We start from the raw sequence: 288358 nt of genomic DNA on the forward strand, positions 1-288358 counted from the left end.
TCTCTAGTGCTCAACAAGCAGTAGTGCTTATTCAACAGAATCTTGTGGCAGTGTTTATTTGAGACCACACTTTCTGTTTTGTGTTATAGGTCCTCTTTGGCTGGAGCAGATAAAGTCGCTCAGATTCGAGAAGAGGTAGACTCCACCGTGGGAGCAGGGCCGGGGCGGGAGAGTGCTAGAGTCCTGTCTAGTCAAGTTGTGTGGGATCAATTCCAATCTGTTACCCCCGAGGATGTGGACAGGCTGCTTGGACGAGTGAAACCAACCACTTGTCTCCTTGATCCTTGCCCATCCTGGCTTATAAAAGCTAGCCGGGAAGGACTGGGCGATGGGCTTCGTGGGGTGGTGAATGCTTCCCTCCGTGAGGGAGCCTTCCCAGACTCGCTGAAAGAGGCGGTTATTAAACCACTTCTTAAAAAACCATCTTTAGATGCGGCCACGATAGCCAACTATCGCCCAGTCTCAAATCTTCCATTCTTGGGCAAGGTGATTGAGCGAGTGGTTGCTGAACAACTCCAGGCACGCCTGGAAGAAGCGGACCATTTGGATCCCTTCCAGTCGGGATTCAGGCCTCATCATGGGACTGAAACTGCCTTGGTCACACTGGTTGATGATCTCCGGCGGGCTAGGGACAAAGGTGAGAGCTGCTTCCTAGTTCTGCTGGATCTCTCAGCGGCGTTTGATACCATCGACCATAACATCCTTCTGGACTATCTTGAGGGGCTGGGAGCTGGGGGCACTGTTATACAGTGGTTCCGCTCCTTCCTCCTGGGCCGTGTCCAGAAAGTGGTGGTGGGGGATGAGTGTTCAGACCCCTGGGCCCTCACTTGTGGGGTGCCTCAGGGTTCTGTCCTCTCCCCCATGCTTTTCAACATCTATATGAAGCTGCTGGGAGAGATCATCAGGGGATTTGGGCTGGGTGTTCATCAGTATGCGGATGATACCCAGCTCTACCTCTCTTTCAAATCAGAACCAGTGAAGGCAGTGAAGGTCCTGTGTGAGTGCCTGGAGGCGGTTGGAGGTTGGATGGCGGCTAACAGATTGAGGTTGAATCCTGACAAGACAGAAGTACTGTTTCTGGGGGACAGGAGGCGGGCAGGTGTGGAGGATTCCCTGGTCCTGAATGGGGTAACTGTGCCCCTGAAGGACCAGGTGCGCAGCCTGGGAGTCATTTTGGACTCACAGGTGTCCATGGAGGCACAGGTCAAATCTGTGTCCAGGGCAGCTGTTTACCAGCTCCATCTGGTACGCAGGCTGAGACCCTATCTGCCTGCGGACTGCCTCGCCAGAGTGGTGCATGCTCTGGTTATCCCCCGCTTGGATTACTGCAATGCGCTCTACGTGGGGCTACCTTTGAAGGTGACCCGGAAACTACAACTAATCCAGAACGCGGCAGGTAGACTGGTGACTGGGAGCGGCCGCAGAGACCACATAACACCGGTCTTGAAAGACCTACATTGGCTCCCAGTACGTTTCCGAGCACAATTCAAAGTGTTGGTGCTGACCTTTAAAGCCCTAAACGGCCTTGGTCCAGTATATCTGAAGGAGCGTCTCCACCCCCATCGTTCTACCCGGACACTGAGGTCCAGCACCGAGGGCCTTCTGGCGGTTCCCTCACTGCGAGAAGCCAAGTTACAGGGAACCAGGCAGAGGGCCTTCTCGGTAGTGGCGCCCGCCCTGTGGAACGCCCTCCCACCAGATGTCAAAGAGAACAACAACTACCAGGCTTTTAGAAGACATCTGAAGGCAGCCCTGTTTCGGGAAGCTTTTAATGTTTGATGTATTATAGTATTTTAATATTCTTTTGGAAGCCGCCCAGAGTGGCTGGGGAAGCCCAGCCAGATGGGCGGGGTATAAATAATAAATTATTATTATTATTATTATTATTATTATTATTATTATTATTATTATTATTATTATTATTATTTTTCTATCTGCCAAGGACTGATCTTTGTCACAGTGGGCACTGTGATAGCTCCGTGTAACACAAACACAGTTCAGTGCCGATCACCTGGTGACAATCAAGCCCAGCTGGTCCCAGTGACCTGAACTTGGCTGTCTCCAGGATACTCACCATTTTGCCTTGGTAGAGAAGAACATGCCACCCAACCACCTTAGGATCTCTCTGCTGGATTTCTGCAGGGTTTATTCCTTGGCCTTTTCTTCTCCCAAAAATGTCCTACAAGGCAGTGGATGGAGTTCATTCCTCAGAGTTTATTCCCGAAACCTTTCTCATGAATGAATATAGCAACAAGGCAGCAGAGGTTTAAGAAACCACCTTCTTGACTGTTGGACCCTCTCTTGGTCCCGTCCGCTCAGTCTGCTGGAGCCTGCCTTCACCGAGGGTTTAAGCCCCTTTGGCTATCCTTACCTGGTTTAGCTAGCTACTCAAAGACGTTTCCTGGGGTGTGGCCACTGTTGCATGCTGACATCTTCTAGGAGCCACAGAAGAGAGCTGAATGCAGTAGTGAAGGAATGTGAGGGACATGCAGGGTGGCACTGAGCACCGGGGGGGGGGGGTGTAGGCTGCCAGGGGGGCTGTAGGGCATCACGGGGGTTGCTGGATGTCTCTAGAGGCTGCAGAGCAGCAGGGGAGCTGCAGGGTGGCACGGGGATTTGCTGGGCGCTGCAGAGCGGGTGGCGTCCCTCAAAATGCCAGCTTAGGAACTCTTGGTGATGTTTCCCAAAAAAGCTCAAAAACGTTTGCACGTCCCCTAAAGAAAGCTCAACAACTCTCTGTCAAAGCCCCCCCCCCCCAGGCGCCAGCAGGGGTTGCTACGCCACTGGCAGAGTGGGAACTGAAAGTGGATGAACTACCCCAAAAGGAGCAAAATGTCCCCCCCAACCATAGGTACTGCTGCTCTCCTAACATCCCATTCACAATTGTATATTATACAGTGCTTTTTACCAGAAAAAGGTGCAGGAACTCCCACTTTTTTTTGATGGACAACAAATAAATTGTTGAGCTTATTTTAGAGGGGGAAATGCTTTTTTGTGGGGGAATGCTTCTTCGCCGGATTGCCCTACCGCCAGCATCACTGCAACTGCATTACAATGTCGCCTCAGAAACAAAGCCACGAGCAGCATGCAGTTTGAAGCCTCCAACACGCAGCTCTGGGCGCCTTGCCACTGTACAGCTGCTGTATGCTACAAAGAGGTGCCGGAACACATCAAAGAGGTGATGGAACTCAGTTTGGGTGAGTCCCGGCTGGAAAAAAGTCCTGCTATTATAGTAGAATAACTGAGTGAAAGAGACCTGGAACAGAAAATTCAGCCAAAGGCTATTGAGAAGCTGATAGTTGCATGAATACAAACCGTGTTTCCTGTATGAAGCAACGTGCCTACTAGTCATAAGGATCACAAATAAATTCCCACTGAAAATCATGAAATGACCATGACAGAGGCATAATCCAGCCCTTGTCTGTATCTCAACATGCATTGATGGCAAAAGTCACAGATTGAAAACTGCAAAATTATGAAAGAAAGCATGAAAGATCTAGCAGAGTATATTTTGTGACTCAGCTCCTGCCTAAAGCTCTTAGAACAGGTTTCACCAACATGGCACCCGTGGGCACCAGTGTCCCCACCAGTACCTCCTATGGCACCTACAAAAGGTTTCTGTAAATATCCCCCCCCCCCAATCCACAGTGCATGAGATACTGTTTGCTTTTGCTGCCTAGGACTGCAATCCTATACAAATCCACAACTTAGTGCATTTAACTTTACACACATTGCAAAAAATAAAAGGTGTGGGTGTTCCAGGAAAAATGAATTTGGCAGTCCCACCCACCACTGAACTCAATGGGTTTTCACCATATGCAATTCGGCTTTAGTTGCGATCCCCAGAATGTAACCCTGATGTAATTTGTGGGCTTACTGTACTCATTTACTATTAATCAAGTGAGCATAGGATTGCAGTCTTTCAGTGCCTGTTTACTCAGAAGCAAGTCTCATTGTGTTTAATGAGGCTTGCTATCTAGCAAAGTGTAGTTAGGATCAGTCCTTTTTTTCTAGAAAAATAGGTGCCGGTACTCACCAAGAAGTTGTTACAGTAGTGCTACACTTTTAACAACAAAAAAAAGGTGCCATCACTGCATACCCCTGAGTACCCCTTGGGGGAAAAGCAGTGGTTAGGATTACTAACTTCATCTGCCTAACATGCCCTGCACAAGCCCAGACTGTTAGGATCAAACAGCATGATTTTTTTCCTCCTTGTTGTTTTGCTCTACATCCAGTGTGAAGATGATTTCTGGAGAATTCAAAAGCTTGCGGGGTACTTTGTGAAATTTAGGTGGTCCCAATAGAGATTACCCCCCTATTGTGGCTTTTTGAGCGCCCTGCCCCCCATTAGACCAACACCCCTACCTTACGATTTTTGTATGTTACTCAGTTATCTTTTCAAGTCAGCTGACACCTCTCTACTTTGCCGTAAGTACAAAGTCCATCACAGGCCAAACATAGACAAGAACAAAGTAGAGATTTTCATGGAGAAATACTTGACAGCTACCAAGCCATGGGCACTGCTTTCTGGATTCAGTCCACACTACTTATTTTGATAATTTGCTTGGACAGGAGGAATATCTGATTTCCTTGAAATCTACAATAGCCTCCACTTCCCCCCAGAAACCTTAGAGGAAAGCATGCTTTCTCTTCCTAACTATTGCAGAAATTTCCAGAATTGTTGCTCCCCACAGTTTCAAACATAACAAATATATAGAGAAAGATTGTGAAATTAGTTTCCTTGTGCAACAATGCAGGGCTATAGACTGCAAAGTGAGAGGGAAGACAAGCCAGCCAGCCAAGACAAGTCCTCCTCCTCCTTTACTACACTGCTGCCATCAAGTGGCTATCTATATTTTTCTCTGGCTGCTTCCATTAAAAGAGTGTTTTAGCCTTCTAGACCAGTGTTTCTCAACCTATGGGCCAGGAAACAACAGAGGGAGTCAGCCGTAGTCCCTCTTTGCTTGCATGCCCATCTTCTTACAGTGTCAGCAACAGCTGCCCCCATGCACAGTGCATAGGCATGTGTGCAAGCACTAGGAGTTGGAAAAGAGAATGAGACTGCAGCACTGGAAGTTGGAAAAGAAAGACAAGGAAAGGAAAGATGGATGGACAGTGTGGCTGACCAAATGTGTGGGAAGGAAAAAAACAGAAAAGAGGGAGACGTAAGTGATGATCAAACTAACATGCCTTGCAGCAACACTTTCATGACTGTTTGCCAAATGTGGACAGGTCTTCCAATTAAGACCCTGCAGTCTGTGATACCTGTTGCTGCTACTTTACCTTTAAAAGTAAAGATAAAGGGACCCCTGACAGTTAGGTCCAGTCACAGATGACTCTGGGGTTGCGGCGCTCATCTCGGCGCTCATCTCGCTTTACTGGCCGAGGGAGCTGGCATACAGCTTCTGCGTCATGTGGCCAGTATGACTAAGCTGCTTCTGGTGAACCAGAGCAGCACACAGAAATGCCGTTTACCTTCCCGCTGGAGTGGTACCTATTTATCTACTTGCCCTTTGACGTGCTGTCGAACTGCTAGGTTGGCAGGAGCAGGGACCGAACAACGGGAGCTAACCCTGTTGGGGGATTCAAACCGCCGACCTTCTGATCGGCAAGCCCTAGGCTCTGTGGTTTAACCCACAGCACCACCCGTGTCCATACTTTACCTTTAGCCCTTGGCTATTTCCTCTTCAACAATGAAGTCCAGTTGCTTTGCCTAGGCTCCAAGGATTTTTAGTATTATGTTTCTGTTCCACTCCCTCTTGTCTGCCTCAATATGCGGTTTGTTTGTTTGTTTGTTTGTTTGTTAGTTTAAAAAAATCTTTAATAACATTTTATTTGTATTCTTTTGAATATACAAAGATATTTTTTGATGGTTATGATCCCATTTATACAGGTAGAGTGAAAAGCCACCGATCAGACTGCTAAGGATAGGGTAGAATGTCTTCTGCCATTGGTCTGACCAATTTGATCAAAACCAACCTTCATACCTCCCTTCAGAATACTGGATATCAATACATTTGAAATAAAATACCTTACTTGGATATAAGACCTGTTGAATTCAGTGGAACTGCCCTTTGAATAAATATCAGTAAGACTGGCATGATGAACCTAACTCTTTACTTTCAACTGCAAATCGATTAATTTCAGTAAGCATGCATCTTAGAAAAACTAACAACAATTATTATAGCATGAGTATTCATGGACTTCCCACTTCATCAGTCCACAAAAGCTTGTTCCACAATCATTGTTAGTCTTTTGCTGTAAAGTGGTAATCCCACTGAAATTCATCTACTTTACATTAGTACTGAAAAATGTGCAATAGCCATTACCAAGAAAGAAAATGAAACCTAGGAAATCCCAGCAGGTGGCACTCTTTGCCTCTCTTAGTGCCAAATGCTGTTTTTCAATCTTTGCAGTACCTGCCTTTAAGTCATTGCCCTACAAATATGCCACCCATCCCACTGGATTGTATCTGCGAGGCAAAAAAAAAAAAGTCTAATAAATTCCAAACAAACAGGAGCAATCTCAGTGTTTGAGATTGGAGAATAAATGTGAATATATTTATCAGTACATTTCAGACCACCTCCAACATGGTTCATGGAAGAACAGGCCCATTCAAACATTACAGTCACCAGGTGAAAGCTCCCGAAGGTGCCTGGGTGGTGTGCTTGAAAGGCAGAAAATCAGCACAAACTCTGGGATGGAAATACGTTCTCCTATTTGCCAGAATTTGGAGAGTAGAAAGTAATACAGGAAGTATCCAGGGATGTGATCAATGCCAGCCTAAGTATCCCAGCCCACAGATGCACGCATACACAGGGGCAAGGATCCAAAGATTTACATGCATGGGTGTGCCTTCCATGAATGAGATAACTCCTTTCTATTCATGGAAGGGACTGAGAGCCAGTAGACTCCTCACTCTCCATGAGGATATTTTTGCAGGCTCCTGCTGTAGCTCCAGGGGCTTACCAGCATTTCAGAGGTAAGGAGGAAATGACAAATATCGCCTACCGCCTTCCTCAAGTGCAGGTCAGGATCAAACATAGTGCATTCTGCACACACATAGGGGTTGCTCAGATTCTGCTTCTCATTGTGGCCCCTGATTTTCCTCTTAAAGGTGACAGGGGACCCTCTAGAGTGGCATTCAAGTTGGCACAAAGGGTTGTGGCTGCCTACCCCTTAATGTGCAGATGTGACTTGGCACATGTGAAGTGGCCTGATTAGATCCTGGTCATAGCTGTCCCTCCATCACCACCCTGGTTTTGAATTCTACCGGCTTGGCAGCACTAAGAACTAAAACTTTTTTAAAAAACGAGAGAAATAAAAGTAGTGTAAAATTGTTGGAGTTCAGTGTTAAAAGCAAATGTGGCAAACACCAGTGGAAAAAGGTGTGTGTGCGTATCTTCTGTGCATTCAATGTATTTACTGGATTGTGGCTCATGTTGCTAAAGCAATCTTTTAATAAACTACGCTGCAATCTGAAGCTCCAACACTTCTGTATGAGCATGGGCTTCCCCCTTGATGTTACAAGTCAGAAAAACCACAGAACCGATTGCTTAACAGTGAAACCACAGAGAAAGTGAAACAGCAGCCAAAACCAAGCTCCAACTTCAATCAAACACCAGTTATATGTGAAGTAACAGTGACTTGGGTTTCCAAAGAAACTTGGTATCTTCCAAGGTTATTAAACGGAGTCAACGAGTTCCTGAATCAGTAATACATATATATTAAATTAGTCAAATGAAATGATTGCATATTTCACTCTTAGCTCTTTATTTCTTCACTGATAGAAATGACTAGTTATACTTGCAAATAATATTGCATCATTCTGCTTGATGAGCACATATAAGCCATCACAATTATAACTGCAGCCCAGTGAAGCATGAGGCTGTCTGTGTGTTTGCACTTTCATGATTTTCTTGTTCATCGCAGCTGCCTCCTCCTACCTGCCCTCTGCCAGCTAAAACCCAAATCATTCTTTGAGCTCAAGGGTGGGGAGTGTGGTGGACTGTGGTAGCTTAGCAGAAGGAGCAACTGAGTTGAAGGCATAACTGCCATGTACATTCACAAACTTTGCTCTAGGTTTTTTGTGGTTTTTTTTCTTTTTTTGCTTACACTATATATTGAGTGGTAGGGCAGAAGGATGAAATAAATGAAGATTGATTAGTCTCACATACTTTATGTCTTTGTTTTGGGGAAAAGACCCTCTTTTAAAAAAACCCCTTAATTTGTCACAAATCAAGGGTAACTTGTGAATAATGAAGAGACTGAAATGCACAAATGTATACAAATACGGTATATCATAGCACTCAGAAAGTATTATATAAGAGAATGTAAGTTGACAAACTAAATAATTTAAGTTATCTCATTATTTAGTCAGTGCTCTTCCTTAGGCGACAGCACAAAGCGAGGTCAGGAAGAGTCAACAGGCTGCCTGCCTGGGTGTGTGGAGTGGCTCTAGTCTAGAATCTAAAAGCACATCACAGCCTCCCATACAGTCTTGTTGGCTTGCCACGTGGGGCAGCAGAATAAGAGAAGATCTGAAGGCTCCTGGTCGATCCTCTAGCACTGAGAATGTCTGACAGATTTATGAACTTTTCTCCTTTCTTTGCTGGACCTAGCATCAATGCGTGAGTAAATCTTGGTGCTATATATATATATATATATATATATATATATATATATGGCAGTTTTATTACTCTAACTAGTTGATTTGTTCTGGAATGCATTCTTCATGTATCAGCATCTAGATATTGCTGTACTACAACTCCCATCATCAATGGCCATGCTGGCTGGGGCTGATGGGAGACTGAGTCCAACTATATCTGCGACAGGTGTGGGGGACACATACAGGTTCCCCATCTTTGCTGTAAATATAGATTTAAAGGATACATGGGGTAAAAGTACAGACCTTTACAATATACCGTATTTTTCGCTCTATAACACGCACCCGACCATAACACACACATAGTTTTTAGAGGAGGAAAATCTGCAGGCATGCCACCCGTAGGCATTCCCTCCATAACACGCACAGACATTTCCCCTTACTTTTTAGGAGGAAAAAAGTGAGTGTTATGGTGCAAAAAATACGGTAAATATATTTCACTTCCACAGTAAGAATACAATAACCAACATTTCACACACTTGTTCCAACTCTTCAGAGAAATACAGAAAGTGCTATGTGCCAATTACAGCTTTCCATTATCTGGATATTACTAGTTAGTAGCTATTCTGTATTGGTCATTGAGTGTATGAACACAAGCAAACAACTACAACAGCAAAATAAATATTATAAAGGACATCTGCCCACCATTCCAGGATTAAGGCTGTACTCCTAGAGGAAAGCCCTATGCAACAAAGTAGGACTCTTGAGTAAACATGCCTAGAATTGAGTTGCATGTCATTAAAATCTTTTTAAACAGACCAATCCATGCTGCTGTAATACGATTTATTACAGTTTTCTACATTCCTTTTGGTTTATTATCAAAACATCCTCTGGTCTAAACTACTGACTGTAATATAAAAGAGTCACACACCTAACTTGTGTTACCTCCATTATAAAAGAGGGCTTTCCTTTCTTGCTTTGATAGGTTTAAACAGTGATAAGTCAATTTAGTACCACAGTCACAAGATAAGGGCAGTTATCCTATTCCTGGCATACACAGTTGACTGAATGAAGGTGATGTAGCAAGTATGTTGTCACCTCTCCTGATGTCAGCTTCAGCTTCCCTAGCATGAGGGATTTTACCCTGAGCCAGGGATGGCAAACCTGTCACTCTCCAGATGTTGTCAGATGGCACAGCCAATGCTCAGAGATGATGCAAATTGTAATTCTACATCTGGAGGGCCACAACCTGTTCTAGGCCCAATAAAAGAGTGTGGTTTTTATTTTTGAGAACTAAGCTACAGCCTCCTTCTGCCAACCAAGGAGGTTCCCAGTCCACTTGAATTTGAAGGGGAAAGCTTGGGTTTATCCTAAAGATTTACCCAACTTCCTTCCATCAAAGGGAAAATAGAGAAGAGGTCAGCATGTTCCTCTTTCTAATGTCCCATTGCTAATTAGGTAATTAGGTAAATTACAAATATATCCTTGCCACTATAACTTTTAAAACAGATTTGCAAAATGCTTTTTTCATACCTTCTCTGTCCTCATTATTTTGTGATTGTATATAGTATTATATGCACATGCTTGCAGAGCACCATTGCTTCTAACTATATATCCTTCTCAGAACTCAATTACAATAATCATCTAACAGAAGAACCAGTATTAAAAGAATAGTCTTACTGGGTGAAAATCTAAAGGAAGCCAGGTTTTCAAGCTTGGTGATTTCTGAAAGTCAGATAATGTGGAGATTACACATATGGACTGCAAAAGGATAATATTACTAGACGTATATAAGATTCGCAGCAAAGGCAGCTAAAATCTGTTAACATAAATTGATGGCCAATCTCTTCTTCACTACCAAAAAAGGAGCTACCTTCCCCTCTTTTTAAACCTTAGGCATCTCAATGTGGCAGTAAGTTCACGACTATGCCTCAAAGGTCCTGGGTCAATCAGAGCTGACCAAGTATTCAGTTATATCATGCACAAGAGCAAAGTAATTGCACCTCAGCTTGGTAACATGGCAGATTTAAATTGTAAAAAGGAACCTAGACAGAATATATGTGTATGCTCTCTGTGGGTGACAGACAGGGTTTAGCCACAACAAACTAAATATACACATATTCCAATTGGAACTGACAGCTTTGCAGGCTCACAAAATGGAATTTGAACACTAAAATGCCAACAGCCATGTCAGTCACACCACGCTCATTACACTCCTCATGTAAGATTTCTTGGAATAGAATAAAAACCAATTTTGTTGTGTTGGTGGAGAAGGCAATAATATTTTTGTGCCATAACTCTTATGGATATGCAGGTTTGTTACATATCACAATAGGATCAGTTTAAACATGTATTACTATCCATTTAATGAGCATTAACACCACACAGTTAATAATTTTCAGGAGAATATTGTTTAAATATTGCATGATTAGTTTTTCTCATTTTTTGTTAATTGCTCCCAAAGCTGAATAGAACAGCACAAGTAGGAGAACCCATATTGTGGAATGATATAGGGATGCAGGTGGTGCTGTGGGTTAAACCACAGAGCCTAGGACTTGCTGATCAGAAGGTCGGTGGTTCGAATCCCTGCGACAGGGTGAGCTCCCGTTGCTTGGTCCCTGCTCCTGCCAACCTATCAGTTCGAAAGCACGTCAGAGTGCAAGTAGATAAATAAAACTTAGGGAAGTGCTGGGTGAGATCCCATGGACAGTAATACTAAAAGGAAAGGGAGTTCATGATGGCTGGGAGTTTGTTAAGAGGGAGATAGTAAAAGCACAACTTCAGGCAATACCAATGAGATGGAAACATGGAAGGTGCCTAAAGAAGCCAGGGTGGCTATCTAAAGAACTTTTAACTGAGTTAAGATTAAAAAAGGATGTGTACAAAAAAATGGAAAAGGGGGGAAACCACCAAAGAGGAATTCAAACAAATAGCCAGCACATGTAGACACAAAGTCAGAAAAGCTAAAGCACAGAATGAACTCAGGCTTGCTAGAGAGGTTAAAAGCAACAAAAAAGGCTTTTATGGGTATGTCCGTAGCAAAAGGAAGAACAAAGAAACAGTGGGGTCACTCAGAGGAGAAGATGGTGAAATGCAAACGGGGGACAAATAAAGGGCTGAACTCCTCAATACCTTCTTTGCCTCAGTCTTCTCCGATAAAGAAAACAATGCCCGACCTGAAGAATTTGGAGCAAATGATTCAGCAGAGGAAACACAGCCCAGAATAACTAAGGAGATAGTACAAGAATACTTGGCTAGTTTAGATGTATTCAAGTCTCCAGGGCCAAATGAACTGCATCCAAGAGTATTAAAAGAACTGGCAGATGTGATCTCAGAACCACTGGCAGTCATCTTTGAGAATTCCTGGAGAACAGGCGAAGTCCCGGCAGACTGGAGGAGGGCAAATGCTGTCCCTATTTTCAAAAAGGGGAAAAGAGAGGACCCAAATAATTATCGCCCAGTCAGTCTGACATCAATACCAGGGAAGATTCTTGAGCAGATCACTAAGCAAACAGTCTGTGAGCACCTGGAAAGGAATGCTGTGATCACCAATAGTCAGCATGGATTTCTGAAAAATAAGTCGTGTCAGACTAACCTGATCTCGTTTTTTGACAGAATTACAAGGCTGGTAGATGAAGGGAACGCAGTGGATGTAGCCTACCTTGATTTCAGCAAGGCATTCAACAAGGTGCCCCATGATATTCTTGTAAAGAAGCTGGTAAAATGCGGTCTTGACTATGCTACCACTCAGTGGATTTGTAACTGGCTGACTGACCGAACCCAAAGGGTGCTCATCAATGGTTCCTCTTCCTCCTGGAGAAGAGTGACTAGTGGGGTGCCACAGGGTTCTGTCTTGGGCCTAGTCTTATTCAACATCTTTATCAACGACTTGGATGATGGACTCAAGGGCATCCTGATCAAATTTGCAGATGACACCAAACTGGGAGGGGTGGCTAACACCCCAGAGGACAGGATCACACTTCAAAACGACCTTGACAGATTAGAGAACTGGGTCAAAACAAACAAGATGAACTTTAACAGGGAGAAATGTAAAGTATTGCACTTGGGCAAAAAAAAAATGAGAGGCACAAATACAAGATGGGTGACACCTGGCTTGAGAGCAGTACATGTGAAAAGGATCTAGGAGTCTTGGTTGACCACAAACTTGACATGAGCCAACAGTGTGACGCGGCAGCTAAAAAAGCCAATGCAATTATGGGCTGCATCAATAGGAGTATAGCATCTAGATCAAGGGAAGTAATAGTGCCACTGTATTCTGCTCTGGTCAGACCTCACCTGGAGTAGTGTGTCCAGTTCTGGGCACCACAGTTCAAGAAGGACACTGACAAACTGGAACGTGTCCAGAGGAGGGCAACCAAAATGGTCAAAGGCCTGGAAACGATGCCTTATGAGGAACGGCTAAGGGAGCTGGGCATGTTTAGCCTGGAGAAGAGGAGGTTAAGGGGTGATATGATAGCCATGTTCAAATATATAAAAGGATGTCATATAGAGGAGGGAGAAAGGTTGTTTTCTGCTGCTCCAGAGAAGCGGACACGGAGCAATGGGTCCAAACTACAAGAAAGAAGATTCCACCTAAACATTAGGAAGAACTTCCTGACAGTAAGAGCTGTTCGATAGTGGAATTTGCTGCCAAGGAGTGTGGTGAAGTCTCCTACTTCGGAGGTCTTTAAGCAGAGGCTTGACAACCATATGTCAGGAGTGCTCTGATGGTGTTTCCTGCTTGGCAGGGGGTTGGACTCGATGGCCCTTGTGGTCTATTCCAACTCTATGATTCTATGATAACGATCCTGGCCAGGTGGACGAGGAGGGGACATTCCAGGTGGAATAGGAATCTGCTTCTGCTGTCTTATTTGTGTGACGAAACTGGTCATCTGGAATCTTGTTGAAGTAGGCAGTGTGTTGGGGAGTGGCTGTTGCAACAGAAAAGCACCATGCTCTCTCAAACCTGCTTTTCCATACAGGAACGGACCAGTTGGGTTAGGTAAAGGTAAAGGTACCCCTGCCCATATGGGCCAGTTGTGTCCGACTCTAGGGTTGTGCGCCCATCTCACTTAAGAGGCCGGGGGCCAGCGCTGTCCAGAGACACTTCCGGGTCACGTGGCCAGCGTGATGAAGCTGCTCTGGCGAGCCGGTACCAGCGCAGCACACGGAAACGCCGTTTACCTTCCCGCTATAAAGCGGTACCTATTTATCTACTTGCACTTAGGGGTGCTTTCGAACTGCTAGGTGGGCAGGAGCTGGGACCGAAAGACGGGAGCTCACCCCGCCGTGGGGATTCGAACCGCCGACCATGCGATCGGCAAGCCCTAGGCGCTGAGGTTATACCCACAGCGCCACCCGCGTCCCCTAACCAGTTGGGTTAGGTTACTTATATTTGCACACAATGTGTAGTCTCATCCTTACATTCAGGGAACAATCAGCAACTCATTTTAGGAGACAGCACAGAAAACTTGATGAAATCTTGAAAAGATCTCCGCTTAAAAGTCTTGTTGGAAGAGAAGGGTCTTCAATAGGCACCAAAAAGAGAACAGGGATGTCACCCGTCCAATGTTTAATAAGGGGAGGGAATTCCAAAGGGTGTGTGCCACAACACTATAAAGTTAACAAAACAAAATTAAATATTAGAGATACATTGTTATCATGTCAAATATTTTGGGTTTTGTGAAGAATATGCCTTGTTACACTAGTGTTCAATAAACATTACTCAATTCCGTCTGAACACAAGTTTTTGCTTTCTTTATTTCACTCTTAAATAGTACTTACAAAAATCTCCAGAGGCCCTGTTAAGTCTGTTACGGTAAAAGTGTATTGAAGCATGTTATTGAAGCTGCAGTGCTTTGTGCGTACCAGAATGTAAGCATGCCTGGAACATGTTTCTTATGGTATAAGCTTTCATAGACTGCAGTCTTCGAAGGTGCTAATATTTACTTACAAGAATGGCAACTTTGTACTTTCCTCAGTCTCCCTTCAAAGAGAAACGAGTCTCAAACTGGTTACAAGAGGGACCTAAAATACATTGCAAGCGCCTTATAAACTTTCCTGAATTGGCAAACACACACAGCGGTGGGATATAGAAGAGCCAGTATAGAGGGAAATGAAAAAGAGACGGGAGCAATTACTGGACCTGGGGGGAAAAGTTACAGTGGTCAATTACCGAGACAGCATTTTCTACATGAAAAAAGTTCCCAGCAACTGCGCAGTTTATTGCTCTACCAGTTCAACGGGGCTAACAGTATCCCACCCAGCCTCCACTTAAAAAGAAAAGAAAAAGTGGAAGCATTCCTTCTATCCACGTGTTACAGGCTAAACGTCTGTACCCTTGCCCAAGTGGGTGGGATAACCCACCCTTTTTTTAATCCCCCCCTCGGTCAATAGCCAATCACTTAGCATTCTCCCTCGGCCCGCGTTAATTTAACCCAGGTCTCTCTCCTGGTTGGGCAACTCTCTATCAGATTGGCAGCCCAACTGGGTTAGCGTCACTGGCCCTGAAGGAAAGAAAGAGGGCCGCTTTCGCAGGTAGCGCGCGCGAGAGAGAGCTGCGCGCGCGCCTTTGGAACGTAGCTGACGCGCTTCTCGCCCAGCGCCCCCTCAGCGACCGCTCCGGTGGTCGGAGGCGCCTATTCTCCTGCCACCTCCCCCCCCCCCCGCTCCACTTGGCTCCCCGCGTGCGCCTGCTATTGTCCACTCCTGCCGTGCTCCTAACTCCAAACGCCCCGCTGTTCGCCGCCGGCTCGGCTCATTGGGCCGCGTCGGTTAGATTGGCCCGCGGCGCAGCCAATGGAGCTCGGTTTCCAAGGAACCGGCAGGCCCCGCCCACCGCAGCGCTTGCGGTAACAATATGGCAGCGGCCGCTATTGGCAGAATGGGCTCGTCTTGAGCGCGGCGGCGGCGGCACTGGCGACCCTGGCACTGCAGCGGGAAAGGAGCCATCGTGAGCGCCTGCCCTTCTCGAGCGCGCTGCTCCCTTGCCTCGCCTCCGCCGCCGCTGTGGGCTGCGGCGCTCGGCCGGGGCGCCCCGAGTGCTGGTAAGTAACGTCCCTTTGGCTTATGAGGCGGACGGAATGAATGGAGGGCTGGCTGGCTGCTGTGGAAGCGGGAGAAATGGAGATGCGGAGAGAGACGCCCCCTCTCTCCCTCCTTGTCCTTTCCCCGCCGGGGTCCCCGTCTCCTCTCGCCAGTGCCTCGAGCCGGTAGGAGCGAGACTGGAGCCCTGCGCTGTGCGCATTTCTCAGGCACAATGAATGGACAGGCGGTCGTCGGAATGGGGACTGCTTTGGTGCGAGGAGGGCCGAGGAGAGGGCGTGCGAGAGAGACGGCCCACTGGGCTAGTGCTTGTTCCTACGAGCAGTAGAAGCTCCTTTCCACCCCCCGACACTCTGCTACCCGAGGGGCCATCGCTCTGTTGTGAACATCAGCTTGGAGGGAGGGGGTGTCTGTCTGTCTGTCTGTCTGTCTGTCTCTCCGCTTGAGTGTAATCTTCTGCGCTCAGACCCGATGTTACATTCTCGCCGTCCAGGGATTAGGAAGCTGGATAAAGCTTTGGGATAACCTCTGGCTGCTGTGCCTCTGGCGCGATGCGGCCGGTGTGTGTGCAGCTGCAAGGAAAACATTCGCACAATGGCAAGGAGGAAGAAAGGAAGATAATCGTTTGTTCTCCCAGAAAGGGTATAATGGCACAGATGGATCAGAGGGATTTTGGTACACCCCCCCCAACACACACACACACACACACAGAATAATCCTTTCCCCAACCTCTCATTTGCATCTCAAATGCTCTTGAGATCAAAGCCAATAAACTGTCCATAGGAGCTAGCCAGTGTAATGTGGAGTGTGCCTCTTAAACGTGTGGTGGAGTCACTGATGTGCTTGTGTGTTATGGTCCCCTCGTTTTGCGACATTGCCACACCGCTAGTACTGCTGCAAGCTGCTTGCGATGTCCTGTCCCGTTGGAGAAGGGGAGAGGGTTGCTTTTGTTTATAGACTGCATCCTTGGTCATATTTGGTGAATAGTGTTTAGGTTCAAATACTCATAACTCAGGCAGGAGGCGGATGTAGGTGACATATTGCTAAGGAACCAATGCTTATGTAGTCAATTTCCAGAGATTTCTTCCCGGTCAATGATTGGACACATGTAAATATGGATGTAGTGAGTTTTGATGGTTTGATTGGACGACACTGTATATCTGGGGTGCTCTGCATAATTCATCCTGCTTTCGTGAGGATTTTTAAAAATCACAAATACAGCCAGCACAAAGACCCCGAAACACGGATGGTTTAGAAAGTTCTCAGCTTTTTGGCTGTAAGCCTTGTCAAGGAATAAGCCCCATTTAATTCAGAGGGAATTACTTCAGAGTAAGTATGTATAGGATCGTGCTGCATGCTATGTAAAACTTGTAAGCTGTTTGTTGTGACAACAGAATCCCATCAACGTGGAAAAATTAGTTTCACTTGAGTTTTTTCCCCTTTTTCTTTTAAATTGCTCTCCAGCTTTCTTGTCAGATCAGTTACATTGTGTCAGTGAATGCATTTTAAATAGCTGTAGATGGATGCCATGGAAAGTAATAGGATTTGAAAATTAACATAACTTCTCTCTTTCTTGCTTGGAAAGAACACTTCTCTGTGGAAATACTCAGTGCTGCTAAGACATGCCAAATTACTTGACAAACTAAAAAACAAGTCAGAATTTAATGTCTGTCTTTAAGTGGGTATGTAGTTTAAGAAGGTAACGTAGTTCTGCTGTAATTTACATTTTGTAAGTCTGCTGCATGCTGTGTTCTGCATTGTGCACCCCCCCACAAGTGCAGCTTGCTTTGTTTAAGGAACGTATTAGTTGCAGATGATGCAATGCATATGTATAGTGTGTTTAGTAAATATGAATATATAAGAAGAAGCTTCAGGGGAAATATGTTGCAGCATTGTTATTGAAAATTAAAATGTACCAGCCTGTTCAGTGTATTGGGTTTCAGAAGTATGTGTACTGTATACATGTTCAGCGTGGTCCAGTCTTGCAAATTTTTACAGTACATAAGTAGATGCTTTGTGTATTTGTATCCTATAAATCTATCTTTGTAGAGTAGTGTAGCAGGCTAATCTTTTAGACCTCATTCCTTCAAACAGATGTAGGAATGGAATCCTAGTGTTTCTTTATCTGGTAGCTTCAGCTTGCTGCTATGATATAACGTACAAATGAATGAATGCAATGTTGTTTCCATACACAGAGTTCTCTGCTCCCCACCGCCTTCTAATGTAAAGAGGCTCAAGGTAAGGAACAACATGGATGAGTGTGTTTTTGATTGGATACTAGAGGATTGTGTGCTCTTCTCAGACGGGGAAGCCGGAAGTTGAGACTGGCTTTCTTCACTCTTGGTGATAAAGTGGAAACCAATCTTTTTTTGTGGTGCACCTGAGTCTGAAAACTCACTGGTGCTCCTTTATCAGTATGAATCAATGGGTGAAGAGATGGACTGCAGTGTTGGGGAGAGATATGGTTCATGTGTTCTATTGTTCACAATACCCTCTTTCTGTATTGTGTGTGCCTTTCCTAAGAGTCAACAGGGAAGAGTTCCATTTCTCCAGCACATGAGATTGAGTTCTCACATACGCGTCCCTTGTTCAGTGACCGCAACTATGATTCCTTGACTGCATTAATATATAAGAGAGCCATTATAGATCAAACCAAAGGTAAGGCTTTCATATCCTCTTACACTTCATACAACACAATACAGTAGAACCTCTACTTACGACCGCCTCTACTTGGGCCCAATCGAATTCGTGACCACGGCAAACTCGGAAGTACCATATTTTTCCGTTTATAAAACTAGGTTTTTTTCCTAAAAAATAATGTCAGAAATTAGGGGGTGTCTTATACACGGGGCCATCTCCCCCCATTTTCTTAAATCTGAGTCCCCAAAAATAGGTGGCATCTTATACATGGGGGCATTTTATAGACGGAAAAATATGGTAAATACCAGGTTTGCCACAATTTGCGCACACGCAGAAGCGGCTTCTGCCGTTTATGCATGTGCAGAAGTGGCTGTCGCCGTCTGCACATGTGCACAATGGTGCTTCTACCAGTGACCTGTTTTGCCTAAAGGATGGGCCACCGGAACAGATTATGGTGGTAAGTAGAGGTTCCACTGTACTCATCAGTGGCATTAATTCCCATGTTGAACAGCAAGTGTTGGACACATCATGTTCTGCACGTGTGAATTGAGCTTTATTCATAAAATGAACATGTAGCTTCCAACTAATCCATAGTTTAGAGAGGCTACCAGCAGGTACTTAAATAACCAGAGATATGAAAGCTCACAGGCATGAATCTGTCATGGACTTGCTGGATGCAGAGGAATGGTGGGAGACACCAGCTGGGGAACTCCCAGGAGAAGAAGGCTCAGAGCCAGGGGATTGGTGGTGGGGCAATGATGTGTGGTCAGAGGAAGAAGAAGGAGCAGACTGGGAGGAGGAGGTGTTGGAAACAGAAGAGGTAACAGGGTTTAGTGAGCAGAAAGAGACTGTGGCAGAGAGCAGTTTAGACTCATGGCTGGAGAGGAGGGTGGCCAAGAGGCAAGAGTTGAGACAGGCTGCTGAAGAATCCAGGGAGTCTCCCCCTCCTGCTGCAACCAGCTCTCTTCCCCCCATGTCTCCTAGAACATGCAGAGAAATGAAGAGAGCAGAGCTCTTTTCGGTTGTGCACAGACATAGTTTGTGACTGCGTGGGAAATAGCCTTGAGAGGAGGAGCCTTAGAGAGTGGTGGGAAGATGGGGACCTTTAGTCCTTGCAACTGCCTCATTGGAGCAGTACCTACTGGGAAGAGTTGCTGTGATCACTAGTCATGCACTATTATGGTTTCTTTGAATAATTAACTGTACTTACACCTTGGGTTTTTTTATTGCTGACCTATGTTTGACTCTGACAGAATCCATTATTTCCTTTTGTAATGAACCTAGATGTGCTAGGCAGAAATAGCACTAAAATTAGTTCTGTGGCTTAGGATGCAATCCTGTATGCGTAGTTTCCTGGGAGAAGCCCTGTTGATCATAGCATGACTTGCTTTCGACTATTCAGCTGGGGTGGGGAACTTCAGGTGTGGGGGCTAATGCAGCTCTCCAGGTCTTCCTATGTGGCTCTCCCTAGATCACACCATCTCAAGCCACACCCCTTACTGACCTCCTTAAGTGCTTTTGCTTAGCTGAGATCAATCCATGAACTGTGATAATGCCATTTGCTTGCATGGATGGAGAAATGTGGGTATGAGTGTGTGTGTGTGTGTGTACCAATCTTTGACTTTTGCCTGGGTGGAATGTACCCTACTGTACAAATGAAAGAGTCACATCCAGGGCTCTGTCTTATCTTCCCCTTCTACCCCTACTGTCATGTGACCCCTGGAAGGTTTCCCACAAGGGAACATGGCCCTCAGACTGAAAATATAACTGATATAACTGATATACAGTATATACTGTGTGTGTGTGTGTGTGTGTGTGTGTACACACACACACACACACACACACTGATATACCTGATATACAGTATATTTCAAGCATAAAACAGTCACTCAAATTAAGCCTTGCTTTTTGCTTAGCATGTAATGCAGGAAGAGACTTGCTTATATTAAACAGGGTGGGGGGAACGGAACCCTTGCATACCTGGCAGCAGACTGTGGTACCCAGTTCTGGAACCTTCTTTGTTCTCGTATTAAAACAAAAATTGACTTGCTCTTACACTCAATGATATATTAAAGGAATGCTTGGAGATTACAGAGCTTTTGGGTCACAATAAAACCACAGCTGTTAACTTGTCTGAGGATTACACTGGGGATAAATTCACACAAACTTGCAAGAATCTGGAGTTTTTATGTTAAAAGTAACCACGTCATTAAAAACAATATGTGACCATTATGGCATCGAACCCAGCTGAAAAACAGGTACTTATCAAACAGGAGACTGGCACTTAGGTGTTTTGCCAGGGGATCACTTGCCGCTTTAACGTTTGCATGTACATACTACTGCTTCCTAGTCTCTGATTAGATCTCTTCTTCCTGTGTTTTTGAAACTGGCAGAAACGTTTTCAATAACACTTCAGCACTAAGATAAATGATTCAAGAAGGTTGAATGACACTTGCTGTCATCTTTACTGTTAAGAACCCCAGCATGGGCGAAGCTGAAATGATCCTCAGGGAAATCCCTCCTGCACACTGCTCCTTGATTATAACCATGTAAAACTTGCACTGTGCTAATGCAGGCTGCTCTATTGTGGCAAATGGGGCACTGCCCCACCAACTCCCAGATTAATAATAATTTTTCAATTGATGTTAATGAATGGAGACAATCCGTATACTGCTTTACACATGCAGTTCAGTTTTCTGTATTAAAATGAGACACAAATCCACACGTGCCTTAGAGCATTCAGAGAAGACTTGACCCGGACAATAGGCCAACTTTTTTTCATGAGAAAGTAGCCCTGTGGCTGAGTGTCACAGTTACCCCAGTTTGTCCATTAGGGCACATGGGATAATGACCCACCACCAACCTCATTCTGCCCTCAGCCAGCCTCCAGCTGCCTAACCTCTTACTGAGAACCAACCCAGGAGGTGGCAATGCCTGTAAGCTTCCTCATGTTTCTTAGCTTCAGTGTTGTCCCTGTAGAACTCTGCAGGGAGGAAGATGGGGACAAAACTTGAATTAATTCGCTCTGGCTCCGCCTACCACTAGTTTCCCTGCCTTCTGCCTTACTAGTCTCGATGGGCCCCAGCCACTGTTGTACTGTGCAAAACAGATGGGAGAATTGCCAGGCCTGCTCAATCAAGGAATTTGGATGTGTTTGCATTTATCACTCATTTTGCGTATATCCTTCCTCTGCTTCGCTCCATTTTAGCTGTTTGTTTTGCAAGCGAAGGATTTATCTTTTGCTATGGCAATATTCATATGAGCATAGGTAAACAACATTGGGTACTTCTGCAAAGCTTGTTAAGGAACAAGTGACTCACTGCTCTCTCCTCAAAGAGGATCTTTCTCATTTGGAGGAATGGTTAACTTTGATTTAAACCTTGCACATTGGTTTCTGTTCTCCCTTGGACAGAGGAAAGAGTGTTGCTCTGTTAACAGTCTCAACATATGTAGGGCATTCTATTTTAAAATGTGGGTGAAATCCAGTGTTGTGCAGGTGGGTGTGCACTTCGAGACTTCACTTTCCTCTCCTCCCCCATTTGCCTTCAAGATCTGTTCTGGAGGGGCCCTCCAGTTTTCTGGAGAAGTTTTGGAGGGCTTCAGAGTGAAGAAGAGCAAGGAAAGCCTTGGATACAGGCTGCACATTTTTACTTGTGCTATTTTTGTTCATCAGCATTTTATGTGCAATGCATAGTGCAGTTGGTGGGGGGAGAGAATATAAGGGATTTCGTTTGCACACAGATACTTCATGTGCAGGCTTGAAGAAGTCTCTCTGTAATCCAGCTGTAGCTATAGAAACTTAGAAGGTCAGGAGAACAGGAGGCATGTTAAGCTGAAAGGTATAGCTTCGTGTTAGGAGTTTGTAGTTTCTGACAGTGAATTTATGATCTATGTTTGTTTATTCAAAAGAAAACATCACTAAGTACAGTGACATTTAATTTTTGTGTAGGACTGTAGCCTTGGTTTCTATAATAATTAATATATTGCATTTATTGTAGATCTTCTTTATTTTGACTTTTATTTTATTGTTATAGGTTATATGTTCATATGCAACCAAATTTATAAGTCAAAGCAAGTATACAGTATTTATATTTTTTGAATTTAAAAATCAATGAAAAAACAAATGATAAAACCCCAAACGTCTTGTTTTTATCCATCTACTCAGGTTTTCCCTCATTTCTTACCAAATGAGCACACACACACATATATTACGTTACCTACTTGTAAAATTGTACAAGTGGTGAGTTTTGGATTTCAGTTCCCTGAACAATAAGATATGACTGGCAATGCATTTTGTTTTATAATAAAGTAATAAATTGCCCCTTTCCAATGCCTTTTGAGATGTTCTGGGTTAATCATATTTAAATGGGTTCCTGAAAACTATTTGTGTGATCTTTGTTTACTTGGGAATAGGTTGCACTGATTCATGCCCACCCCCACAGTTTATATACAAGGACATGTACAAAGGATTATAGTCTTGGGGAAAATGTTTATAGGGAAAATGTTTTGGGGATATTATGAATTTTTTTGGGGGGGGATGTATTGCCCCTACTGTAATAAAAATGGCAAGGATCAACCACCTCTAAATCAGTTGCCTGTCCATGTCAAGGCCACATTTCACCAGCTTCTTGCTTGCAGATCCATTTGTGGGGTCTGGAATCTGGGAGTGGCTGTGACAGCTTTCCCCAAGCACAGAGTGCTTTTGAACGAGCCCTCTCTGAGAGATGAACATGGATGCCATGGGGAGAGGGGAGGCTATTTCTTCCCCTCCAACGTTTCATACTACTTGTGTTTTTCTTCTGCTCCCCATACACATCAAGAGTACCTAATTGTTTGCCAGCTCACATATTTTGACTGCTCTTGATAATCAAGCAAAATTTGTGGTTGCTCCTGACTCTTGCCCCTTCCCCAACTTGTTTGAGGGGCAGGATCTTGCCTCTGACATTGGTTTTGCTGCTTCCGAGTGCCTCCAAAGTTCTGTGCGACTGAAGATACAAGAGCTCGCTGCTCACCTGCGCAGAAGAGTAGAACCACATTCCTGTGCTTTCATCAAGTTTCAGAAGCACACAGAAGCCCAGCACAAGTAGATCAAGGCAAAGGCTGGTAACTTAAGTCAGGGGCCTGCAGAAGTGGCAGGACTGCTTGCTGCCTCTAAAACCCAATGAGAGTTAAGAACCGCTGACTGCTTCTTTCTTTGGACTCGAGCAGGAGTCTACAGAATAAAGTATATGTTTGCCACTGACAAGTGTATTTTGACATTTGCTGCTTCTTGGCTTTTTTATTATTATTAAGGGGTGACTGTTGGACCTGAGTTCTTGAAGTTGTTTTTTTGAATATGTTCAAGATCTGGCCTTTACCTTGCTGAGAATCTTTCCCTTTCCCCAATCACTTTGGCCTCCCCTGTTGAAATTTGAAAGGGCACCCAATCTGTTGGTCAGAGTCTAATTGAGCCAAGTTGTTGTTGTTTTTTAAAGAAAAGGATGTTGGCTTAAACAAAATGATTCTTTGGGGTTCAGGGAGCCATGACTATTTAACGTGGCATGGTACTGCTTTAAATGTATAGTGCAGATGAGGCCTATTTGCTTGTTGTATGGTAATGAAAATAATGGTTTGCGTGATAGTTTGCGTATTTTTCCACAGAAACATCCCTTCAGGGACACTGCTCCTCTTCTTAGAGTTTCTCTACTCAAGATAGCACTCAAGCACACATAAATCTTATTGAGCTACTCCTAAACTTGAGCTGCAGGATTGAAAGTTATGGTTTCCATAGCAACTGTTACTGAAGCCTCTTCGGATGTATGCCACATTTCCCCCTTTTAAAAGGCTTACCCTTTCATGCTTTATCACGTCAACTCCTCCTTCCTGCCCACACCCTGCTTTCATTCCTCCTACTCTCCTCTCAGCTCTTCGTTCCTTTCTCATTTTCCTGCTTTCTCCTGTTCATCCCACGAACAGCTTCATGACGCCTTTTGTGCTTCCACCTACTCTTGGAACAGCTGCAAGATGCACGGACCAGAAAATCGCTACTTAGACATCAAGTGTCTGTTGCCCCTCTGTGCTCTTTGTTTTAACTGTGTGGGTTTCTCCACCCCCAAACAACAACAGTTCCGACAAACAATGTGTGATAGCACTCCACAATACAGATAGGAGCTTAGTCACTTTTAGATTTGGGGGGGGGGTAGTCGGTCTTTTGGAGCTTGTGGGTAAATATGGGCATATGGAATTGGGATAGTGTGCTATGGGCACCATCCCTTCCTGGCTGCTTCCCCCGCCCCCATGTCACCCCAGAGAGACAGATATGCATATTCTTTACTTTTTATAGGGTTCAGGTTAAATCCAGATCCGGTAAAATCTTCAAAACAGATTTTCTTGAATTTTCATGGTCTCCAGAAAGCTACTGTCAAATCATAACTTCTGATAGTAAAAAATCACAAAAGTGGTGCTTGCTAGCATCACAAAACACATTGAACCAAGACACAAAACCTCATGATTTTTTTTACATAGGATGCCAACAAAACTATCAACAGATTGCAGAACGCATCACTGAACGCACATAGAGTTGAAAGAGAATGTGGAAGATAGTGGAAAAGAACATTTCTGACTCTTGCCTTTATGGTTTTCGGGCAAAGGTAATAATAAAAAATAATACAGTTCTGTGTCTTTATTCCCCACCCCCTAAAATCTATATTTATGTAAGAGGGATGTGCCGTTGAGTTGTTGTGTCTTTGAAATAATTCCCAACTGGTCCAATAAAATAACTTTGGAAAAAGAACATTAAATTTGTTGTTCACGTGTTATTTCCACACTAACTGTACATTATTGAAGTATTCCCCAAATCAAATATTTGCATTCAGTTATCTCAGGATAACTGTTTCTATACACAGAACTCTAACACATGAAAACTGTTGCTCTGCTCTCTGGATTGTTATGTAAACCACGAACTTTAAACCACAATCTATGTAATGTGGTTATCCATCTATTGAAAACACTGCTAAACTGGAATGGATATTCCTAGATGCCTGTAGTATTTGAAGTTATAATTTAGAGCCACAATTAAAACTAGATATTCTATAAAGCTTTGTTTTATATGGGTGTGTGGTACGAGCAGTCTACATAGACTCAATAATGACTTGCTGTTGTTGCTTCAATTGTTATTATTTATTATCTGGGAAGCAGCTGCCATTTCGTTAGCTATATATCACTCCACTAGAAACCCAAGGTTAGTGCAATTAGCAGTGATTACATAAAGCCTGAAGGTTGTTTGGGAATTCCAGGCAGAATTCCTTAAGTGTAAGCTCTGATACAGGAGCATTACATTACTGAACAGGGCACCTTGGGAGATTTTGTTTTCTCTTGCAGTCATGTTACAGCACAGCCTGTCTTTGGATGCACAGTAGGCTATGTAACAATTTTCATTTTAATGAGCTTCTCTTAAGGTATGGAAGAAAACCCTGTATGAACCTCCCTAATAAACAAAGGAAGGTGGATACATAGGGTGTTGTATACATAGGACGTGGGTATTTGTGGTACTTCTTAAGACTCCAGTGTATACATTATAGAAAGGAGAAAGAATCTGAAGAATGTTCTATACATCAAACTCATCTAGAGGGTCAACAAAAGTAGAGCAATGCCTAGTTTTTGCTTTGTTTAATTTTATGTAAACCACTGAGAAGCATTTCTGAAGGGTGGTATACCTATTTTAAGGATTAGTTTATAGTAGTGTTTCTAATCAGATGTGAGACATTAAAGCAAATTTGCATCTTTGTTCTTGGCCCAAAAGATGCACATGCAAAAACTGGTCTAGAAAAGGTCAGGGAAAACCTCTGTGGCCATGACTATGCCTCCCATTTGAAATCATATTTAAACCAAAACCATTTAAATTTGGCTGGATTGCATACTTGGTGGTTGCAAGATGTGCTGGCAATGTCTTTCCTTGGTGGACAGAGGGTTCTGGCTAGCTGAATTTTCCCACGCTACCCAACACTTAGGGACACTCTTTTGGTTGGCATGTGTTGTCAGCGAAACAGGTTCTTCATGGGTGGCTTTTACTCATAACTGATTAGTCAGGGGATTATTACATAAGTGGGTTGGTGCAGAAGATGTCAATAGAAAGAACATGGCTCATAATGAGAGCAGGAAAAACTCAGGGTGAACTGAATAAAGTGATGGGGTTGACCATTGTGCCGTATTCCCATACCTGAATATGAATCATCCATGAATCATATTTAAGAAATGGACTCAATTATCTTGGGGTGCAGCTCACTTTTGTACCCCGCTGAAACACATGCACAGCTTAGCTTTCCCAACCCTCTCCAGAACACCTCTGCACCAGGCCGCCATTGTGGAACAAGCCCATAATGCCAAGGCTTCAGTACCTTTCCTGGTAACATCTAACAGCTTGTTATTCCCTAGTAATCTTCTATGTGACAGCACCACTTTTTCCCTAGGAATAACCTGCATGTTGGGTAATTCAAGCCCTTCCAAAACACCCAGTAGCTTATTCTTGGAGTGTTCAGGCTAGTTGTGGTACTGAATGTCAGTGACAGCCTGATTGTGTCATCCTGTTGCTCAGAGATGGCCTCTCTAGGACATCCCCATGTCCTGTTCTGTGGAATCACCAGTTATGTGTCTAACTGCTTAATAAAACAAATACTTTGACATTTATTCATTTTCTTTTTCTTTTGGGATGAAAATCAGACTTCAGAAAATAGAATGCCATCCAGGTTAATCCACCAGTGATTCCAAAGTGCATGTAGCCAACATGGAGCTTTCAGATATTGTGGGACTCTAGCTCCCATCATCCCCAGCCAGCTTGACCATTGACCAGGGATGATGGAAATGGTATTCCATCAACACCTGGGCACCATTTTGGCTTCCTTTGCTCTGACATTTGTCTTCCATCGGCATTTCACTGAACAAGCAAGAGACTGTTCATTGTTTTCTTCAGTGCATCCTACCCTATTATTGGGGGGGAAAGTCTTTTGCAACACTGGTGTTTTAATGCAAGAATGATCTCATAAAGCTTTGAAGAACTTCCATCAGTTGTGCAGAGATTTACCTGCAGAGATCCTCTGAAATCTAAGGATTAAAACTTGGCATACGTATGTGCTTATTGTGCCAGGAAATATCCCCCCTGTATTACCCTGTGTATTAAATGTTGCCATTACATCATTTAGCAGGCCTGTAGCCGCGTGTTTTATGATATGGCACCATGAGGGTAGATAGGGAGACGCCTGAGGCAGTATTAAACAGCAGTACAACCCTAAGATTGAAACTTTAATTTACTAAACAGTAATATAATAATGCTTATTTCCATATTGTCAAAAGTAATGTCCTTGCCCATTGATTTTTTTTCAGGTTGTAAAAATCCATGTCCACCTGTGCAGGAGAATAACACTGCCATGGCCAAATGGAGCCAAATTGCTTTAACTGGCAAGGGAAGTATAGAAACTCTTGCAATGGGCAGAAATAGACAGCACCTTTTTAATCATTGGCTAAAAGACAGAAGAAAGTCTTTATGAATAACTGTGTAGCACCCCGCCTGCTTTTAACATTCTTGGGCACTTTAGCTAACCAATTGAGCTGTTCTTTGGCTGTACTCTGGTCAGTTAGGGAGAATATGATGTTTGTAATCAATCAAGGTTTGGACAACAATGGGTAAATGTCCACAATGTGCTTGTGGATCCACAGTTTCTTAAGCTGCAGGTCAGGACAGCATTTTGATGTAACAAATGCATTTTGTGTGTGTACAAACTGTTGTTTTTTATGGCAAGCGTACACAGTGTGGACCACATAGACCAGCCAGTTGTGGGCAGACTGCAGGGTTATGGGGTATACTTTCCATCTTTCTTCCTTCTCACATTAATTTCCTCTGGGTATATTTGCTCCCCTGCTTCTGTTTAAAATGCTGTTCTTTGGAATGTTGTTGCTCACTCTATCCACACCTTATTCATTTTAGTGTCTCCTGCTAAGCTTTTGGGTTAACAAACTGGTAACTGAGTGTTCTCTCTGGTTGTTTTTATCTTTTTCCTGTTTTGCTGTGAGACAGAAAAAAAACTGAGTGCAGCAAATCTCTGATGCTTGAGGATTTGGCTGCAGTAAAGAGGCAGAAAATTTAAAGGGATACTGTACTCTGACACAAGAGTGTAGATGTGGGCCATAAAGAAAATGCATAATCTGGAAGGCATAGCTAATTTATTACTTGCATGCTATTAACACAAGAGCCTGGTGTAAGAGATGTGAAGCAGGCTCCTGTGCTCTCTGCCTTCTTCCCTTGTTGACATGAATCGTGATTGCTTCTTTTGGGTTAACCATAGGTAAAAATGTCTTAATGAATAATAAAATTGTGATCCAGCTTTTAAGCTGCATTCAAAGCTGCTTTGAAACACTGGCTAAAGCTAATGCTGATTAACATGCAATGCATATCCTGTACTAAAAGGTAAAGATAAAGGGACCCCTGACCATTAGGTCCAGTCGCAGACGACTCTGGGGTTGCGGCACTCATCTTGCTCTGTAGGCCGAGGGAGCCGGCGTTTGTCCACAGACAGCTTCCGGGTCATGTGGCCAGCATGACTAAGCCGCTTCTGGCGAACCAGAACAGCTCACGGAAACGCCGTTTACCTTCCCGTCGGAGCGGTACCTATTTATCTACTTGCACTTTGATGTGCTATTGAACTGCTAGGTTGCAGGAGCAGGGACCAAACAATGGGAGCTCACCCTGTTGCAGGGATTGAACCACCAACCTTCTGATCGGCAAGCCCTAGGCTCTGTGGTTAGACTACAGCGCCATCCTATACTAAACAATGGTTAATTTAACACGACATCTACAGTGAGACAATGTACCTATTTTGATGAATCTAGTGTGTTGCATTATAACTCAAGGTGGCCATATGATGGCCCTTAATTTTGAACTTTAAAAGGAGCTTATCAAGGGGTCTAAGAAGATGATTTTCCCCCCACGATGGGCAACTTCTTGAACTGGTTGTCCCTGGGCCTCCCTCTTCTAGGGCAAACACAGTTTGCACAGGGCAGTGCTTAGGTCTGGACCTCTGTTGTGCAACATTCTTAATCTGAAACAGTTGCCCTCAAGTGCAGAATATCAAGTTTAGTCTTGAAAACACTTAACATGCAGACATATATCCTGTTTTGGTGACTTGCACGATTTCACTTAATGTTGCATCACTTCAGCTGGGAAAAAGAGCAAAGTACGCCAACTCTGTCCCTCATATCAAAAAATCCCATTATGTCTTTCTGACTTTGTATTTGCTGGTGTACCACAAATACCACATAGAGATTTAAAAAATATTAACTACCGTATTTTTCGCCCTATAGGACGCACCGGCCCATAGGACGCACCTAGATTTTTTTTGGGGGGGGGAAATAAAGGGGAAAAATATTCCCTCCCCCAGGCGCGGGGCTGGGGCGGGGGAAGCCCGAGCTTCCCCTGCCCCCCGCTCCCAGAACGGGTCCGAGAGCGCTGGCAAAGATGCGCTCACCTTCGCCATCGCTCTCAGAGCTTGCGGGGCTGGGGGCGGGGGAAGCCCGAGCTTCCCCCGACCCCAGCCCCCAGAACGGGTCCCAGAGCGCAGCTTTGGCATCGCTCTGGGAACTTGCCAGGCTGGGGGGGATAGCTTCCTGAAGCCTGGAAAGCAAGAGGGGTCCGTGCGCACTGACCCCTCTCGCTCTCCAGGCTTCAGCGAAAGCCTGCATTCGCCCCGTAGGACGCACACACATTTCCCCTTCATTTTTGGAGGGGAAAAAGTGCATCCTATAGGGCGAAAAATACGGAAATTTATAAATGCTTTTCAATTAATAAGTAAAATATTTTCTTTTGCAATCCTTCATGGTCCTGTGGAGTATTAGTTGCACTGAAAGATGACGTGTGAAGACTACCCAGTGAGCTTCATCATATCTGAACAAAAATTTGATAGGAGGAATGTTTGAACCTGTAGCATACTTTCAAACAATCCAGCAGTTTTTGGCCATGGTTTTTTCAAGCATTTTTCTGTAATCCTGTGGGCTAGAGACTTTATTGACTCTCAAAATCTGACAAAACTGTTTTTTTTTACATAATTTTTATTATTGTAAAGATTTTCTTTAAAATGTGACAAAATTGTTGCGCAAAAGTATTCCAGGGCCACACATCTCCGTAGGCTAGTTCAGCCTTAACATGTTATCTTCTATTTGTGTCTCATCATTCTTCATATACAAGTCACTTTCATTTCTTTAGATACTGATTTTCAATCACCTACTTTTCAAGTCAAGCTTCTAGTTTTTTGTGTTTTTAGATCATTATCAGAATTAAAGATTCTCTGGGTCAGTGCTTTAGTTACATTCTTAAAGCTCAAATGCCCATGATCCATGCTAACAATTATAGAACACTTCCATTGAAATTGTCCTTTCAGGATTGATTTTTAAATGGTTTTTAGTGAAATGGTTCCATTTTAATGGTACATTGTTAGAGGACAATGGAACTTTGTAGGAAGGGTCTGATTACTAATGTTGCTCATGTGAGACAAAGACTGTAGTTCACTCCTGGATAATAGCATTTCTACTCTCACAAAAAGTAAATGTAGGCATGGTGTCCTATAAGAGGGGAAAATCCCAAATCCATACCAGGCCAATCAAAATGTCTTCAAATAGTGAGTGAGCTTTCAAGATCTCTAGAAGCTTTCATCAGATTTAATGATAAACAAAACTGGGGCTGTGGGGGGAAGGAGGTGAAAGTTAGTTTACGGTAAAGCTATGAATTTTAATCTCTGTAAGAACTCTTAAGATGAAATGAAGAAGTAGGAGTCATTTGAAAAAGAAAAAACTTTTTAAATGCTATGCAAGTTTCAGATTGCCTTTTGGGATGGAGACACATGAAGAGAGGTATAGAAAGTTTAATAATAATAATACAGTGACTGATTCCCCATCTCTAGAAAAATAAAATGTTTGTTACCCAGGTCTGTCTCCATTGTTAGAAAAACACAAGACCCTTCATAGGTATAAGAGAGGAAAAAAGAGTAACTACACAGTTTTTTATTAACAGAAGTATAGGGTCATATTAGGTGTTTAGTTTTAAAAATCAACAGAAACCAGATCGGGTCATTTATTATCTGAGGGAAACATTCCAATTGCAACTATCCAATTCAGAGTACGGTATCTATCATCTATCTATCTATCTATATATCTATCATTTATCTATCATCTATCTATCTATCATCTATCTATCTATCATCTATCTATCTATCATCTATCTATCTATCTATCTATCTATCTATCTATCTATCATCTATCTATCTATCTATCTATCATCTATCTATCTATCATCTATCTATCTATCTATCTATCTATCTATCTATCTATCTATCTATCTATCTCTATCATCTATCTATCTACGGTATCTATCTATCTATCTATCTATCTATCTATCTATCTATATCTATCATCTATCTATCATCTATCTATCTATCTATCTATCATCTATCTATCTATCTATCTATCTATCTATCTATCTATCTATCACACCTAAAATTAATCAGAAAAAGAGATGATTTTATAAAGTATTTGCACTCTTTGTCTATATTATTATTATGAAGATGGGTAAATTGTTAGCTGTTCCTAAAATTGTGTGATCTGTCTTTTTGCCCTCAGGAGTCACAGCAATAATGAGTAGCAGACTTTTGGGCTGGGGAGGGAGGAAATCCTACAGTAGATATTTCATCCAAGTTCCCTGGTTACTGGGAGAATGTGATATTTAACACTTTCTTGGCAGAAACAAATATATATACCTGATCTGGCTGTCATGTGAGTCAGCAGAATAGTTCAGCCCTTGCTGTATTACTTAATCCTTAATACCAAACTTCACAAACATTTGAAAGTGATGTTTTATTAGAATTTTTTTTTAATAGATTGGCCAAATTAAGGAGTACTTGATGTTCTAGAAGATTGCTGTAAGACCAAGACGTGGGAACTTTCTTAATACAGGTGACTTGGATGGGACTTAATTTCTGCCAGAACTGATTCCAGCGTCAAGGTTCAGTCTAGGAACACATGAAGTAATAAAAAGGGAGGGTTTTGTTGAGCAACTGCAGCTGGATTCAGAAGTCAGTGGAGGGATGTGGAATGGAAAGTTGATAGGGTGAACCAAACAGACATTCACAAAAGTGATATGCAGATTAGGAAGTTATTTCACTTTTGTGAATGTCACTGTCGGTTTCAGTGTGATATAATCTGAAAATGAGTAGCAATCTATTTGGTCTTTAAATGGGATGAACTCCTTTAGGATTAATGAGCTGGAATATGTATGAAAGAATATGTTCTTTCAAACTGCTAACAAACAATCAATAACTAATTATCAGAAAATAGGTTTAATTAAATGTAGATTAAGCATAAAATGATTTCCCCAAGAGCCATCTTTAGATCTTTTCTTCTTTGATGAAACCTTGTCTGTTGGTATAAGATGAATGTAACTTTAAAAGCTCTTATTTACTTTAAACCTAAGAATGATTTTTTTTGGAGAGATGTCTCTGGAGACAATTATCACATCTCACAGAGAAAGCTTTTAGTTTTGAATACAACTGTGCTCATCTGACTAATGAGTGAATAAATAAATAAATAAATAAATAAATAAATAAATAAGTGATGATCCTGGACACTTGACTACTCTAGAGAATTAACTTTCATCATCAATATATGGTTGCTCAATTCAAATTATGGATCTCTCTCTCTCTCTCTTTTTAATGTTGATTGCATTAGCAACTCTAACAAACACCCTACATATTATTGCAATCTTTAATGTTCTAGCCAAACTGCTTTTCTGTCTTTTTCAGCCTCTTGTACTATTCCTTTTGTGTGAGAGACATCCATGATTCCCATGTACAGATGGGAAACAGACACACACAGAGTTATTCATGGTAATCTTATAACTGGAGCAGTGATTTGACCTCTGTTATCCCAGGTCCCAATACATTTTTCCTTGGACCACGTTGGATGTCAAATGTTATCATTTCTAGAAAATCCTATTTTTTTTAATCGAACTTATTTTGTCTCGCAAGGTTATACAAAGGAAAAGTCCTTAAAGGGGAGAGAAAAATAATTTTAAATTGATACAGAAGGCTGGAATACAGTACTGCTGTATTCCAGCCTTCTGTACTTCTACTGTTAATACAGTAGAAGTAGACTGGTACATTCAGTCAGTGCAAGGACTTCTGCTTGTGCAATGGGTTCTCTCTCTCTCTCTGAATCTGTTCTAGAGGGTTGGGGGAACCCAGAAGAGATTTAGGGGACACGCAGGCGGAGGGTAGAACTTTCTGTTGTGCAAGTAAAAGCCTTTTGCTGATGAGACATTCACTTAGCATTATGTTGGATACAAACCTCAGCTGTTAATTAAGCTCACTTGTTCCTGGGATTGGTGAAGATTGTCTCCTTGGAGGTGGAGCCCCTGATACTGATTGTGGTTGCTCACTGTGGGCAGGCCAGGAGGTCCTAGCATATGTTTTCCCTTAGTCAGTTTCTCTGTGCTTGTAGCCAGTAGCAAGTGTGTAACTTTTATTTAAGTACACAGAACGACTCTGGAATTTTTTTAATGGCAAAGTCCACCTTAGAAAAGTGAGCAACTTGTCTGGAATATCCTTTTCGGAAAGGAAGTCCTATATGGCTGTAAAATACAACAGTTGACTTGTGTTTCAGATGGGCTTCTTGGAAGTCATGTGTGCATTAATATAAATAAATAGAATCTTAATTACAAGAAAACTGCTGTATTTTGGTTTCCATCTATATATTAAATTATAATAGAGGCTGTCTGGTTTACAAAGCAGACACTGTTAAAACCACAGAACTGTGAGTCTAAAGGGCTGGGGTAGAGTAATGCTGCCACTTACCTACCACACCTACTAAATGGTTTCATTCAGTCTTCCAAGCATTACCAAGGAATTGTGGACCTGAATGTGTTTTAGCAACTTCCTTTGTTGTTTTTGCCTGAGAAATTTGACAGCTAGACTTGACGTATCCCTGCCTCTGACAACTGGGAGGATTCTTCCTAGCTTGAGCGGATAAGTGAATGACTGGATTCAGTATTGTTTATTTCTCACATAATGAACATTGACCACAATAAATTTCTAGTACTGGCTAGAAAAGTGAGGGAGAGTTTTGTGCATTGGCCATTTCTGGTTCATTGGACATGGTCTTCTGGATCAAAGAGGCAGGTTTAAGGAACAGGATCTTTTAACACAGATGTAAAGCAGAACACACCTTTCCCCACATTTGAACAATTTCTGGCAAATACGGAACTTTGCTTTAATATAACAGGCTTTTTTTTTGTCGGTGCAATTAGTCAAAGCACAAATCCTGGTTCACTAGCCAGAGGATAAACCAAGAGGCAACTGCATAACTTCCTTTTGCACTTATTGGAGATAATTATTAATCTACCAGATAAGCCACATATGATGACTGTTGTTGTTAGTTAGTTACTTGTTACCTGAAGAAACTCCAAGTGACTTGCTACACTGTTATAAACCAAGTATATTATTCATAACATAAAATGTAACACCTGCTTCCCCATAACAGCTTCTAAACCAATTTGAGACTTTCCCCCTTAAAAATATAAAACGGTATATAAACAAAATCAATAAAACAACAACAGCCAAAGGAAGCTTTGGCACCACAAACAATGTCATCTTGGTTTATCAGAAGCCGGGGGGGGGGGGGAAGAGAAAAATCTTTACTTGGCGTCAAAAAGATGTCTAGGAAGGCATCTCGCTGGGGAGTGCATTCCATAGATGGAGACCCACAAATGGAGGAGCTCTCCCTCCCTCCAAATCTGCCTTGGAGAAGGGCCTCAAATGAAGATTTAAGGGTTTGGGAGGGGTATTGCAGAACACAATACAGTGGTACCTCAGGTTAAGTACTTAATTCTTTCTGGAGGTCTGTACTTAACCTAAAACTGTTCTTAACCTGAAGCACCACTTTAGCTAATGGGGCCTCCCGCTGCTGCTGCGCCGCCGGAGCACGATTTATGTTCTCATCCTGAAGCAAAGTTCTTAACGTGAGGTAATACTTATGGGTTAGCAGAGTCTGTAACCTGAAGCGTATGTAACCTGAAGCGTATGTAACCCGAGGTACCACTGTACAGGGGTTGATGATAGGGTAATTCCCCCCCCCCTACTTTATAGCGTGAAAGCTGAAAGAAACATGCATCAAAGCCTAAGTATTTGTAAATATTGCATTTTTATGTTGACTCAGATAATCATGGAAGCCTAAGTATAATGACAAGCGAGCAGAAGAGAAATTGCTTCACTTTTCAGAATTTAGCTTGGAACACAGTGTGATTCTGGATAAAAATATTGGCAAAATATGTTCTATTTTAAGGCAAAATATGTTCTATTTTTGTCATGGGTAATGCATGACAAAGTAGGCTAAGGTGACTTTATTTACCAGGCAGCATCTAGTGAAGATGCTGTGCAAACTTTCCAGCACTCATTAGACAAAAGCCAGTTTTATGTTGGCAAGGATAGATACCTCATAAAATATGCCGGCTACCAGCACATAAATCTGGCTGAAACATTTGAGAGGCTATCTCAAAAGAATAAATTAAAATAAGTACAACTTTGTTGTTTTGTTAGAATGAAACGTGGTAATTTGTCTATGAATGATTGCAGGATCTGGGTCAGTTCATATGGGAGAGGCAGTCCTTGAGGAGATCAGCTCCTCCTCTTAGTACTCCACCAAGGCTACCTTTATCTGGGAGAAGAGGAGGAGATCTAGAACAAGGTTGAGCTGAAGATGGATCAGTATGTACTGGTAAATGGATATATAACTTCTAGTAGAATAGCAAGACTCCAAACTTAAACAGCAACAACCAAAAGGTTTCCCCACTCCTTTTAAATTGTGCTGTATGAATCTCTGATCTGTAGTAACTCAAATGTAGATTTGTTTATGTGGGTCATCCCAATTCTATGGGCTCATGATGTGCAAAGATAAATGCCCCCCCTTGAGAGACTGCTTTGCATCTGGCTCTGTCTGACAAAGTAGATCTCACAAGCAGCAATGTCTGCTTTCGGGGGGGGGGGATGAATTTGAATTTTAAAATATATGTGCAAAGTAGAGTAATTTGTATTAGAAAATTTTCAGTTTGCATTAGAAAATGTCCTGGTACCCGAGGGAGTGATCAAAATTAGCATGTTTATTTCACTTGCATTTAGTAAGCAAAGCTAAAATCTCTGAAACTGCCATGCTTCCTGAATATTTATTTGCAGTTGGCACCCATTCATTGTTACTAAGATTGAAAATTGAAAATTTTCAGTGAAAAAACAAAGCCCTGGAAATTTTTCCATCACCCTTAGCAAATCGGAAGCCTGTCCATATATAATGCAGAACAATGCAGCATACACACTTGAGGGGGAGGGAGAGCTTCGCTATGGTGGAATCCCTTTCTTATGTATGCTCATAAAATATAGGTATCCTCTGGCCTGTCAGGTTATGTAAATAGAAGCATATACTCTTGTGTGTGAGAGAAATGGAGTTGTAATAGAACTGTAATCGTGTCTGTGTGTGAGTGTATATATGAGAGAGGGGCACTGTCACTGGAAAAGGTAAGGTGGTCTATGGCTATGGGAATATGGCTGCATCCTATTATTCTATCCCCACACTTAATTTGACACACTAGCTAAACCAAAGGCTATGCAAGATTCCCCACCTTGATACATTCCTCACACTTTCTTGGTGGCAAGCATATGAGTGGAAGATGTTTGCTCAAGCAAGGCTTCACATCTGGCATTGCCTTTTTTTTTTAAGTGGCTGTATCTAGTGGCTTTTTAATTTTCTTTCCTTTTGTGGTCAGCAGAAGCACTGCCGCAGTAAAGCCAGGGACAACAGAACTGTTTATACCATCAAAGTGTCTGTTGCAAATCGTATTTCCTTCCCATGGTTATATTAAAGCCGTCTTTGAAAATTCTGGGCGGAATAGTTATACGAGACAGCAGATCTGTCTATAAGAGGTGTCTGGACCTGTTTATATTTCAAGGGCAGACATCTTACCTTCCTTTCTTATCTATCGAAAGATCCTTTTGTTGGTAGAAAGCTCTAGGCTTTCCCTCCCTGCTATCATACATTGCAGGAAAGGAGAAGCAATTATTTGTGAGCTCCCTTAGCTGGTAAATCATTATGGTTAGTAGAAATGCCCATCTACCCAAACCCTTGACAGGATGGTAGAGTATAATTTGGTCTTGATAATCCCAACTACTGTGAAATTGGATGAACATATAGCTTCCATGAAAGCTGTCTGCCTTTATTTTTTCCAATCTGTGAATCTGCTGTGTTGTCAGCCAACTTGGATGGGACTCACCAGCTTGTGCAATAAAGTGTTTACAATGTTTCTGAAAGACTTGCTAGGTAGCCACCTTCTGTGCTTATCCATCATCTTTGGATCTGCTTCTCATGAGATACAGGATTGATTGACTTATCAAATGCTTGTCAGTCTCTTTTCAACTAATATTGGTTCAAGATTCTTCCTTCCTTCATTTGTTTATTGCCTTCAAACCTTCTCTTTGTCATCCAAGTTAATTTTTCTCTGGGAGAAGAACTTTGATTTTTATGAGGTGCCATAACAGCTGGCCTGCAATTGAACAAAGCAGAGACAATTTCTAGTCTGTGTGAATATTGCCACTTAAAAAAAGAAATGAAAATACAAGCCTTAAAGGTCTACTAATAAAATGATGGACTACTTTTAGGATATTTGCACTTTAGCCATATTTATTTATTTATTCAATTTCTTTGCAACCCACCTCTAAACTTTTCTTGTACTTTATAAGGTGCTTTTAACATCTGTGTGCCTTACATATCTTCAGCAGGTGACCTTTTCTCTGTCACCACATCACCCTGCTGGGAAAATGGCTATTAATATCACAGGAACTCTCCCAAGAGTGAAGTTGAACACTGTTGTTCTTAGTAGTAGAAAGCAACCTGAATATGAGAGATCACCCATAGTCCGTGATTATAACGAGCCATGAAAAGCCTTGGCCTTGTGTGCTTACCCATCCCCTGTCCTCTTTGGCATGGCTGTGAGGAGGCATTTGGAAGCTTTTGCATCAATTTCAATTGACCACAGTTTGTCAGGCTTGGATGAAACAACAAGCTGTGGTTATTCTGAACTGCAACTGGAAGCTTCCAGACTGCTTCTTGTAGCTGCATTTGAGAAGGACACTGGAGGAAATAGCATGTGACCCCAAGGTTCACTGCAGCTTCTCATCAGATTAAATGATGATTTATGATGACTGAAAATCTCAATCTCTCTCTCCCTCTCCCCCTTTTCTTGCTCTTCTCCCTCCCCCAGAAACGTTGGCTGAAATTTTGGGCTCTTTTGCAGCTTTCTGTGTGAAATAACAATTGTGATTCTTCCTGGGAAAACCAGATGCTATTATTTAGGGAATAATTCATTGGACATTGTATTTCTAATGAATATTTTTGTGGGTTGAGTGAAATGTCTTTTCAAACCGTCAGGGAAAATCCAGATATATGCTCAACAACTTTCTGTCCGGATTTTCACTGTTTGAAATATGGCATCCCTAATATGTTCCACATTTCCTCCAAAGAGTTCAGAGTTGTATACATGGTTATGATTTTATCCTTGCAGCAACTGTGTGGGTAGGTTAGTCTAAGAGATGCTAACTGTCTCAAGGCCACCCAGTGAACTTCATGGCTGAGTGGGGATCTGAACTTGGGTCTCCCCATTCCTCTTCTTATGCTATTAGTACTGCATGGCACAAGTTTATTGTTAGATGGTTCAAATAATATGGGATTAGCTTATGGTGGGGATCTGTTCCTTTCCTCTGAAAAAATGTATACTTTTTGTTTCCCTGGAGTAGTTGATATCTTGCGAGTTCTAAATTCTGAAACTGTCTCTAAAATTGCTTCTAATTCTCTTCAAGTGGCAAAGGTACCAGAAGTGAATACTATACCTGCAGAAGTGTCCTCTTGAAATGTTTTTCCACTTCCTCCCAGGAATAGCAAAGCCAGTTCGCTTAGCTATCCTTGCTACAGGATAACAGTCTCTCCAAGCCAGGTGTGCCTTGAGTTAGCCAAGAAACTGACTCCTGTACTCACCTTTTCACACCAGGATGGACTGCAAAAATCCTGAGGATTGTTAGATTCAGCAACCTCCTTTCTCTCACAGAGGTGACGTACCTTGAGCGAGGGATTAAAGTGGTGACTCTCCATCAAAATAAATGGCTCAGGATTCTGTTTAGCTTTTTATTTTTTTAAAAAAGCTATACAATGTTGCAAATAAAGAGGCAGATAAATTGCATCCGGGTTGTCGTAACTTGGAAGGAATGCCCTCTCCATTGCTCTGCACTATATCCTTGATTTTGACCAGCAGCTTTCAAATCAGATATGTATTCAGATGGTCTCTTTCTTCCCCCACCCCTGGTTTTCAGTGTGATAACCTTGTCACTGTTGGAGCCTGAAAGTCTAGTTCTATAGTTTAGCTTGTCGCCTCAGGAATATTTGACCCTCCTCCCATCATTCTGAAAGGCAGATGAAAATTGAAGGTCATTCTGGGGGGTGTGGTGGAGGGGAGATGGTGTTCAGGCAACCAAGGAACCTCCTTCATATTCGCCTTGTGTTTCCTAAACAGCAAGGTATGCTGTTTATTGTTTGTGTCTCAGGATGAAATCCTGGTTGCATCAAATTCAGTGTTGCTTTGGCTTCTAACTTTAAATGAATACCTTTCCTTAACACTATATTAAAGGAAATATAATGTCTGTTGTCATCACAAAATATTTTTAAAAACCTATTTCTATATCAGTGGTGTGTGGTGAATTTTTTTGTAGGAGAACAATTAGGGCCGAGGTGCCAGCTTGCAAGGGCGATTGTGGGGGTGGGGGAAGGTGATGTTGTGGGTGTGAGTGTTGCGCCTCCTGGCCTAAGCTGGGCAGAAGCTTCCTAGACTTTGGGAAGGAGATGGCAGGCCTCTGAAAGAAAGCTGGAGCCCTTCTTTCTCCTTCCAAAAGCAGAAGGCTTCTTGGACCCTGTTGGAGCATCACACCTCCTTCCCTAAGCCGGGCAGAAGCTTCCTGGGCTTTGGGAAGGAGGCGCCAGGCTTTAATACTTTAATACTCTAAGTTAGCGGGAACATTTAGGGGACTAGCCTAGTTCCCCGTGTCTACTGACTGCATGCCACTGTTCTGTATATCTACAAGCTTTATAATAAAGGTTGTGGCTACTATTGTAAAACTACATGTTGGGATTTTGAATTAAGTAAACTTTATTAGTGTTTTCTTACTATGGGCGATCCTATTTTGGGATGAGGCTCAGTCACATACTGCCAAATTCAGGCTGTGCAATTAAAGTTTATTTAGAGGTCTTGCACAACAGACCCCCTTCCCATTTTTTGCAATGAGGAAAACGGCTGGAAAATGCACTGGAACATGTAGGACAATGCTTGATGCAATATCTTGTCACCTCCCCCCCAACACAAATTGAAATAAAAGCTTAGTAAATAGCTGGCATCTTCCAACTTTCATGTGAACAAATCAGGTGACAAGTCACTGCAGACTGATGTGACTCCAGTGCCACCTCTCACCAGTGAAAAGTTGTCATTCCCCGTAGAGGTACCTGGGGATAGATCAAACAGTGAGCCTGCTCTGTACATCCCTGTCACCAAGGTCATGGGGATAACTGTGCTGCAGACTCTGCTAACACAGTGTTCTACCTGTCCCACACTTCCAAGGGTGAGCTTCAGGGACTGTAAAGTTTGGGACAATGTCTTAGCATATGCCTAGCCATGAACTTAGGCCAATGTGACTCCTGCAATCTGATTGCTCTGTAGCCTGACTTTCATAGTGTACTGACCTATGCATTAAAGCCTTTGGCAAAAACAAAGTTGGGTGTCCGAGTACTGGCAAGGGGGAGAACAATTTGTCTCCATCTACTGGCCAGGGAAGGAGCGGTTGAAGGGAGCGTGCTGCCCCCTCATCCTGTCGAAACGCAGTCAGCTCCACCATGAAGATCGTTTGACCGAAAGGATACAGTCCTTGTAACTAGCTAAAATTCAGGCAAGTCCTTTAAGCATATACTTGAACTCTACTTCAATGCAATTTTAAGCAAGTCTTTAAAGCAAAATACTATAAAATGCCAGTTTTTTTTAAAGTGAACAGATGGGGCTTTCAGCTTGACTGGACTCTTCAAAAAGAACTCTCTCTGAAAATTTCTCATTGCCTGAAGACAGCGAACAAGCTGATTGTACAGTCTTATATGGTTATATTACAAACTAAATCCAAGCTCTCACATCCAACTTAGGGGTCTTAGAGCTCCAAGGGGTGATCTGTGTAAAGAAGGACAGAAGTGGATTAATGTGAACTTTTCCCTCCCTTATTGGCCTTGCGCAAGTTGTTCTGACAGGATTAGAGTCTAAGAAGTTGGAATTGGTTGTGCTGACAGAAATGCAGGCTGGCACCAAGGAGGAAGGGATATAAGCACCAGTGATTTATTTTCTAGGGGAAAAAGTCTTGCATCTGTACATGTAATAAAATATTTACTATGACAGCTTTTAAAAACTTTTTTGTTAGATGTATTTATAAACATTTTTAACATCGCTTTAAAATCGACTTTAATATGTTATATTCAATACCATGATGCTACATTAAAGTTTTTGCTATAGGTTTTTTTTTTTAAAGGTTGATTTTGTTCCTCATCTACCTAGCTAAGTAGAACAAAGTCTTTATTACAGCACCTACAGTGTTACAATACAGTACATGTACTGCAGCTTTTGAAAATCCCAAGGTGTGGAAGAAATTGTATCGGTTTATATGTTAATTGAATGTTAGTTGAAAGTTTCCCACAGACAGTATCGAACATTGATTCAGCTTTCACATATAACATCACAAATGACACCATGTTGTTGGTGTGACTGTGGGGAACTAGGGACATTTCTCCATTTATGGTGGGAGTGTCCACTTGTACAGAACTTTCAGTCTGAGGTGTATCAGGAAAATTCTCCTTTCTTATAAGACTCCACAGCTTTCACTGTTAAATCTATGGGATGATCAGACACAACAAGGGCATTCAAAAGAACTCATTACATGGTTGTTGGCAGCAGCCAGAATATATTTTGTGCAAGAATGGAAGGCATTGCAAGGATTACAAATTTCCACATGTTATAAACGCATATGGAACATTGGGATAGAGGGAAAAGATAACACATAATTTGAATGTTTCTAAGCGATTGGTAACTCCAGAATGTTTCCATGCCATGTGTTGGGACTTCATTTCTTAGACTGTTACAAAGAGCCTCCTGGACTCCATGGCTTTACCAGTGCATGAAATGTGGCATTCCTCAGCATTCGTGGCTGTTTTATATATACCGGTAATTGTGTCTCACCTTTTTGATTTTGTATTGACTGAGAAAATTTTCCTGCAGTCTCTGTCCTCCCTTGTTAGGTTGTGTTGAATGGTGTGTAAATATATGTGTCTGAGAAAAAATAAGATCCCAAAGTGGACTAAGGCCTGATTTATACAAGATGGCTGCCACCGGTGAAGCTCTTACCTATGTAATCACTCCATCATGTGTAAATGCATTCAGAAGTACTGGTTTATTTGTGTGTAACTTTAGCACCCCAGTAATTAGCTGGGCTGATTAACCTAACCTTATTTGTTCTTGCCACCAGCCGACCCACCCACCCCTTTCCTTTCCCTTCCCCATGTTCTCTGGCTTGTGCATAGAGCCTGAAGACAGCAATTTCTCTTATTTGTGGTTGAGCATAAAGGATGTAAGAAGCCTTGTTAGAATAATTTTGCTGTTGCTTACGTTCTCCAAACTGTGGTGCAAGTATGAGCTGCTGTCTAGAAGGCCAAGGGCATTTCCCCCTGGTGAACTGGATTTGCAGGTGCTTGCACAAAAAATACACTTCCCATTCATTGCACACTGCAGTGCTATCAGGCATTTTGTGGTATTGCTTTCTGTGATCTTTCTGTTGCATGTGCATTCTTCTTTGTGCATCTGGATCCTTTCCTTCTCCCTTTCATGTTGGCATCTCTTTGTGTGAGTGGCAGACAAGGAGCTTTGATCCTGCCACAGGACTATAACTTTGTTATAGTTTTTCTGCAAACTGCTTTCCTAATCCCTGGGCAATGGGAAGCTCTCGTGTCTATTCATTGGCCATGTGCTTATGCATCATGTGTGGGAGGACTGTGTAGACTGGGTTCCGTGATGTTGTCATGGTGTGTGATGTGCTGATCGGTGGCTTCCGTGTATGTGGGGGTGTCATAATTAAACATCATCATGATTAATAGTTGCAATGCAGTTGCGAGGGACTCTGTGGGAATGGTGGTTGTTGTTAAGTCAGTGTTTCCCCCCCCCCTTTTGCTACTATTGTGGTTTTGTTCCTGTTGCTGGGTGGGTATGTGAACCTGATGCCTGTGTCAGCTCTTACATCATGTTAGCCATCCTAACTAGGCCATAGGATAGACCTACACATCTCTTCCTTGAAATTAACCAAACTGAAAAATAATGTCCCACTGAAATGAAGCATAGTGGATTTTTATAGTCTTGTAGAAATTTAGCGCAGGAGAACAGTATCCAGCAAATTCTCAAAACAAAAAGTTGAAAACATGAACATGCCTCTCCCCCCCACATGCACACAGAAAATTGCAAATACTGCAAACTGGGAGAGCCCATTTTACAACCAGCTTCCAGGACTGTGAACCCCCCTGAGGTCTATGGGTATAGGGCAGTATAGAAATAATAATAATAATAATAATAATAATAATAATAATAATAATAATAATAATTGGTGTAAAGTGATGACATGCATAAGAATTGTGAACGCATTGAGTTTCAGCATGTCTGTGCAGTCTGATGGAACTGGGTATTCTAAAGATCATAGTGTGCAGACTTCTGTCAACACTCACCTGTCCACTGGTGGTCGAAATGAGCTTGAGTATCAGCCGCCATGCGGAAAAGTAGTTGGGAAAATGACTGCAAATGTCCTTTTAAAAGTTATATAATTTCATTAAGGAGAGGACAAGTGTAATTCTGGAGTACTGTATTTGCTTCTATGTATTCCCGTTAAAATTGGCCAAACCACGTGGTAGCAGAACTCGCAACATAGAGGTAGTGTAAATACAAGAATAAAATCAGTCATGGTGTTGAGCTGTGGCTTCCTTTTCCTGCTTCCAGTTCTGCTCTTCTTGGCACCTCAGTGAATTATGCCTTGTGCTTTTACTATAAGGCCATCTGCTCCCCTTTTGCATGCACTGCATTCTGATGAGACTGGAAAGGTGTGTTTAAAATGCTGGTTATGAAGTCTGACAAGTTCCTGATGTTAAAGAGAGCTTGTGTTCTCTTCACTGTCTAAAAGTTTGTCTAAAATACAATAGTCAGACTGGAAATGCCTGTGCATGTCTGAGACTTTGCTCAGGCATATATGTTTATAAAATACTTAATAGTAATATTGGTCTTAAAAGAGAAACACAGAAAGAAAGAAAGAAAGAAAGAAAGAAAGAGGTGAAACTGCAACAGAGACTTATCTATGAATACCCACAATCAATCTGCATTTTGTGTGAACTTCACCTAAATTTGTGCATTGTACAATAAGCTGAGACTCAGTTCAGATAAAGCTGAGGCACTGTTAATGGGCAGTTCCCTAGACTGGATGGATGAGAGGTGGTTTGCTCTTGATAGGTTATACTCCCTCTGAAGGAGCTGGTATGCAGCTTGGGGCCAGTTCTGGAACCACTGTTGTAGCTTGAGGCCTCGGTGGCGCAGAGTGCCTACCATCAGCTTCGACTGGCGGCCCAGCTTTGCCCTTATCTACACAGGGATCGCCTAATGTCTGTTGTCTGTGCTCTGGTAACTTCTTGGTTAGATTACTGTAATGCAGTTCAGGAACTTTAGTTTGTGCAGAATTCAGTGGCCAGGATGCTCACTGGGGCAAGATGATTTGAACATATAACACCAATTCTGGCTTGACTGCAGTAGCTGCCAGTTAGTTTCCGGACCCAGTTCAAAGTGCTGGTTTTGATCTATGTAGCCTTAAACGGCTTGGGATCTCAATACCTCAAGGATTGCCTTTCCCCATATGAACCTACCCAGACCCTTCAATCATCACCTGAGGCCCTTGTTCATGTGCTTCCTCCACAAGAGGTCTGGAGGGTGGCAACATGAGAGAGAGGACCTTTTCTGCAGTGGCTCCCCACATGGGGCAGGCTCTCCCCAGGGAGGCTCGCCTGTTGCCTTCCTTACATATCTTCAGACACCAGGTAAAAGCATTCCTCTTTCAGGCCCTTTGGCTAATTAAAGAAAGCCTTTTAAACTGGGGGGGGGGCGCGTATTTTATTTATTTGTTGTTATGGTGTGCATTTTTGTGTTTTTATGCTTCCAACTCTTTAAAGGATTAAACATCTATGAACATAGTGGGTATTTTTCCCCCTAAGTAAAGATGTGTAGGATTTTGTGAACATTTTAAAATGGGTTCTTAGGGTAGTGGTTTTGTTTACTTTTATCCAGTGCTATGTTAGCTTTCAAAGGTATCTGGAGTAAAAATTGGTTGCTTAGCAACCTGCTTCAGTTACAAGTGTTGGTGAATGGGTCACTGATTAGCTGCATCTGACTACGTGGGCTCTGGATCAGAAGAGCTTATGCTACAATAAATTTGTAAGTTGCCATAAAACTCTTCATTGGCCAGTGTACACAATCAATATAAATGCAGGACATTCTATGTTCCAATAACCAAAATATCTGAAAATTTTGGTGACTGAATTTATGGCAGTTGTACATAAACATACAATACACTTTATTTTATTTTTTATCTGTATGCTTGTTTATGAGTATCTGAAACAGAATTATGTTCGTTTCTGTAGATCTGGTCTTCTTTGAAACTCTTAATCATTCACGTAGTTGTGAATTAAATTACCAATTGTTCTATGCACAGTGAAAGGTCAGAATTGATGGGACCTGGATCCCAGCCTTTGGAGGCCCACAGGTCTCCCATCCTTGCCATTTTGGATATGAAAACTTGAATAGACTGTTGTATGTTCCCCCTAAAACCACCTCTTCCTAACAAACTTGGATACAACCTGAAACTGCAAAACATCTAGCAGAGCCTTATTTGAATGACTGCTAACTTTTCCCATACTCCATTTTCAGACTAGGACCTAAATCCAGATTCCATTCATGGCTCCAACTTCAGCCAGTTCATCTCTCCATCTCCTACCCTACACCCCCAAGTTTTGTTTACCACCCAGCCTGATGAACTCAAAAACCTGCACAACAGTTTATAACATTTGCTTGGCCTAAATTGTCCTGGTGCCCTGATGTGGATTTTGAATTTTTACTTATGAGTCAACATTGCTATCTGTGCTTTTTTGCAATTTGAAGAAAAAAATAGTTGAAAATGTGGGATGCTGCTCTAAGACTAAAGGCTTTAAGATTCTCTTGGGTGGGCAAGAGGCAAGAGCAGGGGTAGGCAACCTAAGGCCCGGGGGCCGGTTGCGGCCCCAATCACCCTTTCAATCCGGCCCGCAGACGGTCCAGGAATCAGTGTGTTTTTACATAAGTAGAATGCATCCTTTTATTAATCCAGAAGCATGTCAGTGGCATTGCAGCACTGTCTATGAAAAACACTTGGCCTTTTAACAAAATAATCTAGCTACAAATATTAATTGGTGGTACACAAATATTAATTGGCGCTTGGAAGGAAGAGAAGAATGTCTTGCATAGAATGATGATGCTAACGAAATGAACTCTGAATTCCTCTGCAACATTCCTCTGTTTTATTTCTTCAAGGGATCTTATTTTATACGTAGCATATGGCTTAAGTGAAAGTGAAGGCAGAAATTGATTCCAAGACTTTGATTCCAAGTCAAATTTCATTCATATATGTAATTTTGCAATTTGACAGTGTGATATACACAAGATTGATGATGCTTTCAGTTCATGGCAAGGGGTGGGATAGCATAAAGCTCTGCAATAAGAATGTACTATGGTAATCTCTTCAAACCTGATATGCCATAAAAATATAGAATAGCCAGCTCTGTAGCAAGTGATAGATGCCCCCAAAAGACAAGGGAAAACATCAATATACCACAAATTCATAACTATCAGAAACATTCTGCACTAAGTTATCTTATAAATGCAGACCCACTTGTTAATATCTCTGGTGTGTAATGCTAAGTAAATCTCGACATAAACCCAGGATGTTTGACTTTTGTACTTTGTTAACACAGAATACCCTGTTCTGTTACACTAACACCTGTGATTATCTCTGCTAGTTAATTTTACATTGCTTTATCTTCCCTCTTACTGTGAGCAGTTGGAGATCTCTCTGAAGGTTATTTGCTGTGAATTCATGGCTTTTCTTGCCCTTACTACAGGAAGCTTATGACGTCTGAATTCTGAAGTGCTTTGCACTGTATGTTTTGTTGTGCTGCTGCCTTCTCTTCTGATTGGCTTCAGGGAGTTGGAAGATAGCACTGTGACATGTTACTCGATAAAGTACATGGTCGCTGCTTTACAGCTTTTGAATTGCAGTGCTCCTGTATACCTTGCTTTTGTATTTTCAAGGTGGAATTAGGCACATGAGCAAGCCTTTTATAATGGGTGTTTCCACCTATTGAGAAGCGATGTAAATGCTCCAGAATGTTGAGCACTCTAGAGCAGGAACAGCCTAACCTCCCCTTTTATCCATTTTTGAGATCACCTTGAACTACTAATAGTTGGGAAGTTGAAGCCTTACCTCCCAGTTGTCTTGATGATGGAAATCTTTATTGCCTTGCTCTAATCTTTGGGATTATGCAGGTCTGCTACAGAATAACGTTACTGACACTAGCAAGATGTATTCTTAGAGAAGGAATTGTCAGCTGATGTGTCACTGGACTCACATGGGGTGCTGCTCAGCCTTCTCCACTGACAGTATCCTCCCTCCCTTACTTTGGGCTTCTTAAAACAACTTGTAGAGAAGGAAAACTAGGAACAAGCCGTGCAGGTGAGAGCAAGAACCCCCCTATAACTGACATGGCTTGATCTTGCTTGGTCTTCCCAAGCAGGTGGGAGGGAGACTGCACAAACTGGACTACATCCACTGTTGAAGTACTATATTCTCTTCTCCCCCCGTTTCAGGTGAGAGTGGGAAAGGAGGTAAAGGACTAGCACACTGGTTTGCCAGCAGGTTGCTGCAGGGAATAAAAATTAAAAATAAAAATATTTATTTATTTATTTATTTATTTCTACCCCACCCATCTGGCTGGGTTTCCCCAGCCAATCTGGGCGGCTTCCAACAAAATATTAAAATACAATAGTGCGTCAAACTTGAAAAGCTTCCCTAAACAGGGCTGCCTTCAGATGTCTTCTAAAAGTCTGGTAGTTGTTTTTCTCTTTGACATCTGGTGGGAGGGCGTTCTACAGGGTGGGTACCACTACCAAGAAGGCCCTCTGCCTGGTTCTCTGTAACACGGGCAAAGGTTCATGGGCTGTGTCACCCTCCTTTCATGCATGGAATAGCAGTAGATACAAAGACCGAAACACAGACATATTGTCTGACTTGCCACATACAGGCTCTGCTGTATTGGTTCAGAGAGGTAGTGACTTTGCCTGTCTTCACGGATAGCTCCTAAGCTACTTGCTTTGGCAAGAAGATATATAGCAAAGTTCATCTTTGTCCTTCTCCCACTCTAAATTGGAGACTCAGACTGTCAAAGACTGTTTAGAAGAGGTTTGGGGAGGGGTGTTGGTTTGGTAGGGAAGATGTAGAGCAGCTGTGCTGGCCGAGGCAGATGGGGGATGTAGTTAAAAACATCCAGGGAGCACAAGGTTGGGGGAAGCTGATGTAGAGGCATATGATACGCAAGTCATGAAAAACTGCTTTAGAAAATAGAAAGACGCAAAGCCACGTGATGCAGCTTTTGTTTTGTTGCTTTACTGAGGATAAATCTTTGCATCAAAATGTTGGAAGCACCTTTTTCTATTGACAATTCCTTCCCCCACTCCAAAAAAGTGTGCAGTCTGTCATGAGAAAAGCATCTTCCCTGCAGTTTCCATGGTAAGCACTCCCCCATAATTGAGTCACAGACGCAGGAGGTTATATAAAAGAAGCCAATTTCTGGATCTTACCTAGTGAGGCTGCATTTGTCAGCAGCATACGTAATTTGAGCATGCTTACAACAAACATCACTGGTGGAATCAAAATACCTACAAGCTGTTAAAGACATCATGTTAGTTGTGTACCTTTCTTAGCACCTCTATTCCTTTTAGTATTCTACTTGCTATTAGGCTCACCATTTTATTAAGGTTAATAAACCGACTTTATAGAACAAGGAAGTTGCAGGGGTCAAAGCTGTGGTATGCTGTAGATCTGCGTGAAAGAAAATAACAGGATTTGTTGGGAGTTTATATTGGAGGAGTATATATAGAGCAAAGCATATTCTACCCCTGTATTATAGAGCAGAGAATTCCCTTTTGACTGTCTGGTGAAGAACTCGGGTACCTTGACATGCCAGCAGAGCAGATACTAATAAAAGATATTTCCTTGCCTATTTCCCAATTTGTCACTTGCCTGGAGGTGAGTAGCAGAAGTTCTGCAGGGAAGTAGCTGGGTGAAAAATTGGCTGCCTGCCTGTCTCCTCTTTCTCTCTCCCCGTTCCCCAGTGACTTGTACAACCTGTGGCCCATCAAGCTGAGCAAATCATACCAGCTACACTTGTGGTCTGTCAGGTTGTGACAATTCATATGTTTTTGCAGTCCCAGGCAAGCAGTAAAACCAGGACACATAAGTATTTTATGGGTCATCATCTGCAAGATCTGCACAGTTTGCGTCCTACCAAACTTAGCATAGCTTCTCCCTCTGTGCAATTCCAGGTTGGGACTAGTAGCATACTGCTGTGCTACATAGAGAAAATTGCCTATTGTTCTGAGGCCACTGTAAATAAAACAGACTTTTAAAAAAATGGAGTCTGTTGATATTTGCTTTTTCGTTATCTCCCTTTCCCCCTCTCTTTTCTCATCACCCAAACCATTTTGACTAAAGATAGTTCTTGAAAGACTGTTTGCTCCTTTTAGGTTTATGCAAGAAAATTAAAAGTATGAGAACAGTTTACAAGTTTCAGCAAGTCTTGGTGTTGTACAATATTGGCTTATGAAAGGGAAAAGGCGGAGAAGGCTCCTCCACCAAGATCAGATATCTGGTGATTACGGTAGATATTTGTCAGTTGAGCAAATAGCCCAGATACCTTGTCACCAAATATATTTGGTAGTACAGTAGTAGGATACTTCCTGGATTCTGTTTTTTTTTAAAAAAATGTTTTTCAGAACACTTTTCTTATTTATCTATCTGTCTGAAGCTTAACATCAGTGACCGTTTTATATCCATGAGGGGAGAGTTAGTTAGAGTATAGCCGTCTACCAATTTAAGCTAAGTTTGGTAGTCTGCCAAAATTTATCTTTGGACAAGATCATGCCTCTTTCATCTGAATATTGTAGGAAGTGAAGGTCTTCTCTCTGACATTACTAAGCTTTGGAGGCCACTTGAAGTGCAGCAAGAGTTCATGTTTTCTGATCGTTCCTGACGCCAAGAGCAACTGCAGCAGTGAGTAGTATCCAAGCTTTCTAAGGTTTGAAGAAGCAATGAAGCTCTACTCTATGGTTGTGCTGAGTTTGAGTTGCTTTGAAATCTGCTTTAAAAGCACCTTTGGATGGTTTGAAGATGTACCTTGAGAAAAAGTCCCATTGGAAAAATTCATTGGATGCGTTTTGATCAAAGCTTGGATGCCATGTTTCAGATTTTCCTTCAAGTCAGATCGGCCGGTGATCCTGTTTTTTTGTGTTTGTTTGTGCATGTGTTTTTTCCTGTCCCTGCAATGTTTGTTAGTTATACTCTGCCTTTGCAGTGGGAGGCAGTAGTGCTTCTGAGTCCTGGTTGCTGGAAGCTGCAGGAGTGGGGAGGGCCGTTGTGCTCATGTCCTACTTGCAAGCTTCTCGTGGGCATCTGATTGGCCACTGTGAGAACAGGATGATGGACCAGATGAGCCACTGGCTTGATCCGGCAGAGCTGTTCTTGTGTGGTTTGAATAATCAGGAGCTGCTTGCTATACAGACTTTCCAGCTGTCTCTCTACTCAAGGAACTATTTGTGTAAGCAGATCTGTGTGTGTGTGTGTGTTTGTGTGCGTGTGTGGGAGCTGATGGATGGGTGGCCCTGTTTTGCAGCAGGGAGGTGGTATGCCTGGCATTTTAATCTCTTAGTCTGTATTTTGAACTGTCAGGATCAATGCAACTGAGGTTCTTCTATGGAAATAGCACTTCAGCTGAGCCAAATGCTTTATTTGGACATATTTATTATGTATTTATTTCAACTATTCATACGTCGCTTAACACTGTAGTCTTTAAGTGGTGTACAATAAAGTTTCAAAGGATATAATAAAATAGGCTAAAATTAACTGTAAAATCAGAAAAATTTGTAATTACAATTTCTGCTGGATGAAAAAGCAATTCACCTAGTGCTGGAAATTCAACAGGGAGGGAACCTGTCTATCTCAGCTGGGTGGGAATTCCCTGGAATGGGGCCCACAATACTGAGCAACATAGCTCCTGCTTGATACAAGCTATGTCTTTTTGCCCTGGGGACCACTATCAGTAACTGTTCCATAGACCTTGGTGATTGGTATATAAGGAATCAGGTGGTCCTTAATGCATTCTAGACCCAAGTTGTTAAGGGCATTGTAAATTAATACAAGAAACTGGAACTTGGCCCAGTAGCATATGGGCAGCGAATGCAAGCTCTTAAGCAACAGAGTAACATGCTGGTGGTAGTCTGTCCCTGCCAACAGTCTAGCAGCAGCCTTTGACACCAGCTGGAACTTCCAGACTAGACCCAAGGGTAGCCCCACATGTAGCACATTTCAGCAATCCATTCTTGAGGTTCTCAATGCAAGAATTGCCATGGCCAGACTATAATGGGGTGTAGGGGTAAACAAATTTTACCAGGAGTGACCAATTTGTGACCCAGTATCAGCGTTCAACCAACCAAATATTTTTGTGCAGCCGCCAGGTTAGGGGAAGGTTTTGGACGGGCAAAACAACCTGATTCTTTGGTCGGCGGATGCCAGCTGGCTCTTTTAATGGGTGAATGCTTATGCCACCTGGGTGCTGTGAAATTGAAAGGAGAAGGCTCCCTGAGCCTTGTTTTCTTCCGTGCAGGTGCAATAATGTAATGGCTGGTTTCCTTAACACCAGCTGCTTCAAAATTGGCTAGCATGTGGCAATTCCTTATACGTCATATCTGTTGCCGATTCAGCTCCAGTGCCTGGGGTAGGACAGGTGGAATGTAGTCTGTCTTGCCCCACAAGCAACTTAAAGACTGTCCTGAATTGGATAATACAGTTCTTGACATCCAGATACGTAAGTGCAGTGTGAAGTTGCCATTCTTCTTAGGAGTGCTTAATCGATCTAGAGCCAGTGTGGTGTAGTGGTAAAGAGCGGTAGTCTCATAATCTGGGGAACTGGGTTCGCGTCTCCGCTCCTCCACATGCAGCTCCTGGGTGACCTTGGGCCAGTCTTTCAGCCCCACTCACCTCACAGAGTGTTTGTTGTGGGGGAGGAAGGGAAAGGAGAATGTTAGCCGCTTTGAGACTCCTGAAGGAGAGTGAAAGGCAGGATATCAAATCCAAACTCTTCTTCTTCTTCTTCTTCTTCTTCTTCTTCTTCTTCTTCTTCTTCTTCTTCGGCTTGTATATCGATAACTATTTGCCACTAGGTAACCCTATGCAAAAAGAGGAGGAGAAAAAACAGGCAGCAACATGCAGGATCTTTAGAACAAGCTCTTATTTTCTTTGGAGCTATGACTTTTTCTTTTCTAAAAGTATTGTCAGATTGATAGCATGTGGGTCCTCTGCTCTCCAGGGAGAGCTTCCAAGTTGCTACAAGTGAGTGGACTTTTCAAGCCCTGCTGACTAAGAAGTTGTTAATAAAAGCTGCCAGTAAGAAATTCCATATTGCAGCAATTAATCACTCATTCCTTATTTTTCCATGTGCAGTTGAACAAGTGACTCTTGTGAGAAAGTGAAGGTTCTTACCTCTCTTCTTGAGCAACTACAGCACTAGGAAGGCATTGTAGCCAGTATTTGTGGAGTAAATGGTTTGGTAGATTGTTTTCGGTTCTACTCCACATGCACTTGTCCTTTTATAGAGAATAAACGATCCCTTCTATAAATATAAAACTGTATGCTAAAAATTCATTTGGGGGAGGGTAAATGTACCCCCCTTCCCCAGTATAGATGTTTATCTCTTAATCTAGGTCATATCAGCACAGAAGTCTCTATGCTGTTAGGCAACAATTCAGAGTTTTTCTGTAAAATTTCCTAATGAACTCTCATTGAGCCCTAACATAAAAGCAGTTGTCTTTGACTCTCTGGCTTCTCTATGCAGGAGTTTAAGGGGCTCCAACTACCCAGGGAACAGACATTTATAGAGGCTTCTGTTCTTCCCTTGTAGCATTTACACCCCATTTGTACAGTTTTGTCATCTGCAATCTGTACAAATTGATGTGAATCTGAACAATCTAAGATTTTCTGTTTTATAGTTGGCTAGATATTCATTTTTTAAGTCTTACTTTCTGATGTGTAGAGTCAGTGGCATAGCGTGGGCCGTCAGCACCCGGGGCAAGGCAAGTAATTTGCACCCCCTAACCTGTGGATTTGGGCCCCCTAACCCGTGGATTTGCGCCCCCTAACCCTAACCCCCAGATGTTGCGCCCGGTGTGGCCGGCCCCCCCTGCACCCCCCACGCTACGCCACTGTGTAGAGTCATAACAGGTTTCCTTGGAAAAATTCTGGAAGGTGAATGAAGAGACAGGCTAATTTATGGGCTGGGTGGGAAGAGTCAAGTCAGTCATTATTTCTGGAATATGAAATGCGTAATGCATGGCCGATGTACTGCAGTCATAAAATCATTAGGGCCCTGAGCAAGGCATGGGTCAGTATCCACAATGGATCATTTTGTAGGGTTTCATTAATGCTTTGCAAAGGTAGGTTTGCTTCTCAGTCAGTCTTTGAATTTTGTTTAATGTAGGTCATAATCATTTGCATTATATTTTACAAATACCCCAACATATCTTCCAGCTTTTTACAGGGGAAAATGGGTAGATATCTTCTGCTCACTAATAATGTAGTGAACATGCCAAATAGAAAAGCCATTTTCATTGCGTGGTATTTGTACCTACCCTCCAATTTTAAAAAAGCAATAAAAATGCAGTAATAAATAACTCCCATCATTTTGTTTGAAAAGAAAAAAAGTTTGTTAGTACAGAAAACAAAAAAGAAACACACCAGAGAGTACTATAATAAATGAAATTTATTTGTTGTGCTGGTGAAAAATAAACCTATACGAATGTTTTAACAACTTGGTTCACTTACCTACTTCCTTCCATATTTCTTATCATGTGATGCTTTATACATTGGATTCAAATTCTATTGTTTTGTAGATGGTTTGTGTGTTGCTACCACTGATCTAACTTTTTGAAGTGTGATCTCTGTTAACTTTCCCAATAGAATAACCATAGTGTTTAATTATAGTTTGTGTTTTGCAATCAATCTTTTCAATCTAGGCATTTCTTACAGTCCTACAAGTCCCCCAGAGATGTTTAAATCTTGCTTGGTCCCGGCCACCCCTCCAAAGAATTTTTGAGATGTTCCTATTATAGTACATAAAAGAAAGTACACTTTTGCAATTGATGCCACACGTGCATACTTTATTTTACAGTGGTACCTTGGTTGTCAAACTTAATCTGTTCAGGGAGTCCAGAGTCGACTCCCAGAACCATTCGAGTGCTTCCTGCACTCAATCGGAAGCCACATCAGCCGCATCATACATTTCGCTTCCAGTGGAAGAGAGAGAGCCAGTGTGGTGTAGTGGTTAAGAGCGGTAGTCACGTAATCTGGGAAACCAGGTTCGTGTCTCCGCTCCTCCACATGCAGCTGCTGGGTGACCTTGGGCCAGTCACACTTCTGTGAAGTCTCTCAGCCCCACTCACCTCACAGAGTGTTTGTTGTGGGGGAGGAAGGGAAAGGAGAATGTTAGCCGCTTTGAGACTCCTGAAGGGGAGTGAAAGGCGGGATATCAAATCCAAACTCTTCCTCTTCTTCTTCAAAGAACGTTTGAAAACTAGAACACTTACTTCTGAATTTTTGGGCATTCGGGAGCCAAAATGTATGTGTGCAAAGGTGTTTGACAACCAAGGTATGACTGTGTATTTATTTATTTAATATTAAATCTACTACCCTTCATCCAAGGACCACAGGACTGTTTACAATATAAAAATACAAAATGCGTAACATAACAAAATAATAACCCTTTGAGGAACATTCCAAAAAAGGTGGCATACACTTCAATTGTGTCTATTTACCAGGACTGTATCTGTTTTCTCATACTGGCTCTTCATAGAGCAAATCACTCCTAAGTTTGCCTTTTGAAGATACCCGGTTCAAATTTTGTTAGTGTTGTCGTTGCTTGTGTTCCATCTGATCATTATCTCACAAGTAAAATTAGTAGTTCCTAAAATAGCCTTTTTGGAACATTACACTTAATACATGTCTATGTAGTTGTGGCATCTAGCGCTTAAGCAAGTTTGGCACAATAGCATTGACTAGCTTTTCTCCATTAAGTCCCATCAATTTTTTTGTGAAACAGTTGAGAATATGCTTGTATCTGTCCTAAAGAAGTAAAGTCGGCCTTGTTGCAGATGCCACGTTTTTGAGAGAACCAACTAGAAAAATTGTTTGTATGCATTATATAGGGGAGGGCAGTGCTTTTTTTCTAAAACAATGTTTAGGGGTACACTCATTTTCCTGCTCATATTGAAATACTGCCCCTCAATGAGGTCAAACTTAGATTAACAAGATTTTTAGGGGTATACGTACCCCTGCACCCCGCCCCCCCAGAAAAAAAGCACTAGGGGAGGGTCATATCACCTAGAGCACATGAGTTGTTGTTTTCTTTTCTTTTGAAATTATTCCCAAGGAACAAGATGTCTTAAGTATGTGTATTTTTTCTTGGATTGGATACTGTTTTGATGATTTAATTACTGTGTGACCAGAACTTATTAAATATGCAGGTTGGCACATGCTGTGCATTGATGGCTTTTGTGTAATTTTGTTTTCCAGGGTTAAAGCTGTGAAGTGAAGAAATGATTCCTGCATTTCCTATTTCCCAGGCTTGTACGTATAATACTTCCCCATTCTCATTGTTTACATAGATCCAGGATAAATGAAAGCTCTTTTAAAGTTTAAGGTGCTTGTTAAGACTGGATAATTCTTTGTCTGCGTCCACAGATGCATTCCATTGGGTGAGCTTGCCAATGAAGTGTGGGATTAAGAATAAAAACACTGTAGTGAGATAAATGAATATTTTAGCAGTATACACATATGAGTCATGAGAACTTTAGAAAGGATTAACCACCTAAGGAGCAAATATTAAAATGAGAAATGGTGGTCCTGTTAGCTCTGGAGAAAAGAAAGGGAATTTGGGGTGGATCTAGATTAATTGTACATTAGGTTTTAGTAACCGATTGCCCAAAATAGTCTTAAGAGCTCCTAATGTGACATACTCTTCTTTTCATGAATTTCTTTAGTGGTGCTCAGTCTTGACTGAAAATAACAAGCTTAGGTTGTTAGAGAAGAGAGAAGATCCATAATCAGGAGCTTGCAAAAAAAAAGAAAGAGTATTTTTTTGGAATTTCCCCCTAAAATAAAATGCACATTTTCAGTTCCAGGGTGATGTTTTCCCACAGACATGATTCAAGAGTCACCCACTGAATGAACCATTCTTTTAAACTTGGGACCCTAACATGTTCTAGCTACTTGTCATGTGCTTCCCATATCCCTCTGATGTATTTGTAGTGGGGCCCCCTGTGTAAGGGAGATGGGGCATTCACCATTTGTTTCCTTTTCTCTCTCCTGCAATAACCTTCATCTTTCTGCAGGCCAGGGATGCCCATGAGTTCCTCAGTCCTTCCTTTATCAGGAAATCTCCTGCCCCATGCCTTTCATCCCAAAGAAAGGTAGAGTTGGCTTCTGTATAGCTATAACAGATGGCCTTACAACTTGCATGTTCTGACTGGTGTTTCTGGGCAGGGGCCTCCCAAGTTCCTGTAGGTCTTTACCTGCTGGACCACATTCACCAGCAGAGTTGTAACCTCTTCTCCTTGCTCTGTCTTAACTGCCCTCTTAGCACTGTCTTAGAGCATACATATGCATGTGGGGCTCGTAAGACCTTGTAAGGGCAATAAATGTGCAAGGTCTGGTATTGTATTGAGTAAAAGAAGCACTGAGTACTTTGATGGCTGGATTCTGTGTATTTTATTAAACCCCGGTATCTGTAGTAATAGGTCTCCTAACCCCCTGTGTTCAAATAAAGATTAGCGACTAGTTGATCAGAAGGTAGAAGCATTACTGCATATATAACTTGAAAATTAAGATAACAATTGGATTAGTTCAGTTATTGTCTCCACCTTACCTTAACAGTGAGGGCTCACTCCAACATTTGAGCTGATAAGCAGTTTTAAACACTTACAATAAACTTGAGAGCATTGAGAGAAAAGAACACTTCCGAATGACAAGCAGTCCAAGTAATGTGATAATAAATACAGTATCCTTTTCTAGTGCCATACATACACACACACACACACACACACACACACCGTATTTTTTGCACCATAACACTCACTTTTTTCCTCCTAAAAAGTAAGGGGAAATGTCTGTGCGTGTTATGGAGGGAATGCCTACGGGTGGCATGCCTACGGATTTTCCTCCTCTAAAAACTACGTGCGTGTTATGGTCGGGTGCGTGTTATAGAGCGAAAAATACGGTGTGTGTGTGTGTGTGTGTGTATATATATTTATATTTTCTGTTCACAGTAAGGACCCTCTGTTCACAGTAAGGACCCTCTACATATGGAATAAGGGCTGGTAAACTTAATCAAAAAAGATATTGGGTTGTATCCAACCAAGTTATATTCAGAGTAGATCTGTGGACCTAATTTAGTCATGTCCATTAATTTCAATGGCTCTACTCTAATGTTGATATAACCCTTTGTCATGAAAACATTTTGTATATCATTTCTTCCTGGAAGCTTCTTCTTTCTTCTCTTCCTCTTTTCATGTGCCATTGGATGTGTGTTCAAATTTGGAGTCTTTGACCAGTGCACAGAATTATATGTTCCCTTTGAAATCTGCTCAGATCCTTTCACCTATTACTTAGATCTTGATCAGAAACGGTGATTCGTCAATTATATATTTTTTTATGAGTAAGGCTTATACTTGGACACTGATTGATCTATTTTGTTTTAACTGGTATTGATACATGGGGAATCCCTGTTATCAAAAGTGAAATGTATGTTACTCTTGTCCTGTGTCCTTAATATTAAGGGGTAGAGAAACTGATCAAGTAAGAATCTTCACCGCAGTTGTGATGGTTGCAAGAACTCATTTCAAAATATCTAATTGAAGCTATTGATGAGGCCTCTGGGGTTGGATGCTATCAACTACAGATACATTTGCTAGTTCAGGCTGCATGTGGCCCCTTGGTGGTGGCCTTCTCAAAGCCAGGTAAGCAAAGTGCTGGGCTTTGAGAAGGAGATGTGAAGGTTCTGAGACGGTCCTAGAGTTCTCCCTCTTCCTTCCCAGCTTTGGAAAGGAGATGGGAAGGCTCTAGGACCCTCCCAGAGCCTCCTTCCCAAAGCATGGCACCTTGCTTAGCCAGCTTTGGGAAGGCAGCGTGAGGGCTCGTGTGTGTGTGTGTGTGTGTGTGTGTGTGTCAAATTTTCACCTTGTTCCTCCCACCTGTGCAACAAGACAGTCAGCGGCCCACAGGTATGAAAAGTTGGGCTCTCCTGTGCTTGTTATTTGTGTCTGTCTAATCAATATCTTTAGATACTTCTTATGGTCTGATTTTCCCTCTTTAAAACCAAGAGAGCTTATGAACTTAATAAAAATTGCCATGTTGAGTCATACCAAAGCTCCAAATATGGGCATATGTCAGAGTATACAACTGGAGGCAAGATAAATGCTACAAGTTGTTTCATCTTCACACACCCACACACCTTTCTTCAATCTTCATACGATAGAGATTTCTGTGTTTCTGTGGTTTGAAATTCTAACAAAACATACATAAAACATGCTAAATTCTACTAGGCAACAGTTATATAATGCAGCCAAGGAGAAATACAAAAGTGTTATATGATTCTTTCATCCCCAATAGCTTAATGCATAATTAAATCTTCTTCGTTGTTGGCCATAAGGGAACTATTCTTTTAATTACTGCATGTATCTTAGGCCATTAAAGGCATTCACCCAGAAAAAAATCGCTTGGCGGTTTTCTAAAATTTGATATGCATACTTTCTTAGTGTTCCGCTTCCCTTAGATATGGCACTGTCCAAAGGGAAGCCTTCTGAGGAGCAATTGGAACTTTACCCTCTTGGTTTGGCAGACGGCAGTGACTTTTCCAAACTACACATTATAATAGCATCAATAGGCTTCACTGTGAACAAATGTGAAATGGTTGGGCTTATTTTTGTGCATGAAGAAATTGTAATGAAGGAATAGCACACAGTTATTGATTTAAAATGTACAAAGGAGAGTTGCTGCTGTTGCACTCATGTAACAAATAACATCTGTATGTAGTGTAACATGATAATTTTAAAATGGCTAAAACAATACATTTTCTGAAGGTCCTAAGATTCTGCAAACTTGATCCACCAGCTACTAAGAGGAAAGGTTAGATTGTTTTTTTAATAGCTTAGTAGATCACTCATTGGTCTTGAATGCTTTTAGACAAGTTGCTTTTTCCTTTCTTCATTTTACCTTCCAAAAAGTGAAGAAAGTATAGGTTTGAGAAGAAGCTTAATGCTTGCCGGATTCAGCAGATGTGGCCTGATTAAATGCCTGAGATAATATGTTAAATCCATGCACAACCTTCATAAGAAGCTAGAAGTTCAACAGGTCTTCATGCTTCAAAACATTTTGAGAAATTCTTCCCATCTTCATTGTCTTTTTTATGTCAAAACTACTTTCCCTTTCTTTTCCCCTTCCAAAAAATGCACTTTGGGGATTAAATACCGGTACTTCAAAATTGTTTTCTAAAGGTGTAACCTAATTTGTTTATGAGACCTGAAAAAAGTTGTAGGGGTGTTAGTTTTGTACAGTGGTACCTCTAGTTGCAGACTTAATCTGTTTTGGGGTGTCATTCGTGCCCCGAAAAGTCTGCAACTAGAGCGCCTCTTCTGCACATGTGCACATCACGATCAAGTGCTTCTGCATGCGTGCGAAGCACGCAGATTGCTTCTGCGCATGTGCAGGCGGCAAACCCAGAAGTAAACACTTCCGGATTTGCCGTGCTTGTAAGCTGAAAGTCTGTAACAAGAGCGGAACGCAACACGAGGTATGACTGTACCTGGTTAATTTTACTTAGCTATACATGTGAAATGTTTCAGTGGAACTGAGACAAAGTCATTCAGTATGTTACCTTTTTAACAGGACATTCTGCCTCTCAGCCTTGTTCCTATACCTGTAAAATTTATAACCAGAATAATCTTATGGTTGAATGATGAGGATTGTGGAGCATATTTCCTCAGAATAAAGGTCTACTGAGATCAGTAGGGCTTATTCCTATGTGTGGATAAGTCCCATGCACACTTACATGAAAGCAAGTCCCATTGAACGCAATGGGGATTGCTTTTAAGTAGAATTACAATGTGAGAGATAAAATGAAATTCAACACCTGCTCGTCCCTTCCCTGAATGAAGCATATAGGAGTCCTTGATTGGTGAATGACTTTTTTCTTGTCCCGGAAAATATGGTCAGTTACATACAGTGTTTACCTCCACCTTCTTGCTTGATAATGAGTTCTAAGGTCAGGGCGCAGGTGTTTCCCAGTTCTGTTGATATGCCACTTTGTAATTACAGGATATGACTGGACCTATACATTTCTCCCTTCAACCATAATTTTAAACTGTTCCCCTCCCAACTTCTTTTGCAAATCAGATTCTGTTTTCTGGCTGGTGCATGTCATTACCAAAGCCTTCCCTAGCAACCAGATATAGCTAATAATAGCCCCAAGCCCAGCACCAAAAATACTTAAATGTGGCAGAATATCTCTGAATGTGAGGATGTAGCATTATGGTCTCCCTTAATGCCTTCAGTCTCCTTCAAGTAATTGAATCAAATGAGGCTTATTGTACCGTAAGTAAGACTGGCACTGTGAATTAGGTAAGGTTATTTGAGCCGTAAGAGAAATTCCTTTTGCTGTTTCCATATTAAAATAAAATGTTAATTGAACTTAAAATATGGTTTTTTTCGATGTGTATTTTTTTATCCCTCATCTGTATATATGTATTTGACTTAATTTCCAGCTTGTGAGCTGCTTGGTGAACACATCCTCTTAAGAGACATGTATTGCCTTGAAAAGCCACGCTGTTCTTTGATGTGAGCTGCATAAATTGTTGTTGTTGGACCCTGGAAAACAACGCTTTAGGGTTGCAATACTTCAAGAGCATTTAGCTGCTTTTCCCATGGAGCAGAGGTACGTTCTGTAATTTTATTGTACTGTTTTCTCAATCTGTTATGCAATATACATAATATTCAGTAATGAATAGCCTGCCTTTTCATTGTGAGAGACTTCAAGCCATAGAACGTGAAGCTGTAAGAGATGCTCCATTATCATGTCCAGTCTTCTGCTCCAAGGCAGGCACTTCCTTTTTTCCTTTTTTTAACCACACAACAACAACAACAACAACTCTATGGTATACCTATTTTGGGAAAGGACCATAGCTCAGTGGTTCAGTACATGCTTTGCATGCCAAAATATCTCAGGTTCAATCCCCGAGAATTCAAAACACAGCTAGGAAAGTCTCCTGATTGAAACTCTAGGGAGCTGCTGGTAGTCACTGTAGACAGTACTGAGCTTCATCAACCAATGGGCAGACTTGACACCAGGAGGTTCCTGTCCTCCTACAAGTCTCTATCATTGTCCACACTGCACACACTACCAACAAGAATTAAACTTTGTAGTAACCATGTGATGGGGATCAGGTAGACCTACATAGTTCAGTTCTTATAACTCTGGGCTCTGCAGTTACCATTTGCTGGATACGAACCAAGCACCTAAAAAAAAATGGTGGCTTCAAAGATAGATCACTTGGTGAGGAGAACATTTGCCCCCCAACTGACTTCTGAGAGGACTGAGGGCAAAATCCCTTCCAAAATAGCCAGCTGAAATATTTATAAAAGACGTGTTAGTAGCAACAAGGAATTGGAGATGCACATATATTCCCCTTTCTCCTTATCCCTTATACTAGAACTTGGGGATATTCAATGACATTGCACAGAAACACACTGAGCCAGTTTGCACATCCCACTGAGGCAAATGATGGCTTAGTAAGACTGGGTGTTCTCAAGAGAGCAGATTGCTCCTCCTGTGCTCCTCCTCATGACCTTCTGCTGCTGAACTTGACTCAGCATGTAACCTTGGTTACCCCTTGTGGTTTGTCTGGAGCGAGATAAGCCACAATCCTGGGTTTGGACTACCCATTCAGCCCACACCATGCCTTACCTTACTGCAGCTCAGCATCAGGACCAGAGGAGGACCTTGATATTCTCTCCCGGAACTCTTATGCTTACGTTTTTTTGTTATGCCATTGTTTGGTTTATCATTCCATGCAAGGTCCCTGCTGCTTTGCTGAGCAGCCATCATCTGGGCAGTGGAGAAAAGATTGTTGTCCCTGTTTCCATCTTTCCACTACTGCAGAGCTGATATAACTCATGAGCTGGGAACTGCAGACAGGCTTCCTGGGGCTTGGTGGGCTGCATAGAGTGGTCGACGGCTGCATGTGACCCACCTGCTCTCCAAAACCAAATTGGGAAGAACTTGTCTGGATCTGAACCACTGTTTCCTTATTGACCAGGCCAGGAGATGACAGATTTTTGTCATGTTGACATGAGTAAAGCAAATGAAAGAAGAGGAGCTATGTGCCTTAATTTCCAGGGGTAGATCTTAATTATAACACATTTTTCTAGTTATTGATCAAAGCGTTTCCTTCCACATCTGGTATCACCCTTCCATTGCTGGCCAGTTCCTTTTATATTTAGAGGAAGGAGGGGAGTAGCAGCAGTGTTTTATGTGGTTGAGCTTCCTTCCTAACATGTGCCAAGGATAGGACTTCATCCTGAAACATGGGATTTCCTTTCTCTGATAATTGATCTTATAGCAAGCTGTTCCAACGTGTCAGAAAACATTTAATGCTTTCTGCTACTTTCTTCTCAGCAACACAGATGAAATCTTTTCCAAGTCACATGTGACATGCTTACTACATGGTGATATTGTTAATCTCCATATTGGTATCTAAAACAAGAGAAGCTGCTCTATTTGTCATGTATGATCAAGCTGAGATTCCTGCATAAAGGGGGGTTGGACTAGATGACCCTCTGGATCCCTTCCAGCTCTGCAGTTCTATGATTCTGTGATCAGTATAGTGATTCATAGTTGGGATTAGATGTATAATTTACATTAAGTCTAAAGCTAAAAATGAAAAGTAAGCTGTATTTTTTTTTAGCATATCTCCCCCATATGCTCCTAATTGCTTTAGTTTAGCAATATTCAACATCTGTTAGCATTAAATAGTGATATGGACACTATTAGAACATCTAAACAAAAGAAAGTGATTCTGCCTGTATTCCAATTTAAGCCATAGTTAGCTCTTGTTAAGAGAAATTTTATAAGATTTGATCTGTTAATCCACAAGATGATTTCTCCATCAGTTTTTCTTAGCTTATATCTTTGTGCTTTCTGTGCCCCCCAAATGTGCTCCTGGGGGTGGGGGGTTGAGAAACCCTTTGGAATGACATGAGAAGTGATGGGGGGGGGAGGGTTGTAACAGGGATCAAGGTGTGTAACTCAGTACAATTGTGAACTCTATTTGCACAAGCAGAAATACCTTCAGTTCATACAAAAGTCCCTTTGGATCTAACCCATCCTCTGTTTAAGGAGAAAATACAGGTGCTTCCCTTTTGCCAGATAAGGGGTATATTTTTTGGTTCTTTCTTCCTATCCATTTCCTCTGCGCTCATATACAGATATCCAGAGAGAGCCAAAGCTGATGCACCACATTTTAAATGGCAGCTTGGGACTCCCTTGCATAATGTTTTCCTTGTGATAATTGAGAAGGTGGCAAATTATTTTATCGTGGAGGCTATTGTTAATGTAACAACCCATTTTATTGCATCTCAGTAAGCATGTTATTGCCTTGATGGTAATAATAGTGTGGTGACTGAGACATCTATCAGCATTTCAAAGATCCGTTTATTTAAAACATCACAACACCATTTATCATGCCTGTTGTGTGTTATGTATATGCCCTTTCGAGATACATGGGCATATTCGAGCCCCGTTCCCTCTTTGGGAATTTAGGCTGTAAGGCACACTTACTTGGTAATAAGTCTCAGAGTGGCACTTGCTTCTAATTCAACATGTGCAACAACCATTTTTATTACATCAATATCCCACCTTTCTTCCAAGCATACATGCTTCCCACTTCCCAATTTCACCCTTGCAACAACCCTGTGGTGTAGATTGGGCTGATAGCTAGTGACTGTTCCAATGTAATCCACTGAGCTTTGTGTGTGAGTGAGGTTTGAATAAGGATCTTCCTAGTCAGACAGCTGAGCAATATGGATGCTTGTACAGTAGAAGATGTAATGTCATCCTCCCTTAGAGGCAGGTTTAGCAGTTTACTTATGTGCTTGGAGAGCCAGCTAAAGCATTAGCTATGCCTGTGTTCAGATGTACATAAACTGACTCTATCATGTAAATGTGAGTAAGTGCAGGGTGGGGAAGGAGCAGTATATTGGTCTTAATATGAATCCACTTCCTACAGTCATGTAATTTCTTCTTGACATGGATACTATATGGGACAGCAGAAGATCGTGTTCATGGTGCTCCTTTCCAACCTTGGAATTTACTCTCCCAAGAAGCCCTGTGAATCAAGCCTCCCTCTGACCCACTTCCCATGCAATGTTAAACCACAGTTTAAATTAAACTATGGTTGAATGCATACAAAGTTCTTTGCTCCTCTCCTGCTCTTAAATGTGTTCAATGGAGAGGAAAGGCTTGTCATAGATATTTTTTTTTATTCGTTTTCAATTACATTCTAATAACAGCCTCATTATAACAATGCCAATTTATAATACAGTTATTAATACCAATTATTCACATACCAAATTATATAATTTAATTAAAGTAGGCCCCCCACATGCTAGATTTGATGGCTTTCTAATTTTCTTTATTTCTGCATTCCAAAATCTTACTAGTTTCAATTACATTCCAGTCATAATAATAATCCCTTATAGAACAACTGCAATGTTAATAACTTCTATTTGTGTTGACACATTAAATGATTTATAAAACTTCAAGTGAGGGACTCAAACTATATCTTTGTTCTTTCTCCATCTCATGCTTCCTTGTTTTGCACCGAGAACAGCAGCTGCAAAAGTTGCTCTGTCCCAGTAAATAAACTGTTGTCACCATTTCCCCCCCTCAGCCTGGGAAGAAGAGCAGTCTGTTGAATTATAGATGACTTAGTAAGAAACCTTATCAGTTCCTTGGCAGCTCACAGACTTCTTTCATCCTTCCAGCTGAAGATATATGGCCAATTATCCTTCCAGTTAAATTAAATTCCAAGTCCTCTTAGTGTTATTCAGTTCACTTCATAGATAATAAAGGATGCGGAAGAGTTAGCTCTAAGTCTCCATCATAAACCTTTTGCAAAATAGAGCTTCCCTCCCTTTCCCCCTTTTTTACACACACAGTTCAGTTTGATGTTATAATCCATATTTTAAATCCAGTTTCTTCCATCCTCACTTGTACAGGTATAATTTGAACTAACATTCAGGGAAGGGTTGCCGAATCATAAATGTAGAGAGGAAAACTTTAAATAAACAAACCGTAGGCTCCCCTTCCCGCCGACGTTTGTACCGAATGAAGTGCAAATTGAATTTTATCTCAAATTCAAACCTTAAAGTCCTTGCAGTTGGTTTGTCTTCAGTTTGCGATCTCATCTCTTCTAGCACACACCTGTACTTTAGTCCAGTTATGCTCTGAATAACAAGAGAACCTCAGTTTCTTAATGGCAGCATTGGAGGGTTTTTGCCACGCGAAGTGCTTTTGTACTCAGCGCCTCCCTGGCTCCTGCATTCCATGCTGCAGCTAGAGCCAGGTACTGAGACAGAGTGCGAGTGAAGCCCGTTCTTGGGGGGAATTTGCAAGAATGATTTACCCTCTATCATCCTTGTTTTTCCATCGCCTACGCTCTCCCACTGTCATGGAACTGGAAGCCGAGAGGAAAGGCTTGTAATCATCATGATGGCTTGTAGCTTGTTTCACACCAAACAAACCAGAAGGAGAAACAAAGGTTTGTTGTCTTACCTCTGGGTTGAAGAGAAACCAGCCATGAGCCTGGGTTTACATCTCATGGCAAGCTGGACTCTGGCTTGTTTTCTCTCCTGTGTAGCACAGGCAGGAGCAAGACAGGAGCAACACACTTGTGGTCATTAAATCATCATTTGTTTTAATTTTGCCATGGATAACATAATTCTGAAATGAGTTGTGTGCATCTGTTTTAAAGGCAAAAAGCTTCTTGAAATTTGCAATGCAAGCATCCAACTTCTAAAAGATAAACTTAATCTACATTTTTGTTAATTTTCAGAAGCTGGAAGAGCAGTGAGGGCATAATGCTCATGAGCAGAGGAAAGGGTTTTCTGAGCACTTTCCGTAACTGGGAAGTGGGAGAACATTTGAACACCACCTAAAATCAGAAGTGAATAGATGCATCTGCTTTGTGTGGGAGTGCAGTCTCAGAATTCTCTCTGACAGCTGCAATATCCAGCTAAAATATTATTCTCTTACTCCTACATGCTGAATATTCTTCCTACACACTTTTGGTTCAGATTAAATTCTCTCTTTTCCCTCTCCCTCCCTTGAGAATAAAAGAACTAGGCATTTTGAGTACTCATGTCTGAGGTTGATCTGATTCAGGTATGTTGCTCGCGTGTAAAGGCTACATGTGAGAATGAGCATGATAGTGCCTCTCCTCAAATTGCTGTCCCGTTCCCCCCAAGGTCCATGAGCTGGAGGGTGAAATCTGAAGTGGAAAGCTCCCTCCTTCTAGTGGAGACTCCCTTCCTGAATTTGAATGCCAATTTTGCAGAGTTCCATGTCACTTGGTGCGAACTCCTCAAGTAGAAGAGGGTCCCCTCTTCAGGCTTGACCCTCCAACTTGTGGAGAGTAAGGCGCATGGCAGTGGCAGGGACAGCTGAGTGCATTCATCCCTGCTCACCCTACTTGCATCTAACATATATGCAAACAACATACCCAAACAGGGCTATATTTGTTGGTACTACAGTAAGTTGCTGCCATCATACAAGCAAAACCTTTCTGCCAGTCAGTCTTCCAGAAGGCATAACACAGAAGGGATGCTTTTGCAAAGTGACCCCACTTGGAAGTTTCACCACTTTCTGTAAGTATTCTGCTTTATAAATAAAGGCAAAGTGACATCCCAGGACAGATGAAACTATGCAAGCCAAATTTATAGAAAAAGCCGTACAATGTTTGAACAATATACTTGTCCTGTATCTTTGAAGATTGTAGTGGATAGCCATGGGATGTCCGATGCAATAACAGTGTATAATACATTCTGTGTGTGCATCTCCCCTCCTTCAAATAACATAAATTTGTTTGTGTTATGGGATGCTGGACGCAATAGGCTTTTGGTCTGTTCCAGTGGTCATTTCAGACCAAATTTGCATAGCTGCTCTAGAAAGATAAAGCGTGTTCTCCCTAGCAGAGAGCACGTGTGGCGGTTGGGAACAGGCCACCCTCCAGTGACTAGGCAAATTTAGTTGAATCCCGGCCATTTAAATGGTTAAGCTGGGTTGCTGGGGTGTTTTGATTGTTGCCAATTCGGAGGAGGGGTCAGAGTCTATATATACAGGGGCCAGACGTTGGCACGGCCTCTTGGCCGTTTTGCATCGGATCACCCGCCCTCCCTCCCTTGTTTAAGGGGGGTGTTGAAGGATTGCTTGACCTTGCTATGCCTGTCATGGGGTCGTTCGCCTTGGTGCGAGGGCCTGGTAGGAATTTTGCCATCTGGCTGATTGGCTGGTGCCATTTGGTTTTTGCCTACTGCGTAGCAAATTGTCACAACTTGTAAGGTTGGCGGTTAGGCATTGGTTAAATTGGTGCTTGGAGGGGTAAGTGCCTATCCCTCCAAATGATGCGAATGGGAATTCCGTTAAAGGAAATCCAGGGGCTTGCCATTCTTTCGTCCTTGTCCCCGGAGTCGGACTTGGGCCGTGCAAGCCCCACAGGAACATGAGGGTGAGAAGTAATGGTCTGGTGCCCAGCTTTATTTCTCACCCAATACTTGTTTCCCACTAAGGCTTCCGCTGGTGTCCGGAATGCCTCTGGCTTCCGCTGGTGTCCGGAAGGCCAGCTCTGTCCCTGAGGGCAAGGACAGATAGTCATAACCAATGCCTAAGCAACCACTCACATTTTTGTATTTGAATAAAGTTGTGGCCAAAATTATGCCAAAAACCTTAAACAAAAATTGATGTGTGAAGTGTGAATTATTGGGGGGCTACTGTGACTCAACACGCAATTCCAGTTAAAACTGACAATGATAAATCATGTTTTTTCAAGGAACTATAAAAAGGATTTTTAAAATCAAATTTGGAATAAATAATTTATGTTACTTCTTGAATAGATAATGTGTTTTATTGTATATCAAGCATTTGTTTAGCAAACACGAATGTTAGCAGAATTAATATGTAAATATGAGTATGAGTAATGTAAATATTGGATGCTTAATAATACTCACATTTTCTCTATTCTGTTTTGTTGCATTTGAATTATTTGGTTTTAAAATGCTGCATTTATTCCTTCACTGCAGCTCTTGGAGTTACTCACGTTATATAGACAACTTTTCTATAAAACCATGGGGTAGCTAACCATTTTTGCCTGGAAGACCACATTCACCATTGGCACCAACCCAGATGAGCTGGGGCAGGCGATTATCACCCCATGCTGCTCATGTAATGATCAGTCTGATGACCAGGGAGGGGGCAATTTATATCCTCATCAGGGAGCTTATCTAGATGGAGATGTTAAACCTCTCCACCTAACCCAGTGCTGTGTCTACTTTTTTGTTTTTCTTTTCCCAACGCTGCCCAAATTAGAGTCCTGGGGGACCAAAAGATTTTCCTTGGTGAGAGATCAGACCCCTCTGCAAATCGTGTTAGCTGCCTCTGTTTAAAACATTGATTTATTTTTTACCTCTCATTTTAGTTAGGATAACCTGAGAGTACCATGTGAAAAAATGAGGTGATGTAAAATGGATTGGGTAACTAGAGACAGGCCAGTGCAGCAGCCACATACAAGAAAGATAAAAAAGTGTTCAACAAGTTTTAACTATGTAAGATAAATGAGGATGATTCAGAACATCTAAATGTGGAAGAGCTGGTAGTCAATTTGCGTAAACAATAGTGTTAATGGGGAGTTGTTTGTGCTCTTCAAGACAAATGCAGGTCATTTCTTTAGAAAATTAGCACCCCAAGCATGCATTCCTAGTCGCCAGCAGGAACAGGTTACAGGAAGTGTAAGGATGTTTCAGAACATAACAGCCATTTGGTATACAGCATGGGTTTCCATTTTGCTGCTTAACTTTTTGAAGGGTTATAGTGTAAACATGGAGTCACTAATGAAAGCTATTGACTGAATAGTGAAATTCAGAAAGTAAGGTTTGAGTAAGCCTCTCTGAAGCACTGCTGCTGATTGATAACATAAAATAGCATTATGTGCAGGGTCCCCCCACCCCCATTATTGGCTAAGCCTTTGGCTAATAAACAGTATTTGGCCTTTTAAACTGTTTGTGTTGGGTTATTGTTTTGTTCGTTATTATGGTGCGGATTTTTGTGTTTGTATATTGTAAATTGCCCTGTAATCTTCAGATGAAGGGTGGTATAATAATAATAATAATAATAATAATAATAATAATAATAATAATAATAATAATAGAAACCCAGGAGGCAGGGCTGTGTCCAGGTTTGAAGGGGGCCTGTACAAAGTGTCTTCTGGTGGGCCCTGGCAGGCTTATCTGGCTGTCTTGGCAGTACTCCAACCAACACTCATCCTGTCACAGGGTGATGCTAAACCAGGGCCATTGTGGGAAATTCGAAGGGTACTGTTTGAAATGCTAGGTCAGAAGTTTTCTAAGGTGAGACAAGGGGAGGCATCAGCCGTGGGCCCTGCCAGAATGTTGGGCATGGCTGGCAACTGTCCAAGGAGAGCATCCTAAAAGGGAGTTGTATGCATTGTGTGATTTTGCTGCAATTTGAGAAAGCAAGTGCATGAACTTTGACTCAAGGTGGATTAATACATTACAGTGAGCACTGTTTAAAAATGCTCCTGTGTGGTGGCAGTCCATGAGGAAGTGGTTTACTGTGGTGAGGACCACATAGCTGGGACTGGAACTGATCAGCTGAAGCAATTCCGCATCAACTCCTTCTCCCCCTCCAAATGCTGTTATGGAAATGCTTTCCTGTCTTTAATGCTTAGCCTGAACAATGGGCTACACTGTTATTGTGTCTTTTAAAAATCAAGCAAAATGTATTTTATAAAAACACTGTACATTTTTTATTATTCATTGTGCCCAGTAACAAAATTTGGTGTTGATTATTCTGGGGCAATAGGGGTTTGTGGCTTTAATCCATTTCATACACAAAAAACTGATCCTCACTGGCCTTACCAAATTTCAAGGTGCAGTGTTCTTGAAAAGAAAAGAAAAACCCATTATTTTCAAAAGGAGTTTGTGATTGGAGAGAGATTCCAGAATTTAATTTAAAAAAATGCAAAGTTGCTGTCCCAGGAGCAGGTCTTGGGTCCAGGAAAAGCAGAGGCCAGTCTGTGTTGATAAACACAAAAGCAAGACTGTAATAATTGTAGTTTCTTGTACCATACTTCACAAAATTAAATTTTCTGCTTCAGAGGAGATACATTTTGCACAAAAAGTTGTTTCCAAGGTCAAATATAAACTATTTTCTGGCTCTGCATAGAGTGAACCAGTCAAACTAGGTTTTGGGTTTGTCCCAAATATTCATTTTTAATCTACTAAATAGTGGCTGTTTGTGACAGGCAAAACCTGAAACAGTTAATTTTATAAGAAAAAGTATAGAGATGATTGGGGATACTAACCAAACAATTCATTAAATGTGAGGTTTTTGGAACACAGAACTTCATTGCTGATCTAAATAGGACAACAGAAAAGAGTACATTTGGGCACAAGTTTGGGTGTAAGTGCAGCTGCTGGGGTAGCAGATGGTGTTGCACCGAAGCAGAAAACGTGCATCATACATGCAAGAATGAAAGGTCAGTAATAAATGGAGAATTTTTATAACACTAATGTTTGGCTGGAATAGATAGTTCTGTAATCTAGATCAGGGCGCTTCATGACCCATGCCAGAAGACAAGTGAACTGGCAGCTGCCTAGGGCCACACCATAGGGACCAGCACTCTTCTCTCTTGCTTCATAGATGGTTGGGCATAGAACAGGGTGGGGAACCTGTGACTCTCCAAGCATTGCTGAATTACAGCCCCACTCATCCCTGAGCATTGGCCAACCAGTTGGGAGGGCCACAGGTAACCCATCAGGGGCACACCATTGAGTATTACTGATGAAGGTCCATCAGCGTGATTACTAAGATACATCAGTCCTTTATTTAGTGTTGGCAAAATGCCTATCGTCACAGCAGTTCTGGCACAAGGAAGGATTGTTCTATTCAAAGCTCCCTCGGATGGGTGCAGTGTGTTGTTGGCGTCGCTCTGCAGAATGACAGTTCTGGGTCGGCCACCCAATGTTAAAATGGACTTACTTTTCCTCCTATTGCGAATCTGTGCTAAAGGAGTTTTACTTTCTATCATGTAAAGATTGGTGGACACTCTTTAAGGTCACAGCTGAACTTGAGCTGTGCTCCTGGCAGCCACAGCAGTTGAGAACCTTGCCTGCTGCCTTCTGCATTGCACTTCCCTGAATCCTGCAAATCAGCATGCACATCACAGTCTGTACAGTCCTCTGAAATCTTCTTTGCCTTATTATTAATGGAAGATCTGCTTTCCCCCTGCCATTGAATAAATGGAAGAAAATACTATGTGGAGAATTGTGTAAGGGCTCGAAACATTTCATGTTTCCTTGAGTGAAAGATGATGGATTATGGCTATTGTGGGAAGAAAGGGACGCATTACCCATATATTTAAATGGCTATATAGTGTGTCGTGATTGAGAGGTATGTTAAACTGATACAGTTCTGCTGGAATAAATATGGCTATATAAATGTATCCTATGGTCTCTCTTTGGGAGAATTGGTTCCAGGTTGGTTCCCTTTGAATCATTTCCCCCCTTCCTGGAGGTAAAATAAGTACTGTTAACAACTGTAAAAATTTGTTTAGCAATCTGACCTTGACGTAAGAAGACATTTGCTCACCAATATTCTGTTGATGTAAACTTACAAATGTATAATATAGCAGTATGATTCAGATTGCCTGGTTGCTAAGAACACAGGTGTTCCTTTTTAGGCATAAGTTTCTGCATCCATCAAAGGTACATTGCAAAGTGATGTAAGCCACACACACCAGGGTGGCACCTGGCTTGTGGTTTCAGATGTGAAAAGGAACGGATTTCATTTTTTTGCAGGCACTTTAAAGATTCTAGGCATCACTAGTTATGGAGAAATTTTAAGATGCTGGTAAAGAAGACTTAAGATAAAGGTGCTGTGATCCTATGCTAATATACTTCTGAGAAATCATGCATATGATTGCACTATAGTGTGGGGAGTTCTAGAGGCTGTGCTACATTATAGCATAGGAAACTCCTAAAATACTTCATTCATGGTTCATTCCCAACGATAGCTGTCAACTTACAGATTTGAAAATAAGGGACCAGCAGCCAAAATAAGGGACCTGTAGCCTCACCTGTTCCAGGCACTCCAGTCTTCCTGTCCTCCTGCAGTCTGGTCAAACACATGCTGGGTAGCTTTGAGAACACTGTCCAACCAACTTTGCAACCATAGGTTCAATTGAATAGAATCTGATCTCATGCACCACAAGGCCTATGCAGCCTCAACTTAAGATGGCTCCCCGGCCTGGCTTTGCACTGCAAAGTTTGCAGCAGCACGTGCAACAAAATGCCGTGCAGCATTCAAAACCCCCCTCAGCTTGCATTAACTAGCCACATACACACAGCCTCCCCCCCTCGCTACAAGATCGCCAGTCACCCACTATTTTAGTCAACCAGCTCCTTTCTTTTCCCCCATAAGTCAATCGAAGGAGCCTCCAAAACAAATTCAAAAGCCCCCCCTCCTACGAGATCTCCTTTCCTTTTCCCACACCATTTGCCCCCGCTCCAGACAGACCTTTTTGCTGGCAAGGGTGAGTGGGCCGTCGATGACGTATCCATCCGATTCCGATCCGAGCACTCAGCACAGGTATGTTCAACTTCTGAGCTCCTCTGTGCCAAAGGCAGAAAGCCCAGCCAGCAGCTTATTGGGTGAGCAACACAGTTGGAGCCTCCCTCCTCCCTGGCCGGCAGGGAGGGAGGGAGGGAGAGGAGCTGCTTCCTTTGAAATTTAAGGGACATCCATCAATAAGGGACAGCAGCGGGACATTGCGCTGGAATAAGGGACTGTCCCTTCAAATAAGGGACACTTGACCGCTATGGTCCCAACCCATCACATATGGGAAGCTCCCATATTAGAAGGGTGCATGTGTGCATAGCAGGATAGTTTTACATAGGAAGCTGCTTTATATCAGGACATATAACTGGTGTATCTAGCTCAGTATTATTTGATTCAGGTGGGGGGAACCTTTGGTCCTCCAGATGTTGTTGAACTACAGCTCCCCACCAAGCACATGGAAAAGAAATCAACAATCTCCCCCATTCCCCCATATTGCTGCTTCAGTCAACTAAACAGACCCTTGCATTGCATTTCCCTTTTTTTAAAAAAAGCCCAACACACCAAAGGACTAAGTGACAATACTAGACTATACTGCAGGGTTGTCATACACAGCTTTCTCACAGCCCTCACCCCCAGTGATATTAGTATGGGCTATTTTTCATGTAGTTCATAATCTCTCAACCATAACCTCTCCCAAACTGCAGCAAAATGCACATACTAATGATGGGTTTTTATTTACATTTGCATTATGAGGGTTTTTCTTTTTTAATTACCCATTAAAAACGCAGCTTTTTTTTACATGAAATTGAACCTGAGCTAGAAAGAGCATGCACCCGTGTCTTTGCCGCTACCTTTTGATTTTGGGTGGACATGCTATTACCCGGTCACAGCTACACTAAAACCTTGGATTTCTCCATTCTTTTCCTCCGGGCAACAATCACTTCTCTTCCACGGAAGATGAAAAACCAGCTCCATAATTAAGCAGTAGCCTGTTAAGAATGAACCCTGTAGTCCTTCTCCATTGTCTGACTCTACAGTGAGAAAACTAGAGTGACACAGGCACCAAGGAAAGCCCAAAATCAGCTTCAAAACGAACCAGGAAGATCCTCCTTCATTGCCCGAAGAAGGAACTTTGTGGCTCATTTTGAAGCTATTTTTGGGTCTTCCCTGAGGCTTGTATGACACTACATTTCTCTCTAGCACCCATCAATCACAGCTCTGATTTCACTCACTGACCTGGCTGCCAATTTGGAACTGGGCTAAGTTTGAGGTGCTGGTTCCAGTATACAAAACCTAAAAGATAGTCTCATCCCTTATATTACCCACCCAATCAACCACTGAGCAATGCAGGAGAGGGCCACCTGAAGATACCATCATATTAGGAAGTCCATTCTGCACAATATAGGAATTGAGCCTTTAGTGTCATGGCACCTACCTTTGAAATTTTCTCTTGTTAAGTATTAGAAAGATGCCATGTTTGTTGACTTTTTGCTGCCTACTAATGGCCTTACTCTTTTAACAAGCCTTTCAAGTAGATATTTCCCGCAATCTGTGTCTGTTATTGGAATTGCTTTTAGATATTTTGATGGTTTTGTTGCTTGTGGGTTTTGCCATCCTAGGCTTCTCTGAGAGGTGGGGCAGGATATAGTAAATAGTAATAATCTTAAAGGCCAGAGCCAGCTCATATCTTAAGAAGCTGCTTCTGACATAAACTTGTACGATAAAGAAGATGGTGCTGGTGCTTTAATCAGTCCATGTTGGGGCAGAGTGCCAAGGGCCTAGTTCTATTTTGCCACTTGATGGCATTTACCAGCCAGCAAACTGGAGGATATGAAGAGGAGTTATGCAAAGATAATCAAAGCTTTGGGATATGTGAGAAGAAATTCTGAATGAGCTGTTCATGGTTAAAGGGGGGAAAAGATGAAATGGTGGTCCTGGCAGATGATTTAAAACATCTGAAAGGGTGTCATAATAAAAAGGAAGAAGACACACACACACACAAAACACCCTGACAGAAGATTTAGAAGGAGTTCAAGTTGCCGCAAAGCCATTTTGCTATTGGGAAATATGACCTAAGAGCATGATGAGTTGAAAACAAAGCTACTGAGGAGAGTTTTGGAATCTTTCCCTGGAGGGTTTTAAGGTGACCACAGAATTTCACCTGTCAAGTATAATTTAAATCTAGGGAATCCCCTTTGTGATTTCTGTTCCAAACCAAATTCTTCACGTATCTCCCAGGCTATTCAGACACATGAGATTATTGTATCTCTAAAGCCTATTTTAAAAATCAAGAAAATACCTGTAAATTTAAACTTCATAAGATTTAGTCAGGATTTGCTTGACTACAGTCGAAGACAACATGTTTTGTTAGTGCTTGGAAATTAACAGTGTTGGCACCAGTTTGGAACTTTAGGGTGAGGTACAGGAAGAAAACAGTTTGCCCACTGAAGCAGCATAGAAGAAGGAAGAAGCTTGAGGAATTAAGTTGAATATGAATATTAATGCCTTAATAAGTGGAAATGCTACCAGTGGCGTAGCGTGGGTTGTCAGCACCCGGGGCAAGGCAAGTAATTTGCGCCCCCTAACCCATGGATTTGCACCCCCTAACCCATGGATTTGCGCCCCCTAACCCTAACCCCCAGATGTTGCGCCCGGTGCGGCCGGCCCCCCCTGCACCCCCACGCTACGCCACTGAATGCTACCAAAAAGTACAGCTCTGCAAGGCTCTTGTAGACTTCCATTACTCCTCTCACAACTGTTAAACATTAGCCTCACAAGAGAGTGTTAACACAGCTGGTCTACAGCAGTCTTTTGTGTAGAATTATAGATGTGCTCTTTAGGAAATTACATCACGCTCTGTGCCGCCTTTGAACCATCCTGAGCTCTGTTCTCCATTGCACATGCAGTTAACACTGGTAGTCAGTTTCTTGTCAGGCTTCCCTCCTGCATCTTGAATTCAGTATTAAATTGGATGCTCTCAAGTCAAGAACTTGCTCACTTAAGTTGATGATAATTACTTCCCTGCTGGTGTGCTGGGAGGGTAGGACTGAATTGGCTCATGGTCTAGAAGCAATTTGTTCAGGTCACCAAGGGCAGCATTCTTTGCATACCTAAACTTGTAGCATTGGGTTTCTTTTCCTTTCAATGTATGTAGTGCTTTTGATTTAAAACTCTAGCTATTTTTTCATTGCCAGAGAGCAGGCCTGTACAAGGATTGTGGGCCGGCTGCAATCCCTTCCCTAACAATTTGTGGCCCCATTGGGAATTCCAGATACTAGCTGTTTGCGGTCTGTTTCCCACCCGCAGAGAAATCCATGCTGGTGGGGGGCGGGGAGAGGACAACTGTGATGGGGTACACCCATGGTAATTCAAAGTCAACACTTGTACAATGGAGAAAAGAGGAGTTTGCAAAAAGGTGGTGTAAAGAGAAAAGTGAGCCTATTTGAGAACAAGAGTGGACAGACATTCGGCTAATCAAATCTGCTTGGCTTTACTTCATTTGCAAGATCTACCAACCAGAGCCAGCTGCAAAAGATGTATTAGTGGTCCCTCTGGACCACATTCTTAACATAGGAATTTGTTTTCAGTACCAAAGGTGAGCTGAGGTTACAGGTTCTTAAAACACCAAACAACTTGGAACAAGGATACCTAGTAGACAGTATCCTCTGGTATAGATCAAGCCAATCTTCATGATCTTCCAAGAAGAAATTGCTGGTTTTCTGACAACCAGTGGATTGTCACTGTGTGACAATGCAGAAGTGGCCCTGCTTAGTGATAGTGATTCAGAAGGTGGGTGGTAACTCATAAGGCAGAGACAGTAATGACATTTTAATGTCTCTTAGAAACTTTTATCTACCTAACCTTTACTAGACTCTGGCTCTAAAGCTTTATTTTTTTGTACACTGTTAAGTTGTGATATACAGTTGTTCTTTGTGCCTATCTCATTTCTATTTAGTTTCTAGGAAATGTTATTTTTGTTCTTTACTGTTTCTATGCAAACCACTCAGAATGTTTTTTGTGTTGAGCTTTACCAAATAAATAAAATCCACCACATAAACACTGGGAATATGCTCTTTCTTAGTGACTTACCTTTAAACAATATTTATGCAAATATTTAAGCAGAATTCAAGAATACTTAATACTAAGCAAACCAATGTTCCATTGTCTTAAGTTACATTCCCATTCAGAAATACAGGATTTAATACTACCCTTATGAAATATAATGGTGATGTCACTTAAAAATAACTATTATGGCATAAATGCAATTTTAAAAGCCTTAAAAATAATTTTAAGTGTGTACTTGGAACAATTCAAACAACACACTCAAATTCTATCATTATAACTTCCCATGTGTTGAGTCTGGCAGCTCTGCCTTGAACACACTCATATTGAAGTTAGTTCCTTAGAAATCAGCTTTGCTGACTGCCAAATGAATCTGTTTTAAGGTCAAAGTGCCTGCCAGTTCTTTGCCAGAACTTAGCATTCCTTTTTCATTTTTGGAAACGGTTATTGGACTTCTAGGGCCAAGGCTATTTAGTTAAGCTGTTTGACAGTCAACATATGCACATTAAATGGACTGCAGGTATTGTGGAAGAGACTGACTCCCAGCAAGTGCTTGCATTTCCTTCAGGATGCTTTGAGCTGTGGGAGGATTATCTGGCTTTACCCCTCCCTCCTGTTGCCAGTAGTTTTTAGAATTATTTTTATTTGCAAATTTAACATGGGAAAGGAGGGGGGGATATAATTAAGGAAGAAAAGGAATATTAATAATATCTGTTACATTATATACAAATAGTAATAAGAGTAAATCACCTTCAGTTCACATTGCAAATTCAGTGGCAAATACAGTACATGGATCTTATATGAAACATGCAAATTAATACAAGCCCTCCATTTGTCAGAATAGGTATCCACACAGAATCGATGCCTATGTGAAATGAGTTTGAATGAGCCAGTTCCTCAAACCATTGTTTAATATAGACAGTGGGTCTTACCCTTCCAACTTTGAAACACAAGTCTCTTGGCTGCCACAATAAAATCCACTTTGGTTGCCCAGCTGTTAATCCCATAATACAGGGATAGAGTTTAAAAGTGCATGGACATTTGCAGATATCAGGGAATTTAGCCAATACAAAATGGATGTGATTAACTTCAAAGCAAATGGAGTATATCAGTCGCAAACCCACATATATGTTGTGGGCTCGCCTCTTGGTCAGCCTTGATTTGGAAAAGAAAAATAGCAGCTGTGTAAGAACAACAGCAAGTACCACAAACCTTTTCTGCCTGTCATGTTCCAAGCAAAAACTATTTCTTGAAGGACGATTGTCTTTGAATGTTTGAGCTACCGCTTTAGCTTCAAGGGGCCTTGTTTTAGGCACATATTGGAACCATTCCTGAACCAGCTGATACCTTTTGCCTTGTGAGTGGGCTGGAGGAGGGAGGGCGTGCAGAGTCCCTCCTTCACTATCCCACCCAGTTCCCTGTATGTAATTCCTTGTTTTTCTCTGTGGCTACCCAGAAAGCGTTTAATTTAAATACAAAGCTGCCTTGATCAGTGGTAGGGAAAGTAAAGCCAGCCTTTGAGCCAGGAGTCAGATCACGTTGGCAAAAATGTCCTTCCTAAATTGTCAACCCAGAGCTAACTCTCAGTAATGCTGTGCTGCTTATGAAATCTAATTGAATTTTTTTTTTAGTTCAAGAAGTGTTTTACATAGGCAGTAGCTCTAGGGATGCAACACACGATTCATAGTTACTCCATGATAACTGGTCTGTGTGTAAAAGACCTTGATTGGATGCCATTCTCCCCACAGCATCTCTTTCCTTGTGCTAATAGAGGAAATGAGATTACCCATTCCAGCCACCCAGTTACTTGCCGCTCTCCAAGCTCCACCGCACACTAAATCTTGTATGGAATAGCAAAGCAAAAGGCTTGTATATTTATAGCTTTAAAATGCTGATTGCTGTACACAAATTGCAGACAGAATAAAAGCAATAACAGTCATTTATGTTGCCTGTAATAAAACCAACACAGGTTGACAATTTAATTTACATGTTCAGGCCTTAGTTTTGCAAGCCTTCAGTACATAAGGCATTCTACTCATGAGTCACCTCCACAGAGCCAGATCTCTTATTTTAAAACACAAGGAAGAGAGACCCTTTCAGATTTTCATTTGTATGCTGTGGCATTATCTCTCTCTGTCTCTTTTGCCTTCCACTTAAATCAACTGCTGAGATAGAATGGGCTGTCAAGAGTATTTGGAAAGGCCCTCTGTCTATTCTGCACTGGTTACACTGCACTGGTGTTGGGATTGTCTGCTTATAATATAAGTGTGGAGGTATTTCTGTTCTCTGAGGAAACTAGCATGGCCTTTGCTGGAAGTATACTGAGACCACTTCGATTTTCTTTCCCGCTTGTAAGTGGGGTGGGATGCTTTTACTGAATTTTATAAAGGAGCTTTCGTTGGATGAAAACAAGAGCTACAGAACAGATGGATTATGAGTTGCGAAATATTAAATAGTTGAAATAGTTTTGCAAGATAAATGTAATTACAAATTTGAATTATAGTAACATAGGGGTTCACTTTGCTGCTGAAGGTGTTTTACACCAGTTACACTGTTATGAATGGTGATCACTAAGTGTCTATCTAAAAACAATGAGTGATGTCTAACATTACAGGATATGACAGTTTGTTTGCTTTCTGTCTTTTGCTCTGACAGGGATTCAAGGTGGCTTACAGCTAAAACATAGAAAAAGCAATAATTAAAAAAAAACATTAATATATATGATCTATTATATACAGATCTTTACAATAAAAACATCATAGTTCCAGGCCTTTCCTTAAAAAAAGTCAGTTCCCAAAAGCCTGTTGGAAGAAGAATGTCAAGAAGGATATGGACAAAGCGAATGATGCATCACTTGAATGGAGAAAGAGATTTTTTGGCAATCTTCTCTACTGCAGCACCCTGAACCCTCTCCGTAAATCTCCCTAAATCTCTCCTGTGGGGTCTCCACCTCTCTGGAGCAGATTTAGTGGGGGTGTGAGCCACTGTGTGTGGAGTGAGGGAATCGCCAGAAATTTCCCCCACCCCGTTTTGCTGACTGATTTTCTTTGTGTCAGCAGACAATCACGATCAGATACCACCCACAATCTCTTGTGGATGAATATAAATTTAGGAGCAACTTGACTAAAACGAAACAGTACTATATGGAATCAAACTCTGGTCTGCACATATTTATTCCCCCCCCCACTGCCCTCACCTGGTGCCTTCTGTACCCAGAAGGCAGATACAAGTACAAAATGCAACCAAATGAAGTAATAGCTTTATGACTGCCAGCTGGATTTCCAGAAGAGCCTGGCAGCAGGCGGCCTCTAAAGACTTCCAAATGCAAACCCACGTGCAAGATAACTAATTGTTCTGAACTCAGTGCTCTGATTTAATAATGAAAAACTTGCAATATTTGGCATACTATTTAGCCTATATGCGTGTGTCTGTGTGTGCTTCTTTCTCTATTTCTCTTTCTCTACACACACACACACACACACACACAGTATACATACACATGCACACTCAGACAAATTTCAAAGTAGGCACGATGAACCAAATTATTTATTTTTAATCAGGTGTGTTTACTGGGAAGTTTAATCATGATCTTTTCCTAGATAGCAAGCCAGAATCTGTTTTTGTCATTTTTAACTGACAGATACGTTCCATGTAACTGATAGACATTAAAATAAAAATCTTTCTAATCACATCCTCCGATAGCTGTTGAATGTTCTTTCTCTGAAGGCTAAATGAGAGCAGCTAGGAAAACCCAGCCAGATGGGTGGGGTAATAATAATATTAATAATAATAATTATTATTTCATAGGACTTATGGAGAGGATCCTGAAATCACTTCTGTCTGGTAGCACTTTAGGCAGGGACTATAATATTTGTAAGCAGCTCTGCTTGCACTGATCTGATTGTGTAGAGAACAACTACCACAGGCACATTCCCCAAACACTCAGTGCTTTTCTCTGGGATTACTGAAGGGTACACAGCACCAGCACCTTTTTTTCTAGAAGAAAAGTACCGCAAACACCCATCAGCTTATTAGCAGCGCTGGTGTGCAGGTTCTTCGCATAACTGGGGGGGGGGGTGTACCCATGGATGAGAAGTTTTTTTTTGTTGTTTTTTTTTACAAAACCTGCAGCCTTCTCCTAGAGCACAGCCATATAGGAGCACACTTTGGTTTCTTTTTAGCTTTCATGTGAAAACTGTAAAAAAACATGAAGTGGTCTGGTGTCTAAGTCCCATAGTTAGTATCATATCTCAGCCTTGGGCTCATGTTCAACCACCTCCCCTTCTGTATGTTTTATTTCCTCTTCCTCATTTGAGAAAAGCCATAAGCTCTCTTCAAGGCTAAAGTGTACTGCACTGCCCCATCCTCCCCACTCCCCACCTTCACATGACAAGGCAGGGTTGGTTATCTTGTATGCCTAACAGAGCTATAATAAGGATGTTTTGTCCAAAATAATAAGCTTTGGTTTGTGCTTGCTCTGCAACCCCAAAACAGTATACAGTGGTACCTCAGGTTACATACGCTTCAGGTTACAGACTCCGCTAACCCAGAAATAGTACCTCAGGTTAAAAACTTTGCTTCAGGTTAAGAACAGAAATCGGGCTCTGGCGGCACGGCGGCAGCAGGAGGCCCCATTAGCTAAAGTGGTGCTTCAGGTTAAGAACAGTTTCAGGTTAAGAACGGACCTCCGGAACGAATCACCGTATTTTTCGCTCTATAAGACGCACCAGACCACAAGACGCACCTAGTTTTGGGAGGAGGAAAACAAGAAAAAAAATATTCTGAATCTCAGAAGCCAGAACAACAAGAGGGATCGCTGCACAGCAAAAGCAGTGATCCCTCTTGCTGTTCTGGCTTCTGGGATAGCTGTGCAGCCTGCATTCGCTCCGTAAGATGCACATATATTTCCGCTTACTTTTTAGGAGGGAAAAAGTGAGTCTTATAGAGCAAAAAATACGGTAAGTACTTAACCTGAGGTACCACTGTACTGGATGTGATCCTGGTTTGCAGCGGAGTTGCAAACCATAGTTTGTTGTCTTGAATGAAATTTTGAATTCTACCTTTTAGTAGTGACTTTCTCTCCTTGCACAAATAACCCATACCCTAGCCCTTACCATTAGAACTGCCATATCTGTCTGAAACACTGACACAAGCTCTTTGCATTCCAAGCCTGTAATGTATTTCCGGCTACAGTCTATCCTGTTTTTAGCACTTATTTGCTAAGCAAATTTTGGAATTGATCTGTATTTCTCCATCCACATAACAATGGTACCTTCTGAGGTGCTACCAAAATGCAAAATATTTCTGTCTCTGAAGACAACACCACTATGTAAAACAATTTTGTTGATTGCCCCCTTTAAAAAAAAATCATTTTCATAGCAATGGTTGGAGTAATACATACCAAATTTGTGCTCGCCTTAATGATTAAAAGGCAGAGGCAGATGTGCCTCTGCTGTGGCTTTTGCCAGGATCCAGAAAGCCCATTTACATGTTGCCAAAGAACTGAATGCACACAGCAGGGTTTTTGTTTTTTGTAAAACCTGCAGATGAGTGATTTAGTTTTTTCAAAAGAGGTCTGCAGGATGGCTTGCCAGCCTGGTTTGGAGAAAAGCTTTGGCTGCAAGCTGGAATGGAGTGTGTGTGTCCTCTTGCAAACTCTGGAAAAAATGTGTGAATGGGCCTTTTTTGTATTTTTCCCTCTTCCCTTGGTATTTGCAGATTTCCCTCAGTATTTGCAGATCAGATCATTCTCAGCCTCACTTGCAGATGCTGGGGATTAAATCTGGGGCTGTCTGCTCTAGGCCTGGACGACATATCAATATATCACCCAGGACCAGTATGAGGAGCGGACCACGATGTCAGCTTCACTCAGCGGTATATCGCTGGTGGAACTGCCACTGCTCCTGGGTCCCTCTGCTGGTGACTTCCTCTTGTGAACATTGCTAGCAGAGGGACTGAGGAGCGGTGGCGGTTTCGCCAGCGATATATCATACTGCATAGTGGGAGAAAAAAGCTGTATCGGCAAGGCACCGATACATCTTGTTCCTCCCTCTGAATCTTTAAACTGCTTGGCTGAGGAGTGTGTGGTTGCCATTCCCCTCAGCCAAGCAGTTAATGGATCCCCCAGCCTGGCACCCCAGCTGAGCTTACTAGGCACTGTGGTGAAACCGCCTCAGCTTCTGCAATGAGAGCTGTGGCAATTTCTCACAGGCTGAGACCAATGTAGATTGTTTTTTCAACATTGGGGTATATCGCCAGACTGTGATGTTTGGCTGGTGATATGCTGTGATGTTGAAAAGCTGACATCGCCCAGCCCTAGTGTGCTCTAGCACTGAGCCACAGCTCTTTGATTCCCCAGTACAGTGGTACCTCAGGTTACAGACGCTTCAGGTTACAGACTCCACTAACCCAGAAGTAGTACCTCAGGTTTAGAACTTTGCTTCGGGATGAGAACAGAAATCGTGTGGCAGCAGCACAGCGGCAACAGGAGGCCCCATAAGCTAAACTGGTACCTCAGGTTAAGAACAGTTTCAGGTTAAGAACAGACCTCCAGAACGGATTAAGTTCTTAACCCGAGGTACCACTGTAATATGGTTTGCAGTTTGCTGCAAGGAGGAAAATTAAGGTACAGAGAACAAACACGAAAAAGGAAAAAAACAGAGGCACCTACCGCTTCCCAAAACGGATCTGTTAATTGGCCTTCTAACCATATTGTTCAGACCACAACTTCTCTGTCATTACAGGGAAGTGGTGTACTTTTAATGCCTTGGGGTAAGGGGTGGGAATCAGGATTTGACTAGTTCTGATTTCTTTTTGAATAGTATAAAGAACTGTGTGGCGTCACAAATCTTCCTTTCAGTACCTGAAATATTTTCCCAATAAAATGTAAAGAAGAGAAGACAGGATTATAGTCATTAGGGCTCCTATAGCTTGTAAAAAGGTTTTCTTAACTATTTTAATTTTTGCAGGAAATGGTAGACTGCAGCATCTTTTATTACTGGCTAAGATGCATGAATGAAAAGGCTGGAAATCTGGCATTTCAGAGAAAATATTTTTTGGGTAACCTGAACATATAAGCACAGATTCATACACACTTAATTAGGTAATCCACACTTATACTATACTGATGTTCCCATGAACTGGCTCTGCCCAATATAAGTATAGTACTGCAGGATCTGTTCTACGTCAGAGTTAGGGAACCTGTGGCCTTTCAGATGTTGTTGGGCTCCTAATTCCCATCAGTTGCAACCATTATGCCTAATGGTCAAGGATGACAGTCAGTGGAGACCAGGGCTGGAGAATGGAAGCACACTCCCAGTCTAAAAGAGCTTTCCCATCCCAACACCTGTAGTTTGTTCTCCTGAGAGTTCTTAGGAAACCCCTTTCCCCCTCATAGCTAGAATTTTAAGAGTAGTTTGGAATCAATCCCTCTTCTTAGGGAACTCTGGGAATTGTATCTCTGTGAGAGGAGTTTCCTCTCAGCACTCTTAACAAACTATACTTCCCAGAATATTTTTTTTTTTGGGGGGGGATGAATGCTTCAAGTGGTCTGCTACAGTTTCCCCGGTTTTCTCTCCCTTCAAAAGCTTTTTTTAATGATCTGCAGTAAAGTCAGCTCCTTGTTTTAAAATTTCACATTTCATTTCTACCCAAATCAGAGGATGGCTTGCATTTCAAATGCTCTGAAAGTTACTCCCAAGCCTACTTTTGCTCCAAATGATAGCGTTTAAGCAATGGGTTAACACATGACAGTGGATGCTAATTAGCAGGTGTTTCAGGGTGTGACAATCTGTTGACATTTATTAGGGTTCAGTTGTGTCTGTTCCCAGTGTTCTGTTTCAACATGCACCTACACCGAGTAGGCTGCATAACCCTGTTTTCCCCACCCTGTGTGTCAGGTAGAGATTTCTTCAGCGTGGTGTGGACACAGACAGGGTAATGTTGATCAAACACTTCACAGAGGCAGATCCCAAAGCTTGGATACGGGATTGCATTTTGAAGAGCATGTTGTCTCCAGTCTGTCTGGGAATCTGGAAGGATACTCTTCATCTAGTTTTGTGGCATAATTAGGGTAAGGAACTCTGCCAGAGCTGATATTAATAGGAAGATATAGAATTGTAATACTTTATTCAGCACTCAGGTGTTTAATGTAGGTGAATGTGACTCTGTACCAAAGCAGCTTTGCAAAAGGGGGAAAGGGAATGGGAGAGAAGCAAAACAACAACCGTTGAATTATAACTTGCTCTTCTTATATCAGCTTAATTAGTTCAAGTGCAGTTTGTCAGGTGTAGGAGGTGTCCAGAAAACTGTAGCCTTAACCCATGCTGTGGAAAAGGTTTATTTTGAAGTACATGGCAGGTGGACTCCTGGGTGTTAAAATATAGACAGTGCGGGTGGGGGGAGAATTTTTGAATACATGAACAGTTGAAGCACTTAGATGTGGCAAGCCTGACGGTCCACGAGAAATTTCCAGAATGAAGTTGGTTTTATGGGTAATGAGCAAGAGCGGGTGTGTGCACGTGTTTATACAGCATGGGAAAAGACAGGGCTGCTATACGTCCAGATTTCCCCAGACATTAGCGGGATTTCAAAGGTGGAATTGACATCCATGGGAAATTTCCGAAAAGTGGTGCTTTGTCCAGAATCTTAGGCAAGACAGTTTTGGGGTCTTCCTTTAAAAAGATCAACAACTTTCAGGGTGTCCTAGTTTTTACTTTTTGAAATATGGCAACTCTAGAAAAGACATAGTACACTGTACACTTGGGGACAGCAGATAGCAGCCAGCATAGCAGAGCAGTGCCTTTAGTTCTGCTGTCAATCCCTTCCCCCTAGTTATTTTTCTGCTGTTCCTTTTCTTACTCTACTTGCCTATAGCTTTGCTCTTCAGACTGTTGTAGGGAGAAGGAAAAGAGATGCAGTTGGAAACGCCAACAGGTCACTGAGGTGAGAGAATTGCTCTCTGTGTCTCACTAAAAGTAAAACTTGTTCCAACCTTTATATTGCACTACTTGAGATGAGAGGCAACCTGTTGAATACTTTGCTACTCTGAGATTGTGTATTTTTGGCAACATGCTCAGGATCTACTATGAAGTCTGGACCCGGCATGCTCTTGGACATGGGCTGATGGAGTGCCATTTTGGTGTTTATATGGAAAGTTTACAAGTTGCGTGCAAAACTGTATAGCCCAGGTAGTAAAAACACTGCATTTTAGCTAGGATTAATGTGGTAAGAAAGGCAAAGGGGTTTGGTCCCTCAGTACACGCGGAGGCTTCTACCAGACTATCTCAACTTCGCTGGCCATTTAATAGGATGAGCGAGAGTCTGGAAAGGCCTGTTCTCAAAATACTGCGGGCATGAGCCAACAAGTCATTGTTTTGCCTTCAAGGGCTATCGGCAAGGGTGTTGTCAGTCAAACTCTCTGCTGTGAACCTACCCCAACTGGTATGTGTCACTCGTTATTTTAGAACATGCTCAGACTATAGTATGTCATCTCTATGAATCACCTCCCTTTGTCAGACTTGAACTGTAGGCATGTCTGCTGGGCTTACAGCTGATTCTCACCAGAGAGGAAAGGTAAGCTAATTACCTTTCTCAAATGCATGGCCAAGGAAAGAGCTATTTGTCTCCACCAGAACATTTGGCTTTTGCATGGGCCTAAATAGGACGTGGGTGGCGCTGTAATCTAAACCACAGAGCCTAGGGCTTGCTGATCCGAAGGTCGGCGGTTTGAATCCCCGCAACGGGGTGAGCTCCTGTTGCTCGGTCCCTGCTCCTGCCAACCTAGCAGTTTGAAAGCACATCAAAGTGCAAGTAGATAAATAGGTACCACTCTAGCGGGAAGGTAAACGGTGTTTCTGTGCACTGCTCTGGTTTGCCAGAAGCGGCTTAGTCATGCTGGCCACATGACCCGGAAGCTGTACACCAACTTCCTCAGCCAATAAAGCGAGATGAGTACCGCAACCCCAGAGTCGTCTGTGACTGGACCTAACAGGGGACCCTTTAACTTTAAATGGGATCAAGCTCTGTGTCAGCATAAAATACATGCAAGGTATACTACTCTACCTGTATCTTTGCAGTCATTCTCTTTGCACCTGTTGGCATTTATTTTTGGTATGACTTTTACCCCTTAATGTTGAAAGGTCAGATTCTCTGTGTTTTCCTTCATCCGTTAATTAAAAATGAGCCAAAGGTCAAATTGACATGACTCCCTTTGTTAGCTGTGTGTTGTTGTTATTTGAAGTGCTCTCCAGAGGAAGATCACATCAGTTTATATAGGAATCTTGGGTAGCACAAGACTCTAATAATGACTTTACAAAATGGTAAGGCCAGTTGGATATGATATTGCTGTTTGTTGTGACAAAATAATGGACCTGCTGTCATTTGTTCTCTACCAGTTGCAGTTGGTGGGAATATTTCTCCTCTTAGGAGTGTGTGCCTACACTTGCTTAGCTGCTAGACTTTGCTTTTGATTTGGAATAGATAGGACTTCTCCATGGAACTGCAGTGTCGGCAATGCTTGTGTTTCTGGATAATGAATGATACTCTTTTCCGTCTTGTGAACTTGTAAATATTTAAAGTGCCCTAGTGGCCCAGAACACAGGAGTGCGTTATAACAATTTGCATTTTACAGCCATCAGTATGACTAGTGCCTATAAATAACCAACTGTTATTGCACTTGTAAGTCCTTTTTATTAGGTTTGGCTTTCGGGGACCAGGGTTAAGTGCATACAAGGGCCGGGTAGAATTCATTATGTTTTAGCTGTTTTAATGGGGTTTTAAGTAGGTATTCCGTACATCCATTTTTTTATTGGGATTTTGGGAAGAGAATTTTATGTTTAATTTTTAAAATTGCTAATCCAGAGTCAGGCAGCATGGGGCCTTCCAGATGTTGCTGGACTGCAACTTCCAGCACCTCTGGCCATTGGCTATGCTGGCTGAGGAAGATGGGAGTTCGAGTCCCACAACATTTGCAGGGTGCCACATTGGCTACCCCTGCTGTGATCCATCAAGCTTGGTAAGTAGGGTTAGATAATCAAAAAGCCTGTGATGGTTTTGGTTGTGGTCCTCCTCCTCCATCCCATCACTTCCCCTACAGGGAAAGGAGGAGGTCCTTAGGGGGCTATAGGTAAAGTGTTTGCAGTGGCGTGAAAATTGAGAAATTAGTGGAGAAATGTGGAACGCAAGCTGCCTGTGAATGGGATTATCATAGTACATGTATGTGTGTATGTTCATGTGCATCTTCTTAGAACGATAAAATACAGTGGTGCCCCGCAAGACGAATGCCTCGCAAGACGAAAAACCTGCTAGACGAAAGTGTTTTCCGTTTTGGAGGTGCTTCGCAAAACGAATTTCCTATGGGCGTGCTTCGCAAGACGAAAATGTCTTGCGAGTTCCTGCTGTTTTTTCCCCTCCCCCCTTTTCCCAAGCCGCTAAGCCGCTTATCAGCTGATCCTAAGCCGCTAAGCCGCTTATTAGCTGATCCGCTAAGCCGCTTATCAGCTGATCCGCTAAGCCGCTTATCAGCTGATCCGCTAAGCCGCTAATAGTGCTAAGCCGCTAAGCCGCTAATGGGCTTGCTTCGCAAGACGAAAAAACCGCAAGACGAAGAGACTCGCAGAACGGATTCTTTTCGTCTTGCGAGGCACCACTGTACTTTTTCTTTTTGCATAACCATGGCCTTACTAAACATATCTACACCAAACAGTTGGAAAATTAATCACTCATTGTTTTTGCTGCAGCTGAATAATGTAGCTTCCCCTCTGAAATAACATTCAGATTAGCCCCAGGAAAATTCTAAGAATACCACGAGTTGTATATCCAACTTTATGTGTCTACAAGTTCCACTCATGCCCTGGGACTTCCCCTTCGTCTCATTTCCTTGAGCGCCCTCAGAATCTGCCTCCCGGGTCTTCCAATCTTCTAGGGCATATTTTGAGAGTGTGGGTTGGCTGCAGGGGAGAGATGAAGTTTTCTTGAGCAAGTGGCAGTCTGTACTAACAGAACAACAACATTGGATCTGACCCCAATGCTTTAGCTTCTGTTGTAGATTTTGTTAAGAAATATGAGGTTTATTATTCAGTGTCTTGGTAATAATATTTCACAATCAGTGTTGTTCATTTTCCCAACCTAAATTTAAACTAATGTTTGTGCTGGGCTTTCTTTTATTGGTTGAGTGAAGCAAGGCCTTTGATTTAACTTGACCATTTGACATCCAGAGTTATCACATGTCAAAGTGCATGGTTATGCACGATAGAAAGGGCATTAATTAAGGCTGCAATCTGTGCATGCTTACCTGTGAACAACCCCCATTAAACACCATGGAGCTTCCTTCCAGATAGAATTGTGCTGTGATTCATTTTGCAAGCACCATTAATTATGTTAAAAGTCGAATCTACCCATTTATATGCATTGCTGACTTGTCTCCTGCAAAATTGTTTGTTATCTTCTTGTTGTGAGCTGCCATCACAACCGCTTGTTACTGGTGTGGGAATAAACCATACAATGTGGAAAGAATTGCATGATGAGCCAGTACGCAAAGGTTGCTGAATGGAGTAGCCATCACACAGAGATCGTTTCAAGTAGCAATAATGTATGATGGTAATATTGGAAAATCTCAGTGTAGTGTTTTTATGGCAGATTTGTGTAGTTGTATTCTCAGTACTGAAACCCCAAAGTTCCACTTAACATTCCAAGTAATTTATCATGTCAGTTGAATAAGGATTTTCCCGGGTTTCCTTACAGTCTCCTGAATCAGCTGCATTTCAGAATGAAGTTAGGAAAAGCTCCTATGTGAATTAATCATGCAGTATTTCAGAGGAAGAAAGTGGAAAATGTCTGAAAATTGCTTATCTGTGCTGCTGTTTTGGTGATCATTGCATGTGATCACTCATGTGCCTTACAGTTTCACAACCAAATTCCAAATTCACACTGCCTTGTGTATGAAAAACTATTGCCTATAAGGTGAGATTCTCCCCAACACATACTACAGAAGGAGTAGTATGTGTGGTTGTATTCATATCTCTTTGACTTACATGTAGTTCAGAGGAACTCACATATAGTGTGGTTGTGTACATATATAGCTTGGATGCATACAAAACCTGGATTCAGTTCCATCCTCTGTAGCAGCAGAGTTGGATAATGCACACCACATGAATAGAAGAAACAGCACAAGTGGTTGATGTTGTATTGTAGGGCTCTGCTATAGAGATGATGGATTGTGTGATATGCTTGGGGCAGTAGCTGGAAGCATGTTGTGTTCAGTGGGTTTTTAATACAAGATGGTAATTACATATCTGTTCACTGCATAGTTCCACGAACTGAAACTGCTACATGTACTGGTCTAGGCTTAGGTTGATAAAGGGATGGAAAATGTTGGAAATCCTGGTATGATTTTTCAAGGTCCTCCATTATGTAGGTCTAGGTGATGTATCTCAGGTGCAGAAGATGCCTTTTGAAGATAGAAGCTGAGGAAGTATTGTTTGAAGTCAGCCATGAATATGATAGCATACCATTGCAAAATGAGTCTGCATGGCAGCATAGCTGTCAAGTGTCCCTTATTTGAAGGGACAGTCCCTTATTTCAGCGCCATGTCCCGCTGCTGTCCCTTACTGATGGATGTCCCTTAAATGTCCCTTAAATGATGTCCCTTAAATTTCAAAGGAAGCAGCTCCTCTCCCTCCCTCCCTGCCGGCCAGGGAGGAGGGAGGCTCCAACTGTGTTGCTTGGCTGTGTTGCTCACCCAATAAGAAGTCTAAGAACGACTGGGGGTGGAGCTTGCATGCCTTGTGTGTGGCTAGTTAATGCAAGCTGAGGGGGTTTTTGAATGCTGCACGGCTTTTTGTTGCACGTGCTGCTGCAAACTTTGCAGTGCAAAGCCAGGCTGGGGAGCCATCTTAAGTTGAGCCTGCATAGGCCTTGTGGTGCATGTGATTCAGATTCTATTCAGTTGAACCTCTGGTTATAAAGTTGGTTGGACAGTGTTCTCAAAGCTACCAGCATGAGTTTGACCAGACTGCAGGAGGACAGGAAGACTGGAGTGCCTGGAACATGTGAGGCTGCAGGTCCCTTATTTTGGCTGCTGGTCCCTTATTTTCAAGGCTGCTGGCCCCTTGTTTTCAAATCTGTAAGTTGACAGCTATGCATGGTAGTGTCACCAACCTGAATAGACCTCCTCAAGGGAAACAATGGATAGAGATGAGAAAATGGCAAAACTTGGTGGTCAGATGAATTATGGCATCATCAGAGATAAAATTTCTTGTAGCCTTCCATTTTGTGGGGAATGTTGGTGCATAGAATTCATGGCTGCCTAAATAGTATTCACCAGGGTACTGTCGCTAAACTATAGCTTCCTAAGAAAGATAGTGGTATCTCATAAATAGAATTGCCTATTTGGGGGTGAGTTTGGGGTGGTAGTTGGAAGGCCTCTGATTTGGTCCGCAGTCATACCTCAGAAGTTGAACAGAATCCGTTCTAGAAGTCCGTTTGACTTCCAAAATGTTTGGGAACCAAGGCATGGCTTCTGATTGACTGCAGGAAGCTTCTGCAGCCAATCGAAAGCCATGACGGATGTTCGGGTTCCAAAGATAATTTGCAAACCGGAACAATCACTTCTGGGTTTGCAGCATTTGGGAGCCAAAACGTTCATCTTGCAAGGCATTCCACTTCCGAGGTATGACTGTATTGGGGTTTGTCTAAAGATTTATTTCTGTATATCATTAGGAAATAGTGAAGTTGGTTACAAAGTTATTTTCCATATTCCCCAGCAGGTCCTCCAGATGGTGATGACCTGTAAAATGTGGTGTTGGAGAGTTCCCTCTCACCCTCCCATGCATAGTCCCAATTTGTTCATGATGACCACAGTCCTCCTTTGCCAGACTCATGTTTATGATGTCAGAATTGTTTCTCAAGCTCTATGTGGAGTCATATTCTGCATGACTGAGGGAATATAATAAGTAATGCTATTTTCCAAACAACCCTTGGGCATGGTAAATAAAACATACAGTAAAAAATAAGAATTCTTGTCTGGTGTTCTGACCATCCAGCACTTTCTGTGCAGGGCTGCTCTTCCTGGAGTACTAAGAACATGGCTCTGTATTGGCACACTGTTCAGTGATGTGATGGAAGTATTCTTTGAGTCTTAGAAACAAACCTCCAGGTCAGCCTAGAACTTTTTGATATGTGTGGATCTAGTGAGGAAGAAGAACATTTCCCAAGATAGAACATTATGCAATATGTGGGAGGGAGTGGAGGAGTAGGAACAGGAAGTGCTAGTGACTCCCTGCTTTTTTTTTGTATTATTCTTCTTTGTATGTTCCAAAACAGAAGCTTCACATCACTTCTCCCACACTCCCTGCAGTGAGAAGCACAAGCTCTCAATGTGAGAACAGTTTGCATGGGGGACAGATTTCCTCTAAAATGCTTCAAGGATTATAGCTGTAGGGTTATTGTGGGAATGAATGAGGCTATAGCTATGTCATTCACTCAAGTGTGTATTGGAGACTAGAGATCCTAGACTGAACCTCTGGGCATGCCATTCATTCTGCCATGGTTTGGCAGGAACATCATAACCCCTAATCCAACTCCTCAGGCAGGAGCAGCCCACCTCCTCTTTGTTTTGACTTTTCCTGGAGATTACTTGGCTTCAGTCTGTTGCTCATGGGGCACATGTGTGAAGGCAGCTGAAGTGCCATTCCAAGCGTTTAGCCTTTCTCTTGGGTTGCTGTGTTTTTCAGTGACTGGCTAAACCCGCTGTTAATGGCATCCCTATTCAAGAGACCCTGCTGAGGTGGTGTTTGTGAGTATTTAGATTTGAGGAAGTTGAAGACGATCCCAACAGCCTGCTCTCTTCTGCATGTGAAAAATGCAAAAGCAAAGCCTTAGACTTGACTACAGAGAGGGGGAGGAGAGGGGGATGAGAGAGAACCTTTTAAACACACCCAAATGACCCATCTCTACTTAGCATGAAACTTAGCAAGTTACACCCACATTCTGAGCCAGAAGCGGAATGAAAGACTCACGCTTCCTCATTTTTTGTTGCTGGCTGGATCTGAGTGCTTTGTGAAATGAGACCAGAGGATATGTTGGTGCTACTGATTAATGGTAAGTGGTTACCTTTGTAAAAAGAAACTCTGATAATTCTCCTGTTGGATATAGTTTATAGCTCTTTTTTTGACTCCCTCTGCGTTTGTGTGTGTACGCACACTATGCGTTGTGGTGTTGGTTATGTGCTGAAAGAATTATAACCTGCATGGTTCTTTCCTCTGTGCTGAAAAGGAGGCATATCTCCCTCCTTCATGTACAATTAAAAGGTGCATTTCCCCCGAAGCATTTATCCCTCTTTGCAGGGCAGTAGCAGGAAAAGGCACATGGTTTTTGAATGTTAAGAAGTGCTGGATTTAGTAGCAGTATTTCCTGAGAGAAAGAGAGGCATCTCATGTTACTCATTAGATATGCACCTTTCCCCAAAGCTGTCTGGTTCCATAATTACCAGTTACCTTCTCTAGAACAGTTTAAAGTCGTCTTGTGAAAATTTCCAGTATCGCTCACGATCCTGTTACGAGTAGTGAAATCTTGAAAACCGGGAAGGTTGTTTCTACAGCATTTACACATGTAACGAAGGGCTCTGGTCTTCTGCTGTTGGACTTTCAAACTACTTCTGAGCACTGCAGTGCATTCTGCAGGGCTACTCTGAACTTTATTAAGGCAACCCCTAACTTTTGTGTTAAGGCAACACAGCCCTTTTGTAGTATTATTGTTTGTTTGAGATATTGAAGCAGTGGTTCTGCTGCCCCCTTGGTTCCATAAATTCACCCCCAGTGCCCCTTTTCCTACCTATAAAAAGCATTCAGGTTAGCAGTTTGCATTTAGTTACTTTTTTATTTATTAAATTTGTATACTGCCTTATATCCATAGTTCTCAGGGCAGTTCACAACATAAAATTCCCATACAGAAAACACAAAATGTATAATAAAAATAAGAACAGAAACAAACCAATAACCCTCCCCCCTTCCACAGCACAATTTAGATTGACTAGATGTCAATCAGCCCAAGGCCAGGTTGAAGGGGAATGTTTTTTGTCTGGCACCTAGAGGTATATAATGAAGGCACCAACTGAACCGCCCTGGAGAGAGCATTCCACAAGCAGGGAGCCACTGCAGACAAGTCCCATTTGTAAAGTGATACAAAAAGAAGAAAAAAGGAAAAAGAACAAAACACAGAACTGTGCAAAGGGGGGGACGGGACATTATATGAATATATACAAAAAATACCCTAACCCATACATCCTTTTATAAATTTGATATTATTATCCTAATACTAATAGAAATATTAATAGTCTACTATATTTTGTATTAATACCACATTTTGTATAGGGACGCTGGTGGCTCTGTGGTCTAAACCACAGAGCCTAGGGCTTGCCGTTCAGAAGGTCGGCAGTTCGAATCCCCGTGACCTGGTGAGCTCCCGTTGTTCGGTCCCTGCTCCTGCCTAGCAGTTTGAAAGCACATCAGGTGCAAGTAGATAAATAGCTACCATTCCGGTGGGAAGGTAAACAGCGTTTCCATGCGCTGCTCTGGTTCGCCAGAAGTGGCTTAGTCATGCTGGCCACATGACGCAGAAGCTGTCTGCGGACAAATGCGGCTCCCTCTGCCAGTAAAGTGAGATGAGCACCGCAAACCCAGAGTCGTCTGCTACTGGACCTAATGGTTGGGGGTACCTTTACCTTTACCTTTTGTATACATTTGTTCCAAATATTGTTGTATTTATCCAGGCAGAGTCTATGTCTGTAAACAATCCGTTCGTAGGTTGCAAGTGTTATTATCAATCCACTGATTAAAGGAGATAATATCTTTACTCTTCCAGTTCATCAATATCAGCCTCTTGGCTACCATTAGAACACGTAAAAATCAATTTTTGTTGTACAGTTGTTAATTTCCATATGGTAGGTATATAGTTCAGAAGAATATTCTCTGCTGATACTTGTGTGATATTATATAGCTACAGTTTAGCTGGATTCCAAATGTCATCCATTGACGTGGTACTTTGTCATCTAGAATAATTTCTCAGGGGCAGAGACAGAAAATACATTTTCTGTACCTTAATTAAGAGAGGTGATTGCTGCTTGTGACACTTCATCTGATTATCTCAAAACCCCATTGTCAAGACAGTTATTCATTTTGGAAGCGTTACATTCCTGGGCTGATCTAAAGAGGATTAACATTTTTTTTTTAAAAAAAAAGCCTCTGAGAAATGTTTGTGTGGGTGTGCCACCTCATCTTGAGCTTAAAACTGATAATTTCATTTTGAAATGCCCCGAAAATTGCTGTGGCAATTATGTGCTTAGGTATGGTAGCACCTATAAAATGCTTTATTTAGAGCACTTTTCCTTACTAGTTGGTTCCTCAAAAGTAATGTGCAAATGTTATGAAAGTGACCATACATTTCATGGGGTGTGTGTAGGTAGCTGTCAGGGCCATACTTTCCAGCTTTTACATATATGGAACTGGGTCTTGTGGTTCTCCTTTCTATAGAGTCAGTGATAAAGTATTACTGATACCATATGTCTAGTATGTTAACATCCTTAGTAACACTGACTTCTCCTTGAGACAAAAATGCACTATTTTTAATATGCGAACTTGGTTTTAATATGCAGTTATGGTTTGTTGATATGAACTGTGGTTCTTTGCACACGAGGGGATGAGGTGACAAGCTCCCAATTGTGTTTTGGAACAAATGTCATTTTGCCAACTCATCCATATATAGCAAACCATTAACTCTGGATTGCCCAGAACCTGGCTTGCCGTATTTGAACCAGAATCTGATCCAAGTTTTCTAGTTACGTCTGAATTGGGCCACTGAATGGGGTGAGGTGTTAAGAGGAACAGCTCTAATCTACTTGTTTACATAACCATATTCATTGACTATTATCCCAGGTTGGTTATCTGGATATTGCCTAGAAGATTCCAATGTTGTTCAGCCATCCTTTGCTATCTGTCTTGGGTCATTCACAGATTCTTCCCTGTGCACCTATTAACCTGCAAGAAATAAAGGCCTGGATCTTGTCTTCTAATCTAAGGATGCAGGCAGCATCCTCTCTCCTTGTTCTTATTTTGAGTTGCAAACTTTCAGTTCACATCATTTGATTTTCTTCTTGACTGGTGCATCCCATATTTCACTGTTGGCTTTCAGGGCAATTTGGGGCATTCCTAAACATCGACCAAGAGTCTTTCGGCACCCTTAAAATCAACAAATTAATTGTGGCAAAAGCTTTCATGGCCTAGAGTCAACTTCATCAGAAATATCCCACAAAAACCTTTTCCATAATCAATCTGTTCATTTTTATGGTGTCACCTGGTATGTGCCACTGTTTCAATGAATGCTCAGTCTTACCCTGATGCTGTTCACCTGTGCTTTATTATGAAAACTGATCATGCAAGAAAACCTGATACAAGTAGCGATAAAGCTCTCTGGGTGAAATGGCAACTCGTCAACCGCTTGCATTTTTAATCCGTTTTCGCTTTCGTAATAATAATTTGTAAATCACAGCTGAATCCAGAATTAAGCGACCACAATGCTTAAGAGCAAATGTTCAAAGGGGCTAGGCTTAACATTGTTTCCCTTTAAAGTGTATTTCTGGGCTGTTGATTGCGTAGGGGGAGGGGAGGAGTGTGCGTCTAGCATGTTCCAGTGAGTTTTATGGAACAATAATCCATTGCTAGATGAGAGGAATAAATTATTAATAGACTATAGCGTTTCAGCATTCTTGCGTGGAGATATTAAGGAGGTCAGAATACAGAGCACTGAACACAGGATTAGCAGAGTCAGGCTACAGATACTGCAGAACCGGAGGGGAAAAGTTACACAAATCCCTTAAACATTTATAATTTAATTACGGTTGGGAATGGAATTGTACTTCAGCATTACTGCATTTAGACTCAGAATGCAGCTTGCCTTTAAATATTTACTGCTGGCTATACCCCCTCAAATAAACAAATGTGAAGATTTCCCTTCTTTAGCTCAGCAGGTATGTTCTCTTTTGGTTGTTTGGCTGCTCTGTGGGACAGCCACAAGGCTTTCAAGAAGTCAGAACACAAAACATTTCCAACAAATCCAGCCCGAAAGGGGGTTGTTTGATGAAACTCTGTGCAAATGTGGGAAAATGATAATCCACCTCACTTGATTGTACTTTTCTTTATATGAAAGGGTGGATTTCTTTGTTTAGAAATGTTGAAGGTTTGGACGTTGTTTAGCCTAGTGTTAAATCCTATAGACTGCAGCAGGATTAAAGCATTTGTGTGTATCTCCCTCATACGTGCTGAACTGGTTGGATCATGATCTCATGCAAAGTAAGTATATTAAGCCATATTCTGTCTACCGTTTTTCATAGCAGAAGCAGATAATATGGTAATTCTTGGGTATATTAGCTTCTACCAGTTCAAGGAATGTGTCTATAATAGTAGCAGCACTTAAGGAAGGGTTAAGAAAAACAGCCTAGTGTGGAAAGAGGAAAAATACTCCGCAACGAGTATACAAAGCACTGAAGTGAAAACACTACTACAGTTCCCTCAACCCACAAGGGTGGTAGCTGTTGCTAAGCTCAGTTGGCTAGAGTATGGTACTGACAACGCCAAGGTTGCAGATTCAGTCCCTGTAAGGGACAGCTGCATATTCCTGCATTGCAGGTGGTTGGAATAAATGATCCTTCCAACTCTGATTCTGTGCAATATCTATGAAATATCCCTGACCACTGGCCAAGCTAGTTGTGAGTGATGAACTGGGAGCTCAAAACATGATAGTAGAAACCCTCACTTTCCCCCTACACAGAAATGGGTAGGATGCGTTGAGATGGAGGGATTTTTTCCTGAGTCTCTGTGGAGAGGGATTTCTCATGTTGCATTGAGCTTTAGGGCTATCACAAGAGTTGAGAGTCCTTCGTCCTGTTCCAAAGCCCTACACAATATGAGATACCACCCTCCCCTGACTACTCTGTTACACACACACACACACACACACACACACACAGCATAGGGGGTAGGAGAGAGAAGTGGTGACCATAAATTATGCCAGTCTAGGGCCCACAATTATTATTTTATTTTATTTTATTTTATTTTATTTTATTTTATTTTATTTTATGGGGGAACTGCTTAATTAGAAAGTGCTCCAAGCGTCTGTAATAACGCAAAGCTACATCTGCATCTTGTAGATTGCCTTTGTCTTATGCGAGGCAGATGATCACTGTTCTTGGCTAGCAGTGGTTGAGTATAGGCATACAACATAAGGAACTGTCCTATAGAAAGGGGCTTGGGTTTCCTCCTAGCAACAGTCAGGGCGGCTTATGTGAAGTCTAAGGAAAATGTTGTAACATTGCTTTCTTGGGGTTCAGTAAGAACTTGAGCAACAGCTATCACCCTGGGAATAGTGAGGGCTCTTTGAGAGTACAGTTTTGTGGATTGGGGCTTTTAATACACTGGGGCCTGTTGGTCTATCATTCATCAGCCTGAGGCATGAATAAAGCCGTGCTCACTTTGGTGTATATTCTAGCATATGCATTTGTGAAGAAACTCTTGTTAAAACTTTTGAATGATAATGGCCAAGGCCTAGGGAAAGGCATCTGTTAGACAGGGAGTGGTCAGGTCAAACAGACCTGAAATAAAACCATTGACATAAAAGAAAGGCCTCTGTAATGAAGATCCCCCAGAGTTACAAAGTCAGTATGAAATTAAAAGCCTTGAGGTAGTTTTGCTATGTAGTTAAGCCAGAAGCCACAAAGACCAAAAGCACCACTAAACTTCTATCTAGTGATGACACATTAACCCACTAAGCTTGCCTTCATCTTTGGAAACTTCAAAAACAGTTGCTAAGAATTTCTTTTTTTGTGGGGGTAATGGGAGAGAGGATATGAAGGCAGAAAAGTGAGAATCATAAGTGCCATATTCTGATATTTATTTGATTCTATTTATAAATTGTTTCCCATTTAAAAAAATCGTGTTGCAATTTCACAATCAGTAAGTAACTCCAGCTCCAAACATAGGGACAATGTGAGTTGATTAGAACTATTCATTCTAAAGTTATTACAAGATTTGTTCATATACTAAGGAAATTGTGGGTTTTAAAAATCTTTATTAACTTGAATATTGCTAAATGATGTCTACTTTGTTTCCATAACCAATTATTAGTTCTTAGAACTCCAAGGCACAGATAGCATCATTCAGCTGCCTAGTTCTAAACACATGCCCATTCATTCCTTTGGTTTCATTCCAGTTTTGCAGCTTTCCCTATCCCTAGTGCTCAAGAGGGCTGAAACATGTTCTTAATATTTCCAGCTTTTCAAGGAAGGCCTACTTGTGCTCCCAGAGCTGGTATTCAAAGGCATACTGCCTGTGACATTGCAGGCACATAGTCTAGTAGTCAACTGACAGCCTTATTCTCTGTGTATTTTTCTAACACCCTTTACAAAACCACCACTACATTGTGTGGTGATGAATTTTGTAGTATGCAGTTTGTACAGAGTCTATCCTGAATCTTTCAACATTCTGCTTTGTTGGACGACCCCAGGTTTATATTATATGAGAGGGAGAAGGAAAAATAATAATCTCTATTTACCTTACCATGCACAATATTTTAAAAGAGTAATTAGAGGTGAAAATGTGTGTAGACAGATAAATATATAGATATAGTTTTGTCAGCTGTGTCAGGGATCAGATGACCAGGTCACAGCAGTTACTATTTGGGGACAATATTGTTGCAGTCAAAGCACATTGCTGGGAACTAGGATCAATTTAACCCACATTTCCCTCTCCCAATAGAGTTGAACATATATAATGCGAATTTGCAGATTTTTTTTGCTTTTGCTTATATATGCAGATTTAGAAATAATTATTATAAATATAAATTTCTAGTGGGAAAGGCTGTGGCCAGGTGACCTGTGTGTCTGCTCAGTCTGTTGTCAAGTTACTGCTCTGGTTTGCCTTTGCTCTGGACTTAGACTAGGCAGCCTGGGCGACCCTCTGCAAGGGAGAATACATGGCTACCCTAGTAATGGTGCTAAGAACTACCAGGAAAACCCTCGAAATCCGATGCAAATTATTTCTTCATATCAATTAATTTAGTAGAAGATCATTGATGGCCATAGATTATATGATATTACCATTTAATTTTTTTAAAATGCACTTTGTGAGTTTAATTAGTTATCTTTAGAGAGTCATTAGCCATTTTTCATGCCAAACTTTGTGTTTTCAGCCTCCAGGCTGTGCACTTCATGATCACCCAAAGTATTCTGTCGGTGCCTTACAAGTTATAAATTATTGTGAGAATGTTTCTTTATGTATAATGCTCCTTGAAACCCATCAATTACAGCTCAGTAGTTATGAGTAGTAAGAGATTTAATTAGTTAGCTTGTATTTTAGAGTTGCCATGGAGCATCTGAGCTTATATTTATTGATGGTTGCTTTTGTTGAAACAGATCAGAATACTAACTAATTTGCAGACAGCATTGTAATTATTGAGGGTTATGAGCACTATGGTTTTTTTTGGATGACATTTGCCCGGTTCTAAATACGAGCAAAACAATGCTGAACTTGTACTGCTGTGCTCACAGGTTCATTGTGGCCTAGCTTGCAAACTTATGTACAGCCTTTCACATAGGAATGTCTAGAGAGTAAAGCCAGCCTTGCAGATAAGGGCTGAAATAGGGCATGCTTCAGCAGACCCTGAGTCTGGGAACCTAGCTGAAAAAGGCAGTGGGTGAAGCTATGGTTTGTAGAGGTATGCAAGTAGGTATGGGGTTCTCCAATCCTTCCCCTGTCGTCTTGGTTATCCTGCAACCACTCCTTCCACTCTGATTCCCAGACAAATGTTTGGCATTGTGTGGGGGGGGGGTGAGGGACAGCTGCAGAAGAGAAATGGCTGGTGTATCTATCCCCCACCCTCTCCTTTTCCTCTCAAAATCACGGTCTTCATGCACCAGGTATCTAGTTTGGCCTTAAGTCAACAGATGCCCTGCCTACACATACCGGTACATGCCTGCTGTTTAGAAACAACTTTTCTAAATATTTTTTTCTTGACACAAGCAGGGTTCAAAATTAGCAGGTCACCAGACGCATTTTGCGCCTAAAGATTCTCCCATTTGCAAGACCTCAAAAAGTCTGGGTGGCATTTTTTGCACCTGGCTGACACTCAGGGATTACTGAAAAGAATGTGCGTTGAACTCCCAAAGTATAAGTTAAAGACAGACTATATATTAAGGAGTTTAACAATAAAGAGTAGAGTGTTTTGAAAACTGAAGTATGGTACCAATATTTTTATTCTAAACACAAAATTAAACATGTATTAACAATTTCTGATAAAAATGTGATATTAACAATGTGTCTCTAATGTGAACTGTGTATTAGTTCATGCTTATCAAAATAATAAATAAAAACTGTCCCCGCCCCCAATGGCTACTAGACATTCTGTTTTGGCAGCCACACCCCAGGTCCAACGAGTCATTTGGCTCCTAGCTTTTCTATCCCAGTTTTTAATACTGGTCACAAGCAACCAGGAGAGTAGCTTACCGCAAACTTAATAGCTTTGGCAGTGCCCTTGTAATGTACTCCCACATTGTAGAATTGCTGGATAAAAATCTGTTTTCCCCATACAGAAGGCATTTGTGCATCTAATTCACCTAATCGCCTTCTTTTAAAAACAAACCAACAATGACTAACCCTGTACCTACATATAGATTGCATTTTTCAAATGGCAGTGGCTGTTGTCTGGAAGCTAATTATACTGGAGGAATCTTGTAGATTTTAAGAGGGCTGCTCTGCACTTCATAGGAGTGTCTGGATTTTACTGTTATGGTCAATTTCAACAGGAAATTGAGGCAACAAATATCCCCCCCCCCAATTACTTGTATGTGTTTTCCTATTGTGAAGGATACAAAAATTATGTGGCAAAATAAAAACAAAGCATACCAGTTTACCATGATTTCCCAAGCAGAACTTCAGTAAGTTCATGGATATACATACGTGTATACAACTATATAAAGCATGCATCCATTTGCCCCTTTCAGAATGTGCAAACACCTCTCTTTCTTAATTTGAAACATCCTTACACTGCCCGAGGGAGGTATTTGCATGAAAATATTATGTCTGGTTTACCTTTTGCTAAGTCTGTAGACACCATATTTAGCAGTGTAGCTTTAGGTAAGCTTCTCAAATAACACAGAGGGTGAGGGGGAATGTCCTGTGCATCAGAATATCCAGTCAACAATCCTGTATATGGTTTTGTTTCAAAATTTCAAAATGTGTTGAGGCATGTTAAGGCCTATGCAAAAGATGGTAATAGAATTCCTTTATCATTCCCTCAGTAAATATAGATAAGATGCATGCATTTAAATATCAGGTTTCACCAGGCACTTTCTGGCATGCAGCTGCTTTTGAAACCAGCAAAACATCTATCTGTATGGCAATTGTTTGTTGAGAGGTCAGCCATATATCATTCCGGAGAGACTATTTTGCTTGCTTGGTGCTCTGTCATTCATTCATCTCAGGATCTGTCATCTTCAAACAACTCCACCAATGGAAAGCCCACTGTTTCTGTGGACCTTTGGTCGCACACTGCCTTTTGATGGCAGGGCTGATTGAAATCAGAGGCCCCAAATCTCCATCCAGTCTTAAGCGTGATTGAAATGAATGGGAATTAAACACATGTTGGCTGTTAACTATACGTTATGCATGAACACATGTAATGGAACCCTGACACGGTTCTGTTTTAAAGAAAGAACAGTTCTGGAAAGAGGAGATCTTGTGCAGAGAAACTCGGGGGGGGTCTTTATGTTTTCACCACCTGCTGTTTCTTCATGGAAAATTGCCCCTCCTCACCCCTCTTGTTCCATCCCCTACAGGGTGCCTGGCAGGGTGAATAAAAGAGAGTATAGTTTTGAGTGGAAGCTTAAGCAAAGCCCCCACCCCCAGCTGAAAGTAGCTGGAGGTGGAGAAGTGAGCAGAGGTGCCAGAGAAAAAACTGAGTGAGCGGTGTTCTATTTGCCACCCTTTAGACCAGGGTTCAGCAAACTTTTTCAACAGGGGGCCGGTCCACAGTCCCTCAGACCTTGTGGGGGGGGGGGCCAGACTATATTTTTTTGGGGGGGGGAAATGAATTAATTCCTATGTCCCACAAATAACCCAGAGATGCATTTTAAATAAAAGGACACATTCTACTCATATAAAAATACACTGATTCCTGGACTGTCTGCGGGCCGGATTTAGAAGGCAATTGGGCCGCATCTGGCCCCCGGGCCTTAGTTTGCCTACCGATGCTTTAGACTCCATAGGAAACTCGCCAGGACAAACCTGCTGTAGCCTGGAACTGGGTGTGCTGAGAGCAGCTGAACATAGCTGTGAGCAGCCTGAGGACGCTACATCTACCTTTGTTCCTTTCCATAAAAAGCAAGAAAAGAGTGGGAGACTAGTATGTCAGCAGGTTCCAGGGTGGGATTTGGGGGGAGTGATCTTTGAGTTTGTTGGGGCCCTGAGTGAGAGGCAGGAAGCTGAGAAGTCATAAGTGGAGATAGAATCTTAGAGTTGGAAGAGACCATGAGGGTAATCTAGTCCAGTCCCCTGCAGTTCAGGAATCCTTTGACCAAAAAGGAGCTCGAACCCAGAACCCTGAGATTAAGAGTCTCATGCTTTACCAACCCAGCTATCCCAGCTTCCCAAGTTTTTTGAAAGGATAAAGAAATGCTATCTGCATATATTTATTAGTAATTTGTATTCATGGTTTCATTGTGCATTTTGGTAACCTTAAAAAGAATTGTATTCCACTTAGAGATTTTGTTATAGTTTAAGCAGTGTGGAAATGGTCTAACTAAAATAAATGCCTCCTCAAATGTCACCTCTTCCCAAAGCTGTTTTTCTTTTGGGGACAGGGGAAGAATAACATAATAAAATGTTAATAAATGTGCTCTAATATACAGATGAAAAAATGTGGACTGTCCCACTGACTAATTTCAATGAAAAGAATATGTGAGTCAAGGAATTTGCACTGAAGGGATGCATTCACACAGAGAAACTTGCAATATGTGCTTTCTCCTGCTGTTTTAAAAATTGGGATGATATGTGATAAACCCTTCAACACATTATTGTGAACAAGAATGGAGAACTACCACGATCTTTCCACATTCTAATGGTGTGAAGTAGGATATTAGAACGTCATCTTTTGTTCTTCAAACCACCCCCACAAAGTCACAAGAAGCATCAAGAAGTGACTTTAGCTATTCTGAGCACTGTTCAAATACCAGTAGTTAATTACAGTTTTACAGATGTCACCCGCTGGTGGTGTGGGATTCATTGGGTATATTACACAGTTTGAAATCAAAGCAAGAGCGTCTGTGTTTTGCTTGGAGTCCTTGCCTGAACTCCGATTTTAGGACAGAAAGCCAGCTCTGAAATTTTCCATACCTTTTGCAGATTGATTCAAAGGGACAGCACCTTGTACTCCCTCCCCCTCCCTGAGTATATAACTCATTTATAAATGGGCAGTCCTACAGGGTTTTCTAGCATCCACCTCCAATTGCAGGTTTTATCCAGTGAGCAAAATATTAAGTATCATTCTGCAAGCTACCACATCAATTTGCAACATTTGACCGTAATCAATTAAAAAAGGGTGCAACAATCGCTTGTAGATTTCAGCTGGTTTGCATATTTGCATAAATTCCAGGAAGCTGGCCCTGTTCTCAACTAGACTGCATAATTTGCAAGTAACTTATCAGGTGCAGGTGAAATGGTTGCTCTGCAACTTCTGTTCATGCATTTCTCTTTGACTCAGTAACACTTTATCTAAAAATATCAGAGAGGCAGTCACGCTATTTTGTTCACTCTGCTGCAACAGAATAAAAAAAAGTATTGTGGGTACCCTAAAGAGTTCCAGATTTATTGTTAATCTTCTAAGATATCAGTAGTTTTTCAGAGTGACATGCTACTTTTCAGATGCAATGTGAGCAGCCAGTATTTGGATTACTTATCAAGATAACAGATACAAATTGTAAAGTTACATGAGAGATCTCTGAACCCATGAAGAACTTTTTGTAGTATAGATAGAGTGTACTGTTTTGATATAGCTACAGAAGGTAAAGGAAAGATCTGCACTATTACTCAACCTGTTCTTGATTCTACCTTTTCCAGCCCCCTTATATGCCTGAACATGGTAGAATTTTTCAAAATTGCTAATAAAACTTTGTCACAGCAGTAAAACTTTGCTCAATTTAGAATCTACATCTAATGTAAATGTCAGTTTTTGGCAGCCTCAGCTTAGATGATAAATTCATTTCTACACTCCTAATTCTTCCATTGAAATTGATAGGACTATAAAGTGCCTAACTTTGGCTGGATAATGCCCTGTATTTTTCAAGTAACATAGCTCAGTGAATTAGCTAAAATTCTGCTACCTCCCGCTTCTAACAGGCCTATGAGAAAGCTCCATTAACTTTTAAGAGCTGGTTCAAATATGATAAAATCCCTATGCAGAAAGCATTTCCTTTGTAGAAAATAATCTGTTGTTTGTGGCCATATATAATTATTATATGCATTTCACTATATGTACATATGTTGGGAAGTTGTGACTAACTATAGCCCCTCATCACATAGACTCACAGTGAAATACTTGTGCGTATAGTCATCATAGTTAGTGATATTAGGGCTGTTCACCAATAAAGGTTTTTAAAGGTAGCTTGTGTGCTGTTTTCTATATGAAAGTATAAAATTTCCCCCTTGTTCTTGGCAATCCTTGCTTCTAAATAAATATATTTAGGAGTGGGATGCTAAGTGTTCATTGCAAATGAAAAAATGTTAATACTTTGATTTAGTATCAGTTCGCTCAGCATAAAGCAGTGCACTATGTATTTGTTTTTCTAAAATGAAAACTTGAGTATTGCACATATAGGAGCGTCCAGTAAGGATTGCACCCAAAAAGAGTCTTGTATTCTGAACTCTCTGGTTCAGAATGTATTCTGAACATTCATCTGTAGAAGCCCTGTTGAAATAAACAATGGAACGTCCACAAGACACCTTTCTGCACATTTGGTTCTGCAGTGACACTGTGTACCAGAATATTAGAATTGAGCTAGGCAGAATTTTATAGTTACTTGCTGGCAGTTGCAAAAATAACTACACAGAACTCTTAATTAAAGCCTTCATGAACAGTTCGGACATTTGGGAAAATATCACATACAAACAACACTGTCCAATTCACAGAACTGGCATAGAGGAATTGGAACAGTGGCATGATTCCAGCACAAAGTGGTTTGTGAATTTTCCTCATAACACCTAGTACGCTCTTAATAACATTTGCAGTTAAATTGATTAATACCTGAAAGAGAAAATGTTACTAACTCTTGGGAGCAACAAAGACAAGAATAAGATTGGACTAGCCAGGGGTGGGGGGGGGGGTGGGGAGCAAGGTTCTGGAATCCTGATCTTGCAACACAGAGAGCCCCAGGGCAAAAAAGATTCCTCTAATTTCACAGATAGCCCCAGCACTTGCTCTTCCTTGTAATACATTGTTGTTTGCTTCCCTGGAATTAGGATGCTACATGGTTTCTCATAGTTTTTTCTCATATCTTAATATTAAGGGCAGAGAAGGATAAATCCTGGACTCTTCCCAAACATTTTTGCGCTACTCTGCTTTTAACGTTCAGCCAGTAACAGTTTTTTTCAGTTTGCAAGAATTTGTTGCAAGGCCCAGGAATACTGCTGTGTGTGGCACATTACTAACCCCGGATACTCATTTTGAACTCAGATAGTGAAAGTACCCAATAAGGGCAGGAAAAAGACATGGGATTCTGTGCTGATCTTCAGTGCCACCAGTTAGCAGGGAACAGTTATTTGATTCTTCACCTGGTAAAGACTAATTCTGTGAGGGAGAGCCAGAGAAGACCTTGAGGCTGTCCTAGAAATATATAGGTATTTTATTATAGAGCAGTTGAGCCAGTAGGAAGAAAAGAAAAAATCAGTTGAAGCCGCTGTTGCCTTCTAGTCCCCACCCCTTATTTATTCATCCCCATTTAGCACTACTCCCGTCAGTAGCTGTTCCTCTTACTTAAAACAACAGATAATATGAAGTAAATAATAATCTGACTGCCTTTCCCCATGTTACTGGAGTGCTGCAATATTGTCTCCACACTGTTAAGAAGGAAGGCTTCTTAGATAGTAGAACTGAGACCCAGGTTCCACTTTTAAAAAACAAACAACCCGGTTTCTTTCCCCGTGGCAGCATCCTGAAATATAGTATTATTATTATTTAACTCTTAAAGCTTCTGGTTTATTGTAGTACTCCCATACTACTGCAAAGCCTGATGCCAGTATCTTGTACCTGACTATAAAAAAAGCTCTGGTGGGTCAGGCCAAAGGCCCATCAGGCCCAACATCCTGTTTCCATAGTGGCCAACCAGGTACCTGTGAGCTCTCCTCACCTGGAGTTCTTAGCAACGCGTATTCAGAGGCATATTGTCTCTAACCCTGAAGGAAGAACATAGCCATGGTGGTTAGTGATCATAATGTTCTTTACTGGTTAGGAGCAGGGGCGGAGCAAGGTGGGTGTGGCGGGTGCAGTCCGCCCCGGGTGTGATAGATGCTGTGGCTTTGCCGCGCTGCCAAAATGGTCCTCCTGCTGGCTCCCCCCCAGCTGAAGGGCTCAACAACTTGGGCTTCCCCCAGAAAAGTTCAACAGCTCCGGCTCCCCCTCAAAATATGAAATAAAGCCAAACCATTTTTTCAGGCAAAAAAATTAAATAAATTCAATGTGAGAAGAAATTTTCTGCACCGGGTACCACCTGAACTTTTTACGCCACTGGTTGGGAGGTTTGTTTTGCACTTTGAACCACTGGCCAGAATCAAAGTACAGTACCCAGTCTTGCCGCACTTCACTTTTTTCTACTGTGGTGTTGCTTCCCATGTTTTGTAACTTCTGTCTTTGGAGTTCTCGCTTTCTTCAATGCATTCTTCTAGAGTTTGGTATCATTTTTATGCACAAACACGCACCCTGCACTCAAAAGAGCATTTGTACAGGGGGTGTCCCCTGCTGTGGTGCCCGCCTATGTGCTGTGCTCTTTATAGGTTGCTATTAATTCCCGTTTCTGATTTTGCTAGTTTTAATTGTTGTTTGGAGGATGTGACCTGTCACTTACATAGAGATACAAGGTCTTTTGAGAGGGATAATTATATTTCTAATTATAGAATTTGTGTAGGATTGATGCTCATGCTGGAGGAATAATTTATTTGACAGGTTTATGTGCTTCTTTGTTTGTGAAGGTTCCTTTAAAAACAACTACTATGGCTGAAAAAGAAAGTTGCCTTCCACACAGCCCAAATAAATATCTATAAAATTACTTTTTGATACATTCCCCCCTCACCTCAAGTTTAGGTGTTTGTGTTTTGTATATGTGTCCATCTGTGTTGCAACGGGGAACTTTAAAAGACCAATTACTGTCAAGGAAAAAAGGTGCGGTATAAATAAACACATAATAATGATAATAATTCACCGAGTGAAAAACCTGTGAATATAGTTTATGAAGAGATGAGGTGGGGGGAGGTATAAAGAACTCAGTGATACATGTCAGTTTTGGACTTGGACAGCCAGACATTTTCTAGTTTTATATAAACTGGTTTGCAGTGACATACCTAACAATAAGAGTCTTTACGCTGATTCACATTGCATCGCATTTACCAAGAATAATTGTTCACCATTAGCTCAAACACCTCAGCCATATGCTTCAACCACAAATGATACCAATTTTGTAGCATAATATTTTTGTGTGAAAATTTATCAGATGTAGCCACCTACTCCCACACAGCAGCATTCCAAAATGTGTTATCATCCCAGAGCTTCTTGAGGTGGCTGAAAAGTTAACCACCTTCTTTCTTGGTTCTAGGCTGCACCATGTACTGATAGTGCAATCAATCAATCAATCAAACAAACACTAACCTGATGTGAGTCACTGTGGGGCAAAGTTGCCTTGTTTTTAAGGAGCTTAGCTGGGATCCAGGAGATCACATTTCATTGCTGCAGACAAGCAAGTTACACATGTGCTCAAAAACGGGGTGTGGGGCAGGAGTGCTCATGCACAGCCAATAACTAAGGTGAGAAAAGAAAAAAGCATACTAAATAGTGTGTAACTGCTGCTTCTAGCTTTCTCATTTTCTCATATTTTTCAGTTGGTAAAATAGGTGCTGTGCTGGAGAAGTGTAGCTGGGAGCTTTTAGCCTAAGAATGGGGGACAGGGAGAGATTAAATATGTTTTAAAAAACATATTGGAGAATGCAAGTGATATATGAACCTAGTCAAGAGTACTCATAATCTTGATATCTGTAGCAGAAGTAGCACTTGCAATCATAGACATGCTTGGCTGGAGGAAGGAATACAGATTTTTCACTAGAAGATCACAATTTGCGTTTTGGGTATTAAGGAGAATGAGGGGATAAACCAACCTTTCTGAAATGACATCTAGATTCTGACTTAGTCACTGCTGCTCATCACTTGAAATTTAGAACGGTTGATGCTGGTGGTCCCCGGAAATGTCTAAAGACCCCTGTTCAATGGTGGCTGGTGCTCTTTGGCGATGCGTGGTGTGGGAAGCAAGGAGACCAGCAGTAGGTGGAGTCTGAGCCAAGAGAGGCAGAGCTAATTTTTTGTCCCCATCCTCATGCCTCTTGAACTCCACGAGAAGCAACATTTGACTGAAGAAGCAGATAGCTTGTGTGTAAGAAGGCAAGTGGGCTTGGAGGAATCAAGACTGAGACAAGTGGGGCAGTGCTGCATTTGCCTTAATGAACACAGCTGTTGTGATGTAAACTGGTGACCACTGGGGAGGCAACGGTGTGTGCTTGCTTCTGAATGGGATCCTCTGCTCAGTGGATGTGGATGGCAATATACTGTAGCACAGCAGCTGAGCAAAGTTGCCCTCCAGCTAAATGGAATTGCCAGTTGCCATATTAAAACCCTCTCTCTTAGGAACTCAGCTGTTTGGTCTAATTGGAATGTTGCTCCACTCATTGAGAGGTTTCCCCTTCCCCACCAGAATTGGTTATTTTGAGGCATGTTCCTTGCTAGGACCTCCTATAGTGAAACCTGCCTTTTGAAACTGGCATTTCCTAGAGCTATATTCGTGAAGGTGAAGCAACATGACCCACCTTGTGAAGCGGAAGCTTAGTTGCTGGCAGAAAGGCAAGTTGTCCGCAAAAGTTTTAGTGTGTGCTCTTTTTCAGACATGTTTAATTGATAGCTGTTACGACTCTGTGCTGAGTTCCTAGCAATCTCAAGGAACATGTTCTGAGAGCCAGACAGTACCATTTCCAAGCAGGGTTTATTTCTTAGCTTATGTGGAAGCATTCATGTTTCACTCTTGACACGGTATGTACAGTGCAGCAATTGAAAACAAAATCCAACAGAAGCTTGCAATTCAGAAACGACCACAAAACAATGAAGGTGAAAAACAGGAGCGGCAAGTAATCTGCTTCCTCCTGGGTGTTCAAAATCATTTCTTCGTGATTTGAAATTCCAAAGTCTTGAACCTGAAGCATTGCAGTGCTTGTGTCTCTGGCTTTTAGGTAATGTGGCCAAGCCTTCATAGAAAGGGAATGGTATTATTAGAACAAAATGTTGAAAATTAAATATTCAATCTTATGCATACTTACAAGAGATTACCGTATTTTTCGCTCTATAACACGCACCCGACCATAACACGCACATAGTTTTTAGAGGAGGAAAATCCGTAGGCATGCCACCCGTAGGCATTCCCTCCATAACACGCACAGACATTTCCCCTTTCTCTTTAGGAGGAAAAAAGTGAGTGTTATGGTGCAAAAAATACGGTACGTTCCAGTTAAACTCTGTGGGACTTCCTTCTGAGTCAGCATGCTTAGGATTGTGCTGTAAGATATCTCCTCTTTATTTGCCAAATACTGGTTTGGTTCAGATGTACCAAACTGTTTTTTGTAATCCACTTTGAGGTTCTTTACAGTCAAGTGCTGTATAAATCTCATGAAATAAATAAATAAATAAATATAACACTGAACAGGATTAGCAGTATGTGAATGAGTCTTGGGTGCAAACACGCCTACTTGCCTTCTTCCTCCTCCTTGCATTCTGAGATTCCTTTTCCTGGTTTGTGCCAAACCCATAGTTTCTCATTACCTCTGAACCTTCCAACTTTGGTTCTACTTCCATGGTGGAAGGAAATCATAGTACAGTGGTACCTCGGGTTAAGTACTTAAGCCGTTCCGGAGGTCCGTTCTTAACCTGAAACTGTTCTTAACCTGAAGCACCACTTTAGCTAATGGGCCTCCCGCTGCTGCTGCGCCGGCAGAGCACGATTTCTGTTCTTATCCTGAAGCAAAGTTCTTAACCTGAAGCACTATTTCTGGGTTAGCGGAGTCTGTAACCTGAAGCGTATGTAACCTGAAGCATATGTAACCCGAGGTACCACTGTAGTGTACATAAAAGGAGGAGGACAGGAAAATAGACACACCTGAAGCTTTCAAATAGTACCAAACTATAGTTTGAGTTTCATCAGAACTGAGCCATTGTCATGGAAGAGTTTACTGGAACAATATTACAGTCTATGGACATAGTTATCATTGCTTTAAAACCACCCCCCTTCCGCAAGTCGATGCCTTTTCTTTTCAAGTATATTTTTAAAACAAAAAAGACGGAATACAAGATGCAGTTGGAAGAAGAGTTGCCTGTAGGACCTTTGTTTGCTATTGGGAATCTAGCCTAGTAAATTATTGGCAGCTGGCGTGATAATGAGCCTGTTTCATTGTACAGGAGCTTCATGTTATTAATTTCTGCCAGCTTCTAGGCAACACATAAACTCCTTTTCAGACTCAGAGCTCAACAGCAGCTTAAAGAAAGATGAGGGGAGAGAAGCACAGAGCAGAAGGAAGTAAACAAAATGGCACTAACCCTCTTCCTTCTTGTTCTGATCCCTGTAAATGAGGAGCAAGGCTGAACAGAGGAGTGTAAGCTTATTTTAATTTTTGTTTTTGTTTTTCCCACTTTTAAGAACCATCAAGACTCAGTGAGTTCATATGAGATTGCCCCCTCCTACTTACTGTGTCTATCACTCTAGAAACAGGTATCTTTTTCTGAAATGCCAGTGACTTTAATGCCCTATTGGTGAATGATACGTTGCTTTCTTTTTGTTTTGAATAATGCACTTCCATCACTTACCTACTGCCTTTAATACAGAAATAGGTGGAAAACCAGGCTGTTGCTTGTGTCTCATTCTGTCAGTGGGGCCTGTACTGGTAGCTATGTATTTAATTGTGTAATTTCTTTTCAAAGAATCCAGTTAAACCAGTTCCTTCAGTTGCCGCCCTTTTAAAATTCAGCTTGTATTCTGAGCTTTTGTCAATGCATAAAGACATTTTCAATAGAGTGCTTTCATGTCTCCTTTTCTTTGCTTTTTGAGGTTGGTTCATAGACAGCCTCCTTGTACAAGAATTTATGAAGATGGCTGAAAAATACTTCTCTGGATAGGACCCTCTTTCGTTTGTCTGCCTCTATCTGTATCAGTTTTGCTTCCCCTCTGCTTTGCCCTTCTTAAGCGAAGGATGCAAATTTGCAAGAATATCCCGTTTCTTCTATAAATTTCCCATGGAATAACCATGACTGTATACTGTACCTCATTTTGAAAAGCAGACAGGGCGTACCTCTATATAATGTCCTAATCATTTCCCTGCCTGCACACACTTCTAATAATATACAAGTGTAATTATTATACAGTTTAATGTTGATTCTTGTCATTTCCACGCAGTAAATTACTAAAGTGGAACTTTATATCCAGACTGGCTAATCCTTTTCCTTTGCTTCTCTCTCTCTTTTCTTCCCCAACAGGTTTTTGGCATATATTCACAGGCTCCGACAAGACAGTAATGGAGTCATTGGGTGGCAGCTGGTGACAGATTCTGCAGTTCCAGTAACTGCTCATTTTAATAGCATTTGCAGTTATATACATCTATATCCCACATTTCTTTTGGAGAAAGTGCAGCATACCAGTGCTGCCTTGTAAGGTATGTATGTTTAAGCATTTTGCATGGGAATTTGCTCCCTGGTGTGCAGTTTTGGGAGGAGAATGTGGCTTACCAGTCTACCTGTTGAGCAGTATAGGAGAACTGGAATTTCCATTTGGTGGCAACTGATGAGATCCTTTATTCCCTCCTTCCCTTTGTTTTCTGCTTTGAATTGCCTGCAGGACGTTTCCCAAATGCATTTTATACTTCAATGTGTTGATTATGAAACAAAGTATCTGGCCATAGATTTATAACTTTAAAAACCCCACACCTGTGATATGCTTTGTTATGGTTTCTTGTGAAGTGCCGAGTAATAAGAGACTTTAGAAAGGTTAAAACTACTGCAGGTTTATAAGGGTATATATTTAAAGTAGATGAATAAATGAGCAAATTAAGTTAATTTGGATTTGCAGAGGATATTAAAAATAAATTTAAGGAACAGGAGTATGTGCACAATCAAGAAGACTTTGATGAATACAGACTATAGTGCTTTATTTTATATGATTCATCAGATTGAGGCACAATTTAAATGTGATGCCGGCAGATCCATTTCTTTAAATGTAGGTCTTTTCCTAATTTTATAATGAAGAGAGGAATGGTGGAGGGCTCGGTTTCATTTTGCTTTTTAGAGGACAGGCGGGGTAGGCACTTACACATGGCACACATTCCTATATTCTTGATGTAACTGTAAAGCACCTATTGCAAGAGGCTATAGGGAAGAGGTAGGAATCTGTGGCTCTCTAGATGTTGCTGGGCTGCTTCCATCACCTGTGACCATTGGCCATGCTAGATCGGGCTGCTGGGAGTTGGGAGTCCAACATCACCTGGAAGGCCACAGGTTCCCTGCCATGTTCTAAATGGCAGCTGCCAGGTTGATTCAGATATTTTTCCTGCATACTCCTTTCGCTCCAAAAATCTTACCTTGGCCCTGACTTTGGAGGTGACTATGGCAGAGCTGGGCTTAGAGAAATTAGTCTCCTGCTGTTACGTGTGCTTTGAGCCCAAACAAGGTAAATTCTATTTCAGTGGATGGCTGGTTTGTTTTTGGAAACAAAGGGCATGCTATTGGTTGGATCTTTCATCCCATTTTCACAGTATTAAAGCTTGGCTGTGAGCAGAAAATACAGATTTCATGCTAACAGCCTCCCACCAGAATCTAATTTTAAATTTGCAATCTGTTGTCTTACAAGGTACTTTGTATTTAATGGTGAAACTATGAAGTTCATAAAGCCTAAAACTTTGGTGGTTAAATTTAATTTTTCATAGTTCTTTCATATATAGCAATGTTCCCCAAACTTGGGTGTCCAGCTGTTTTTGGACTACAACTCCCATCATCCCTAGCTAGCAGGACCAGTGGTCAGGAATCATAGGAACTGTAGTCCAAAAGCAGCTGGAGACCCAAGTTTGAGAAACCCTGGTATATAGTATGGAGCTTAATTCGGAAATAAAAAAGCGTTCCAGGAAAATAGAATAAAAAACTTAGTTGATGAGGATGCCTGTCTGCATGGAAGGGTTGGGAGAATCAGCATTCTCTATCTTTGGAAATCTTCTCCTTGTACCTAATATATGGAAAGATGGATAATGACTGATTTGGTCTTGCAGTTTAATGTGTGTGTAGTAATGTAGGGGGTCCCTGTTCAATTATCAAAACAATGGCTAACACAGACCAAAGTGCGCTTTAAGTTTGTTTGCCTTCAGTGGGATCAAGCATGCTTAACTCTGTATTGGATTGTGGCTTTTAATGGCAGATCTGCAATGTTGTAAGTCTTCTTTGGTGGACTTTGATGTGAGAGCAATAAACCCAATAGCCAATTCCCTTCAAACAAATCATCTTGTTGCATTTAATCACCCAATCACTTTACTTTAGCATTTCTATAGCACTTGAGAGAATTCCAGGAACTTCACATGTGTTATCTTGTTACCCAAGGATATGGCCCTCCAGATGTTATTGGACTACAACTCCCATCATCCCTGACCATTGGCTATCTGGTTGGGACTGATAGGAGTAAGAGACTACATGTAGAGAGCTGTAAGTTACCTGCATATGCCTTAGAACAGTGGTTCCCAATTAGGGATCCAGGGACCCCTGGGAGCACACCCAGAGGGTCCACGGTCCCACCCCTTGCCTCCCCCCAACTAATTCTTAGTCACTTTTGCACGGCAATACCGCAAATTTTATAGTCTGTTTTCGCGCTGTGTGATTTTTCAATATATAGGCCAAAATCATTTTTGAAACCACACTGTGATAATGATTTTGACCCGGCAATACACAGCAATATATTGCTCCTCGTGTGAGGATACTGCACGATGATCTCAGCCGCTGACACTGCTGATCTGAGCTGCCTTCCCTCACGCTGAGGGAGACTCGGAACACTCCAACCTTCTCTCACGTTGAGGGAAAACAGGGCAGCCGATTGCGAGGCTCTGCCTTCCCCTCACACCTATGGAGAACAGGTCTGCTGATCACCTTCACTTCAAGGCCCTGTGGCACTACCTTCCCCTGGTACTGAGGCGGAGCAGCTTTTCTCAGTCAGTAGGAAAGCAGCAGCAGCCACAGTGGACGTGCAGCCCCCCATCTCCTCCCACTCAAGCCATGCCGTGGAGGTGACTCCACTTCCTCTCTTCCTCAAGAACCTCCCATTTTTCTTCATGATTGATATAAAATACTTGCATCCTACCTTTCTTTCCAACTGAAACTCAAGGCAGCTAAAAGAAATATGTAATACTGGCCACTCAAAACAAGGCAAAGAAGGGTCTGTCCTATTAAAGCACAAAAAGAGGGTCTGGTTGTCGGTTGTGCTCCCTCCCGCACCGCTAATGCAGTAATGACTGCAGTTTAGTGGGAGCCCAAGGAGGGAGGGCATTAGGACCAGGCAGGTTGACTTAAAAGCTCATATATTAAGTTAGCATTTTAGCCATTATGCCACGTTGTTGTTGTTGTTGTTGTTGTTGTTGTTGTTGTTGTTGTTGGTTGTTGTTGTTGCTGCTGTTGTTCCTGTTGCTGCTGCTGCTGTTGCTATATATTATTTATACTTTGGGAAGCTTATAATACATATAAAAACATAGTCAAACCTCAAACTTTAAAAACCTGATACAGGGCTGGCTTCAGATGTTTTCTTAATGTTCATTTCCTTAACATCTGATGGGAGGGTGTATCATGAGGAGGGTGCTACTGCCAAGAAGGCCCTCTGCCCTCAGATGATTGCTGCAGTCTGTTGGTATCCAACCTGTATTTCAACCCTTCAAATATGCCTAAAAGTCTCATTTAAAAAGTAGGATTTACATTTTTGTTAACTTGGGTGGTGAGTTAAAAGTCTTGTGTAATGCCTGTCATTCTTTGAACATAATCCAGGACAAGTTAAAACCCTCAACTTGCATCATGTCCAACGTATTAAGGATGGTCTGCTTACGTCAGAGTACTACTCAACAGATGCCTTTTATCACGACCTATTTCTTGCTAAAACTTTCCCACGAACACCTGTATTTGTATTCCCAAAGATGATGGTATTAAGAGAACCATTATCACAGCTACTGAATTTTGTGGTAGCAAATGAATGCTCTTTGAGGGAAAGCACTTTTCTCCTAGCTGCTTTTATTTCTTGCTCAATAGAGATTACTCTTGGGTTCTTTTTGGGGGGGAAGCTTTTTAATTTTTTTATGATTTTGTGCATTATTTATGTTCTGTGTTGGGTTCATTGCATGTGCTGAACTGGCAAAATGCATGCAGTTGCTTTATTTATTGGGCAAGTTGCTGCGTGTTTAGGGACTGAGTTTCTGTATAGCAAGTTGGTCTAAAATTAGCAGCTCCTTTCTCAGTAGTGGAGTCTCATGCTCCTTCTTCATCTGGCACAAAATAGTGATCTCATAATTTTCGAGAATGATCCATTAGAACTTAGATTTTGCCAGCTCTAAAGAATGTAAGGTGAATTTGGCTGCTTTGGTTTGATACCTTTTAGTTGTTAGTTGCAAACCTTCACTGTAAAACCTCTTTGTATCCTTTCTAATACACAGCAGAACATGTTGAGACTAAGCACACTTGCCTTGGAGCAAGGCCAGTTGAACACATCGAGATTTACTTCTGAGTAAATAAGTATAGGATTGTTCTGAAAGTCTCCTAATTGCAGTTAAGACTACACTCTTAAGGTTGCCTGAAAGAGATTAGTTGCCCCTTGAACATTCTTAAGTACTGTGTTGTGCTTCTACTTAGGATGATCGAAGAGTGATAAATGGATGGATTTCTGCTGCCCTTTCCACTGTTGGGGGAGATAGAATTTTAAACAAAAATGGAAAATGGTGGAGAGAATGGTGGAGCTGCTCTGTTGTCAAATTTGTAAGCCCTTCTCCAAAAGAATGGCAGTGGAGCCTCGCTATGTAGGTAGAACATTTAATTCTTGAAATGTCCTACTGACAATTGCGGATGACATTTGAGTATCTTGTGTGTGTGTACTGTGTGTTTCACACTGTTAAGAGAGAATTTTGCACCAAGGGTAACCAGTATTCAGTGACGAGGAAACTTGTATAAGTCATGTAACAAATTAAACTAACTTTAAATGAATTTGTATTTTGCATAGGTAGGGTGTACTATTTTGCATATTTGAGACTAAAGACAGATGTAGTATAGAAACAACTTTCATGGAGCTGTCAGCCCTCGTTTGGTATTAACACCTGTCTCCAGTGTACTAGTAAATTGAACAGTTGACATATCATTCTTGTCCTTATGCAGTACATTTGCTCAGCTGCCTGGTTGCTACTGTTGGCTTTCTCCTCTTCCGTCTGAGGAACAAAGTGCCTTGAAAGTCAGGATGCTGAGATGGAAGCCATCTCTGGCACCCAAGTGCAGGACACTTCCTTTCCCAGCTGGGCAAGGTGGTATCAGGGAGAGGCAAGAATGACATACTACCATGCGATTCACTGGTGTGCTAAAAATGGATTTTAATATAAAAAAGAGAAGCAATTGCAGCTCTTTCTGCTTCTGCATCTATCTTTAGGCATAATCTGCTTGTGTTTGTCTGTGGGAAGGGCAGGAGCTGTATAACATCCTTCTCTCAAACAACTGAAGAATGTTTAGCAAATTCTCTGGCTTCTGAGGTTTCATCAGCTATTGCCCACAATCACCAGAACTATGAGGCTACAAACTACCATTTTAAAACTAGAAAGCATTTTTAAGAATATCACATTTGCTGGTTTTTCGGCATTCCTGTAGAATTGTGGGATACACACAGCCCTGTTTTTTCCTCCTTTTTGTTATTCCAAACAGTTTGAATTCTACCTCTATCGCTTCATGCCATCCACCATCTTGGAATGTGAGCTCCCCTTTGGATCCAGCCCTTGACCTGCTGTCCATTCATTAGTGTGTGACTGAGGCAAGGAAGCCTTCATTCATTTAATCTATTTGCATGGAGGTGTCTGCAGATTCCAGAGCCTTGAGCAATCTGAAACACTAACGCTTTGGGACATTTTGTTTTCTTCTTTGACTTATTCTGAGCCATTCTGCTTCGGGTGGAGCTTTTAAGATTTCCACACCAGAGGGTTTTTTTTTGGCTGAGCTCTTATTCCAGAATAAGTAGCCCAGTTTGTCTGGATTTTTGGTGGTGATGAGAGTTGTGGTTCCAGGTCATGTTCAAGAGGGGCTTTTGGATAATGGTTCAGGGTTCTGTCCAGAAAATATCAAGTTTCTTTCTGGGATTTTCATTCAGGTTTGGTTTGACCCCCTGAGGAGTAGTAATTTGGTTTATCCTGATCTCCCATTAGCACTGCAACATGTATGCATCCTGTTTTAGGGAAACATGATTTCTAATTTTGCCATTCTCACTGCCCTGAGTGGCTTGTGAATACATTCTTAACTCATAAGTCCAAATTTTTAAAATAAAAATTCCACTGTGTTCAAGTGTGTTCATTGGTAACCGGTTTGACACATTGCTGAGATATAAAATATAAAACTTGAAAAAGAGCAACGTTGACTCTTAAATTCCATTGGATTATTATAGTCAGCACTCCTATTAATTTTGTTATATTTTATTGTATTTAAAAATATTTTAATACTTGTTTTCTTCTAAAAATCTGAAAGAAGTTTACAGCACAGTGCAAAAATTGCAGTGGAACTTAACACCTATACAGTGATGATAATAAAAGCAATAAAATAATAAGAACAGTTGGATTAATTACCAATTGAGTCTTGGGAGAATAAGTTTTCAGCAGACACTGATATATGAGCACATGCCATAATACAGAGGGCAGGTATTTGTTGAATTGTGTATGAGAGCACAAAAAAGATATATGTATATACATACCCACTCACAGTCAGAAACACCTCGCGTAAACCATTTCAGTTTCAGACTGAGGGTTAAACAAAGTCATGGGTCACAGAAAAGCATTTTGTATTGTTGTGGGGTGTGGGGAAAATAATTGGTTAATTCAACCCCTTGCCTACCTTTTGATTTTATTTCAGTGAAGCCTGCGTTGCTTTTTATTCAGGTTATATTTCATAGATCAACATATGAATTTGGAAGTAATGGCATATGTATTGTTTATTACCTCATGGCATTGTGAGACTTGGGCATGTTTTGTCAGATCCATACAGAGCAGCTGCTTGATATATAGGATAATGAGTGGGTCTGTCAGGAACACTGGCAGGTTAAACTAATCTTTTATTAACACAAAAAGGGGAGGGGACGCTTTACGTTTGGAGAATATAGGTTGCATTTGTAACACATTCATGTTTCTTGTTCTTTCAGACCCTTAAACCATGGGAAATGCAGAGAGCCAAAATGTAGAACATCAATTTTATGGAGAGAAACATGCCAGCTTGGGAAGAAAACATACATCACGTTCCCTTCGCCTTTCGAACAAAACATCTCGCCGGACCAGACATGCTTCCTCAGGAAAAATTATTCACAGGAATTCAGAAGTAAGCACACGATCTAGCAGTACTCCTAGTATTCCTCAGTCATTAGCAGAGAATGGCCTGGAGCCCTTTACCCAAGAAGCCAACTTGGAGGATTTTGGAAGCCCAATCTGGGTAGACAGGATGGATATGGGCTTAAGGCCAGTTTCTTACCACACTGATTCTTCAGTTACTCCCAGCGTGGATAGCAGCACAGTCCTCATGGCAGCCTCAGTACAGAGTATGCCAAATTCAGAAAGCGGTAGACTTTATGGAGATGAATCAACATATCTGGCTGAAGGGGGTAGCAGGCAACATTCGTATTCAACAAATGGGACCAATTTCTTGGAGCCTATAAGTTTCAAGAAGAAACGTTCAAAATCTGCGGATATATGGCGCGAGGACAGTTTGGAATTTTCACTCTCTGATCTCAGTCAAGAACATTTGACAAGCAACGAAGAAATCCTAGGCTCTACTGAGGAGAAGGAAAGTGAGGAGACTCGAGGGAGAGAGGCGGGCAGCAGTCGCCAGCCATTGGTCACCTGCCAGCGCGCCAATTCCATGAGTGACTTGTATACTCCAAAAAACTCAAATGCTGCAATCAATGGGGGTCCACGAAATACGCTAGGAGGGTACTGTCGGAATTTAATGTCTCATATTCCAGATATGGAGAACCACAAAATGTCACCAGCCACAACAGAGAATGTTCCTTCTTACAGTAATTACAACACGCTCCCCTGCAGGAAATCTCATTGCCTCTCAGAAGGAATCACTCACCCAAAAATGAGCCATAGCAACAGTATGCATGGCAGACGAGCAAAAACAACTCAGGTAAAAGACCCATATCTTATTTCAAACTTGACAACCTGTGGTGTTCACTGCTATAAATCTGCTGGGTTTTTAAAAATTGAAATCGTTTGCTAGCTATGTTCCATTCAGATCCTTGATTTGTAATGAAGAGTCAATGCAGCCATGGACAGAACCAATACTTTCCTGATGATTAAGTAGAACTTGATTCCTAGGTGATTTATCTATATACAACCTATTCTAACAACAACAACAATATACACTCTTAGTATTGGAGTTGTTGGTAAGGGGACTTGCCTAAGAATCAGATTGCAGTTATTAGACTATAGAACTACCATGGTTCATGAGAGTCATATTTTCATGACAAAATATTCACATAACAAAACATTTGGGTGGTAACAGATCATATATGCAAATATCATCTTAGTTATCAGTGGCTTAATTGTTAGCAGCAACGTACCGTAGATTCTGGCATATAAGACGACTTTTTAACCCCGGAAAAGAGGTTAAAAAGTCGGGGGTCGTCTTATATGCTGGGTATGGCTGCAGTGGGCGGCGGGCTCCGCGCTGGGAGGAAGCTGCCCAGCCTGCTGCCCACTGCAGCTGCGGAGAAAAGGAGAAAACTACTACTTTGTCCAGTCAAAAAGAAAGATGGTGGCTCTGTAGGCTTTGAAACAATGCTACTTTTAACATTTTAACATTAACATTTCCTGAGCCAGTGTGGTGTAGTGGTTAAGAGCGGTAGTCACGTAATCTGGGGAACCGGGTTCGCGTCTCCGCTCCTCCACATGCAGCTGCTGGGTGACCTTGGGCCAGTCACACTTCTGTGAAGTCTCTCAGCCCCACTCACCTCACAGAGTGTTTGTTGTGGGGGAGGAAGGGAAAGGAGAATGTTAGCCGCTTTGAGACTCCTGAAGGGGAGTGAAAGGCGGGATATCAAATCCAAACTCCTCCTCCTCTTCTTCTTCTTCTTCTTCTTCTTCTTCTTCTTCTTCTTCTTCTATTACTTTTTATTAAATATGTTTCATTCTTAGTGCATAAAAAATAACAAGAATACCACAACCATTCATCACAGTTAATTGACATATAAATTGAAGGTGAGAGCTGTTTTGTTATCACCAGTGGCACTGGTGAGATGGTTTGTAGGCAGAATTGCCAGTAGCTGCTGCTTGGTAATGGAGTTTGTGTAGAATTCGTGTCTGGGGCAGCTGTCCATTCAGCAACTCTGCACTTGCATGGTGCTGGCTGTGGCATGTCTCCACTCCTAGTGCAAAGGGTGGGAATTTCCATCATTTATCAGCATGCATAAAGTGCCATCAGCTTTATCTCCCAGATCATCTCCCTGGCCATACTGGTTATCGCTATCAAGAAATTCTAAAATGCCTTATTCTGCTGCCCGATTTCTCTATTCCATCATTTCCTCCCTGATTTGATATACTCAAGTTCCTCTTTCCCCTTGTCAGTTTCCTGTGACCAGCTGTAGCAGTGATATGAGACTCTGGTCTTAAATTTGCATGATGTTGTTTTTTACTCAGGCCTTAAGCAGTTGCCAAGACCTTGCATGGAGGTGTTCTTTTAGCTCAGATGATATGAGTGGCTTTGAGATAGGCTACGAAGCATGTCCTGAAGCTAGCAGCTTTAACTGATGTGCCAGTTTCACGCACAGCCACCAAGTCAGCCTTCTAGGGATAAAGCAGTACCTTTTCTCCAACCAAACTATTACTCCAAAATCTTTTTACCTATTAACTGGGACCACACCTCCATGTTTTCTAGGGATGTAAGTGCCTTTTCGTTGTATGGTATAAATACAACATGCATGAATAGACAAATATAAGCCAACTTCCTCTGTCAAATAGTTCTGCAAATAATAGCTGACAAACCAAGGCGGGAAATGTTGGGGCTAATAAAGAAAGAACCATACCTTTCTTATCCCCCTTTATATGGACATCCAATGACATAAAATGTATATTTTCATAAATATACAATCATGCCAACCATAGGCTTAACATTGTCCCAAACAGAAATTTCTTGACTTGACCAAGTTTAAACGTTTGCTATTTTCTTTATTATTTTGTAGCTACTGTAAGTTCTAGAGATGGCATATTCTGCATGTTGTACCGGTCTGCTCTCAACCTAAGTAAGAGTATGAGTCAGGTCAAAAGGAAACTATGAAATTTATCCTGTATACAGTATATTCAATGTGCAACTCTTCCTCTTGACATATATTTGTAATTAATAGTCTTTACGGCATTCATCTTCTAAGAAGTAATTGCTCAAATGAGGTTAGTTATAGCGTTTCTTGGTTTTTGGTATTTGCCTTTTGTAGCTATCTGTTGTGAAATGTAGCTAGCGGATGAAATTGAACAATCCCAGAAAGAAGCCTGAACAAATAGGTCAAGACTAGCGCTAGACAGCATGCTTCAGTGACTACTCTGATTTTATTTTATGTTCCATTTTAGTACATATGTAGCAGAGAATGCAGACTCTTATCTTGTGACCCGGAAAAAGAAAAACACTTCACGTAGGGATTGGATAGGGGCGATAAACCATCTGACTTGCATCCTGATGCTGAGTTAAGTTTGGGCAATGCACCATTCTTAAGTGCAATTAGATCTGACAGTGTGAGCTGGTCAGATGAACAGCTTCTACAAGTGTAGGTGTTGGGATAAATAACACATCAGCGAAAAATGCCCACTGGATGGCAAGGAGAAGCCTGAATGGATGGGGAGGGGGAGAGAGGGGAAGAAAAAGAATGCATCAGTTGGCACTAACTTGTAGGAGGTAACTGGAGGCGGGTATCTGGATTAGCTGCTTGCGTTTGATCCATGAAGATGTGCTGTTTCTAAATATAAAAATGACATTCTGAAACAGATGATGCTGTTTTCCCACAGCAGAAGCTCTATATTAAAAACAAAAAACCCCAAAAAGCATCAGCCTTTTAGTAGGGGTGCTTATGCAACATCAATATAGACGTTCTTCACAGTTCTGTCAAGGCTGCTGAGCACAAATTAAAGCTGTTGGTGATATCCAACTAGAGAGGCAAAGGTAAAGAACCTCGCAGTTGTTCATCCAAAGGCGAATCTGGAGTGTGGCCGCTCATCTCGCTTTTTAGGGTGAGGGAGCCGGCGTTTGTCCACAGACAGCTTTCCAGGTCATGTGACCAGCATGACTAAACTGCTACTGGTGCACAGAGGACTGCGACGAGTGCCAGAGCACATGGAAGCACCGCTTACCTTCCTGCCGCAATGGTACCTATTTATCTAACGCTGGCGTGCTTTCGAACTGCTAGGTTGGCAGAAGCTGGGACAGAGCAACAGGAGCTCACTCCGTCACGCGGATTCGAACTGCAGACCTTCCAACTGGCAAGCCCAAGAGGCTCAGTGGTTTAAACCACAGCACCACCTGCATCTCTACGCTATCAAACTAAGCCATACTTGAAAATAAACCCATTGAAATCAGTTGACTGACCCAAAGGTTCTGCTAATACCCCCTTTTCAGGCAAGGTGGTGGACAGGGCAGTAGCTGGACAATTTCAGATTTGTTTGGAATGAAAGGAATTATCTTGACCCATTTCAATCTGGATTCAGGCCTGGTTTCAGCGCTAAATCAGCTTTGACCACGCTGGGTGATAACCTGTATTGGTAGAGAGACAGAAAAGGAGAGCGAGCCTGTTGATTCTTCTTGATCACGCTGCAGCCTTTGATACCATCAACCATGATGTCCTCCTGAAGTAGCTCTGCAGGTTGGGAGTTGGAGATACAATGATATGGTGAGGAACAGCGGTGTAGTGTTTCTGTTCCAGTGCTGCAGTGCTGTTTTGAAAGAGCATCATTTGGGTGCTGCTGCTCAGCCACTGGGCAATTGTTCTATGTATTTTGCTCTGTCCTATGAGCACAGGGCTCTGTCTTGTCTCTATGCTGTTTTAGCATCTAGGTTCCTTGAGGGGAAAGGGCAGTGTCAGGAGGCAGTAATGGGCTGGATGAGAGCCAGTAAATTGGCACTGAATCCTGACATGATGGAGGTGTTGATGGACAGCTTTTGTGTTCAGGAAATGGAGAGACAGTTGGTTCTAGATAGAACTTTTCTTCCTGAAAGAGCAGCTCCTTCGCTTGTGGGGAAGAGAGGTGCTCTTCAATTTAACACTGGCATTGGAGACATACCGTAGATGGCAGCAGTGGCAAGAAGTGTCTTATTTCCACCTCCGGCTGGTACACCAAGTACAGCTGTTCCTGGATCAAGATAGACTTACTAGAAGAACCAGTGTTCTGGTAACTTTGCAATTAGTCAACCATAATGTGCTCTTATAGACAGTCTGGAAGCTGCAGCTAATGCAGATTATGGCTGCTGGAGTTGTGGTGGCATATTTAACTGGGACCACATAACAACTGTTTACCAATATATGCTACTGGGGCCAATCAAGAATTTTGGAATTAATACATATAATGCTGAATGAGTTTGGTCCCAAATGCTTGAGTATGTTTCTCATTATCAGTTGTTAAGGTCTGTTGGGGGAAGCCCTTATGATGCTACTTCTGACCATCACAGCCCACTGTGCAGTGATATGGGACACAACATCAGCGGAATTACCTCCCCATAGAGATCCAGTTGCCATCCTCATTATTGAGTTTTTGGTAGCATTTGAAGACATTACTTTCACTTGGGTCCTTTGACAGACTGAGGTACCCAAGACCATTATTATGCTGCCTGTATTGTGCTAATTAAATTTGATAGGTGGTAATTTTTAAATGTAATTGGTTTATGTATATTTTAATGGTTTTATTAATGGATTTTTTATTGTTCTGATTAGGTATTGTAGATTTCATTGGGATCTTTTTAATGGTTTTAAAGTCAAAACAAATCAAATCAAATCAATCAATCAATCAATCAATCAATCAATAAGTCAATGAAAGCTACAAATCTGAACATGCCCACATTCCTCTTGACAGCTTTAAGCTACAGGGAAAAGAACAAATTAAGGGGTGCCTGAAAGTACCGGCCTTCCTCAAAACTGTCAGAACTACAAGCCTAACTTCCTACCTTGGTGTCCTTCAGTGCTGATCAGAAGTTGCTTTATCCATACTGTGTACATGTTCTCTTGGTTGGAAAAAATGGGAGATCCATTTTTTAGTGCTCAAACTGGCTTCTAAAATGGATTCTGGAGTCTTTCACTTACAAAGCGAAACTGAAAAGGAGCAGAGAACCCAGTATTCTTTTAGTCTACCAGTGTTTATGACCTCATTATGCAGACATAGCCGAAGGAAATGTTCTTTGTTTTCTTTTGAGAAAGCGAATAGAATCTTAGTTTCCTGAAGCTTAGTAGTATGACTCCCCCCCCCCCTTCTTAGCATCACTTATTTAAATTGGAGCTTAAACGTGGGAGTTGCTTTTCTTTAATTGGGACAGCCTTTTAGTGCTTTGGAAATAATTAGTGTCAATATGCACATGCAATTAATATCTAGGAGTTGTTTTGGGGGCACCCACACAGCAGTTTCATTTTAATATTAAGTGTTCACTATAGCTGAGCAAGACCTCCTAGAGAGTTGAAGGGAAAATACAATTCAGCTTTTGCCACTGAGGGAAGAATACCAGACCAGCTCCTTGCATTCAGCTTGGTACCACCTTTTTCTTGCATTTTATTCACCTGTCAAGAGAGCAAATGTTCCAATGAGCAGTTTATTTGACATCCTTCCTCCCTGAAACAAAACTCTGGCAAAGTTTTACAAACCACTGAATTGGTAAATACACATTTTGAGAATAGTGGTGATTATGGAAAACAAAAAAGGAACAATTTATTGCGCTCTCTCTCTCTCTCTCATTCTCTCTCTCATTCTCTCTCTCTCTCTCTCTCTCTCTCTCTCTCTCTCTCTCTCTCTCTCTCTGTGTGTGTGACTCTTTCCTTCCTTTTCTGCTCTACTGTTTACTGTTTCCCTCTTTTTGAAGTGCTAATTATCAATGGAAAGAGGAACACAGAGCCTTTCTGCTTTACTCACTGGTTTAGTAGCCATTCCGTTTCACCACAGAAGCCCTGCAGACTGCAGTTCTGATAAGGGCTAGATCTCTTTCCCTCAAAAAATCATCATAATCCTTACCAGCTTCGGATCCTAGGATTCAAAGCAGTGAGAAAACCACAGCACCTGTGTACATATAAAATCAATATAAAATTAGTAACAATAGTATGCCCATACTGTGTGAAGTTTCTGAAAAAACGATTTGATGTGCAGCTGTCGCGCCTAAAAAAGTACAGATTTAGCAAAGTGCTTTTGCTCCCTTAAACTCCCCTCCCTCACCCGCTACGGATGGGTTTTTAGCTGGAATTATAATTCTGCAATCAATACTTAATTCCCCATTGTCAACTCGTATGAATCTTCCTTTAAAGTAATGGCTGGTGGGAGCGAGAGCTGTTACCTAGCTTGTCATTTTGATTACAAAATGAATAGCTATATGTCCTGACACTATACTTCAAAATAAAATTTTAAATCCATATCATTGGAGGTAAGAGAAAATTGTCACACAATTGTGACACACACACACACACATGCACACACGCGCGCGCACACACACACACACACACACACTGGTTAAACGTAAGAGCACTTTGCAGTAATTGCGTTCTGTTTAGGTTTCCAAATGAGTTCTCCACAGCTTCGGCTTTTCAGACCTGAAAGACAAGATTGAAATCGGATGTGTTTGTCAGAAGGTAACACTGAGGAGTTGAGAAATCTACCACATGTCTGGTAGACTAAACACAGCTTTCATTAAAAATAAGGATGGGTGGAGACATATAGCCCAAAATGGCCTTTAAAATACTTGTGACCCCTCTTGATTATAGATATACTCCATACTGAAGGGGATTTGGGAAACTTTGTGCACCTCTGTTGACTTGTCTCCATAAGAGGTTTTGTAGTCTAATCCCCCTGGGTTTAAAACCAAGGTAATTAATTTGTATTTAGTGGCATTAATTAGAGTTAAAACACTAAGAAATAATACCAGGGCACAAAGCCACATTGGGATTTAGGTGGAATCTCAAGCATACTTATTGGAAGTTAACTCCATTGAAACCACTGTGATTGACTTCTAGGTACAGTAGTTTGGAGCAGGATGAAAGATACAGTCCTAAATTTTTAATTAATATTCTCCTTTCTTGAAACTTGAAGCCATTGGTTCAGGTTCTAGCCTCCGGGGCAAGAGAAAATGAGCTTGCTCCATTCTCCATGTGACAGCTCTTTAGATATTTGAAGATGGCTATCATAGGTCATCTCAGGCTCCTCTTTTCCTTGCTTAAACATACCCAACCCCCTCAACCATTCTTAATATGGCTTGGTTTCCAGACCCTTGATCATCTTAGTTGCCCTCCTCTGCACATGTTCCAGCTTGTCAATATCCTCCTTCAATTGTGGCACCCAAAACTGGACACATTACTCCAGGTGTGGTCTGATAATGAGAAAACAAGCAAATTAATAAAATCCACTAAAAATAAACTCATTCTCAGCACTCAAGTTGTTCTGTCTGCACACACACACATTCTTCAGATGAACTTAAATTACATAAGCAGTTCACTTTAAACAATAGTTTGGTTCAACAATGGTTCAAAGATCAACATGCCACATGCTGGTGTATAGGGAAGAATTGTAGCACTACGCTGCTCTCCTGCTGCCACCATGCTACCAGAAACCAAGCTATGGTTTGTCTTAGCATTATATCCAAATCAAGGCTTGTCTCTCTCCAAACAAACAATGAGTGGTAAGGCAAGAACAAATGATAGTTATAGCTTGTGGTTTGTTTGGAGAGAGACTAACCATGTTCCTGGGTTTGGATGTTTTGCTAAGGCAAGCCATGGGTCAGATCCTGGTAGTACAACAGAAGGAGGAGCAAAACAGCCGCAAGTTGCTCTTTGGGGAGCAGCGTGCTTCACCTTCACCTTTAAATTACAGTTAAGCTTAATTGTGGTTTCAAGCAACATGTGAACTGGGCCTTCGAAGGCTAGACCATGTCTCAATTGTAGAGCACATCTTTTGCTTGCAGAAGTTCTGAGGCATCTCCATTTGGAAGGATTGGGTAGCAAGTGATGGGGAAAACATCTGCCTCATACCCTTGAGAGCAACTGAGCAATGATGAGCTAGATGAGCGATGGTGTGACTCAAGATAAATCAAGCTTCCTACATTCCTAAGAGCAGATCTTATTTTTTCCTGAAGATCTGAGACATGCAATCTCCCAGGACTAACATAGCACAGGTATTACCTAAGAACTTTGATCTAGTGAACCTCAAGGTACCTACTGCTGCTCTGCTTCAAAGGTGCATGGTGTGATCAGAAGGGGTAGCATTTTATTTCTTTGAGGTCCTGCTTGGTTAGCAGAAGGAGAACTCAGGAGACACGTAGCTCTTCATAGCATTCCTGGGCATGGAAGCCTTTTTTCAATATATGCCAAAGGAACTGACTTAGAAACAGTTGTTTAATGTTTTGATAACTTTTTAATCATTTCCTCTATTTGTGATGTTCAGCTGTTGCTTATCTAGTTAAAATGGCACCACCCATGCTGAAGAGGGACTTGCCAGCAGGCTTGGAGGAACCCCACAGGATGCAGAAGTACAGAAAATATTTGGGCAAATGAAACCAGAAGTTGGAGGGAGTGAAATCTCAAAAGGAATTAAATGAGAACTGAGAGATGATAAAATGATGCCCCTTTCCCTCATTTGTTTGCTGAACATGCAAAATGCTTATGAATATTTCTGAGTAGCTGTGTTAGATGGGCTGTGACCAGCATGTTTCTGGAGGGCGCAAGGAATGTTGTATGTTTATTTATTTCTCTCTCTGGGCGTTTTTAGCTTGCTCTGTTATCAACAGTTCTGTGCAGTCTGCAGTAATAAAAACAGTAAAATGCTACCAAGCCAATATACAGCACACGCTGCTCTATCAAAGCATTTAAAAGCAAAACAGGATCTGAAACTTAACATTCTACCCAACTTTGGCCCTATTTAATCTCTAATGAAAGCAATTAATTTTGAGTGCAATGAGAGTTGCTGTCACATTCAACCCACATTGAAAAGGCAGCATATGCTTTTCTGTATGTCTGTTGGGGAACAGATAATACTGATAAGGAAAGGACATAGGTTGTTTGTAGATTTCTGTGATGTGTATTAAAAAAATTGTGTTTCTCAAAGCCCATTGCATATACATCAAGCAATATGCAGAAAAGGGCAAGCAAAATGAGAAAAGGGTTGGAACATGTTTCCTATGAGGAAAGGTTAATGTGTTTCAGGTTTGACTGACGTTTATAAAATCATGTTCAGTGTGTGTCTCTCTCATAATATCAAAACATGGGAAGGTGTCAATAGTTGATTGGCAGTAGATTCGAGATGAAGAAAAGAGATGGCTTATTCACACATAATGCATAATTAATCTGTGGTATTAGCAGGGCCTTTTTCCCCCTGCTGGAACTTGCCGGAACTCAGTTCCGGCACCTCTCAGGTGGGTACCATTGCCATTCTAAGAGAGTGAAAGAGGTGTTCATGGTGAGTTCTGGCACCTCTTTTTCTAGAAAAATAGCACTGGGTACTAGACTTTTGCAAGATGCAGAGATAACCATGAGTTTAGGTGTCTTTGAAAGAGGATTAGACAAATTCTGTCGGTGCTGCTTAACTACAAAGTCACTGAATGCCCATTGCTGGGTGGCAGCAGCAGGGAGTGCTGCTGCCTTCATGTCTAGTGTGGGGTTCCAAAAAACAACTGATTGGCCAATGTGGGATACAGGATTTTGGACTAATGTGGCCAGAAAAGCTCCACTTACCCTCTTAGGTTTTCATGCATAACTTCTGCAAACAAATGTGCAGGAAAATCATTTTTATGCCTTGAATATTTGACATATGAAAGATGCATCTGTGTTTAACATGAGAAATAAAATTTCTCTTATTTTCCGCCATGTGTTTGCTGTAATGAACATAAAATTATTCCAAAAATCAGTCAAACAGCTTTAAGGTTATCCTGAAAGCATGACCTGAAGGCCACACTTTGAGTGTATGAGATAATATCATGTATTAAAACATATAGGGATTTGTATTCTAGTATGTAATAGCAAATGGTTTGTACTCCTAGAATAGACATTGTTCTTCTCTGACTCTCCTATTTTGTGCTATCAGTCAAAAGTCAGCTCCAGATAATGGCTTTAATAATTTTTGTTGTTGTACAAAATGTCTTAGCAGTGGGATTTTGAGATTTAGACAACAGTAGTTTTTTAACTGCAGAAAACCTCTTGATTATATATTATACGTTTCAAGGACCTCCATGCAAAAATGCACAATGAGTTGCCACAACTGACAGTTTGGGGTACTGTGCTTGATTAGATGGGTGTAATTTCCAACAGTTAACCTTTCCAGTTAAGTGCATGTTTGAAACATTTATTTTCAGAATGTTTTTGTGCATTTTTCTATGACCTAGTTGGCATCTGGTTTGGGAAATCTATCTCTGCCACATACATTCATTTTCAGAGGAGTGCCATGAGACACTGTGTTTATTCATTTACATGATTGCTCAGGTAAACCTTTTCCAGATGTCTTATTGACTTGTTCAGCATTTTTTTTCTGGTTTAATCTTGCGCATGTTCAAACATGTTCTCAAAGCAAGGTTTAAGTTTGCTTTAATGTAGATCATGTAATAGTTTGTGTAAAGGCAGCAAAGTCATAGGCCAGGGGTCGGCAAAGTTTTGTGGCCTGGGCTGGTTCACGATCCCGCAGACGCCGCGGTGGGCCGGAGTGCGTGCGTGCGCATGTGCAAATGCTATTTCCAGCACGGAGGAGGCATGCGCAGCTTCCCATTGGCTGCAGGAGCTTCCTGCAGCCAATGGGAAGCCATTGCAGAAGGCGGTCCCTGCTCTGCGATGGTTTAGTGCGGTGCATGGGAGCCGACTGAGCGGGTGGCGGGGGTCCCCAAGTGGGCAGCAGGGGTCCATGGGCCAGCTAAATGACCCCCCATGGGCCTTAGGTTGGTGACCCCTATCATAGGCCCTTCTCTCACACTATGCAGAGGCAATCAAGTCAACATTCAAATAGGGAACTGCAACCAATCAGAGCTCCCTGATGGGTCTACCTACAAAGTACACCTTTGCAAAAACACAGGTGTCACAGCCACAGGTTTTGATATATACTTTGATGGGCCACTTAAGCTTTGACATATGAAATGGCCCAATTTCTTCAGAATTAAAGAGATCAGTTGAACAAGACAAACCACCATGCAGAAAGCCTACCCAGTTGATGCTGTCAAAAAACCCACATGCACACTATATAAAAGAGCGTAGGTTTCCCACCCCTTTCTCCTCTCTCTTCTCCCCCAACCCTATACTGTGTCCCACACTAATGTCTCATATCAAATGTAACTGATCTGTAGAAAAGACTTCACAATCTGAAATAAGAGATAGTGCATGTACTTTTGTAAACCAAGAAAACCTTTAACAAAAATTATTTGAAAAAGAGAGTGTTCCTAAAGTCAGACCATTGTTCATTTCATGGAATCTGCATTTTCTACCTAGACCACCAAAACTGATACCACCTTCAAGGTCGTATCTATATAGTCTAACTAAATGTAGGACAAAGAGTTGTTGGGCACAGATGGCACATCTTTCATCATAACACAGTGACACCAGCTATGTGAAAGTGCTGACAACAGCAGCACAGTCCCATCATATCTAAATTCATAGCACAATATAGATTATAACCATTGTCTTGCATCAATAGGCAAACACTTCCTAAGAACAAAATTCTAGATTGGTTACAATTCCATTTCTCTGTTACAGTGGTACCTCAGGTTACAAACACTTTGGGTTACAAACTCTGCTAACCCGGAAGTAGTACCTCGGGTTGAGAACTTTGCCCCAGGATGAGAACAGAAATTGAGTGCTGGTGGCATGGAGGCAGTGGGTGGCCCCCTTAGCAAAAGCGTTCCTCAGGTTAAGAACGATTTCGGGTTAAGAACGGACTTCCGGAACAAATTACATTCGTAACCCGAGTTACCACTGTATTATGTATTTGAGAATGAGCTCTTAACTAAGCACACTTGGCTATCCAACCACTGATGGGATCAGCAAAGGGATACTCTTGGGATAAGGCAATTGTTATTGCTGGCTGTAGGTTAAAGTTAATAGTGCCTTTGTTTCAACACTTAAACTTATTAGCAGCCAAGCCAAAAAGAGAAAGGAGAATGACAGACCTGCAAAATTCTGCCCTCATCTTTCCAAACCTCAGGTGCTTTGAGTGCCCCCAAATGGAACAGATATTTCCAAATATCCATTCTTTAGCAATCAATTTGCTAAACTCTGCCAGCCAAAAAAATAGAAGACGCTTTCTTTCAATACAATCCATGTAGTTTTATAAGATGGTTGAAAAAATCTTTTTTTTAAAGGAAGAAAATTATTTAGACATTAAGGCTGAACTATATGAATCTTTTGCATATTCGCCTTCCACATATTCCTGCATTGCACCAAAAACCATAATTTGATATTGTATCTGAACTGGACAAATTGTGGTTGCCACTAATTCTATTTTGTCCCCAAACTGGAATTAGATATTACAGTTGGAAAACTTTAGTAGTAACATTAGTTTGCCAGCTCTTCACTGTGTTTGCAGTTTGCTGCAAAAAAAGTAGTGAGTGTAGCAGAGGATAGGCTCATGATTATATCTTCTTACCTACCAGCTCTATCCAACATGTATATGACATGGCAAATGACATCATCAGTACGATAAATAAGCAGCACTCCTCTTTCAGCAAGTGTGTAGCAATCTACATACTTAATTGTATGATGGGGCAGGGCAGATCTTGTTGCACCAGTTTTTTTCTTTTGTAGTAACTGAAGAGCTCTTGCACAAGCATGCAAATTTATAGGTGATGCAGTGGGAGATGGGTGATGCAGCTGGGTAAGGGAGGAAGAAACTTTAATTATAATCCTACCAATTGCTCCTATTCTCTGGCTATTGTGACACAGTAACTTTTCCACTCATTTGTTTGCCTGGGGCACCAACATTTGCGACATTTTAATAATCGCAAGGGAAGAAACTGAAAATGTATGTAATAATAATAATAATGATAAATTTATTTATTTATTTATTTATTTATTATTAATTTATTGGATTTATATACCGCCATATACCTGAAGGTCTCAGGGTGGTTCACAAAACAAAAAAAAAATATAAAACCACAATATATATAATCAAAATTAAAACAGCAACCCAATAACCCCCCTCCCCCCAAACCCCACATTTTTAAAGGGCATTGGATGTCAATCAAATCACCCAAAGGCCTGGTTATAAAGGAACATATTTGCCTGGTGCGTAAAGGTGTAAAATGAAGGTGCCAGGTGAACTTCTCTGGGGAGAGCATTCCACAGATGGGGAGCCACTGCAGAGAAGGCCCGTTCTTGTGTTGCCACCCTCTGGACCTCTCAAGGAAGGAGGCACATGAGAAGGGCCTCAGAAGATCATCTCAGGGTTCGGGTAGGTTCATATAGAAAGAGGCAGTCCTTGAGGTATTGCAGTCCTGAGCCATTTCAGGCTTTATAGGTCAAAACCAGCACTTTAAACTAGGTCCAAAAACTAATCGGTAGCCAGTGCAGTCGGACCAAGATCGGTGTAATATGCTCAAACCGTCTTGCTCCAGTGAGCAACCTGGCAGCTGAATTCCACACTAGTTGAAGTTTCCAAACCATCTTCAGAGGCAGCCCTACGTATAACGCATTGCAGTAATCTAACCTTGAGGTTACCAGAGCATAGACAACAGTAGTTAGGCTATCCCTGTCCAGGTAGGGGGATAGCTGGGCCACCAGCCCAAGCTGATGGAAGGCACACCAGGCCACGGAGGCCGCCTGAGCCTTGAGCAACAGCAGAAGATCCAGGAGTACCCCCAAGCTATGAATCTGCTCCTTCAGAGGAAGTGTAACCCCATCAAGAGCAGGCGATCTCCCACCCATCCTGTCTAGGTAACCACCCCCTAACAGTGCCTCATTTGGATTGAGTTTCAGTTTGTTGGCTCTCATTATCGAGGCAAGGCAGTGGTCCAGCACTTCTGCTGCCTAACCTGCAGATGTAAAGGAGATTTAGAGCTGAGTGTCATCAGCATACAGCTGACAACGTACTCCGAATCTCCGGATAACCGCACCCAGTTGTTTCATGTAGATGTTAAACAATGTGGGGATAGGACTCAGCCCTGCAGAACCCCACATTGAAGGTTCCACGGGGCTGAAAAGCATTCCCCAAGCAACACCTTCTGGGAACGACCATCCAAGTAGGACTGGAACCACTGCAAAGAGGTGCCACCCAAACCTAGTTCAGACAGTCACTCTAGAAAGATACCATGGTCGATGGTATCAAAAGCCAACCAAGTGCTGTCCTGTGTTTACCATAAAGCAGTGCTGTTCAGATTTGGAATGAGGAGATAATGAACTTTTGGGATCCAGAGTTCACAAAAAGATGACGAAAGGAAACGGTCCCTGTGCTTTGCCTCCCATTGCAGGGGAAATACAAATCTGGATATTCAGTGGTGCTTTTTCCAGGTTACTGGACCTATGGGAAGAGCTTGAATTGGTGGAGGAGAGGAGGTGCTGGCCCAGGGCCGGCAAAAGACAGTGCACTGCCTGAGATGGGCAGCTCCAACCCTTCCTCCTGTTGTGACCCCCATGGAGACTTCTGGCAGCGCTGGTCAGAGGGGAAGGAGCATTAAGAGGAGAGTGTGAAATTGGATCCTTGGGGAGGGACCCAGTGGTCTGGGAAGTGGATAGTAGGGAGGGGCCCAGTAGGTTGTCAGGAAAGAAGCCTCCCTCTGTATCTTTGGATTCTGCTACTGAATTATGTAGTTTAGGAAATGGGTGAGGTTCTGCTTCCTTCTGCAGAAGAAAAAGCTAGGCAGAATAAGCAACTAAGCCATATTAAGGCTTAGCATTGCAGGGAGAGTCTATGACAGACACTGTGGGGAAATTGGATACTGGCAGTAATGTGGATGGTTTATATTCCACTGCGCTAATATTATCAAGTTCTTTTAGTAAATATGCATACAGTCTTGTTGAAGAGACACCGTAGCTTTATACTTTGGGGCTGGTTTTGAGTTCAACAGAACTGCAGGCCACATATCACAGACTTTTCTGTGTTTTGGGATCACTGCAGTTTGTGAACTTGGGCAAGGAGTTCTTTGTTCCTTGTGTCTTCCCTGGTTGACTAGATCTGTGGACTCTCTGATGGAAGAGGCCTACTCTTATCTTGTTTCTTTGCTAACAGATTTCTCTTCTTTCCTCCCCCCACAAAAAGCTTATCAGTAGACAGTGTATCTGAAGAAGTGTGCATGCACACGAAAGCTTATACCAAGAACTAACTTAGTTGGTCTTTAAGGTGCTACAGGAAGGAATTTTTTTTATCTTATCAGTAGAGTTGGTCTTTATCTTTTTAACATAGTGCAGTTCTCGCATGCTAAGGCATATCTTTTGGAAATGTTTTGGTTGTTTTATCCCACCGATAGTGTTTTTTATAAGGGTTGTAATGATGTGATTTTTGCTATGATTCTTGTGTTATACTGTTTTGTTTTATTATCACGTGGCCTCCTCTGGGACCTCCTGGTGAAGGGTAGGTAATGAATGCACTTAATAAAAAATAATTTTAAAGCCTGGAGGATTTTTGCATGTAACATTATAAGTATGAGGTATTTTACTTCCTTCGGTGATATACCAGCTTAAAAAAAAATTAACTCAGCTGTAGCTTTCGAAATTTGTCCACTTTATATGATGGATGATAATATAAATTTGTGGCCTTGTTCTTAGAGAACATGAAGAGGTTTATGTGCTTGAGTGTTGGAATTGTTTCCCTAGTTGAGAAGAAGATAGCTAAGAGTCTATCAAACAAGGGCGAAAGTGTTGGAATAATGTCACCGTATTGGCCTGAATATAAGCCTCACCCCCCCCCCCCCGATTCTGACCGTGAAAAGTTAAAGTGCGGCTTAAATTTGCGACCTTACAAAAATGGGCGTTTACAATGTCACCACTGAAACAGACAAATGGAATGGGTGTGAGTGCTTGCTGAAATTTAAGGGAATGTCTTATATTTGGATATTGTCTTTTTTCTCTCTCCCCCCCCCTGAATTTTAAAGGTGTGGCTTATATTCAGGCCAATACAGTATTTGCTATTTTTTTAATCTACTGGTACCCAGTACCTGAAACGAGACAGGACACACATCAGTATTATGTCTAGTGAAAGAGAACCTCCATTTCTTTCTAGCAGTGAAGTGACAGAGCATTGCTCATGCAGGGAGGACTCTCAATATGGATTCCCATGTGATTAGGTGCTTCCTGTATTCTCTTCACACTGCAGAAGCTCCCTCCTGTGCTACAAAGATTGTGATAAGGGTACCTTTGTGGTACTTGTGGGTTGAAGGCAAGGCTTATCCTGAAGCAATCACCTAATCATGCCTCCATGTAACAAACTCAGTACAGATCCATTCAACCTAACCAGCTCTCCCTGGGTTTGTAAGAACATTAATTTAGAGGGGGGAAGAAGACTGCCTGTACCTGTTCTCCTCTTTATATTACCTAGGCATTGCAATCCATACTCGATTTGTGAGAGGAAAGGGTTAAACCCTCTTTCACTCCTTTTAATTGTTGCTTCTAGAGAAACAGCTTGAGAAAAAGCTGGAGATTACCCTCAGGCAACCTAAGCAAGAGAAGCTGTTATGCAATGAGCACATGGATCCTGTGGAGTTTCACCCAGGTGCAGGTGGAGATGATGTATTTTTTGTAGAGTGGAGGTGATTTATTTTTGAACTTCACTTCCAGGAAAGTTGTAAAATACCTGGTAACATTTCATATTTTGGAAGGCTTTGCACACAAAATAGCTCTTAAAAGTTAAAAGTACTATTCTCCCTGGATCAGCTTTGGCGTTTGTTTCCAGCAAAGAGAGTTTCTGTTTTCATAGCAATATATAGCACACATCCTGCCAGTCCTAAATCTTTTTTTCTTCTTCATGGTCTAATGGAGTGGCTGAGAGTGTGTGTTGTGAGCCAACAAGTTTAAATTCAAATCTCAACACATGCATTAAACTTACTAGATGGCCTTAGCAAGTGAATATTCTCTTAGGCTCAGCGCCCTACTCTCCTCCAAACACCCAATTTCCGCAATATGTGCAAATAATAATGCATAGGATGGGGGATAGTAAAAATTTGTCTTATGGGCCTCTTTTAAGAACTGCTGAGAGGTAGGTGAGGTATTTTGAACACTTGAAGCTCTATAAATGCTTATTGGTGTTATTTTTTTTTAGTGTTGCATGCTTAAAAGGCTGACTCATCCTGTGCTTTTTTGACCTTTCTTGTCTGCCTTCCAGAGTATCAGCTCTCCTTCCTCTGTAGTACATTCAGTTCTGTAGAATTCGCAGAGCTGTAAAGGAAATGCAGAAAATCTGTAATAGGTGGCCTATCACGTACTCATCAGTTTTTAACTTGAGCTGTCCTAGAACATCACCATCCTTGTGCGCAAGAGCGGGAAGGTATCAGCAGTTTTGTAGAAGTACCAAATGAAACAAAAAACACCCTTTTATCCTCAATTTACCTCCATTAATTCCTACCACCATTACTCCATATTGATAGCATACTGGCATTTCTGATGTATCCTTCATGTGCTTCTGATTCATTCAAGTCACCTTGTGTCAGAGCCATTCAGTATCTACTTGTTTCCTCCCCATGTGAGTTTTCAGGTGGGATGCTCACAAGTTAAGAATAGTAGGCCGCATGCTTCCCATACCTCGATTGGGAACCTATGGCCCTTCAGATGTTGTTGGACAACACCTTCTGTCATCCTTGTCCTTTGGCCATGCTGGCTGAGGCTGATGGGAGTTGGGAGGCCAATAACACCTGGAGAACCACGGGTTCCCTATCCTTAGTCTACACCATAAAAAGAGGATGTCTCTATAGGGCTCTCCTTTGCTACACCTTATCCACGAGTTCCAGAATCACTTTGAGGGGGTTTCCAGATTAGGCTTACTGCTTCTGAAAAGCTGACTGCAGCAACTTTGCGGTCCATGTGCATTTCAGTAATGTAGTATGTGAAGCATAACTAAATTTACTTAGAATTTCAGCCAAAGGTTTTGGGCTAGTAGTCACTATGGAACCATGAGAATTCAAACCACCTGATGTGTATTTTCTGATGTGTGAATGAGCGAGCATTTTGCAAATCTGAACATGGAGCCAAGTGTCTTATGTGCCCAAAATGATGACTTAAACAAAGCCCACCTGTTTAATGCCTGACTCACTCGCTCACTGTGAAACTGATTAGTTGTGAAATATTTTTGTCAAGGGATAATTTTATGTGACTTTCAGATGATCTGCTTTTAACTGAAAGCGAGAAATGTGTTAATCACAACATTTTAAAGTGCCTGTAGGAAATGTCATTGGTTTCTTTGTGTTTATGTAAAATATAAACAGTTTAATACGTTACAGAGTGGCATAAGGTGAACACAGATATAACTTTTTAGAGCGTTGAGCTCAATTTGGAAACAGCCTCATTGTGTTCAATCCAAAAATACTGTTTTGTCTCCAGAATTGACTTCTGGGACATAAAACTTTTTGCAAGCTTATTGCAGAACCACCCTGTATAAATAAATAAATTTATTTCCATTTTTTTCCTGTGCAGAAGGCCTTCAAGCTTCTGCTAATTTACTTCATAGTTTAGGAACTTCTCCTTAAGCTTCTAATTGCCCCAAATATGTAACCATGTATTACTAAGGAACAGTATTCAACGAGTCCCCTCACCCCACACAATTAGTGACTTCTGAAGTTGTTATGTGGTGTTGTTCCTCATTGTTTCATGTATCTTTTAAAGTTTATTTCGAAATAAAATTCCACAGTTAAAAGAGAGGTTATCCCATTTACTGCAGCAAATAATCACCATCATCTTACATTATATACCTATTTTATTGTCCGGTATGAGCACAATGTGGTGTTATTTATTGGTGCCTTCATGTGGTCCTGTCCTAGATAATATTGTAGGGTGCTCTGCACTTTTTGGATTGTGTGGCTGGTGGCTAGAAGCAGTATTGCAGGGCTGTAATTCTCAAGTCCTGAAGAGATCTGGAATAATTCTGAACTATCAAATCCATTCTATTTGTATGTAACAGTTTAAAATTTCTCTTAATATCTCTGGTTAATATTCTGCTTTAATAGCTCTTATTTAAAACACACTTAGATATTATTGAGCTGTACTAAACGTAGTTCAATAAAACAATTACAGTGGTACCTCTGGTTGAGAACTTAATTCATTCCGGAGGTCCGTTCTTAACCTGAAACTTCTTAACCTGAGGTTAATGGGGCCTCCCACTGCCGCCGCACTGCTGCCGCACGATTTCTGTTCTCATCCTGAAGTAAAGTTCTTAACCTGAGATACTACTTCTGGCTTAATGGAGTCTGTAACCTGAAGCGTTTGTAACCCGAGGTAGCACTGTATTATTAAAGTAGACATCTAAAAAAAAATAGAGACGATAAACAAAAATATGGATATTTCAGTAACCTTTACTTAGAAACGGTGTTTAAAATTCCGAGTAACCATTTCATAACGATGGAATTAGAAATTAATTACATATAAGGATGACCCACTTTTTCTAATAATCAAGCACAAGAAGCATTTAATCCTCCTCAGAGAGACTCTTATTTTTATCCTTTTTGACAGCTTGGTCTAGATTAACCACAGGGGCTGTGTCAGTCTAATACTGACATTTGCACAGTAGTGAAATGAGGCTTGCTATGTATTGGTAGCCAGTCATCCCAAAAGCAACCTCTTGGAATCTCTCTTCCCACCCACCTACCCTATTTAACTCCCACGCTCCTTTGCTGTGGCTAAATTATATAGATAGATAGGCAGGTATGTAGACCATGTTCCAATGGGTCTCTCTAAAATCTCCTCTCTAAGTGTGTTCCAGTGAACTAGGAAATTATTTTATGATGTTGGGAATTGCCCCAGTTCAGTGAATGATAAAGAACAGAACAAAGCCCTCAGACTTCAGATGGCTGAATACTGGGAGTAGAGAAATTAGGATGATGCAAGATTTAGCATTTCAGACTTGGTATCTAATAGGCTTTCAGGAAGTCACACAAGACCAGACTGCTTCCTTGTGTACCTCTTTGCAGTGGTGCAGTGGACTGGGTGGACTTATTGGGAAAATGGAGGAGCTCAGTTATGGGCCCTCCTCATTCTTCTGAGTGGGACTCACGGGTTCTGTCCCAAAGGCCTGCGCTGATGACACCACTCCATCTTCTCTGTGAGAAAGGGTTATGTCCTGTACTTTTCATGTCACACTATAGCATATGTATAAGCATAAGTTTGATTTTTGTGGGTGGGCAGAAGTGAAAAGCATATTCCAATATATGTGAATTATTATTCATAAGCCAGTATGCTGAGCAGACTCTCCCATCAGCCAGCGACCATTCACAATTTTCCAGCATTCAGAAAGCTCTTTGCTCCAAGTGGTGTGATTGTTCAGTCCCATTTCAAAGGGAGCTCTGCCTAGGGAGCAGCTGTACCACTTAGCTTTGCTCAGAGCACCCAATCAGATTTGTAAGACATTCTCCTTGATCCGCTAGCTGGGATGCTTGTTTTCTCTCCACATTTCCTATCCCATGGAAGTGCTCTATGAACTACTTTGCATATATTTTAAGAATATGTAATTCGACGTTCTGAAACTACCCTCTAGCCAGAAAGAGATGGAAATTTGACAGCTTTTAACAGGCATCTACTTTGGGGAATAATAGTAAAGTGATAATCTGAAGAGATATCAAAAACGAATTGTCGTATTTCAATACATCTATATTTAGCACTTCCCCTCTGAATTTTCAGGGGCAATCATCGTTCCATTGGAGGTTGTTTTTCTCCCCTCACTTTTTGGGGGTGGGGGTGGGGAATCTTTTGTTCATTTAAAAGAGAACATCATATTCTGCAGCTCTTGAACATTGATAAGATGCAGAAAATATTTTGAAATGGCAACCAAAATGCTTTATTTTATCTGTTATTCCAGACCTTTGCATATGATAGAAAAAAGTCCCATGCAGTCGAATGGTGACTATCTCTAAGCAATGTTTAGATACTTTATGCCTCAGTTCTGATATACCATAGGCACACAAATTAGGTTGTTCCGATTTAACATAGCAATTAGAAACTGATGGGCATCATCCAGTATTGGGCTTGGATCCAAAGAAACATTAACAGAACTCAGCTCATGCAGTAGAGTCTTCCTATCACTTCTTCTTTATTGCACCCCCTGTACCTCTGTACCTGCCAAAGATATGCCTGAGGGTCAGGGGATCATGCCATTTTAAGCAACAGCAAAACCTATTATCAGCAAAGGCCAGCTTAAAAAAAAAGTTAGCTTTTTGCATTTTCATTCTCAGTGAGTATATATTATCTTTTCAACTAAAAATATTTAATTTATTAAAATAGATTTAAAAACTTAAGCACATGTTTCAGTTTCTCACACTGACCATAATTAAGGGTTAGAAATGCTGCATTGTTTCCAATAAATATATTTAATCACTTTATATATAAAACTTACATGTATGTAATTTTATTTTGTAACATATGTTTTTAAACTGCTGATTTAATTAATATTTTGAATTTTTTAAAATGTCAAATTGGTTCTTTTTAAACTTTTACCGAGGATTAAATGTACATTTTCTGCTCTGTGTAACTGCTTAGAGGTTTTTGCAGTTAAGCAGTATATAAATTACGTTAAATAAATAACGTAACAATTAAGTTTTAAAAGAGTAATCACGGGGTCAGTCAGATAAATTAAATAGGGATTTTTTACATGGGGCAATGAATAACTTCATTGATTTTGAAATGGAGCTTCTTTTATATTTAGGCAAAAGAATGGTACTAGAATTATTCAAAAAGTATGCATTCAAAAAGTATGCATCATTTCTCCACAATGTTTGCTTTTCTTTACTGTGTTAATACAGGATGTGAATGCAGGCGAAGGGAGTGAATTTGCGGACAGTGGGATTGAGGGGGCAACGACTGACACAGACCTTCTTTCCAGACGTTCCAATGCCACAAACTCCAGCTACTCTCCAACGACCAGCCGGGCCTTTGCTGGCAGCGACAGTGGCAGTTCTTCCACTGGAGATGGGGCTCGTCAGGGAGTCTATGAGAACTTCCGGAGGGAGTTGGAGATGAGTAGCACCAATGATAACCTGGATGAAGCTGGATCTGCCCTGAGCGATGAGCAGAGCAGTGGGACTTTGAGTTCCCCAGGACAGTCGGACATACTTCTTACAGCAGGCCAGGGGACGGTACGGAAAGCAGGAGCGCTTGCAGTGAAGAACTTTCTTGTACACAAAAAGAACAAGAAGGTGGAGTTAGCCGCACGGAGGAAATGGAAGCAGTACTGGGTTTCTTTAAAAGGTACTGTGAATACACCCTTATTTTCTTAAGAGATCAGAGAGTACAGCAACTATTTGGTGGCAGTGAAGATCTTGTGTTATTTAAGCAGCTTACTTATTGGGTGGGTCACGATATTCTGAAAGTGCAGTATAAGATGAAATCTATTAAAATAACTCTGCAAAAGGCTTGTTGCACAACTAGGCATTACTTTTTTATGTAACACAGTTTTTTAAAACAAGTCCAGTTTCGCACCCCAGTTTTAGGCAGGAAGCTCAGGAAGTGGTCTTAGGTCTGCCTCTTATGGAAACATGTACAAAAGAGTAGTTCTGGGGCTAAAATGTTACTTGGAGTTCCCTGGAGTAAAGAGAAGATACAAATATGACATGCAAAAAACCAAGACCCAAAATATGCCTGTCACGCATGCTAGTGCTCCTTCTTGTGAAGAGCTATTTGTACAGGGGTTAGTACAGGTGCACAGACAGTAAAAGATAATGGGAACTGGCAAGATATAACATGAAGCTTCTCTAAGCATGTCTTTATTTCCACTGGCTATTTATTTTCCCTGCTTTTGCTATAAGCATAATTTCAAACCCACCAGAATTCTTCATCCACTTTGATCTGCGGATGAAAGTGAATGTTAGAAACCAATCTGTGACGGCAGTCCTTTAAAGTCAATGCTTTGGCTCTTCATCTATGGCCATTTGGCTCTTCATATAGGGCCAGTGTGCCTGGCAAGTGTAGCCTAGGTGAGATGGTTCTGAATCTGCTCATATGAAATGTAGGTATTCTTCTTGCGGTTTTGCCTCTGCTTCTCCGCTTAAGATGGAACATGTATTTGAAAATGTTAGGGCTTGGAAATAGGAGTGTGAGAACCACAGTTCTGAAAAGTCTTATCTACTCCCTTAAACAGGCTGAGAAAACTGAGGACAAGCTGTTACCTAAATAGGTTTCCTTGATCTGTTTGGGACGATTCCTTCCAAATTAAAATACATTTTCTAATTCTATCTATTTAAGAATTGAGACCAAAGTAAAACAAAAAATGAACTCTGAGCAAAGCAGATCAAAAGGGGGAAGTCACATTACAACCAAGCTCTGTTTTATATTGTTCAGAAAGGTCACAAAAGACCGCAAGGTTACATGCTGAGTCCAAGGAATAAAAGGTGGGCCTTGTGATTTCACTATTATTCCTTTTGGTAATGAGCATTGCCTGGAGCAGCAGTTTGTAGGAGGTGAATGCATGTAACATTGCAACTGAGGTCAGGGAAATAGATCAGAGACTTACCATGGCTGACTGAGCAAAGGAAGAGGCCATAATCATCCCAGTCCAGGCAGCATGATGGGAGAGTGTGATGGTGTGGTGCAAATAAACAAAGAGCCATCTGGAAGGAAAGAAAGGGGGAAGGAGGAACATAAAAGAGGTGTTACTTTAAAGTGTGACTTACACTGATTGTTTGTTTCTTGGATTACCAAGGCTTAATAACGGTCTAATAATGTTTGTATTTAGGCTTTGAAGTTAACATCTGCTGTGTCTTGCTGAAAAGTACTTTTTGCTGAAAATATTGTATCTGTCGGTCTTGGGTTAACATGGTAACCGCAGATTACTTGACAGCAGAAAATCTATGTAGAATTTTAAAACCAAACAAAATGAGAATTTTGTGTTAGGCAACCAGAGTGATGTTTATTATATTTACATGATAAAGCATGAATGCTTTCAGTGCAATCCTATACATATCTATTCAAAACAAATTCCACTGAGTGCAGCGTTTCAGGAGGTTTTTAATGCTTGATGTTTTTATTATGTTTTTAAACATGCTGTAAACTGCCCAGAGAGGCTGGGGAAACCCAACCAGATGGGCAGGGTATAAAGCATCATCATCATCATCATCATCATTCTCAGTGGTAAAGATTAGTAGGTGCAGGATTGCAACCTCAATTCTGTCCTTCCAAGTTTTACAATTCTACCTTAACTCTAAGTAACTATTAGTTTCTGTGTTGATAACAACACATTGATCACCAGATAAAATATTCTAATAGAATGGAAACCTTATGGGTTGTTTTCTGCTGCCTTTTAATAAAATGAGCTCAGATTTATTTTTTCAGAAAATTTCTCAAAGTTCATTTCTCAAAGTTTGGACTTTATCAGTTAGTAGCATCCCCTCCACTCAAATAGAATATATTTACTTTTACACATCTAATGTACAATTGATGCAAGAAATGTTTTTCAGACCAGACCATAGTTTTTAAGCATCAATGTATTTGCATGCTAACTTCCCCCTTTACATAGGTTGATGCATAAAAACCAATATGTTAAATTGTGCCTATGGGTAAAGGCTGACATGAATTTGGGTTCATATGTAAAAGTGCAACTCAGTGTATCATTTCCTGCATGTGAAAAAGTGGGTTGTAGTCCAGAAAATCCAAAGTAAATTTGTTAGCCTTTAAGGACTCCTTAAAAATTATTTACATGCTGACTGTTTATTCACCTCCATAAAACACTGTAACTGGCATCAGTTGTATTTTAGCTTTTTAAATCATTAAAGCCAATCATTTTCAGGTCTGTTTCTCCTTAACAACTGGTTTTACTTTCACTTAATATTGGCCTGTTACTTTCACAAATTTATTTGCAATTTGACCTGCCTTTAACCCCCATACCCCCCTGGGAGGAGCTGAGTTTATAATGCCAGTCCACCATGGACCCACAGAAGAATTAACCTGCATCAACCATTATATAGATTGATTGAGGCTATACTCATATTGCCAAAGGCATTGTAGGGGCAATATAAATTTGACCATATGAAATTTTGAAACCATGCTAGGACAAATGGAAAGTTCCTTTCCTTATTTCCATCTCCTTACAATGGCTTCATACATTACAGCAGTAGCATGTTTGCTTCTGTGTCGTGGAGCTGCTTGTAGATCAAGACCAGAAATGTCACATTGAAAATAAAACCTTTGGTTCCTCGAGTCTCAGAATTGCTTTTGAGTCACACAAAAGTACTTTGAAGGTTGAAGGGTTGCACATGAACCAGTCTAGACCTCAGGAAGTACTGGCAGGGGTGTGTTTGAGGATAATATATGTTGTAGTTTTATTATTGTCTAGGCTAGTTGTAACGTTACTTTTGTTAGAGATCCGGAGTCTCCTGGCCAGAGAGATTTTTAAAATTCGTTTATTTTAAATTTCAAACCAGTGCTAATGAAAAAATGCATACCTGAAGAACAATATCAGGTTTGAAGGACCACAACTTTTTAGCAATTAGCTGACACAAATATATTCAGCATTTATAAAACATATATAAATGTATATAAAACATATTACTTTCTGGAGCATGCTGTACAAATGAGTACTGTGATTAAGGAATTTCAACTGTCTGAGCTCTCTTGAGAAAGAGACATGTAGAGAAACCCATGATATGTGTGAAAAACAGTCACAAAAGGTCACAGATTATAAATTGCCTATGCAATGTTGTATCACGCTAAAGCATTCTTTTTCTGGAATCATCATCATTTTCCCTGTTTCTGTTGTTCAGGCTGAGAGTGCTGTTTGCTAATTGGGCCCAACACACAAGATGGGTTGTAGCAAGAGTCTCAAGTTTTGCATAAATACAAAAAAAGCAAGGGGAAACCTTTAGAGAGAGCTCAGCGGCCACAGCATTCTGATTAACTCTTGGAGATGGGGATAGGAACCCAGGTGAAATGGAATGAGGTATTATGAAGGGAGGCGTGAATGGTTGAAAGCAGCACCCCACACTGTTGCAGGTTCCATGTGTGTTAAGATTTTTGATTTTTGGAAATATTGACATTGTACAGCTTGTAAACATGAAACTCAATGCTAAGCTTGATACAGAATTGCAGTGTTATCTTGTTCAGGTGTGCAGTTTCCTAATACTTTGCTGTTTTTCTTAAGGATGCACATTATTCTTCTACGAAAGTGATGGCAGATCTGGAATAGACCACAACAGCATCCCAAAACATGCTGTCTGGGTGGAAAACAGCATAGTGCAAGCAGTGCCTGAGCACCCAAAGAAAGACTATGTTTTCTGCCTCAGCAATTCCCTTGGTGATGCTTTTCTGTTTCAGGTTTGTTCTGTCCTTGGTTCATTACATAATTGTTTTCTTTCTTTGCACTTCCTTCAGGCAAAGACCCAAATGGTGTCCCAGCAGCTGAAAGATGGCACCTTCACACCTGATTATTTAGCGGCCTAATTATTTTATCAGCGGGTAGTCTTTGCTTTTGTGGCAGGTTCCAATACACTTCAGTGTCAAGATGCAACCAAATGGCTTTGTGACTTTCTTCAGCTTGGAGTTGATAAAGAGCTGCTTCCAGTTTCTTAGGGAGGCCAGACTCTTATGTAGAGCAGTCACTTTGTTGTGACATATTTGGGGCACCGTCTTCTGCCACAAGGAAATAATATCTAGGATCTAAAGGGAGATGTGTAAAACGTGCAGTTAATATATTTAGGGTTGAGTAGATCTGGGGGAAATATACTTCACAGACCAATAATTCTTTATGTTGCAGATCAGGGTATAGAACACTGTGCTTCTCAGCGCAAACTAGGAACATAGGAAGCAGCCTTATACAGAGCCAGACTACTGGTACATCTATACTTTCTCTACCATTGTTCTTTATTGACACTTAGATACTGGATATTGGCCTACAAGTCCTAATCTCTAAATGCACAGGGGCTACAAAGCCTCAGAGTTATGCTTTTGCCTTCTGTCTATCTTTTTTAAAATTAATCTGTCTGCCTTATGTTTATTTTCCTATATGCAGCGAATGAGAGTACCATAATTTACATTAAAGGGGGGGTTCTTCCTTCATGCATGAAGTGCTTTTTCCAAACTGGAGTGGCTCACTTGGTTGGGCTGGGGGGTAGTACAAGAACATATGGAAACAGCATTAGTGTAATAGACCATGAAGACCCTCCCCAATCGTATCTACATACTTAGACTGCTGCAAAATTGTACAGATGCATTTTGTTTAGGAAACCTCGATTCTCAGAAAATAAATGTGGAAGGGGCAGAAAGGTCGCATGGAGTGCATGGCTTTTATGGCAACATAGACCCTTATTTATTGCAAGTTCCATGCTGAGACATCAGCTTAGGTTTTCCAGTAACCTCGCATGGGAAAGAGCACAAAATGAACTTCTTTTTTTTTGGAAAAAGAATGAATTAGTGGGTTCTTTTCTTTTGAATTGTAAAGCTATTTGTTTGCAGTGTGTTGGAGCCCTTCTGAATCTAAAGGATTTTGAGGCTGAAACACGAGATGGATGAGAGGGGAGGAAGAACAATTGGACATAATTATGGAAATAATTGGCAAGTTACTGTAGCCTACAAGCTTGATGTGTTGTTCAGAGAACTGCTAGAGCATGTACATCATTTGAGCTAGCAATAATATAGCCTAGCCCACATAATTCATGTACATTTAGAGTAACATGCAAACAGAATAAATAAGTTTCTTTACCGGGAATTGCTGTTTAGAATTTTCTGTGTACAAGTTCTTGACGGTTTTTTTATCTCATTTACCACTCTCTACGTTCGGTAGAAACTGCTGATGTAACTGAATTCAAAACGATGACGACAACGGCAACAACATTAATAATAGTCTTTCAATCCTGCCAAAAGATATTTTTCATTGTAATCCTATTCTTGCATTTTTGCATCCAAACATGCCACACGCCTGCTACTAATTTCCTCCTCAGCCAGGCAGCTGTGATGAGGCCTACACAGAGCCATTAAATTTGAAAGTCCCTTGGTGTAGCCAGATGCTTACCGCATCTTAAAATTGCATGCTCGTATTTCAGGTGTGTGCAGTTTCTTTGTAGGCTTTCACCTTTTCTTTGGAAGGAGAGTGGCCTTCTTATTTCCAGACTTGCTGTGTAAGTCTGGCCTCCTACATCTCCCCGCTCCCCAGTACAACTTAACATAATAATAATAATGTCCCCTTTGTGTGACCACCCAGTCAAAACATTGCCGTAACCAAAGACTGGTTTTTTTGAGGTGGAAATCCATTATAATATTAACTTCACTCCCAGGTTTCTGTACATTTAGAATCAGGATTGTTCTGTCTGATTTCCACAGCTAAAAGAGCTGTTGTTACTATCCAGCTTGGTAGCATTGCTTGGTGAGCAAGAGTATTTTGCCTTGTGGCTCAAAATCTAGTTGCTTTCTCTTTGATGTGGGCTGCTCTGTTCATTGCTAGTTTCCCTCTTCAGCTGCAAAGCATTGGTAGTCTCACAGAGGTATTGTGGGGCTATAATAATTAATGATTATAAGCTTTCTCAGCAACAAAGCACTATAGTTTTCATTACGTTTATGATATCAGTGGGCACCATGTACATTAATTATTTTATGAATTGTAGCGGACTAGCCGTGTAATTATTATGCTATAAAATATACAGGCATGCTTTCTGGTTACCTCAAGGTCTAAATCATTGTGCTCAAGGATGAGCTGAATATTATTGTAGCATTTGCGATGGGATAAAAAGCTAATTCCTGAGCCATTGCTAGGGAACCTTCTGCAGCCAAAAAGCACTGGTGGAAGATTTTGATTCTAATGCTGATTTCAAAAGGGCAAATTAAGAGTAGAATGCCTCTTCATCACATGTCTCATAAGTGAGATGAATAGAAGTGGAATCATTTCAAACCCAGCATGTTTTAACCAACAGGATTCTACTTCTCTGTTTTTTAGACTTCTAGTCAAACGGAATTGGAGAACTGGATTACAGCAGTTCATTCTGCTTGCGCGACTGCAGTGGCCCGACAGCACCACAAAGAAGACACTGTCAAGCTGTTGAAAACAGAGATTAAAAAACTGGAGCAGAAGATTGATATGGACGAGAAGATGAAGAAAATGGGGGAAATGCATTTCCTCAGTTTGTCTTCTGTCAGAGACTCCAAGAAGAAGAAGACAATTCTTGATCAGGTAACCTCACTTGCATGCATTAAATATATGACTATAAAATAAAATTCAGGTGTCCACAAGTGTCTGCTACAGTTATTGTCCTACTTTAAATAAAATTGTTTTTATTAAATATTTTGAATTTTATAAATCCTAAAAACATAACACCAGAATAAACAACACGGTAGTAACAGAGCGATTGTGATGATCTTAAGTAGCTGGTGTAAAACTGAGGATCCATTGGACTTTCTGCTTTCTTTTTTAATTGTGTTGCTTGCGTGGGCATTGCTAATGTGGCTTCAGAATGAAGCTTCAGAAGCTTCATATATTTCTTCCCCCGTGGAGCATTGCATCTGGTCGTCTTCTGTACCTTATACTTCCAGTTTGAATTTGGCAACGTTCAGCTGACTTGACCAAAAGAAAATTTACTCTGGTGGCAAATATCTGTCTTACTCTTGCAGTGGCCATTTGTAGCTGTAAGCAAGGGAACATAGGAACCTGCATTTACTGAGTCAAACCCATGATGGTCTTCTTCTTCTTCGGCAATTGCTCGTAGATGAGTAAGATTGTCTTTCATGAACATGGTCTTAACAGTGAGTCCATAAGTGACTGTGGACGCCAATTCTGGATCCATATGCCCTTCCACAGTGGGGACATAGGTTTTCAGGCAGGAGTTGATCATGGTGAGGGTTTGCCAAGCGTGCCTTCCTCTTAGTACGTTTCTCCCTTTCGTCCTGAGTTCAAGCGTCTTCAAAGCCCATGGCACCTTTGGTATAGGCTGTTCTCCAGTTGGAGCACTTTCAGGTTTCCCAGTTGTCTGTGTTTATTCTGCATTTTTTTAGATTTGCCTTGAGAGAGAGTCTTTAAACCTCTTGTGTTGACCACCAGCATTACGCTTTCCATTTTTAAGTTCCGAATAGAGTTGTTGCTTTGGAAGACGATAATCAGCCATCCGCACAACATGACCAGTCCAACAGAGTTGATGTGGAGTTTTTTTTTATTGCACATAATTCCTTTATTTTACTGAGATTAGGGCAAATGCAGCCATTGTACAGTGAAGTGAGCTCCAGTGTAAACCTGCCCTAAATCAGGCAGGGATACCACATACGACTGTGGGGCAGAAAAGCAACACATGATGATACAACGAAGTTGATGTTGAAGAATCATTGCTTTTGACACTGGTGGTCTTTGCTTCTTCCAGTACACTGGCATTAGTTCGCCTGTCTTCCCAAGTGATGTCTACACTGACTGGCAGCAGGGAGATCTCCCCACCCTACCTGGGGATGCCAGCAATTGAAACTGGTACCTTCTGCATGCACTGCAGGTGCTCTGCCACTGAGCTACATCCTTGTCTAAAAGCAGATTAAACAAATTCTTTGAGGGTATCAATGACTGCTAATCACAATGGCTATGTATCTGCTCCTGCTTCAGAGGCCCTATGTCTCTGAAACTTAGTCGCTAAAGAACACAAGTGGAAAAATGCTATTGCATTCATGTCCTGCTTGTGGGCTTCTCATGGTGTGATACTTACTAAGGAGCAGGCCCCACTGAGTTCACCAAGCCTTACTTCTGAGTAAGTGTACTTACGATTGCAGTGTTAATCATGGAAAGGAACATATTGAGCCCCCTTTGCTGAGCTGCAGCAGCTCTTTAACCAGGCCTCTAAATGTTACTAGAATGTTAACCAAAGAAAAACTATGCAGTATTATGGAGATTTCTATCCTTTTCAAAGTGTTCCCTACTAGCAATCTGCACGGCACAGGCTGATGGTGGCATTCTGCTCTGCATCTGACAGATGTTAATGTATTCCCCAGTGTGCTTTATTCATTTTCTTTAGTACAATGACAAACTTCATTGCTTTTTAAGCTGCTGCTGCTGCTGCTGACAGCCTAGGGATTTTTATTTTTTTTTGCTGTAGTTCTGGTGTCTTCATACCTCTATTGTGTTTCAGGAAAACACTCTCTCGGTGAGAGGAGAATCCAGCTGCAATAAAGAGGAAATTAAAACCAGAATTTTAATGTTATTAGCATCGTATCAAAGTAATAGTTGTATTTGGATGTCTCCCCCTTTGAAAATAAAGATATTTACTTTGCTCCAACTTAGATCTAAATCCCCCTTATACATATAATAAATTTGGACAGTGAAAGACAATTTTATAAAATCTGGTATCTATACTTGTGTGTTATTATATTGTATCATATGGACTTTAATGTTTACTTACCTCTGTGATCTTCTTCTTCTAGATCTTCGTTTGGGAACAAAACCTGGAACAATTCCAAATGGATCTCTTTCGGTATCGTTGCTACTTAGCTAGCCTCCAGGGCGGGGAACTGCCAAATCCAAAAACGTTGCTCGCATTTGCAAGTCGCCCAACTAAAGATGCAATGGGCCGTCTTGGAATCTTTTCAGTGTCTTCTTTTCATGCACTGGTGAGTTTAAACTGATGCCAGAGGTTATTGTTGCTAAAATAGAAATCACTTGGTGCTTTTGTAAGAAGGTTAACTGAGTGTTGTTGCTGTGCAGCCTCTGTACATCTTGGTGATATAAGTTTGTGCTTGGTCTCTTTTGCTGTCAGCAAAAAATATGTCTGTCTCCAAATATTTTTAGCATTTTGGGGGTGAAAAATTTGAATCAGTCTTAACATCTCAGAGATAAAATTATTATTATTATTATTGTGTTTCATATATTTTGGGTGCTAGAATCCTTTTTATTGCCATTCCTTATTGGAAAGGCTATCATTCTCATTCATTGTTAATGGTGAGAACATGAGAAGAGCCTGCTGGATCAGGCCAATAGCCCATCTATTCCTTTCCTCTCACTGGCCAACCAGATGCCTGCGGGAAACTGCAAGCAGGATTCGAGCATAGGAGCAATTTCCCCTCCTGTGGTTTCCAGCAATGGCTATTCAGAAGCATTACTTCTCCAGCTCTGGAGGCAGAGCATAGCTGTCATGGCCTTCAATAGCCCTCTCCTCCTCCATGAACTTGTCTAACCCTCTTTTAAGGCCATCTAGGTTGGTAGATGTATAACAAAGTGAGAAGTTATCCAGTAATGTTTGTAGTTAGCTACTTTAGAGCTGTGGCATCCTCACCACCAGACCTATTTGAGGCTGTGTAAGAGAGTGACCTATCCCTGAGCCCACCCTCACCACAGCTGCAGCCAGAACAGAGTGGAAGGGGCAGCCAAAATGTGTCTGAAAGGCAATTTGAATACATTCTGTTTTGCTTCTCAGAGGGGAGAAGCAGATGGAGAGTGTTGGGCACCAGAGATAGTCTTTCTAAGCCACCTAAGCAAGAAAGGCAGCTGAGAGCCCCAGAAAGCTAGAGAGTAGGAAGGCATGGAGACTGAGCCCCATGGAGAGAGAGACCAAGAGGATAAGCTGCTGGGGGAGGCAAAAGTGGAAGTAACCTAGGAGTGAAGTAACTCCTTTTCTCTGCCCCCCCCTTTAAAGAGGGTGTGCTTTGTTGTTGTTTTTTTGTCTCAGTTTGCCCTCTAGGGGTTACTGACAGAAGTGCTTGTTAACTCATAAACTCTTATAGCGAAAGGATGTTTTCGTATTAAATTGCTCTTACGCATGTTACATAGCTCTTGCCCTGGGCTCTCTCCGTAATACAGTATAGCCATACTGGTTTCATTTCTCAACTGCGCTCCTATAATAAGTCATCCTTGTCATACCTTTCGCTGCTCAGTCTTTCACAAAATGACCACATAGGCGACCTGACTCAAGAGTTGGTGATTCTACTTGGACTCACCAGTTGGGAGAAAAATCCCAGGTGTATAAAATGTTGTCCTCTGCCCAAGTGATGTTATCTTAATTTGCTTTCAGAATAAAATATAACTTGGAATTCCTGCTAGCCGTAGTCCTTGATGAGAAAACAATGGCCCGTTGTTGTTGAGAGTAGCAATTGATATTTATAAGCATTATATAATTTGTAGGATGGTAACAGAATTGCCACCTATGAAATGTATCTAGTGTATGAATACTGATTGTAAAACATAGTTAATGTTCAGCAGTTTGTCCTAATGAATCACTGTGTTAGCATCTGGCTCTAAAAGTCAAACCAAAAATGGGTTTAAACTGATAGATTTCTGAAAAGAAGTATGATGTTTGACTCAGTGCAGACCCGTTTAAATTAATGAACATACAAAATTAGGTATATTGATTTCAATGGGTATCCTCTGAGGAAACCTTTATTGATTACCACCCTATGTCTGCCCCAGTCCTCAGCACATACAAGGTAATTTTTGATTCATCATAATTTATACAAACCTCTTTAAAAATCTTGGCACACCTTAACATCTATGGGTCCTCCTTAAATTTATGAGGTCTGGCCCTCTAGCTTTGCTCTGATTGTGGTGTCTTTGGTTGAATGGCTTTTAATGCACCTTGCAGGTGGCCGCTCGCACAGGCGAATCTGGTGTCAGGAGAAGAACACAGGTGATGTCGAGATCAGCAAGCAAACGGAGAAGCCGTTTCTCTTCCCTTTGGGGTTTGGACACCACTTCAAAGAAAAAGCAAGGGAGACCAAGCATTAATCAGGTAGCCTACCTCTCGAGAGAAAAAATTGCAAACTTCTTGGTTGGATCCTGAGCTCCAACCTGTTTTGGGGGATCTGATATAATTTTTCTACAATCTCTGAACTTTGCATTTCCACAAATACAGGAATGAAGTGTGGCAGATCTTGGTAAGCATCTTCCTTTGGTTTCCCACACAGGGTGTTTGGGGTGGTGATGAGATCGGCACTAGTTGGAGTTACCGCTTCATAAATTGTTGGAAGTATTGCTAGAATTTCACCACAGCTTATGAGCTGTTTCTTAAGGGCACTTTTCTGGCCTTGCATTTCTCCACTTTCCATTTGATCTGATTCCCCACACATCCCTGAATGGGTCTCAGTAGGTCGCGGTTTAGATGGGGCAACCACCCTTGTTGGATTAGACCAGACAGCCATTTGCATTTGGCTGTTTTCCTAGCCAGGAAGGAATTTTATCCAATTTTAATTTGAGATGATAATTTCCTCCCTTGAAACACTTATTCATTTGTCCCAGTAACATGAGATCTTTCCAGATTTAGAAAGCATTTGCATCATCCTATTGTAATTTAAAATAGCACGTTCTGTGCCTCTGCAGGTGTTTGGTGAAGGAGCTGATTCTGTAAAGAAATCTTTAGAAGGAATATTTGATGACACTGTTCAAGAAAGCAAGGTAAAAAAAAAGAAGAAGATTTTATTAATTTACACAAAGGAGTCCAATTAGCTCGTGAATCTGTTTTTAGAATGAAGCCCACTCCTTTAGGACAAAGTAAAAGTACTGAAGGGAAGAGCGAGTCATGCAGCAGCTCAGCTCTGCCAGATGTCAGCCTGTTTGAAACATGGCCAAGCAATGAGGTAGAGGGAGCTTGGCACTGCTCAGCTCCAAAGTGTGCTGCAGAGGGCCGGTGGCCCTCCAGATGTTGTTGGACTATAACTCTCATCCCTGATCATTGGCCATGCCAGCTGGGGCCGATGGGAGTTGGAGTCCAGCAACATCTGGAGGATCACAGGTTCCCCACCCTAAAAAACAAAAACAAAACAAATACTCAGCCTCCCAGCTTCCAGAAGGGATTTTCAGAGAGTTTCATTTGGTTTCTGAAATTAAAGTTCTTTTTTCAGGGGTTCAAGAAAAAACTGAGGAGGAATTACAGGGCTGTGTTTACTGTGTTCAAAGCTCTGTAGAGCTGAAGTAGCCATTGGGGGAAAATGGCTTTAGCTGAATATACTGGGATAATACTTACCTCTTATATGGATCCCACCTTATGGTCACTAAGATTATAATTGTAATTGCTTATTTGCCTGGAGAACCAGGCATGCAGTGGTTCCTGATATTCCTTGACACCTTGCCACAACTGTTCTCCATATTTGCCCTCTCAAGGTTTGAGCAGCCCTTTCTTCAGGGTAAGGCCCCTTCCTGCATTCAGCAATTCCCCAGGCCCCCAAACGTGGCTTTGCTCTTAATTCTGCCAAGCATAGTCTGTCCTTTTCCTCTGAAGAGGTGTTAGATTTTCATGAGGTCAAAAATACTTTGGCAACATTATGCATTTCACCACTGTTGCAAAACTATTTTGTACATGGCGAAACCTCACATTGCTTCCATATCACAAACAATAACAATGCGCAGGCAACGTGATATGTAAAGACAGGGATTGAACATTTCACTTTTATGTGGAAAATGACTTCACAGAGACCACTGCTAATCTGGGTTGATGAGGACATATAAACACACCGTTCTCTGTGTTTGATCAATGTCTACACTGTAGAGAGACTTCTGCTCTGCCAATTACAGCCCTACCCTGTAACTCCCTAAAGAATACTGCGATGAAGCACCATTAAGTCTGGGCCAGGGGGCATATTTTTAATCGAGCAAATGGGGATGTGATTGCATTTAAAACTAATGAGAATTCCATACATCTGTCACTTGCTTGGAATTATATTCCTCAGGGGTCCATCTTAAACCTACAAAATAATAATAATGATAAAAAAATTAAATGCATGCAGCAGGTTGCCACTGGACAGTTCAACCAAACCCACAATGACTTTCTCACCTGCAACTCTTTCTGTTGTGAATAGTGAGAATAGTGGTGTCTCTTCTTAGATTTATTTATCCTCTTGGTTTTTGTGTGTGCGTACATCCCCCCCTGGTCCCAAGTCCAATGTATTCCAGGCGTTTTTTGCAAGTACGCTTCCCCCTTGACTCTGCTATTGCATGTGCAATAAGGATGCAGGCATCAAATAATTGTCCTTTACCAGAGTGGATAGACGTCAAAGAAGAAGAAAGGGAGTTGGCAACTTGGAGGCCAGCTGACAATCCTCTGGGGGTTGAATTTTAATTGGTTGCCTTCAGGGAAGCCAGCTCCCTACCCGTAATATAGTGCTTTAATTTTGTTATTTAATTTGATAGAAAACAAAGGCATACTTTATGGCCCTATATTTATGTTTAACTGGCAAATGAATCAGTTGTATTTGAGCAGAATCATGTTAATAACTGTGTGAATTTCTATTCAGAGAGAAAAAGAAGTGGCGCTCACCACAGTCCACCCACATAATCCTGATTCTGACATCTGGGTTCATGAGTATTTTACGCCATCCTGGTACTGCCTGCCAAATAACCAGTCTGCTCTGACGGTAGTCCACCCGGGGGACACAACACGGGATGTCCTGGAAATGATTTGTAAGGTAAAAAAAGAAATATAGGAAACAGATTTTTGAATTTTCTATGATTATTTGAAATTGTGATTATAGTCATTTTACTCCCCTCCCCCTCCCAGTTTCAGAGTGTTCCAACTATAATGAGCTGTCCTGTAGTTTAATTTTACCAAAAACTAGATGGATCTCCCACATTTGAATGACCTGCAATCTGTGACAACCATATGTGTATGGAAATGTTTGTCATTTCACATCCCAAAAACCATTCTGACATTCTCACTCCTTGTGGAAGATTTAAATGTTAAGGTTTACCTTTTTATTTCATTTTGGCTTCTTAGCATTTATTTGTAGCTTGTGCCTATATTCTCCTATGCTATTATCATTTCAGCACAAGTTTTAATAGAATTATGTATGTATTACACACACACACACACACACACACACACACACACACACTTGTGAGTTTGGTTAAAATTAAGATGTTCAAAATCCAAGATAGTGATGTTCCAGTGCAGAGGTCTGTAAATGTTCCAGTCACGCTCTTTTCCACGCGTGCTGAGCTTTTCCTTCCATTTAAGTAATGGTGGGAGCTTTACACGAACGGGAGCTTATTGTCTGCACTAGAGCTCTTTCATGCTGAATCATTTTTATTTTGTACTAATGTATAACTTTGAGGTTTTATACACCTTCTTGCTGAGTATTCATGTCACCTGTGGTACCTGAACTTAATGCTGTTATCCACTGGAAAAGTGAGTGAGCTCTGTTGAAATGAATTTTCTCCTGAGCTTTTTGGTCTAAATTTATTTTTATTCACATTTGAATAATGAACTTTGCACCAGTTCCCTTCCAGTGTGCTTCCATTGATTATATTTGTATATTCAGTAAAACATTTTTCTGTCATTCAGTTAAGTATGTTCTATTACTTTTTCATGTGATTCACCTATTTTTCATCTGTATCTTCTCTATCAGTTTCCACGCTAAGCAATAAAACTTTTCAACTTCACTCTTTTCTAATTAAAGTTTGGTATTCGGTTAAACTAAGAAAGATGTTGACAGAAATCAGGTGTGCTGTGAGTGTGATATATGCACCTCATTGCATTATAATCAGCACAAGAATTCATATACTTTTAGATTCTCAGGTGTATTTTTTAGGATTAATGACTTATCCATCTATACCAGGGGTCAGCAACCTTTTTCAGCTGTTGGCTGGTCCACCATCCCTCAGACCATGTGGTGGGCCGGACTATATTTTTTTGGGGGAAACGAATAAATTACTATGCCCCACAAATAACTCAGAGATGAATTTTAAATAAAAGGACACATTCTCCTCATGTAAAAACATGCTGATTCCCAGACCGTCCGCGGGCCGGATTGAGAAGGCCTGTGGGCCACATCCGGCCCACGGGCCTTAGGTTGCCTACCCCTGATCTATACAAACATGGAAATAGGTCTTGAATCTGCATACAAGTAGCATTTGAAATTTCCTCTAGTACTGTGACACATTCTCTCTTTTCACACTTAGATTAGCCATGAAAGGTTGTATCATAGTAAATATTAGTGGGATTGTTTATCTGCTGTCACAATTTGTGAATTGTTAGTTTGGAAAAAAAAGGAGAAGGAATTTTCAGATAAAGATAACTGTTAGCTGGGTTGCAACAAATTTAACTAATCTGTTTTCTGAGTTGTAGTGTTGGATTCTTTTAAGTGTGGGACAAAGGGATGCGGGTGGCGCTCTGGTCTAAACCACTGAGCCTCTTCGGCTTGCCAATCAGAAGGTCGGCAGTTCGAATCCCCGTGACAGGGTGAGCTTCCATTGCTCTGTCCCAGCTCCTGCCAACCTAGCAGTTTGAAAGCATACCAGTGCAAACAGATAAATAGGTACTGCTGTGGTGGGAAGGTAAATATAAGTCCATCCCTTGTAACATCCACTAACCAGTAAACTGAAACCCTTAAAGCAATTTGTTTAACACTTTGAATCTTTCATATTCAAATGATGCCTTCAGAAACATAACTTTATGACTTTTAAAGAAAAGCCCAGTGTTGCACAGAAGGTATGAAGAAAAGCATTTATTATGGGTAATTATATATTGTATTCACTGGCAAATGAATTTCTGGAGAGTACTGACGCTCTCAGTGAGAAATGTCTCATTGTAACCAAAGGCAGATGACACTTTCAAAAAAGACACAATAGGCAACAATTATAAAATGTTCTTAGCAATCATTTTATTTTTAGAACTTTTACATAAGCAGTAAGCCAGATTCTCAGCCAACAGATACTGACTGCTCTTTTCCCTATACTTTACATTTTGTGAAGATAAATTCCTAAGCCCATGTTCTACTTCTTTTTAGGCTTTGAGCCACAAACCTATTGGGCCACAGTTGGAATTGTATTAATTTCAAGTCCACTGGGCTAAACTGATCTGTAGTTCAAGCTGTGAATCTGCTTCTTTCCGTACCAAATTATCAGCTTAGGGAAATACTTATGGTTGCATTCTTTCCTGTAACATATAATAATAAATCTCTCTCTTCTGTCTCTTGTATTCAGCTCATTCTTTTTCCTTTAATTCTCTGATCCACATCATTTCACATCAGTTTGCCACCTGCCATCTGAGAACCAGTCGAGTTCTGGTATAGTAAACATTTCATGTGAACTCCTTCATGCCCTAGATTGTGTTGTTAAGATTCCCCATGTTGTAAATCTTCCCTTGACGGTGGGAACCCAAGGGTTTCAAATGCTAGATTGAATAGATGCCCAGGATTATTGTCCTACTATAACTGTGTTGATTGTCTGGGTAGTGTGCTGTGTATGGAGCATTGGGGTGGTGGGACAAAGGTAGCTCAGTGGTAGAACCCATGCTTTACAGTGGAACCTCTGCGGACATAATCTGTTCTGGAGGTCCGTCTGCTGGTCGAAACGGGACACTAGAAGAGGCGTCTTGTGCGCTTGCACATTCGGCAGTAGTGCGCTTCTGTGCAGACGCCAGAAGCTGCTTCCGCGCATGCACGAATCACGGCAAACCTGGTGTTTACTTCCGGGTTTGCTGTGGATGCAACTTGGAACATCCGCGAGACAAGGTGTATGTAAGTTGAGGTTCCATTGTATATAAAAGAGGTGAACCTCAGAACCAGAGGGTCAGATCTTGCCCCGCGAGACCTTTCAGTCTGGCCCTCCGGGATCTCCCCAGCTGTATCTCCTCTCCAGCCCTGGATGGACAATAGAGAGGGGCATGTGTAGAAACCACTACACTGTACAAAGTTAACATTCACATGCTCTGCCCATTTTTGTCTCTGGCTGCCGGAAGGTTGCCAGAAGGGAATGCAGCCATCAGACTGAAAACAGTTCCCAATTTTTACTGGGTTTGATACCGGGCACCTCCAGTTTTTGCTGAGAAAGTTTGAAACACGAAAGAAGCCACTGCCAGTCACTAAAGAGACAACACAGAGCTATACGGTCAGTGGTCTGACTTGACATAGAGCAATTTCCTATGTTCCTATTTGGGGAATCTCTAATAATGAACTTGCTGTTTTCAAAACTAAGGAAGTTTATTGTAGGGTTCCAGAGATGATGTTGTTGTTGTTGTTGATGATGATAGGCATAGCAACCAACCTTTTCTTGGAGGTCTCCCTTATTCTGAGAGAGCTATGGCTTTCCCCACAAGAAAGTAAATAGTTTAGAAATTGCTGTGCATCAGCATATAGCCCTCGGTATGTGTGGTTAGCCTGGTGCTGCCTGGGACACTAGTCCCTGTAGGTTCTCTTAACATGTCGGAGTAAATCTCGCTGACATGCCTTTCAGTCACCGCTTCTCCTGACAGCTCTAAAGCTGAATGAGCTGTGGAATGTACATGAGGTTTTTGCTGATTGCTGACTGACAGAAAGAGGCTGTCGGAAGGAGGCTAGTGGGTCATTGGTTCCATTCACGTGGTTTTGTTTGCCTGTTCTTGCGCTGCCTTGTCAAGTTTCATTTCTGAACGTTTCTCAAGCGGCAGGCTTTCCCAAGTCTTTTTGTTCACTGATACGCAGCTGACTTGCCTTCCAATTCCATCAACGCTGAAAATGGTTCAAATTCAGTTGGGTTTATTGGGGGGGGGCGGGAAGGAAGGGGATGCCTGAAAATGAAAAACAACCTAGAGCTTTTTGACTCGGTCAAAAACTGCGCTAATAGGCAAGGAGAGATGCTGTCTTCACAACAGATTTGGAGGCAGTAGGCCACATTGGGACTGATGTTAACTCAGTGTCATATGAAATAGCTGATGTGGCTCCGATTAGAATTTGCTACAGGCCTGAGGCAAGTAATGATTGCCCTCAGGTGTGTAGATGAATGGCAGCGCTCATTTGCCCTCCCTTCCCACCCAGATGCTGTTATGTTATTTCCCCAAAGGCCAGAGTATTGGAGAACTAGTGGGGTTTTAATTTCGAAAGAGATGCAGCCTTGCTACTTCTGCCACCGGCCTTGGGAAGAAACATTCCAATCCTTCTGTCAGCCTTTCAATACAGGAGGGGAAGCTGGGTTGGCTTTCTGTTCCACACTGAACTTTTCCTTGCACTACTGTCCTTTTACCTACTGTGGAAAAGAGTTGTGGTTGTGTCTGAATACTTAGCTTCAGTGGGCTAGAAGCAGCAGCTGTTTGTTCAAAGGTAGGGATAGTATGGTAGTAGTGGGACAGCCAGACATTCATTACCTTTTAGGCAGATGTGGGCCCATTTTGCGGGCCGTTTTTTGTTTGTTAACGGATCTTCTGTTAATTGTGAGGAGAATCAAAGAATCATAGACTTGGAAGGGGCCCAAGGGTCATCTAGTCCAACCCCTGCAATGCTGAAGCTGCACTTGTTTGACTTTGCTTTAGGATTCTTCAACTGCTTCAGATTTCTGAAGTAATTCTAAAATGGCATATATAAATTCCACTTGCAGGGAATAGGGAATAAGAAGGTGGAAGTGCAAATGCCATAACATCCAGCTAACGATAACTAACTCTTTTTTAAAAAAATAATAATGAGAGAATCTGGTAAACACATTCATGGTTATCTGTTTTGGGATAATATTATGTAATGCCTGGAATTTTAGGAGCCCTTTATCATTCAAAATTAGCAAGTATTTGATAACGTGATGGCAAACTTTGGTGAGATTCAGAAAGCAGCACCCCTGGTCTCCTACTGTATATGTCAGATTTTAGGAGCAAGCCGTTCCCTTTTCCTATGATACAATTAACTTCATATCTACGCCAGCAGTATTTTCATCCACACTGTAGGTGAGCAGAGCTGGACTTCAGCAGGGCTTCCCACTCAGAGGAATGCTGTTATCTTTGCAATATCAAGACTGGGATAAGCGAGCATTTCTTTTCTGAGTGGCAAATAAAGAATAATTCCGGGGTTGTTTAGACAGTATCTTTATAAAACGTCCTTTTAAGCAAAAAGACCTTCCCTTCATTTTACAGGAACATCTTTCACGAAAAGAAAATGGTTACTTGTGCTCTTATCTATATCTTGCAGTAACCTTCTCTCCCCCCTCCCTCCCTCCCCCCTTTCAGGCACATCAGCTGGATTACTCAGCTCACTATCTACGTCTTAAGTTCCTGACAGGAAACCAAATGCAATCCTACATACCAAAGCCAGAAGAGGATATTTATGAACTGGTAATGCTCACCCTTCAATAATAATTCTGTGCAACGTTTCTTGTGAGAAAAAGACTCTTGTTGTAGTGCTTGGTCTTTTTTGGTAATTAATTGCAAGCTATTGATACTCATAAATATCAGTAACTTTAAACTAGTAGCACAAGATAATTTACTTGTGTGGCGGAACAAAAGATATTGATTCTGATATTATTATTGTTATTATTACACTTGAATTCTACCCTTCAAGGAGCACACAGAAGAATAAATGGTCCTCCCCTCTTCACACCAACCCTGTGGGGTAGTTTTGAGACTGGCTCAAGGCCTTAAGGCTGGGTGAGGATTTGAGCCAAGGCCTTCTAATCCTAGTCCAACACTCTTAATTTCTATATGAGACACTAACTTTAGTAATTCACTTTTAAGCAGGGTGATAAAATTCATGGCTTGTGATTGGTGTATATGGGAAGAAGGGAGGTGGGTCTATGTTTTCTCAGACAGAGGGAGCATCATTGTGAAAGCTTCCATGGATATTGAGGGGTGGTCTTTGCCAAGCAAGATGGAGAAAAGAAATGTGGATTTCTGATGCAATGAAAAAGATGGTAGATACTGACCCCCAGTGGAGATGAATAGTAGGACGACTGGATAAAGGGGAAATTATGTGCTTTTATTTCTGAGGTCAAGGCAGCAATCCTATACAGTTGTACCTTGGTTCTCAAATGCCCTGTGACTCGAACGTTTTGGCTCCCAAATGCCGCAAACTGGGAAGTGAATGTTCAGGTTTTCAAACTTTTTTTTGGAAGCTGAACGTCTGACGCAGCTTCCATTGCTTCCGATTGAGTGCAGGAAGCTGTGCCTTGGTTTTCGAACATTTTCAGAAGTCGAACGAACTTCCAGAACAGATTCCGTTGGAGAACCAAGGTACAGCTGTATGTGCTTGCCTTGGAGTAAGTCCCATTGAGCTCAGTGGAGCTTGCTTCTGAGGAGAAATCTAGGGTTGTGGCTGAAAATCTAAACGGCTGAAAATGAAGCTTAACACTTCTGCAGTAATTCACTGTTGTTCTTTAGAAATGCTATGAGTATACCAGAGTATACATATGCATATACTCTGCTTCATGCAGTTCAGCTTGCTCCTCAGTGCACACCCATCCCTTTCCCACCACCTTCTGTCAACAAGGACGTTGTGAACCAGTATTTAATTTAGCAGTACGATCTGCCAAGTTATTATTTTTATTAAATTTGTATACTGCTCTTCATCTGAAGAACACAACATAACAATACAAAATGAAAAACGCAAGATTCTCTTCACATTGCTGTGGTTCTTCTTTAGACATCTTTGTCTTCACTCTAAATTTTAAAAGGAGACTGTGTGAAAAAATAACAACTGACAATATATGTCCTCACAACAGACTCTCACTCTCTCTTTTTGCATTTTCAGTTGTATAAAGAAATTGAAATCTGTGAGAAAATTACACAGCAAATTCGGATTGAAAAATCTGACACGTCGTCTGATAACTATGGTGAGTTTGACATATATATATATATATATATATATATATATATGCTTTCGTAGATTTTCACGGGTACAGGAATGTAGGTTTTGGTGTCTTCGGGTGTCTTCCCGTGTAAGAGTTGGGGTGTCTAGGCGACGTTTCGACGAGGTCTCACTCGTCATCTTCAGGCTGGTGCTTTCGGCTTCTTGTTACTAGAACAGAGCTCTGTTCTAGTAACAAGAAGCCGAAAGCACCAGCCTGAAGATGACGAGTGAGACCTCGTCGAAACGTCGCCTAGACACCCCAACTCTTACACGGGAAGACACCCGAAGACACCAAAACCTACATATATATATATATATATATATATATATATATATATATATATATATATATGCCTTTACATATCTAAGCATGCTTTTAAATACATCTTCAGAAGATTTATTGAATAAACCATCTGTGGTCAAATCTCAGGACTGTCATTCACGTAGCTGTCACAGTGTGTGCCTCAGTATTAAGCCTTCTAATGAAACATGGCAAATCTGCCATTTTTGTCTTGCCTGAAGTGGTGTTCTAGATTTTCATGAGGGTTGATTTTAAGTGCAAAGGCTGGCCATTTCAAGAGCTGAGTCCTTCCAGGAATCAAGCCTCTCTTTGCTAAATAAATAAAGACTTTTCATACTAAGCAAGTCACAGCATCATCCCCAAGAAAGACTTTTTTCAAGGGCTGCCTTTTCTTTCAGCAGAAGCTGCCTTGCACCATTCTGCCACTGGATTTGGCCAGCTGTTAACTGGATCCATTTAAAGATATTCATTTATTGTAAATGACTCTTGTGCCACTTTTCAGGATCAAAGATTACCCCAAAGCAGCTTAGAATAAAGCGATCACAAACAAGAACAATCAAACAACATTATTAACTCTACAGCAATACATAATTGTTAAATGTAAAAGTTAACAGAGCAATAGAAAATTAAAAATAACATAAAACCATCAGGGTTAAATTACTTAAACTTTTAATTACTTGCCCACGTTAAAGTAGCTTACATACTTCTAACAGAAATTATGTGTTGGTCATTAGCAAATAAGGTTGCCATCTTAACCCAATTTACCTGGGATTAAGCCCCATTGTATTCAATAGGACGTACTTCTGAGTAGTTATGGTTTAGCTTGCATTGCAATTTATTAAACCCCCCTCCTTTTTAAAAGTATGTACAACTACTGACTTCTTTGTTATGTAGACACTGCCTAGTGCTAGTCACCTGAACCCAACCAATTTTTGCCTTTATACCACAAATATCCATCTCTGAAGCTGTGATAATTCAACGGTCTCATTTTTTCCTGCTGGGCTTCCATTAGGCAGTCCTGTTCATAGTGAATATATTATCTAAGATTACCCTTTCTTGCTGGCTTTGAATCTCTAAACACAATGAGATTTCTGTATTTCGTAGTACACAATGATATTCTACTGTCTTTTCTTTGTCCTTTCTCTTTCGAAAGTGATGAATGAAAGTATCTTTCCCTCTACAAAAATTACTTTGAAGGCAGTTTGATTGAGAATTGGATCCTATCACATCTGCTTCCTTATAGCTAATGGCCAATACTATGTTAAATATATTTCCCCCAGGAGGGTCATAAATATTTTGCTTAATAAACAAAAAGGCAAGCTGCTGCCTACATCTCCCTAGGAAGCCATCAAATTTCAGAGCAGCAAGTGCCTCGTTTTAGAGAAAGCAATAAATAATGCATGATAGTTAACATGTATTTACATCCTGCATACTTTGGAGCAGATGATACAAGCGGAATGCACCTCGAGGCAGGACAAAGTCAAATGCAGATATCAAGTATGATGCACACTTCTAATCCAGGTGTTGGCAGTTATTTTCCTGAAAAAACATTTCCCTGAAACACTCTGTATCTCTGCATCTGTTTCCCTTTCTCCCACCCCCACAGTTTTAAATATATGTGAGCCACTTGTGCCTTAGAAGATTTAGAAAAAGTATAATATGTGGAGTGCTAACATGGCTTTAATCTTGGTGTATTACACAATTCAGTGTAAGTGAGATCTATGTTTTGCTTAATATATTCACTTTTTTCTCTGTGTATCATGCACATGCAGAATCCGGAAAACAGAACCATAATGTTTTGCCCAAAACAAATAAAAAAACCCATGTATTATTGTTGTCATCATGGAGTGTGGTATTCTGTTTCAGAGAGCAACTTGCATAGATTATTTCCATACAGACTATATGAATAATGGTGGGAGTTTGGTCAGATTTGACAGGGTAAAGAAATGGTTTTACTTGATTAAAGCAAAGTTAATGGAATGGATCTTTTTGTGAAATTAAATCAAATGGTTCTCAGTTTTGCCACTGGGTATTTCAACAGGCTTTTCTCTGTCCTCTGTGGAAGAAGAGGGGATTCGGCGGCTCCATGTAAACAGTGTCAAAGAGACAGGCCTGGCTTTCAAAAAAGGTAGGGTGCCAGGGGGTGTTGTATTTCCCTTTAAAACTTTTCCAGTGTTCAACAAAATGAGCCCTTTCCTATTTCTGCTATTCAAGATTATACCAGATCTCCATTGCACCTATGACAAAAATCATTTAGGAATGGTGACAAAAAGTGTAACTCTGGTACCTTCCAAATTATGATACTGTTCAGTCCGTCTCTTAATTTTAAAAGATGAATTTATTGTAAAGCTGGTAACACAGTTATGTTGAAGGTTGACTATACAGTGGTACCTCGTATTATGTACTTAATCCGTTCCTGAGGTCCGTTCATAACCGGAAACAGCTCATAACATGAGCTGGGCTTTCACTAATGGCTCCTCCTGCTGCTGCCACATTGCTGGTGTGTGATTTCCGCTCACATCCTGGGGCAAAGTTTGCAACAATGGGCATCTACTTCCGGATTAGCAGAGTGTAGAACCCAAAGCATTCATAAGGGGGGACACTATGTAAAACGAGGTACCACTGTACATCTTTCTGGACACTGAAGGTTGATATTCTTCTCTTTGCTGCATCTTTATATCTTGTGATGCTTTTGTTTCATGTTGATATAGGAGAAATAACTCAAATGATCACAAGAAGTAACCTCCGAAGAGGTTTGGGGCAGGGATAAATCACATTATGGTTACTTCTTTTTCAAATATCTATCTACATGCATGTTTTGAGAACATGAATATCTTAACGTGAGAACTTTGAAAACTGGACAGCAATATACATTTCTTTTGAATTTTTTTTTAAATTATGACATTTATCCTACCATTGGAAACCTTCACACAATCATTACAACATAATATTAGTATTCTTGCAAAACTAAATAAATTATAAGGGACTCAGCTCCCTGTTCAGTCATGAACTGACATAATGCTCTTGGGTGAGTTACTTACCTTTCTTGGTTTTAGTTTTTCCACTTGTAAAATGTACATAATTCTTATTTTCTAATAAAATGATTGAATGGACAAATAAAATCAAGATTGTAAAACATGGAGCACAGTACCCAGAATGCTTCCATTCTGGACTGAGCCTCATGTTGCCAGACACACTTGGCTTGGCTGGACTGGGCTGTTGTATCATTACAGCACATCTTTGTGGTTTGTGCCCTAAAAGGGGTTTTCAGTAATGAAAAGTTTCTTGTTTGAAAGAAATAGCATATAGGTCAGAAGTGGCCCTCCAGATGATTCTTGACTCCAACTCCCATCATTCCTGACTGGGGCTGATGGGAGTTGGAGTCCCCCAACATCTGGAGGACCACAGGTTAGCCAATCCCACCTTAGGCAGACATGAAATCTTAAATTCTGAATAGAAATCCAAATCTGATGGATAACTTTGAGTATGACTCTTGATTTTCTGCTTTCTCTTTGCAGGCCTGAAAGCTGGTGATGAGATCGTTGAAATCAATAAGAAAGCTGCTGAAGACTTGAATTCAGCCATGCTAAGAGATGTTCTTGTTCAGCCTTCTCTGTGCCTTACAGTACGGACTTATCCTGAGAGACAGGCAGGGCAGAAACTAATGCAGCTGCCACAACGCCGCACAGATGGTTCACTCGACCTGACCGACAGTCCATTGCGCTCTGTTGGCAATAGCCAAGGTACCCATGTTTACTAGCATTGTGGGCTTACATTTTTGAATCTTCCAACTCTTCAGTTCTATAAAAGAGACTTGCTGCTTTCAAAAACAGAAGCTGCTGCAATTTTAAAGGATACTTTTTTTAAGTTTTTAATCTTATGTTTCTCTTGCGGTGTCTTCCTTCACCTCTCTTCCAAACATCTTTTTATTTTTATTTTTTTAAAAAACACTTCTTCATGTATACTACTGCCAGGCAAACCTGATGCAAACATTGATACATTTAAAAAGTTCCAAACATTGCTTAGTTTTTGGGCTATGGTAGCTTTCGAAAGTGTCTCTCTGTTTTGCCACAAGATGTCAGCAGTGTCCTTGGTGAAAGCAATTCTGTGTAGGATTCATTTGTCCACTGAACATGCTTGGTTAATAACAGAACAAAGATGAAAATGTTCTTAATGATGCAGTGAGGAACGGACCTTTCTCTAGCCAGCTAACATGAATAGGGGAGTCAAGTGCCCATGAACATGCAGTTCATACTGACTGAGGAATTAGACTCTGACAGCAGGCGTTCAAAGCATGTCCTTGTATGCCCACAGACTGTAGCATCTTTCATACACTACTGTGTTCACCAGGAAACTTGCAGTATCCTAGTGGCAAAACAAGCATTTTTTGCCTACGCTTTTTAAGTCATTGTGGTCCTAAATGTTCATAGTGAAATAAGAGTTCAGGTAAGAAAGGAAGGGAAGCAATGGATTCACCTTGTTTGTGTGAATATTTTACCAGAAAAGCCCAGGTTCTTCCCAACAGGCAGGCCGTTTGTATGAAATCTGGTTGCTATCCTACACTTTCTAAGCACAATTTTCTTGTTACTTTTCAAGCTGCAAAAAGTATTGAGAGAAAGTGATCGGAAATTGTAGTGGAAAGTATGGGATAACTAGCTGTGCCCTATCACCTATGTGTGAAAACACAAGCTCAATAAGCAGCTAGACAGGAAGCTCCCCAGATCTTTCCTTTTTCTGCTTTCCAGCACAAAAGATAAGACTTTTTGCATGGTAGGAAAGATAGTCACGAACTCTGGGATATCACTGATGTTTGCAACTTCTGCAAAAAAGAAGAAGAAGAAGAAAAAGAGCAGCAGCAGAAGCACAATTTAGTCTATGGTTGAGGTCAGTTGAGGAACAACATGTTTGAAGTGTAAGGTAAAAACTGTGGAAAAGGAAAATGGGGAGAGGGAACTGACCTGCTTGAGCCCTGAACAGGATATAATCTCCTGGAAGTGTGCATTAGGTTGGAAGAAGGAACGTGCTTCCATGGTTGACCCCTATCCCCATGCTGTATATCAGCAAAGCACCAAGGTGCAGGACCATCAGCCAGCCTTGTTCCCGAGCCCCTTTGCACTGCATAGCATAGGAAGGGAAAGCTTCAAGAAGCAGGAAATGAATTTTTAATAACATTCATTCTTGTTTTCAAATCTTACTTTTTAAGGATTCCAGAGTGAACGTTTTGTAGCCAGCAGAGTTTAAAGCTACACTCTTTTCTTTTTTATTATTTCATTTATTGAATTTATTTTCTGCCCCATACCCGGGGGTCTCAGGGTGGTTACTTTCTGTGAAGTAACATTGTTCTGGCCATGTCCAGGAAGCTTCTTACATGACCTACTGCACTGTCAGATGCTCCTCACTGAGGGCAGTATTAAGTAGTGGGTTGACATAGCAGTCGGCACAGCGATTTCTTCAAGTAGCTCTTTTATTAAGATAAGCTGGAATAGAACTGACTGCGAACAGCTCAGCCGGCCTGTATTTATAGGCAGCCGGCTGTCAACATTGTAACCACAACAGCTCAGAGTTCCCGCCTAAACTAACTGCCGCGGACCTGAGTGAAAACTACCTACAGACCTGAGTGAAAACTATATACAGTATCCCCCTGCTGGCCCAGGGTGAAACTACACTACATAACACCCCTCCCCACCGAGATAAGGCGTTAGTTACAATCGTAATGGTTTCCTTATATACAGCACTACGCGTAATGGTTCAATTAGGCACAAAAGCATATCGGTTACATTTCCCATACTTAGACCAACAGTGATACCTGTCCAACAACGTAGTCCTTTAAATGAGTTGGGCGCTTGGAAACTCTGCCAGACCGCCGGGGACTGGTAGCCAAGTCCGGAGGGCCACACAGTTCTCGCTGAGGCTGTGGTGCGACCCTAGGTGGCGTTGGAACCAACTCCCCTGGATCCGCTGCTGTGGGTGGAGCCTCCGCAAGTGGAGTGGTCTGAGTCTGTTCTGAGACGGCTTGGTTCGGCTCCACGCTGGCAGTTTGCGAGGGAGGTGTAGGTGGGGCCTCGCCATCCGTACGTGTCTCTTCTGGAGCCGCAAGCGCAGTTGGGGGTACCTCGGTAGTGTCTAAGTCGCCAACCCTGCGCCTAAGCTGGTCTATGTGCCGTCGCCACAAACGTCCGTCTTCGAGTGCCACCTGGTACGAGCGAGGTCCAGTGACTCCCACTACTGTGGCTGGCACCCAAGGAATGTCCCCCACATAGTTCCGGGCAAAGACCTGGTTTCCTGGGACAAATGACCGTGGTGCGTTGGCACAGCCTGGGGGTTCAGCCACGGCAAAGTCTGGGTGTAGCCGGTCGAGCGGTGACCTGAGGCGGCGGCCCATAAGCAGTTCAGCAGGACTCCTCCCTGTGGCCGCATGAGGAGTGATGTGCTGCACGAACAAGTATTCGGCGACCCGCTCATGCCAGTCTCCCCGGTCCAGGTGCGCCAGTGCCTCTTTTGTCGAGCGCACCATTCTTTCCGCTTGCCCGTTGCTGGATGGATGAAAAGGTGCCGTTAGGGCATGGCGGATGCCCAGTCCCAAAAGATACCGCTCAAACGTGCCTGACGTGAACTGCGGTCCGTTGTCAGAGACAAGGACATCAGGACACCCATGCGTTGCAAACAGGCCTCGCAGCACCCGGATGACAGCTTCGGTAGTGGTGGAGGGCATCAGGGCGACCTCCAGCCATTTGGAATAGGCGTCCACCACTACCATAAAGGTCCGGCCGTGAAAGGGGCCAGCCAGATCGATGTGCACCCTCGACCAGGGTGTCTTTGGCGTCTCCCAGGTGTGTCCCTTAGCTTCCGGTGGTGCAGGCCTCGACTCTTGGCACGCTTGACAGGCGGATACCCAGGCAGTGATGGCATCGTCCATATTAGGCCACCAGACGTAACACCGAGCCAACGCCTTCATTTTGACAATTCCCGGGTGGCCAACGTGCAGAGCCTCCAGGACGCGCTGACGGAGTCCCTGGGGAATCACGACGCGGTCTCCCCACAGCAGACAGCCGCGATGAGCTGAGAGTTCATGTTGTCTGGTTGCGAAGGGCTGGAACTCCGATGCAAAAGGCCCTTGTGGCCACCCCCTCCACACCCAGTTGAGCACCCGGCTGATGGTGCGATCCTGGGCAGACGCGGAGGCCACAGTGGCAGCCGATACAGGCGCTGCCGGAAGATCCTCAATCAGGAGGAGCGATGAAGCTGGAGCCGGGTCTTCCACAAATGCTGGAAGAGGGCAACGGCTGAGGGCGTCGGCATGGCCCATCGATTTCCCCGGGCGATGGATGAGCCGGTAGTGGTAGGCAGCCAGGAAAACAGTCCATCGCAGCATGCGTGGTGAGAGGACCGGTGGAGTTGGACGATCACCGGCGAGGAGGCCCAGGAGTGGCTTGTGGTCAGTGATGAGGTCAAAAGTCCTGCCATAGAGGTATTCATGGAACCTCTTCACTCCAGCCACAAGTGCCAATGCCTCCTTGTCGAGCTGGCTGTAATTCCGTTCCGTCGGAGATAGTGTCCTGGAAAAGTAGGCGAGCGGTGCTTCTCTTCCATCTGGGAAACGGTGACTAAGGACAGCACCGATGCCAAAAGGTGAGGCGTCGCAGGCAAGGACCAGCGGCCTGGATTCACTGTACTGTACCAGCACACTGTCTGAAGAAAGGAGAGCCTTGACCGCGTTGAAGGCCGCCGTCTCTCGATGACCCCAGGCCCAAGGCGTCTTAGTGCTAAGGAGTCGGTGAAGAGGCTCAGCCACTGTGGCTTTGTGGGGCAGGAACATGTTATAAAAGTTCAGCAGCCCCAGGAATGCCTGCAACTCCGTTTTGTCCTTTGGGGTGGGTGCCTGCTGGATAGCGCGGATCTTGGATGTGGTTGGATGAAGGCCGGAGGCATCGATAAGATAGCCCAGGAACTCTACCTGTGGAACGGCAATCAGGCACTTCTCCCTCTTCACCTTGAGCCCGGCCTCCTGGAACCTGGTCAGCACGGCACGGAGGCGCTCGAACAGCTGCTGGTGTGAGTCTGCAGACACCAAGACGTCATCAAAATATGGTACCACGCCTGGAAGCCCTTGCAGGAGACGCTCCATAAGGCTTTGGAAGATGCCAGGAGCCACACTCACCCCGAACTGCAACCGGCGGCAACGGAATGCCCCCCCGGTGGGTGACGATCGTCTGGGCTTCAGCAGTGGCATCATCGACTGGCAGTTGTTGATAGGCTTGGGCAAGGTCCAGCTTAGCGAAGACCTTACCCTCACCCAGGGAATGCAGCAGGTGTTGGACAACAGGAACCGGATAGGCGTGCTGCTGAAGTGCCTTGTTGATTGTGCACTTGTAGTCAGCGCAGATTCTCACCGACCCATCTGGCTTGACAGGCGTGACGATGGGGGTTTCCCACTTTGCGTGGTCGACGGGCTCCAAAACTCCTTGGGCGATCAGTTTGTCCAGTTGTTCGTCCACCTTAGCCTTGAGAGCAAAGGGAACCCAGCGTGGCTTAAGCTTGATGGGAGCGACTTGTGGATCAAGGCTAAAGGAGATGGGCGTACCAGTATATTGTCCCAAGGTGCCGTCAAAAACCTCGGCAAAGTCTTTGACCAGACCCTCAGTCTCTGCGTTAGAGATGCAGTTGATGCCGGTGACTTCCAGGCCGAGGGCATCAAACCAGTCTAGCCCTAGGAGGCTTGGCCGCTGACCTTCGACCACCACCAACCGGAGCAGGCCCGAAAAGTCCTTGAAGGCGATCCGGAACCGGCCAACGCCAACCACGGGAATGTCGTTTCCCTGGTAGTCTCTGAGGTGTACGCGGTGAGAGTCGAGTTGCCTTTTGGATACTCTGGGTACCAGTCTTTTGATGGTGCTCCATGACACGACGGACAGGGCAGACCCGGTGTCGATCTCCATGTCACATGGAGCTCCTTCAATGAGCACCGTGACGTTCAGCTTGCGTCGCGTAGACGAGTCGGTTTGGCCAATCGTGGTTCCAGACGGGCAGCGGCAGTTGGTGAGAGCGAAACAACTTTCCTTGGCAGACTGGAGTGAAGACTTGAACTTGCGAGTCGATGAAGGGGGGGTGTCAGACGGAGCCGATCGGCAGACCTTAGCGATGTGGCCCTTTCTGGAACACCTCCTACAGATGGCGTCTCTGAATCGACACTTGGCACGGGAATGGTCGCCTCCGCAGCCAGCACATTCCGGTTGGCCCTTGGACTTCTGTTGGAGCTTCCTGCGCTCCCGCTTTGTCTGGTGCACGTCATCGTCTTCACTGGAGGATGCCTCATCACTGCTGGCCTCTTCATGATGCACCGGAACTGGCCCCCTAGCAAGACGCGGGCTGCTGGACTTGCGGATCTCCTGGGCGGAGCGTTCAGCAGCTTCTGAGGCCACAGCCTCCTCAATGGCTTTCTGTAGCGTGAGGTCTGGCTTGGCTAGGAGACGCCGTTGCAGATGGATGTCCCGGACCCCGCAGACGATTCGATCCATCAGGGCATCGTCTAAGTCTCGGAACTCACAGTGCATTGCGGCCTGTCGCAGGGCGGTGGCGTAGTTGTTGATTGACTCCCCCTCTGCCTGGTTCCGGTGGTAGAACGCATGGCGGGCAGCAATCTTGGACGGCTTTGGTGCGTAGTGGTTGCGGAGCTTCTCTTGGATCGTGTCCCATGGTGTTGCCTGGACTGCTTCCAGCGCAACCAATGCTCGGGCCGTCTCAAACACCTCAGGCCCACAGAGGCTGAGGAATAGGCCCCGCTTCCGATCCACTGAGACTGCTGTCAGCTCGTTGGCTTGGAGGTAGCAGTCGAACCGAGCGAGGTAGGAGTCCCATGACTCAGAGGCTGGCGCAAACGGCGGTAGAGGCACAAATGAAGCCATGATTCCGATGCCGGCGTGAAGGGCGATGGATGGAACACAGTGCTCTAGCCAGAACAGTCAGCTCTGAATTGGTTCTGCCCAGTGATTTCGCTCAGTGATTTCGCTCTGTGATTTAGCTCAGTTCAGAGGCTGGCCGCATCTGGCTGTGCTCTGATGTCCATCCAATCCCACCTTCGTCGCCAGTATTAAGTAGTGGGTTGACATAGCAGCCGGCACAGCGATTTCTTCAAGTAGCTCTTTTATTAAGATAAGCTGGAATAGAACTGACTGCGAACAGCTCAGTCGGCCTGTATTTATAGGCAGCCGGCTGTCAACATTGTAACCACAACAGCTCAGAGTTCCCGCCTAAACTAACTGCCGCGGACCTGAGTGAAAACTACCTACAGACCTGAGTGAAAACTATATACAGTATCCCCCTGCTGGCCCAGGGTGAAACTACACTACATAACAGGCAGTATATTATCCAAGCCAGATAGTAACTTGAATAATTCATGTGCGTAAATCCCTGGTGCAATTTTGGTTGGGCACAGTGGTCTGGTTCACACATCACACTGAACAATAAATGAAGCTGCAGTTTCATGTGAACAAGAAGCATGCAGTTGCACGCTGTTGAATGTGTCTTTTCCAGAGTTTCATAGTACTACAGAGTGCCATAAAAAGTTTTTAAAAGGTGAACTGTAAACATACACTACTGCACTGCGTTTAAATAGCAATTGTAAAAATACATGGTTTCATTAAATTGATAGGGACAGCTCTGTGTGTGTGTGTGTGTGTTTGTTTGTGTATGTGTGTACATGCACAATAACACATGACTCATTTTTATTTGTGACACACAGTTTTGGTTTTAGGAAATTTTATTGAATGTTTTTGCATTACTTTTTTTTGTAAACCACTTAAGGATTTGATGATACCAAGCAGTAGAAATTATTTGTACACACAAACATATATTTTCCAATAAATAGATGCAGACAGTAAAAAGCATTCCATGTGTTCAGCTGTTCACTTAAGGCCCAAATGAACATTTGCTCTCTGTCTGGGACTGGAGTCTATACTGCAGGAAGTAGATTAAGGCACGTTTTTCCTATAACAGGAAAGAGGTCCCAGATAACTATAAAAAGTATTAGGCTCATCAGAACAGGGCGAGATTCCACAAGGCTTTAAAGGGACTGTTGATCATAGTGGACAAAATGAAGCTGCTCAAACAAGATTGGATATGTCGGTGGCATTTTAAAGAATAGGTACTATTTTGATTAAATACTGAAATCTATTATTCAAGTAATATATTTTCAGTGCCATGGTGTTGGATTTTTTATAATTATTTAAAAACTATTCTCAAGTAATCAAGCCAGTTGAACAATTAGGGATTTTACTTCAGCTTTGATATCAGTTAGTTGAGGTATCTTGTTGATTTGAGTCATATATGAAACAAATACACCATTGCTCTTTCTGAGTTTTGCTCTCTTCAGCATGTTGCATCAACAGACTTAAAACTCACATAGCAATTGTGAGTTTGCCTATTATATCAGATTATATCAAATAATATCAATATTATATCAAATTTTCAGGTTGTTAAGAAACAATTTGCCAGCAGAATTTTAAAAGCCTATGGCATTTACCAGTGGATCACATGGCAATTTGCATGGTGCATTTGGCAAACTACTTGTTCATTATGTATTTATTCAAAACATTAGTAGCCTGCCTTACCTCAGCAGAACTCAAGTGGCCAACGACAATTAAATTAAAACAACCATTTAATGACCAATAAAAGCAGTACTGTTGTGCCCATCTGAGACACAGTATTTTATTTTGAGCTCTTCAAGGTATTTCTGGAAGCAATATATGAACATAATGTATTACTTATTAGAGCAGAATGTAGGTAATTTTAAATATATATCTAGTCATCTCATTATTACTGCTCTCATTCCCGCAGATCTAGTGTCATAAATGTTTGTTGTTTCATGCAAGCAACACTACACACAAAGCTATGAAAAATACTCAGTTTTACTCTGACCCCACCCCACTCTGATGTATACTTTTTGCAAATAGTAATAGGCCCATTAATGGCAGTTTCAAGTGATCTAAGTGAAGTGAGCTCTAATAATGGCACTGGAGAGCTAAAAAGTGTTTGTGTTTGCTCATGACATAACAGTATTTGCTGTGTTTCACTTCTGAATTGTTGTTCAACCCATTATTTCACACTTCTGTCTCATCCTAACAGGACACTTGTTCTGCAATGATCAGGACAGCTGTGCTGAGACAACTCCAGAAGAGGCAGAAGTGCATGTCTTGGAGTCGTCCAGTGAGGGTGATAAAACTGGCAAGGTGTGAAACTTTCATTTTCACTTTGTAAATAGCAGAATCACTGCAGGCTAAAAGCTGGCATGCTGACTTCACAGCTGTGTGCGATTAGAGCGTCTCTTCCAGGATAATGTTTACCTTGGGGTGTTTTTTTTAAAGTGTTTACATGATATGGAATGAACCCAATTAGAGCCTTGATTATAGCTCGACACCACCTGCTGTACCCAAATGCTCCCCCTTTGCCCATCATGGGTGGGTGTGGTGTGGTAATAATGATCTTGAATATAAAACACTACAGCCCCTTTGCTTTGGTTGTGAGTCTCCCTGAATGCCATTTGTGACATTTTCACATGCAGCCCTGCCTCTGCGTATAATTCTTAATATATGATATGCTCAAATATATTCTTGCTTGTTGCAGAGTTTGCATGGAGGCATCCTAAATGGAAAGAAATGTTAGGTGTTCTACCTTTTAATTGTAGCGGAACTCAACAATTAAATTAAACTGACCAAACAACTGGATTATTAATTGGGATACCCATCCCAATTGGGAGCTTATTAACATATGAGTTTATTTTTATGGGTGCCCTGTGAAGACGAGGTTGTTGTTTTTTTGTAACTGTGTGATTTCAAAAGTTGTTTGATGAGTGCTTTCATTTTACACTCCACTGAAAGCGTGTAACCCCTTCAGAATTTTTCTGAAAGTTAGTAACAGATAAGGTAAGTAGGTCTGAGCTTCCTTTTGTGTTCCTGTATTGCAATGGTTTCCCCATAATAGTTTACTAATTACAACTTCTGCCTGAAGACAGCTTCATATATTACAAATTTATTAAATGAATGCCACTTTTTGTGAATGAAATTCCACGTTTGTAATACATGCAGGTTGTCACATGTGACAAGCACTTTAATGTTTATTAACACAAGGCAGGAAGCTGAATTTGGTGGTATATCATATATTTGGTGGGGTGTACATGTAAAAAAATAAATGTGTGTGTAATTATCATACATGACTATATTTATGTGGGTTACATGAAATATCCAATCTCAAAATTGTATCCAGGTAAGAAAGTAATCTTGTGGGAGGTGGCTCTTGGTTACGAATTAATCCACAAATGGTGTTGTTAGGATATCATAGTGGAAAGGAAGGAAAAACCTCATGGCCTCAGATTTCCTGCCCCTTTGTCTAACTAGCCTATAGCCCTTCCTTTGATAGCTAGACAGTGGAAGTCTGCTAGCAGGAGGTATTCCCAAGCTTGAAGCAGCTGCAAAATTGCATCAGCTACTAGAGCTCAGATGCAGAGCTCATATGACAAGCAGGAGGCTGTTGAAGTTTGCACTCTGGTTTCCTGCAGGACCTATTATAGTAAGTGATGCTGGGTGGGTTTTCTGGCTTAGAAAAGAAGGGAAGTTCTGACCTCTAGAGGTATGTAGATCTTAAAATGTTAAGTATGGTCTTTGCTGGATTAATAAGGTGTTTAGAAAGGGTATGTCTCATTTTTAAAAGTGAGTAGTGTGGGAACTGGTTCATAGTTTTAAAATATTCTTATGCTGGTGTTTGTGCTATTATCTAGTTTTTTACATTTTGCAAACTGCAGTGGTCATGTCCTGAGATTTTCTTCTTTTCAGCTGCAGATGTCTTAGATCAGTGGTCCCAAACTTTCTCCCCCATAGACCACTTGAATATTGCTGATGGTCTTGGTGGAATCACTTAATTATTCTTCTTCTTGTTGTAGCAATTGCAGTGCACTTTGCTGGATGAAGTGTTATTTTTAATTGTATGTTTATGCTTCTTTTGTTTTGTATATAACGTATTTCATTGCATCACAATTTTGTTGTGCAATAAAATAAGAAATAAAAGAATCAATAAACATACAATTAGGGATCAATATGAATATTTAATGTGGACATGCCATGGACCATTTAAATGAAGCTCAGACTACAGCTGGTCCACGGACCACAGTTTAGGAACCCGCCTCTTAGATAAAGATATGTTTTTAAGGTTAATAAATATGTATATTAGGGGAAAATGCAGTAGCTTGTCAGCTCCATGTAGCAAAACATACATCGTTGATGACCAACTTTCTTAAACTAGCTGAGTCATTAATACTCAGTAGACGAGTGTAATACCTTTCTAACTTGTGTAATCTCTTCTGTAGCAGAAGAATACAATAAGGAATGGAAACTTGCTTTGTATAAACGAAATGCCATTTATTTAATGTGCTCTTAATATGCTGAAATGCATGTTTTGTTTATAAAGAGAGACATACTTTTGAATTAATTCTGGATTTTTATTTAAGGTTTTAAAGGTGTGTGTTTACGCTGCTTGTTTAACCTGTGTTAAAGGTGTGTGTTTACACTGGAGAAAGCATTGCAAATGAATTCGTATTTTGAGTTGAATAGTTCATATATAATGCAACAGCACATTCTTCCTGTTTCTTATGTGATTTATGACTCTTTAATAACAAAAGATTATAGGAGCTCACTTGATTAACCTTATGTGGGTGTATGCTTGAAAAGTCGTTCTTTTACGTACTTCATTCCTAATTCTATCGTAGCATTATATTTATGCTGAATTAAATCAAAGCTTTCCAGCAATAGCACCTTCCTTGTACAACACTAAATGTGCTTTTGTACATCTACAGTTAGATTTCTTCTGCAGACTATATTATATCAGTTGCATCATTAGTCTTCGTAGGATAGTGTTTCTAATAAGCCTTAAATGCCTGCCTACCCAAAATGTTTATTAGCCGCCTTGTACCACACATACTTAGGTCAGTAGTATAGAAAAGAACAAACCACCTTAGGCTTGATCCAGGCTTGGAAGTATGGTGTGTGTGTGTGTGTGTGTGTGTGTGTGTGTGTGTGTGTGTGTGTGTTAATGGTATCCATTTATTTCTTTTGGACAAAATTGATGTACTGCAATATAGGATGAAGCTGGGAAAAGCAAACCTCTAGAAGGAAGGATTTGGTTGACCTCTCATCCCAGTGATGTTTCCAACTGCATCTCTTTGCTTTCTGCCAAAAAAACCAATCACACTTTAACAGCATTGTGCTGTTCAATTCATATCTGACTGGGGGTGGTCTGGCTGTCACTGAGATGCTCCCTGCGGGAGGAGAGCCATTGTATTATCCTGTAATACACACGATGTACATATATGTACACACAGATGGGTTGAATTGGTACCCATGAAAATGTTTTTTGGGGTGGAAAGGAGATTTCAAGAGGCTGAAAAGTTTTATATAGCCCCCCCTTGCTTTTCTGGTATAGCCCCCCTCTTTTTTGGGCTGCTTCTCTCCCCAATCCGCAGGCTCAGTGTAATTTAAAGCAAGCAAACGAAAAGCTCAAAGGGCTTCTTCTGTAGAGAATCTGAGCCAGTCAAGGATCACATGGCCATCACGATAACAACCTGTCATTACAGCCCATCAGATTGGCTAAGTGACAACACCATGGTGCTAATTCAGAGCAAGAGCAAAAAGCATTGTCTATACTCTGATTTGGTTTTCTGTCTTTCTTCATTCGTGATATAGCCAAATCTGGTTTTCTGCATGAAACCTGTTCAGTCTAATTTTCCTACATAATGATATCACAAAGCTAAATTAGAGTGTGGATTGTACCCACTCTGAATGGGCAAATATATTTTGTACTACTCATTCCCAAAATGAGCTGTGCTGATTTGGTTGTGTGGGTGTAAAATGCACCCTCTGCCCTGTTTTGACTTGATATTTTTATTTCAAATCCCCTTTTGGGGAGAAAAAACTGCTGGCCGTTTGTTGCCTTTCATCTAAATTAAGGCAGCTGTATCTTAGCACTGCAGCTAATTAGCTTGCGATGGTAGCAAAGAGTCATGATTTTTATTCAAATTATTAAAGTATTTTGAACATGTTTCCCCCTTATATTTTAGCAATGAAGGACAGTCGTTTTGCTTCTTGCATTCAAAGCACATTAATTACGTTCTCTCACCGTCTACTAGTATGATTTGTAAAATATCTTACCTAAACTTCTTACCAGCTATTGGCTTTCAAAGATTTCTAATTGGCAACCTGCTTTATTTCTGGAAATGTTAATATTCTTGTGCAGCACAGGTTGTAGCCAATCGGCTCTCCGGAGCCTCAGGCAATAGACATTTATTTTCCACCGGGGATTTTGCTTCTTCCTTTCAAGTTTAAGCTGTCCTTGCTTGAGTACTTTTTCGAAAGCTCCTTGAAAGGGAGAATTAAGGACTGACTCTGCAGCTTAAATCAGAGAATTTCATTCTAGTTGACTCTATTGAGCGTGTAAAGTCTGAAGAGGAATACAAGAGGAATCTGGTAGCTGCCCATTCTCATTAACATGCAAGAAGGTATCCAGCAGTCAGGAATACTATGAATTGGAATGAGAATATGTATTATTTTTTTTACCCATAAAGTAGGTCAAGAAATCTCGATGTGGGGTGTGTCTACCCTCCGTCCATTTTTTATTGCTGAAAATGGCGAATAATGGTATTGTCAGAGTAACATCGTTTTGGTGATGTCAGTTTATTGGAGAGTTAAACGTAAGCCCAGAAATGAAGGCACTGGGAGAGCTTCTGATTCTCTTCGGCATATGCTTCATATGGTGAGATCTACCATATAGCGGAAATAATGAGAGAATGTTATGTTGTTATGCTGCATTTTAAAGGAATAATTGGCTGATGCTATCAAAGCAAATTGGGTGATTTTCCAAGTCTTGCCTTGAACATGCAATAATCTGGGTCACCAGAATATCACACAAGGTGAGATGGGGGTGAAATTTGTTATCAAGCTGAAAGAACATTAAATAAGCAGTGAAATTTGAGATTCAGCTGTTTTATAGTTGGATGAGGTAGAAATCTTGGGGAGCAAAATGTTATTGTATTGTGGAAAGGGGGGGGGAGAGCATTTTTAATGTGGCTTTTATTGGTCCTTGGGTGCATCCAATTCTGCAAGCCTAAAAATGCAGATTATGGCCAACCGAGGTGAATGACAATTTGGATCTCCAGCAATTACTACTTCTCTTTAAAATATGTAATAAATGCTGATCTTTAATAGACATATTTTTCAAGAAAAGATCCATATTAGTGGATGAGATAATTATTGCTTTTACTATCAGTTAACTTTAAAGATATGTGATTAAGCAGGTCTCAGATGAAGTAGATTCTTGCCTATGAAAGCTCATGCTTATAGCAGCTAAGAATTCCATGTACAGTTTTTTGGCTGTATTTTGTATCTTTGGCATGTTAAAGAATCACGTGTTGTTCCTTCTGGATATAATAGCAGGCAATTTGTCTAAAGATAGAAAAGTTTGTGTAAAAACTTCTGAAAATGGTTATGAACCGGTATTTGTCAGGATATTGACATGTCCTGTCAATAAGTCCATGATTGTAGTTCTCTTTAAAACTTTTATTTGTGCTTTGATGTCTTGTGCGTCAAACGGTTCCTCTGTGTGGGGCTTGGCTTTATATGTGACCACTGCAATTTGCACAACCATGGTGGTCCTTTTTCTAAGCAATCAAAATTGTGTTAGGCATGTCCATATAACCCCTGCTGGCTTATAAACCTGCTGGCCTCATATGCCTTTTGTCATGTATTTAAATTCATTGGTCTTCATGGAAATCACACAAAAAGCAAAACACAATGTTCAATAAGGCACTAGAGCTCTGTTTCTGGTTCAGCAAACCATAAACTTCACAATCAAATGCAAACTTGCAAGACTTGGTGGAATATGTGTGTATATTACATACACATTGTATGAGAAACACATACAAACACATATTGCAATATGAAATAATATTTTCATAAGCTATATAACTGTTATTGGGTCAGTGTTGTGTGTGTGTTTTTAGCTTTCTGTTAGCACAAGCTAAATCCTGCAAAGATTCAGTAGGAGAGAGTCTCTAAAAATAACCTTGTGCTGAAGTCTCTGTTTCAATTACTCAACCTTACCTATCCCACACACCAATAAACAAACTCAATCGCTTTCTGGTTTCCTACATACCTTTGATATGCTCTCCAAGGGGCATATGGTAGCTGGAGAAGTTCATTTGGTCCTCATGATCTGTGAATGATTAGGGTACATTTCCCTCTTCTAAGAACTGGAACCAAAAACACCCCTTCCAGTTCAGATCTCCATATTCCTTGACCCCAACAAAAATGCTCCTGTTTACTCTCCTGGTATATTGTAGAAATGGAGTGTTGGAAGGGACCCCAAGGGTCATCTACTCCAACCCCCTGCAATACAGGAATCTTTTGCCCAGCATGGGGCTTGAACCCTCAACTCTGAGATTAAGAGTCTCATGCTCTACTGACTATGTCCTGTATGTGTTGTGCTTTCCTGCTCTTGAACTTATCAACTAATAATAGGCTGTGTAGAAACTCTTGCTTGATGTCAGATAGTGGCTACAAGCTTCCAACCCTCTAATTGACATTTCTGGTCAGCAACAGTCTAGATTATTGTCGGTTCTTCTGGACCTTTCTGCTGTTGTTGTCATATTAATTAAATTTGTATACTGCCCTTCATTTGAAGGTCACAGGACATTTCATAACATAAATCAATAACCCTTCTCCCACCAACACATTTAAAAAGCCATAGAAGGTTAATCAAACAAACACCTGGCATGTAAAGATAAGTAATGATGGTGCCAGATGAGCCTTCCTGGGGAGAGTGTTGCACAAATGGATAGCCACCTCAGTGAGGTCCTAATCCATTTAAGGCTTTATAGGTCAAAGCCAGCACTTTGAATTGGGCCCAGAAACTTAATTGGCAACCAGTTCAGCTGGACCAGAAATGATGGTGTAATATGCTGAAATTGTCTTCTCCCAGTGAGCAACATGGCAATTCTATACCAGTTGAAGTTTCTGAACTGTCTTCAGGGGCAGCCCTACATATAACATGTTGCAGTAATCAAACCTAGAGATTATCAGAGCATAGAGAACAGAAATTAGGCTATCCCTGTCCAGATAGTAGCGTAGCTGGGCAATTTCTGTATTGTGGAGTGCCATCGTGCCCCTTTCCCTCAGCAACAACAAAATGGCAAATGAGGTAAACAAGCGGGTGGTAGTAAAACCTGTCAGTTTAAAATAAAAGGCATATTCAGTGTCTTCTCTGCTTGGCCTCCTGGGAACAATCTTGTGTCAAGCAATTCTAGCAAACTCCTAAGGGTGTGAATATCTCAGTAATTGGCATCTCAAACCTGGACATTTGAGCCAGCTCTCTTACTGCGACATCTGAATAACATTTCTGCACTGTTGATATAACCTCTTGTGAAGTTGTGCTGATGCAGCAGTTGGTAAACCCTGTCCTAAGCAGCTATTTCCTAATGCAGCAGGCTTCAGGATTGGGCTTGTAGCATGCTTTAATTACCTTGTGTACAGCATCGCATAGTTCCTTTAGAAAAGTAATCATGTGTAATTTGCATTCTTCTGGTGTCGATGTAATATGCCACATTTTGCTTTAGAAGAGCCCGGTAATTTGACGTTTTTTAAATCGGAGAAACAATGATGATAGCTTAATCTGGACATTTCAATGGGACTGGTAACGATGGCACCATTGTTTCTGGCAAATAACATCGGCTATATATGTGTTTTTAATTTTCAAGAGCACAGAACAGGTTGCTGCTTTTTGTCGCAGTCTTCATGAGATGAATTCGTCTGACTCTTGTGTGACCCCTCAGGAATTTACTGGGCCTCAGCAAGCCACTACAAGACAGCTAACCGATGCTGACAAACTGCGCAAGGTTATTTGTGAACTCCTTGAAACAGAACGCACATATGTCAAGGTGAACTGCTGCTTTTGGGAAATGCTTAATAGTCATGTATAAAAGGCAGTGTGGAGGGATGCGCTCACCCTGAAAGGGGCTTGATCCTTTGTGTGTGCTCCCCTGAAGCCTGCACATAAAATGCATGGGCAACTGGACTGTCCATTGTCTTCCATTGTCTTCACCTGCCCACCCCATGGCCTGAAAACCTTGGCTGATGCAGGAGAAAGGGAAGAAGCAGACACAGAAAAGCACTTGGGACTGCGCATCCTAGCATCCCTGTGGGGAAATTGGTACAACCCTCAGTTTCCCACAAGTGATGCTGGAATGTGTAATCCTCACAAGGGCATGGGTGCTCTGAGCATCGCCACCGCCATCTCCCATCTTCTCCAGTCCTGGATAAGCTTAGTGAGGTGATTTATGGGCTAATAGCCGTAAATAAATGAATGAATGAATGAATTAGTGAGGTGAACAAGAAAGGGTGGTGGTGGTGGAAACTTAGAGTCAGGTGGGAGTAGTAGCTGCTCCTCTGTATCCTGCTCACAAGAGCAAGCATGTTCGCCTTTGCAAGCACTCCCATTAGATTGTTTGTGAAATCCCTAGTCTTAAGCTTCTGTCTCTTAGTCACAAACCTGGTGGAGCAGGGCATTTTTCTATTCCCCGCTGATGTCAAAGTTCTGGCAGGAGCTAAGTGGCTGCAAATGGCTCTCTCTGGGAGCCCACATGTTTGCATGGTCCCTGTAAGCCTTGGCTTTGTTTACTGTGTCATGTGACCTAGCCAATAGTTTATTAAGATGGCTTGTTTAACCAATCATTGTGTTTTACCACAATTTATGGTTCACTACGTAGGGGTTCTTTGCAACTGAAAGTTAACAAGGCAGAAACCCTTCTTTACCACACTGAATGAAGAGAGGGTTGGGGGAGAGTATGAGCCCAATGCTTAGATCAGACATGCTGAGTCTTCTTTTACGTTTTGCTAAATTCTGTTTACATTATGTGCAAACTAGCTCCAGGAAGATGCTTTAAACCTATACTTTCTAGGATTGGGAGAAAATGCATCTAAAGTAATATTCTTTTACTTCCAGGATTTAAATTGTCTAATGGAGAGATACCTGATGCCTCTGCAAAAGGAAACATTCCTCACTCAAGAAGAGGTATGGAGCTTTTTCCAGCATATTGTTCAGGAAGGTTTGTTGGCTGAAATTAAACAAGATGCAGTGTAGATTTGAACCGTGAAATTCTGAAATGGATTTTTGAGCATAATGAAGCTGATGACTGATATTGCCAAGGATTTGTAAGGGCAAACATGTTCAAATAAAGGCTGGTTAGCAGGATTAGACTTTTATACTAAAATCAGATTGCTGGCATTTAGGAGTCTAAAAATGTAGAGATAATGTGTTGTTACATATTTCATGTGAGAGGAATAAATTTCAACCCATGTTTCCCTATTTCTTTCTCACCAGCTTGACGTTCTCTTTGGAAATTTGACTGAAATGGTGGCATTTCAGGTTGAATTCCTGAAAACGCTTGAAGATGGGGTGAGGTTGGTTCCAGATCTGGAAAAGCTTGAAAAAGTTGACCAGTTTAAAGTAAGCATTTATTTTAATTATTCATTAGCATTACTCCTAACTCTCCATTAATTTAATTCAATTCAATTCATAGTATGCTATAAGGATGTTTTCATATCCAGTTTCTCACTTGTATTTTTGTTGAAGAGTAAACAACAGAAATTTCATTGTCTTAAGACCTCATTTTAGGCAAGGCTAGTGTGCCATTTTCTAGTAAATAACTGTGGAAATCTGAACTATAAACTGCACTCTGTTTGCTCTTGACAAAAAAGCAGAAAAGAAAGCCACTTCTTTATTACCCTTCTCTTTCCTGTTACCAGGAATTACATAATACATAAAAGAAATGTAAAGAAAAAAAGTAAAAAATAATTGCAAAGAAGCAGTATCAGAAGAACTGAAAACTGTTTTAAATATTGTATTATTACGTTATAACATTACTAAATGGGAATATGTGCATGTTCTATAAATCTTTTTCATTTAAGTGCAGATTGTTTCAGTTTTTTACTTTCATCTGACCTCAGTAAGAGAGCAGGATTGTGTGGTAAATGATCCCTAGGTGTGGGTTTCTTGTAGGGCTGTGCATTAAATAAATAATAAGGTCAGTCTCTTGGTAGTGATCTCTCCCTTCATGAAGCAGCTTTTGATGGTCTGTTGCTATGGATGCTACCCAGAAACTTTCCTCATTCCCTCTGAAGGTAGGAGGGAATTCTAGATTTCTGAACTACCTCCTTCAGAAATGAAAATGTCCACCTTCCTCCAAAGGGGCCAGTGTTTTCTTATTGGTCCCCAAAAACATCCATCATAAATGTCCAGATGGCAAAATGTAGGGAGGGGGTAAATACTATAAACTGCCCTGTGATCCTTGGATAAAGGGAAGTTTATGAATTAATTAAATAAATAAATTCCTGTGAATTCACATTTTAAGATTTTATTAGGAAGAGAGGGAAACTCCAGTAGGCCTTTCCCCCTGCCCCCACTTCAAGGCTTTTCGTCAATAGAAATGTTCTAAGTGGAATCTTGTGCATTTTTTTTTTTTAAATTCTTATCGTGCTTGCAACTGAGGCTTGCCAATGAAATCGGTTGATAGTTAAGACATTCCTTGTATTCTGAATTACCAACTTCCTTCCCCTTCTGGTCTCAAAAGCTCTAGTCGTATGATATGGGTGGAGGGATGAGAAAAAGTATTGTATACTTTATAGAAAGTCTGAATGCACTATTAAAAAACAAACAAACCAGCTAAAATTCTCTGCTTTCCATTCTCTTGATCCTAGAAAGTGTTATTTTCCTTGGGTGGGTCATTCCTTTATTATGCTGATCGTTTCAAGCTCTACAGTGCCTTTTGTGCCAGCCATACAAAAGTTCCAAAAGTTCTTGTGAAAGGTAAGAGCTATATGAACGCAACATACCTCCCTTATTCTCAAATTGTGTGGTAGCCTCTCTCAAGCCGTAACATTGCATCACTACATGCAGGGTTTGGGCAATGCTAGAGCTATATGTGCTTGTAGCCCTGTAAATACAGACATGGATTATTTTGCTGTGCGATCTTTTGAGGTCTTTCAAAACTGTTAATACAGGTTTAATAATATGTGTGTCACTTTTTCTCTCTTTTTTTCTCTTGTATATTGGATGGTAACAAACCTATTCAGAGTTCTCTTTGCTTAAGTAATTCATCTTCTGGAAACTGGGGTGCTTGTATCAGCAAACTCTTCCCCAAACAAACTAGATAGAAAGGCAGTTCCATCTTCTTAAGCTCCAGAGGAGTATTTTATTTTTTTATAGCTACCTGCAAAATTAATCATACACAGAAGTTTCCTGTGAAATATTTATGTATATAGGGAAATGGTTCCTTTACAGCACAGCTTGCATATCCATAATGCATATATATCTTTATCAGGAATGACTTGTGGGTGGAAAAGGAAGTTGCAAGTTCTGTAGTGTAACATAAGGTTGATTTATTTTTGCACAGGGATCCATTGATCCCTGGACTGCATTCAGGTCTGTGCACATATCAAGTGGGGGAGGCCAAAGAGGGAGCCATTTCATGAAGCCTCCTTTCTGCTAGTCCATACAAATATTTATCATGGATGGTGTACATAGAGGATGTGTTGGCTGGTGCTATGGGTGGGATGAGGCAGGTAGCTCTAGGTAGGAGAGGAGATGGAGAGTTGCTTCATGTATTGTCATGTATTGTCATATAACGTTAATCAGCTTTCTGGCAACCAAGTTCAAATGGTGTTGGGAGGATGTAATCACCATATAGTATTTAATATCTGATGGGAAACCACAGGGAAGAAGCTGGACCACTGGTCCATCTAGATCAATATTGATCCATCTAGCAAGGGCTGTCCAGGATTTCAGGCAGGAGTCTTTCCTAGTTGTGTCTTGAAACGCCTGAGATTGAACCTAAGACCTCTCTGCAGGTAAAGCGTTTGCTTTAGCACTGTGCCACAGTCCCCCTCTCCTCCAGGGAGCAAGCCCTAGGAAGGAAAGAGGCCTTCTGTTAATGACCTGCCCATGAAGCTGCATACCACAATCTTCAAATACTGCCAGCCAACAATTCTTTGCTCTTGTGCCTTCCAAGTGGATTTTTTAAAAAAAAAAATGCAGTCCATGTGCAAACTTACACTCCCTTACCTCCCTGTACAAACCCTGTGCATGTCAGCTGATTTCATTATAGGCACCTCATTCAACTGACTGTTTCCGTATCCATTTTCATGAAGTCACATTTCCATGCTTGAGTTTTGGGTATTTTTCTCACCGCTTTCCCCACCACCCTCATCACCTGCCTTCCTGTTTTCTTGTTGGAATGGTGCTTGAGAAATCTGTCACCCCACAAACCATATGGGTGGTGGCTGCACCTTAAAATTTAATAATATTCATCTTATTGTAAATCTGTATTTTGTTTGCCACCTTGAGTACCTTCAGGCAGAGAGAGTGGTAGATAAATAATATGTAATAATATTTTTTTAAAAAATGAAGCGAAACATTTTCGTCATGTCCTGAGAGTTGCTTTTTATTTCCAATCCTTTAGCTAAGACAGACACTGCGTTTAAGGCTTTTTTGGATGCTCAGAATCCCAGGCGACAACACTCGTCCACGCTAGAGTCGTACCTCATCAAACCCATCCAGAGGATATTGAAGTACCCTCTTTTGCTGAAAGAACTCTTTGCCCTCACTGATGCAGACAGTGAAGAGCATTATCACCTGGATGGTAAGCTGATATTGAGTGTGATTTTAAAGCTTAACGTGTGCCAAGTTTTGTTACGCATTTGTTTTTGTCAAATGTTCCTGCATCCTACTTGCAAGTGTTCCACAGACAGCTGCAGGAGACCAGGAAAGCCTTTGGTCTAATCCAGGAGGGCCCTTCTTGTGTTCTGTAAAGCCACTTAACATGTTACAAGGTGACCCACATTTGTAACTCTTGAAAGGAGTTCATATAGCTAAAAGTATGTGGGGAACCTGCACCTAGAGGTTTAATTGGTCCTTGCTTATGAAGATGTGGGGTAGAGATAAAGGGATGTTTTGTTGCATGTTCTCAGATGTGCCAAAGCCCTTCAAGCAGTACAGAAAAGATAAGGTCAACCCACCCTGGAAACTTTAGGGATCTTAACTGAGAAGCTATGTGCTTGAAGATAGTCTCTAGGAGTGCATACACAGGGCAACACCTGCACATTTTGTTCTGTAATTGATCACACCAGTGGGTGGTCATGCTGTTGCATTAACACACACAGAGCATTCAGTTTTGCATGTGTTGCTGAGTAGTTAAAAACGGTGTATGTGCAATACAGTAGTATGCATTGCATGGCTGCGTAACTGCTTGTGATTCATTAAAAATAAAATTGCACAGCTACTGTCCCTCAGTACTATCAAGACTGTAGTTCAGTGAGTCCAAATTTAATCACTGCTTCTTCACACACTCTGCCCAGCCTGCACTAACTCTCCTGTTTGGCTGATAAATCACAGCATTGCTGCAGACTGAGGGACATAATGAAAAGATAACGCAGGAAAAAGAATAACCTATTCCCGGCCAGCAGGTCAAATACATTGTGATGGAAGGTGTTGTGTTGCAAACCAAGAGCACAAGGACAATTGTCTATATATTCTAAAAATGCAGTAGAAATGTAATGCAGACAAAATCTCCCAAAGGATAGTAATGCAGTCTAGTATCTCTGCTCTCATTGCTTTGTGTTTCTTTGCCTTTCTTCTTCTAGTGGCCATAAAAACAATGAACAAAGTTGCCAGCCATATTAATGAAATGCAGAAAATCCATGAGGAATATGGTGCTGTGTTTGACCAGCTCATTGCAGAGCAAACAGGAGACAAAAAAGAGGTAAGGGCATGTTCTTGATAGTTTGGAAGATATTTTTATTATTTTTTTAAAAGGATGATATATCTTTTGTGACTTAAGAATTTAATCTCTTATTTCTAATTGTTAGTTCTATTTTCTTGCACTGTCTCACAAAGCATAAACAACACATACACTCCAGAAGACACGCCTTGGTGGCAATTGTATAAATTCTGGTTCAGGTACTGTGTTGGTATGCTATATATAGCCTTCTGAAAGGAGATCTTTATCCCAGATGATATCTGTGCTGGGTTTAAACTGATTTTATGTCTCTTGTCCGAAACTGTTACATATAAGTTGTAATTGTTTTTATATATGCAACTCTTTTATATAAGCCTGTTTTATATTTTTGTTATATTTTAAATCACTTTGGGATGCCTCAGTGGAACTGATTTATAAATTGTATGGGTTTCATTGGTTTATGTTAGATTACATTTACCCATGCATCATTCAAAGAAAAAAACATTATCTTAAATATACTAGGAATGCCTAAAATTGGAACTGCTTGTCTTGTTCCTAGCATCAGCTGATGCTGAGGACATGAAATTCACATGCCTTGCTTTTCAGCACCAGCCAGTGCATCTTCTCTCTTCCATTTGGGGTAGGGAGTACAGCCTGCAGTAGGCCAGGAATGGAGAACCTCAGGCCCAGGGGCCAGATCTGCTCCTCCAGGCCTTCGTTTGACGCACGTTGCAGTTTTTGAATCATGTCTTTTGTTTAGACTTGCAAAGCCATCATTTTAAAATCCCACTACAAGAATTCACCTGCATGCTTCTGTGTCGATAATTTTATGGAACCAGTTTTTAAAATGCACACTGATGTTTCTTTTCTGTCTGCGTTTCTCTGGTTGGCAGGTTGCAGATCTTTCTATGGGAGACTTACTTTTGCACACCACAGTCATCTGGCTTAATCCTCCCACATCGCTTGGGAAGTGGAAAAAGGAACCTGAATTGGCAGCATTTGGTATGTGCTTTCCCCCCAAAAAACAAAGCAAATGATAGTTTTCATTTAGAACTTAGGCAGAATTTGCCAGTGATTGTTTCCAGGGTCACAGCTCCAGGGGCGTCTCCTACCATTCCAGGTTAGTGCTTTAACACAGCCTTGCAAATAAGCCCACAAAAGTTGCTAGCTTGCAACAGTGCTGGGGCCTGGCAGAAGAGAAATGAGGAGCTGTGTTCCTCTTGCAGCAGCCTGCTAAATTTTTGTGCTGGGCACAGAAGAGGGGGCTTCCTTCTTCTGGTAGCTTGGCTTTTATGCTAAGCAAAGGGGAGGGGCAGAGTGTTCTATCCCTGCTGTTTGGCCTGCATAGGAGTCCTTGCTGCTAGGGGTGGACTACCAGGCCAGTGCTTAAATGTAAACTACTTTAGCAATAAACAGTAAGTGCAAGAAAAAGTACCTTCCCCTAAAAAAAAGTAGTGTCTGTTGTGCCACAGGACTTCCATGCACCAAAATTGCTCCTCCTGCCATGTGGAATGTATAGTTCATGAAATCGCCTCTGCATTGTGAGTAGGTTAGGCATGGGTAAAGGTAAAGGGACCCCTGACCATTAGGTCCAGTCGTGACCGACTCTGGGGTTGTGGTGCTCATCTCGCTTTATTGGCCAAGGGAGCCGGTGTACAGCTTCCGGGTCAGCATGACTAAGCCGCTTCTGGCGAACCAGAGCAGTGCACGGAAACACCGTTTACCTTCCCGCTGGAGCGGTACCTATTTATCTACTTGCACTTTGATGTGCTTTTGAACTGCTAGGTTGGCAGGAGCAGGGACCGAGCAACGGGAGCTCACCCCATCGCGGGGATTCAAATCGCCGACCTTCTGAACAGCAAATCCTAGGCTCTGTGGTTTAACCCACAGCGCCACCCGCGTCCCTTAGGCATGGGTACCATGAGCTTATAGGTTTTGGCTGAACTGAATCAGCACATCCTGAAAATTACTCTTCACGTGTCAGTCATGTAAATTTAGGAGCCCAGTCTGCTCTGGTTGAAAATGGTGTCTAACCATGATCAACCAGTTTCTCCTTCCATCCTCAATTTAGATCCATCGGAGCTATTGGCCTACATTTTACTCCCATGTAAATGTTGATGCTGGTTCCTTTTCTTAGCACAGCAGTGTGGCAGAATTAATTGCCTGCAGATGAACTAGGAATGCATGACAATTTAATAAGATTAGCAGCATGGATTTTTAAAAAAACTCTTTTGAAGTAATACATTGGCTTTGTAACTTATGGATATCTGGGACTTTATTCACTGAAATTTGTCCTTTTTAAATATATGAGCTACTATTATGTTGATTGCTTATAGGAACCTTATTCAATCAAGAAAATTAACTGGTAATCATTAAACTGCTTGCTCTGGAGTAATCCCATTATAATGCATAAAATAATTCCCACAATATGTAGTTTGATGATAACCAGTTTAAGTGTCTGTAATGTTTTTAATATAAAGCTATTATCTAGAACTATGGTGGGCAGACTTCAGGTTTGTGAGATGTGCTTCGTTTTTTATTAGAGCCCTTACTTAGATCCACCAACCAGAGCCTAATGCAAAAGACATGAATTTAGTATTAAATTCCATAAATTTGCTTTCGGTATCAGAGCTGAATGGTGCTCACACTCCTTCCATGCTCAAACCCATTCCTGTTTATCTTAATCTTTCTTCATTTCAGGAATATAATGTTAGGATGAGGGGAAGTCAGAAATCCATGCCTATTTATAGCAAACCAATCAGAGATGTACCAGTAGATTGAGATATATTCTCTGCCCACCCCTGATTTAGAATACTTGCGTGCAAAGGTATAATAATATATCTGTAGCAGTTGGGGTGGGGGGGAAACAGTGTACTGACACTTGATTTTGTCAGCATCTATTCTAGGTAGTATAAATTATTTCATATTTTTAATAAGCTATGTCTTTTTAATGTTTTGCATTCATAACCCCCCACCATCACTATATTGTTCTGAAAGCTAATGTATTTTGGGAGCCACCCAGAGCGGCTGGGTGGGGTATAAATAAGAAAATGATGATGATGTGATAATCATTTGAAATTTCCAAGCATAAACTTAGTTGTTTGGGTGCATGGGATATGTACTTGGGGATGTATCCACCTCCCCTTTTCCCACTCCTTTGACTTAACAATCTATTCCATGCTACAAATTACTGGTTTTCTCTATATTTTGGTCCCTCTCTAGTATTCAAAACTGCTGTGGTTCTTGTCTATAAAGATGGCTCCAAACAGAAGAAAAAATTGGTAAGTTTTTCTATTACAGTAAATAACACTATCAGTAACTCCTTTAAAATCAACACATGCTGAAGCTTCCTTGCAGTTCCCAGTAGATAGACTTACACATGTGAAGTCACCTCTCAGGAAGGGATGTGGAGGCAGAAGCCGGACTGCCTTTGAAGGACTCCATCTTTCTGTTAGCTTTAAGAACACAGGAAGAACCCTGTTGTATCAGATTAATGGCCTGTCTAGTACAGCATCCTGTTCTCACAGTGGCCAACCAAATGCTTGTGAGAAACCCAGAAAGCAGGATCTGAGTGGAACAGCGCTCTTTCCTCCTGCTTGTTTCAGCAGCTCGTATTCAGAAGCATGCCACCTCCAAGTGTACAGATAGCATTGTGCTCACAGGTTGCCTCTCAGCTGGGAAGCTGGTGACAGCAGCACTCAGGAAGCCTTTGAGGGGCACAATGCTATCCTTCAAAGGTAGCCTCCCAATGGATAGGCAACATCGCAGGTGACTTCCAGTAAAGTCAGATGGGCAACTTGAGGTGGACAGTTCACCTCACCCCAATTCTTTTGAAGGAACTGAGCACAACTGTTGCTTATATTAAGCAGCTCTCCTCAATTTCATATGACATTGTCAGAATCATTGCAGGCACTTGCAGTTGCTATTTTGGACACAGTCAGCAACTACACAATGCATTGCACACCTTGCATTGTACAGTGCAGTGTTTCTCAAATGTGGAGGGGCGTTGGGGGGGGACTATTGTAGATCGGAGGGCCAGGAGTGTTTTAATCCTTTTGAAAATTCAAATAAAATAATTAGGGGAGCCAGGTTTGAAGGGGGTATGGGATTTAAATGTTAGTTAAAAGAGGGCATGGGTTGAAAAAGATTGAGAAACACTGCCTTAGTACTTTACTAGCTGAGAGAAGCTGAGCGGACTTTGATAAGTCATTACCAGTTCCCAGATCTGGAAGAAGCTGCAAACAGTATACTATGGACAGTACACCACATTGCAAAATAAAACCAACAAATAGTATTTGTGAGATATTTGAACCTAAAGTTTTCTCAGGTCTGTGGGATGGGGAGGTGGTCAACAGAGGAGTGATTGCCTTTCATTCCCAGGCAAGTGGAATGAAAGAAACCTGAATGCAGTGCTGGCTAGCAACATTATTTCTTAAGAAATGGGCAGAGATAGATTGCTAAAGGAAAGGGAAAACACATTCGTAGGAAAGAGTTTCATGAGCTTTATTTTTGTGGATACTTCAGACCACAGGTGTGAAGTCAGTGCTATAAAAATAATAATAGGCATGGTTCTCTCCCCGCTCTTATATAGGGAGGATCACACAGGGCTTCAATATACGAAGACTCAGACCCATTCCGTTTCCGTCACATGATTCCTTTAGAAGCTCTGCAAGTTCGGGCACCGGCAAGCGCAGGTAGCAAGCAAACATTTTTCTTTGTGTTTGGATCTGCTTTTAATTTATTTTTTTACTACAATGTAAGTTTGTTGTTCTAGCCAAAGATCATGACAAACCAACCCGCAGCAACAGTACCAAGAAAACAGTACAGATCATAAGAGCCATAATATGAGCCAACATCCATGATGTGTTTATCTTACTTAAAAACCTTTGTGCTTTCCCAGACATTCAAGGCAGGTACCAAAACATACGTGCAAAAAATGGAGCAAATAAAAGCAAGTTCCAACAACAGAAAAATAGAAAATAACCTCAACAGACTCTTCGATGTAAAACCAAATGAAAGACTGAAAGAATACAGCAACTGTCTAGCATACTATGCCTTTTGGTGTGGCAAATGTGGCTGTTCAGCTTCTCCTGAAATTAAAACACACTATCTCTGCTGTAGTGAACTCTGTGTGGGCTGCCCTTGAAAAAAGTTTGTAAAATACCATGGTTCCAAAATTCATTACTACACTGGCATGAGTGTAGAACCCATACAATTTCACTCCAAAAACATGGATTAATAACTTCTTTCTGACTGCAGTTCATTATTCTGGTTTTAACCTTAAATGTCCCACATGACCTATGTACTGAAGGAAGCCTCCCCAGTTTTTGTGCTTCCAGATCCTTTGAGGAAGCTCTTATGAGTACCCTGCCATTTAATTGCAGTGGTTCACCATTAACTCGAGAGCCTCTTTGGTGGTGGTAACACCTTGGTGGTGCTGAGACATCTTGCTCAGGGATGGCCTCCCTGCTGCCGCCACATAATTGAGAGATGTCAGCAAACCTTTGCCTAAATTTTGACTGATTTTAAAAGAGGAAATGGCTTAAATCTTTGCCTGTTAAATTTTTTATTTTGATGGAGTATTGTGACTGATTCCTTTAATATTCTGTAAGCCACTCAAAGCCATTCTTCTGAGCACTGAATGAATCATCCTGCCATGATCCCAGGCCTCATTTGCCATGTTCAGTGAAAGGCTTGTTTAGGCATGCAAGGCAGCCTTATTTGAGGTTGATCACTGCTGAGCTTGAGTCACTCAAAAGACTTGTTGGGAACGACTGGGTCCTATGCTATAGCAATGTTAGTTTTTCTTATTTCAGAGCATTCCCAATCCCTTTTAACCAGTGGCTTCATGTTGCTGACCAACCATTAAAACAAGCAAACCACCGTTCATTTCCTACATATATAAAGAAAGGTTTAAACCTCAAGCTGCCAGATTGTGTTTCCAACTTGGAAGGTGGTTTAGGTTAGCATTGATGTTCATCTGGTCCTTCCTTGATTGCAACTCACTTGTCTTGTAGTACTGCATATCGGTCTACAAAAATTCTATTGTCTGATCTGATCTCCAGAAACTGCTGTCATGGAGAATAAATAGAGAGACACTTTTTTGAAGTGCATGAAACAAGTATTCCTAATATGCGCTGCTGGTGTGCACTGCATGTGGCCTGGCTGTATGAGTTGTTAGGTTCACTCTGGTGAAAGCTGAATCTTGTTGAACAGCTGGAAGCCCACTAGCAAGCAGAGAAGCTGCATGAAGCCCTAAAAACAGATAGCGGAATAGTTTTGTGGCAAGTGAGCCTACAATTCTTTTCTCTGTTGTGCTGTAACATGCAGGCTCGAGAGTACAACTTACGACTGGCAATGTTGCCCTTGAAGCCACAGAATAAGCAATAAGAGATCATCCCAAAGGAGTAGCCTTGGCTGTTCTCTTATTTCATTCTCTTTGCTTTAAAATGTGGATTGTGCAGCCCGTGGCTCCTCTGGAAGTACCCAAACTCTCATTTGGTGCAGTCTTTAGAAGCTGATGCTCACACAGTCCTGGTGAATCTTGCATAGCTCTCCCTTTTGTCAGTCACGGGGGATGGCCGTAGTAGCCATGAAAATTCAAAACACTGGGTTTTTTAAAGTGTTTTTATCTTCCTTCTAGACACAGAGGCCAATTCTGTCTGTGAGATTGTTCATGTGAAATCTGAGTCTGAAGGCAGGCCAGAGAGGTCATTCCATCTTTGTTGTAGGTAAGAGAGTGCTGTTTTTAAATATACAAATATATTTGACTCTTGTAATGAAGCTTATTGTTACTGTTTATTGTAAGCCACTCTGAAAGCCACAGCCAAGAGCAGCCAACAAAAGATGAATGAACAGATCAATAGTTACACAGAGGACTAGATAATGTTGAGGAAAGCTGGGCATAGAACTGGAAAACCTGGGTTTGATTCTGATCATTGCCAGGGTCTTTCTGTGGCCTTGACATTGTTCTGCTCCTTAGTTCCCGGTCTGTAGTGTTAGAACAGTGGCTGATCTAACAGGATTCTTGTGAGGGTGAACTCAGTTAAGATTGTACAGCAGCTTGCAACATTATACAGCAAATTAAGTTAAATAAATAGAATGCAAATGCAAACAGTTTTGCTAGCTTGGTGCCTTACTTGTGTTCCTTTTTTCCTTTCTTTCTTTCATCTAGTTCCCCAGATCATCGGAAGGACTTTCTGAAGTCTATTCACTCAATATTACGCGACAAGCACAGAAGGCAGCTTCTTAAAACTGAAAGTTTGCCTTCATCCCAGCAGTATGTTCCTTTTGGAGGAAAAAGACTGAGTGCTTTAAAAGGTGCAAGGCCAGCTATGAACAGGGCAGGTACTGTAGGGTTACAGCTTTTCAAGATCTCGGTAACCCAACCACCGCTGTAAGACACGCCTGAGTTCTTTATTTGTGCAAAATGGTGGTGGTGCTTTCATGTTCCTCATGAGTTCAAATCTCACTCTTCCTTTAAAAGCACATTGCTCAGGGTGTGGGGGATTGTACTTTGGCAAGAACCTTTCAAGCTTGAAAGTCATCCAGGTGGGGTTCTTTACAAGTCCATCAGATGTGTTACCAATAGGCAGACATTTACGTTTAGGAAGGCAAGTGTCTCTGTCCTCAGAAGACTCCTTGTAAGGTGGATCCATGCCTACACAATTTAGTAGTAGACCTTGAAGCAAGAGGGAAATTGCTGGCTTTTCAGCTTCTGTCTCCATCTTTTATTTATTTTATAGGCTGCCTTTTGGAGGTGGGGACTACCTGCATTTCCCATGATTTAGGGCAGGTGGTTGCAGGTGGTTGAAGGTCACATTATCAGTTGACCTTCAGCAAACTAACAAACTGGAAAGCGTATAATTGTGGGACAGAGTAGAGAGGAAAAGTTGTGCTGTCTTCAAGAAAAAGCAAAATATGGAGGTTTACGGGATTTTTATCCTGGATCTAAGTGAAAAATTAACCGTGTATCCTGGGTATTTCTACCTCTTTTGTAACAGACCAATAATATTCACATCAGGACTTTTTGTGCAAGACTCTGCACCTCAGAGGCCTGGTTATGAGTGCTGAGGAAAAACAAACTGGCCTTTTGCTTTCTGCTGTAGAGCTCCCTTAATTTCCTGCTGACTCCTTTTGTTCCTAAATAGCAGAACATTTGTCTCAAGAGAGCAGGAACTGTGTAATGCTCTACCTTTTTCTCCACTTTAAAATTCTACAGCCTTACTGTTAACTTTATGATGTCAGGTTTGGGGGTGTTTCTGATTGGTGGTTAAGTATCAAACAGCTTAGAATTATGTTTGAGCCTAATTCACAAGCAAGTAACTTGTACTGGAATAGCTACACAGTTGCTGGGAGGACCTCTTGAGAATGACCAAAGGGGTTTGCTTCTCCTTTGGAATAGACACACATCCATGGACTTGTACAGTCTTCTTTAGCATCTATTCATTATCAGTTCCCTACAATCTCTGGATCTGATCCATACTTAGCCTGTGCTATGCGGACTTCTGGGGAGGAGAGTATAACCTTAACTCACTTTCCCCTCTTAAGCTCACAATTAAGCAAGAAGGAATAGGAAATTGATTCCTTCCTTAAATACATCTTTTTGGTCCATTTCATAAGAAAGTAGGGTGGTCTGCATTTACACACGGGGCATTTTTGGTTGCTTCAGTTCATCAGAGACCTATTGAGCATGGACACCACTTCTCATGTAGTGAATGGCCTGAAGTTTGAAGGGGAGGTGCATGTGTCAGGGAATCTTATTGAACAGCATTTCTTCATGCATCTCCCATTGCTTGTTTCTTCTGGGTGCACAAGTGCATCCCCCCATCAAAAGCTATGGCATTCACTGCAAGACATGCAGAATTCTTGGGAAAGCATGTTTTCCCTCTAAGGAGATCTTAGAACAGGGAAGTTCAAGCCTGCGGGCCAAACGCCAAGCCTTTGAATCCAGGCTTTGGAACTCTCCGCAAGCTGCAGTCCTTCCATCAGGCCACACCCTTCACCAGCGTAGCTCCACACCTCTGCCTTTTGCATGGCTAGAATGCAACCCACTGTATGTACCAAAGTAAGAGTTGCTTCTGCTACTGCAGCCATTTTTGCCTCTTGCCATCTCTGGCAGGCAGACCCTGGAAGTCTTCCCATGAGGGCATATGGCACCTCAGGCTGACAAAAGGTTCCCAACCTGTGCCATAGAATAATAGAGCTGCAAAGATGGAGGACCATTAAATACCAACCACCCTTTCCACAAAGCAGGATTGGCTGTTTGTCACTATGGCCCTGGCACGAAAAGCAAACGGGCAACAAAATGGGGTCCATTATCCTAGTGTGAGGAGCTAATGGAGGCCAGATTTCTCAAAGGTCACTGGCAAAATTTATAATTCCCAGAAACTGTCTAAAATTCGAGTTGCCTGCACAGAAAACGTTGGTGTAAAAATTGCCCAACTTTCTTCTTGGCAGCTGACCCTTGACTAATATAATTATGAAAAAGGATTTGGAAGCCAAATTTTGGGGGGAAGTGTTTTGTAACCAATTGTTTGTAAAAGCATCTGGGGTTTTATTTTTGTGTGTGCACACAGTGTCTGCCCCAAGCAAGTCTCTTGGGAGGCGGCGGAGGAGGCTGGCTCGAAACAGATTTACCATTGATTCAGACGCCGTGTTTGCCAGCAGTCCTGAGAAAGAGCCCCAGCAGGCCTCCAACAACAAGGACACTGACCGCTGGGTAGAAGAACAGTTTGACCTCGGCCAGTACGAAGAGCAAGAGGACATTAAAGAAACCGACATTCTCAGTGACGACGAAGAATACTGCGAGCCTCTGCGGAGCACCATGGTGGAAAAAGAACTTCAGGAGCAGCTACAGGCGGCTTCCATTACAAGCAGCCAGTCGTGCCGAGGCGACAAAGTGCGGTTTGCTTTGGGGACGCATGCGTCCAGAATGACTCAGCTAAAGAAGCAAGCTGCTCTCTCTGGAATTAATGGCAGCATGGAAGGCAACAGTGAAGAGGTCATCTGGGTCCGCCGTGAAGATTTCGTACCACCAAGGAAACTGAACACTGAGCTTTAGAGCTGCCACTTTCTCATTAGATGGTAGGCATAGATGTGCCCCCAACCCACCCCTTACACATTGTGGAGAATGACCCTATGGAATGCACACTTGCACATACAGTTATGGCAGCTAAACTGGTTGAAACCACACAGCCTCCCCCACTTTCTCTTTTCCCTTAAGGTAATGCGTAACAGGGGAGGGGGAAGCAAAACAAACTGGAATGAGCTTGAGTCCTTCTCTGTACATTACCAAGGGCTTTATTTATTCGAAACTAATCAGGCGCTGCATATTGAAATGCGATGCATAGATCTTACTAGAATACACATTGCTGTGGTTGTGTGTATGTGGTTTTTAAAAATAATAATTAAAATGCATCAAATTTGCTTAAGTTGATAGCACAAGCAGCAAACAAATTTTATATGTGACATGTCAATCATGGGTTCATCTTAAGCAAGGAAGCTGCAAGGAATAACTCTTTCAGGCTGCAGTATTCTTATATCCCCCTTAAACGTCAACATTTCTCACTCTCATCCAGCAAGGGAGTTCCATGCCAAGAAGCGGACATCAGTGCATGGACTTCCCTAATTTATGGGATGCCATGGTTTGCGTTTGAGTGGAGGGGAAAAAAATCTTTCATCCAGTACCCAGGGGTATGCATGGGGTGGACCTGCACTGCGCATGCACTGCTGAACAGATATTTGGGGCTGTCAGCTCGGAATGGTCCAGTCACTTGCTTGGGGAGGAACCAGAACCAGGCTCCCCTTTCCCCCATCCCTTCACAAGTGATCAGTACTGACAACACCAAACGTTTGTTTGGCATGGGAGGTACTTGTACACAGTAGCATTCACAAAGCTTACTGTCACCTAGGGAGGATCTCTGGATCCAGCAACACTATGTATATTTTAGGAATGTGTGAGGGAAAATCTGGAATTTATGTTGTGCCGAGTTCTCTTTGGTCTGTGGCTAGTCTGATTTAATGTCAACGTTGGAAGTTCTAGTTTTACATTAAAGAAAAAAATTATAACAATGCCAAACTCTTTTTTTATTTGAAAAAGAGATCCAAATTTAACACTTGAAAAAGATATTTTTTGTATTTTACCTGAAATGCAAGGGCACAAAGGGATGAGAATTTTACAGTGTTAGCCTGCAATCTTATGCACACTTGCTAGGGACTAAGTCTCATTTGACACAGCAGGACTTGTTTCCGAGTAAAGGTACATGAGATTGTGTTTTCGTTCCAACTCTAGGATGTAAAGCAACCCTTTTAGAAAGGGTTGAGGATGTTGGTTTTATAGTATAATTCTAAACTGGAAACTCTTAGGGATAATCTTTTTTTTCCTTTTTGTAAAATAAATATAAAACTGGACAGCTGTACATATTTGAGACTGGAATTAAGTTAGCAATGTCATTAAATAGCTGAGAAACCAAGAGGGTTAAATTAATCCCTGCTGTAAATTCTGTTGGAATAGACAGTCTGCATCTAGGATGAGTTTGATCCTCTGTGGTTGATGAAGTTAGGGCTCAGGAAAAATTGAACATTTTGTGGCCAAAAAACCTGACCTCCTCCTATTATTATCCTCTGTGATATCAGTGTACTTATTGATTGCTCCCCTGCCCCAACCCACTGTGGAATATGAGCAATGTTCTGAACAATAAAACTTCTTTTTTTCAATTAAAAAATTCTTATTTAAACATCTGTAACAGGGTAAAGTTGTGACCGAAATTTAAAGATTTCCAAATAATTTTTAAAGAGCACTTTTTCTGTTTAAATATTTATATAGCTTTCCCATTTTAGTTTTGATCTGCGAAAAAAAAGGGGGGGAGAGAGTTTTGTTGTTTGGTTTGGGGTTTTTTGAAGGGATCATTTTTGTATCTATTGATGTTTGACACATTAGTAGGTACGCTGAAAGCCTAAAATTTTATAATAGCTTTAGGGATTCTATTTTATACAATCAGCTGTGGCTATATTTTGAGACGTGAATGGAAAATGTTACCGGGCGGCAGCACCAGCTGCCTTGTGTCCCAGCCAATATTGGAGTCTCACCCGCACTATATTCAGTGTTTTGAAAGTTTTATTGTCTTTAACTTTTGCAATCTCTTCATTGTTTTCTTAAAAAGCTTTAGCAAGGTTTTTACACCCTGTGTTATCTCACTATATTTAAATTCAAGTCGGTTGTGTACCAATTTATTAGACATGACAATGTTTTAGCTGTCCCCAGTAGAATACAATAAGCTTGTCAAATGCAGAACGTCCTGTACTTGGAGGGTGCCATTGTTCTTGTACATAACGTCATGAACTGTCAATGTCAAAGGTTCTTATATATTTCTTTTATAAGCTGAAAGAAGGTCTATTTTTATGTTTTTAGGTATATGAATGGAACGTTGTAAATGCCTGTCAAATAAAACAATACGGGGGAAAATATTGGAATAGCGTTGTCATGGCTGCGTGTGGCTATCCTGCTCTCTTTCAGTATAGACTGTTGCCTTTGCCTAACGAAAGAACATCAGCAAGCCTAAGCATTCTTAAAATTCCGAAAGCACGTTCCAGCCCATGTTTAGGTCGCCTATTGAAACTGGTGAGACTTAGGCCGGCCTTAACTTTGGCCGAGTAGATCCCCTCATTTCAAATACACACACCTGTTTCTTGATCCCAACATATGTAGCACAGTACAAGTCCTCTTATCTGAACCTTGAATTTCTTGCAGATCTGGTCCTGATTTGGCACTGTAGGTCAGTTGTGACTCAAAGTTTCAACTGTGCTGTCCTTGTATCTATTTTGTAAGAGGATGTTGGGTAACATAAAGTGTACACCCGCATCACTCTTTCCCCACAAACAGGGCAGGCTTGCACATTCAGAAATTCTCTAAGTCTTGTGAACAAACAAGAGAGGTGCACAGGCTATGGGTATGCATGAACACCTATTTCATCCTTTTCTTCATCAATCATCTTCGTTTTCCCACTTAAGGACCGCTGTGGCATGAGACCCCTTTCAGCCTAACAAGCTTGAGTGTGAACCCTGGGCGGCTTTGTGGGTGGGTGGTCTTCTGGGAGAGTTAGCTGAACAGAATGGGGTTGCATTCCCTCTGAAGGAGAAGAGATATAGCATGGGAATACTCCTTGAACCACCATTGTCATTTGAAGCTCAGGTGGCCTCTGTTGCTAGGAGAGCCTTTTGTTAGCTTTGTCAGCTCTGGACATTCCTGGATAGGGATAACCTGACCACTGTGGTTCACGTGCAGGTAACCCCAAGGGTGGATTATTGCAATGTGCCCTATGAGGGGGATGCCATTGGGTCTGGTCTGGAAGCTTCAATTAGTGCAGAATACTATGGCTAGACTGGTGCTGGGAACTGACCTCCAGCACATGGCACTGGTGTTAAAAAACCTGCACTGGCTTCCTATCTGCTACCAAACTAAGTTCAATGTTTTTTCTACTAGCCCTGAAAGCTAAGGCCCAGGATACCTTTAAGGGCCACCTTGCCCAGCACACCCTAAGACTATCACTGAAATCATTGGGGAGAAATCACTAGTTGTTCCCTATGGGCCAGAAGCATGACTCATGCCATCAAGGAACCGTGCTTTCAGTGCTGTGGGCCCATCTCCTCCCTACTGAATTTTGTACATGTTATATTTTAAGCCACTTGGAGAACCATGTGGCGAAAAGCGAGCCCCCCCCTTTAGCAATTAAATTAGCAGCTTAACAATTCTGCTACTTTTCTTCCATTTCCAGGTCCTCCATCTATGGTGGGGAGGATACAGCTGATCAGTTTGCCACACATTTGCACCTGATCTATGGTAAAAGTCTCCTTACTCCTTGACAGGACAATAGAATTGTCTCCAGGAAGATAGACTGCCTATCTGGGCTTACAGATTCTGGGCAGTTCTCTGGGCAAGCACCACAACACATCTGCACTTTTATCTGTTAACTGGTAGCAAGCAATTCAAAATATTGAATTGGCTGTTGCTATCCGATTAACAAAAGGTAATTGTCCACAACATATTTCAAGGGCAACAGGGTTTTGTGGGATTTCCACTTGTGCAATGGGACTTTACCTGTGTGCTTCTAAATTTGTTTTGGGATTCCTCTTAACTCTCTGGAGCAGATTAGGGGAGGGGGCAGGGTATGCAAGGGGGAGAAGAAGAGGAGAAGTCCAATAGTGCAAGTGGGAATCCTTGCCTTGGTAGGATATTTACTTAGCATTGCATTGGATACAAGCCACTCTTTTTCAACTTCCATTGAACTAATCTCATTTTGGTGAAATACCTCCTTTGAAATTCGCCGTGTATTGTTCACCATCGGCATGGATTTTGGCTAATATAATTGCACCAAACATTGATTTATAAATCAACCAACCATACAAGGACGAATTTGATTTAACAGCGGGAAGTATTAGTGAGAAGAGATTACAAGGTAAGTGTAATCCAGTAACTTGCACCTGGTCCATCACAGTAATCATGATGTTTATACAGGCACTTCCCTTGGTTCACAGGTGCTGTGGCTGACATTTGATAAACAATAGGGAATCCTAGCATATTTTGGCTTTTAGATTTTCGGTCTAAAAGCTGCCACTTTTCTTCAAATACTTCGAAAACACATTAATAACAAAATTCTCTTTCCAGTTTTCACTCTTCTGTTAAAATAATGAAAGAACTGGATCATACCAGAAGCCCAGTTCATCTAGCATTCTGTTCCCAATCCCGAATTAAATGTCTGCACAGTAGATGTTCAAGTCTGCCCTTCTGATATCTCCTCTGTTCTACCTGATGCATAATCTGACATCTGTTTCATAAAACTTGAGTCAATTTCAAGAACATCCTCAGATACTTCTATCTAAGCACTAGGGGAGCAGCTGTTGGTACAAAAATGATGGTGTGTGTGTGTGTAGATGCACAGCTCTAAACAGAGTCTTTGAACAGCAGCCTTCCAGAGGTAAGCCAGCTGGATGCCATGCTACATCTGTACACCCAGAAAGGAGTGGATTTCCAGATTCCTTGCTTGTCCGCTACTGAAGGGACATGCAATTTGATTCAAGTTGGTGTCAGTGAAGTTTGCTGAGCTAATATGTGCCACTGTCTATTTTAATGGTCTACATAGTTTTTTTAAAATGAAACACTCTCAGTTTTAATTAAAGCACACACTATATGCCAGGTGCCATGGGGTTTGAACCAGGACCTCTGTGTATTGAGGGCTGGATCATTGCTCTGTATGCCACCAGGACTGCTGGTTAGAAAAGAGAAATGGAGACAGTTGAAAATGAGACATTTGCTCAACAGCCCAGAATTCTCCCTTGAGGAACTGTGTGACCCCAGAGGGCCAGATTCTTCCCCCTCTCTGATAAAAAAGCTGCCCTCCATCGGCCTGAGTATTTTATCAGAGAGCAAGGCCAGCAGGTTATCTTTGTACATTAACAGACTAATGGTTTTCTACTGGCCTGGATGTCTATAGAAATGTTTGGTAGCATTTTTCTTCCCAGTCATTGTCCTTCATTATCATTGTCCGGTCATAACTGGAGCCTCTAAAAGCCTCTCAAACAGCCAATTTTGTGCAAATGTCACAAATTTCTTCTGCTAATTTGTTCTTTTTGAAGGGTGGCAGCAATGGGAGTGTTTTCTGATCTTGCTCAGCCCTGGCTGTTTTATTATCTGCTTTTAATAATTCTGCACTACTCTTTTTTTCCAATGAAGTTAATTGCACGAGTAACAGTGCATAGATCAAGCAGCCAAATGTGTTGACCCGAAAAGGCAAGCTGGTCTGGAAGCCTCGCTTGCAGCATATTGATGGTCAAGATGACCCCTACCTAACTGGTAGCAGCTGTAGCACTGAGCTCATATGCATTTCACATAGCTAGAGGGGGAGGTAATCATTAATACCATCCACCTGTGTTCCCAGGTGTCTTTGTGTATCTTTACTTGAGTGCAGACAAGTAATCTCCTTTCTGTGGAGTCCATTCTGCAGAATGCTGTGATCGGGGCAAGGAGGGAACTTGGACCTTTGTTGTAAGTTTTAACCACCTTTAATAAATTGTTAGACCTGATACATCTTTCTTTGGAATCCCTGCATTCCTGAACTCCCTTGAGTCCTTCCCTGGCTCTGCAGGGCGTTTCACCAAGTTATTCAAACACTAAACAAAATCTTCAAGATAATGAAATGCAATTATAACCACACTGTGGTGTTTTGTATGTGTCTTTCGGTTGACTTGAATGAAGCAACTCTCATAAGTAAGAATGCATAATAAAGCTAGATAGGTGCTTCCTGCCCACTGCATCCGTTACAATGAAGGGCACTAGAAGGGAAATCCTTTACAAAAAATAATAAAGGAGCAAGGAATAAGCACAGATCCTGTAATGATAAAATAACACCACTGGACAGCCTAGTGATGGTTGGAGGAGAGCCATGCGCTGTAGTGGATCAAGGAGACCTCTGCAATTTTAAGCCACTGAAGATGTTGAGGTTTTGATGCCTTTATGCAATTTTATGTTGATTGGTGTTGCATGAAATTTATGGCAAAGTTGGTAATCAAATATAGGTAACTGGCATCAAATAGACATATGGTCCCTGGTGGCAGCCTGCGCACCCAAGCTAAGACACCAAGTTAATAAGATAAGAGCTAATGTTATTTTTGGAATGCTGGAAAATGTGTAGAACACATTTACATTGGTCAAAGCATTAAATGCGAATTTCGATGCCAAACATACTTGTGGTTGTAAAATTTACAACCCTGTAGTTCAACAATTTTCTGATTTCATAGATTTATTGCTGCGTAGTAATTTCACGTGGAAAGAAAGATTTGATGACACTTGTCAGTATGATTAATTGGGAACATTTCTGTTGTGTGGCCAGAAGGGGGCAGTCCTTCCTTAAGAAAAATGTGTAAAACCTTGATTGATTGATTTTTTTTGGTAAAATGTAAGCACAGTGCTATTTGGGTTTAGATCAAAATTAAATTAAAACCGAGAGGCCTTTTCTGCTTATTTGGATGTTGTATTTGCCGCTGGAACGGAATACAGATAGATATAGAACAATGATCCTTCTAGGTTGCATTTGAATTTTGCGTCATTCAATCAGGAAAAAGCAATTTTAAGGGATGAATTTAGATTTGCTTTTAATTTGAGGAAGATTAAAACTTTTAATTAACTCTAATACCTCCTTTAGGAATGGAGTGCCTTTCTAGTCTTTTAATCACTAATCACAAAATGGCCTAATCGTGTTTGATGTAATAGTACCAGTTTAAAGCAGCCGACTTCTTAGGGACGTAGTGAGCTGCCTTATACAAGGTCAGGCTAGTTGTCCAATTAGTCCTCTGTTCTCCACTGTGACTGCAATGCTCTAGGGCAGGGTTGGTGAACATGTAGCACAGCAACATCTGTAGGGCCACAACTCCAGTTATTTATATACAGTGGTAACTCAGAAGACAAACAGAACCCGTTCTGGAAGTCCATTTGACTTCCAAAACATTTTGAAACCAAGGCATGGCTTCTGATTGGCTGCAGGAAGCTCCTGCGGCCAATTGGAAGCTGTGTAAGCCACGTCAGATGTTCGGGTTCCAAAGAATGTTCGCAAACGGGAACACTCACTTCCAGGTTTGCAGCGTTCGGGAGCCAAAACGTTTGACTCGCAAGTCAACCAAGGTACAACTGTATTCATTTCCTTTATGAAATGAAGCAGTAAAAACACACACAGAAGAATTGATTGCGTAAAAACAGCTAAAACATTTTCACACATGTAAACAATTTATCTCTCTCTCTCTCTCTCTCTCTCTCTCTCTCTCTCTCACACACACACACACACACACACACACACACACACAAACACAAACACCATACGCTTCTACCCCTGCTTGCGTTGCTCACTACCCCGTCTGTCTGCCAGCCCCACCAACCCCCTTGGCCTCTTGCCAACACCCCTCCACTCACAGCTCCGTCATCCCTCCCATGCTGTTCTGTCGTCAACTTTTTCCCCTTACAAAAATATAGTGTAGTATACCAAATGTGCTAAGAAATATAAAAAATAATTAAATCACCTGGTTCAGGCTTCCCCATAACTGTCGTTATTGAATATGTGGATGGGTAACACGACAGCTTGTTGCTTTGGAGATCTTTTGACATGGATGTAAGCTGCAGCTAGGATTTCAATAGCCCAGCAATTCAAAAGCTTGAAAAACCTGCATTTGTTTGTGTGGTATAAGAACGTACGGAATTTGGCTATTGTGGGGGAAATACACATCAACTATGAGTTTCCAAGGTGGGAGGGTGGAGGATCCAAAACATTTCTGTGTCATCTGGTGGGATGTTATTTCTTATGCTTTGGACATAGATTGTCAATATTCACCATCCACGCCAGCTTGGCAAATACAGATCTCTCAATTCATACTGGTGTATTGCCATTTCCTTTTCTTATTATTTATTCATTGTTTGCTTTGTATATGGTATGATATAATATCCTGCCACTGCACTTTTGGGCTGTTAGTAATGTCAATGAAAATATATAAAAACACAGTACAGTGGTACCTTGGGTTACAGACGCTTCAGGTTACAGACTCCACTAACCCAGAAATAGTACCTCTTTGCTTCAGGATGAGAACAGAAATCGTGCGGTGGCAACAGCGGGAGGCCCCATTAGCTAAAGTGGTACCTCAGGTTAAGAACAGTTTCAGGTTAAGAATGGACCTCCAGAACGAATTAAGTTCTTAACCTGAGATACCACTGTATATATATATCCACAATTTAAAATGTGCCACCTCCTTGAGAGGTCCTGAGGGTGGCAACACAAGAACGGGCCTTCTCTGCAGTGGCTCCCCATCTGTGGAATGCTCTCCCCAGGGAAGTTCACCTGGTGCCTTCATATACACCTTTAGACACCAGGCAAAAATGTTCCTTTTAAACTAGGCCTTTGGTTGATCTGATTGACATCCTATGCCCTTTTAAAATGTGGGGGTTTTTGGGGGGGAGGGGGCTATTGGGTTGTTGTTTTTATTTTTATTATGTATTTTGTGGTTTTATATCTTGATTTTATTCTGTGAACTGCCCTGAGACCCGCCTCCCCCCCCCCCCCGGGTATAGGGCAGTATATAAATTCAATAAATAATTACGTAAATAAACACTACATATATGAAGTAAATTCAAGTCTTCAGTTAGAAGGCTTGTTGGAAGACAAATGTCTTCAGCAGGTGGTGGCAGGACAGTAGACTTCAGCTCCTGCTGCTCAGGGAGCCATGAGCAGAGATGCCTGATAACCTCCATCTGGCCATGTAAATGTTCCTCAAGGCATGAACACTTCAGATGTTCTTCTGTGAGCAGGACAGATGTTTTGTACTCTCTTTTAGATATCTAAGGAAAAATATGAATTGACTGGTGAATTGGAATACACACTGACAATTCAGGTGAAAATATGGAGACTGCACACCAACAATTTTATAGACAGTTTTTAAAACCTTGGCGGGCTAAACATACGTTTTTGCACCCTGTTATGAAACTGGCAAGACTTCTTGTCTTGTAAAGCTGCACAAATTTTATCTACGTTCGATTGTTTACTATCTTGGCAAGAGAGCAAACATACTCTAACAGATGTGTCTGACTGTGCACTGTGAGTTTTACAAACCAAATTTATCCTTACACCAAGCTATGCCTGAAGCAGGATTCTTTTATGCATTGCTCTAACCAGGGCAGCCTGGAGTCAAGCGCACGTAGTATTTCTGTCCAGTCATTATTCAGGTAACAAACCAGGTTCTCCAGCAACCTCTGCTATTAGCGTTGGTTTCTCCATTTCACTATTTGAGATGATGTTATCCAACCTGGTACCCTCCAGAAATTGCCAGAGTATAACTCCCATCATCCCTGACCATTGCCTATGCTGGCAGCACTAATGGCAACTGGATGCCAACATCATCTGGAGGACCTCATACTGGTTACTTCTGACTGGGATAGCCCATAGTTGTTGTTGTTTTTTTAATGGATATTCTGAATACAGTAAGAAGCTGGATTTCAGTTTCTTACTTTCTGATAGCTCTTGGACTAAGAATCTTGCCCAAGATTCTTCCAAGCTTATATTTTGTATTTGATCAAGGTCTGTGTGAAGAAGCTGCTGCTATATTAAAGGAACTAGTTGGTTGGAATAATATATTGCTGGAGAGGCAAAGGAGGCATGGAGTTCAGATTAGATTGAAAGTTGCCTCACAGAAGTAGTACTAGCAAGCATGTCTTATCATCCCTCTGGGCCACCCACACAAAGCATGTTAATCAGTTGGGCCTAGCAGTAATTGGGGGTCTTGCAGTCAGATGTGCTGATTCGACTTTATCACTGGAACTTTATTACTGATTATTTTATTTATTGAATTTGTAAAACCACCCATTGATAAATATTTCCTACGTGAATTATTGACTAAAGAACATTTTTAAAAGATAATAAATTGTTTCACAAATTCCAGTTCTTCAAGTGGTGAGAACTTCAGGGATGTTACATGTATCTGGGTTCTGTTTTCTTGGAGCGAAGCCAAAAAGAGACGTAAGGAGTTGTTGTGATATAGATAGTTTATTTACACATATATACAGGCAAGCATAAGACGAGGTACAGCTAAACTCCAACAGATATCTGAAAGTTCAATGCTTCAGAAAAGATTTCTAGGGTGACATAGCCAGCTCCCCAAATGTTGCTGGTTTACAAAGTTTAAAACTGTTGCGATTGGTTATTACTTCATGCCAAGATCATAATAATTCAGGATGAGCAAGTGAACACTCTTGAAGGAAACAGTGGTAAATAAATTCCTAATTTTGTTGCAGTTGCCATACAGAATAGTGTGCATAACCGTCTTCCTCATCTTGCTGCCATCCAGGTACCATCATCCCTGACCATTGGCCAGAGTTTATGGGAGCTGTAGTAAAAAATAAATAAATCTGAACAGCACTGGTCTGGGGAGGGCTAATATATGACATCGTGAATGAGGATGAAATGTTATATACACAATGCCCATCCACAAAGGGCTGGAACCAGAGATCATTCTGCAGAAGGGGATTGGTGGAGGATAACTTTGGTGCCCCATTCTCTCTGGTAACTCGTTCAGTCCTTTCAAAGTTCTGGAACTTTCCTGGGAACTGTGATATGTGGGGCTGAGGAAGAAGGAAGGGAGTGCAGGAAATCAGATAGAGGTAACTTCTATGAGTGGGAGGTCCTGCTCAGAGAGAGTGTCCGCACCTCATCTATGACCAAAGAGATTTGCTTGTAGTACAACAACTCCTAACACAAGATAAATAATATATAGTCTATCCTTATTTTGGCCAAAGTAATATCCTGTTGAGATGGGAATGATTCTATTTGTAACCTTGAACATCCTTTTTTAAAACCCCAAGACTCTTCTCTTTCCTTGCCCTGCTGTTCTGACCACATTTTTCAAATAAATAAACTGAAGTTGCCCTTCTTGAGATACCAAAGAGAGAGAAGTCTGTGTATGTAATGCTCTGTATGTTGGACCTTTTTCGGGTAGCCCCAGGGGTTTTGCATTCACTCTTCCAGAAACTGTAGCTGTTGGGTAGAAGCTAGCTATTGTTCAGTTATCATTCCAACTGAAGCAATTAATTTGAACGCTGTTGGAATAAGTTGCTACTCAGAGGGGGAGTGCTTCTGCCTTCAAGGGGAAAAACAGAAATGTGAGCTGGTTTTTGTTTCAGAGAAACAGCTTTGAAGAAAAGGGTATTGCTATGGCCTCATGCCAGGGCCTCCATATATACTGTCTCCTCCTTAGTCTCCCTTAGGTTAATAAAATTCCTTTTCTCGGCACAGTCTTTTGGCATAACACACCAGATGCTTGCAGACACTGCCAAGGTCAAAAAGGTTTGTTAGTGATGGAAACAAAGCAATGAAAAGTCAATTAACAGAGCAAATAAACGCCCAGCCCTTCAACCTTTATGCCACTTACTGTAGGCCCAACTCGCTTATTTTCACATACAGGTATGCATAGAGGCCAGGCCCTGATATTAGGCAAAGTGAGGCAACTGTCTCAGGTGGCAGATGCTGGAGGGCAGCAGTGGCAGCCCCTTGGCTGTCTCTCCTAAGGCCCCCTGGCCATTTCCTGCTGTTAGAGGACAAAGCTGTATGGCCTGTCCTGGCCCTCAGACGCAGAGGAGGGTGCCATTTTGTCACCATTGTTAGAGTATGATTCAGCTGCCAGTTCAGCCAGCTTCTGTAATTGAAATGAGGAGGGGACCCCATCTTGTCCTTTGCCTCAGGCTATGTGTACCCCTCTCTCATCAAGATAGTTGGTGCTGGACTTAGGACCCTGCAGATCAAAGTTCAAATCCCCACTCGTGTAAATGTGGTAGCAGTAGTAATAAAGTGTGTGTGAATGAATGAATGCCTGTATTGCCCTGGCTTTCTCTGACCCATAAATTTAGACCCTGAATTCCTGTTTTTACTTGTTTTTATACAGATTTATACTTCTATTTTACTGCTTTTACATTTTGTGTTATTGATATTGTTTATTAATACTGTACACTCCTTATAGATTTTTAAATATTAAGTATTTTGTAAATGTATTTAAATAAAATGAGCATTTATAGAATTAGATGCATGGTTGTTGTCTTTTGTTGTTGTTTTTTTAAAAAAAGCATCTTCAGAAGGTAAGCAGCTTCATCATTTCTCAGCAACCTCCCCCTCCCCCCCAGTTTTAAGACAATGTACCTTCTTGTACTCTCACACTTGTGGCAGTGTATTTTGTAATTCTGCTGTGTGTAATGACAGCAATTTATCTTGGCATTTTAATTTAAAATAGTACAGCATTAAATGGCCACCACATTGAATGTATATACATTTGTATGAATAAATAAATAAATATATTCTGACAGAAATCAATCTAGCCTGCTAACAAAGTGGCAAGACTTGTGTTCACCATCCACACTGAGGAAATTTCTGAGATCTCTGAAGCAACTGATCCCAAAGTTTTAAGGGTACTTTCCTAACCTTTAAGTTTCTCTATAGGTCTCATCTATTTAGTTTCAAAGGGATTGCTTGTGCTATTAAATAAATAAAAATGCTTTGATACTTTGCTGGGTCAGCATTTGTAGACTGTATAGTATCTTTCTTTTTATAAGTAGCTTCAGAGAGAGTAAAACAATTGATCAGTAACACAGAGGTTTTGTCCTAGAGATAATAGGGAGAACAAATGATTTTGAAATACAAGCAACAGCTGAAGAGTTGCCTTTCGTGGGCCTGGGCCAGTTGACACATTTGTGGGAAACGGTTTCTAAATATTGATTGCTGTTGCTGAATTGGTGTGTATTTGATTTTTTTGTGAGTTTTTAACTCTTGTTAGATAATCTTATGTGTAAATTGCCTTGAAACACTGGAGTAGAAGGTGATTAATAATTCACTGATGATAATAATAATGTTAAGCCCCAGAGACTGAGGGCTAGGAGATTAAAGATCTCTTTCCCTCCTGAGGTATGCATGCCTAGCCGTGGAAGTTAACAACTTCTAATGCCAGGCTGTTGAAGAACAATTCAGTAGCAAGACAAGTGGAAACTGAGTTTCAGAGAAGTGACATGAGTTGACAAAGCCGTCATAGGAGGTTAGTGTCAGAGTTCATACACAGGTATTGTTACTCCCATACCACTATGGCAACAAAAACGCATTGTTGCAAAAAGCCTGCTCTCTTTATGTTAATTGTATGTTGACATGAAGTTCACCTCCCTGGCAGTGCACTAATTTGAGCTTTGTCAGACAGATAAAGATATTAGGCTAATGCTTTTTCTCTCTCTCCTGAGTGCAAGGTTTTAGTCAGTGAACAGAATTAATTGTGTTGATGTAATGGCATTAATGTCTCCTCCAAATGCCTGTCTGCTGTCACGGTAGGTGAGGGATTTGACAAGTGTAATATTGCTGTCAGGATTTTTTATTATCTTCCAGTTATCCAGACAATAAAAGCCAGCCATTTGGAAGAGAGCATGAGGAGGCATTAGGGCGTAATGAGGTTTAGCACGGGGACCAATTTTGTTGATGGAAAAAAACAAGTGTGACAAGGCCCTTTGATTCAAAACATTTCTGAACCTGAGGCAGAAGTGCTCCTATAGACTGCATAGGATAATGTACACAAGGGATAGTATGATATGTATCTTTTTCACAGGACCCACATTGCCCGAAAAAACTGAACAGTTGAAGGGGTGAGGAAAAAATGAAATCTTCCTGCCTCACAAACAGATATTTGGTTATTTCAAGTGTTTCTTGATCCAGGATATGCATCTCTGGTGTTTCTGTAAGGAAATATTACTGGTATCTAATAATGGAGGTACTGTATACTACTCTGTGCTTGTGGGTTGTGATCCTTCCTCAGGACTCAGCTTTCACAGTCCTGTAAGGATGGCAAGTCCTCCAATATCTCTGGATTTTATCCGTTTTCCAGTTCTCCAGTGCATGTTGGTGTTTCACAAAAGGTATTTCTCTTATTAGGGAAAGCAACATAGCCTAATGATAAGCAAAAATTTGCATGTAAAAGGTCCCAGATAGATGGACAAATTTGTCTCTGTTTCCCTCAGTTACTTCCCCCCCATTTTTTAAAAAGTTCATCACATTTCCACATTAGTTTGCAATAGAAACCACCCTCAGAAACATTTATCTGCATTTTATTGCACATTTCTCTTTATACACACATTTTTGTAAGTAGTTTCCCTTCAATAGAATGCATTTTAAATGTTGTTTTCACTAATGATTGCATTTTTATGCACACTGCCACCTACCATATTCATATTTTTCCTTGGAAAGGGCAGATTTTTCAGTTCCTGAAATAATATGTGGTGACTCAATTTTTCTGTAAAACAATTTTTAAAAAAATAATTGAAGGAGAAACAACTCCATTTTGAGCACATCAATGATAATATTTCAGGGGAGCTAAGTGCTGTCTGTACTATAAAACAACATTCCTAATCACGTTCCCTCCAGTTATTCCTTTTCCTTTTCCTTTTGTGATGGAACCCCTATTTGGGGACCTCCCTGGCTTTTCTGGCCCACGTAGGACCAGTCTGGATAGTTGGCCTTGGTGAAGAATTGACGTTTTCTCCCCCCAAACAGTTTTTAATATGGGCTTCCACTGAAATGAGGCTGCATTTTAAGTAGTATTTTAACCTTGTTTTTAAGTTGTATTTTAATCAATTGTTTTTATACCTGATGTTAGCCGCCCTGAGCCCGGTCTTGGCTGGGGAGGGCGGGGTATAAAAATAAAATAAATAAAATAAAATAAAATAAAATATTGTGGACTACAGCTCCCATGAACCCCAACCAGAAAGGACAATAGTAAGGGATGATAGCAATTTTAGTCAAAACATCTGAATGGCACCAGGGCAGGAAATGCTGTAGTATTGCAAAGTATTTGCCATTAAACATTCTTTTATTATTCATATTAAATTGTGTGCAGTATTAATTCAGATGTTACACAATTACATTGGCCTTGGCAATAATTTAGCTTTGGCAGGGCAAAGAGCAGCTTTTCAGGTTTCCTTATGTCATTTCTGCATAGGCAAATTTTTGTTTTCTTCTCTGTTTAACTCTGTTAATGTTATTCCCCTGAGTATAGAGGAAAAGAAATGGACTGAGCCTGTGAAAACCAAATCCCCCCTCCCTGAGAGACACTGCTCTTGCAAGGAAGCTCTGCTTTTTGTGCTTGATGGATGCTTGACTGCACAAGGCCTTAGATTTGATAAGGGGGAAAGCAATGAACTTCTTGCAAGCTGGAAAAAGCTGATGGCATGAAATAAAAATAAATTAGCTTGAAGTACTTAAATGTAGAAGAAAAAGATCTAATCTTCAGAGAGCACAATAGGCACCCATAATTAACTGAACAAAAGCCACAGATTGAAACAAGAAAGTGACAAAAGGGTTTAATTTTTTTTTTTAAGGCATTGGTATTGATTTCAGCTCTCTTCTGCCCGTACAAAAAGTATTGGAACCTCTGGTTGTAAGGTTCAGAATAGGCTTTTCCAACATGGAGAAAATGAATCCTCAGCTCTTAATCAAACAGCAATATTTTTGGCCAGAATGACTGTTCCAGTTAATATTGCTCCAAAAACGGCCCCTCTGTTGTCATTTGGTAAGGAACTGCAAAGACATGCAAACATTCTAGAAACAAGTTTGCAATAAAAAAGTCAACTTATCAGCTTAGACTTTCAGTGAAATGATATTGGACATCACTGATGGGGACCTTAAAGAAATGACACAAAAATGCTTTTCTCAACTTCCTGCTAGACACCAGAGGGGAATATTAGGGGTTAGAAAATTATCTCCACAGGAGAAATTGACACAACAGATTAATGCAACCACTAGTTATCCTCAGGCTAATAACTGTAGAGCACAGCCTCATCCAACCTGGTGCCCTGCAACAGCTGGCAGGGGCTGGTGGGAGTTTTTCCTCAAATCATTTGCAGGGCACCAGGTACGTGAAGGCTTGTATGGTCCAGTACTTCAATTTTATTTCTTCAGAAGTATAGTGGAAAGTAACAGGACTCCTCCATTCTCCTTTAGTCAGACCACACCTGGAGTCCTGTGTCCAGCTCTGGACACTACCATTTATAAGGAGGATATTGACAAACTGGAATGTGTGCAGAGGAGGGCAACCAAGATTAGGGTTGCCATACATCCAGAATTTCCTGGACCTACCTGGCAATTGGCCGTTGGAAGCTGTCAGAAATCATTGAAACCCAATCGCATAAATCACAACCCATGTTGGCAGTGTCATTTTGGGCAATCTTCTTTAAAAATAGATCAGAAATGTCATCTCCCCCCAAGATTTTGCGAAAAAGGTCAACAAATTTTCTGTCTGGCAACCCTAACCAAGACGATCAAGGGTCTGGAAACCAAGCCTTTTGAGGAATGGTTGAGGGAGTTGGGTGTGCATCTTCACATATCTGAAGGGCTGTCACATGGAAGATGGAGCAAGCTTGTTTTCTGCTGCTCCAGAAGGTAGGAGCCAAACCAATGCATTCAAATTCCAAAAAAGGTGATTCCAACTAAACTTTAGGAAGAACTTTCTGACAGCAAGAGCAGGACTGGACTACCTCAAAGGGTGGCGGACTCTTCTTCAATGGAGGTTTTAAAGCAGAGTTTGGATGGCCATCTGTCAGGGACTCTTTAGCTGTGATTCCTGCATTGCAGGGTGTTGAACTTAGATGCCCATTGGGGTCCCTTCCAACTGTGTGATGATTTTATGAGTATATTCTGACAATTGCTCTCATATGGACCCTATTTTAAACTGACAACTTAGAGCTGGAAGCGTTTCTTTACCTTATAATTCAAGTAGTTTCTTAGCATTCTATCTGACATTCTTCATTCATCCTGCATTGGTATGCATACACTATGAATGAACAAGTCCATCATTACATTGATGTAATACCTCCGAATTGCTGGAATAAATATTGATTCGCTACGCTCACAAATAGTTTAAGGCATTTAATATGTCAAAAAGCCGACATAAGACAGAGCCACAGTGCTCTCATTCTAATTCATGGAAGCAGTTGAATTGTAGTGCAAGCTAAAGGGCTTGTCTCTGTTTATGTAAGTGCTCAAGTCCATGTGACCTGTAACACTGAAGAAAATCCCACTTTAATTAAGGATGACTGCAAGGTTAAGCCAGAGTTTTTGCAGCTAACTCAAATGTGAATTTCCTTTGCACTATCAGCAATATGTTCATGATGAACAATTTCCAGAAAGTATTTACATTTGAAGTTAAAGGTCACTATTCCTGAATAATCCTGATTGAATATCAAGTTATGTGTTTTCCAAAAGTGAAAATGGCACACAGTCAAATTATTATTTAACATTTGGGATCTTTTCCTTTTCCTAATTGTTGGTATTCAAACTATGTCCCACAGAACCCCTGGAACCTTATCAGCAATTTTTTCAACTAAAATAGTGCATTGGTGCTTGCCCATATTTACTGATAACCTAAAATATTTCCAGTGATCCTCACAAATTATAGTTCTAATGACCACAAATTATTATTGTGGGGCTCAATTCTAGCAAGTATTAAGAACCTGAACATTTTTAGAATCACAACCTTTATTGCCTTGAGAAACCAGAAATTCCAGAAACCTTTCCCTCTTCTCTATATTCAGCACCACAGATGCTAAAATCCCCAAACAGATGGAACATGTTTTGAAAATATATATCTTTTGTGAGCAGAATAAACTGGGTTTAAAATGATCCAAGTAAGATTGTTTTGGATTGAGCTATACTGAATTTGTGTTCTAAAGTGAAGGAAAATGATCTGGGCTTTGAAGTTTCCTTTGATAGTTACCCAGCAACATCAGACAAGCCTCATAGGATAAAGTGGGAAAAATATTTGTGATTGTGATCCTTCAGTTTAGGAAATCAGTTGTTTGCACTTTACCCTGATTGCAAAAATACATAATTGGAAGTGAGTAGCATATATTAAATGTTTGTTTATTTGATTTATTAAAACAATTATATCCCACCCTCTTGGTTCAAAAGCACCACTCAGGACTGTGTGTGATTCATACAACATTCAAATTTACAATTTCAGACGTAGAATTCTACCACTGACTGGGCTAACACAATTCAAGGACTGACTGGCATGTTAGTAGCAAGCAGCATTATGGGCTTGTTTTTGATTTTTTTTATATTTCCAGCTTCCCTATGTGGCTGTCTCTTTTTCTCTCCAGCACTCAAGTATATAGTTCCTACAAATATAATTGAAAAGCAACAACAACTAGGCTTTCCTCCACCCTGATCCCCATGAACTTGGGGATTCCTGGCAGAAAGAAAAGCTGTACCCCCCTCCCCTTCTGTGTGAAGTCCCTAAAGCTACTGAGGCAATAACATGGGCTACAGAATTGCTTTCCCAAATAGCCCATTTTCCCACAAGCTTCTGTAGAGCTTTGAGCACTGTGCAGCTTGGCACTCCAAACTGCTTTATTCGTTTGAAAATTTTTAAATCCACGTTTTCCTTTTGTCAGCTTACAGCAGATAAAATACAATAAACCCAGTTGATAAGTATCTTTAGAAAACATGTCATATTTCATATTTGTATCTACCTTCCCTGTGGCTATTTGTGGTGATTCTCATCAATATCCAAATGGTTGCACCATTTCTAAATCAATACTCACTCCCCAACATTCTTCACCCAATAATTGCTGAAGAGTCGCAATCAGAAAAAAACAATAGTGAAAAATGTGGTGAGAACAAGAGGCCTGTTAGAGCAGAACAGGGGCTTATGTAGGCCAACCAGATGTGTAAGGGAAACCTGCAGATGAGCGGGATATAAACATGCTGCCTCTGATTCTGGAAGCACATATAACCATTATTATCAGTGGAGCCTCATCCTTCATGAATCTGTCTGATCCTCTTTAAAGTCATTCAAATTGGCAGCCATGGCTATGTCTTGTGGTAGTGCAGTCTGTATTCCTACTAAGTGCTGCTTTGTTAAGAAGTACTGTACTTTTCCGTGTGTAAGACAAGGTTTTTTTTACTTTAAAAGAATGTTTAAAATGGGGGGGGTCTTATACACGGATAGTGCTGAGGCAGGTGGTGTGCGATTGGTTGCAGCCATGAGCTGGAGCTTGTCAGTGGCGATTGGGCGGGTGAATGGTGTCTGCAGCAATGGCTGCTGTGTACTGGCTGCTGCTTCGCCTATTTGGTGGGTTATTGGTGGATGCGGCAATGGCTGCTGCGGATTGGATGCCGTTGCTGCAATTGGGCAATTGGGCTTCTTCGACATGTGCATTTGTTAGTGTTTGTCCATCGGGTGAGTGATTGTCGGCATTCCCCCCCCAAAAAATTGCTCAAAAACTCCCCCTCCAGAAAAAGTTCAACAACTCTGGTCAATTCCCCCCAAAATAAGCTCAACAATTCTTGGCAATCCTCCCCCCAAAAAGTTTAACAAATCTAGGCACTCTCCCCCATTTTCTTAATTTGGAATCCCCAAAAGTAGAGGGTGTCTTATACACGAGGGCATGTTATACACAAAAAAATATGGTACTTCTTTTTGCCTGTCTTTAGCTATGTTGGATGGTTCTGGTGCTATGAGAGAGGCATTAAAACTCTCCCCAGATGGTGCATAATTGTTTACATTTCTATGATGTCTGCCCCATTCTCACCTTTTTTTTTGGGGGGGGGGGGTAAGTCTTAAAGCTCCTAATATAGTAACCTTTCTTCATAGGGTAATTGTCCCCATTAGCATTTTGGCTGTCCTTTTCTGCACATGATCTCCCACTCCCATCTAAATTGATATTAAGTGCACGCAGTCAGCTATAAATTCTTGACATGGGGGAGAGGGAATTCCTAAGCATATATGACATGTTGATTTTACAGAATGCTCAGCACTATCTGCTTATAATAGAAAGCCACCAGAAGAAGCTATTATTCTGGGATCTTGTTCCTGCTCAGCTCAACAGAATTTTTTGGGGAGATTCTCATATTCTTGGGGGAGAGCTGCAGCCCAGCGGCATCTCCAGACAGGGCTGGAAATGTTCTCTGCATGAAACCTTGGAGAGCCACCGCCAATGAGTTTAGACAATACCGAGCTAGATAGATAAGTGGTCAGACTTGGTATCAGGCCGCTCTCTAACATGTGTTTTCTTCATATTTGATAAACAACACAGCAACACATCTAAAACGGCAGGTACAAATGCATCAATTACCATTCAGAAAATTAATGGTTAGGTAGGAAAAAATTGTAACCTGGTGATTTGAATTCGGTAGATATGGTGCCAGGTGAGAACCTATAGGGAGAGAGTTTCAAAGCTGGAGTGACACGATGGAAAAGGCCGTATCTTCAGTCACTACTTGCCTGGTCTCTTGTGGTGGGAGACCGCTGGAGAAGGGTTTCCAATCATAGCCTCGAGTGATATGTTACAAGCATGTAAGTGTGAAAGCAAGAACAGAAATGGATACCTCAGAAATATGTTGCAGGGAAATACATCTGAATTTCAAATAGCAGATATAACTGGGGCAGAACATAGTGATCGGTAGATCATGAAGAATTACGCTTTATAATATTCTTGCATATACTTTAGAAGTGAAGAAAAGCAGCTTTCCATACAGTAAATTCTCTTTAAACTAGGAACGTTATAGCAATGAGCAGCTAAAGTAGATTTACTTGCATCACGTAAGTACTCTTAAACTAATCCTCAGCCCAAACCTAAGCCTTTGCATGGATAGCTAATGTAGGTTTTCCATAGATAGATTCCATGTATCAACAGAGTAAGTAGTTCAGCAAGTACTGTAGGCTTGTACAATGCAGTCGGAAATACAGGCATAATGAAGTATTGAGAGCACACCAGATAAATCAGAGAAAAAGTATGTGTTTCTTGAAACTATGCTTTACATACTGTTTTCATGTTGTTTTGGAAACTGTGAGTTTAATAGATTTGCCGTAAAATGTGCCCTGTAACAATGGGACCCTGTAACAAAATGTTGCTGTGTGGAGTGCTCCAAGCCAGGGCTAAGTCGCTCCATTCCTTTCCACCACCCCAACAGTTTGATAGAACATATAGCCTTAATTTAGATTCTGGACACCACGTGAAGGCATGTTGGCATTGGGTCAGGGTTTTCCATTGAGACGCTCTGAACAGCCTTGTGAAAACCTGAGCTTTCAGTATACATAGTTTGCTTTGTGAAAGAGCAACAATTGTGAGAATGTCAATGAAATTACTTTTTATAAAACCATGAGTGCATGCTCCCGCCCACCTTTAAAAAAGAAAGGAAAAAGAAACTAGAACTTTAACTGCGGCGCAGCTTTTATGCCAAGAGTGTTTTAGGAGAGAATGCAGTAATCTTGAAAGTATAATACAAAATGGAGCTCTGTATCATTTTCACACTAGGTTAGTATGGAATCCAGAGGAAAATTCCAGTCATGTGGTTGAAAAAGAGCTGTAGAATATTCACAAAGGAAAACTGTTATTGTCAAACTCTCCTCCTGCAATGAATCGTTTTTTTTTTGCAAAATGATGAGAAATGTTAGTATTCCTAAAAGCAAGACTAGTTGGTGCAATTGGAAAAGCTCTGTGAGGAAATTCTTGCACAATAGAAGATCAACTTGTATGTCAGGATCAAACCAGTATTTATCAGTAACTTAATTACATAAGCAGTACACATTCTTTTGCTTGTCTTAATGGACATCTAAATTACTACGCGGGTTTAACTTTGCCCTGACTTTGCTGCTATTGTTCTTGAACAGGTTGTATTGCTTTGAACTTCTTTCTTTCCAAATATGGATTTCACCTTTTATCATTTTTCTCTCCTTTTGTTTGAAGCAAAAAAGAAAAAGCAGACAAAACACAATTACTGCTCTAAAGAAAGTCAATATAGATCCCCAATTATGGCAAAGTGGAGCCATGTGTGTGTGGTTTTTGTGTGTGTGTTTAAAGAGCTTTTTGTTGTCCTTAAAACATAATTGTGGGTAGAGATTGAAGAGCTGAATTACGTGGGTAGGGAATTGAGGAAATTGATACCTTGGGAAATCTTCAGAAGTAAATTGGGCTAGAGAGAGGAAGGCATGCAATGAAGACATTGGCAGGTGCTCTAGCTGGATTGTGGATCCACTCCAACCTCACATGGTCATTGAAGACCATCAGATGCTGGCTGAGTTTGTTTTGTAAGGATTTTAATGGATTCTTTGCATTTTCTGAAAGTTTTATGAGCTACTTTGAGGACCCAGTGGAATAACTGGGTACTAATTATTAGATATGCTGTATAGCATTTAAGTGGAATCCACACACATATAAAAACTGTTCTGAAAATGCTTTTTTAAAAAGTATTTTTAAAAGTACATTGAATTTTCCATAAGGCTCACCATAGCCATCTAGTTTCACATTGTATATTTCACTTAAAACACACTTAAAGAGTTTTATTTGCAGCTGTATAGCTGCTCCTTTTGTGTGTATTTTCTGAAACACCTCGTGAACACGTAGCCCTTAACCTCTGATACTGATCAACTTCTCTAAAGGCCAAGACCAAGGACCATTTCATTTTTCTTGTGAATGAAGGTATTCAAGGTGGCGTACTGGTCTATCATGCTATATTAGTTAAAGGTAAAGGGACCCCTGACCATTAGGTCCAGTCGTGACCGACTCTAGGGTTGCGGCGCTCATCTCACTTTATTGGCCGAGGGAGCCGGCGTACAGCTTCTGGGTCATGTGGAGGACCAGAGCAGTGCACGGAAATGCCGTTTACCTTCCCGCCGGAGCAGTACCTATTTGCACTATCTACTTGCACTTTGATGTCACAGTTTAATTGGTCATCCTATGAAGATCTGTTCTCCTTTCTTTTTCACCTTTGTGATTGAGGTGCCTCTGCAGTGTCCCCTTGTTTGTTGAGTAGACATTGCAAAGGTTTGAAGAAAATTGTGTTTCTTCATTGGGCTGTAGCGATGCTTTTTATTATCTTGCCATGTTTTGTATGTATGGCCAAATATAAAAAAATGAAATAAAAAATAGTGCTGGGCATGCATGATTAGAAGTAAGCTTAAATATAACATAATAGTATAAATCTTTTCCATACCTGTGCAGGTGAAATGCCATGTGCAACACAACTTTTATTGTTTCAAAGCAATCCAATATCTTTTTACTCAAACAAGCTTTCTTGACAAAGAATGGATAGTTCTTAGCAGTTTTATATTGCTCTACATATAAGATCTCAGTCTTGTAAAGTAGACTAGTGTTATCCCTTTGTTAGAGATTAAAGTGAGGATAAAGTCCTAGTGAGGCCAAAGACCTGCTCAAACAATGAGAACCCAGTATGTTGGGATCGTAACAGCAGGCCCTAGGCCCCAACCTCTCCTCATAGATTGTGTCTTGCACACAGAGGCTGGGTGAGTAGGTTCTCTCTCCCCTCAGCAGAGAGGGCCCTATGAAATATATTGAGTCAGCTTAGGTTCTGTATACAAGATTGCATGCAAAGTATGACTTATGCATAAAGATTAGAGGGCAGAATAACTATTGCTCATGATCTGCTCCCCTTCCATGTGTTCAGTGTTCTCAGTTGCAGGCTGGCTCAAAACATTTTGCTGCCTGAGCCCAATTAGCAAATGGTACGTACCTCTATTTGGTGCACAGTACCAAAGGCAAGGGAAGTTATTTTGGTGCCTGAAGCAGGCAACCCCACAAGTGTATGTCCTGTTCCTTGGCACTAAAAATAAAATAGAAATAAATAGCTGTGTAAGTTTGTTCGGCACCCCAAATCAGCTGCCTGAGAGGGTTGCCTCATTTTGCCTACTTGTTGAGGTGCAGTCTTGTCTGAAAAGGGCTTAATAGTGGCTTAATTAAGTAGGTTTAATAACTGAGGAGATATTGGAACTTGAGATACCCTGGTTCATGATATATGCTCTTAACCACCTTGCTCTGCTTCTATCCTTTTCTTTAACTGCTTTCAAACCCCCCCCCCCCAAAACCCCAACCTTTTTATATGGTTTTGGCATTTTCAACAATATGGCAAACTAAGCATGTCATAAAATGAATGTATTAAAAACATCTTAATATTTCTATACTGGGGGGGCGGGGGTGGAGAGAGACTATAAGTGTTTCGGATGCTTGGAGCTGAGTGGGTTAAAATCATTTTTCTAAAAATGGACAGGGGTCAAACTGTTGGTATCTGTATCTGAATTGTGTTTGGCCCTCAGGGATTTTCTCCTGTAAATGTGCCCTTGGGCGCATTTGTTACTGCAGTTTGGCTGGTCAGACTGTGCTAAATGATTGCTGTCTGTGTGGAACTTACTTTGGGATTTATCTGAAGGAAAATGCTGTTCAATTATAGTACTCCATTATTAATAGACCATATGGGCATCAGGCTTGAGAGAGAGGAGCTTAGCGGGAACACAATCTTTCAGATCCTTCCTCCCTGACCTAATGCATAATCCATTCTCCTTCCCATCCTGAGCGCAGAGGAAGAGATCCAAATGTGTCAAGTTTAAAAACATTAGTTGGGGTGGGGGGTGGGGAGTATGTATACAGTATACTTTCATTTAAGATTGATTTAGGGAAATGCTTCCAATATTACATATACATATTTCTTAAATATTGATCTCACTGGTATGTGAAATGCTTCTACAAAAGGAAAAAAAATAAGGACTGGGAGAATAAGGACTGTGTGTATTCAAGAGTAAAAGATCATATCTGGGTCTTGCTTGTTTCCTCTTGCTAAGATTTTACTTCTGATCTTGCTTCTCAGTAAACAGTGCCCCTGACATAGCAGTACTTTCCTACTAGATCAGGACAGCTCCAGAGCTCAGTCTGAACAACAGCTGTTCACTTTCCACTCTTAAATTCAGTTCTCCACATTTCCACTCAGTTTGTATTTTTTTTTGGGGGGGGGAAGGCCTCATGCAAATTCACCAACATTTTAGTGTTGAATTTCTCCCAATTTTTAAACATATATACCACTTGATTGCAAAGGGAAAAAAATGGTTTTTCACAAATTGGTTTTTCACATATATACATTTTGCATGCAGGTTTGCCTAATATACACACTTGTGCAGAGCAATTTCCCTTAATGCATATTTTGCACGTTATTTCCTTGAATGTATGTATTTTAATGCATGCTTTGCTGCAGTAATGTTTGTAAACATTACTGAGCTGGAGAAAATGTGGGGGAGTGCAAATTTTGGACTATTGGTTGTGTTGCAGTTCGTGCGTTTAAGTTTGGAAAGAGCAAACTGAACTGAATTTCTCCTCCAGCCCTAGTTCTGACTAAGGTTATAGCCCTCTTCAGACATTCAGTAAACTGTGTAGCCTAACATGTGAAGTGTGTGTGTGTGAATGTGTGCAGGAACAAGCCTGCTAGCTCCGCTTTCCCTAGTCACATCTCTGACATCCTCTACAAGTTTGAGGCTGATAGTCTGAAATGGGGAGCCTGCTTCTTCTACTTGTGTAAGTTTCCTGCATGTTGCACAACCTTCCCTCCTTTCTCACATGTTAGGATACCCAGTTTCAGGGCTGCCAGCTTGAATAAAAGATTGGGGGGAGGGCAGATAAGCCTCACCCTGTGTAATTGTTCACATGACATGGCATACACACACTATTTGAATGACAATGCCCATCAACATGGGGGGCGGCCCCCTCAAATTTTTTTATTGGGGGTCTAAATGGACCTCAGCCCCTAGGAGTTGGCTCCTATACTCTGTTTGCTGAATGTCTGAAGTGGTCTTATGTGAGAAGCACAATCCCAACCTCTACTCAAAATCCTGGGCAGGATTTGTATCATTTGTATCTAGTCCTTCGACTAGATTCCTGCAATCTTTGGGAGCATTCAGTTTTGCAGCCCAGTTCTGAAATTTAGTTTTCATTAGCGTATGAGCAAAATTGATACAGTTATTATTATTATTTATTTCATTTATGAATCACTTCCTATAAAGCATCTTGAACCAATTTCACAATACAATTAAAGAACACAGTTAGATCACATAAAATTATATGGGTGCCTTGAAGTTAATAGGATAATTATTCTTAAAGCCATTGTGGGAGCAAAGAACCCAATTAATTTTAAAAACAGAGCCGGATAAATGAACACAGCCTGACAAAAATCTACTTTTGGTGTTTTAGGAGCTTACTGGAGTTGCAAAAAGTTCTCTCTCGACTCCAAATGTATTCTTTGAATCATCAAAATGGACAGGACTGGAAATCCATTATCAGGCAGGGGAGAATTGGACTACAGGGATAAGACATTTCTCTTGTGAAGCTTAGATTGCCCACACCGTGCATTTAAAGCACTCCTGCACCCCTGCAAGAATCCTGGTAACTATAGTTTGCGGTAGCCTTCACTGACCTAGTACCTTCAAGATGTGTTTGACTAAAATGCCCATCAACCTCAGGCCAGATTTGTGCTTCCTGGGGCTGATGGGAGTTGTAGTCCAAAACATGGTAGAGCACCAGTTGGCAAAGACCACTTTGAGGCAAGCCATGGCGGTAAAATGGTTAAGAGTGCTCTAAATGTATGCTGTGGTTGTGACTTTATTCACTTAAGTAAACTTTACATTGATGCACATAGACCACATAAGAGGAAAAATTCTGCCTGAAACAAAATGTGACTAAGGTCAGATATGCTTATGGCATCTTAACTTTCCCCTACAAGTCAATCATTTTAGCAATTGGTAATGATGGTGTAAACCAGGGGCCAGCAAACTTTTTCAGCAGGGGGCCGGTCCACTGTCCCTCAGACCTTGTTGCGGGGTCAGACTATATTTTGAAAAAAATATAAATGAACGAATTCCTATGCCCCACAAACAACCCAGAGATGCATTTTAAATAAAAGGACACATTCTACTCATGTAAAAACACACTGATTCCCGGACCGTCTGCGGGCCGGATTTAGAAGGCGATTAGGCAGGATCCCCCTGGCCTTAGTTTGCCTACCAGTGTGGTGTAAGTGGTTAAGAGCGGTAGTCTTGTAATCTGGGGAACCGGGTTCACGTCTCCACTCCTCCGCATGCAGCTGCTGGGTGACCTTGGGCCAGTCACACTTCTGTGAAGTCTCTCAGCCCCACTCACCTCACAGAGTGTTTGTTGTGGGGGAGGAAGGGAAAGGAGAATGTTAGCCGCTTTGAGACTCCTTAAAGGGAGTGAAAGGCGGGATATCAAATCCAATCTCTTCTTCTTCTTCTTCTACCCATGGTGTAAACAAACCCAGTTTCTATGCTGAAACCACCACTATGGCTTGCCCTGTGGCCGTCTCTGGTGGGGGCAGGTGCTGTTAGCTGTGCTCTCTGCTTTTGCCTCCTCTTCAGTCTGATTGTTGCAGACAAATTCTGGCATTCCTCAGACTGGGACTCAAGGCGGCTTACACAAATTAAAACAGCACAGAATAAATACAGAAGGCTAAGAACATATAAAATATAATAGTTAAAAATCAAATTAATAATAATAATAATAATAATAATAATAATAATAATAATAATAATATCTTTATTGTCATTGCCCCCATCGGGGACAACGAAATTACTTGACTGCTCCATAAAAACACTAATTAAACAATACAGTATAATACAGCAAGGGAGATTAGATGACTTTCAAAGTCCGGGCTTCCCATTCAGGGCCGAGATCGCTCTGGAGAAGAAGCTGTTCTTAAGACGGCTCGTTCTTGTCTTCATCGACCTGTATCTCCGTCCCGACGGCAAGAGCTCGAAGAGACAGTGACCAGGATGCGATGGATCTTTTACTATGTCCAGTGCCTTCCTATGGCACCTTGCGGCATAAATCTGCTCTAAGGTGGAGAGTGGGCAGCCAACAATGCTCTCTGCTGCCTTAACAACCCTGCACAACCCCATCCTGTCCTGGGTAGTACAGCTTCCGTACCACCAATTAAATTGTAATTATAATAGAATTAAAACAATATAAAAACAAATCTATTAAAATACAAATGGCAAAAACGGCAGAGCACTGTTTCCTTGCATATTTAATCAGAAAAAAAACTAACACAAGATTCCTTTCATCTGAATGCACCCTTGGAACTTGGCAATTGCTCTTGTAATTGATTTATGGTCTTTCCTTCTCGACCCTTCTAGAACATGGGGTCTAGGTTCTGCTCTTTCCTAGCCACTGAGTTAGACTGCCATAATAAAAGTTTACTTCTTTACTTACAATAAAACCCCCATGGTAGGACCTGCCATGCCTCTTTCTCCAGTATATTTCTCACTGTGTCTTTTATGCCTCCTTTCCTATTTCTTTAAGACTTGTCTCTTCTTTGCCCTGTGGCAATATGCAGTTTTGTTCCCCTTTCCCAGTATTTTTCCATCTCAGTTTGCTGGAGCAGTCTTCTTTCTTACTTCCTGGTTCAGTCAAACAGAAGATGAGATAAAATGGTTCCAGAGCTCAGTACCTTAAAACCTGCAGGAAATGGTATTCCATGATTGAATGAACCTCAATTTAAATTTTTTAAAACTCCTCACTTTACACAGAAAGCAAACACTTGGGGAATTTGAAAGGGCATGTGGGTGTGTATGCAGAAGACAATTTTTGAGAGCAAAACTTTCTGAAAGAATCAGGAGTGTGTTCAGATCATGCATGAGGAGCATCATATGGACTACAGTCATGTCTACTTAGCGATACACAGTTTATCCTTCCATTTTTAAAATGAGTTGGAAAAGTGTTGGGAGTTTTCACTTCAGAATGCCCTTGTACTGCTGTCACTTAGTAATTGATACTTAAGAAATAATGTATCTAGAGAAGTATGGCTATTATATGTGCGCAGCATAAGTTGGACCTCCTGAGGTGTTAGCAGGCACAGGAGTTAATTGATTGTTAGGCTTAATAAACAGAATCACTGCTCAACAGCTTATTTTAGGTCTTGTCTAGTGGTAACAAAGTGTGACCTTTTTGTTTCTTTTCAGCTGCCTAAAAAGTCACCATGAACCTATCATTAAGTATCGAGTTAGTTGTGTGTTGAATGCTCTGATTTTTGCAACCCTAAATCAAATCCTGCTATTGGAATACAGTATTAAAATTAGGCAGACTTCATAAATACGCACAGTGTGTTTGGAAAGACTGTTTCAGAACTTGGACCTACTCCTTTTTCTTTTTCTTTGTCAGTGGCAGTGGATAAGAAACTTCAACCTTGTGTCCTCTTCCTAGGGAACAAGTTCCTCTTTTCACAGTGTGATATACGTAATTCTAATTCTTAAATAAGCATAGGCAGTGGCAGGCTGCAAGAATCACAGGGGATAAGGGACTGACTAGCAATGAATGCGGAGAGATGGAGCATTAGGGTTGCATTGTATTCTAAATTGCTTTGGGATTTACACTCTGTGAAGCTGGGGCAGGCAAAGACCTACAGCCTAGCTGGGGCTCCTTAGCTCTGGGAGGAGGTGTATGATTCCTCAGCTGGCGTAGACTCAGAACAGGTGAGGGTCAAGCCCAGATGCTTCAATCAGCATGCAAAGTATAAAAGGGCAGCAGATCTGAGGTGCTATGTCTGCCTAACTGCCCAGGTTGATGGACCTTGGCTTAGATGCTCCTGACAGCATCATCTCTGATGAATGTTTGCTCTTCTGTCCCTGATGCTGATACAGCAGATTAAAATTTGAGGCCATTAGTTCTTCTTGTCCTTAATGATGCAGAGATACACATTGTCAGTCCAAGGAAAGTATACCAGTTTTTCTGGAAGTTTGTGACAGTGCTTGATAGTGTCCACGTGCAGAAGTGCTTGGGGCAGAAAAGGAGGGTTATAGCTATTTCCCCCTTCTCTCCAGTGCATTCAGGTATTGAATTTCTTTGTAAACAAGAAAGAAGTCAAGAACGGTGTCTGCAGCCCTGCTAATGCTGAATATTTTTTCTTATTCTCAAAGGTGCTCTGAGAAAGCTGCATGCAGTTATAATGAGAATATATATATATTTCTCCCACTTCTGTAAAATATGTGGCGGAATGAAAACAAGTTTGCATGGAGAAAGCAACAAAACTATGATTTCTTTGCTGCATTTATTAAATTTCACATGTTTTGAATTATTGCCCCTTTGACCTATGTAAGTGCTTCATCATTTTGGAGGAAATTCAGGGGAGCTGAATAAATAGCACTACTGTCAAATGTTTTTAGAAAATGTTGGTGGTTGACTGTTTTATCATCATTGCATTGTTTAATTTTTGCTTTATTGTATTTTAAATGGCATTTGTAAAATGCCCTAGGACCCTATTTGAATGAAGAGCTGTCAAGAAGTTAATAAATAAAAAGTATTTCTGACATTAAAAAAAACCAAAAATTGTTTATTTCAATCATTCTCATATTCTGTCTCATAAAAACACTTTCTATGTTTAGCTACTTTGAACAATGATAATTTATCTTAAAGGGGTCACTGAATTGTCTTTGTGTTACATTGCAAGAAGATTGATTAAAAGCCATTTTAAACATTATTTTATGCAAAAGGCTTAGGATCCATTCACAGATCATTTAATGAGATATAGAAAGGAGAAATGAAGCTTCCCAAATTAAGTACATACTAGGTAGGATCTTGGTCTTCAGAAGGCCCTAGATTCTGAATAGTTTCCCTCGTGCCTACAATGTAAAAATAAAGCCTACATTAATTAAAACTGTGCATTCAATTTCAAAATGGTATCTTCTGCCTCCTCTTTTGTTGGCAATATGCACACCATGCACACCAATAAAATGCCCTTATTGTTACAGAATTTTTATAATCATCATAAAAACTGAGACCAGAACCTAATTATTATTATTTTATTTCAGGTCATGGAAAACAGGTGCTTAATGGATAACACTAGGAAATGAAATGACCAGGTAGGATGACTCAATCAGATGTCTAAAATCTACAGGGTTCTGCTCTCGGTCTTTGTCTCTTATGACACTGGGGTGGGGGAAGCAAATAACATGAAAGGATAAAAGGAAGCACACCTGAGTTGGTTGTGCTTTGAAGGTCCTAAGGTTGCATAACATTCAAATACGACTGTGTGCCATGGCGGTGAGTTGCGTATGTTGTTGTCTCAGGACCTGGAACAACTTGTGTTACAAGTCACTGCTGGAATGAGTTGAGAGTGGAACAAATGGTCTTGCCTTTGGGTGTTCTAAACAATAATGAAAAAGAAGGAATGCACCTCAATTATACTTTATTCCCCGCCACCCCCACTGGGTTAGAGCACCCAATGCCACTTTAAGGCAATTGGATCAAGCAGTTGCTTCATAAAGTCAGAGAAGAGCCTCAGGATGATTGCAGAGTCTGGATTGGCTCATCTGAGTGGTGGTCCTTGAGGCATTGCAGTCATATCATGTGTAGGCTTCTTCTCTGCAGATGTCTGTGCTAATGTTTAGAGGTTTGTAGTCTGTAGCTGTTGAATACACAGTTAGACTAATCTTCACGTGGCCTTGTAAATCTGGTAGTAAAATGAAAATAAAGTTGGCTAGGTTTCTAATAGTGTAAAGGACTGGAGCCTTGTTCACCCATTTGGAGAATTACATATGGTAGTTAATGACTCAGTGAGCCTACAAGTCCAGTGGATTGGTTAGAAATGATGACGCTAATATTATCTGTTCTGGGCAAGATGCACACAAGGGACTCATCTATCTGGAAGGGTTCCCCTTTCATTTCAGTGGAATGAGTCCATTCATATAGGTATTCCTATGTGCAGGTGAACCTGTCCCTCCTATTGAAATTAATGGGAAGTTCTTGGAGCTCAGCACACCTTGCCTTTACCCTGCCTTCTAGAGCCGTGTTTAATCTACTGATTGGCTAACAAACTGCAGCACTTTGCTTGTTTACAGTAGAAAAATGCATACTGAACAAAACTTTATTTCGACTGATAGTTTTTTTGAGTTGCCCCAATAACATCCTCCAGACATTAAAAAAAAAAAAATACTTAGGCATTTATTGTATTATTCTCCCCCATCTTTATTGATATAGGTAGAGGTGGGGAGTATCAAGCCCTAGAAAGGCACACATACTTTAGGAGAAATGAGATTTTAATGTTGTTGGCACTGAAAAGCAGTAGAGTGAATTACAACAGCAGTGGGAATAGCAACCAGTCATAAAAGCCAGCAAGAAGTAGTGCGTCTCTTTCTAGTGTTTTGGGATTAAACGGGCATACCGTTCCATTTTGCTCATTAAGATTAATATGCAACAACAACTTTAAACGATAATTTCCAAACTTTTGTTTGCCTGTAATTTGTAACGGCAATGTGCTTACAACCCAAGCATTCAATAATTTAGCGACCATAAAGCTAAGTGTGTGGCTATTTACTTTTGCTGCCTGATGTATATTCATTATAAAGCGAAGATTTTTCTGAAACCATTGCAAAACTCTTTGTGGAAGCCTAGCACTATAAAAGACTCATTGCTGTCTAGGGGCGTAAGGTTCTAGAGGAAAGGCAAGGATCCAGAAATGAAATACTCAACATAACAACCAAAAATATATTTGAGATAAGCATGTGTGTTCATAAAAATAATCTAATAGCATGCATATAGTTAGGATAGCCAGGTGCTCTAGTTTGCAAAGGATAGTTCCTCATTTGCAAACTGCTTTGATGTTTTACTATTATAAAGCGGCATAAAAAGTTGTAAAATAAATAAATTTGAGTCCTGTATGTTTTAAATATAAAAACTGTAAGAAGGGAGATCTGCAGGGGCCTTGATCTTGCCAGCCAACATTTAGCACCAGACTGAGAAGCCACCTGGTCCCCTTCTTCCCCTCTGCAGTTTGATATATTTCTGTAATATATTTGTTCATGCTTATACATATTAATAAGCACATGTGCTGTGTAAGTGACTATCCTTCATTCAGTTAGATATTCTGCAAAAAATAATAAGGAAAACCCCAGCGCCACCCCTTTCAGAGAAGCTCCCCCATCCCAAAAGGTCAAGGGTCAGTGAAATCAAAGAGTTTCTGTTCTTAGTGTCAGTAATTTCAACAAAGTCAGGGTAGGGAAACTCCACCGAAGGCAGAAAGAGAAGAAAGAGAATCTACAGCTGCTGAATTTATTTAAGGATTGTAAGGATTTATATGCCAACTTTCAAAACAAAAGTTTATCCAAGGTGGCTTACAAACAAATACCTTAAAATTCTTTAAACTCTAAACTGAAAAAGCAGCACAAAAACCATTGAGCAGTAAAGCTGAGGAGTATCTGGTCACTCGAAACAGCAGATAAGACCCATAGATAGCAAACTATTACATAGCCCTTCCTGGTCCTCATTTCTCATTGGCTATGGAGCTTGTAGGCCAAATTGTACATTACATTATTCATATTGTTTTCCTTCAAGGTCTTACCTTTCACAAATACCAGGACCAAGACCACCAGTTTAGATAGAGATCCTGGCATGGGGTAGGTGGCTTTAACCATTTGCTCCCTCCTGCAGTCTCACTGGATGCAATGAAACACCAATTTCAAGCCCAATTGCAGCATGGTGGGGAATTATTGGTGGAAATCACTGAGCATTGCAAGGGGAGGGCTAACACTTCACTTCCCAGCTGCATCCCATGTGAAAATGCCCCCTGTGTGGCAACAAGGCTGTTTTGGCTCCAACTAAACAGTTACCATAGCCTCATGAATCTATGATAACAGTTTGGTTCAAATTATCATTGCAACGTTGTTCCCTAACTGTATGTGTTTTATGTGGCAAGGGCTAGCTGAGGTTCCTACTTTTCATCTGACATGATTGCAGTGCTTGGTTTCTTAATTAAGCTTATTTGTTTTATAGGGAACCCCCCCCCCCAATCTCATCTTGTCCATTAATGAACTAACTCTGTGAGTTCCAGAGCTTGCACATTCCTGCCAACAGATATTGGTTCAATGAACTCATGCTTTCTCTGTGAGTTTCTGACAAAAGCAAACAGAATGGCAGTTTCATCTAATAAAAGTGCTATTGCCCATGGATGGAAAAGGTCAATTAAGTCATCACTTTCAAGTTCGTATCAATACAAGATTGCTCTCTCATGCATATTTACCAGTGTCTTGTCAACTCAAGATTTAGAACTACTGTACATACTGATCGTAAGACCTACTGAAACCAAAAACTCAATGCAGTTGTATCTCGGCTACCAAACGCCTTGGGAGACAAATGTTCCGGCTCCCGAATGATCGAAAACCAGAGGTGAGTGTTCCGGTTTTCGAATGTTCTTTTGAAAACCGAAAGTCTGATGGGGCTTCCACAGCTTTCGATTAATCAGAAGCCACGCTTTGGAAGTCGAATGTTTCAGAAGTCAAACAGACTTTCAGAAAGAATTCTGTCCAACTTCTGAGGTATGACTGTAGTTAGTTAGGCAGCAGTTAGGACGAGGCCCCATGGTTGTCATTGAGACTAAAGCACATGAAGGAGGGGAATGTTTTTAAAGGCTAATAGCAGTTTGGGGTCAGGAGTAATTTTAATTTGGAACACAGATGGGGACGGCGAAATTTCCTCTTCACATTTGCTGCAGTGACAATAAATTCTGATGTGCATGCCTAGTATTAAACCTATAAAACCGGACCTGCTTCTAAGTAATGTGTTCAGCCTCACATGCAGTTGGGTCCTGAGACAATGTGTGTCAGTTTTGATGGAAAACGCCTTTCTCCCTCAATGTGAGTTGAAATAAAAGACTCCTTATATGAAAGAAAGAAAGAAAGAAAGAAAGAAAGAAAGAAAGAAAGAAAGAAAGAAAGAAAGAATAGTTTTGAAAAAATATCTTTGCCTAAGGTATGGTTTAAATGAAATGCAGAAAGTTCACCAAGAACTGAGTATTGGATGCAGGGGTCCAGGGGGTCAGGGTCATGTTTAAGTCAGGTTGCCAGTGCCGGTCCCTCCAGCATTACTACATCAGGGATTCATATCTTCGGAGCATCCTGTGGAGCATGTGGAATCCTGCACAAGCAAGTTATTGTTACACAGAGCCATGTTTAAATGAAGCTACTAAAACGCTGGCAAATTCTCGAGGACTTTTTAAAATGTAAGTCCTCGTGAAAATTTGCCATGCTTTTAAATTACATTTCTCCTGATTCACAGATTTGAAACGCATATTTGCAAGCAATCTCCAATAATATAATACATTTTATATGTTATTTTCATGAATATATGCATTATTATGCACACTTTCCCATAATATATGCATTTTTTGTACACAGTATTTGACTAGAGAGCTTCATTGCTACATCTCGATCCATTTAATTTATTTATTTAGCAAAGGTTACATACTGCTTAATCAAAAATATGTCTAAGCATTTAAAAATAGTCTCAATAATTCTACTGCATGTATTGTTTCAGGAAGGGCAAGCCCCACTATGTTTCATTATCAACATCATCATCAGTTAAGCAATTTATTTAAGTCCCATTAAACTAAGACAATCTTAAAGTTCTGTTTTTAGTTGTGAACTTCTTAATAGATATAATAATAATAATAATAATAATTTATTATTTATACCCCGCCCATCTGGCTGGGTTTCCCCAGCCACTCTGGGCGGCTTCCAAAAGAATATTAAAATACTATGGTACATCAAACATTAAAAGCTTCCCTAAACAGGGCTGCCTTCAGATGTCTTCTAAAAGTCTGGTAGTTGTTGTTCTCTTTGACATCTGGTGGGAGGGCATTCCACAGGGAGGGCGCCACTACCGAGAAGGCCCTCTGCCTGGTTCCCTGTAACTTGGCTTCTCGCAATGAGGGAACCGCCAGAAGGCCCTCGGTGCTGGACCTCAGTGTCCGGGTAGAACGATGGAGGTGGAGACGCTCCTTCAGGTATACTGGACCGAGGCCGTTTAGGGCTTTAAAGGTCAGCACCAACACTTTGAATTGTGCTCGGAAACGTACTGGGAGCCAATGTAAGTCTTTCAAGACCGGTGTTATATGGTCTCGGCGGCCGCTCCCAGTCACCAGTCTGGCTGCTGCATTCTGGATTAGTTGTAGTTTCCGGGTCACCTTCAAAGGTAGCCCCACATAGAGCGCATTGCAGTAGTCCAAGCGGGAGATAACCAGAGCATGCACCACTCTGGCGAGGCAGTCCGCGGGCAGATAGGGTCTCAGCCTACGTACCAGATGGAGCTGATACACAGCTGCCCTGGACACGGATTTAACCTGTGCCTCCATGGACAGCTGTGAGTCCAAAATGACTCCCAGGCTGCGCACCTGGTCCTTCAGGGGCACGGTTACCCCATTCAGGACCAGGGAATCCCCCACACCTGCCCGCCTCCTGTCCCCCAGAAACAGTACTTCTGTCTTGTCAGGATTCAATCTCAATCTGTTTGCCGCCATCCATCCTCCAACCGCCTCCAGACACTGACACAGGACTGTCACCGCCTTCACTGGTTCTGATTTGAAAGAAAGGTAGAGCTGGGTATCATCTGCATACTGATGAACACCCAGCCCAAACCCCCTGATGATCTCTCCCAGCGGCTGCATGTAGATGTTGAAAAGCATGGGGGAGAGGACAGAACCCTGAGGCACCCCACAAGTGAGAGCCCAGGGGTCTGAACACTCATCCCCCACCACCACTTTCTGAACACGGCCCAGGAGGAAGGAGCGGAACCACTGTATGACAGTGCCCCCAGCTCCCAGCCCCTCAAGACGGTCCAGAAGGATGTTATGGTCGATGGTATCAAACGCCGCTGAGAGATCCAGCAGAACTAGGAAACAGCTCTCACCTTTGTCCCTAGCCCGCCGGAGATCATCAACCAGTGCGACCAAGGCAGTTTCAGTCCCGTGATGAGGCCTGAATCCCGATTGGAAGGGATCCAAATGGTCCGCTTCTTCCAGGCGTGCCTGGAGTTGTTCAGCAACCACTCGCTCAATCACCTTGCCCAAGAATGGAAGATTTGAGACTGGGCGATAGTTGGCCATCGTGGCCGCATCTAAAGATGGTTTTTTAAGAAGCGGTTTAATAACCGCCTCTTTCAGCGGGTCTGGGAAGGCTCCCTCACGGAGGGAAGCATTCACCACCCCACGAAGCCCATCGCCCAGCCCTTCCCGGCTAGCTTTTATAAGCCAGGATGGGCAAGGATCAAGGAGACAGGTGGTTGGTTTCACTCGTCCAAGCAGCCTGTCCACATCCTCGGAGGTAACAGATTGGAATTGATCCCACTCAACTTGACTAGACAAAACTCTAGCACTCTCCCGCCCCGGCCCTGCTCCCATGGTGGCGTCTACCTCTTCCCGAATCTGAGCGACTTTATCTGCAAAAAACTTTGCAAAATCATTGCAGGAGATCATGTGGCCCGTACTGGGCCCCGATGTAGCAGGTGGTTCCGCTAAATTGCGGACCACCTGAAAAAGTCTCCTGCTGCTGTTTTCTGCAGATGCAATAGAGGCGGCGAAGAAAGCCTTCTTCGCCGTCGCTACCGCCACTTGGTAGGCTCGACACTGAGCTCTAACCTGTGTCCGGTCAGCTTCAGAATGGGTCGTCCGCCACCGGCGCTCTAGCCGTCTCAACGATTGTTTCATTGCCCTCAGATCCGTGGAAAACCACGGGGCTGTCCGGGCTCCATGCAATCGGAGAGGGCGCTTCGGAGCCAAACAGTCAATAGCCCTGGTTAACTCCACATTCCAGCGGGCCACCAGGGAATTCTTAATAGACTCTTCTGCTAAGCACATTTTTATCTGTATGTTTTATTTTATCATTTTTCTGTTTGTTTTCTTACCCTGGGCAATTCTCAGCATCAGTCCCTGGATCTACAGTCATGGACCTACAGGATATATCAGCTGTCCCCTTTGGCAGCATAGCTGGTTATCAGGGCCAATCACCTTGCCAACTTGTGCTGGGTGGGACTCCCCCTCCCAGTGCACCAACAAAATTCTCAGCGCTGAGTCCTCTGCGGGCATCATATTTAGCCCTGATTTAACACAAATCAATAAAATCACTACCTAATGGGACTGAATGCTGGGTTGTTGCTGTTTTATTATCCATGTAGCAACTTTTTGTTCATCCAGACTATTCTTGCTAGAATGGAATGATTTTGTTTTTATTCATTTGTGAGAGTTGGAAGTTGAAAATGTCCACAAGCTATATGCAGCTGCCCCGAGAATCTATCAGTATTACAAACAGGCACAAAAATATCAGGTATCAGGGCCCAAATCTCTGTGCTAATATTTTGGGTGATTTTATCTGTTACTAAGCTACTTTGCTTATTTATTTGAACATCCATAACCTGGCCCGCTCTTTCACATAATATAAAAAGGAGGCTCACAACATATATATAGCTAGTCTATAAATATCCATGGAATATATCTACACTACCAGCGGAAGTATAGTGTCCAGATCAAGTAATAGCACCACTCTATTCTGCCTTGGTCAGACCACACATGGAATACTGTGTCTAATTCTGGGCACCACAATTTAATAAGGATGTTGACAAGCTGGAACATGTGCAGAGGAGGGCAACCAAGATGATCAAAGGTCTGGAAACCAAGCCTTATAGGGAACACTTGAAGGAGCTGGGTATGTTTGGCCTGGAAAAGAGGAGACTGAGAGGAGATATGATAGTCATCTTCAAATATCTTAACGACTGTCACACAGAAGAGGGAAGGTTCTTGTTTTCTCCTGCTCTGAAGGGTAGGACTTGAGGCAATGGCTTGGCTTCAAGTTACAAGAAAGGAGCTGCTGACAAACTTTCTGACAGGAAGAGCTGTTCAGCAGTGGAACAGACTCCCATGAGAGGTGGTGGACTCTCCTTCCTTGGAGGTTTTTAAACAGAGGTTGGATGGTTATCTGTCATGGATGCTTTAGCATTGTAGTGGGCTGGACTAAATGACCCTTGGATCCCTTCAAACTCTATGATTATATGTTTCTATAAAACATAATTTAAAACATTAAAAAACACTAGTTGATACTGGCTGGTTTAAAGAGAAATTCATATTGTAATGGCTTGTTTCCAGAAGACATCTAAAACAAGACAGGGGTGGTTCTACAATCGGAGTTCCATGGAGCAGGGCCTGCCACCCTAAAGACTTAGTTCCTAGTGAAGGCAAACTGAACCTCAGGGGCATGGGGAACCACCAGAAGCTCCTCTATTGGAGAAACTCAGTGATTGAGGTGTAGCACAAGGGATCAGACAATCCTCAAGGAAATTTGAACCCAGGTTGTTTAGGGCTCATTTAATTTACACAAGAACCTTGAACTTGGCCTGGGAGCATATTGGCAGCCAATGTCACCTTGCTGCTGCAACCCCCTGAAAATCTGTTTCAGTTGAGGGCCCTCCAAAATAGCATGGAAGGTGGGGGGGGGGCTGCAGGGGGGAACGAGAAACAGGAGGAAATGGCCTCCCCCTCTCTTAACATTAGTAGACGCCTTAGTTGGGTCAAATGTTGTTCCGTGAGTAGAACATCCGCAATGGATTTCACCTAATAAAAATCAGAAGCTGTGGTGTAGAAGCATTTCAAACCTTGCATAAAAGTCCAGGGCATGGAGAGCTAAAACAAATTTCTTACATTATAGCTGTGTGTGTAGGAAGAGGAAATAAGGTTTGACACAATGGCAGTTTTATTCACTTAGACAAAGGAAGGCTGTCTCTTGTGTGTATGCATGTGTAAAAGAGACAGAGAGAGAACAATGTTTTGTCTATATTTGGAGAGTGTTTTTGGTTGGCTGCAGCATTCTTCAAGAATTTAAAGTGAGTTGCCCCTAGCAGGGGTGCAGACACACTCCATTAAGGTTGAAAAATGTCTTGGGCTGACATTGGGACAAGTTCACTAGTGCTCATTCACTTCCTACCTACCAAGCCACAATCTGACATTGAAGTACGAAAGGAATAGAGCAAGAGTTCCCAGGCTGAAATTTCTGCTGCTGTTATGTCTGAGAGCTGCTGGGGGCTTTTGATCACTCTTTGAAACCACACGTATAGTAATGGGCACGCAGTCTTCTGCAGTGGTTGCAGTTCTTCCAATTGCAGGTGAGGAGGTTTTTGATAAAAAGTACTACCTTTTTTATATTGCAGCAGTTTTAATTTATACAGCACAATCACATAATTAATTTCAGCAGGTACCTGTGCTATTGATTAATTTACAAGGTTTCTGAATATCCTATATAAATTCAGAGTTGGAGTGGGTCTGCATCATGCATTCATTACTTGTACTTTTTAACAGGACTGTTTCTTAGTGCCTTATCTTAGTTAAGGCAGATTTGGAAGACTTGAGGGGAAGACGTTATTAGGTGAGGAGTTACAGGGCAGAGAACATTGATTTCAGTTATGAGGCGGAAATGGGCAAAAATCCAGGCTGCAGTACTTCCCTAATTATGCATTTATTGATTTGATAATGAGCTGAATATGGATTGTACCATGTATTAATCCAGAGGATGGTAACATCAGGCTTACTGGCAGTATCTGGCCCTAAAGGCTCCCTTTGATCAGCTTTCTCCATCCATTCTTGAACTGGAACTTGGCCTCTCATATAACCAAGATCTGAATGCTGGCAACTTCCAGCTCTGCCGCCACATCTAAAAAGTCAGTGAGTTTGTGGGCTGCTAATATGAGAAGCCAGGCAACCAACGCAGAGGCTGGGATGGAATTCTGACCCAAGAAGAAGGTCGCCCCAGCCTCTACCCTGAGGATATGAAGTCACGGCTATAAATTCTAGCGCAATCCACCCTAGTACAAACTGTGTGCCACCAGCACAAAGCTAGGATTAGAAATGCATGTCAAACCAAAGCACAATGATCTTCTTCACAAACTCCACACCCAAGTTACCAGAGCATAGAATGTGCATATACATAGCATATTATCAAGGACTGAGGCTAGGTATTGCTGTTTTTACCCATTACACAGCTTGTGACGGCACATGTTTTGCTTCTTCCAACTCCAATCAGTTCCTGCGTAGCTTGCATCAGGAAGTACTTCACAGGGGCACAGTTGGGAGGGGAAAGGAAGCTGGATTCCAGCTGGGGCCAAAGTTAGGAACATGGGCTGAGCCTGCTGCATCAGATGGAAGTCCCATCTGGTCCAACATTTTGGAATCACATTGACCAACCAGATGCCTGCAACCACTCTGCAACAGCACTCTACCCACATGATTGCCAGCAGCAGTTGATAGTTGGATCAGTCTTTACTTTAAACCATACTTTTAGCTCTTATGCTAATAGGGTATTTATCAATATTTTAGTACCCAAAGGACCCCTTCAGACATCCTTTTTATTGCTGTCAGGGCAGTCGTAAGCAACCTGGCTTTCAAAATGATTTGCATCTGCAAAAGTTTTGGGGCAGTTATACTACTCTGTTTCCAATTCGTGCTTAGCCGTGATTTCTTTCTGAAATCCTGTAACCTTTTCATACTACAAGTGTCCTGGGTTTGGGGTTTTTTGTCCTGCTTTCATTGTGCAGTAGCCCCTCTAGATAGCAATAATGTGATAGCATTGCAGAACAACTAATAAACTTCTAGCATGCTGCAGATTCCACCAACAATATGTTCATCTGGAGGGACCAAAATCCAGGGGCAAACTCTTAACCCATGTACAAGCTTTCAGTATTACCTCAGTTGTTCTTGACAACAGGGCTTCTGCATGCACAAGTAACCCTATTCTGTTTGATCAGCTTGTTCCACTAATATTTACAAACTGCGATATTTGTGTAAAGCTACTTATATGTAAGATGCGAGCAGGAGAAACTGGCTTAGGCTTGTTATGTGATCCCCCTGCCACCTGACCTGTCTCCGGCTGAGTTGCTGCTGTGTACCAGGATGGAGAAGGGGCATGATGCCAGCCAATCTGGTGTTCCTGCCAATGCAGTGCCCACCTCCACCTCCCCTTTTACTGTTGCAGCATGCAGCAGGGACTCAGCTGGAGGGAAGGCAGGTGGTCATGCTGTCCACTACTGTCTACACTGATTGGCAGCAGCTCTTCTGGAGTCCAGACAGGGCTCTTTCCCAGCCCCTACGTAGAGACACCAGAGATTAAACCTGGGGTCATCTGCATGCAAGGCAGATGCCTTACCACTAACCTGCAGCTGTTCCGAAGATGAATTTGCCTGTGGAGTATACTTCAGCACATCCACAGTAGTGTTTTGAGAGTTTTAGACAACTATTGCACGTCACAAAAATATTTTAAGGAGTTTTCTATGCAAACATATCTAATCATAGGCTAATGAGCACAACTGTAGTTGAACGCTCCTGTGGGTTTTCTCTTTGGCTCGTTGAAAGTTATTTGGGGCGGAAACTTAATGCTTGTTTACAGATTGTATATTAAGGCCATTTGGCTCCATTTCAGAATGTTTATGTACTATCTAATCTTTTGCCAGGAGGAGAGAAAAAAAGGTAAATGACAGAATTTCTTCAGAGGCACAGGTGTGCCTTCCAGAAAGAATTTTTCTGGTTGCAAACCCTGTTGCGTTTGACCTTCCACTGGCTTTGAAAGTTGTTAAACCTGATAGATAACTCCATCCTTTCCAAATGATGGGGGCAGTGGAATGCTCCACTCAAGCAGTAAGGAAGCAGCCGAGTGCTAACCAGCATGCATCTGATTCAAACTGGTCTGAATTAGCAAGCGTTTCTGCAGGTGACAGCTGCACAAGCTGCTTGAGAAAGGTTTCTCTTCTGCAGACAAGCTGTACCTGCAAAACGAACAAACACCCTAAAGCCCTGCGCTTGAACAGAACGTATCTGGAGCTCTGTTCTGGAATGAAGAGATGGCTGCTGCTTCTGCTGCTTTGCAGTTTGCTGGACTGATCCTTGGAGGCATTGGCGCAGTTGGGACTTTTGCCATCACGGGCATGCCCCAGTGGCGAGTGACTGCTTTCATTGAAAGCAACGTGGTGGTTTTTGAAACCTCCTGGGAAGGCCTGTGGATGAACTGCATACAGCAATCTAACATCAGGCTGCAATGCAAGGTCTACGACTCCCTCTTGGCTCTGCCTCCTGACCTCCAGGCTTCAAGAGGTCTGATGTGCGCAGCTTCAGCCCTGGCGTTCCTTGCATTTGCAGTCGCTGTCCTTGGCATGAAGTGCACAAAGTGCACAGGAAATGACGACCGAATAAAAGGGTATATTTTGCTGGCAGGTGGCATCACTTTCATTGTGACTGGCATTGTCGTGCTCATCCCAGTGTGCTTCGTTGCTCACAACATCATCCGAGACTTCTACAATCCAGCCATTCAGCTGGCTCAGAAGCGGGAGCTTGGCGAAGCCCTCTACATCGGCTGGACGTCTGCCTTCTGCCTCGTCGCCGGAGGAGCAATTCTTTGCTGTTTCTGCCGTTGTGAAGAAAAAACCAGAAGCTATCGATACTCAGTGCCTTCACAACGTACAGCCTTCCAGAGCCATCGTACGCCAAGAAGAGCTGAAAGTTCGTACACTAAAAGTCAGTATGTTTAGTCTGCTTTTGGTTTACTGTCTTTCCAAAGGAAGTATCCTTTCTGATCAAACTTCGGTTCTAGAAGAAACTCTGCTAGTACAGCACACTGTGTACAATGGAGCAAGATCCAGGAAACTGTCTGTGACCTCTAAGACAAAGCAAGCTCTAGAACACAAGGGAACATCTTCAGATATTTCAGAGCAGCACCAGAAATTCGAACTGAATATTGTCCAAGGTTTTTGTATTTTTTTTATTAGCATCTATTAAGGGGAATATGTTTTCATTCTAATAGCGATTTGAAATTGCTTTGCAGTGTGTGTGTGGGGTGTGTGTGTAGGTTATGTTACAGCAAAAATTCTAACTTACTGAAGTCCACTATGATCAATACTATACTAATATGCAAAATATAGCAGAGGCTCTTATTGGGAGGTGAGGGGGGAAATGAAGGGGGGAGACTTCTCTAAATCTATATTTGATTTTTTTTTAACCACATAAAGTTTTTATTGAAGTGTTGCTTAGCTGTGTAAAAAAAAGAAGAGGAGTGATGTGCATGAATTTTTTAAAATTTCAAAGTTTTCAAAGTATACATTCTACATTTCCCGAAAACAATTTTTTTTTGCCCAATAGTACTAACTCTTCTTAGTAATGATAAAAGGTTGTGTGCTTTCTTTTCTTGTTTTTCAATCTAACTATATTCTACCATTATTTTCCTGCACATTATTGTTTGTTCTGTGGCAAAAGAGTTTTAACACGTTTTAATAAAAACATTTTAAACTTCATCTGTTTTGTGTGACCTTCCTGGCGATTTGCAGGGTGCATTAGGCAGAATTGTAAAGATATACGTAACCACAACAACATGCCGAATGGCAGCCATGAAGAAGCATGTGGCATGCTGTCCTGTAGGCGAATTCTAATGCAGTTTGGCATCTTTCTGGAACTGTATGTGGCCTTTCTGGAACTGTATGTGGCTGATGGAAAATTGCACAAATACTACAAATCCAAGGATAAACACTAACAAGGTTTGCCTGTGTGTGTGTGTGTGTGTGTGTGTGTGTGCGCATGCGCGCGCGTGCATGCATGCATGCAATACTCACAGTGCACTTTAGCTTAGTTCATTTGACAGGTCTGTAGGGAATGCAAACTATTCATGTTACAGTAGCTGCTAAGACTGCTTGCAATTTTTAAAAAGGTTAACTGAATATATAATCAGGTGAGTCACATAGCATATAACTAGAGTTTTCCAAGCATACTGTACAGTTTTTGCTATTCCAGTCTTTCCACCAGCTGAACTGGATGCCAGCCAATTCCCTCCCTTCCACAAGACTTCAGCAAATTCCCCACCCCAAAGCCTTCAGCACTGCAGTAAATGTTTCTTATCTTGACTCTCCACCCTGTCCTACTTCCCACCCCCACTGCTGTGCAGAGTTCTTTCCCAGAAACATATTCAAAGTTACTCTATTGGTTTGTTACTTATAGAGGTATTGGTCATATTTATGTGACAATTGGTTTGATATGTTGAAGATAACCTTGCTCTGTTTAAACTGCAGCAGAATGTTATGTGTGCCATGCTGAAGAACTAACAAAATGTCCTTTAACTGTGGAAATGATTTCAACTGTTAGATTATTTTCATACGGGAGCAATTTCATGAAATCCAGCTGAATTAATGTCAGGGCCCAGAGAGGAGCAAATTAGCACACTCTTGGGCCCTGCTCGCTTGCCTTGTGGTCACCCACTTCTACTGGCACCACTACCCACCACCTGGCAAGGCTCCTCAGGACTCCAAGAAACCTGTCTCACCCTCATGCCTCACTCTGAGCCACGATGTGCTTCCTCAAAGTGAAGCATTCTGGCTGAGGAGCCCAGGAAATTCTAGCCATTTTGCTGTGGCTAGAAATTGTTTTTGTTTAAATAATAAAAAATAAAAGTTATAGGTTAATAAAGTACCGTATTTTTCGCCCTATAGGACGCAATTTTCCCCCTCCAAAAATGAAGGGGAAATGCGTGTGCGTCCTATGGGGCGAATGCAGGCTTTCGCTGAAGCCTGGAGAGCGAGAGGGGTCGGTGCGCACCGACCCCTCTCGCTCTCCAGGCTTCAGGAAGCTATCCACAAGCCTTGCAAGCCCGGTGGGAGTTCCCGTGGGCTTGCAAGGTTTGCGGGCAGCAGCCTGCAGCCCAAAGCACGGGGCGCCCTCCAGAGGGTGCCCCGTGCTTTGCACAGGTGTCCGCAAGCCTGTTCTGGGGGCTGGGGGGCGAAAAAAAAATTTGTTATTCATTTCCCCCCAAAAAAACGAGGTGCGCCCTATGGGCCAGTGCACCCTATAGGGCGAAAAATACGGTAACTTTAGTAGGAAGAGCTAGGCACACAGGAGGCTGAGGCAGAGAGATCATGTATGCTGCTGCATTAGTAATAATAATAATAATAATAAATTTTATTTATATCCCGCCCTCCCCAGCCAAAGCCGGGCTCAGGGCGGCTAACAACACTAAAATAGTGCAACATTATAAAAACATCAAAGAATTAATTAAAATCAAAATTGATGGCAACCATAAACTAAAGTATTGTAAAGATTGCCAAAGGAGGGAGTCAGGCTGCGCCCTGACCAAAGGCCTGGTGGAACAGCTCTGTCTTGCAGGCCCTGTGGAAAGATGTCAAGTCCTGGAGGGCCCTTGTCTCTTGTGACAGAGCGTTCCACCAGGTTGGAGCCGCAGCCGAAAAAGCCCTGGCTCTAGTTGAGGCCAGCCTAACCTCTCTGAGGCCTGGGACCTTCAAGATGTTTTTATTTGAAGACCGTAAGTTCCTCTGTGGGGCATACCAGGAGAGGCGGTCCCGTAGATACGAGGGTCCTAGGCCGTATAGGGCTTTGAAGGTTAAAACCAGCACCTTAAACCTGATCCTGTACTCCACCGGGAGCCAGTGCAGCTGGTATAGCACCGGATGAATGTGATCCCGCAGCGAAGACCCCGTAAGGAGTCTCGCTGCGGCATTCTGCACCCGCTGGAGTTTCTGGGTCAGTCTCAGGGGCAGCCCCACGTAGAGCGAGTTACAATAATCCAGTCTGGAGGTGACCGTCACGTGGATCACAGTGGCTAGGTCAGGGCGAGAGAGGTAAGGAGCCAACTGCTTAGCTTGGCGGAGATGAAAAAATGCCGCCTTTGTTATAGCTGCAATCTGAGCCTCCATGGAGAGGGAGGTATCGAAGATTACACCCAAACTCTTAACGGACGGTGCTGGCACTAATTGCACCCCCGCAAGAGATGGGAGTTGCCCCCTCAATCCCATATCGTCCCGTCCCAGCCAGAGGACCTCTGTCTTCGAAGGATTTAACTTCAACCGGCTCCCACGTAACCATCCAGCCACAGCTTCCAAGCATCTGATCAGTATGTCTGGGGCCGAGTCAGGATGGCCATCCATCAACAGATAGAGTTGGGTGTCATTAGCATACTGATGGCAGCCCAGCCCAAAACTCCGGACAAGCTGGGCGAGGGGGCGCATAAAGATGTTAAAAAGCATCGGGGAGAGTATCGCACCCTGGGGCACTCCACACACCAAGGAGTGGCGGGATGACAGTTTCCCCCCCAAGCGCCACCCTCTGTCCCCGACCAGAGAGAAACGAGCGCAGCCATTGAAGGACTGTGCCCTGGATCCCCACGTCGGCAAGGCGGTGGTCCAGGAGTTCATGATCGACCATGTCGAAGGCTGCTGACAGGTCTAGAAGAATCAGCAGCCCCGACCCGCCTCGATCCAGCTGCCTGCGGAGATCATCTGTTAGGGCGATCAGGGCGACCATTAGCAATAGCAAAACAATGTTTATAGCAAGTGGGGTGAGAGGAAGAGTGAAGATGGCAGATACACAACTCCATACCCTCCAACGTTTCTCCAGTGAAAAGAGGGATAGTCCATTCCAAAATGATAATTTCACTATTTATATCCCACACATTTTATCGGGCTGCCCCAGTCACTCTGGGCAGCTTCCAACATATATAAAAACATAATATAACATTAAACATTTAAAAACTTTCCTGTACAGGATTGCTTTCAGACAGCTCAGGGGTTGGATAACTTTGTACCCTCCAACATTTTGCCAATGAAAATAGGGACATCCTAAGGAAAAGTGGGACATTCTGGGATCAAATCAGAAACCAGGATGGCTTCTCTAAATCAAGGACGTCCCTGGAAAATAGGGACACTTGGAGGGTCTGCATCTCAGGCAGTGCAATGCTCTTTGTTTGCTCTGTTTACTGCTGAATTTCAGGAAAATTGTAAGAACTGGGAGGAGTGACAGAAACAGCTTGCCATGTGCAACAGCCTCTATCTATTTGCATTTCCAAATGACTAACATTGCATGTGTGAATTAGATGTAAGAACATGTTCCAGGAACATCAACTTAGCTGGGAGCATGCAGTCTCTGGGAGAGTTAAAACATGAGGATGGCAGGTTTACACTGATTCACAGGGGCAATAAATTTTCTGTCCCATTTGGCAGCCCTACAGAGCCTCTGCTAAATAGCAAAGCAGTAATGAGAGTGGGAGCTATCCCTTCATGGGTTTTCCACAGAATAACCTGGTTTGCAGTCGAAAACTGGAACCAGGACCTCAGTCTTTTCTCTTTTACACCATAACAATAATGAAGATTGTTACTCAACTTTGTTTTACAGGTTTGCTAAAAAAATAAATCGCAAACTAAACCCACAATATCCTTTGGAATTCTGGAGAACACATTCAGATACAGTCTATGTTTGTGGAATTCATAATACCTATATACTCATCTGTCCTGCTGCTATTTCACTCCCCTCAGGCTTCAATACCAGTAATTATTCTATCATCTGAGATGACAAGAGTGTCTTTCAGCATGGTTACACCTTACACACAAAAATAAACACAATCTTCTTTTTAGCTGGTGCGGTCTAATGCTGTTCCTCAAATATTTCAGCTCTATTGCAAATGTTAGCTACAGAGACTGGTATGTTAGCAGCTTTAGTTCGTCAGGTGGCTCACCTGACTACCAATTTTAATTGCCTCTCTGTCACAAGTCATGAGGAACTTGGGCAATTGAAGCAAGGACGAATGTATCCCTGATTCCTAAACAAACAAAAAACATACATTTGAAGCCTCCCAAGAAGGAAGGGCAAAAATGCACTTGCCTAGTAGGTGCCATCTTCTGAGGTAATCTGTGAGGCAGTTTTTCTGAGGCAAGCTGCTGAAAACAAGAAATTGCAGAGACAGCTTTGTGGGGAGTAAAAGAGGGCACATTAAGAGTTTTGTTTTTCACATTAATGTTGCTATACTGTGCCCCAAGTTTCATTATTTTTATGCCAGTTTTGGGGTTTTGGCACTCAAAAGTCTGCTTAACCTGAATGCCTTCATGCTACTCAAGTTTACGCCATCAAGAAAGTGACATTTCCCTGGACTTTGGACTCTACATAGGATCTTTATACCGTTACCTAATATATGTACATATACACCTTAATATTTGCTTACATACATATGCTTTACAATTCACCTGCAGAAGGGAAGAACATGGGGCACAATATTATTGTGAGGAGAGAACAAAACTTCATGGTGAGTGCAGAATGTGTCTGTGCTACTGCACTCTCAATCTCCAATGCAGGGATTCCCAAACTTTCTACCTCTAAGGTGCACTTGAGATGGCTGAAAACTACTGAGCCACTCCTCCCGCCCCATCACAAAAGGGACAGAGCCAGCTGCAAAATGATGACAGATGGAGACAGAGTTTAGCATAATCAGCTGGCATCCCTTTCTACTGATTTCTACTCCATCTTTTGAAATTGCTAAATCCTTTTGCCATTGTGTTTTTCTTGTGGTGTGAAGTTTCAGAGCTCAGCTTTCTACAAGCTTTAGAGGAGACATTTGCTATGAGGTTATTGTGACTCAGTCTCCCCATTTTAAGGAGAATTTGGAGAACCTCAGGGTCCCTTCCAACTCTACAATTCTATGTTACTGTGCCTCCCAAAGTATTTTTTATCATTTCTTCACCCATTCTTCTTGAACTATATCTTCTGTGCCTCCCCCACAGAACCCCTCCCAGTTTCCTCTCTCTCTCCTCCTTGGTCCTTTTATAGTCACATTTTCCTCCTACTCCTGGCTGTTTTTACTCAGCATGCAAGGAGCTGCTAGTGTCATGGCTGAATGGTGGGGAAAGGCAAGTGAGGGGGCGCTGGGCAGGCTGTGGCACCGAGGCCCATCTGAAAGTGGCCGAAGAGCCACTGGTGGGGCTTGGCTCACTCTTTGAGAAACATTGCTCTCATACATCATTAATGGCCTAGAAATTCCAAATTGCCAAATTATGTCCCTTTCCTGACAGTAGGCTTTCTGATCCAGTAGAGTCTTCCATCAGAAAGTGGGCAGGACATTTTTCCAGGTTCCCCCTTCTGTCTGTACTGGTTCCTCTATCTTTTTTGGAGGGGTGGGGACACAGCATAGGAGGTGATGGGAGTGGCTGCTGAAAAGGCAACACACATTTCCCCTTTGTGTATTAAGATCCCATTAGCAAACTAAGCACATCTCTTGAGAAAGTTGGGCAGAACTTAGAAAAGACATATAGCAGGGGTGAGCAACCTATACCTTTTCAGATGTTGTTGGACCACAGCTCCCACCATTCTTGTCAATTGGGCATACTGGTTGGGACATATGGGAGTTGTTGGCCAACAACATCTGGATGAGCTCAGGTTGCCCACCCTGATTTACATTGTAAACGTGTGTGTGTGTGTGTGTGTGTGTGTGTGTGAGTGTGAGTGAAGGTACAGGGTTATAAAGACTAGGACTAGCCACCTCAGAAACAGTTTCTATCCAAATGTGATTTTGGTTTTAAACGCAGTGTAAGGTAGTCTCTATGGGAGTATATTGTATTTAATTATGGACTATCAGAGTTTTTAGGGGGTTAACCAGGCTGGGATAGCTGGGATAGCAGGCTTGTTGGTTTTTGAATGTCTGATGTAGATTTTTTCAAGTTTGTTCTGTATGGGACAATGATAATAAAGATTATCGTATCGTATCATATATCCACACACAGGTTCATATTCTTTTGTTTGTAGCATTGAAAAACTTCTAAGCTCAACCTAAATAAACCTTACAATTTTTTTTTTTGTCACCAGTAAATTGTAAATGTGTTTATGTGACGTTTTTAACCGGAAAACGTGATTAAGCTATTGTGCTTTGACACTGATGCAATGATTATTGCTGAAAAATAATTATTAGTGCTGTAATTGGGTATCTAAAATTAGAGCATAATCATTTAATTATAGCATGTTAGCAGCACTCGAACACACACAAAACAACAATGTCAGGTAGAATATGTCTGGACTCACCCTTGCACAGAATCTGATTGGCCACAAAGGTATTGGGCCTTGACTCACTGTGGAACTTTAGATGAAATATATAGAAGCTCCTTCAGGTTAGGCAGAAGTGGATTTCTTCCTCCTTTTTCTTCAGGATTACAGGCATAGTCCATCTTAAATTCATCTGCCACATGAAGAAACTATGGGGAAGATTCGTATGTTTTGGGGAGAAATGCAAGATCTTCTTTAGAAAAGTATCCCTGAATTATTTTTGCTTGGGCATCACTTTCTGAGAAGCCCCATGGCTTGCTGTGCATTGCAAACTGTGGCCCTGCTGCTTGGGGGCATTGGCATGGTTGGAACATTAACCGTCACTCTGATGCCTCAGTGGAAAGTATCTGCCTTCACAGAAAGTAACATCATAGTCTTTGAGACCATTTGGGAGGGTCTATGGATGGTGTGCGTCAATCATTTCAAGAAGCATCAGTGCAAATTCTACGGATCCTTGTTGGCCCTTCCACCTGCCTTGGAAGCATCCAGAGGACTAATGTGCACAGCATGTGCCCTGTCAGTTATTGCCGTTCTGATTGCCATTGCTGGCACAAAGTGCATCCAATGTCCTGGCAGTAATGAGCAGATGAAGAACAAGATTTTGTTGGCAGCTGGAGCAGTTTTCCTTCTGACTGGGGTCATTGTGCTGATTCCTGTTTCCTGGACTGCCAAAAACATCATCGAGGACTTCCACAATCCAGTAATCCAGTTTGGCCAGAAACGTGAACTGGGACCTGCACTCTATTTAGGCTGGATCACCTCAGCATGTCTAATCAGCGGAGGAGCCATATTTTGCAGCTTTTGTGCCTCTGCAGAGAAGCCTGGAAGATACCGAGATTCATCGCCATCCAGTCGCAGACTGAACAAACCTGAACATATCAGGATGATGCCTCTAAGTGTACATTCTTATGTCTGATTATTTCAGTGTTGCATGTTGAGCTTGCTTTGGACAACAGCAGAATTCTTTCAACCTATATATACACCAGTGAGGGCAGAGCCACCCAGATCCAATAAACACAACTCAGTTGTGCAAAAAGATTTCCATGCATGGATCTGCTATTTGGATGTGCAGAAGTGTGTGGGATTTGACACACCATAACTATATATTGCTACCCTATGTATTGGCTGGCTTCTGCATTAGGCATTGTCTCCACATGGGTAGCAATATGAACACCGCTCTCTGCTGCTCCTGAAGTTCTATGGATCAAGGTGAATATGGTTCTTCAGCATTTTAATGTGACATGCAAGAAACTTTTTTGTTTGTTTAATGTAGCCTAATTTTCCAAGTTATATTAAAAACACAGTGCCATCGGTTCTTTAGGATTCAGTGCTTTTTACAAGTGCTTTCAGTTATATTCTGAACCTGCTAGAGGACCCTGGCTTCATTTGTGGGGCACTTTAGGCAAAATATGTTATATTATTTCAACTAAAGCATTCTAATCGCAGCTTCTTCCTCTGGTTCTCTTATTCAATGTAGCAAGCATTCAGACAACGAGAACGGAAAGGGAGAGAGAGGTATCTTAAGGCCCACGTAACCATATTTTGTTAATTGGCGGCATTCAGCTTGATGGGTCAAAATTGTTTCAGGAGGTCGTAAATGAAATCAGAGGCGAAGGGAAGGGAAGGGAAGGGAAGGGAAGGGAAGGGAAGGGAAAGTGTGCAAGAATAGCCAGATAAGTTCCCTGGAGCTATTTTATCCAGACTCCAGATAAATTTTAATCAATGCAAGATAAAGTTGCCCAGAGTTTCACCTAGAAGGAATTTGTTAGTAAATGTTCAAATGATAAGAGGCATAAAGCTACAGCTGTCCTTGAATTTTATATGCAATGACTGACTATCCTATATAATAGGGAAGCCCTTTTTGCCAAGTGGTATCAAATTTCTTATATCACCTGACAATTCTGTGAGCAGATGCACAAGATTGTGTGTGGCAAACTGCCTTTCTGGCCCCCAGACCTGGTTAACAAAGGACTATATAAAGCTAACTTAGACCACAGGCCCATTTAGCTTAGTATTGTCTACACTGACTGGCAGCCATTTTCAGGATTTCAAGGCAGGAGTCTCTCTGAACCTCACCTGCAGACACTAGGGATTTAACCTAAGACCTTCTCCTGGGATCCAGTGGGTGGGATTTGATGTTCTAGTTTTAGGAGTGGAATCCAAACACTGCCACACTCAAATATCTTTTTTCCTGGTGCGTACTATTTTAAGGAATACCAGGGCTGCTGAATCAAAGACTAGTTTTTCATAATTCAGCAATAGTTTTTTTTATAAACTAATTTCAGATCAATCAATATGAATAGATATTAAAAATGGCAGACATACTGCGTAAATACACATTTACGTTTGAAGAAAGGCAACCCTATCGCTTTTTTTGGAGAGTAAATCAATAGCAAACATTTGCTAGCCTCACTTGTCAGGCTTAATTCATCTTTCTAATGCAGTTATGTACATTTTCTGGTTTCAATAATCTCAGATTACCAGTTATTACAACATTGTGTCACGGTATCGACTTGTCCCTGAATAAATCAACTGTTACATCCGACAGCCTGAACTTTTTTCTTCCAATGCCAGAAAATACATACTGTACCTCAGATGGAATGTGCCAACAGCTGACAAAAACCAGCATCAAACACCATGAAAGTAGTGAAGCTTTGCTGACATGTGACATGGAGAGGGGCTGATAGATAGATCTGAAAAACAGTTCTGAGACAGTTGCTACTATAATTCTGGGTCAGAGGCCCTTGCCCACGTGTATTTTCCGAAGGAGGTGTGGAGGGCAGCAACATGAGAACGGGCATTTTTAGTGGTGGCTCCCACTTGTGGAATGCTGGCTTCTGGGAAGCATACCTGGCCCCGTCACTGTCTATTCTTAGGCACCAGGTGAAAACATTTCTTTTTACCAATGACCCTTAATTCAGAGGACTGTGGCCTCTTCCAGTGGGTAGGGTGTCTTACATGTACATATATGGTTATGCTAGTAGGTTTTTATTTCGTTCAGATTTTAATCTTTATATTATTTTGTAAGTTGCTCTATTTTGTGAAATAGTGACAAGTGCAATTAACAACAGCAGTCACATCTGTTGCTCCACTGAACAATAGTTTATCTTCAGATTCTAATAGCTCGTATAGATCATAGACCTGATCTCAAATTAAAACATTAGTAAGTCAGATCTATTTTAATTACTGTGCCTTGATTGCAACACCAGTTTCATTATTGCTTGTGTTCAGAAATACAGGAATATATATTCATTTAAAAATAAATTTATCTCTCCTTCACCTTTAAACCTAGGGCAACCAGATGAAATTAAAATCATCCATATAAAAGAGACACAAAACCATTACTCAGAAACATAGGAAGCTCCTTACATTATCAGAACTATGGTACATTTAGCTCAAAGGTGCATCTTTTGTAGGGCAGCCTTCCACAACCTGGTGCTCGTCACTTCTTTCGGACTACAATTTACATCATTCTTGGCCGCTGACCATACAGGCTGGGGCTTGTGGGAGTTGTAGTCCAAACCATGTGAATGGTACCAGGATGTGTGTGTGTGTGTGTGTGTGTGTGTGTGTGTGTGTGTGTGTGTGTGTTTCGTAGGGGGTGGGAGGAGAGATTGCCCTATGGTTTCCCACTCATGTCCATTACTTTAATGGAATTGTTACATGAGGCCAGATGCATCCAATGTAGTGCCTTTCGGAAGTTGCTGGAATGTAACTGCCACCATCGGGCCATGTTTGATTCTTTTTATCCTTAGCCTGATTCCTAGATAGGAAGTAAGCCCAGCTGGGGATGGGGGAGGGAGGTTGGCAGGTGGTGTTACCTATTCATAATATTTGCCCCCACATGCTGGTTACTTTAGCAAATGTAGGTTGGGGAAGTATGTTTGCCAAGGTAATGTATACTTCCACCTAGGGAGGAGGTGTGACTTCTTTCTACCCTGCTTAAATACATTGGAGTTCTCTGAGGGTTAAAAAGGAGCAGAGAGTCACAAATCAAGCTTCTCCTTTCAAGTATTTACCATTCTCGTCCCAGGTTTCTGAGCTAATGGGGAAATAAGCTTACATGCATGTTTATCTTCCAGCGACATTATGGATTCAGATAATGAAGCTTGCTATCTGAACAAGCGCTGCTAATTAAAATACATTTTAAAAGAGAAGTGCCATCTTGATCAAGGTTTCTTTATCTGATTCGAAGAAGTGGGTGCTTGCCACCATAATGATTCGCACTGCAAATTGAAAAACACAACTGCGCCAAAAGAGTGGAATGCAAATGATGGGAAAGTATTTGCATTTCAATACCTTTTGATAATAAAGTATGATTTTTAAACGACAAATATTATCTCAAACAATAGATGTGTTCAAGGTGACTAGGATAACTTCAGAGAAACTCCTTGCTGTAAAAAAATACACAAAAAAACTCACAAAAAAGCATCAGGCTCCGATCTTAGAAGAAGAAGAAGAAGAGTTTGGATTTGATATCCCGCCTTTCACTCCCTTTAAGGAGTCTCAAAGCGGCTAACAATCTCCTTTCCCTTCCTCCCCCACAACAAACACTCTGTGAGGTGAGTGGGGCTGAGAGACTTCAGAGAAGTGTGACTGGCCCAAGGTCACCCAGCAGCTGCATGTGGAGGAGCGGAGACGCGAACCCGGTTCCCCAGATTGCAAGACTACCGCTCTTAACCACTACACCACACTGGCGTCCCTCTGAGTTCAGTAGGGCTTCGTTCCAAGTATGTGGACATAGGATTGCAATCCAAATATAGCACTGTACTTTGCACAAAGAACTCTCGGTCCCATCCACTTTAGTCCTCCTGCTTCTCAGGATGGTCTGTGAGGGCTGGCAAGAGGTTGTGACTTCCACCTGCAACTCTCAGAGGCAAAAGTGGAATGCTGAAAGGTGACTGAATCTTGCAATGTCTTCAGGGTTCCCAGATACAGAAAGATTTTGAAGAAGGAAATCTCATGATGGCTAGGATTTTCCAGCAATCATAACATGTACACTAGTGAGACTTGGGAGATGCCTATATCAGATTATTTCCCCAAGTTCAGTCTCATTTGATGGCAACAAGCAAGCACCATAGCCTGCCCACCTGGGATTACCACAGGCTTTGGCTGGCTGCTCTTTGCGGGACTCAGGAAGGAATGTTTCATGTTTAAAAAACAGTATCTTCCTGCAGTAGTTTTTATGCAGAGAGGATGAACCCTAATTAAAGTTACACTTCCTGCAACAACTTCTAAGGCAGGGAGGAATAAGGCCCATAGATTGTGGGAATTCGGAATATGTCCTAACACTCTTACCAAAGAAGGGCAACTCCCCAGAGCTTCCTTTAATCAGCAATAGTGTTGGTAGGGGTAGGGGTAGGAGTAGATCCTTTTCACATGTACTGCTAGAAAGCCAAGTGTTTCCCCCTCTTATATTTCTGCATCTGGTTCTTTCTGGTTAAGTGCAGAACCTTACATTTGTCCCTATTGAAATTCATTTTGTTAGCTTGCACCCAGTTCTCCAATCTGTTAAGGTCGTTTTGAATTCTGATTCTGTCTTCTGTGGCATCAGTAGCCCCTCCCAGTTTGGTGTCATTTGCAAATTTGATGAGCATCCCCTCAATTCCTTCATCCAAGTCATTTATAAAGCCGTTGAACAACATCGGGCCCAGGAAAGAACCCTGCGGCACCCCACTAGTCACTTTCTCCCAGGATGACAAGTAACCATTAATGAGTACTCTTTGCGGGGGGTTTTCTTGCCCCAGCAAGCTCTCTTCCTGCCATGTGCAGGAATCCTATTCAAATGAATAAACAGCTTTTTCTGTGAAGTGGGAGGAGGGCTGGCTCTTCTAGAATTACAAATCCAAACCACCCAAGAGAGGTTGTACTATTGTGCTGCTGCTGTCCTTTGAATTCCACTTGCAGCATTAAATACCGTAAAGAGAGTAGCAACTGCCTCGTGTCCTATTTATGATCTGCAGGGTTTTGTCTGCAAGTTAATTCTTACCTTGAACCCCAAATAAAAGCTTGTTGGGAAAGATTTTTAAAATAGAAGGGAAATATCAGTGACATTTGCACCAAATGTTGACCTAATTCAAAGAAGTGTTTTGAAATCCATGTTACCCAGTTTGGGGGCACGTGCAATCAATTTCAGGTCTCCGTCTCCTGTGCTTTATTATGTTGCCTATGATTACCAGATGAAAGATGATGGGTAAATCTGCATTTCAATTTCTGTCAGATGCCTAGGTGACGGACAGAGACTGATCTATGATGTTTTCATTAGAGATTTCATGATGGAGTGCCAGATGGTTCCCTCTCAGAGTGAGAGCTTCAGCCCTCAGACTCGGATATCGCCTTCTGTATTGTTGCATGCATTTCCCCCCAATTAGCATGAATCAGAGCAAAAGCTTAACATGCTCAGATACCTTACAATTCACCTGAACAGCGGAAGTCAATCTGTTCACGTAATATGCTTCTTTGTCTGATGCTGCTTAACGTGGGGATTGCAGAGGATCATATAAAACCCATTAGCCTATTTTCTTTATGCATACAAATTTCCTTCTTCAGTCTATGAAGGTATTGTGATAGTGGTGGATAAGCAGAAGGATTGACCCATATTGGGACATGGATGTCAATCCAGTCATCAGGGCTCCTGAGCTACATCATGACGGCTGCTGAGATCATGAAATGCTATGGTTACTTGGAGCCCTTTTCTCATTCCATTTTCTCCCATCCAGTCTTTGGGGCAGGGCAGGTAGTAATAATGGCATCTCTGGGGAGGGATCTGGAAGACATGACAGATACAGGAGACACAGGGATGGAAGAGCTTTAAACTGTACCCCAGTCTTTATCCCTACTGTATTAGGATGACTCCGGAAACCATGACATATATGAGCAGTCACCCACCTGGTGCCCTCCAGATGGTTTGAACTACAGTTCCCATCATTCCTGGCCATTGGCCATGCTGGCTGGGGCTGATTGTATTTGGAGTCCAGAGTATTCGGTGAGCACCAGGTTGAGGAAGGCTGACATACTGGTTTGATTTTCATCGCCTGACTGGCTTGAGAGATTCTGCACAACATTACCATCTAAAGGTCTGGTGAATGATTGGCTAAATTACTCCATCACATCACAATGTATATATATTGTGAAGTTATTGTTTTAGGGGAGGCTCCACCAAATACAACCGTGCATGTGTCATTTCCTTGCTCTCAATTCATCACTGCCACCACACCCAGAAAGTGCAGAATGTCATCTGAGAAGTGTGTGGAAATAGTCTTCAAAAGAAAAACAAAACATCACCATTTGCTGTTGGTTTCCAGCAATAAATTAGCCGTGTATAGCAAAGGAGGCGAAGCATTAATACACAATGAAATGTTTTCTTGCAAAGGACACCGGAAGCTGATTCCATACTCCATTCATGTTACTGTGGTGGCACTCTGTTATGAACTCTGAGAACTGCTTTGTGTCTGAAGAGTTAGGAATTTGGAGGTGGTACTTCCTGTGCATGATTTATCAGTGAATTTGAAATTCTATTTCATGAGCCACTGCTGGAGGATCATATGAAATTATTGAAAATCATGATTGAGTTGCCGAGGGCCTTCTGGCGGTTCCCTTGCTGCGAGAAGCCATGTTACAGGGAACCAGGCAGAAGGCCTTCTCAGTAGTAGCACCTGCCCTGTGGAATGCCGTCCCACCAGATGTCAAAGAGAAAAACAACAACCAGATTTTTAGAAGACATCTGAAGGCAGCCCTCCTTAGGGAAGCTTTTAATGTTTGACAGACTATTGTATTTTAATATTTTGTTGGAAGCCACCCAGAGTGGCTGGAGAATAAATAATAATAATAATAATAATAATAATAATAATAATAATAATAATAATAATAATTTGCAGAAAAGCAAAAAAGAGAGGTAGATCTCAAAGTTGTGAATGAAGGAGAATTTATGAGTTCAGATACTGGCCAAACAGGGTTCTATTATTGCATAGCTGCCAACTTTTCCCTTTTCTTGCGAGGAATCCTATTCGGAATAAGGGAATTTTCCTTTAAAAAAGGGAAAAGTTGACAGCTATGTACAGTTATTGTTGTTGGCACCATACCCTGCTGTAGGGGTGAGGAACCCTTGGCCTGTATGCCTGATGGGGACCCCCAAGCAATTATGAATGCAGCCAACAATTTGGTGGTGGGACATTTTCTTTTCTTTTACTATGTCCATCCAAAGGGTGCCTTCCTTGCCCTGTGCCTGCTGTCGCATGTCCTCCTCCCCCTTGCTTTGCGCCCTGCTTGAGGGCGCTCCATAGGACTTCTCTCACAAAACAGCTTCTTCTTTTTTAAAGCACTAAATAAACTTTTCTTCCTCAGCAACATCCTCAAGGCCATGGTGTTTTCCAGCAATCTCTCTCTCTCCTTTTTTCCCCTGCTGGTAGTTTGCAGCACTTCAGACATTTTCTTTGCCCAAAAACAAAATGTATGAGTTGACATTTCAACTTCCACTGTACTGTGTTGTTCGTGTAATATTTCAAAGGCGGCTCTGGTTGTTTATTCCTGCATTCCTTCAGCCTATGTCTCTCAGTTCTCCCCCCTCAAAATGAGGCTTTTACCTTTTCCATTTCCTGTTCTGCCATAACTTTTAGAGCCCCAGATAAACTCTTGCCAAACACTCTTTTCTTGAGATATATTATTTGCAAGACTGCATTGTATTTTCTAATACCTTTATGCAGAGACTGTGCACAACAAACAAATCAATCTCTATAACTAGCCCAGAATCACAGAAGAAAACGGTAAAATACAATTTAACATACATAGATGTGACAATCAAGGAAGGAGATATATTGAACTCAAATTCTAATTATTGGCAAAATATACAAACATCACAAATCCTTGTCAGGCCTCCACTAAGCAGGCACTTTAATGTTCAGCATTCTGCAGACTTGAGTATCAATAAATGCCACTTTCTAGCTCACAGCTGCTTTATTCACATTGTTCTAGTGTATTTTTTGAAAAGTTAAAGAGCATTAGAAGTATGTTCTTCTTATTGTTAAGAGCAACTTCAAAAGCAAAGAGGATGTTGTTCAACAAGATGGAAGGCGATCCATCCTGTATCTCCCCCTTATCAGAATGGTCCTGCCACTGGTGACATCAGTGCTGAAAGTTGGTGCTTGGCAAGGCTAGGCTGAAAAAATGAGTTGTCAGTCATCTCAGGCTCACAGCAGGAACCTTGCGTTGGAGGCCAAGAATTGTATACATAATAATCAGCCTGATTATTTTCTTCTTCCCCTCCCGCTGCATCATTTTAATACTAAAAAGAAGTGACTAATGTGAATTACTCATTAATAAATTTAAAAGCCTTTGTTCTAAAGCAGTATATTGGGCTTTGGCATGACCCTTAGCAATAGCTTTCTCACTCTGCTCCTAATTCACTGCAGGTCTGCTGGAACGAAGTTTTTACCCTGGTGACTTACTGCAATTTAAATGATCGATTTGTTGCAGTGCTTCTTCTGATGCCTTGCTCTCCCCCCACTCCTTGTGCCTTATTATCATCAAACAGGAGAACCTATGTCTAGTCCTCAAAGTCTTCTTTGATGAAGACCGCTGCAAGCAATGATACCATTTTTATTTTACACAGTGCTAGTATCCAGTGTAGCTGGCCTTTATGCTTCCAGGGAATCCAGCAAATAATTTAAAAACAAAGCAAAAATAATGCTCAGCAACATGATCAATAACATTAATTGCACATATTTAAACAAATTATTATAGACAAATGAGCAAGTGCCTTTGTTCTGGTAGAGGTTTCCAACAGTTTCACACATCCTCTTAGAGGGAACTCATCTTTAAAACCCTTCAATGAACTTCCTAATTTATGACATTTTGAAACAAATTTACTTTTTCTACCGACTTGCCTGAGAGTAAGCCCTTTTGAATTCAATAGGACTTGCCTCTGAGTAGCTATTTTTAGGCTTACACTGTTAGTATGGAGAGTGTAAATATATCATCAAACCTAAGGTTGCCATTTGGGGCCAAACCCAAATTACTAGTGATTTTAAGCCGGGGACGCGGGTGGCGCTGTGGGTTAAACCACAGAGCCTAGGACTTGCCGATCAGAAGGTCAGCGGTTCAAATCCCCGCAACGGGGTGAGCTCCCATTGCTCGGTCCCTGCTCCTGCCAACCTAGCAGTTCAAAAGCATGTCAAAGTGGAAGTGGATAAATAGGTACTGCTCCAGCGGGAAGGTAAATGGCGTTTCTGTGCACTACTCTGGTTCGCCAGAAGTGGCTTAGTCATGCTGGCCACATGACCCAGAAGCTGTATGCCGGCTCCCTTGGCCAATAAAGTGAGATGAGCACCACAACCTCAGAGTAGGCCATGACTGGACCTAATGGTCAGGGGTCCCTTTACCTTTACCTTTTTAAGGTTGCCATTTGGGGCCAAACCCAAATTACTGGTGATTTTAAGCTTTTGGAGCTGTTTCCACTGCTTTTTCCATCACATTGCCATACATCCGGGTTTTCCCAACATTTTGCTGATTCAGCAAAATCCCCCCCCCCCCGATGCCAATTTTACACCAGGAAACCAGGACATGTCAGGAATTTTCCTGATGTATGGCAAGCCTAATCAAACCAACTCTATGAGACAAAATTGCACATATCCCTAATTTAAATATGCAGAGCAGAAGCTACAAGATGGACTTGCCCACAGGTGCCATGTCCATAAGTAAACCTTGCACTGTCAACCAGACTAAGTTGGTTAGTGGCACTTGGACCTAACAATGTTTTACTTAACAACCTTAGGTGGGAGTCCATTTCCTTTGTTGCAGAACCACATCCTTGGCTTAGACTGTCTTAGGCTAAAAGCTTAAACACACTTACTACAGAGTAAGCCAATTGAACACAACAGGATTCAAACGTAGGTTTGCACCATCTTGCTCTTGCATGCACAAGTGATCTCTCTTCTGATGGCACCTGACTTCAGTGATCTCTCCCTGTGGCTGTTCTTCCTTTTTACTTATCTACTTTTCCCTGCTCAGCTGATTCTTTCCTTCTAGCTGTTCTCGCCTCCCAAGCCACAGAGACCTTTGCCTTGCCTAGGAGGGAGCCTGATTTTGACATCAGCTCAGGTATTCTCTCTCAAGACTAGCAAATGCTTTTATCACAGTCTACAATAATCTGCACACGCAGGCAAGCACTTTTCTTTCCTCCAGCTAGCATGCAGGTCTAGAGAAATACACGGCAGCTAGTGTATGTGATACAGAAGTCCTGGAGATGCAGAGCCTGGCTTCAGCTTGTGAAAAAGATTTGGGGACCTAAAAGAGAAAACCACCATTAAATGGAGCAGTTAATGTGGTGCATCTATTATTCAAACTCATCCGCCCAACAGATCATGGTAGAGCTCAAACAGGATCAAAAGCTGACTTACAAGCCAGTTAACTGGTTTAGCCAAAGTGGTGGTGGTGGTTTTTTTTTTTTAAAAAAAAATGCAAACCAGCAAGAGGATCCAGTTTGGTTCCAGACTCTAGCTCCTCATTCTACTATGAGCTTAGTAATATGTAAGTGACCTATTCTCGTGTAAATTTTTATTATTATTATTATTATTATTATTATTATTATTATTATTATTATTAATACCCCACTCATCTGGCTGGGTTTTCCCAGCCACTCTGGGTGGCTTCCAACCGAATACTAAAAACGCAATACAGTATTAAACATTTAAAAACTTCCCTAAACAGGACTGCCTTCAGATGTCTTTTAAAAGTAAGATAGTTGCTTATTGCCTTGACATCTGTCGGGAGGGCGTTCTACAGAGCAGGTGCCACTACTGAGAAGGCCCTCTGCCTGGTTCCCTGTAACCTCACTTCTCTCAGTGAGGGAACCGCCAGAAGGCCCTCGGCGCTGGACCTCAGTGTCCGGGTTGAACAATGGGGGTGGAGACGCTCCTTCAGGTATACAGGACCGAGGCTGTTTAGGGCTTTAAAGGTCCGCACCAACACTTTGAATTGTGCTCGGAAATGTACCAGGAGCCGATGCAGGTCTCTCAGGTGTTATATGGTCTCGGCGGCCACTCCCAGGCACCAGTCTAGCTACTGCATTCTGGATTAATTACAGTGTCCAAGTCGCCTTCAAAGGTAGCCCCACGAAGAGCGCATTGCAATAGTCCAAGCGGGAGATAACTAGAGCATGCACTTCTCTGGCAAGACAGTCCACGGGCAGATAGGGTCTCAGCCTGTGTACCAGATGGAGCTGGTAGACAGCTGCCCTGGACACAGAATTGACATGCACCTCCATGGATGGCTGTGATTCCAAAATGACTCCCAGGCTGCGCACCTGGTCCTTCCGGGGCACAGTTACCCCACTCAGGACCAGTTGAGTTATCAAAAAAGGCATAGTACACCCCCTCCTCTATTGGCTTCATATGCAATGTTGCAGACAGTAATAACTTGCTTCTAGAATTCCTAGTAAATAAGCATAGAAGGTTGTTATTGGGTGTGAGTAGCTAAGGTATAAATGGCCTTAATTAGACTAAAATAAGCCAGGTTTGAATTTGTAATTGCACAACATCGTTCTGGCTGAAGACTATACTTATCTGACAACACATTCAGTTTTCCCATTTCCTCATAATTCCACTTTAAAACATGCCTTATTAGTACAGGTTTTTATCAACAGGTGTCACCAAACAGGTAACTCCCAATACAGTGGTACCTTGGGCTACAGATGCTTCAGGTTACACAATTTCGGGTTCTGCACCACGCTGAATCTGGAAGTACCAGAATGGGTTTCGGCATTCGCGCATGTGCAGAAGTGCTAAATTGCGCTTTGCGCATGCGCAGAAGTGCCAAATCACGACCCGCGCATGCACAGACGCGGTGCTGCGCGTTGCGAACGTGCCTCCTGCACGGATCATGTTTGCAACCCAAGTGTCCACTGTACAGCTACACTGATTGTCTCATATTAAACAAGATGTTCATAAATATTTGAAAAAATATTAGCACACTTTCTTGATTGTTTAGTATGGTATCACAAATATGAATCAGTTGCTTAGTACTTCCATTTATAGTCTACCTAATGCAAGTATGATAAATAGCAGTCACTTTCCAGACATAAAAATACAAAAATTCTTTATTTGAAGCAGTGTCATTTCCTTAATAGTTAATGAACGGAAGGAACACTTTTAAAGAAAACTTCCAGAATCATAAAACTGGTTGGTTGGAAGGTCATCCTAATTCAGCCCTCTTCAGTGAGGCATGGTCCTCTTGCCTGAGCAGTTGTGTCACATTATCCATTTGCAAGGTCATTCTCTCTGCCATGTGCTGCAAGCATTAAGCATGCCACAGAAAGAGAGTGTAAGGTTAACTATGCCAACAGTTCCTTTACAAGTAAATTTGATGATGTACATCCCCAAAGCTCAAGGATGCCATAGTAACATATGCAGCATGGGAAAGCAAAAGGCAGATACTGCAGGAAAAAAATACCCTAGATACCAGCTGTAGTACAAAATGGTCCATAAAGTAACATCAAGCGAAAGTATTGCCCCCCTAGCAGAAATCTGTTCTACATCCACAGCAGTTCATATCTACAGAAGTGTTCTAGTTGTATGAAAGACACAAAACTGAGAAACAAAGACATCCACAAGCACACGTGGTAGGGGGAGTGTGTTTCATTCTGATCAGCTAAACTGGTAGGGTTTGGCTTTCTAAGTACGTATCTGGCTGCAAGCTTAATATTCTGCCAAGGAAGTAAATACAACCTGTGACTAGGGACCTATATGCAATAAATCAAAAAGACATTACTGCTTTCCTATGTGGCCACCCAGTTGATTAAAGCACTGAATAAGGCAAGCCCAGGTTTAATTCACTCAACAAAGCATCCTTGAAACTTATTTCCTGTTTCATGTGTACTGGATCATACTGCAGATCAGCATAGTAGATCATCACACATCAAATATTGTTGATGGTGACTTGTAATGGTTGTGTGTGATCTGTATAGTGAAATTCTATGAGTGAAAAGACTTCACCTCTGTGTGGCACCTCCATGTAGCCTCCAAGGAGCAGCTGCCCCTAAACATAATATTAGTGAGCTAGGGAAACAACCACAGCAGTTTATAATCCGGAGCAGATAAACTGAGCATCTTCATTGCTTTGAATGCCACTTGTGCCTCTTAGAGTGATGAAATGGGCTTTCCTGCCTCCCAAGACACCCTTAGAATCATAGCATTGCAGAGTTGGAAGGGACATAGAGAGTCATTTAGTCCAACCCCCTGCAATGCAGGAATCTTTCGCTCAACGTGGGGCTCGAACCCACAGCCTTGAGATTAAGAGTCTCATGCTCTAGCAAATGAGCTGAATATCATTTCTGCATCATTTTTTAAAAGAGATTGTATCTTTATTTTATGGTTCGCCTCTTTGACGGCTTCAGGCTGTGAAGAGGTATAATAATAATGACATGGATCTCTGTCCTGTGATTCCCCCCCCCCCCATTAATCCCTCTGCTTGCCTACAGTTGAACGGAGCCAGCTCTGCTTCTGGTGTTCCTCTTGTGTGGAAAAGGTAGAGATTGTGCTGCAGCTGCTGTATTGCAATGGCCCCAACTGGATGGAAGCCCAAAGGAAAATGAAAAATGCTGCATTTCCTAGAATCACTACTTAGCATGACATTTCATCATTTTTATAAGTATTTATGGGATCTATGCACAGCAGGAAAAAGCTCTGTGCCTAGAATTTATTTATTTTCACTAGGTTGTATATATTAATTAAGAAGGACCAAAAGGTGGGAAATTCGTATATCATTATGATCAGCTTTAAGAATAGACATCAGGGCAGAATGACTTGAAACGTTCCACGAAGTTGACAGTAATTTGTCAGATTTCTGACAAAGCAGCACTCCTTTAAGTCCAGATGTCCTCTTTTCCTGATTACAATGAACTTATGATCTGTATTTCTGAAGGGAGCTAATTGCTTCTACAGTATTCGAAGCTGGAGTACAATTATGGAGTTGGGACATCCATTAGTGGTAATAATTCAATTTGCTGAACCTTTTGTTGCAGAAGCAGAGAGATTTCATGAGGTGCCTCCGTTAGCAATACTTTTGCTCCTCATATGTATTGGAAGCAACATTTAGAAGATATATTTTCATGAATTAAACATTACTGAATCAATTCCCCTGTCCACCCGAAACAAAGAAAACAAACACTGCTTTTGGGACAGGAGGCTGGATACAAATGGAGTAGCATTTATACTTTGACAAAACTGGAATTACTCTGTAAAGAAAACTGGGCCTTTTGAGAAATGTACTTAATTTCAACAGTATTTTTCAGAGAACTATCAACCACCAGCAAAACATTTGAAGATAATATGTCTTGAACTGCAAACTCCAAATGCACATTATGATGAACCCTTCGGCCCAGAATTTCTCAAGCTTTATTAAAATGCATACCCTTCTAAACTTGCAAAGACTTTCCTACCAAGGCTTGTTTTAAAACAGGGATGGGGGGAACTCATGCCCCCCTCAGATGTTGCTAGAGTACAACTCCCATGAGCTCTGCCTATTGATCACACTATCTGGGGCTGATAGGAACAGAAATCTCACAACATCTGGAGGCCCACAGGGTCCTCATTCCTGAGCATGCTGAGACTTCAGTCTGTGCCTGCTGGCTTGTTTTCCCATTTGCCTGACTCTTACACTCCACACACCATGTTTCTTTCCTACCATCTTCAACAGGCACTGAAAATCATGTCAATCAGTAAACTGCAACTTGACCTAAAGGTTTGAAGCAATCACTCCCTGCCCCCATTCTATGTAGTCTCTTGTAGTGCACCAAGGTAGCATATGACCAACACTTTTCAATGTTGTAATTATTCAGATAGAAATCGAATGGATCTTCCTTGAACTTCATAGAGCCCATGACCTGTGATGAAACCGAAGCCTGGTGAAGTCAGGAAGACACTTAAATTTGTTTCAAAGGCCTCTGTATCTGGTTCACTGGTTTTGATAGAGGGCAACCGTTTTGAAACTTGCTTAGTGGAGGAGAAGTTGTGCCTTTGAAATAAGAGTGTGTAGGTGTTTATAATTAAGTCTCCCCTGCTACATGTGCTTCAAATTACCTTTCCTTGTGTGTGAGGATGTAAACATTAGCAAAAGTTTTGAACAGAATGCTGGTCATTGCCACCACCACCCAGAATCTTCAAGTAAATAGGCAAAGTTATATTTCTTTAATATAATAAAGAAAAGAGTTGCAACTTAGGAGACAATTTTATACCTGAAGATCAGCAGGTGAGTACAAATACAGGAAATACACATGGTTACATATTTAGCTGCAAACCATCAATGGTGATTTCAGGGACTGGCCAGAAGAGAAAGAGTGGTGGAGACAGTCACCCCAGGAGGCTTCTGGGCAGGAGGCAAATGAAGATAGCATGGACCCAGGTCAGATTCGTGGTGGTGGCAAACAGAACACACCCCAAAAGAAGAGAGCTGGGAAATCATGCAGGGTGAGGAGCAGGAGCAAACTAGCAGATGCCCTAGTCCTGAACAGAGACACAAATCTGAAACAGTACAACAGACAATTGACACCATGTCACTTGAAAGCCTGGTAGGGCCTACTCCTTCTCCTAGAACCAGGCACTCCCTTCATGTCTCAAAGCAGAAAGCCTAACAGAGCCAGAAAGATTTCCTTGCTGGCCACTGTAAACAGGAGGAGGGGTCTGGAAGCTAAGAAGTAACTGCCAGTGGGGAGGACCAGGCACTCTGAGCAACAACTCAAGATTGAGGGATGAAATTCTGTGGTCTGCGTGTATTTCAGTTCATTTAAATAAAGAACGGGAAGAAGCTCTCTGCATCTCTGATTTCATTGGCAGTTAGCCCTGTTGATGGCATCCTCCTGACAGGTGACCGGTTAGGTGTCAGATATATTACTCATATATTAACACTGTGTTCAATTTTGGGCACTACAATTTAAAATGGATGTTGACAAGCTGGAACGTGTGTAGAGGAGGGCAACCAAGATGATCAAGGGTCTGGAAACCAAGCCTTATGAGGAACGCTTGAAGGAGCTGGGTATGTTTAGCCTGGAAAAAGGAGACTAAGAGGAGATAAGATAGCCATATTCAAATATCATAAGCGCTGTCACATGGAAGAGGAAGCATGCTTGTTTTCTCTGGAGGGTAGGATTCAAGGCAATGGCTTCAAGTTACAAGAAAGGAGATTTCTACTAAACGTTCGGAAAAACTTTCTGACAGGAAAAGCTGTTCGGCAGTGGAACAGACTCCCACGAGAGTCTACTTCCTTGGAGGTTTTTAAGCAGAGGTTGGATGGTCATCTGTCACGGATGGTTTAGCTGAGATTTCTGCACTTCAGAGGGTTGGACTAGATGACCTTTGGGTCCCTTCCAACTCTAGGATTCTATGAGTCTATGACATGTATGTATGTACTAATACTTTCAGCACATTTTCTTGTTGGTTATCTTTCTGTCTAAAATTTTCAATTTCTGTCATTAATCTGTAATACATTACTACTAGTACTTTTGAAAACAGAAAATTAAGTATCCATGTTAGCCAGAGGTATTAGAGAAGATTTAGGGCTTAGGGTGGATATAACCAATTGAATATGAATCAGGAATGTAGTGCTTTGACAGAAAGAAAGCAACAACAATAACAAAAAGACAGAACAATTTTAGATGGTCTAAAGAAGAGTCATATCCAAGACTATGGCAGCAATGTGGCCTATTTCTTTATCGGTGATAAGAGCTCATTTTGGAACAGTGTGTTCTTATTTGGACACCACCAATCAAGAACAGCACTGACAAAGTGAAAAAGGATTCAAAGGAGAGCTTTAGAGATCATACAAAGATTAACAGTGCAATCTTATACAAGGTGCAATCTACTCTCAAGCCCCTTTTGTTTGGGAGGCATCACAGTAGTGGTATATTCTTGCAAATGCAACTGCTGCTCACAGGGCACTCTGTATGGAATACATACAGGGCTACCTCTCTCTTGTTTGTGATGCCATTTTGTGCTGCATGCCACTGCAAAGTGCAATAAAAAGTGGGCAGCTCTTATGTCACATTATGTACTATATGATTTTTCTTGATCCACCTAACATGGAACGTTCTCCATCTGCAACTTACCAGGGCTCCCCTCCATGCACTGAAATAACATGTGGTGGGGCTATAGGGCTGTTTGGAGTAGCCCTATCCCTGCCAATCATGCACCAGGTGGCCATGCACTCACTGGTGTCCATGAGTTCAGATCTAGGATGCCTTCCTGGGTGGAGTACATGCTTTGAACACATGGATGGTAGGGTTATAGCCGCCAATGCATCAAGTGTACTGCTAGCCCATGTGTCCCTGAAACAACTTCCCCACCCCCCAGACATGACCCAGATGTTTGACCATGATGGAAATGAAGAGTAAGGAAGCCAGAGGCAAAAGCAGACAGAACAATGAAAGTGTATCTTGGTTCAGCATGCTGCATTATACTATATTAATAGCTCAGAGCCTTTATTACAGTTCAAGGACACAATCCAGGCAGGCAAAGGCCTTGAGGAGCCTTGTGGCTTGAGGAGAGGGGTGTGGTCTGGACATAGTCCTGAAGACCAGATATAGAGGGCTGGAGAGCTGCATTTAGCTCCTAGCCCTGAGGTTTGTACTACTGTCATTTCACCCTTGTCTATTGGACCTGAGGACTGACATCCTGTACCCACTTACCGGGGACTAAGCCTATTGAACTTAGCAGGATTTACTTTTGAGCAGACATACATAGGCTTGTGCTATTAAAGAGCCGTATCTAGTGTCTGGTGTAAGATAATCAAATGATATGTCTAATATATGGCAATTCTGAATTTAGGCACAATCTCCTATGGCCCATCCCTATATAATACCTAATTTGTTTGGTGTTAAGATCCCCAAAATAGAGAGGTGTACATAACTTTTGCCCTGGTCACTGCAAAAACAAACCAGTCTGGCGGTATTGGATTCTTGTAGTCTTAGGTTATTTTCTGACATTCTGTGTTGTTCATATTTTGAGATTGTTATAGCCTGTGGGTGGTGCAATATATAATAAAGTAACAACAAGTAGTAAACAGGAAATGAAAAAATCTTGTCTTGCTGATGAAGTACCTCTATTTGTTCCTGGGTAAGGAGTATGAAGTTTGGGGGCAAACGTTTTTACAAAGCTATTATACATTGGAAACTGCCTTATACCAAGTCTATCTTCCTCAGTATTGGGACACAGGTGGCGCTGTGGTCTAAACCATTGAGCCTCTTGGGCTTGCCGATCAGAAGGTCGGTAGTTCGAATCCCCACAACGGAGTGAGCTCCTGTTGCCCTGTCCTAGCTCCTGTTAGCAGTTCGAAAGCATGCCAGTGCAAGTAGATAAATAGGTACTGCTGTGGCGGGAAGGTAAATGGTGTTTCCGTGTGCGCTGGTTTCTGTCATGGTGTTCCAGAAGTGGTTTAGTACATGCTGGCCACATGACCCGGAAAGCTGTCTGTAGACAAACACCAGCTTCCTCGGCCTGAAAGTGACATGAGCCCCGCAACCCCATAGTCACATTTGACTGGACTTAACCATCCAGGGGTCCTTTACCCGTACCCTTTATCTACCTCAGTATCATCTACACAGACTGGAAGCAGCTCTCTGGGATTTCAGGCAGGATTCTCTTCCAACTCTACCTTAGAGACTCCAGGGATTGAACCTGGGATCTTCTGCCTGCAAAGCAGATGCTCTAACCCTGAGCTATGGCCCTTACCTAAAGGAAGGGAATGAGAAACCCATGAGCCTCCAGACATTGTTGGATTACAGCTCCAATCATCCTTAACCACCAGCCATGCTGTCTGGGGCTTATGGGAGCTGGTGTCCAACAACATCTCAGGGGCTACAGATTTCTCTCCCTGTAGTATGAGATCATTATAATAGCTAATTGAAGCTTCAGGTTTCTGAGCACCAGATGCTGTGGATAGACAAGAAAAGGCCACTGCCTTCATGTCCTGCTAATGAACTTCTCAGAAACAACTGATTAGCCTTTGGAGGAAACAGAATGCTGGATTAGGAACAGACTTTCATATGAACTGGAACATAAGTTTGTGTATGAATAGCTAGTCAGGAACTGGGAGAAAACTACATGAAGAATAAGGGGATGTACTTCTGGGCACTAGTCTACCCATAGGAAGGAAGGACATTACTGATATTTAATGTCTGATAGGGCTGGCAACCTGCTTTGTTTTATTTAATTTGTATAATTGATGGCAGGCTTATCAGATGCTCTAACAACAGCAGATTGTATGCCATCTGATGCTGTCAAACCAGCAGAGTCTCAGAATGCCCCAATGCCTTTCTTTTTCTGAATGCACAGACATATCCAAGAGATAGAGATGCTTCATGCTGGAATAAATAAATTTCATTCAGTCCAACCTCAACAGAATCCAGCAAATTATCCCTGTCCAATTCAAGATCCCAGTGGCTGGATCTTGACATCAGTCTGGAGTGGTAACTTTTCTGCATCTACAATTCACCCTGCTTTGACTCTAGCAGAAGGATTGGATTTGGGACGAATGATTCCTATTTGCAACAGAAATGATATTCCCAAATGACAAGCTTATACAGGCACTCCACCTGACCCTCCAGTAGACCCATTTCACATTCTGTCAGATACTTGTGCTCTTGACATATCACTGTGTGGGGAGGCTACTCCATGTGGCAAGTGAAACAACTCCTCGTGCAGTTTCAACAATCTTGAGAAGGCCTTTAGAACATTTTCCCTAAAGAGGGAAGGTAGTCAAAAGCATTGAGAAGACTACTGAATATACACAGACAGCTTTGCCATACAAAATGGACTTCATGTGACCGTCTACCAGGGCCACTCATGCACTTGCCTGGATACTTGAGTCGTGCCTAAGTGAAGTGCGTTTAGATGCTGCAGAGACTGATATAATGCAAATCTCCCATATTGGCACTGACTTGCGGAAAGACTTTGTATGGGTACATAAGTTCTACTGCTGTATTCTTTGGCCCTTTATATTCTTCCAATGGTTTTTTTAAGGTGACCTGCTCCTTTTTAGTAAGTGAGTAAGTAAGTAAATGCCCATTTTTTCATTTTTTTCCAATGAAGAGTCTTTTCTAGACTACCTGCTTGCTGGGGATCTTGCCATCTATGTATGCGGAAACAAAGTTGGCAGAATATTCCACATTGCTGGGCCAAACAAACAGATTGAGCTCCTTAGGAGAAACACACAATCCATGCACAGGGTTAAGGCAAATGCTGTTGCTCTCTGCTTAAAACAGGGGCTACAGATGGTGGCAGGTGGCACAGCACAGACCTTTGCCATTATTAAAGAGCTGAGCATGGTTATCAACTCCTATACCAATGCATCTCTCATTGCGTTAGCATCTCCTCTAAAGGATTCCATGTTTTGGAACACTTGAAGCACGGGATACAAAAAGCAAATCAAGCAACAAAAAGATAAAGTAGAGACTCTTCTATCATTAGCAAATTAAGACAGCTTGTCTTAAAAAGTGCTCAGGGACAATTTTGGCAACCAGCTGTAAGCTCTGGTAGAAATAAACAAATTATTCTTTTCAGCATTATGTTTCAAAACCTTAAATGCTTGTGCAGTTTTTATAGCTCACTTCTTTCCTTTTGCTTAAATAGCAATAGAGCTACAATTAAAAATTATTATTATGCCCAAGGATGAGCCTGTAGTTCCAAAGGGAAATTTAAGCAGTGGTAAAAATTACCACTTTTTTTTTGCAATCTTTCTCGTTAAAAGTAGCGTATAAAACATTTAAGTTATATTTTTGTAGCATTACTCTACTCTCGTATTTCCCATGCCATTTTAATAGCTGAAAGGAGAATAAAAGCAATTCTAAGCTGCAGACAGGTTTAGCGCTAGCATAACCACGAAGAACAAGTTATACAAGTGGAAAGGAATTTATTTATGGTTCACACTGGTGCATTGGTAAATACCCTGCTAGAAATACTTCTACTGGTTCAACAACTATGAGCATGAGTTCAAACCCCCAAGAAAGCTAAAGCTACCTTCTTTTTATTTTCCCTTCACATTCTTTCCATTCACCTTGCCCTATCCTGAGGCTTCAGTACAAACATGTGATCTTCCTGAAGAATTCAACAGATACCCCTTTATCAGTGGTGGATTTATAAGTATGCATAGCATGCACAAGAATTAGGATCCTCTGCAGCTGAAGGCCCCCAAGATATAAGTATACATTGTTAACATCAGAAGCTATCCTTGAAACGTGACTACAAACAATGAATCACCATTGTTGAAATTTAGTATTTCAGTTTGTTGCATTGTTTCCATTTCCCCTACTCCTCAGTTCAAATCATTGTTCATGAAGGCCTTAACTGGCAGACTCTCAGCCTCCTTCCTTCCTTCCTTCCTTCCTTCCTTCCTTCCTTCCTTCCTTCCTTCCTTCAGCACTGTCTTGCCCCTGCAACTGCCCGGGGCCGTGTGCCATCACTGGGGCACGCGCTTACACCACAGGGGCATTTGCTCTACGTCATCACTCCTCCCCCACGTGCTGACATCACTTGTGCATGTAGCGGGGCACGGGGTCATAGCTCATGCCCACAGGGGCTGTGATGATGTAGCACATGCATCCCAGGGTGGGTGGGTGCACACGGCCATATTGAACTTTGTGGGTGCTCAGCCTCCTCATTTAAAATGTTGTGGGAACCACGGCACCCAGGGTCACTGAGACCTGGTGCTTATCCTTCCTTCCTTCCTTCCTTCCTTCCTTCCTTCCTTCCTTCCTTCCTTCCTTCCTTCCTTCCTGTAAATCTCTAGCCCTTCTTGAAAGTTATGAAGCGCAATGTTCAAGAAGCCTTCTAAGCATTTTCTATTAAATGAGCCAGCCTGGCTTCTCTCCCACCTGTCAGTGTTTTTAGCCAATGAGAGAAGTCATAGCTATGATTGATAAATGGGTTGTTTGTACACCAGTCAATAGGAATCCGAGGTTCAGATCAGGAGTAATTGCACCAGGGCCTATGCCAGCGGAGACTCCACCCTTTAAAAATAGTACAGTGGTCAGTGGCAGAGCTTCAAGGTCTGGCAGGGGGTGGAGAGCAGGCGGGGGCGTGCATCCCGGGGGTGTGGCACGCTGCCCACAGGAGGTCTGGCGCCCAGCGCGCGGGGGGGGGGAGCCGTGATGGCACCCCACCGGGATTGCTGGGAGCGGTGCACTCCCCCCGTACCCCTGTTCCTCGGTTTAAGAACAGTCTGGCTTAAGAATGATTTGGTTTACAAACTCTGCAAAACCGGAAATAGTGTCCTGGTTTGAGATCTTTACCTCGGTTTAAGAACAGAATCCGAATGGTAGAAGGGCACCGCTGGCGGGAGGCCTCATTAGGGAAATCACGCCTCAGTTTAAGAATGGTTTTGGTTTTAGAACAGACTCTGGAACGGATTAAGTTCGTAAACCGAGGTACCACTGTAATTGTCTAGCCCTTCTAGAAAGTTAGAAAGCATAATGTGCAGGCAACCTTCTAAGCTGGAAGTCATCAACCTGACCCAAGTAGAGGGATAAGTATAATGCTTCTTCTGGCTCTGTAGCACAGAGCACTTGCTGGAGTTGAAAGGACCACCCAATTGGCTATGATATCAGGGGAGGTTATGGCTGCTGCATGCCAAACAATGCGTATTGTTCCAAAGCTGGGGAGGACACAGCACAGAGGCATCCTCACTGTTATCCCCCTTTTCCTGATTGTTCTCAAGTTGTTTTGCAAGGGCAGTGCAGAGACAGCATCAGCCTCACCATCCTTCCCCCGATTGTTGCTGGGTTTTGGTTTTGGGGTTGTAAATTCTCAGCACACAATTTTTAATATGGTTTGCTTGTGTAGTTTTCTGGTTATGGGCAACTCTGAGGGATCAAAGAAAAAATATATACGAAGCTATACTTCTCTATACAAGAACATACCTGCCAACTGTCCCACTTTGAGTGGGACAGGCCTGATTGACAGAAGCCGCTCCAGCTTCTGATGTCAATCCTGGATGTTCCACTTCCTCCTCCACTGTCATGGCCTGGGAGGGGTGGGGTGGGTGGGGACGGGGATGTCACAGATTTGTGATATTAAAAGTTGGAGTGTATGCTAGAATGTGTTGGAATAGTTACAAGCATGGCCAGAAAAGAAATGAAAGCATTGAGGAAGTAGTGGGCATGGAAGGGGGAATAGCAGAAAGTGACCATTGATCCATCCACCTCAAATAAACTGTGACCCAAGTGGAACAGTTGGTGCTCAATTTATCGGACTATCCCTGTACTGTATTTGGTGAAGTCAAACATTCAGGGGGGGGGGGGAAGCATTGAGATTGGGGCTGTTAATGTCCTATGGGACCATACAAATTAAACAGGAATGCAAGCAACTGCAAGCAAAGTAAACTGTATTGTAGACAAGCCCATAGCAGCAGCAGCAGCAACAACAACAACAAGAAGTAAGAGAAACCAAACAAAATCAAAATCATGAAAATATTGCACCCTATGAACTCCTGCAGAGGTTAAAGACTAATTCTGGCAGGAAATGGATACTTACTCACAGATCAACATTTTATTGGATGCCTGTTAATAAAATCTCACTGCATTTAATATGTGTACCTGGCATGTAGGAAAACAGCTGTCCTAGATAATTTGCTCGGACTGTCTATTAACAAAGAAAAAGACAAAACTTTCAAGCCTATCATTCAGAAGACCAGGATCCATGCTGACACTACGCAGTGGAGATAGCTGCTATTATTAATAATGTAATTATTGATAATAATTGATACACAGTGGGATGGAGAATAACTTTTTTATCTGCACACAGAAGGAATAAATTAAATGCACCCTTTTTTCTTCACTACTCAGCATTACAAATCTTAACTCCAATTCCTCTGTTTGTTTTTGATTAATAGCTCAAGGCGAGTTCTATAAATTTAAAAGAACAAATATACTGATAGTGACTTCTGCTGTATCCAAAGTATTCAGCAATAATGCATACACATAAATGATGTTAATATTGGTTTTAATATCATGCATTTGTGAAGTATTGAATTGGAGAGCAGAATAATAATTACAAGTAGCAGGGGTGGAAACCAAATATAGTTGATGGTTTTCGTGGCCGAGCCATAGTTAAAAGAGTATTATGAATTCTCATGAGCCTTTTCTAAGCCCTGAGACAGAGGCTAAAAATACATCAATTCAAATTTAATATTTGTATGGCCCAGGCAGCTTTACAGTTCTTTAATTAAAATACCTCAGATGTCATTAAATCCACATTCATAAAAATGATCTTTGAAGAATGGTACTTCTGATAACAACTGCTTCTCATATCACCCTAATAAAATAGTAGGACGAGATCACACATTTCTTATTCATGACCAATGACATTTCCATGCCTTTAATACATTTATATAAAGAGCAGGCTGATAGTCAGAATTATTGCAAGCACCTCCCTTGTTTGCACCACCCGAACATGCATTTGGACAGAAGTTCGGTTGGAGATTGTCCTCGGTTTGAAACAGTGCCGGATCCGCAGTTTCGCCATTTGTTGTTGTTGTTGTTATTTAGTCGTTTAGTCGTGTCCGACTCTTCGTGACCCCATGGACCATGATTTTATCTTTGAATAAGTCTTCAAGGGCAACTCTCTCAGGTGTTGGTTGAGTTATAGCATAAGATGGCCTTTGTTTTAGGGTCTTGCAAAGTTTTGCTGTGAACATTACTAAAGCTGGCTGCTTAATTGAATTTGGCCTGAAGTGTGGTGGCACCAGGGAATGGCAGCTCTCAAATTTCATTGGCGCCCTGTGCAAAGCTAAAATATGGCACCCCCACCTTTCTTGCTCCGTTCTATAGCATTGTTGTGGCGCCCCCTGCAGCATGGTGCCCAGTGTGGCCAAATTAGTTGTGCTACCCTGAAACTGCCTCTACACCACTGTTCTTTATGTTTATCTGTTTCACTAATGAACCCACAGATAATACTTCACCAAATTTAATGCTGACTGCAGACTCTTTCACAGATCTGTTTAGTGTCTGTTCCAAGTGCAAATCAGGAGACACTTGACTGAATATTTCCTTTGTTCCTTTCACTATTATTGCTCCATTAATTATTTCCAAGATGTCTAGTGGCCATCATCTTGAATCATGAGCCCCTTGTAACTCTTGACACTTACTGACATTTAGAAATGAGTGAAGGACACCAAAATGAACATATGTTTTCAAGGTGTCTAGTGGCTGCCATTTTGAATTGTAAGGCCCTTGCAACTCTGAAAATTTCTGGCATTTAGATATGAGACAAGGACACAAAAAATGAACATCTTTGCCAAATTTCAGCTTTAACAGATGCATTTCAAATGAAACCACAACATAATTGCTTGTACTGGGTGGCTATAACTGATAGTGGATTTTCATGTTTACTTTATGCCCTGAATTGCTTGTTTTTAATATATAGTGCTCTCTACCATGCATACAAATGAATATGGAAAGGGCATAATTGTAGTTCTTTTTAGTAACCCATCAGTGAATTTCTATCTAACTATTTATTACAAAAGCAGGTGTTCCCTTTGCATTTTGATCATAAGGCAGGAAAAAAGGCAGGAAAAAATACCATCTCAGCATGATCAGTAATTTTCCAAAAGCAGGTTTGGCTGGCCTAAGGATAGTAACATGGTTATACCCATAAAAGCAGATCTGCTGGTCATTCTCTTTGCCACAGTATCTCTGAAACATAACTTGAATCATAGAATCAGAAGGGACTATGTGGATCAGCTAGTCCAACCCACCAAGCATGGGTCTTAAACCTACAACCCTGAGATTAAGAGGCTCATGCTCTACTGGCTGAGCTATACCAGCTTTTAAGTTCATTTGATCTCTTTTCATATGTACCTGCAGGCCTCTTCAAATGGCAAGGAGCATCACACATAAAGTAAACATGCAAGTGCATCTTAACAGCACTGGTAGAATCCTGCAGAATGACAGAACCCCAACAGTGAAATTATAATAATGAAATGCCAAGACCAACAGCCACTGTTTGCACATTCTTTCCTCGTCCCCATAGCCACACTGCATATGGGAGGGGGTGGTTGTGGTAGAATGCTGTATGGAATACAAAAACCTTGCTTGAATAGTGAGGCAATTGTTGGTGCATAAACAATTATTTTCCAACTCCCAACTGATGAGGAAATGCTGGTTGAGAATACCAATAAGACTACTAGATCTACCTGTAGTAATTATCTGCAGATTCATAAACAGAAATAATTTCACAGTGCGCGCACACACACACACACACACACACACACACACACACACTCCTTTCTTACTAAAATACATCCCTTTCCAAGTGCCCCCTTCCATCTATGCTGAAACGAACTAAGGGAAGAAAGGACGAGCTAGCTAGCTGCCAAAGTTTGCAATACCAGTTCTCTGAAGTGGTTGACTATGGCTCATGTTATTCTGAGGTTCTGCACTTTTGCACCCTTCAGCTGCTTTTCAGATCTGAACTCAGAAATCTGATAGTACTCATTTAATATGAAACAAAGATGCCCAGGAAGTCTTTTGGTCAGCACTCTTCCCATATGTCTAAACATGCAAAGAAATAGACATCAACATGTTTATATTTTTCTTAAATCTTCTTTTTGGATTGCACTGAATGCAAACTTTATTGATGAGTTTGTAAGGGCAACTTCCACCAGTGATTTTGCTAAAAAGAATCAATTAATTCAAAGGTTTTCTGAGGCTTGTGGACAACTGGAGGATGGGAAAAAGAAAGCAAACTGTGTAGCGACATAAGACACAAGTCCGCTCCACTTCACCGTTGGGAGGAGTTGTGGTGGACCATGAGGCCACCCACTCTCTTCCAGGGGCAGGGGACGGAGTCCCGCGTTGCCCGGGGGATGCCGGCCACGTCATCGCCCAACCGGCCAATCCGGTGGCGGGGGGGGGGGCATGGCCAGGCAATTTAAGCTTTGGCGCAAGCCGGATGGCCCCCCCTTGGCTCACTTCTTTAAACTCCCACCCTATTTTACAGTTTGCTATTTCATTGGCCTTGCTATGGACCTCGGTTGGTCACCATTGAGGGGCCTAGTAGGAATTTGTCCACTTCGCAAAATTGGCATGGGCCCATTTGGTTTTCGCCTACCTCGTAGTAATCGTCACAACTTTGTAAGGTTTTGTGGTTAGGCATTGTTTGACCTTTTTGATGGGGGAGGGGAGGTGCGGCCATCACCTGCCCCTCCAAGCTTAAGGGTATTCCATTAAAGGAATCCAGGGGGGTGGATCTTGTCCGAAGCCCAGCGTGGGGCTAGGGCCATTCCATGACCCCAACAGGAACATTTGGGAGAGCTCGAGTTGGTCTGCATCGACGGGGCTCCCTTTCTGGTGGTTTACCCTTACCGGACTTCCTGCACATCGGGCAAAAGTCAGATATAGTCGGGTTCATTCAATGCCTAAGCCAATACTGCTCACAGTCTGTAATCAATAAAGTTGTGGCCAAAATTTGCCCAATAACATTAACATAATATCTGTGTCCTGGTGTCTTCTTTATGAGAGGGTGGTTGCAGGGTCTAGGCACACAACAGTCTTCATGCTCCAAAACTGGAGGGACTTTCTCAAATCCACACTTTCTGAAGCAATATGATAAATTTGCCTCTTAATGCAAACTGAGTCAAATTTCTCACCCTTCTTGACCTGCAGATCTTGAAGTGGAGTAATACAAGGGGACATCAATCAGTGTGAGGTGAGGCTGCACTAACTTTTCTTGGGATATACTCCTAGAAAAATTAATTCATACCTGTAACACAATGGCAACACTTGGATTATGATTGGTTGTGGCAGCTATTAATCAGAAATCGCTTCAAATGCATTTTACATATACATTTTTACATACCTTTTCCCTTAAGGAATGTTTATCCCATTAAATATTTCCAAAAACAAGCAGTGGCTTAAGCATAAAATAATATACATCAATATTCAGATGAAGTTTCTTGTCTATTTTAGCTTGTAGATTTGCTGACCTAGTGGCCATCTTATCTAAAGAGACATCCAATCTTTGCAAATTTTGCGTAATGGTTCACTGAAGCCTATAATATACTGTTTGTCCTTGAAAATGTTTTATGAGCACATCACTACACAAACACACATACACACATTAGGGAGCTTAATGGAAATATTTTCTTCACCGCCTGTTCATTTACTAGAATTTCGGAGACTTATTTTTTAAACTATTTTTTCATTCATTTAGGAAGAATGTTATCCATTTAGACTGAAATGTTTTGCCTCCCATAACTTTTTGTGCTTGTAAGGAACAGGTATTGCAATTTTTTAAAGCTATTGTGAACATTAGGAGATGACTTTAAGTGAGTGAGATGCTAACAAACAGAAGGGGTATATTCTAGCTAATGAGAATCCAGATATCCAATTTTAAAAGATGAAATCCACCCTTAGTAGGGGTGGATAATAGAAAGGAGAAGAATAAGCTGAGCTCATTTGCTGATGAAATGGCATTATATGCTAACAATAAGCCTAACAGTGCAAGCCTGCTTAGAAGTCAAACATGGTCGAGCTGTGGAACTTGTTCCCCCAGGAGATAGTGATGGCCACCAGCTTGGATGGCTTTGAGGGAGAAGTAGACTAATTTGTGGAGGAGAGGGCTATCAATGGCTAACAGCCATGATGGCTATGTTCTACCTCCATAGTTGGAGGTAGCAATGCTTCTGAATATCAATAGCTGGAAACCAGGGGAGGGAAGAGTTCTCTGGTGCTCATGTTCTGATTGCTGATGTCACACAGGCATCTGGTTGGCCACTGTGAGAACAGGATGCTGGACTAGATGGGCCACTGGCCTGATCCAGCAGCCTGTTCGTATGTTCTTTAGTCCAGGGTTCAGCAAACTAAGGCCCAGGGGCTGGATCAGGCCCAATTGCCTTCAGGATCTGGCCCACGTACTGTCTGTGGATTGGCGTGGGGATTCTGTTCGTTTGGGCTGTGGCATTTCATTCCCCTCCTCTCCCTCACACACACCACGGCAGCTGCGCCTCCTCCCTCTCTCTTTCTGGCTTCTTCCCACCCTGCCTAGAGGAAGGGGGCTGGGCTGAGCTGGCTGAACGCCATTTTAAGCTGCCCCACTCTGGAGCCAGCCCTTTCACGCCACTCATCTTCCCTCTGCCGCCACTGCCCTGGTGCTCCTGTGGGCCAGAGAGCAGAGCGGACGAGCTCCCTCTGCCTACCCACCAGAATTAGCAGCGGTGGCGGCAGTGGCGGCAGCCCTTGGGAAGGTAAGCGCTGGGGCTGGGGGCTGGGGGGTGGGGAGGAGGACTACTTGCCCCCCTTGCCTCTTCTTCCAGCTCCCCCCTCCCCAGTGCCACTTCTCCAGCCTGCCACAAGGTCTGAGGGACAGTGGACTAGCCCACGGCTAAAAAAAATTGCCGACTCCTGCTTTAGTCAATCCCACTGTATTCAGTTTAAATATATACATATTTCCCTCTCCCCTCGCCAAATGATGCACACCCATTTCACCATCTTAGAAGAGGCAAAATGGTGAATGCTTTTTCTAAGGCAGTTTCTGAAACCAAAGTTTTTGGAAGTTCTTTGAAGCTCTGCTGCCCACTTCCGCAGTGGTATCTGCTTATTAACTTAATGATTTGCTTGTTATGTCTATATCCTACCCTTCTTCCAAGAAGCTCAGGGTGGTATTCATATATGGTCCCACTCTTTTTAAATCTTCAATACAGCCCCGTGAGGTAAGATAGAGGGAGGGCTTGTCCACGAATGAGCATTATCTAGCTGTTAACTCACTTCTTCCTCCCATTCAAATTAGACTGGAGTAGTCCATACCCATTTGTGGTTGATTTTGTATATGAGGAGCAATTTCAGTCTTTCTCATTCTTACCAATACCGTTTGTGTTTCTTCCTGTGTTTATTTGTTAATTCTGTTATGCTGATTAAGTACCAACAGGGCAAGCACACTGTGCACACATCTTGTTTTTATAGAGATATAAATTTTCCCTTTCCGGGAAGCAGGCAAATGAACACAGTCAGGCAATTATAAATTTGTTTGTGTAGGCTTCTGGTTTTGTGCATATCTGAGGGATCAAAGTGAGGGCAGGGGGAAATCCTCCATTTAGGAGCATACTGGAAATAGTTATGAGCACAGATAGAAAAAAAAATGAAAACATTGAGGAAGTAATGAGCATGGAAAAGGGAGCAGCAGAAAGTGACAATTCATCTACTCACCCCCAAATACCAAAACAACCCTGACCCATCCAATATGGGTATTGGATTATACCCATATTGGGTGAATCCAAATACAGTGGTACCTCTGTTGTCAAACGCTTTGGAAGCCAAACATTTCGGTTTTCAAACGTCGGCAACCCGGAAGTGAATGCTTCTGTTTTCGAACACGTCTTAGAAGTTGAACGGCTTCTGAGGCATGTTTCTAAATTTTCTCAATGAGATTTGCCGATCGCCCATTGAGCCTCGGTTGTTGAGCGTTTCAGAAGTTGAACGGTCTTCTGAAACGGATTACATTCGACAACCGATGTACCAGTGTATACAGAGGAAATCATGGAGTAACTTCATGTGGTACTATGAAAATTAAATGGGAATGCACACACACAATAAACCCAAGTGTGGACAAGCTCTGAGAGACACTAACCAGCCCAAGATTATCCAGGTCCAAAGGTTTTTTTAAAGTGATAAGTCTAACTGATTAATTGACTAAAGACTGAAGTCCTAATTCTAATGAAGCTGAAGTCAGTAAAGAGATCTTTTAAAAAGCAGGCAACCGAAAGAAAGTATATATATGTAAGACTACATTAATTCTTTGGCATCAGGGGAGTAAATTCTAAGTAAACTTTTGGGATGATAGATTTTACTTAGTTCTACTAAGTATAAGCCATAAAAAGAAGCTAGCTCATGTTATAATTGGGAAATATGGTGGTTCTGTCTGTGCCTACCGCCAACAGTTCACAGCTAAACAGTGAATAGAGCCCAGGGGTTTATATTCTCCTTACCTGGCCTAGCCCATATGTTATGCTCACAAAGGGAAGGCTACTTTAAATTGTTACCATGTAGTGGAGGTATTCAGTACAAAAACAGTTAATACCATGGATTCAGTGACTTTTCTGCATGCCTTTCCAAGCAGTGGCAATCAGTTTCTCTTGATATTGACAGTGTAAGCAGGCCAGAATCAGGGCAAGTCAATTATGTAGGATGCAGCATTAGCTAAACATCACTGAAGGTTTAAGTCAGAGATGGGAAACCTTTTCCAGAGTGGAATCATTCCCTTGTCAGCAGTCTTCTGGGGGCAACATGACAGTGGTGGGTGGTGGCCTGGGTTTTGACAGCACAGTCATATATTGGCTTAGCTCAGTGTAGTGTGGGAATGGCTGCTTATCCCTTTTTTGGGTGGGTGGCGGTTGCAGCCCCTTGTGGGTCTGCTGCAATCCTCAGCAGCCAGGACCCACAGACTTGGCTGGCCGTTGAAATTTTACCTGGCCAGCCGCATTGCAGGGCAGGACTTCCCACCAAAAGGCCTATCAGGGGCCCAAACACAGATAACTAGGGAGGAGCAAAGTGGTTGTGTGGTCACAATAAGCCATTGTGTGAATTGGTTCCTACTCCCAAGGTGTCTTCCTCAGTTGTCAATGAATGTGTTACACACAATGTTGTCACCAGAATTTTGTCATTTGGGTGATCTAGATAGATAAAGTGAGCTAACCAGTCATATCCATAGGATTACTGTGCACAGATGATAAATCTGGAGAAAAACCCAACATTTTGTATCAATCCATAGACCTCCAGATTTACCATATGTGCAAAGTAATCCTATGAATATTAGGAAGACCACATGGGGGTTGAGAAGTATTTGGTCCTTAGCATTAATTTTATTATCGTTTGCCACATTTGTTTGATGATAAGGCTTCATTTGGTATTGTGCCATAGTTTTGTTGTTGTTGTTGTTATTTAGTCGTTTAGTCGTGTCCGACTCTTTGTGACCCCATGGACCAGAGCATGCCAGGCACTCCTGTCTTTCACGGCCTCCCGCAGTTTCGTCAAACTCATGTTCGTAGCTTCGAGAACACTGTCCAACCATCTCGTCCTCTGTCGTCCCCTTCTCCTTGTGCCCTCAATCTTTCCCAACATCAGGGTCTTTTCCAGGGAGTCTTCTCTTCTCATGAGGTGGCCAAAGTACTGGAGCCTCAGCTTCACGATCTGTCCTTCCAGTGAGCACTCAGGGCTGATTTCCTTAAGAATGGATAGGTTTGATCTTCTTGCAGTCCATGGGACTCTCAAGAGTCTCCTCCAGCACCATAATTCAAAAGCATCAATTCTTCGGCGATCAGCCTTCTTTATGGTCCAGCTTTCACTTCCATACATCACTACTGGGAAAACCATAGCTGTGCTATAGTATCTTAGAAATTTCATTCATATGTTTTATGTACATACATACATCTTGTAAGATTAAAGTTAAATTATATTTTTGTACAAGGTTGCAATTTTTTGTACATTTTTGCCCCTTCCAAATTCTGTGACTAAGGGTTCATCCACATTTACCTTTTGCCCCACATTTTCTAGGCACATGTCCACGCTTTCCCTGTATGTGTCCAAGTGACTTTTCCCCCTCTGCCACTTTCCTCAGGAAAAGCTGGTATTTTGTGCTGTATTGGAGCAAACAGCAATTCAGGTTTTCTGCAGACTGCCGTTTACTCTGATTCAGTGGTAAAGAGTGGGTTTCCCTGGGGAAAGTGCTGGGATAAAAAATAAAATAAGCTGTTCTGGAAAGCATAAAGCTGTGCCTAGAAATGCAGAGCCAAAGTAAATATGGATGAACCCTAAGTCAACAAAGAACTCGACTATTTCCAGTGGATGTAGGCGATAGGAACAGCAGAAGTGGGAAAGGCAGCGATAAATAACTACCTGACATTTAGAAGACATCTTAAGGCAGCCCTGTTCAGGGAAGTTTTTAATTTGTGATATTTTACTGTATTTTTGGTTTCTATGGAAGCCGCCCAGAGTGGCTGGGGAAACCCAGCCAGATGGGCGGGGTACAAATATTATTATTATTATTATTATTATTATTATTATTATTATTATTATTATTCAGAAAAACAGCTAGATAAATTATGATTGAAGATCCGAGAGAAGAAGGACGAACAAAGGGAGAAAGAAATAAAAAGCTGAGGTTAAGAGGACAGTTTCATAAAGAATGCCCCCAAAATACAAAGGCATATTTGGAGATAACATCATGCCTTTCCCTCCCCCTGTAAATGAGGAACAGAAAAATAGTAATTTAGGGTAAAATTCAGCATCATGCTATTACAAACATTCTGTCTGGGTGACCGTATCAGCTTGATAGAAGGAATTATTCCCTCCTCTTCCGTACACCGTTTTAGGGGTTCTTCTGAATCCCCCAAACCAATTTCAGGGTGGGTTGAGATGGAGGAATATCCCATTGCACAAATGGATGCCTTTGTGCAGCGTTTTTGCTGATGGGGTTTGTTAGGTGAATCGTGTCTTTAATAATTTGTGGTAGGAAGAAATTATTTAGCTTTGACAACAAGTTTTCTTTGAAAACGTGTAGGAACTTCTCTCTCTCTCTTTTTTCTCCCCCCCTTTTTTTTCTTTTTGCGTATAAGCTGCATTTATGTGAGATTTGAATTTCACTCCATTCATACCAACCACTTTGACAGCAACATTGGGCACCTTCTGTGCCAACTTTTAAATTCCTGCTGGGGGGGGGGACACCAATTCTGCCAGACCTATGCAGGCCATTAAGAGTACATCCCCTACAATGGTCTATCATGTTTGTTTTTAATTTGTTTTTGTTTTTCACTTGTTACAATTGTATTCTTTGCTTTTATATTTTTATACTGTTGTAAACTGCCAGGATATATTTTTATGACACAGCGGCATATAAATATTTTACAAATAACTAAATTGACTGTGATTGCGCACCCCGATATCACCTTCAAGGCAGCCGTCCTTTTCAGGGACGATGGTGTGCATCTTTCCCCGTTGGGAAATGACACATAGTTAAATTCTGTTGTGTGGGTTTGAAGGTGGGGCTGCAGTTGTGAGTGGTTGGCGGTGGTTAGGCATTGGTTTATGGTTTGGTTGGTTGAGGGGAAGTGGTTGAGTGCCTGCCCTTGGTAGGTTGAGTGCCTGCCCCTCTAATGCTGCTGCTGCAAGGGATTCTGTTAAAGGAATTGGGGGCTAACTATTGCTTGTCCACTCTGTCAAGGGGGCTCGGGCCATAGCAATGAGCTCCTGGTTGCATTTGGGGTGAGGGCAGGTTCCCTGCTCCGCGTAACCCCCAAGTGTATTCCCCTATTCTGACTTTCGCATCGTGCGGAATGTCAGTCTGTCCCCCATGGTGGGGGCAGATAGTCGCAGCCAATGCCTAAGCAACCACTCACAAATTTGTATTTCAATAAAGTTGTGGCCAAAATTATGCCAAAAATCTTAAACAAAAAATTCTGTGTGATGTGTGAGTTATTGGGGTGGCCCTGGGGACCTCGACACGCAACAAGTTTTCTTTGAAAACGTGTAGGAACTTCTCTCTCTCTCTCTTTTTTCTCCCCCCTTTTTTTTCTTTTTGTGTCTAAGCTGCATTTATGTGAGATTTGAATTTCACTCCATTCATACCAACCACTTTGACAGCAACATTGGGCACCTTCTGTGCCAACTTTTAAATTCCTGCTGGGTGGGGGAAACCAATTCTGCCAGACCTATGCAGGCAATTAAGAGTACATCCCCTACAATGGTCTATCATAATAAAAAAAAATTCCTTCCAGTAGCACCTTAAAGACCAACTAAGTTAGTTCTTGGTATGAGCTTTCGTGTGCATGCACACTTCTTCAGATGCACACGAAAGCTCATACCAAGAACTAACTTAGTTGGTCTTTAAGGTGCTGCTGGAAGGAATTTTTTTTATTTTGACTATGGCAGACCAACACGGCTACCTATCTGTAACTGGAACAATGGTCTATCATGTTTGTTTTTAATTTGTTTTTGTTTTTCACTTGTTACAATTGTATTCTTTGCTTTTATATT

General features: G+C 41.8%; 2 protein-coding genes, 1 long non-coding RNA gene and 1 pseudogene across 14 annotated transcripts; 3 read left to right on the forward strand and 1 right to left on the reverse strand.

The window, feature by feature from the left end:
- The first annotated feature begins 15632 nt into the window (after nucleotides 1–15632).
- TIAM1 (TIAM Rac1 associated GEF 1) lies at nucleotides 15633–203791 on the forward strand. 11 transcript variants are annotated; one of them, XM_081199520.1, is made up of 30 exons: nucleotides 16870–16978; nucleotides 56416–56469; nucleotides 61659–61828; nucleotides 113729–113904; nucleotides 118112–118279; nucleotides 120639–121618; nucleotides 143552–143996; nucleotides 147880–148052; nucleotides 150664–150897; nucleotides 153117–153302; nucleotides 155267–155413; nucleotides 156001–156075; nucleotides 157911–158081; nucleotides 163580–163684; nucleotides 165096–165177; nucleotides 167537–167623; nucleotides 169014–169238; nucleotides 177616–177719; nucleotides 185285–185464; nucleotides 186529–186597; nucleotides 186907–187032; nucleotides 188283–188391; nucleotides 190043–190222; nucleotides 191223–191341; nucleotides 192211–192319; nucleotides 194540–194598; nucleotides 195909–196011; nucleotides 197961–198048; nucleotides 198492–198664; nucleotides 200896–203791. In XM_081199520.1, the coding sequence occupies exons 6-30, from the start codon at nucleotides 120650–120652 to the stop codon at nucleotides 201378–201380; spliced, it is 4803 nt and encodes a 1600-aa protein (XP_081055646.1). In that variant the 5' UTR covers nucleotides 16870–16978; nucleotides 56416–56469; nucleotides 61659–61828; nucleotides 113729–113904; nucleotides 118112–118279; nucleotides 120639–120649; the 3' UTR covers nucleotides 201381–203791. The 11 variants fall into 11 exon arrangements, with proteins under 11 accessions (XP_081055641.1, XP_081055639.1, XP_081055646.1 ...); XM_081199518.1 differs by having other exon boundaries at nucleotides 118112–118275; XM_081199515.1 differs by lacking the exons at nucleotides 16870–16978; nucleotides 118112–118279 and adding an exon at nucleotides 15633–15651.
- Nucleotides 23765–26708, reverse strand: LOC308589955. Its single transcript, XR_014009579.1, has 2 exons — nucleotides 26665–26708; nucleotides 23765–24285 (listed from the first exon to the last, which is right to left on the reverse strand). It is a non-coding gene; the product is annotated as an uncharacterized lncRNA (long non-coding RNA).
- A 40398-nt stretch (nucleotides 203792–244189) lies between the features above and the next one.
- LOC308589945 (claudin-8-like) lies at nucleotides 244190–245733 on the forward strand. The gene has a single exon (XM_081199542.1). It carries the CDS (start codon nucleotides 244350–244352, stop codon nucleotides 245031–245033), a length of 684 nt encoding a protein of 227 aa, XP_081055668.1. The 5' UTR covers nucleotides 244190–244349; the 3' UTR covers nucleotides 245034–245733.
- Nucleotides 245734–252610: 6877 nt separating this feature from the next.
- Nucleotides 252611–253276, forward strand: LOC308588567 (claudin-8 pseudogene; annotated as a pseudogene). The gene has a single exon. The product of its transcript is annotated as a claudin-8 pseudogene (transcript).
- Nucleotides 253277–288358: the final 35082 nt, after the last annotated feature.

This window comes from Podarcis bocagei (assembly GCF_964188305.1).
Source record: "Podarcis bocagei genome assembly, chromosome: 6".
Lineage (NCBI taxonomy): Eukaryota > Metazoa > Chordata > Lepidosauria > Squamata > Lacertidae > Podarcis > Podarcis bocagei.

Excerpts from the sequence above, each read along its gene's own strand:
- TIAM1 (XM_081199515.1), top strand. The coding sequence starts at position 120,650 with ATGGGAAATGCAGAGAGCCAAAATGTAGAACATCAATTTTATGGAGAG. Across the intron at positions 155,414-156,000 it reads GGAGACCAAGCATTAATCAG|GTGTTTGGTGAAGGAGCTGA; the intron begins GTAGCCTACCTC and ends GTGCCTCTGCAG. Across the intron at positions 158,082-163,579 it reads TCCTGGAAATGATTTGTAAG|GCACATCAGCTGGATTACTC; the intron begins GTAAAAAAAGAA and ends CCCCCCTTTCAG.
- LOC308589945 (XM_081199542.1), top strand. The coding sequence starts at position 244,350 with ATGGCTGCTGCTTCTGCTGCTTTGCAGTTTGCTGGACTGATCCTTGGA.